General features: G+C 45.9%; 1 protein-coding gene across 2 annotated transcripts; it reads right to left on the reverse strand.

Annotated features, from left to right (window-relative positions):
* Positions 1–18,376: 18,376 nt before the first annotated feature.
* Positions 18,377–156,595, reverse strand: LOC139264497 (serum paraoxonase/arylesterase 2-like). Of its 2 annotated transcripts, XM_070881061.1 has the most exons (9): positions 156,432–156,595; positions 125,808–125,878; positions 121,545–121,600; positions 117,843–118,008; positions 99,849–99,975; positions 59,830–60,030; positions 44,245–44,326; positions 22,269–22,397; positions 18,377–19,221 (listed from the first exon to the last, which is right to left on the reverse strand). In XM_070881061.1, exons 1-9 carry the CDS (start codon positions 156,503–156,505, stop codon positions 19,054–19,056), a joined length of 1,074 nt encoding a protein of 357 aa, XP_070737162.1. In that variant the 5' UTR covers positions 156,506–156,595; the 3' UTR covers positions 18,377–19,053. The 2 variants fall into 2 exon arrangements, with proteins under 2 accessions (XP_070737162.1, XP_070737164.1); XM_070881063.1 differs by lacking the exon at positions 59,830–60,030.
* Positions 156,596–288,358: the final 131,763 nt, after the last annotated feature.

Consider the following 288,358-nt stretch of genomic DNA (forward strand, 5'->3'; position numbering starts at 1 on the left):
CCTCCTAACGCACATGTTATCGGACAAGTTCAGGTTTGATTGCTGATTGTGTTGGGTGTAACATCTCCTCCTCTGCAGCACTCTGTCATCTCTTTGATTGGGCACATAATGATCTTCAATATACCTTCTCCCATCTCTAGTCTGCAGCATGTGATTAGTGATCAATATTGGTTGAGTAATTACAGGCTCCATCACTATAAATCACTATAAATGCCCTTAATTTATCCTGAACAGATACAAATGTGATTAGGTGATTGGCAAGAGTCAAAAAGGCCCTTAAAATCACTCACAAATTGATTCTCCTCATAAACTCTTGAAGCAGCCTTTCAGTACAGAGCCTCTGACTTTCAAAATGGCGTCCATAGTGCCAAGTACTGCCGAGTAGTGCTGACTTAAGGCCAGGTGAGTGCAGCTTTTTCTCAGCGCCTTTTCCGGCGAGCGATCATCTCGGCAAAGTATGGGCGAAATGCAGTTGCGGTCGGTGATCATCTGCGCGATAAACCTAGGCTGGGCGATGCAGCACATTCATGTCTGCCGAAAGTTGGGCCGGCGATAATCCAGAGCTAGTTTCCACCTTTTAGCAAAAATGGGCGATAGCCTGCATCTCAGCGCTTATATGGCCAATAAAAATAAGGCTCCTTCCAATGCATTGTATTGTAGTGGAAGCAAATTCTTGTCCAGATATAGGGATGTTCGCTGATTGCACAGTGTTCAATTCCATTCGCATACATACATGTACAACAGGATTCCTTAACTGCGAGTACATATTTAATACTTTACCACAAACTTAAATATGTTCCAGCTAGCTCATTAATAGAGTCATAGTGATGCTTTCCTGTTGCATTGTTGGTTATAATCTAGGGTATTGTTTGTGATTAAGTAGTGGCTCCTGATTGGCCTAAGTAATCAACTACATCAATCATTAGATTAATCTGATGGAGAATTAAAAATATTTAGGGAGAATGGGAATGAATTGTAGTCATGATAAATGTAATTAATTTCCATTTCAGCTCTGGATTTAAAGTAACACCTTTTTCCTTCATTTTTGATCAATGAAAGTAACTTTGCCTATGTAAAATTAATTCACCTCTGTAACATTTAATAAGAATGTGTTCATTGCAACGGTGTATAATTTCTGTAATAAATTTTGCAATGATCCATGCACTGTATTGACCACCTTGCTGTTTGAATGGCCACATTAACTGCTTTGGTACACCTGCTGCCTCTAATAGAAGGTAAAGGCCCGGCTTTTGTGTTTGTAGGGATGGAAAACTGTCATTGTTCACCATCATTACTCTGTGAAACTGACAGCAACTTCAAACATCTGCACATGCGCAGTTAAAGCAGATATTGCTGTCAGTGATTCTCTGCTGTGCCACAGGGTGCACTGCTGATGTCCCCGCAGACGGCAATCTTTAGAAATCACTGAACTGATGAGAACTTCCCCTTTTATGCTCTAATATTTATGTTTAACATATTTAATATGTTTTTTAAAAACCCTCAAAAGCCTTTTGAATGAGGTGTAACTGGGTTTTTAACTATGTACTAAGTCATAATTACTGCTGAACAACCTCTCTGGCCCTGAAAACATATGTTATATTTGTGGAATGTCAAATTTTTCCATTATAAAAATTCCAACATTTTTAATAATTTTAATTTTTAAAAATTTGACATTTCAGTTTCTACCTAAAACCCATGTGTATGACCCAATCTTTATTTTGCTCTGTAAAATGTATAAAAAGTGAAGGGTATTAGTGCATTTTACTTCCTGGTTTGCTGTCTGAGAATTCTTCAATGCTGCTTAGCCTGCTTAATGGCATCACTTACTGGATGCTGGAGATCCCCTAAACTTGGTGGCAGAATCAAACCAACATCAGGAAAGGTGAAATCGACACCACAGATGTCTAGATCTTTGTGGACAGCTTTCTTCGATGTCAGCAGCGAGCGCCGTCACTTCACCGCTGTCCACAAAATCTAGACCATTGTTTAAGTTGAGGTGGGATGTTTTTGGCACTGCATTCTAACACCTTGCCCGTAACACTGCTCGAATAGTACATCTAATCATATGCATCAAACCATGGAGATCTTCCACAGACATCAAACAGAGATCTATAAAACATCCAGAGTTGCTGCAAAATCAAGCAAATAATGTAAATTACAGACTGTTTTTAATAAGAACATAAGAAATAGGAACAGGAGTAGGCCATACGGCCCCTCGAGATTGCTCCGCCATTCAATAAGATCGTGGCTGATCTGATCATGGACTCAGCTCCACTTCCCTGCCTGCTCCCCATAACCCCTTATCCCCTTATTGTTTAAGAAACTGTCTATTTCTGTCTTAAATTTATTCAATGTCCCAGCTTCCACAGCTCTCTGAAGCAGTGAATTCCACAGATTTATAATCCTGAGAAAAGAAATTCCTCCTCATCTCAGTTTTAAATGGGCGGCCCCTTATTCTAAGATTATGCCCTCTAGTTCTAGTCTCTCCCATCAGTGGAAACATTCTCTCTGCATCCACCTTGTCAAGCCCCCTCATAATCTTATACATTTTGATAAGATCACCTCTCATTCTTCTGAATTCCAATGAGTAGAGGCCCAACCTATTCAACGTTTCCTCATAAGTCAACCTCCCTGGAATGAGCCTAGTGAACCTTCTCTGAACTGCCTCCAAAGCAAGTATATCCTTTTGTAAATATGAAAACCAAAACTGCACACAGCATTCCAGGTGTGACCTCACCAATACCTTATATAGCTGTAGTAAGACTTCCCTGCTTTTATACTCCATCCCCTTTGCAATAAAGGCCAAGATACCATTGGCCTTCCTGATTTACCTGCATACTATCCTTTTGTGTTTCATGCACAAGTACCCCCAGGTCCCGCTGTACTGCGGCACTTTGCAATCTGTCTCCATTTAAATAATAACTTGCTTCTTTGATTTTTTTCTGCCAAAGTGCATGACCTCACACTTTCCAACATTATACTCCATCTGAGAAATTTTTGCCCACTCACTTAGCCTGTTATTTGTCCTTTTGCAGATTTTTTGTGTCTTTCTCACACATTGCTTTTCCTCCCATCTTTGTATCGTCAGCAAACTTGGCCACGTTACAGTGAGTCCCTTCTTCTCAGTTGTTAATATAGATTGTAAATAGTTGGGGTCCCAGCACTGATCCCTGCGGCACCCCACTAGTTACTGGTTGCCAACCAGAGAATAAACCATTTATCCCGGCTCTCTGTTCTCTGTTAGATAGCCAATCCTCTATCCATGCCAGTATATTAGCCCCAATCCCGTGAACTTTTATCTTGTGCAGTAACCTTTTATGTGGCACCTTATCAAATGCCTTCTGGAAGTCCAAATACACCACATCCACTGGTTTCCCTTTATCCACCCTGTTCGTTACATCCTCGAAGAACTCCAACAAATTTGTCAAACATGACTTCCCCTTCATAAATCCATGCTGACTCTGCCTGACCGAATTTTGCTTTTCCAAATGTCCTGCTACTGCTTCTTTTATAATGGACTCCAATATTTTCCCAATCACAGATGTTAGGCTAACTGGTCTATAGTTTCCTGCTTTTTGTCTGCCTCCTTTTTTAAATAGGGGTGTTACATTTGCAGTTTTCCAATCTGCTGGGACCTCTAAGTCAGAGGTTCCCAAACTGAGGGAGGATGCGGTGGCGATGTTATCAGGTGGCGCGAGGAGGACGGGCTGTGTGCTTCAGTGCAATTTCAGCTTTAGATTTGCTTCATTCATTTAATTTTATTTGGAGCCTGTTCTCTGTTTTAAGCCCACTTCACCACAAGCAACAGTAGAAGGGACACTGAGGTGTTTGGTGATCTTATGGTGTCTGAGCATACATTTGGGCCCAGACTTGGCATGGCTCTTGGCCAGGCCACCTTCCAGCACAACATGCGCCATCCGTCGCAGGAATCGCCGACTCTCCCCAAGTCCACGGACACAGATACGGGTTACTCCAGCTCGGGCAGCACCCACTATGGCTACTGTTCGCCTTCGTCTTATGGCAAAGTTCTGCACACCTACTAGTACCAGTACCATGGAGTCAATGGCTCTGCTGCCAATTACCCTGCCAAGACTTTCCATGAGTACAGTTACCCCAGCCATTACCAACCGTACAGCAGGGCTCAGCCAACATGCACCCAGCCAGGTAAGTGAGACGTACATTAGATGTAAGTACGTAGTGTCTGAGTCATGGGAATTGTCAGGTGATTCTATTGTTCTCTCCGTTTTTGTATGGCCGATTCAGCTTCTGAAGTTACTGAGAGTTTACTGGTTATTTTACTTAAATAAAACATTTGATATTCTTTATAACGAATCACAGCTATGCCTACTATTCTCAGAGATATTGACACATGGTGGCAGCGGCAGTAGTGATTGTTTAAAGCAACTTTCACTTTTTTGGTGGATATCTCGGTAGCCGGCATGGGTTTTAAAGTTGCGCGAAAACTGAAGTATGTGTATGATGACTTTGGGAGGTACTCTACCACCACCTCAGGCTTTCAATCCACAACGCAAATATTATGGAAAAGTAATTTGAGCAACCCTGGAAGCGTTTTGCCCTGACAATGAAGCTCGGTGAGGAGGCGGAATTGGTGCAAGTGTCGATTCTTCTACGTAAAGGGGACGGAGCACATAACGTTTACTCCACGTGGGCGGACTGGGCCAAGGATGGAGACAGAGAGAAGAGAGATCTGGTGCTCGGGAAATTTGCACAGTACGGCCAACCATGCAAGAATGTTCCTTTTGAAAGAGATAAATTCAACAGGAGAATGCAGGATGCTGGTGAAATGTATGACCGGTATCGTACAGCACTGCGAAAACTCACCAAAGGGTGCGAGTTGGACCATATACCGCCCGAAGATGTACTCTGAGACCAACGCGTATTTGCGATTGCGGTCTCAAGGGTGCAAGAGAGACTGCTTTACCTTGGCAAAGACTGAGATTGGTCATGCGGCTGAAAACATGGTAGTACAGCTCAAGGTCATCAGGGAATTGAAAGGACAGATGTGAGGGTGGTGCATAAAGTCAAGGAACCTCCTAAAGTGGGCAGAGGCAAGCTTCGGGACAATACTAAAGAATCCCCAAAGTCTTGAGTGCTGGAACTATGGGAAGAAACACGAGTTCCACAAGAGAGTTCCACAAGCTATGCCCAGCTTTTGGGGAGGTATGCAGCAAATGCAGAAAGAGCAACCATTTTTCAGCAAAACAAACAGACGGCTAGAGCAATAGATGACAACGACAAAATAAATCTTTGTTGTCAATGAGATCAGTGCTATTGGTTTGGAAGATTCTGTGTGTTGCACTTAAGCTGGAATCAGGCAACTAATTAAGATTTTAAAAAGACACAGGTGCACAATGTAATGTAATTCTACTACATCTTTTACAAAAAAGCAACAAGATTTTAAGCTAGCAAAGTTGGAACTGTCGAAGTCAGCGATTTGTAAGTTATGTTGCTATAAGTCTCCCCATTAGAAGACAGGTACGAATTCTGATTCAATATGCTAGTTGAAACCATGACTATACGACTTCTGCTAGGTAGGAAAGCCTGTCTGGGCATGGACATGGCCATCATTACGTACAACGATAATGAAATTAATAGAATCTCTATTGGTAATGGTATATACGATGAGTGTCTACAAGCTACTAACCAAGGAGTGTTTAATACTGAAACATCCTGGGGTGGTCAGTGATGAGGTAGGACAAGTTGAGGGAGAATATCGAATCATCTCGACAAGGCAGTAAATCCAAATTCAAAGTCATGTCGGAATCATACTGGCTGCGGTCAGAAAAAATAGATTCTGGGTAACCGAATCTAAATGTTTTATTCCCAATAACAGTCCAATAACATATCCCATATCATGTACCAGTGGCTTTAAGGGATAAGGTGAAGGAAGCCCTGGGTGGTCTGGTCAGGCAGGCCATTATGGCTCCTGTAAAAACACTGACCTCATGGACCAGTTCGATGGTAGTCATACTTAAGAATAATGACACACTACGCATCTGTTTAGATTCGAAATACTTAAACAAGGCTATCAAGCGAGCATTATCCTCTACCAACTATTGAAGATGTAGCTACATGGTGCTAAAGTCTTCACGATTTTCAACATCTGAAATGGGTTTTGGCACGTGTGCCTTGAATAGTTGTCATATCTTACAACATTCCACACACCTTTTGGACGATACCACTGGAAGCGTATGCCATTTGGGATCAGCTCAGTGCCAGAAGTTTTCCAACAGAAGATGCATGAGCAGGTGGAAAGACTGCAAGGATTAGAGGTCATTGCAGATGATATTGTGATGGTTGGTTTTGGAGAAATGCTTGAAGTAGCAATTCGGGACCATGATAAATACCTAGAAGCTTTCCTACAGAGATGCAATGATTGTGGAGTGGTGTTAAACGATAAAATGAAACTTCGTATGCAAGAAGTTATTTTTATTGGACATGTGGCTATAGGAAGAGGACTTTGTGGTGATCCAGCCAAAATTAAAGTTTTCGAGATGTAGCAGGGATCCAGCAACAGCTTGGGCTTGCTCAATATCTGAGTAAGCTTCTCCTGCATCTGTCAGACATCACAAAACTACTCAGAGATTTAACACAGAAAGATGTAGCGTAGTTCTGGGGAAAATCACAAGAATTGGCACTGCAACAAAAAGTAGCATCAACACACCAGTCCTTCCTTGGATATAATCTGAAAGTCATTTTATAATGTGATGCATCTCAACTTGGACTTGGAGCAGCAATGATGCAGAATGGACAAGGGCATTATGGGCATTGACAACACCAGAAACAAGATTCACACAGATCGAGTTCGCTTGCGATAAATTTGAAGCCTACATCTATGGCTGGAATGTGGTGAACATTGAAACCAATCACTGTCTTTTAGAATCAATTGTTTAGTGGCTTGAGAACTATGTGCCTAACAGACTTCAAAAGATGCTGTTATGACTTCAAAAATTTTGTCTGGAAGTATCATATAAGGGGAGAAAATGGTCCTAGCTGATACACTGAGCAGAGCATACCTGCCAGAAGCTAATGTCAGTGATTTTATACATGAGCTGGAAGAAATTGATCATCGGGAATCACTTCCAGTTGGTGACTCATGGTGGCAACAACTTAATCAGGATGACCTGGTTCAGAAGTAACCGGGTTTATTCAGCAAGGCTGGCCAAGGATTAAATCAGAGATGCCTGAATTCCTCCATCATTACTTTTACTTTCTAGATGAACTAACTATCCAAGGAAATTTGATATTCAAGGGGCAGCAACTCATGGTACCAGCTGTATTACAGAATGAGTTGATGTCAGTAGCTCATTCATAGAAACATAGAAACATAGAAAATAGGTGCAGGAGTAGGCCATTCGGCCCTTCGAGCCTGCATTCAATAAGATCATGACTGATCATTCCCTCAGTACCCCTTTCCTACTTTCTCTCCATATCCCTTGATCCCCTTAGCCGTAAGAGCCATATCTAACTCCCTCTTGAATATATCCAATGAACTGGCATCAACAACTCTCTGCAGCAGGGAATTCCACAGGTTAACAACTCTCTGAGTGAAGAAGTTTCTCCTCATCTCAGTCCTAAATAGCCTACCTCTTATCCTAAGACTATGTCCCCTGGTTCTGGACTTCCCCAACATTGGGAACATACTTCCCACATCTAACCTGTCCAGTCCTATCAGAATCTGCTGGATTGAGACATGTGACCTCACTACCCTAAATCAAGTGGCAAAGCTGAGAATGCCATCAAAACTGAAGTGATTCTTCACAAAGTGCAAGGAGTTTGGTTAATTCGAGTTTCTAGCTTTATTGGATTGGTTAGAGACTTGTGGATCGTAGGTGCAACACATTACTTCCTATAGCGAAAACATTCCTAAAGCCTAAATATTCAACAGGGGAAGACACATGTGCACTTGTTGGCATAAAACATATTACAATGATATGAATGCTAAGCTACTTCAAGAATGACACCCTGGTGCAGTGTGGATGAAGCTCCCTGGCCAGAGTGTTTGGAGAGCAGGAACATGCATAGGTTGGTCTGAGAAGTCATGTGCAAGTCAGAGACTCCTCGCACCACAGGAATCGGTGCTGATTGATTTATGCTAATAGCCGCCTGTAAACAACACCCCTGAGATTGAGGACTTTTCTGAAACGCAGATCCACAACGGTTCTCTGAACTGTCCAAAGTCTCCAAAGAAAGAAGCAACAACTTACAACACCCGAAACGCCTGGTAGCCCAACACCAATCATTGATCGGGAAGACAGCGTTAGCTTCCGTTTCGATTGAAGGACTTTGTTTTTATAGTGTCTGCTGGTGATTGCGTGTTTGCGTTTTTTGAACTCTTGAGATAGTTTGTATTTTTGTTTTAGGGGAAAGATGTGAGGCGATATGTACATTAGATGCAAGTATATTGCAGCTGAGTTACAGGAATTGTCAGGTGCCACAGCAGGTGATTTTTTTTTGTTCTCGCTTTTGTTTGGAAAGCAGCTGGCTGATTCAGCTCTTGAAGTTATTTTAAGTTTACTGGTCATTTTACTTAAATAAAATGTTAATATTTTTTAGAACAAATCACGACTATGCCCACTATTCTTAGAGATAGCAACACCTGAAGCTAGTGTCTGTCATGCAGTCACAGATCCCTACCCTTCACCTTCAGAAACTCGAGTCTCAGCTGCCTTTTTTTAGAGTGCCGTGAAGATCTGTCCCACTGCTGGGTATTGTGTTCATACTCTATTTGTTACAGCTCACACGCCGGACATTAGGACCCTGCGAGAGCTATTCACAGTTGCTGTATTCATTCTGGTTCATGCCGGTTTGAGACACCATTTTGGGTTGTATAAAAGCACAGTTAAGTTACTTTTCTCCTGGCTCAGTTTGTCAGTTATTTACGCGTACACAACATAATTTGGCGACAAGGATGACTCAAATTAACCTCCCTACCCCCTGCCTTTCCTCTCCCCACCTGGGTACCCTCCAATCCCGTGGCCGAGATGGATAAAAAGTTTTTAAACATACGTCACAGCGAGTGGGTTAGACGGCGACAACGTAACACCAGCTCGCCGCCATGCAATACTTATCCACTGCCTCGGCACTGAAGGCCAACACATCTTTGGTCAAATCTAAGACAAAACAGTAAGCGCCCTAGAGAAACATTTTGGGCCAAAGAAAAGTTTTGTGATGAAGAGAAACCAATTCCATCAAAACCCACTTCACGCGCTGTCAACTGCAGCCTGCAACTCCCTCTCTACATGCGTACTCCAACTCCAAAATGTAGGTACTTGGGGTCATATCTGTTCCGATATACTACAAGGACATAACATTGGAGAACATTTCCTTTTATGTCGCGAAGGATCGAATCCATGGGTGTTGACCTTTTTGACAATCTTGGGTTCAAAGTTAACGGCCCAACTGTGTACACAGTGGACTTTGACAAGCAGTATCCCTCAATCTTCACAGTGTTTGGAGTGACAACAAAATTCTGCCATCATCCCCGCGTTGACCCTTCCGTCAAACCGGTTACGTAGCGACTTCATCGTCTCCCATTCACAGTTCGTGACCAAGTATTCGCAGAATTAACGCGACTCGAATCTCGGAATCATTGAGAGCATCAACTCCTCACCCTGGATTTTGAACTTAGTCATTGCTTGGCGTAAAAATGGGGAGATCCGCCTATGCATCGACCTGAAAGAGTTCAACAAGGCCATCATCCTTGACAAGTACCCTCTTCCTACCATCGACGAACTGTCTTCAGAATTCCACGGCTCAATAGTCTTTACAAAACTCGGCATGCGGCGCAGTTACCTGCAAATACCCCTAGCGGTCTGTATCAGTATATCCAGTGAGGTCACACCTGGAGTCCTGCATACAATTTTGGTCCCCGTATTTAAGAAAGGATATACTTGCATTAGAGGCTGTTCAGAGAAGGATCACTAGGTTGATTCTGGAGATGAGGGGGTTGACATATGAAGAAAGGTTGAGCAGTTTGGGCCTGTACTCATTGGAGTTCAGAAGATTTTATTGAAACATAAGATAATGAGGGGGCTCGACAAGGTGGATGCAGAGAGGCTATTTCCACTCATAGGGGAAACTAAAACTAGGGGACATAGTCTTAGAATAAGGGGCCGTCCATTTAAAACTGAGATGAGGAGAAATTTCTTCTCTCAGAGGGTTGTAAATCTATGGAATTCTCTGCCCCAGAGAGCTGTGGAGGCTGGGTCATTGAATATATTTAAGGCAGAAATAGACAGATTTTTGAGCGATAAGGAAGTAAAGGGGAGTGGCAGAGAAGTGGAGCTGAGTCCATGACCAGATCAGCCATGATCTTATTGAATGGCAGAGCAAGCTCGAGGGGCCAAATGGCCTACGCCTGTTCCTATTTCTTATGTTCTTATGTTCTTATCGTATCGACGCAGGCCCTACAGACTATCTTCTGCACCAAGTGCATTTCAGAAGATTGTCACTACTATGCTAGCAGGCATATAGGGAGCCCTCAATCTGCTTGATGATATCGTCATCCATGGACGGACAATGAAAGAACATGACCAGCGACTTCACTTGACTAGATTTGCTACACATAACATTACACTTCATGCCAATAAGTGTACATTCGCTGCTGGAGAAATAAACTTTCTGGGCTACAAGTCACAGCACAAGGTGCCAAGCTGACGCTTGACAAAATTGACACAATCCAGCGAATGCTGAATGCAGGAGGCTACCAATGTCAAAGAACTTTCATCATCCCTCGGCACTTGCAACTTCTATCTGAAGTTCGTCCCACACTACGCGCACATTACCGAACCACTTCACAAGTTGCTGAGCAAGGATGTCCCTTGGGAATGGACAGATTCCCAGGCTCAGGCATTCACCACGCTTAAGGAGAAAATCACATCCCCTCCTATTGCTCTCGCAATGGATTGATGGTCTGGAATGCCCAGTCGCCTGCACCTCTCACACGCTCGCGGCTGCAGAATGTAAATACTCAACATGGGAACGCGAAGCACTCGCTTGCATCTACGCATGTGAATGCTGGCACATCTACCTCTATGGCAGGAAATTTACCCTCCGAACGGATCACCAAGCGCTAACTACGCTACTCACTACAACTGGCTCTGGGCACAGACCACTGCGAATCAGCCGATGGTCAGATCGCCTTCATCAGTATAACTTTGATGTCCAGTACATCACTGGCAGTCGCAACCACATAGCTGACATGCTCAGCCGCTCGACACCTGTTTCGGACTCTGGTGCCGAATTGTTCACAGATGATGACACATATGTCACGTCGATCATCATTCAGTCCATCAGAACCTTTGTCTCCTGCAACAAACTCAAAACCGAATCACAGAGTGATGCAGCACGTGTGCTACTTTCTCCAGACTGAGTGGCCTAAGCAAATTCCGGAAGAGCTGAAAACATTCCACAGACTTCGCGATTGATTTTCTGTTTGGAATGATGGCTGCCTAGCTCGTGGTAATAGAGCAGTGATAACCAAGTAGCTTCAATAGCGCGTTCTCTCATTGGCACACGATGGACACCCTGGCATTGTCTGCATGAAGCGGAGATGTTGCGATTCAGTATGGTGGCCTGGGATTGACACTCACATCGAGGAGTTTGTCTCACACTGCGAAGCATGCAGTCAGAGCGAAAAGGCCACAAACATCGCGACCAGCGCTAATGAAGCCCATTCCATAGCCACAAAGACCAGGCAACAACTTCAGTTGAATATCTTCAGTTCAGTTGAAGCAGCTCCACAGCACCAGCATTTCCTTGTTGTAGTACATGACCTGCGTTCCAAATGGCCCGAAATTGCTACAAGTTCAGTGACATCATCAATGATCGTCAATATTCAACAGCGTATGTTCACGAAGTGGGGCCTCCCAGAGGTCATAATCACTGACAATGGACCGCAGTTTGTGTCCGACCAGTTCGCGGATTTCCTCACTCGTCATGCTATCAAGCATCACTTTACTGCTCGGTACAATCCTCAAAGCAACGGAGATGTTGAGCGTTTTAACCGCATCATCAAAGGGTTTGAAAGCCAATTGCACAGCAGGCCAAACATTCGACGAAACAGTTCAAACCATTCTCCGCACATCCCGGTCGACAAAGCACTTGCAAATGGGGAAGACACCCGCTGAGCTCATGAATGGGTGGAATCTTCGCTGGCTACGGGACATTCTCAAATCCCCAGCCAAACCTAGCACAAAGATAACCACACTCGCATCCCAGATTTCAGAACACCAACGAAAAGCGAAGTCATACACTGACACAAAACAATGCGCTCAAAAGCTCCAACTGAAGAATGGAGATTGGGTCAGAGTTAAAAGCCCAAACTGGAGTCATAAGCTCGCATCTGCACTTTCGCCTCCAGAACAGATCAGGTGAAAGTTCAGCTCTCACGCCTATGAGCTCAATGATGGAACTCGATGGAATGCTTATAGGCTGATTCCAACTAGCAGGCCAACTGTTATATATGTAAACCTGTAAATAACTTGTTTAACCACCAGAGGGCTCATCCCCTGAAGTCCCAAGGGATCCCACAATCCATGAAGTAATATTTCGCAAACTTTTGACTGTAGAGACCCCAACCTTGAGTAAAGCCATAGCGATAGCCCAGGTGTTCATCGCCACCAGTGACAATACCAAACAAATCTCTCAGCACACAAGTGCTGCTGCAAGTACTGTGAACAAAGTAATGTTGTTTTCGAATCGTAATGTACAAGGCAGGCCTCACATGCCTGCAGCTGCACATCCGCAGATGTCTCAGAGTCTACCATCAAGTGTGGTGAATGCAAGGCCATTAACACCTTGTTGGCGTGCGGGGATGATCATCGTTTCCCTTCATGCCGCTTCAAAGGATACGTTTGCAAGGGCTGTGGAACAATGGGACACCTCCAACGTGTGTGCAGGTGAGCTGCAAACCCTGTTAATCCTGCAAACCACCATGTTGCAGAGGAGGACAGATCCACGGTGGATCATGATCCAGACCCTCAGACCATTTACCACAAAGTGTCCCCCGATAATGCTGAAGGTTGAATTAACTGGACTCCCGGTGTCAATGGACACCAGGCGCGAACCAGTCTATAATGAGAAAAAAGACTTTCGACAAATTGTGGTGCAGCAAGGCCTCAAGGCCAGTCCTGACTCCCATTTGTACTAAACTGAGAACGTACTCAAAGGAACTGATTCCCATAATCGGCAGTGCTACTATAAAGGTCTCCTATGATGGAGCGGTGCACAAGTTAACACTCTGGGTGGTACCGGGCGATGGCCCCACGCTGTTCGGCAGGAGCTGGCTGGGGAAGATACGCTGGAACTGGGTCGACGTCCGAGCACTTTCGTCCATCGACGACACTTCATGTGTCCAGGTCCTAAACAAGTTTCCCTCGCTGTTCGAACCAGGCATCGGGAAGTTCCGAGGAGCAAAAGTGCAGATCCACCAGACCCATCCATCACAAGGTGAGAGCAGTACCATACATGATGAGAGGGTGGAGATCGAGCTGTACTGGCTGCAACAAGAGGGCATCATTTTGCCAATCAAATTCAATGAGTGGGCCAGTCTGATTGTTCCAGTCCTCAAGGGAGATGGCAACGTCAGAATCTGTGGTGATTAAAAGTAACGATCAATCGTATCTCCCTGCAGGGCGAATACCCACTACCAAAGGCAAACAACCTATTTGCGACGCTGGCAGGAGAAAGAAAGGTTCACGAAGCTGGACTTGACCTCGGCCTATATGACGCAGGAGCTGGAGGAATCATCGCAGGGCCTCGCCTGCATCAATGTGCACAAAGGTCTCTTCATTTACAACAGATGCCCGTTTGGGATTCAATCAGTCGCGGCGATATTCCAGAGGAACATGGAAAGCTTACTGAAGTCGGTCCCGCACACTGTGGTCTTCCAGGACGACATCTTGTTGGGTCACAGTCGAGCACGTGCAGAATCTGGAGGAGGTTCTTAGTCAGCTTAATTGCATGGGGCTCAGGTTAAAATGCTCGAAGTACGTTTTACTGGTGACTGAAGTGGAGTTCCTGGGGAGAAGAATCGCGGCGGACGGCATCAGGCTCACTGATTTGAAGACAAAGGCAATCAAGAAAGCACCAAGACCACAGAACGTGATGGAGCTGTGGTCATTTCTAGGACTCCTGAACTATTTTGGTAACTTCTTACCGGATCTTAGAACACTGTTAGAACCACTGTACTCTTTACTGTGTAAAGGAGATGAATGGGTTTGGGGTAAAAGCCAAGAAAATGCCTTTGTAAAAGCTAGAAAACCGTTATGCTCAAACAAATTGCTTGTGTTGTATGATCCATGTAAGCGTTTGGTACTAGTATGCGATGATTCTCATACGGTGTCGGGTGTATATTGCAACAAGCGAATAAATCTGGGAAATTGCAACTAGTTGCTTATGCATCCAGAAGTCTGTCTAAGAAGAGAGGGCCTACAGCATGATCGAAAAAAAAGTGTTATCATGTGTTATGGGGTAAAGAAAATGCATCAATATCTGTTTGGGCTCAAATTTGAATTGGAAACCGTCCATAAGACACTGATATCCCTCTTTTCTGAAAGTAAGGGGATAAATACGAATGCATCGGACCGTATCCAGAGATGGGCGCTCACGTTGTCCACATACAACTACGCCATCCGCCACAGGCCAGGCACAGAAAACTGTGCCGATGCTCTCAGTAGGCTGCCATTGCCCACCACTGGGGTGGAGATGGCACAGCCTGCAGATTTAGTTATGGCAATGGAAGCATTCGAGAGTGAGCAATCACCTGTTACCGCCCGACAGATTAGAACCTGGATGAGCCAGGACCCCTTACTGTCCTTAGTAAAAAAAACTCTGTGCTCCACGGGAGTTGGTCTAGTGTCCCATTAGAAATGGAGAAAGAAATAAAGCCAAACCAGAGGCACAAAGATGAAATGTCGATATAAGCAGACTGCCTTCTATGGGGTAATCGGGTAGTGGTATCAAAAAAGGGCAGGGACACTTTCATTAGGGATCTCCACAGTACCCACCCAGGCATTGTAATGATGAACGCGATAGCCAGATCCCAAGTGTGGTGGCCCGGTATTGATGCAAACTTAGAGTCCTGCGTGCACAAATGTAGCACATGATCACAGTTAAGCAATGCACCCAGGGAGGCGCCACTAAGTTTATGGTCTTGGCCCTCCAAAGCGTGGTCTGGGGTCCATGTCGACTATGCAGGCCCGTTCTTGGGAAAAATGTTCCTAGGGATTGTAGATGCGTACTCCAAATGGATTGAATGTGAGATAATGTCGGCAAGCACATCTGCTGCCACCATTGAAAGCCTGCGGGCCATGTTTGCCACGCACGGCCTACCTGATGCCCTTGTGAGTGACAATGGGCTGTGCTTCACCAGTGCTGAGTTCAAGGAGTTCATGACCCGCAATGGGATCAAACATGTTACATCTGCCCTGTTTAAACCAGCGTCCAATAGTCAGGCAGAGAGAGCAGTGCAAACCATCAAGCAAGGCTTGAAGAGGGTAACTGAAGGCTCACTGCAGACTCGCCCATCCCGAGTCCTGCTTAGTTACCGCACAAGACCCCGCTCGCTCACTGGGGTTCCCCCCACTGAACTGCTCGTGAAAAGGGCACTTAAGACAAGGCTCTCGTTAGTCCACCCTGATCTACACAAACAGGTAGAGAACAGGTGGCTTCAACAGAATACATATCACGATCGCACAAATGTGTCACGTGAAATCGAGATTAATGATCCTGTATTTGTGTTGAACTATGGACAAGGTCCCAAGTGGCTTCCCGGCACTGTCATGGTCAAAGACGGGAGTAGGGTGTTTCTGGTCAAACTTTCAAATGGACTCACCTACAGGGAACACTTGGACCAAAACAAACTCAGATTCACAGACTATCCAGAGCAACCCACAATAGACTCTACCTTTCTTGACCCTCCAACACACACACCAGTGGAACCGACCTAGCAGTTGACCACAAAGCAGAACCCATCACCCGCAGCAGCCCAGCAGGACTCACCACCTCCAGCAGCCCAGCTGTGCAGGAGCCCAGCGAGGGCCCAATAAACGACTCACCAAAACCAGCATTTGCACCGAGACGATCAACCAGGGAAAGGAAGGCCCCAGATCGATTCACATTGTAAATAGTTACACTATTGACTTTTGTGGGGGGGGGGGGTGTTGTTATATATGTAAACCTGTAACTACCTTGTTTAACCACCAGAGGGCTCATCCCTTGGGTCCCAAGGGATCCCACAATCCCTTGGGAGCACCTGTATATAAGGAGGCCTCACGGGCTGGAGACGCACTCTGGAGACCGGTAATAAAGGACTGCGGTCACAGCTTACTTTGAGCTCACAGACTCTTTATTCAATACATAACACTAACAGACCAGCAGGATGGGACAGAGGCACCGTTCTGTTTCCCAACCGAAAACCTTGATCGAACGCCACAAGCTCCACATCGGCCTCAGCTTATCAGAACATGACCTGGCTATCTCAAGGACTTTGTCTGTACATAGACTGTGGTTTTAAAAAGGGGGGAAATATGTTGTGTTCATTCTCTATTTATTTGTTACAATTCACAGGATGGGCATTAGGACCTTGCGAAGCTATTCACAGTTGCTGGTTTGAGACACCATTTTGGGTTGTATAAAAGCACAGTTAAGTTACTTTTCTCATGGCTCAGTTTGTCAGTAATTTACAGGTAAACAACACTGGGAACCTTGCGATCGAATACTGCTGTCATGGCCCAGGGAGCTGCAGGACGTGACGGCGCAAGCATTTGTGTGTGTGTGTGTATGAGGAATCCATGCAGACATAGCTGTGTATGCTGGAGGGAGCCGGGCAAACTGTAGCTGAGGTGCAGCAACGTTTTGGTTACATCCTTAATGCGTTATTAGGCACAGGGGTGGATCTGTTCCATTGGATGGAGCAACCAACCATCAGGGACACCCTAATTCGCTCAACTCGTTTAACAGGATGCCTAAACAAAATGCTTAAACACAAAACATGAGGGAGACAATCAGGTCATTTGTGCCTCCCACTGGCACCCCCAGGGAGTGCAAACGACTTATCGCCCGGGGCCGCTACCGACTCCCGGGAAATTCCGCGTGAGTTAACACAGGTGCTATCCAGTAGTGCCTTGCTCCTGCTGATAGCACCCCGGGCCGTTGCACTGGTGATGACATCATGATTACCGTGTGCAACAACTCATTTTTGCCCCGGAAAGGAAATTCGGCAATGCCCCGTGAGACTGCCGTGGGTGATGTCAAATACAAAAGCGTATGGAAATTGTACAGCGATTGTTGGTAAACAGCATTATAGTTTAACATTTTTTTTATTCATTCACGGGATGTGGGCGCCGCAGGAAAACCCAGCATTTATTGTCCATCCCTAATTGCGCTTGGCAATGGAGTGGCTTGCTCGGCCACTTCAGAGGGCAGTTAAGAGTCAACCACGTTGTCGTGGGTCTGGAATCACATATAGGCCAGACCGGATAACAACCGCCGCATTAATGCTTCCCCTGGTTACCACATCTTAAGTCCTTGTCATACTGATTGTCAGTGAACATTTTAAAATATAAATTGACAACTGCAGAATCTCAAGGCTAATGCAAATCGTTGCGAGGTTGTTTAACTCCTGCAAGATATTTTGTATAAAGTTTAGATGCAAGAAGGTCAACTGTAAACCTGTTGAGATTTGGGCATTGGACAAAAATAATTGTTTCTCCTGTTCCTATTCAGCAAAATGTCGATTCTTCCATCAAACAGTGGAGTTTCTTTTGTAGGCGGTAAATTCCTACAGTGAGACATCGACTTATATTATTTTTAACAAAATTTGGAAGTAAAACAAAATGATAAGGTGTAATTGTAATAGAAGGAGTGACCGACTACTGAAAATAATAAGTCTTGTTGAATGAGATAGGTTTTAAAATGGTGTACTGGGTCATAATTACTGCTGAACAATCATTCTGGCCCTGAAAAGCTAATTTTATATTTGTGGAATGTCAAATTTTTCCATTATGTTAGAAATTCCATGCTTAATTTTTTTTTTAAAAACAGTTGCTGTTTCAGCTTCTACCATAATCCTGTGTGTATGTCCCAATCTTTATTTCACTCTCTGTAAAATGATTAAAACATGAAGGGAAATCAGTGCAATTTATTTCCTGGTTTTGCGGTTTGAGAATTCTGCAATGTGATTGGCTTGCTGGATGCTGGAGATCCCCTAGACTTGGCGTCAGATTCAACTTAACGTTGGGAGAGGTGAAATCGATGGCTAGAACTTTGTGGGCAGCTTTCTTCTCGTGCAGCAGCAAGTGCCACCACTTTGTTACAGACATTGTACTCCATTCCAATTAACAAATCTTCATTAAATTTTACACAGGCAAATTTACTTTAATTGATCAAAAATCTCAAGGAAAAAGGTTTTACTTTAAATTCGGAGCTGGACTAGAAATTAGGTACATTAATCATTAATGCAATTCATACCCATTCTCCCTAAATATTTTTAATTCTCCATCAAAATAATCTAATGATTGATGTAGTTAATTACTTAGACCATGCGGGAACCATTACATGATCCACAAACAATACCCTAGATTATAACCAACAATGCAACAGGAAAGCATCACAATGACTATATTAATGAGCTAGCTAGAACATATATAAGTTTGTGGTAAAGTATTAAATATGTACTCCCAGACAAGAAATCCTGTTATACATTATCAGCAACATCCCCATATCTGGACAAGAATTTGCATCTATTACAATAGAATGCATTGGAAGTAGTTTTATTTTTACAATCAGTATTAAAACCTTCTTTCAGAATTCTCTGCAATTATAATAGGGTATCAATTTACGTCACTATATACCTAAAATAAAGCTACCATCTACTGAATATCTTCCATTAGCACATAATACCATTGTTTAAGAACTAGGAAGAATTATAAAAACTTTAATTCACTGCCTGCATAAATGGATCTTTAATGGTTGTGAAAGTGCAGTTAACTGGGCATTGGCACTGAAAATGCATACAATGATTCAAGATTATGAACTATGAAGTTCACAGTAAAGAGCTTTGTGGAAGACTGTTCCTATAAGCAGTTTTTCTTCGTAAACAGTGGCAACTGATGCGCCTTGGAGAACAGAGCCATTGTTCACATATACTTGGGTCACTTTTGGGTCCTTAGAGAGAATGTTTTCAATTCTGGTTACCTGTGTGTAAAGAGAGACATGCTTACTGATCCAATGCAACTATCAAAATAAAACAATGAAACTGACAAACAAATTTTTTCCAATGATGACATGAGCCTAGCTGAAGTTTTCATCTAAATTTAAGTTCATATTGGGCCAAAAATTGCAGCCTCGCCGGGTGCATATGAAGTGCGCACATACCCGGCGAGGCCTCGCAAGCACCGGTTCTTGGGGCGGGATGCGCATGTGCTGAGAACCGGCTTTTCCGATCTGTCAAAATTTTCCCAACTCATGCCCAGCGAATGTCCTTCAAACTTTTACGCCTGGTAAAAGCAGGCGTATAGCTTACTTTTAAGAACATAAGTAAGATAAGAACATAAGAAATAGAAGCAGGAGTAGGCCATTTGGCTCCTCGAGCCTGCTCTGCCATTCAATAAGATCATGGCTGATCTGATCATGGACTCAGCTCCACTTCCCTGCCAGCTCCCCATAACCCTTTACTCCCTGATCATTTAAAAATCTGTCTATCTCCGCCTTAATGTATATTCAATGACCCAGCCTCCAAAGCTATCTGGGGCAGAGAATTCCATAGATTTACAACCCTCAGAGAAGAAATTCCTCTTCATCTCAGTTTTAAATGGGTGGCCCCTTATTCTGAGACTCTGTCCCCTAGTTTTAATTTCCCCAAGAGTGGAAATATCCTATCTGCATCCAGCTTGTCGAGCCCTCTCATTATCTTATATATTTTGATACGATCACCTCTCATTCTTCTGAACTCCAATGTGTCCAACCTACTCAAACTATCTTCATAAGTCAACCCCATCATCTCTGGAATCAACCTAGTGTACTTCTCTGAACAGCCTCCAATGCAAGTATATCCTTCCTTAAATATGGAGACCAAAACTGTACACAGTACTCCAGGTGTGGCCTCACTATTATCCTGTACAGTTGTAGCAGGACTTCTCTGCTTTTATACTCTATCCCCCTTGCAATAATGGCCAACATTCCATTTGCCTTCCTGATTACTTGCATACTAACATTTTGTGTTTCATGCACAAGGACTTCATCTGGCTCTGTACTGCAGCATTTTGCAATTTTTCTCCATTTAAATTATAATTTGCTTTTCTATTATTTCTGCCAAAGTGGATAACCTCACATTTTTCCACATTGTACTCCATCTGCAAAATTTTTGCCCACTCACTTAACCGGTCTATAGCCCTTTGCAGATTTTTTGTATGCTCCTCACAATTTGCTTTCCCACCCATCTTTGTATCATCAGCAAACTTGGCTACATTACACTCGGTCCCAGCGTAACACTTTTAAAACATTAAAAAATTATTTTTAATCACTCATTTTTATATTCAAAACCCTGTCCATTAAGGCAAGTTTATACCAAAAAATAAAAATGTTTCTAAAACATTTAATTACATTTAATTTCAATTAATTTTAAATATGTGAGGTGTTTTATTTATTTATGATGCTGTGTTTCTTGTTTTAGGGGGTTATTCTCATTGATAATAATGGGAGCCCGTAGAAACTGAGTTCACATTTTTATCAATGAGAATACTAGATAGTGATTGGTGGTCCAGGCCCACATGATTCCAGCAGATGCGTTCGTACATGGAAGACAGGTCTTCATGTGCTGCGCAGCGAATGAAGGTCTCCGACCAGAATCCTATGTTCCTGCGGGACCAACAGGTAGTTTCGTAGATTTTTTCCGGGTCAGAGACGTTCGTATGAAGGAAGCCTCCGACCGCAATTTCTGGCTCATTGTTTTCTTCAGTCTAATGTCAGTTTAAAATGATAGAGGTTTACACAGAAGCTACAATTAAATCAAACAGGATTAACTGTTAACCCTTGAGCACATATTTAAACCTCCCTTCCCCATAGATGAAAATAGTCACGTATGAAAGTCAGAATATAAAAGGCTCAGATTTGAAAAATGTTTTAAAACAAATGTAGATGTACATTTGCAACACAACACAACCTCTTCTATTTCAATATATGTGCCAATAGTTTGTGGGACAATATTATCGACCTAGAAATCACAGCCTCCCTGGGTCCGTACGTGTCTACGGACACGGGAAAGCATCGCAATAGCCGGTTTTCAGCGCATAATGCACACGCGCTGAAAATCGGCTTTTCCGATCTGTCCAGCTTGACAGATTGTATGTAACCCCACAGCCAGGACATTCGCATGGGCAAGATTAAGGTATTTATCCATATCTTGCCCAGCTGAAAACTCTTGCAGCTGAAAAGCAGGCGCATAGACTACTTTTACAGGCATAAGAGTTTTAAAACATACAAAACCTAGTAAAATAAAATTTAAAAACACATTTTATTGTTAAAACCCTGCCCGCTATGGTAAATTTATTTTAAACCATAATTAAAAGAACTTTTTTTTAAAAATTGGAATTTTTTTTTTATATAAGACATTAATAACTTTAATTTAAATTAATCTTAAATATGTGGTATATTTTTTATTTTTGTTTTGGGTGTTTGGGGGCTGTTTCTCAATCATAATAATGGGAACTCCAACTTACCGAGTTCCCTTTATTATGAATGAGAAAATACTGTACCTGGATTGGCTGCCCAGAGCCATGTGACTCCAGCTCCAGCTTATGGATGTCCTGATGTGCACATGCTCCGACACGCAGTGAGTGGAGGCCTCAGGACCGGGGTCTTGAGCGGGCGCAGCAGGAACAGTTAGGTGCACATTTTTGTTCCCTTTTTCTGTCGTTCGCCTGCGGGAAGACCTCGACTGGGATTTCTTGGCCATCAATCCTCTAGATTTTTTTATACATCATTAGACTTAATTTTTTTGAAACGAATAGACAAAATTATCAGGCAAGATCTATATTTTGCAGCTTCAAAAGGTATGTATTCTTGACATAGCACAAGTTTTACTTTAATATTTACAGGCCATGTTAGCAGCCATTCAACTATAACAAATATTGCCCAAGTCCAGCACCTGCTTAATTTACAATGCATTTTCAAATTAATTAAAACAACGCAATTCATTTCAAAAAGAGTGTTACGTTTCTTTCTCAACATTTCAAGTGACAAACCTCAGATCCTGGGGGATTTTCAGGACTGTAGAAAAATAATTTCGAGACAATGGGACAACTGCCAATCCACACATCTCCGGTCTCAGGATCCACCTCCAGATTGTCTGCCGCAGTACCCACGTGCAAAGTCTTCACAGAGAGTAACCAACATTAAGATAAACAATTCAATTATATCTTCATGATTGATACTATGTATTCTTGCACACTACAGGGTAAAAAAAATTATGATTTGAGCTGTTCTCATGAATTCTCAACACACACCAAATTCCTCTACGCTACTTTAACAGAAGCCAACCTGGTTTAAATGTGCTAAAAAAGCGAGAGGAATTTGGTGCGACTGGTAAACATTTACACCAGAAGAATGCTGATTGTAATTTCTTCCCTCATATTACACATCACTAACTTTCAAGAATTCAACTAAAGTAACACTATGTATGGAACCCAATTGTAATCAACAAATTTTTCTCCTAAAATTCAAATGACACCAACATATGACTTGAACCTTGCATTGAAAACTGATAACAGCCAAAAATTGTCAGGTAATTCAGGAACTGTTCAAAAAGGAAACTACAATTTCTAAAAATTGTATTAGTTTGCCGATTTTGAAGTCATGCACATATATTTTAGTCTCACTTGCTTTAATACATGCAGACGTTGCAGTTCTCAGATGGCATTTTATGAATACAGTAATATTTTACAATGGAAACTGTAGAAAAGACCTCCCTCCCCCCACCCTCCCATAACAGTTACTGAAAGTCCCAGGTAACTTACATTGTAATAGATACAAATTGCCTCGAAATCACAGATACATATGTACCATGGACAGGCTTCAATGTATCAAGTCTTTTTGCAACTTTAAACACCGGACTTGCAGGTGAATGCGAGGTGGCAGCAGGTGAAAAAACCCACCATGCATATAGGCAGAGAAACCCCTCTATCTGTGAGATTGAATGCCTCACTGGGATAGAGGGGTTTCTCTGCCACTATGGTCGCTGGGTAAAGAGATCTCCAATAAACAAAAGCCAGGGACTGCTGGTCTGACGGGAGAGTCAGGAATTGGAGTCCCTAAAATCACTGGGGGGGGGGGTCCCCGAACTGAGGGTAGAGGGAGATTGGGAAATGGGGGCTCGGGGGTAGAGGGAGATTGGGGAATGGGGGCTCGGGGGTAGAGGGAGATTGGAGAATGGGGGCTCGGGGGTAGAGGGAAATTGGGGAATGGCTGACTGAGATGGACAGAATGCTTTCCTCTCTTTGCCTGCTCTCTGGTTCTCGTTCTTGGAACTGCTCACACAATAGCTGCTGGTGCAAAACTACAAAAAGATTCCCAACTACATGGTACTCAACCTTTATCAGGTAAATCCAATGACACTTTCCAGCCACTGCCCATCACCTGGCCACCACCTACTCCATTAATACCTCAGGTACTGATGAGCTGCTAACAGCCCCCTACTTACACCCCCGCCCCGCAAGCATCAACAGCTGCAGCACTTGTGGGAGGGAATCCTGGACAGAGAATTGCAGGATATTAATAACCGCCGTTTCCCCCCCCCCCAAAAGAAAATCTGGCTGGGATGTGTCAGGCTCTACGGCCCTACAGCGGGCACCTTGCCCTGTGTAGGCTGCCAACATAGCAGATCCAAGGATCAGGACATCCCTCCCTCAATGGAAAAGACCCTGGGATGGCATGATCTAGGAAACACAACAAATGGAAAATGAACTGAAATCAAATCCTGCTGGCAGGTCTCCAGAATTAGGCACGATCCCAGGTTACAAGTTCTGCAGGATAGATTATAAGGTTGACAGGAAAGATCGGGTAGAGTGGAGGAGATTAGTGATTAAGGATGTAATCACTGTAATGATGAGAGCACATACAGAGCCCAAGTTTCCACATGATTTGCGCCTGATTTTTAGGAGCAACTAGTGGAGAACGGACTATCTTAGAAATCGCAATTCTCCACATTTTTTTTTCTGCAGTTCTAGTCAGGTAGAACAGTTCTACTTTGGAACAGAATTTTTTCTTCAAAAGGGGGCGTGTCCGGCCACTGAAGCCTGATTTCAAAGTTTCCACAGTGAAAACGTACTCCAAACTAAAGTAGAATGGAGCAAGTGAAGATTTTTGTAGAACTGAAAAAACCTGTTCTACACATTAAAAAATCAGGCGCAGGTTACAAATTAGGCGTCCAGAACGAGGTGGGGGGGGGGGGGGGGAAGTGAAGTCATTAAATTCTATAATAAATCCTTATTTATACTTATACAAATAAATCCAACCTGAATAAACATTTATAAGCAAAGAAAAGATTAAATAAACCATCTTCCTACCTGTGTGAAAGTGCTTCAGGCAGGCCCCAGCACCAGATTTACAGGTAGGTGGCGTTGGGTCGGGTCGGGGAGGTTCGGTTCGGTTCAGGTCGGGGAGGGAGGGAGGGAGGGAGGGAGGGAGAGAGAGAGAGAGAGAGAGGGAGGGAGGGAGGGAGAGAGAGAGGGAGGGAGAGAGGGGGGGAGGGAGGGAGGGAGAGAGAGAGGGGGGGAGGGAGGGAGGGAGAGAGAGGGGGGGTGGGAGGGAGGGAGAGAGAGGGAGGGTGGGAGGGAGGGAGAGAGAGGGAGAGTGGGAGGGAGAGAGAGAGGGGGGGAGGGAGGGGGAGGTCAGGTCGGGGAGGGGGAGGTCAGGTTGGGGAGGGGGATGTCCAGTCTGGGGGGGGGGGCGGGGGGGGGGGGAAGCGGGGGGGGGGAAGCGGGAGTCGGGTCGGGTCGGGTCCAGTCGGTGGGGGGGGGGGGGAGCGGGAGCAAGAGCGCGGGTCGGGTCGGGTCGGGTCGGGTCCAGTCAGGGGGGAGGGCAGAGCAGGAGCGGGAGTCGGGTCGGGTCGGGTCCAGTGGGGTCGGGCCGGGAGGCGGGAGCGCGGGTCGGGTCGGGTCCAGTCGGGGGGGGGGGCGCGGGAGCAGGAGCGCGGGTCGGGTCCAGTTGGGGGGGGGGCGTCGGGTCGGGTCCAGTTGTTGGGGGGGGGGGGGGGAAGCGGGTGTCGGGTCTGGTCGGGGGAGGGGGGGGGGGAAGCAGGAGCTGGCCGTGGGAGAGCCTTATTCACACAGCCCTAGTGAGGCCATTCGGCCAGGGCTAGGGGCTGCGTGCTTCGGGCCCCTCTCACACAGTTTCGGGCGCCTGGAGCTACTGCACTTGCGTGCCCACTGTAGCGCGAATGTGCAGAGGTCCCGGCACTGTTTTCAGCGCAGGGACCTGGCTCCGCCCCCCCACAGCTCGTGCTGCGCTGCACCGAGGGCCAGAGGACCTGCAGGGAGATGGAGAATACGGAGAATTTTTTTACGCGCACTTTGTGGCCAAAGATTGCAGTCGGAGGCTTCCTGCGGGCAGATGCTTTCGACCAAAAAACAAAAAAATCTGAATATACCTGGTGGTCCCACTCCAACAAACACTGAGGCCTAGCTGTTCAGCCCAGCGCAGAGACCCATGCATCACAGAAGCATAAGCGCTTCCTGAGATCAGGTGTGCCTGGACCACCAATCACAATGAGAGCTCTGTACCTTTGGAGTCTACTGTTAGCAAGGGCAGACATCGACGACGAGGTCCAACAGCACCTCCAGTCCACCAGTGTAGCCTTCAGTCACCTTAGAAAGAGAGTGTTCGAAGACCAGGACCTCAAATCTGGCACCACGCTTATGGTCTACAAGGCTGTAATGAGACCCGCTCTCCTGTATGGCTCAGAGACGTGGACCATATACAGTAGACACCTCAAAACGCTGAAGGAATACCACCGATATCTCCATAAGATCCTGCAAATCCTGGGAGGATAGATGCACCAACGTCAGTGTTCTTGATCAGGCCAACATCCCCAGCATCGAAGCACTGACCACACTCAACCTGCTCCATTGGGCAGGCCACATCGTCTGCATGCCCAACACAAGACTCCCAAAGCAAGTGCTCTACTCAGAGATCCTACACAGTAAGCGATCCCCAGGTGGACAGAGGAAATATTTCAAGGACACCCTCAAAGCCTCCTTGATAAAGTGCAACATCCCCACCGACACCAGGCGCAAGAGCTTGAAAGACATTTGTTGGGCAAGAGTTGGACAAATAGCCCAACTATCTGCCTGTGAAGGCCCTTCTCCTGGGAATTGTGCGATCTGTCATAATTGCTGGCTTCAGGTGCATGCACTTCGCGCCGTAAACCCAGAACTTGTGGGCCTCTTCGGGCCCGTGCGCACATCTTATGCACCCGAAGAGGCTGGAATTTCAGGGCCAATATGTTTGAGAACTAACAAGGGGGCAGGCCGTATTAGATTTAGTAATGAGTAATGAAACAAATTTAGTTAACAGCCGAACGGTGCATGAACATTTATCTAGTAGCGATCATAATATGATCAAGTTCAACATAGTGTTTGAAATGGAGAAAAGCAAGCTAAGATTCTAGATTTAGGTATGGCTGACTTCAATGCGATGAGACAGACTGTCCAGTAAACTGGGCAAATCTGTTAATGGGAAAATGACAGAAGATCAATGGGCAAGAGCTCTACTTGCCAAAATACACAGACATGAACGACTAAAGAGGTAAGTGATACATAAAGCTAAAAGAAAAAAGCATGCAAAAATGCAAAAGCCAGCTGATCCTGGCAACTGGGAGAGATACAAAGTACAGTGGGTGACAAAACAGAGCTACAGAAAGGGAATATGAAAAGAAACTTGCAAGGGATATCAAAATCAACTTTAAAAAAAATAATTATATTAGAAAAAAAGTGATTTGGAGCAATGTTGGCCCCTTAAAAATTGATATCGGTGATATAAATCCGGAGGGCTGAATAAATTAGGAGAGCCCCAGGACTCAGTGTGGCATCGGCAGGAGCCGACCTGAGGGGAAAACAGCAGCGGAGCAGGAGTGGAGCAGGAGCCTGCCATCGCAGGGAGCAGCACAAGCCAGCTTGAGAGTGCGACGAAGGCAAAGCGAGCAACAAACCGAATGTCACAGCATCCCAGGTAGCGGATTGGTTGCCGACTCTTGGTGCGAAGTGGAGCTCAGCGGTGGGGTCGGGGCCCAGAAGAGGTCGGAGGGCAGCGAGAGGTCGGAGGACAGTGAGAGGTCGAAGGACAGCAGCAGGGTCGTGGCCCAGGAGCGGCGCAGTGAAGGCCAACAGCGGGGTTGTGACCCAGGAGCAGCACAGCATGAGCCAAGAGCAAGTTCATGAGGCCGCCATTGCGCCCTACGCAACCCAGGGATAGAGGCCCTTCAGGAAGGAGGACAGTAGAAATATGCATGTTTGTATGAACTAGGCCCATACAACAGAGCCTAGTCTCCAGTCGTCCTGGATCCCCTTGCCACTGGGCCAAGACCTTACTCTGTCAAGCCCGTGTAGTAGCTGGTGCGCAATGGCCACCCCACGTTAAAAGAACTCACACACAGGCATCTTCCACACATTAAGATGAAGTTCGGGAGCTGAAAAGTCAGGATCCTTATGGACAACCTAACAGCAACAGACCGGAACGCCGCATCGCTATCGTTGCCCGGGAACTCGGGCGCTTCAACATTGACATCGCCGCCCTAAGCGAGACCCGGCAGGCAGGGGAAGGCCAGCTCAAAGAACAAGGTATTGGCTGGAAAGGCAAACCAGAAGCAGAATGCTGCCTCCATGGGGTAGTCTTCGCCCTAAAAAATGAACCAGTGGGCTATCTCAGAGACTCCCCTCTGCGGGATAAACGAACGCCTCATGTGACTTCAGCTCACCCTAGCCCGGAACCAGTGCACTACGGTCTTCAGCGCATATGCCCCAACATTGGAAGCTACAGACAAGACCAAAGAGGAATTCTACTCCAGCCTCAAACAATCCCCGTTCCGTGTCCCAACGAATGACAAGCTGATCCTCCTTGGCAACTTCAATGCCAGAGTCGGAAAGGACACAGACCTTTAGGGAGGTGTGATCAGCAGAGTGTGGTAGGGAAAGCCAACTCCAATGGCACCCTCCTCCTGACAAAATGCTTAGAACACGGTCTCATCATAACAAATACCCTGTTCCATTAGAAGGACAAATATAAAGCTACATGGCAACACTGGCATCTGCTAGACTACGTCATTGTCCAAGTGAGGGACCACAAAGACGTGCGCATCACCCGCACCATTACAGGAGCTGATGACTACTGGATGGACCACCACCTAATTCGCTCTGTCATCACCGTCAATATTGTCCCAAAACAGTGAGGACAACAGAAACAATGCCGCAGGAAAATCAACGCTGATGCACTCAAAGATCCTACTAAGAAAGCCCTATTCAGCCAGTGCCTCACTGCCAATCTGATGACGCCCAGTGATCCAGAGTGTCCACAGTGCCTGGTCAACCCTCAAGGCTTCTCTTGTGTCTTTAGATGCTCTGATAATGACTCCACGAGGCAATGTATTGTACTTGAACTGTAGTTGTTATGTATGGAGAAAGAGTCAGACTGAACACTGTGAGCTCAAAGTAAAGTGTGACAGTCTTTTATTGCAGGTCTCCAGAGTGCCTCTCCAATCTGTGAGGCCTCCTTAAATACCTGTGCTCCCAAGGGATTATGGGATCCCTGGGGACTCCAGGGGATGAGCCGTCTGGTGGCTGTACAAGTTTACATATATAACACTCCCCCACAAAGTCAATAGGGTAACCATTTACAATGTGAGTCGATCTGGGGCCCTTCTTGTCCTGGTTGATCGTCTCGGTGTGAAAACTGGTATTGTTGAAACATTTATTGGGCCCTCGCTGGGCTGCTGTGCTGCTGGATTTTTTGGGCTGCCTGGTGTTTTGGGCCCTGCTGGGCTGCTGTGGATCGTGGTCAACCGTGGTGCCGGTTGCCACTGGTGTGTATGTTGGGGGATCAAAAAAGGTAGGGTCTAAGGTGGGTTGCTCAGGATAGTCCGTGAATCTGAGTTTGATTTGGTCCAAGGGTTTCCGGTGAATGAGTCCATTTGAAAGTTTGACCCGAAACACCCTGCTCCCCTCTTTGGCCACGACAGTGCTGGGAAGCCACTTGGGACAAATACAGGATCATTGATTTCAATCTCGCGTGACACATTTGCGCTATCATGGTATGCACTTTGTTGAAGCCGCCTGCTCTCTAGCTGTTCATGTAGATCAGGGTGAACCAACGAAAGCCTTGTCTTAAGTGCTCTTTTCATGAGCAGTTCAGCAGGTGGGATCCCAGTGAGCGAGTGGGGTCTCGTGCGGTAGCTAAGCAGGACTCAGGATAGGTGAATCTGCAAGCCTTGCTTGATGGTTTGCACTGCTCTCTCTGCCTAATCACTGGACGCTGGTTTAAACGGGTCAGATGTGACACGTTTGATCCCGTTACGGGTCATGAATTCTTTGAACTCAGCACTGCTAAAACATCGCTCACCAGGACATCGGGTAGGCCGTGTGTGGCAAACAAGGCCCGCAGGCTTTCAGTAGTGGCAGCGGACGTGCTAGCCGACATTATCTCACATTCAATCCACTTGGGAGTACGCGTCTACAAACACAAGGAACATTTTACCCAAGAACGGGCCTGCATAGTCGACGTGTACCCTAGACCACGGTTTGGAGGGCCAAGACCATAAACTTAGCGGCGCCTCCCTGGGTACATTGCTTAATTGTGAGCATATATTACATCTGTGAACGCAAGACTCTAAGTCCGCATCAATACTGGGCCACCACACGTGGGATCTGGATATCGCTTTCATCATTATGATGCCTGGGTGGGTACTGTGAAAGTCATTGATGAAGGCATCTCCACAGAAGGCAGTCTGCCTGTATAGACATTTCACCTTTGCGCCGCTGGAACGGCTTTATCTCTTCCTGCATTTCCTGCAATGGGACACTGGACCAGCTCCCGTGAAGCACACAGCTTTTGACTAGAGATTAAGGGGTCCTGGCTTGTCCAGGTTTTAATCTGCCGGGCAGTGATGGATGATTGCTCACTCTCAAATGCTTCCATAACCATGGCTAGATCTGCGGGCTGCACCATTTTCACCCCAGTGGTGGGCAATGGCAGCCTACTGAGAGCATCGGCGCAGTTTTCTGTGCCTGGCCTGTGGCGGATGGTGTAGTTGTATGCGGACAACGTGAGTGCCCATCTCTGGATGCGGGCCGATGCGTTGGTATTTATTCCTTTATTCTCGGAAAACAGGGATATAAGTGGCTTAACGTCAGTTTCCAATTCGAATTTTAGCCCAAACAGGTATTGATGCATTTTCTTTACCCCATAGACAAACGTTAATGCTTCTTTCTCAATCATGCTGTAGGCTCTCTCAGCCTCAGACAGACTCCTGGATACATAAGCAACCAGTTGCAGTTTCCCGAAATCATTAGCTTGTTGCGATACACACCATTTGACGACGCATCACATACTAGTACCAAACGCTTACATGGATCATACAACACAAGCAATTTGTTTGAGCATAACAATTTTCTCGCTTTTACAAAGGCATTTTCTTGGCTTTTGCTCCAAACCCATTTGTCTCCTTTTCGTAGTAAGACATTCAGTGATTCTAACAGTGTATGTGAGACCCAGTACGAAGTTACCAAAGTAGTTCAGGAGTCCCAGAAACGACCGCAGCTCCGGCACATTCTGTGGCCTCGGTGCATTCTCGATTGCCTCCGTCTTCACGTTGGTGGGCCTGATGCCGTCCGCCGCAATTCTCCTTCCTAAGAACTCCACTTCAGGCGCTTTAACCTGAGCCCCACGCAGTTGAGTTGACTAAGAACCTCCTCCAGGTTCTGCAGATGCTCGACTGTGTTCCGACCTGTGACCAAGATGTCTTTCTGGAAGACCACGGTGTGCGGGATCGACTTCAGTAAGCTTTCCATGTTTCTCTGGAATTTCGACACCGCTAATCGGATTCCAAATGGGCATCTGTTATAAACAAAAAGACCTTTGTGCGTGATGAGGGCCTTCGATGACTCCTCTAGTTCCTGCATCATGTAGGCTGAAGTCAGATCCAGCTTCATGACGTCTTTCCTCCCACCAGCGTTGCAAAGAGGTCGTTGGCCTTTGGTAGTGGGCATTAGTCCTGCAGGAACGATTGATAGTTACTTTGTAATCACCACAGATTCTGATGATGCCGTCTCCCTTGAGGACTGAGACGGTTGGACTGGCCCACTCGTTGAAGTCGATTGGTGAAATGATGCCCTCTCTTTGCAGCTGGTCTAGCTCGATCTCTACCCTTTCTCTCATCATGTACGGTACTGCTCTCGCCTTGTGATGGATGGGTTGCGCCCCCGGAATTAGGTGGATCTGCACTTTTGCTCCTTGGAATTTCCCAATGCCTCATTTGAACAGCGAAGGAAATTTGTTTAAGACCTAGGCACACAAAGTGTCGTCAGTGGGCGATAGCGCTCAGACGTCGTCCCAGTTCCAGTGTATCTTTCCCAGCCAGCTCCTGCCAAGCAATGTAGGACCATTGCCCGGTATCACCCAGAGCGGTAGGTTGTGCACTGCTCCATCGTAGGAGACCTTTACAGTAGCACTGCCGATTACAGGAATCAATTCTTTCGTGCAAGTTCTTAGTTTCGTGCGAACTGGAGTTAAGACTGGCCTTGAGGCCTTGTTGCACCACAACCTTTCAAAAGTCTTTTTGGCTCGCGCCTGTGTCCAGCTCTATTGACACCGGGAGTCCATTTAGTTCAACATTCAGCATTATCGGGGGACAATTCGTGGTGAATGTGTGCACCCCATGTACCTCTGTCTCCTCGGTCTGAGGCTCTGGTTCATCGTGATCCTCCGTGGATCTGTTCTCCTCTGCAACAGCTCGCCTGCACACTCGTTGGAGGTGTCCCATTGATCCACAGCCCTTACAAACGTACCTTTTGAATCGGCATGAATGGAACCGATGATCACCCCCGCAGCACCAACAAGGTGTTAATGGCCTTGCATTCATCACCCTTGATGGTGGACTCGAGACGCCTGCGGACATGCAGCTGCAGGTATGTGTGACCTGCCTTTTACGTTACAATTCGAAAACAACATCACTTTGTTCACAGTACTTGTAGCTGCACTTGTGTGCTGAGAGATTTGCTTCGTATTGTCACTGATGGCAATGAACGTCTGGGCTATCACTATGTACTTACTCAAGGTTGGGGTATCTACTGTCGAAAGTTTGCGAAGTATGGTTTCGTGGCCAATGCCAAGTATGAAAAAGTCTCTGAGCATGTGCTCCAAATGTCCTTCAAATTCGCAATGTCCTGCAAGGTGTTTTAGCTCGGCGACATGACTCACCACTTCTTGGCCTTCAGACCGTTTGTAGGTGTAGAACTGGTACCTCGTCATCAGAATGCTTTCCTTCGGGTTCAAATGCCCTCGGACCAGTGTGCACAAATCGTCATACGATTTCTCCGTGGATTTCGCTGGAGTGAGCAGATTCTTCATGAGGGTATATGTTGGTGCCCCACAGACGGTGAGGAGGATCGCCCTTCGTTTGGCAGCGTTCTCTTCCCCATCTAGCTTGTTGGCCACAAAATCCTGGCTGGTCCCGGTCCCATTTGGGAGAATCGTTGCGGGTGACCCTTCGTTCCCGGGTGTAGCCTTGGTGGCGATGGGGTCTGGGGGCTGCGCCTTAGCGCAGTATGCTCTTTCAGGCTCGTGGCGGTTGGTGCCATCGGGTGCCTGAGAGGTGGAGCCGATCAGAGGCAGGGTATTGATACCGGTGCCGTTGTTCTCCTGAGATAGCTTGCTCTGCAGCTTGTCTTTATTAGCTGCTTATGGCCACACTCCGTGGTGCATCACTCTGGTCCCAGGGACGCAGGCTATAACATTGGGTAGCTCGCTTGTCCTGTGTGCTCCCGATGGGTGTTTACCCGCTACATTAACTGCAGTTGAAATCCTACATCGCACAACATTTCATTACTCATTGTGGATAAACTGTAGCTCTGATCACAATCGCATGACTTTTCTTTGCTTATTACATTAATAAAACTCTGATCATCAATTACAAGCTTCACGTTTAACTCACAGTTGCTATTACATTGATTGAGAATGTGGTGGGTTTCTGGCTTCCTTTAAGAGAGCCTTGTTATCTTTACCCCAACCATCTTCTTCGCTTGGTACCACGTGTTGCTCCATCAGCGCTGCACCTCGTGGTCTGGCCGCCGCCATCTTTTTCTTCAGCGCTTCACCTCGTGGTTTGGGCGCCATCTTTCTTCCATCCACGATGTCGGCTGCTGTGATCCTCTTCTCCCTGGGCTTGCCACCGAGGCTGGGAAGTCGCCTTTGGATCTGATTTTCTTCCTCCAGAGTCCTGCCACTGGAGCCTGGAAGGTGCGTTCGGATCGTCTCAGCTGGATCACCTCCACGCAGTCGTGCTGAGTGGTCTGTGCCTCGGGTGCTGTGCTGGTCAGCTCTCTGGTGCCGGATCCGGCCTCAGGTAAGGGCTTGCTTTGCCTCTGAGCGGGGGGGATGTTGATCGCTGGAGGGATGAAATCTTCCCAGCTCCAATGAATCTTCTCCATCCACGTTCTTCCAAGTAGCGTCGGTCCATCACCTGCAACAATCCACATTGGTAACTTGTGCAGCGCGCCATCATGGAGTACCTTTACATCCGCACTACCAATAACTGGGATAAGTTCATCGGTGTAGGTGCGCAGCTTTGCCTGAACTGGGACCAACTTGGGTCGTTCAGCTTGATTGTCCTACAGCCTCTCAAAGGCTCATTGATTCATTACTGACAGGCTCGCCCCTGTGTCCACTTCCATGAAGACTGGTACGCCATTTATCTCGACTCCCATCCTCAACGGGGAACATTCTTTGGTGCAGGTAAGCATGCCATACTCCTCATCGTGGAGCTGAGCTGCCTCTCTGACTATCGCTTCATAATCCGTGCTGGATTCATGGCCATCTGCAGACTCTTCATCAACACTGTGAGTCATATTTCTTTTACACATTCACTGGAGGTGGCCCTTTGTGCTGCAGCCTTTACACACATAGTCCTTAAAACGGCACTGGTGAGCCCTGCGATCCCCACCGCAATGCCAGCATGGTGCTATTCGATTAGCCCCCCTCAGCAGACTCTCAGTTAAGGGACTTGGGGGTCTGTTCTCTCTCCCCAAGGAGATTCACGTTCCACAGTCCAGCCTCTAAAAGGAGCCATTCTGTGTGCAGTACTTGCCGGGTTTGAGTCCTGAGGATGAGTCATCTGCCTAGAGCCACAGGTCGAGGTCATGAATGCCTGGCTCATGGTGACGGCCTTCTGCAGTGTAACTGTAGTATCCGCAGATAGTAGCCGATTCCGATGACAGAGATATCCCGCAGCACTTCGGTGAGGTGGTCGCCGAAATCACACGGTGCCGCCGGCCTCCTGAGTTCTGCAGCGTATTTCGTGATTTCCTGGCCTTCAGGCCGTCGGTGGCTGTAAAACTGGTGTCTGGCTGTGAGGATGCTTTCTTTGGGCTTGAGTTGTTCTTGGATCAGCATTACAAGCTCCTCGTACGTCTTGGTCGTTGTCTTCGCTGGTGCCAATAAGTCCCTGACGAGGCCATAGACGGTTGGCCCACAACTGGTTAGCAGGATAACTTTGCGCTTATCAACCAGTGTGGCCGGATAATCGCCTGCCAGGTTGTTTGCTGTGAAGAATTGGTCAACCCTCTCCACAAAGGCGTCCCAATCATCACCATCGGCGAACTGTTGCAATGTACCAAGGTTAGCCATTTTCACGTCAAAGTCCATAATCTCGCCGCCAATTGTTATGTCTTTAGATGCTCTGATAATGACTCCACAAGGCAATGTATTGTACTTGAACTGTAGTGACCTTAGTCCATTTAATGTAATTCCAGAGTATCACACATGGTGGCCTGCCTTTTATACAAGGCCCGGCACACCTGTACAGGTAACCTACAAGTCTCCCACGACCATACAGCAGGTGTCCAAGTTTCCCATGGTAGTGCCCTCTGGTGGCACACCATATGTAATAGTACAAGCAGTAAACATGTTTGGATACATGACTTTTTCCATAATCACCACCTGTGAAGAGACGCTTGGTCACTTGTCCAGGAAACACCAAGACTGGTTCGACGAGAACGCCCAGGAGATCCAGGAGCTAATATGCCGCAAACGCAAAGCAGTCTTGGACTGGAAGCAGCAACACAACTCGAGGGCAGTAAAGCCTCTACAGACATCTGAAGGCCGAGGTCCAACAGTAAACCCGTGATCTAAAGAACAGATGGCGAGTGGAGAAAGCTCAAGAAATCCAGCAGCTAGCTGACAACCACGACGTGCGAGGATTCTTCAGCGCAATCAAGACGACCTATAGCACAAGCACCCAAGGCCCTACCCCACTATTGGCCAAGAATGGAGAGGTGCTCATCAAGGACAGAGAGGCAGTCAGTGCCCACTGGAAGGAGCACTTTGAGGATCTCCTCTACTGAGACTCTGTCTTCGACATGTGTCCACGACTCCATCCAACAGCATGCCACCTGCCACCATCTCAGCATAACCCCAGTCCGATACCAGGTTGAAAAGGCCATCCGACAACTGAAGAACAAGTCATCAGGAACAGATAGAATCCCCACCGAAGGACTAAAACATTGCGGAGCACTACTGGTGTGGATCCATGACTTCATCTCTCTTATCTGGAAGGAGGGGATCATGCCAGGAAATCTCAGACGCTGTAATCATGACCACCTTCAACAAAGGTGACAAGTCTGACTGCGGTAACTACAGAGGAATCTCCCTGCTGTCGACTACCGGGAAAGTCATCGCAAGAATCCTGTCAAATCGCCTTCTTCCTGTGGCTGAAGTACTCCTCCCAGAGTTGCAATGCAGATTCCGCCCACTAAGGGGCACAATGGACATGATCTTCACCGTGCAATAGATACAAGAGAAATGCAGGGAATAGCACCGACCCATGTACATGGCCTTCTTCGACCTCACAAAAGCCTTCGACACTGTCAACTATGAGAGATTATGGACCGTCCTCCTCAGATTCGGCTGCCCTCAGAACTGAGAGAAATCCTCATTAGTCAGGAAATGGTGTTAGGGAAATTGAAGGGACTGAAGTCTGATAAATCCGCAGGGTCTGATAGTCTGCATCCCAGAGTACTTAAGGAAGTGGCCCTAAAATAGTAGATGCATTGGTGGTAATTTTCTAACATTCCATGGACTCTGGTTCCGTTCCTATGGATTGGAGGGTAGCTAATGTAACCCCACTTTTTAAAAAATGAGGGAGAGAGAAAACAGGGAATTATAGACCGGTTAGCCTGACATGGGTAGTGGGGAAAATACTGGAATCAATTATTAAAGATGAAATAGCAGCACATTTGGAAAGTAGTGACAGGATCGGTTCAACTCAGCATGGATTTATGAAAGGGAAATCATGCTTGACAAATCTTCTAGAATTTTTTGAGGATATAACTAGTAGAGTGGATAAGGGAGACCCAGTGGATGTGATGTATTTGGACTTTCAAAAGGCTTTTGACAAGGTCCCACACAGGGGATGAGTGTGCATAATTAAAGCACATGGTATTGGGGGTAATGTATTGACGTGGATAGAGAACTGGTTGGCAGACAGGAAGCAAAGAGTGGGAATAAACAGATCCTTTTCAGAATGGCAGGCAGTGACTAGTGGGGTGCCGCAAGGTTCAGTGCTGGGACCCCAGCTATTTACAATATACATTAATGATTTAGATGAAGGAATTGAATGTAATATCTCCAAGTTTGCGGATGACACTAAGCTGGGTGGCAGTGCGAGCTGCGAGGAGGATGCTAAGAGGCTGAAGGGGGACTTGGACAGGTTAGGTGAATGGGCAAATGCATGGCAGATGCAGGAAATGTGGATAAATGTGAGATTATCCACTTTGGTGGCAAAAACAGGAAGGCAGATTATTATCTGAATGGTGACAGATTAGGAAAAGGGGAGGTGCAATGAGACCTGGGTGTCATGGTACATCAGTCATTGAAAGTTGGCATGCAGCTACAGCAGACAGTAAAGAAAGCAAATGGCATGCTGGCCTTCATAGCGAGGGGATTTGAGTACAGGGCCTTGGTGAGGCCACACCTTGAATATTATGTACAGTTTTGGTCTCCTAATCTGAGGAAGGACATTCTTGCTATTGAGGGAGTGTAGCGAAGGTTCACCAGACTGATTCCCGGGGATGGCCGGACTGACATATGAAGAAAGACTGGATCGACTAGACTTATATTCACTGGAATTTAGAAGAACGAGAGGGGATCTCATAGAAACATATGAAATTATGACGGGATTGGACAGGTTAGATGCAGGAAGAATGTTCCCGATGTTGGGGAAGTCCAGAACCAGGGGTCACAATCTAAGGATAAGGGGTAAGCCATTTAGGACCAAAATGAGGAGAAACTTCTTCACTCAGAGAATTGTGAACCTGTGGAATTATCTACCACAGAAAGTTGTTGAGGTCAGTTCGTTAGATATATTCAAAAGGGAGTTAGATATGGCTAAAGGGGTCAAGGGATATGGAGAGAAAGCAGGAATGGGGTACTGAAATTGCATGATCAGCCATGATCATATTGAATGGTGGTGCAGGCTCGAAGGGCCGAATGGGCTACTCCTGCACCTATTTTCTATGTTTCTATGTTTATCACTGTTCTCCACCTGCTCCACGATGACATGCAAGCCGTGATCCTGACCAACGGATCCACCACAGACCCATTCCACATTCGGACCGGGATCAAGCAAGGCTGTGTCATTGCAGCAATGCTCTTCTCAATCTCTGTTGCTGCAATGCTCCAGCTCACCCTCACCAATCTCCCCGCTGGAGTGGAGTTAAATTACAGGACAAACGGGAATCTGTTTAACCTCTGCCGCCTCCAGGCCAGTTCCAAGGTCGTCCCATCCTCCATCATAGGACTACTGTACACAGACAACGCCTGCGTCTGCGCACACTTGGAGGCCGAACTCCAAGCTATCGTCAACACCTTCACCGAGGCGTACGAGAGCATGGGCATTACACTAAACATCCTTAAGTCAAAGGTCCTCTACCAACCTGCTCCCGCCACACAGCACTGCACCCTGGTTATCAAAATCAACGACAAGACCTTGGATAACGTGGACCATTTTCCATATCTCTGGAGCCTACTGTCAACAATCCTACTGGGGATTGTTTGCTAGTACTGTTGGGGAGGAGTTAAACTAATATGGCAGGGGGATGGGAACCAATGCAGGGAGACAGAGGGAAACAAAAAGGAGATAAAAGCAAAAAACAGAAAGGAGATGAGAAAAAGTGAAGGTCAGAGAAACGCAAGACAAAGAACAAAAAGGGCCACTGTACAACAAAATTCTAAAAGGACAAAGGGTGTTAAAAAAACAAGCCTGAAGGCTTTGTGTCTTAATGCAAGGAGTATCCGTAATAAGGTGGATGAATTAACTGTGCAAATAGATGTTAACAAATATGATGTGATTGGGATTACGGAGACGTGGCTCCAGGATGATCAGGGCTGGGAACTGAACATCCAGGGGTATTCAACATTCAGGAAGGATAGAATAAAAGGAAAAGGAGGTGGGTAGCATTGCTGGTTAAAGAGGAGATTAATACAATAATTAGGAAGGACATTAGCTTGAATGATGTGGAATCTATATGGGTAGAGCTGCAGAACACCAAAGGGCAAAAAACGTTAGTGGGAGTTGTGTACAGACCTCCAAACAGTGGTAGTGATGTTGGGGAGGGCATCAAACAGGAAATTATGGGTGATTGCAATAAGGGTGCAGCAGTTATAATGGGTGACTTTAATATGCACGTAGATTAGGCTAACCAAACTGGAAGCAATACGGTGGAAGAGGATTTACTGGAGTGCATAAGGGATGGTTTTCTAGACCAATATGTCGAGGAACCAACTAGGGGAGAGGCCATCTTAGACTGGGTGTTGTGTAATGAGAGAGGATTAATTAGCAATCTCGTTGTGCGAGGCCCCTTGGGGAAGAGTGACCATAATATGGTGGAATTCTGCATTAGGATGGAGAATGAAACAGTTAATTCAGAGACCATGGTCCAGAACTTAAAGAAGGGTAACTTTGAAGGTATGAGGCGTGAATTGGCTAGGATTGATTGGCGAATGATACTTGAGGGGTTTGACTGTGGATGGGCAATGGCAGACATTTAGAGACCGCATGGATGAACTACAACAATTGTACATTCCTGTCTGGCATAAAAATAAAAAAGCGACGGTGGCTCAACCGTGGCTATCAAGAGAAATCAGGAATAGTATTAAAGCCAAGGAAGTGGCATACAAATTAGCCAGAAATAGCAGCGAACCCGGAGACTGGGAGAAATTTAGAACTCAGCAGATGAGGACAAAGGGTTTGATTAGGGCAGGGAAAATAGAGTACGAGAGGAAGCTTGCAGGGAACATTAAGACGGACTGCAAAAGTTTCTATAGATATGTAAAGAGAAAAAGGTTAGTAAAGACGAATGTAGGTCCCCTGCAGTCAGAATCAGGGGAAGTCATAACGGGGAACAAAGAAATTGCGGACCAATTGAACAAGTACTTTGGTTCGGTATTCACTAAGGAGGACACTAACAACATTCCGGATATAAGAAGAGTCAGAGGGTCTAGTAAGGAAGAGGAACTGAGGGAAATCCTTATTAGTCGGAAAATTGTGTTGGGGAAATTGATGGGATTGAAGGCCGATAAATCTCCAGGGACTGATGGTCTGCATCCCAGAGTATTTAAGGAGGTGGTCTTGGAAATAGCGGATGCATTGACAGTCATTTTCCAACATTGACTCTGGATCAGTTCCTATGGAGTGGAGGGTAGCCAATGTAACCCCACTTTTTAAAAAAGGAGGGAGAGAGAAAACAGGGAATTATAGACCGGTCAGCCTGACATCGGTAGTGGGCAAGATGATGGAATCAATTATTAAGGATGTCATAGCAGCGCATTTGGAAAGAGGTGACATGATAGGTCCAAGTCAGCATGGATTTGTGAAAGGGAAATCATGCTTGACAAATCTTCTGGAATTTTTTGAGGATGTTTCCACTAGAGTGGACAAGAGAGAACCATTTGATGTGGTATATTTGGACTTTCAGAAGGCTTTCGACAAGGTTCCACACAAGAGATTAATGTGCAAAGTTAAAGCACATGGGATTGGGGGTAGTGTGCTGACATGGATTGAGAAATGGTTGTCAGACAGGAAGCAAATAGTAGGAGTAAATGGGTACTTTTCAGAATGGCAGACGGTGACTAGTGGGGTACCGCAAGGTTCTGTGCTGGGGCCCCAGCTGTTTACACTGTATATTAATGATTTAGACGAGGGGATTAAATGTTGTATCTCCAAATTTGCGGATGACACTAAGTTAGGTGACAGTGTGAGCTGCGAGGAGGATGCTATGAGGCTGCAGAGTGACTTGGATAGGTTAGATGAGTGGGCAAATGCATGGCAGATGAAGTATAATGTGGATAAATGTGAGGTTGTCCACTTTGGTGGTAAAAACAGAGAGACAGACTATTATCTGAATGGTGACAGATTAGGAAAAGGGGAGGTGCAACGAGACCTGGGTGTCATGGTACATCAGTCATTGAAGGTTGGCATGCAGGTACAGCAGGCGGTTAAGAAAGCAAATGGCATGTTGGCCTTCATAGCGAGGGGATTTGAGTACAGGGGCAGGGAGGTGTTGCTACAGTTGTGCAGGGCCTTGGTGAGGCCACACCTGGAGTATTGTGTACAGTTTTGGTCTCCTAACCTGAGGAAGGACATTCTTGTTATTGAGGGAGTGCAGCGAAGGTTCACCAGACTGATTCCCGGGATGGTGGGACTGACCTATCAAGAAAGACTGAATCAACTGGGCTTGTATTCACTGGAGTTCAGAAGAATGAGAGGGGACCTTATAGAAATGTTTAAAATTCTGATGTGTTTAGACAGGTTAGATGCAGGAAGAATGTTCACAATGTTGGGGAAGTCCAGAACCAGGGGTCACAGTCTAAGGATAAGGAGTAAGCCATTTAGGACCGAGATGAGGAGAAACTTCTTCACTCAGAGAGTGGTGAACCTGTGGACTTCTCTGCCACAGAAAGTTGTTGAGGCCAATTCACTAAATATATTCAAAAAGGAGTTAGATGTAGTCCTTACTACTAAGGGGATCAAGGGGTATGGCAAGAAAGCAGGAATGGGGTACTGAAGTTGCATGTTCAGCCATGAACTCATTGAATGGCGGTGCAGGCTAGAAGGGCCGAATGGCCTACTCCTGCACCTATTTTCTATGTTTCTAACAAGGTAGACATCGATGATGAGGTCCAACATTGCCTTCATTGTGCCAGTGCAGCCTTTGGTCCCCTGAGGAAGAGAGTGTTTGAAGAGCAGGACCTAAAACCCGGCACCAAGTTCATGGTCTACAGTGGTGATACCCACCCTCCTATGTGGCTCAGAGACTTGGACTATGTACAGCAGGCACCTCAAAACACTGGAGAAGTACCACCAACGCTGCCTCCGCAAGATCCTGCAAATCCATTGGCAGGATAGGTGCACCAACATCAGCGTTCTCGCTCAGGCCAACATCACCAGCATCGAAGCACTGACCACGCTCGACCAGCTCCGCTGGACAGACCACATCGCCCGCATGCCTGACACGAGGCTCCCAAAACAAGTGTTCTACTCAGAGCTCCGACACAGCAAGCGAGCCCCAGTTGAGCAGAGGAAATGCTTCAAGGACACCCTCAAAGCCTCTTTGAAAAAATGTAACATCCCTGGGAATGGAAATCATCCCTGATAATGGGAATCCCTGGTCCAAGACCGTCCAAAGTGGAGAAAAAGCATCGGGAAAGCGCTGACCACCTCGAGTCACTTCGCCGAGAGCAAGTTGAAGCCAAGCGTCGACAGCGGAAGGAGTGCGCAGCAACCCAGACACCCCACCCACCTGTTCCTCCAACCACCGTTTGCCCCACCTAGACTGTAGGTCCTGTATTGGACTCTTCAGTCACTGTGAGCAGTTCTGGGCACCAGACCTTAGGAAGGATCTATTGATCTTGGAGGGAGTGCAGCGTAGGTATACCAGAATGATCTCGTAACTTAACCCTTGGAGTCTAGCGGAGATATTACACAAACTAGGGTTGAATTCCCTGGAATTTGGAAGGTTAAAAGATGATTTGATCAACGTTTTCAAGATATTAAAGGGAACTGATAGGGTAGATAGAGAGAAACTATTTCCGCTGGTTTGGAAGTCTAGGACTAGGGGGTTGTGTCTAAAAATTGGAGCCAGGCCTTTCTGGAGTGAAATTAGGAAATGGCAACTGATGCTAGATCAATTCTTAATTTTAAATCTGAGATTGATAAGATTTTTGTTAACCAAAGATATATGGGGCAAGATGGAGTTAGCTCACAGATCAGCCATGATCTCATTGAATGGTGGAACAGGCTTGAGGGGCTAACCAGCCTACTCCTATTCGTATGTTCCTAGGGCAAAAGAAAAGAATGCTGCAGAAGATGAAGCCAATCCTGGAACATTTGGCTCATCCATTTTGACAAGGACATTTGATGGAAGTCCTTGGGGGTCACTAATTTACAGATTACACGACTTTTGTTTTATACATCTGTGAATTTGATTTTGTATGTCTGATTCTCTTTGATCCTAGGTCCCCAATTTCCTTTTCTGGAATTCCTGATATGGTGCTATTCCATCAAGAAACTTTTGGGGCAAAATTCGGTCGTGCCCTGTTTGGGGCTGTAATTTTTTACTTTTGAAAAAATTTAGCATCCGACGAGATACCTTGCCAAATTGTGTGAAATTGGACGTTTTCACAGCCCCAACCTTCTCCACAATCAACTGATGTTGCACAGGACACAGGACACAGGACACAAGCACCCGACCACATTGCTGCCCAGGCGCCAGGAATGGCCTCACCATGGCCGGATTTATTTCACTTCACGCTGTACACCCTGACTGCCACATGATGCGCCAGGTTGGCACCACCCACAGCAGCACCATAAAGCATCTCTGTAATGCCCAAGCCATTCCTTTCACACTCATCACCATTATAGGGTGGGCGGGGGATGGGGGGGGGACTACCTTTGTGTCTCACCATTCACCACAACTCACTAAGCCACTTCCAAAGGTGCACACAAATCTGTTCAAGAACGCAATTCAATGTTTGACACATTAGCAGAAACTCTACATGAACACTGGCTACAAGACCCAAGTTCCTACCCTTGTGTGTTGTTAGTTGATATGATTGGACAAGGATGAGGGCAAGTGTGAGGGGTGGCTAGTGAGATAGGGATGTGATAATGTAGAGATAGATAGAGGTGTAAGGTAAGTTGGTGTGAGTAAGGATGTGCAGGAGTAAGGTAGGGAAGGCAGAGTGATGGGGATGTGATGAGTGGCACAGCAGGATGAGTTTGAGTGTAGCTTTGCAGTATCTTTTCGTCATCTACTGAGATTATTAAAAGGTTTACGTCATTGCAGCCAGATCTTCGACGACATCGCTGCTTGTGCCAACCTGTGCAATGTGAAACCAAGCTGCATTGGTGTCCTGTGGCGGTCTCTTCCGCCCATTGGAAGGGAAGAGAACCTCCCTATGTGCTCGGACTCCCTCCATAAGTATCTGGAGGGAATCATGGGAGAGCCTGGGTGCAGCGTGCACCTTTTGCAGTGCTTGTTAGTGTTTGCAGCATCTCAATACTGTAGAACACTCACGGCACAACTGTCAAAATATATATTTTCATGGTCCCTTTAAGGAAACTGACTGATGACGCCTCATCAGATCCACTTCCTTTTAATTGGCCAGGAACCTCGCAGAGTAGCCCACCATCAGAAAATCGCTTGGGAGAGCCAGATGAACATGGGAAAGTGATTCCAGTTCGCACCTGAAGCAGCCTGTCTTGCTTTCTACCCGGTAGGTAAAATTGTGGCCATAAAGTCAGTTTTGCTAGTAAAATAATTTCAAACTACGTAAGCAGAAGTGAAATGTCATCTAGATTACAGATTCCATTTTCGACACTAAAATCATGTCTAAATGATAGGGAAATTTGTTACAGTATTCAAGGGCTCTGGTTGGATTCTAAGATTTGTTTCACACTCTTACCTTCACTGGAGTCAGAGTATTGTTGGGATTTATTTCCATAATATGGATATCATGAGCTAAAGTCTCTGCAATAAAGATATATCTGAAATGCAAAAAAAAAGTTCATTTATATTGGAGAATATTTTATTGTACAAACCTTTTAAATTGTGAATTCCACTGAAACAACAAACAGAACAGAACAGAACAGAACAAAAAACTACAGGAAAAGCAATTGTGCTGTTATAATGGGGAAACTGAGATAAGGAATCTGAGGATGTGGAGAACCAAAATGTTGCAAAGGACAAGGGGTAAACAGTGAAAAAATGTTTTCACTGGTCAATGAACTGGTAATAGGGGCATACACTTGGTATTAGTACCAGGAGCAGAAAAGGGGAGTCTAGACTTCCCTCTCCTCTTTGATAACCCACCTTTTTGACTAAGCTAATTGCCTTCTTCAACTCAGTGACCATTTCTTTCCTTACACCTCTGAAGCAGCAGGGTACACTTTTCTACTTAAAAAGGTTGTTTATAAATACAGTGTATTATTATTGACTGCAGGTGGACATAAATAGGTTAGGAGAGTGGGCAGATATGTGGCAAATGTTATAGTTATGAGGAGAGACTGGAGATACTCGGAGAGTGATTTTGGTGGGGTTGCTCCTCCTCACCTACTATAACTTCAGGAGAAATGTCACGGAAACTCCAGAGAACCAAGGTAGATGAAGAACCCCTGCAGGAATTCAATCCTGGAGCAGTGAAAGCAGAGAGAAGATTCAAGAGATTTTTCAAATTCTGAAGGCTTTGAATAAGATAAATAGGCAGAGACTATTTCTTCTGGTTGGGGTGAAAAAGGGTCATCAATTTAAGGTAGTCACTATGGGAGTTAGGAGAGAGGTTAGTTGAATTTCTTCATGTAGGAATTGCTGCCACATGGAATGCTTTGGCACAGGGAGTAGCTGAGGCAGAGACCACTACATATTTGCAGGGAAGAGTAGATAAACATTTGAAGTAAAGGAAAGTAAAGGGGGGAGATCAAGGCAGTGGAACTAGTTTTGGATTGAGCTAGCGGAGAGCCAACAGAGACACAATGAGCTATATACTCAACAGCAATCTACAGAATACTATCAATATTTATTTATAAAGCACATGGATTAGAAGCAGTGGATCATCTCATTAACCTACTGCAGTCCTTGTAGGAGGTAACTAAATTGATTGATGATGAATCCAATGGATGGGAAATGATCTGGGATGTAATTACTGAACATTTGCTTCAAGTACCCAATCAATGTGAATTGCTAATGATTCTAATTATGTACTGGGATGCATTACAATTTGACATTTCAACTGAATTATTATGACCTTGCATAGATCATTACTGAGGCCACATTTGGAATACCACGTGCAATTCTGAGCACCCAATTTCAACAGAGATTGATGATTTGGAGACAGACTGGAACATTTTCAGGAATTAGAACTCCACAAAAGGAAAAGATTTGGACGAATGGATACCGTAGAATCACCACGTTATTAACCCTGTGTTGGCTGTACAAAATTAGAGAATTCTGTTAAAAAGGAATATGGGATCCTTGGCTTTACAAATAGAGCCAGAGTGCAAAAACAAGGAAGTTATGCTAAAACTTTATAAAAACTTGTTAAATCCCAGCTGGAGCCTTATGGCCAATTCTGGTGACCACACTTTCGGAAGGATGTCAAGGCCCAAGAGAGAGTGCAGAGGAGATTTACTAGAATGGTACCAGGGATGAGGGACTTCAGTTATGGGAAGAGGCTAGAGAAACTGGGGTTGTTCTCCTCAGAAAAGGAGAAGGGGAGATTTGATCTAAGTTCAATATCATGAAGGATTTTGATAAAGTAAGGAGAAACTTTTCCAGTGCAGAAGGGTCGGTAACCAGAGGAGACAGATTTACAGTGATTGGCATTGGAACCAGAGGCAACATAAGGAAGAAAGAATTTACACAGTGAGTTATGATGATCTGGAATGCACTGCTTGAAAGAGTGGTGGAATCAGATTTAATAACTTTCACAAAAAAAAAATTGGATGAATACTTGAGCTTTTCAGACCCACAACCTTTGTTTAGCAGCCAAATAGATTGTTAAAACCCCAGTTACAACTAATCCCTTTGACTCTGACTTTTAGAAGGGAATTGAACAGCTCAAATGACTGCGGAAGAGCCAAAATTTGTGTCAGTTTCCTTCATTTGAGTGTTTACATGGATTTCTGGCTCCGTGCGCGGGGCGGGAGGCGGTGGGGGGGGGGGGGGGGTGTGGTGCGCACAGCGCAGCCTGTATCGGAACAGTGAATGACAGAACGCAACTTCAGGATTTCCGTATGCGCCAAATCCCGAAGTTCCGCTCAGTTTCAAAGGCAGAATTAGGCTGAAGCCTATTATTTGCCGTCATCTGGACTGCAAATTCCAGGCCATTAATTTGAAACACAAGTATTGTTATCCAGTGAAATCCACAACATTTTAATCTTGCTTCTATTTATCATATTTCTTAATGAATTTGTAGTTTTCAACTTGAAATATATGGTTTGTCAGAGTGAGTCAGAGTTTCCCATCAGCTGGAGATCAGGAGTATATGATGTGATCCCACATCATTCCCAATGCAATCGACAATAATTGGGTATGTTAATGTAGTGCTTAGTGTCATGTATTCAACCAGCATTGTAACCCATGTATAAACTGACCTAAGTTGTACACCGTGAGAACACTGACCACTAGGTGGGAGACACTCCTAACCTGGACCTTCAGGTATAAAAGGGGAAGCTCCACCCACCTTCATCACTTGAGTGCTAAGGAATAAAGGACAGGTCACAGACTGACCTTCTCTCAAGCATGGGCCTCGTGTGCATTTATACTGTGTAGTTAGGACGTATCAATGGCATCCCAGTATCAATGGAGTTAGACACGGGTGCCAGCCAGTCCCTGATGGGTATCAAACAGTTCGAAAAGTTGTGGGCATCCAAGGCCAGGAGGCCAAAATTATCGCCGATTGACGCACAGCTACGGACTTACACAAAGCAGATCATTCCGGTGCTAGGCAGCACCACGGTAGTCGTGACCCACAAAGATTCGGAGAACAGGTTGCCACTCTGGATTGTCCCAGGGGACGGTCCCGCACTATTGGGGAGGAGTTGGCTTGCTGTCATGAACTGGAAATGGGGCGATGTCAATGCAATTTCCTCTGTGGAGCGAGTATCATGCTCACAGGTCCTGGACAAATTTGACTCATTATTTCAACCCGGCATTGGCACTTTCATGGGGGCCAAGGTAGTGATTCACATAAACCCGGACGCCAGACCAGTACACCACAAAGCCAGAGCAGTGCCGTACGTGATGCGGGAAAAGATAGAAGGCGAAATGACTGGGCGAGCCCGATTGTGCCAGTGCTCAAGGCGGATGGGTCGGTCAGGATATGTGGCGATTACAAGGCCACCATCAATCGAGTGTCACTCCAAGACCAGTACCCACTACCGAGAGCGGAGGACCTCTTTGCGATGCTATCCGGTGGCAAACTTTTTTCAAAATTGGACCTGACCTCAGCTTACATGACCCAGGAGCTGGCGAGTGAGTCGAAGAAGCTGACCACCATCACAACCCACAAGGGGTTGTTTGAGTACAACAGATGTCCGTTCGGGATTCGCTCGGCCGCCGCGATCTTCCAACGAAATATGGAAAGCCTCAAGTCGATTCCAGGGACGGTGGTTTTTCAAGTCGACATCCTCATTACAGGTTACGATACTGAAGAACACCTCCACAACCTGGAGGAGGTGCTACGCAGACTGAACCGGGTAGCTCTGTGACTGAAAAAGGCGAAGCGCGTCTTCCTAGCTCCAGAGGTAGAATTCCTGGGGATGAGGGTAGCAGTAGACGGGATCAGCCCTACTGCATCCAAGACGGAAGCGATCCAGAGAGCACCCAGACTCCGTAACACGACGGAGCTGCGTTCGTTCCTGGGGCTCCTGAACTATTTTGGTAACTTTCTTCCCAAATTGAGCACGCTGCTAGAGCCGCTACACGTGCTCCTACACAAAGGTCACGAATGGGTCTGGGGGGACAGCCAGGAAAGGGCTTTTAATAGAGCACGCAATTTGTTATGTTCCAACAATCTGTTAACGCTATATGACCCATGTAAGAAATTTGTGTTAACGTGCAATGCGTCGTCCTATGGTGTCGGGTGTGTGTTGCAGCATGTCAATGCCAAGGGTCAGTTACACCCAGTAGCTTATGCCTCCAGGAGTCTGTCCCAGGCAGAAAGGGGCTACGGGATGGTAGAAAAGGAGGCGCTCGCATGTGTATATGCGGTAAAGAAAATGCACCAGTACCTGTTTGGCAGGAAATTTGAGCTGGAGACAGATCACAAACCCCTAACGTCCCTTTTGGTCGACAACAAGGCCATAAATGCAAACGCATCGGCCCGCATACAGAGGTGGGCACTCACGTTAGCTGCCTATGACTACACAATTCGGCACAGACCAGGCACCGACAACTGCGCCGATGCACTCAGCAGGCTCCCACTAGCCACCACTGAGGGGGCTACCGAGCATGGTGCTGAGATGGTCATGGCTGTTGAAGCTTTCGGAAGCGAAGGCTCACCCGTGACAGCCCGTCAGATTAAAGTCTGGACAAATAGAGACCCGCTATTGTCTCTAGTCAAGAAATGTGTCCTGAATGGGGACTGGGCAGCCACGTACAGGGCATGCCCTGAGAAATTTAAACCATTTCACAGGCGCAAGGATGAACTCTCGATTCAGGCCGATTGCCTACTGTGGGGAAACCGCGTAGTCATGCCCCAGATGGGCAGAGAGGTGTTCATCAGAGAACTCCACAATGGGCACCCGGGCATTGTCACGATGAAGGCAATTGCCAGGTCACACGTTTGGTGGCCAGGGATAGACGCAGATCTGGAACTTTGTGTTCGCAGGTGCAACACGTGTGCCCAGCTGGGCCATGCGCCCAGGGAAGCCCCCCTTAGCCCCTGGCCATGGCCCGCCAAGCCTTGGTCACGCATCCATGTGGACTACGCAGGTCCTTTCATGGGAAAAATGTTTTTGGTTGTAGTAGACGCTTACTCCAAATGGATCGAGTGTGACATTTTAAATTCAAGCACATCCTCGGCCACGGTAGAAAGTCTACGGGCAATGTTCGCCGCCCACGGTCTACTGGACATCTTGGTCAGCGACAATGGCCCGTGCTTCACAAGCATTGAATTCCAGGACTTCATGGCAGGCAATGGAATTAACCATGTTAGAACGGCACCGTTCAAGCCGGCCTCAAACGGCCAGGCAGAATGAGCAGTGCAGATAATCAAACAGGGGATGCTCAGATTCCAAGGGGGTTCCCTACAAACCCGCTTATCACGCCTTCTGTTGGCCTATAGATCCCGACCACACTCGCTCACAGGGGTTCCACCCGCAGAGCTACTAATGAAAAGGACGCTCAAAACCCGATTATCCCTTATACACCCCACCATGAAAGAAATTTTCGAGAGCAGGCGCCAGTCACAATATCACTATCATGACAGGAATGCGAGGGCGCGATGTATTGATGTAAATGATCCTGTTTTTGTCCTCAACTACGCTGCAGGGCCCAAATGGCTCGCAGGCACTGTGGTTGCCAAAGAGGGAAATAGGATTCTGGTAGTTAAACTTACCAATGGACAAATCTGCCGCAAACATGTGGATCAAACAAAAAGGAGGTTCAGCAACCCCATAGAAGAAGCAGAGGAAGAACACGATATAGAGTTCACTCCACCACAGGTGACCGAACACCGGAACCAAAGGGAGGAGAGCCTAGTCACTGTGGACAGTCTGGACAGGCCTGAGGCACTGCAAACAGCAGACACTCAGGCCAGCGCCCAACAACCGGAGCCCCAACTCAGGCGCTCTACAAGGGAGCGTAAACCACCAGAGACACTCAACCTGTGATCCCAATAAGACTTTGGGGGGGGAGGTGATTTCATGTATTCATCCAGCATTGTAACCCATGTATAAACTGACCTAAGTTGTACACCGTGAGAACACTGACCACTAAGTGGGAGACACTCCTAACCTGGATCTTCAGGTATAAAAGGGGAAGCTCCACCCACCTTCATCACTTGAGTGCTCAGGAATAAAGGACAGGTCACAGACTGACCTCTCAAGCATGGGCCTCGTGTGCATTTATACTGTGTAGTTAGGACGTATCACTTAGTGTACTGGAGCAGTAATCCAGAGAACGCGATTTTAAATACCACAATGGCAGTTTAAGAATTTGAAGTAAGCTTTGAAAAATCTGGAAATAAATAAAACTGGTATCAGTAAAAGTATCCATGAAACTGTTGGATTGTCGTAAAAACTGATCCACTAATATCCTTTCGTGAAGGAAACCTGCCATCCTTCCCCATTCTGCCTTATTGTGATTAGTCCCACACCAACGGGGTTGACTCTTGAATGCCCTCTGAAATGGCTTAGCAATGCACTCATTCTAGAACTAGGCAATAAATGCTCGTCTTGGCTGCAACGGTCACATCCCAAGAATTACTTTTTTTTTAATGTTCTCCCTATGGCCCAGTACACATTGCATTGCAATTCAGAGAGTGCTGGGCTTGCTCATGAAGTACACTGAGCAAAATGAAAAGGCCGCTGGAGCAACCCAGAGTCAGGAAATATATACTGACCAAAGCAGGCTGTTCAAATATTGGATCCAAGTAAATTACCAGAAGTAGAAAGCAGCTACAATGGAATCTACTTTTGAACATTGTTCATACTGGCAAGACTGGGAGCGGCAAGACTGGGAGCCAAAACAATGCCAGAATTGAAACTAGAATTCGCTAAGCAAGAAAAGGAAAGAATGTTCCAGCAGGAGCAAGAAGGAGAGGGCTTTCCTCATGTACCAATTAGTCAGGCAAAGTCTCTTCTCTTCTTAGGCAGTTCTCCGGAGTCGAGGATGATTTGCTTCCACACTAAAATGAGTTCGAAGGTGACTAATGAGACCAATGCGGGATCTACAGTCTCTGTCACAGGTGGGTCAGGTGGTGGTTGGAGGGACGGGTGGGTGGGATGCTTGATTTGTCGTACGCTCCTTCCGCTTGCTCCTGGTGAAGAGACTCGAAGTGTTCGGCACCTTCTCGGTTACTTCTCCTCCACTTTGAGCAGTCTTGGGCCAGGGATTCCCAAGAGTCGGTGGGGATGTTACATTTTTTCAAGGAGGCTTTGAGAGTGTCCTTGAAGCATTTTTTCTGCTCTCCAGGGGGTCTTGCCTGCCGTGACGTCGTTCGGAGTAGAGTGCTTGTTTCGGGAGTCTAGTATCGGGCAAGTGGTCAATGTGGCCCATCGATCGGAGCTGATAGAGTGTGGTCAATGCCTCAATGCTGGCCTGAGAGAGAACATTGATGTTGGTGCGCCTATCCTGCCAATGAATTTGAAGGATTTTGCGGAGGTAGCGTTGGTGGTACTTCTCCGGTGCTTTGAGGTGCCTACTGTACATAGTAGTCCATGTCTCTGAAGCATATAGGAGGGCAGCTATCATTACTGTTCTGTAGATCATGATTTTGGTGCCGGGTTTGAGATCCTGCTCTTTGAACACTCTTTTCCTCAGGCACCCGAAGGCTGCACTGGTACACTGAAGGCGGTGTTGAACTGGACTTCGTCATCGATGTCTGTCCTTGCTGATAGTAGGCTCCCAAAGTATGGAAAGTGGTCCAAATTGTCCAAGGTCTTGTCATGGATCTTGATAATCGTGGAGCAGTACTGTGTGGCGGGGGTAGGTTGGTAGAGAACCCGTTATCATACTGATGTTAAATTTAAGGCCTGGACTCTCTTACGCTTCAATGAAGTGTTAACGATGGTTTGGAGTTCAGATTCCGAGTGTGCACAAACACAAGCGTTATCTGCATATTGTAATTCAATGTCAGAGATTGGAACAACCTTGGATCTGGACTGGAGCGGTCGGAGGTTGAACAATTTCCCACTTGTCCTATAGATTAACTCCACTCCAGCGGAGAGCTTGTTAAAGGTGAGATGAAGCATTGCAGCGAGAAAGATTGAGAAGAGTGTTGTTGCAATGTGAAAACCTTACTTGACCACAGTCTGCACTTTTAATGAGTGTGTGGTGGATCCATTGGTAAGAATCACGGCTTGCATGTCATTGTGAAGCAGATGGAGGATGGTGACAAACCTTTGAGGACAGCCAAATTTGAGAAGGACACTCCATAATTCCTCACGGTTGACAGAGTCGAAGGACTTTCTGAGGTCAAAGAAAGCCATGTATAAAGGTTGATACTGCTCCCTACACTTTTCTTGGATTTGTAGCGTAATGTCCATTGTGCCCCTTAGTGGGCGGAATCCACATTGCGACTCTGGGAGAAGCTCTTTAGCCACTGGGAGGAGATGATCGAGGAGGATTCTTGCGATGAATTTCCCTGCGGCAGACAGCAGAGAAACTCCTCTGTAATTACCGCAGTTGAACTTGTTACCTTTCTTGAAGATGGTCATGATTACAGCATCTCTCTCCTGGCATGCTGTTCACCTTCCAGATAAGAAAGATGAGGTCATGGATTCACGCTAAGAGTACTTCTCCACCATGCCTTAGAACTTCGGCGGGGATTGCATCTGCTCCTGAGGCCTTGTTGTTTTTCAGTTGTCGGATGGCTTTTTCAACCTCCTGCCGGGCTGGGATTGTGCCGAGGTGGTGACAGGTGGCATGCTGTTGAATGGAGTCGAGGACACTCACGTCAAAGACAGAGTCTTGGTTGAGGAGATCCTCGAAATGTTCCTTCCAGCGGGCACTGACTGCCTCTCTGTCCTTGATGAGCACCTCCCAAAGTAGCAGCACACATGGGGAAGCTCAACAATAATGTGACAAGGAAGAAAAGGAGCATCAGCACCAGCCGAGGAGAAATTGAGCAAAAAGAAGAAGCCACACCAATACCGGAACTGGTGGAGAAAGGCTTATCGGGGAGAAGATTATTCAATGAGGATCCAATGAACCTACCCAGAATTCTACCCAACAACTTTGCTAAAAATAATCTATACCAATTATTTATGACAAACAAATTCATAAAGCCTTATGAATCACCATAAAAGGGAAGAAGAAATTTAAGCAGGATAGGTAGTAATGTCACTTAGCATTAAACTACTTACTACGATTTAATGTGTATATTCAGTGAAAAGTGCAGACGATAATATGGTCACATATTAAATTCTGCCTGTTTATGATTTGACATTTGAAGCATGCAGGCAGAAACATAGAAACATAGAAAATAGGTGCAGGAGTAGGCCATTCAGCCCTTCGAGCCTGCACCGCCATTCAATGAGTACATGGCTGAACATGCAACTTCAGTAACCCCATTGCTGCTTTCTCGCCATACCCCTTGATCCCCCTAGTAGTGAGGACTACATCTAACTCCTTTTTGAATATATTTAGTGAATTGGCCTCAACAACTTTCTGTGGTAGAGAATTCCACAAGTTCATCACTCTCTGGGTGAAGAAGTTTCTCCTCATCTCGGTCCCAAATGGCTTACCCCTTATCCTTAGACTGTGACCCCTGGTTCTGGACTTCCCCAACATTGGGAACATTCTTCCTGCATCTAACCTGTCTAAACCCGTCAGAATTTTAAATGTTTCCATGAGATCCCCTCTCATTCTTCTGAACTCCAGTGAATACAAGCCCAGTTGATCCTTGATATGTCAGTCCCGCCATCCCGGGAATCAGTCTGGTGAACCTTCGCTGCACTCCCTCAATAGCAAGAATGCCCTTCCTCAAGTTAGGAGACCAAAACTGTACACAATACTCCAGGTGTGGCCTCACCAAGAAATTCAAAGAGATATTGAAAGTTCCAAAGAATACTTGGAGGACTGGCAGTGGAATGAAGATATTTAGGAACTCTGATTGGATGAGAAGAACCTAGCAGGTTACTCACAAGCTGATACATCAAAGGGTGATATGAAGGAAGTCAAATGTTACACATTCAATAATGTGCAACACAAAGCAATATTTCCCATCCCACCTTCGAAAGAGCACCTTTCACAATCTCAGAGTATCTCGAAGTGCTTCACAGAAATTCAAGTAGTCTTGAAGTGTAGTCACACTTAATGCAGGCAAATGCTGCAGCCAATTTGTGCACAGCAAGGTCCCACAAACAGCTAGTGAGATAAATGATTGAAATCTGCTTTACTGATTTTTGTTGAGGGATAAATGTTGGCTAGGATACTGGAATGCCCTGTTCGTCTTTGAATGGTGCCATGGGATTTATTACAGCCAGCTGAGATGGCAGACAGTACCTCGATTGAACATATCTTCTGAAAGACGGCACTTCTAATACACCTTCAGTACTGCACTGAAGGGTCTCAGAGTAGGTGTTCAAGTCTCTGGAGTGGGCCTTGAACCCATAAACTTCTGACTCAGAAGAAGGATTGCTAACATTAAGCCAAGACTGACACACAGCGAAAGAGGGAACATGATGCAATTGGAGGAACCAAGTTCAATTGCTGAATGTTTGTGAACCTAGATGCAGGGAATTCTATTGCTATTATTACACCCGGTCAGTGAATAAGTGGCCAATGCTTGTGTGATACAGGATGTACTCAGACACTAATACCACATCTGCTGCACTCAAAGAAGGATACAGCGTTACATTCATAACACAATAGCTAGGAGAAAAATAAACTGCTGGTGGGGTATGATTGCTTCAATTAGGCTGTAGTCAAACCAGCTGGATATCCAGTAGTAAAGCTCATGCAGAGCTTTTAGCCACCATTACCATGCAGAACCATTTGTCCCAAACACAGGCAATGCGATGTCCATGGTTCTTGCTGCACGGTGCAGGAGGCTACAGCAAACCCAAGATGAAGGAAACATTAGGTTCAGAGGAGGCATCAAATACAGGCAAATTCCACATGTCTCATGGAGTACTGGAACTAGAAGACTTCGATAAGTTTTTGAGAAGATTTTGAGAAGACCTAATGGAGCTGCGCATGGATTCACTCTGGAGCATCCGCATTTATATCACATTTAGTGAGTTAGTCACACCGCAGGTAAAGGTTACACAGGCAGATAGGGAATGGGTGACCATCAGGCAGAGCAGGAGTAGGAAGGTAGTGCAGGGGTCCCCTGCGGTCATCTCCCTCCAAAACAGATATACCACTTTGGATACTTTGGAGATGGCTCATCAGGGGAAGGCAGCAGCAGCCAAGTTCATGGCACCATGGGTGGCTCTGCTGCACAGGAGGGCAGGAAAAAGAGTGGAAGTTCTATACTGGTAGGGCATTCTATTGTAAGGGGAATAGATAGGAGTTTCTGTGGTCACAATTGAGACTCCCGGATGGTATGTTGCCTCCTTGGTGCAAGGGTCAAGGATGTCTCGGAGCAGCTGCAGGGCATTCTGGAAGGGGAGGGTGAACAGCCAGTTGCCGTGGTGCATATATAGGTACCAATATAGGTACAAAACAGGATGAGATCCTATAAGCTGAATTTAGGGAGCCAGGAGTTAAATTAAAAAGTAGGACCTTAAGGTAGTAATCTCAGGATTGCTACCAGTGCCACATGCCAGTCAGAGTAGAAATAGCAGGATAGTTAAGGTGAATACGTGGCTTGAGGAATGGTGCAAGAGGGAGGGATTCAAATTCCTGGGACATTGGAACCGTTTCTGGGGGAGGTGGGACCAGTACAAACCGGACGGTCTGCACCTGGGCAGGACCGGAACCGATGTCCTAGGGGGAGTGTCTTTTAATGCTCTTGGGGAGGGTTTAAACTAATATGGCAGGGGGATGGGAATCTATGCAGGGAGACAGAGGGAAGTAAAATGGGGGCAGAAGCAAAAGGAGATAAGGAAAAGTGGAGGGCAGAGAAATCAAAGGCAAAATCAAAAAGGGCCACATTACAACATAATTCCAGAAGGACAAAGAGTGTTAAAAAAATAAGCCTGAAGGCTCTGTGTCTCAATGCGAGGAGCATTCGTAATAAGGTGGAATTAATTAACTGCACAGATAGCTGTTAAGGATATGATGTAATTGGGATTACGGAGACATGGCTCCAGTGTGACCAAGGCTGGGAACTCAACATCCAGGGGTATTCAATATTCAGAAAAGATAGACAGAAAGGAAAAGGAGGTGGGGTAGCATTGCTGGTAAAAGAGGAGATTAACGCAATAGTAAGGACATTAGCTTGGATGATGTGGAATCTGTATGGGTAGAGCTGCGGAACACCAAAGGGCATAAAACGCATAAAAGTGGGAGTTGTGTACAGATCACCAAACAGTAACAATGAGGTTGGGGATGGCATCAAACAGGCAATTAGGGATGGGTGCAATAAATGTACAGCAGTTATCATGGGTGACTTTAATCTACAGATAGATTGGGCTAACCAAACTGATAGCAATACGGTGGAGGAGGATTTCCTGGAATGTATAAGGGATGGTTTCCTAGACCAATATGTTGAGGAGCCAATGAGAGAGCTGGCCATCCTAGACTGGTTATTGTGTAATGAGAGACGATTAATTAGCAATCTTGTTGAGCGAGGCTCCTTGGGGAAGAGCGACCATAATATGGTAGAATTCTTCATTAAGATGGAGAGTGACACAGTTAATTCAGAGATTAGGGTCCTGAACTTAAAGAAAGAAAACTTCGATGGTATGAGATGTGAATTGGCTAGGATAGACTGGCGAATGATACTTAAAGGGTTGACGGTGGATAGGCAATGGCAGACATTTAAAGATCACATGGATGAACTTCAACAATTGTACATCCCTGTCTGGCGTAAAAATAAAACGGGGAAGGTGGCTCAACCGTGGCAAACAAGGGAAATTAGGGACAGTGTTAAATCCAAGGAAGAAGCATATTAATTGGCCAGAAAAAGCAGCAAACCTGAGGACTTGGAGATCTTTAGAATTCAGCAGAGGAGGACAAAGGTTTTAATTAGGAGGGGGAAAATAGAATATGAGAGTAAGCTTGCAGGGAACATAAAAACTGACTGCAAAAGCTTCTGTAGATATGTGAAGAGAAAAAGATTAGTGAAGACAAATGTAGGTCCCTTGCAGTCAGATTCAGGTGAACTTATAATGGGGAACAAAGAAATGGCAGACCAATTGAATAAATACTTTTGTTCTGTCTTCACTAAGGAAGACACAAATAACCTTCCGGAAATACTTGGGGACCGAGGGTCTAGCGAGAAGGAGGAACTGAAGGAAATCCATATTAGTCAGGAAATTGTGTTAGGGAAATTGATGGGATTGAAGGCCGATAAATCCCCAGGGCCTGATAGTCTGCATCCCAGAGTACTTAAGGAAGTGGCCCGAGAAATAGTGGTGCATTGGTGGTCATTTTCCAACATTCTATAGACTCTGAATCAGTTCCTATGGATTGGAGGGTAGCTAGTGTAACCCCACTTTTTAAAAAAGGAGGGAGAGAGAAAACAGGGAATTATAGACAGGTTAGCCTGACATCGGTAGTGGGGAAAATGTTGGAATCAATTATTAAAGATGTAATAGCAGCACATCTGGAAAGCAGTGACAGGATCAGTCTAAGTCAGCATGGATTTATGAAAGGGAATTCACGTTTGACAGATCTTTTAGAATTTTTTGAGGATGTATCTAGTAGAGCGGACAAGGGAGAACCAGTGGATGTGGTGTATTTGGACTTTCAAAAGACTTTTGACAAGGTCCCACACGAGAAATTAGTGTGCAAAATTAAAGCACATGTTTTGGGGTTAATATACTGATGTGGATGTAGAACTGGTTGGCAGACAGGAAGCAAAGAGTAGGAATAAACGTATCCTTTTCAGAATGGCAGGTAGTGACTAGTGGGGTACCACAAGGTTCAGTGCTGGGACCCCAGCTATTTACAATATACATTAATGATTTAGACGAAGGAATTGAATGTAATATCTCCAAGTTTGCAGATGACACTAAGCTGGGTAGCAGTGTGAGCTGTGAGGAGGATGCTAAGAGACTGCAGGGTGACTTGGACAGGTTAGGTGAGTGGGCAAATGCATGGCAGATGCAGTTTAATGTAGATGAATGTGAGGTTTTCCACTTTGGTGGCAAAAACAGGAAGGCAGAATATTATCTGAATGGTGACAGATTAGGAAAAGGGGAGTTGTAACGAGACTTGGGTGTCATGGTACATCATTCATTGGAAGTTGGCATGCAGGTACAGCAGGCGGTGAAGGCGGCAAATGGCGTGTTGGCCCTTCATAGCTAGGGGATTTGAGTATAGGAGCAGGGAGGTCTTACTGCAGTTGTAGAGGGCCTTGGTGAGGCCACACCTTGAATATTGTGTACAGTTTTGGTCTCCTAATCTGAGGAAGGACATTCTTGCTATTGAGGGAGTGCAGCGAAGGTTCACCAGACTAATTCCCGGAATGGGAGGACTGACATATGAAGAAAGACTGGATCGACTAGGCTTATATTCACTGGAATTTAGACGAATGAGAGGGGATCTATAGAAACATATAAAATTCTGACGGTATTGGACAGGTGAGATGCAGGAAGAATGTTCCCGATGTTGGGGAAGTCCAGGACCAGGGGTCACAGTCTAAGGATAAGGGGTAAGCCATTTAGGACCGAGATGAGGAGAAACTTCTTCACTCAGAGAATTGTGAACCTGTGGAATTATCTACCACAGAAAGTTGTTGAGGCCAGTTCGTTAGATATATTCAAAAGGGAGTTAGATGTGGCTCTTATGGCTGAAGGGATCAAGGGGTAAGGAGAGAAAGCAGGAATGGGATACTGAAGTTGCATGATCAGCCATGATCATATTGAATGATGGTGCAGGCTCGAAGGGCCAAATGGCCTACTTCTGCACCTATTTTCTATGTTTCTAATAAGAAGCTGTGTGCATAGTTCTTACCAGTTTCACAGTAATTGTATTGGCAAGTACCATCTACCTCCAATAGTGGATGTGAGGGAGGGGGGAAAAAAAAGGTGAAAAGTGAATGCGGGATCATGTGACAGATTAGAGAAATAGTTGCTGCAACGGACGGTACTTTCGGCGGGATATTCATCGCCGAGGTCCCTCGAGGGACGGCAGGCAATAAATGGACGACGTACGCCGCCAATCTGGGCGGAAGCGGGCGGGAGGTCTCATTCTTGGCGGCAGTGGTGCTTGCCGCCCAAGTGCCACCGAGGATGGAGTCGGGCCCACGGAGGGTCGAAGAGCTGGAAAAAAAAAAATGCCGCAATAAAAAATAAAAAAAACTATCCAGGGGACCTTATGCAGGTAAGTCGCTGCGCAAAAATGTTTTTAAAATGTTCACTTACCTTTTTTTCAGGTTCTTCAGACTTACCGTCGGGGACAGGCCAGCCTCCAACCAGCGGTCCGCCCTCGTTCTGCCGCCAAGTGCCGCCGACAGGAATCTGGGAGCTCTGCGGGCGGGAGGTCAGTTGCGCCACTCGGCCGTCCGCTGACATCAGCAGGTGGTTCCTGGCAGCTCTCTCCTCCCGCCCGCTCCAGGCCACCTCGAAAGTGGCACTGGGCAGATCAAGAGCAATGTCGGCGGCAGCGGGCGGTTAGTAATGAATTTTGGCCCCCAGTTCATAAACACATCTCCTGGCAAGAGTAAATTTGCAGCAGTCGCAAACAAATGAAACAGCTGTCAGAACATACTCACCTTCCATCAGGGGAAACATTAATCCCATTGGCAAGTCTAAATCCTGTTGCCACTTCTTTTACCTCAGAGGGACTGTAGTAAACAACACTGCACCATGACAAGCCAAGAACAAATTCCAAGGTCTTCAGGTGATCATGAGAGAAATAATGGTCATTGGTGGCATAGAAACTGTCAGAGCTGACTGCTACAATATCATTCACACTAGAAGAGAAATGAAGAAATCCATGAATGCAACACAGTTATAAAACTGGGAACAAATGACATCATACTTTCAGCTGTACCACAATTGGATTTGTAATACTCTTGGATGTTAATCTGCAAAGCACAAAATATCTCAAAACAGCATAAATTGTTGTGACAAGTTGCATCTGTTTGTACCGTTGCATGCAGACTTACTGCAGGGGGCGCTATAATGTATGTGAGTGGGGCAGAGAATAGAACCTTTTGTTCTACTGACCTTTTAAGTGCTGTCAACGGTCAGCATTTACAGCCTTGCATCTCTTCAGGTTAAAATGTTAAAATAATGCCCAATTGCTCTATTAATAAAAACAGAAAATGCTGGAAATACTCAGGTCAGGCAGCATCTGTGGAGAGATAAACTGGAATAATGTTTCACATCGATGACCTTTCATCAGAACTGGAAAAAGTTAGGGGTGTATCAGGTTTTACGCAAGTATGGAGGCAGAGAATGGGGACAGCAGGGGAGGAAAGAACAAAAGAGAAGGTCTGTGATAGGGTGGAAATAAGGAATGATTAAATGATGAAAGGTATGGTGGTGCAAGGCAAAAGGGATGGTAATGGGACAAGTAAAGGAACTAAAGATGGGTCTAGAGGAGCTGAAAATAACCACAGCAGAATCATTACTAACAACTGCTGTCCGAAAAAATGGGAGCTGTGGTTATGACCTGAAATTGTTGAACTCAGTGTTGACTCAGTGTACAGGAAAGCAGATTAGGGATGTGAACCCATGGCTGAACAAGTGTGGGAAAGAGGGGCACTGACAACGGTATTGAGACAGTAAGTGTGACATATTCACAGAGCACAGCACATACACAGCTTTCTAACATGGCAGGAAGCTCTCGGAAGTCTCTGGAACCTCCTGCTTCTGTTTAATGATTAACTCTGTAGTTGCAGTACACAATACGTCCATATCCACAGTGTGGAACTACAAACATTGCAAGCTTACAGACATTACACTTCTCCCTCCTTAATGAAGAAGTTATTATAACAACATCAAACATAACTTGCATGTTTTTACATAACACAGGATATAGATTTTTTTTTCCATATTTACAAATTTAACTTAACCACTTGTTTTCTGTTTCGAAGAGGATACCTTCGCTCTTGAATAGAACCTTCCAAACATGGTGTCGAATCTAAACTCCTTCGAGGCTGATCCTGAGGAACGTTTTCCTCCACGGAATTTCCTTGATTTTCATTGGAACTCACTCTAACTTCAGGCTGTTTGTTTTCCTGACTCGGACTCAGACTTAAATTCTGATTTTCTCTTAGATTTGTGTCCACTACATTGGATGTAGGATTTGCTACTGGTGTATCAAAACTATCTGCTGAGTCAGAGATAATTGAATCATTCCCACCTTCAACTCCTTCCATGTCTGTAGGTAAAATATGATCAATATGAACAAACCTAACCTGTCCATTATCAAACGTCTTGACCAAATATGTGCGAGGACCACATATCTTCACCACTCTTCCTAGTAACCACTTTAACCATTTATGGTGATGGGTCTTCACTCTCACCTTCTGGTTTAATTTCACACTTCTCTCTTTTACTCTACCTCTATCATGACTCTCTTTCTGTCTTAATTGTGTCTCTTCTACGGACTGTGCCAAATTTGGCTTTAACAACGAGAATCTGGTTCGAGGCTGTCGTTTGAAAAACATCGCTGCTGGTGTTCTACCAGTAGTTATATGAGGAGTACTACGATACGTAATCAAAAAATTAGCCAATTTGTGATCCAATGACAACCGTCGTTTCTTTGGATTTGGATCTAACATTTGTTTTATGAGGGCACGTTTTACAATTTGTACACTGCGCTCTGCTGCACCATTCGAAGCAGGGCGGTACGGTGGAACTTTGGTATGTTTCACCCCATTTTTGCTCGTGAACTGTACAAATTCTTCAGAACTAAATTGTGGTCCATTATCCGAAACAATTTCTTCTGGGAGGCCAAATGAAGAAAATAAACTTCGCAAAATGTCTAATGTTTTATTAGTTGTTAATTTCCACATTGGAAACACCTCGACCCACTTCGACTGGCTATCAATCACAATGAACAATTGTTGTCCTTCTAGCTCAGCAAAATCAATATGTAGCCTTTGCCACATCCTGGGAGGCCATTTCTATGGCTGTAATGGTACTGATGGTGGTTGCTTGCTTACCGATTGACATGTCATACACTGACTCACGATGTACTCTATATCTTTATCAAGACCTGGCCACAATAAATAACTGTGTGCAAAACTTTGGGTCAAGCACATTCCCAAGTGCTGGTCATGGAGGTCTCCTAATAATTTGGACCTGAATTTATTTGGTATAAACACTCTTGCACCCGACATCTTACAATCTTTATCGACTGATAATTAATTCCTATGAATGCAGAACGGATGAATAGCTTGGTCTGTTACCTGGTTTGGCCATGCATTTGCAATACAATCATATACCTCTGACATCATTGGGTCACGTTTGGTTGCTCTACCAATCTCTTCAGCTGTGACTGACAGTTCATCAATGTATGAAAAATAAAACACTTCTTCCCTATAGGGTATAACTTGTGATGGGGAAGGCAATCTAGACATTGCATCAGCTTTAGCTGTGATCAGCTGATTGTCTATATTCAATATCATATGTATATGCTGACAAAATCAAAGCCCATCTCTGCATTCGGGCTGCAGCTAATGTTGGAACTGGGGACGTTGGATGGAGGATTGCTGTTCGGGGCTTATGGTCCGTAACGATGGTAAACTTATGACCACATAAGTATTTGTGGAACTTCTTGACCCCAAAAATTAATGCCAAAGCTTCCCTTTCAAATTTGCACATAATTACTCTCACTGGCACTGAGTGTGCGTGAAGCAAAAGCAATTGGTCTCTCCTCCCCACTACTTGATACATGAGAGATCACTGCTCCAACTCCATACGGAGAGGCATGACATGTTAGCTTAATCTCCTTAGATATGTCATAGTGAACTAACATGGTGCTCTCTACCAATTTGCTTTTACACTCCTTGAATGCTGTATCGCATTCTTTTGACCACTTCCAATGGATCTGTTTTTTCAATAGTTCATTCAGTGGATGTAACACGGTAGCCAAATTTGGTAGGAACTTCCCATAATAGTTCAAAAGACCCAAGAATGAATGAAGTTCAGTGACATTTCTGGGAGTGCATGCATTTCTGATTGCATCCAGCTTTCCCATGGTTGGATGTAAACCATCTTTATCTACTCTGTTTCCTAAGTACTCCACTGAGTTTTGAAATAACTCACACTTACAAAGCAGACACTCGTACTCTGTGCTTCTCTAGCCGTTTGAGGACTTCATTCAATATGTTATTATGAATTTGCCTATTTGGTGCTGAAATTAGTATGTCATCTAACTCTACCCCTTCAATACCTTGCAAAATCTGGTTCATCACCCCTTGGAATATGGCAGGGATGGAAGACACTCCAAATGGTAGCCTATAAAATGGATACAGGCCTAGATGAGTATTTATAGTCAAACATGACTTGGACTCCTCATCTAGTTCAAGCTGTAAGTAGGCATTTGTAAGATCCAGTTTTGAGAAAATCTGACTACCTGTCAGTGTTGTGAACAAATCCTTTATATTTGGCAATGTATTGGGGACATTACCCTCTAGAACCTGGTTTATGGTTACTTTATAATCACCACACAATCTTACCTTACCATCGGATTTAGGTACAACAACAATGGGTGTAGCCTAATTACATCGATCTATCTTAGAAATAATGTTCTCACTCTCTAGTCTTTTGAGTTCTTGCTCAACTTTCTCCTTGAGTGCATATGGTATGGAACGTGGCTTGCAGTAAACCGATCTAGCTTCCTTCTGTACCCCGACACTCGCCTTGAAGCCTTGGATCGGACTGCCCGTTTCGCAGAATACCTTCGGATAACTCTTGATATCATCCGTTGATGCAAATCTCGTTTCAACGTGAAAAATCTCACTCCAATCCAGCTTCAGTGATCTCAACCAATTTCTTCCTAGTAAGGCAGGCTTGTCTCCTTTCAATACTGTTAGAGGCAAGTTCTGAAATTGATCCTTGTATTTCACCGGTACGGTGATATGACCTACCACAGGAATTTTCTCTCCCGAGTAGCCTCACAGCTCCATCTTGGATTTCTCCAATGGAAAATCACACAATTTGTCGAGGTGTAGCAACTCCGATGCATCTGTGTCAATTTCCACTGGTATCTTGAATCCCGCAAGATCTATGTGGATGTTGATACTTTTCAAATCACTGTCCGTTAACCTTGTGCTCCTGATGACATGTAACTCTAACATTTCCTCGTCCTGTTGTTGTTCTTCCATGCTATGTAGTATCTGGGGATTTCTACTCATAGCTTTGAAAGCTGGTTTACCCTTCAGTCAGCTGCCTTCGCAAGATGCCCAGTCTTTCTGCAGAAGAAACACTCTGCCTTAACATAGGGGCAACTTTGAGCAATGTGTTGTCCCAGGCACCTATAGCATGACTTTGGTGTCCTGTTAGAATTTCCAGTTTCTGAGACTTTGGGCAACCACCTCCTTTTACTTTGAATCTGCCAGCAATTTACCTCGGTTGACTGACGACCGTAATTATTATGAAATTCTCGGGAATATTGATTGGCCATGCCCATTGACCTCGTTGTCTGACAAGCAATCTCAAAAGTGAAGTCATCCGTAGTCAATAACTTTCTTCTGATCACATCATTTTTCACCCCACAAACAAAACGATCCTGCAATGCTCGGTTTTGAAAGTTTCCAAAATTACTGTGAATTGATAGTTTTTTTAATGCTACAATGTAATCACTGATAATTTATTCAGTCCTTTGATTTCGTATACCCCCGAAACGATAGCTTTCAGCAATTTCTAATGGTTTGGGGTTATAGTGCTGTTCCAGCTTCATTAAAATCTATTTAAGCATTGTGTCCTTTGGCTCATCAGGCACAAGCAGATTTACCAGGGTTTCATACAATTCCAGACCCGCTTCCGATAAGATAGCTCGCTTCCGTTTCAACACAGCCAGGTTCTGATCTGCATTCCCTGGAACTCTGATTATATTATTTGTTGTGAAATACATTTCTAGCCGATCCACATGTGCCTTAAACCTTTCCTGGTCGCGTTTATATTCACCTAAGTATCCCATTACTGCTATGGATGCAGCCATTTTAAACTCTGCAGTAACTACTGTGCTCGTTTTTTACCTCGGATTTTGTAGCTATTTCCAAAGGCAGAGAAGCTTCCAAAGTCTGTCGGCTGGCTGAATCCTTCACCAACAAAATTTCAGCTTTAAATCATCCGATAAATCCCATCTCGCTGCCAATTGTGATATATTCACAGAGCACAAGCACACACACAGCTTTCTAACATGGCAGGCAGCTCTCGGAAGTCTCCGGAACCTCCTGCTTCTGTTTATTATTAACTCTGTGGTTGCAGTACACAATATGCCCACATCCACAGTGTGGAGCTACAAACATTACAAGCTTACAGACATTACAGGGAGGAACTGTACCATTGGGACAGGCTCCACCTGGGACCTAGGAGAAAGGATAAATAAATAGGGCAGTCACAAGAATTTTAAACTAGCACATGGTATTGGGGGTAACGTGGATAGAAAACTGGTTGGAAGACAGGACGCAGAGAATCGGGATAAACAGGTCCTTTTCAGAATGGCAGGCAGTGACTCGTGGGGTGTCGCAGGGCTCAGTACTGGGACCCCAGCTATTTTCAATATACATCAATGATTTAAATGAAGGAATTGAGTGTAATATCTCCAAGTTTGCAGATGACACTAAGCTGGGTGGCGGTGTGAGCTGTGAGGACGATGCTAAGAGGTTGCAGGGTGACTTGGACTGGTTAGGTGAGTGGGCAAATGCATGGCAGATGCAGTATAATGTGGATAAATGTGAGGTTATCCACTTTGGTGGCAAAAACACGAAGGCAGAATATTATCTGAATGGCGGCAGATTAGGAAAAGGTGAGGAGCAATGAGATCTGGGTGTCATGGTTCATCAGTCATTGAAAGTTGGCATGCAGGTACAGCAGGCGGTGAAGAAAGCAAATGGTATGTTGGCCTTCATAGCTACGGGATTTGAGTATAGGAACAGGGAGGTCTTACTTCAGTTGTACAGGGCCTTGGTGAGGCCTCACCTGGAATATGTGTTCAGTTTTGGTCTCCTAATCTGAGGAAGGACGTTCTTGATATTGAGGGAGTGCAGCGAAGGTTCACCAGACTGATTCCCGGGATGGAAGGACTGACATATGAGGAGAGACTGGATCAACTGGGCCTTTATACATTAGAGTTTAGAAGGATGAGAGGGGATCTCATAGAAGCATATAAAATTCTGACAGGACTGGACAGGTTAGATGCAGGAATTATGTTCTCGATGTTGGGGAAGTCCAGAACCAGGGGACACAGTCTAAGGATAATGGGTAAGCCATTTAGAACTGAGATGAGGAGAAACTTCTTCACTCAGAGTGTTAACCTATGGAATTCCCTACCGCAGAGAGTTGTTGATGCCAGTTCATTAGATATATTCAAGAGGGAGTTAGATATGGCCCTTACGGCTAAAGGGATCAAGGGGTAGTGAGAGAAAGCAGGAAAGGGATACTGAGGTGAATGATCAGCCATGATCTTATTAAATGGTGGTGCAGGCACGAAGGGCCGAATGGCCTACTCCTGCACCTATTTTCTATGTTTCTATGTAAATGGGGGGGGGGGGGGGGGGGAGGGGCTCAGGTGGAAGATGTAGTATAAATAATAGTTCAAAAACAAATTAAAGGGATGAGAGCAACAGTCAGAAATTGTACTTTAGGCACTACAGGTAAAGGGAAAACTAAAATATGTAAAGTGATTAAACCAGGAGAGGGAAGTAGATGAATAAAACATCAGAGCTGAAGGACAGGCTAGGGTGTGTGGCCCAAATAAGCATTCTTTATACAAACGTATGGAGTATATGGAATAAACTGAATGAACTGCAGGCACAAATTCAAGTTGGAGGGTATGACATGGTAGCCATTACTGAGACATGGCTGCAAGACAGTCAGGACTGGGAACTAAATATACCAGGTTATAAGGTCTACAGGACAAATAGGGACAATGACAGAGGGGGAGGAGTAGCCTTAGTGATCAAGGATGAAATCACTTCAATGATGAGAGGATATAATGAGAGGTAAGAAGCCAGTGAAGACTTTTTGGGTAGAATTAAGAAATAGGAAAGAATTTAAGACTGCAGTGGGAGTTGTGTATAGGCCCTCTGGTGGCAGCTATGATGTGCTAGATTGTATAAAAGCAAAGATTAGACAAGCATGGAACAAAGGTATAGTGGTTTTAATTAGTCTTTTTAACTTTCATATAGATTGGGATAAACAAGCTAGCTCACGTCAGAAAGTAGTGAATTTCTTGTGTATCCAGGACAGTTTTCTGCAATAATATGTCCTAGAACCAACAAGAGGGCAAGCCATATTAGATTTAGTCATGAGTAATGAGCCAAATTTGCAGTGCATGAACATTTATCGAATACCGATCAAAACATGATCGAGTTCAACGTAATGTTTGAAAGGGAGAAACGTGAAACAGCTACTAAGACTCTAGATTTAGGTAAGGCCGACTTCAATGCGATGAGACAGAGAGTGTTAACAGTGAACTGGGCAAATCTGTTAATGGGAAAAATGACAGATGATCAGTGGGAGGTGTTCAAAAAATAATTTAATGTGATTCAGAACCAGTTTAGACCCCTGATGGGCAAGAGCTCCACTTGGACAACTAGAGATAAGAGACAACATAAAACTAAAAGAAAAAGCATACAAAAATGTAAAAAATTGAACAGATCCTGGCGAATGGGAAAGATACAAAGAACAGCAAAGGCTGAGAAAACAGACAGTAAGAGCTACAAAAAGAGAGTATGAAAAGAAACTTGCAAGGGATATCAAAGTCGACAAAACTTTTTACAATTATATTAGGAAAAAGAGCAATGTTGGTCCCTTGAAAACTGGTAATGGTGATATTGTCAATGATAATAAGGGAATGGCAGACATGTTGAATGATTATTTTATACAGGAGAAAAAAAGGAAAGCCCAAGGAAACAAATATTGAATCAGACAGGGACTCAACAAAAAAAATTAACGCAAGCAAAATAACAGGAATGAAGAAAACAATGGCATTAAAGAGTGACAAATCCCCAAGTCAAGAGGATTTCCATTCCAGAATTTTAAAGGAAGTAGATGCGCACATTGCAGATGCCATAACTATAATCTTCCAAAGTTCGCCCGAGTCAGGAACCATCCCTTTAGATTAGAAGATTGAGCATGTCACTCAGCTATTTAAGAATAGTGAGAGGGGGAAACCAGGGAATTATAAATCAGTTAGCCTAACATCTGTTGTCGGTGAATTACTGGAGTCTATATTTAAGGATAGGGTGACTGAACACCTTGACATTTTTTAGCTGATCAGAGAGAGCCAACATAGATTTGCCAAAGGTACATCATGCCTGACGAACCTGACTGAATTTTTTGAAGAGGTGACTAAAGTAGTGGACAGGAGAATGTCTATGGATGTTATTATTATATGGACTTCTAAAAGGCATTTAATAAAGTCCCACATAAGAGACTGTTATCTAAGGTGGAAGCCCATGGAATTGAAGGGTAATTACTGACCTGGTTAGGAAATTGGCTGAGCAGCAGGAGACAGAGAGTATGGGTAAGGGGTAGGTATTCTCATTGGCAGGATGTGACTAATGGTGTCCTGCTGGGATCTGTGTTGAGATCTCAACTATTCACAGTATTTATTAACTTAGATGATGGGATAGAAAGTCATATTTCCAAACTTGCCGATGACACAAAGATAGACAGCATTGTAAGCAGTGTAGATGAAAGCATAAAATTACACAAGCGATATCGATAGATTAAGTGAATGGGCAAACATGTGGCAAATGGATTTCACTGTAGGCAAATGTGAAATCATCCACTTTGGACCTAAAAAGGATAGAACAGGGTACTTTCTAAATGGTGAAAAGCTAGAAACAGTGGAGGGCCAAAGAAACTTGGGGGTCCAAGATACATAGATCATTGAAATGTCATGAACAGGTTGAGAAAATAATCGAAAAGGCTAATGGAAGCTGGCCCTTATATCTAGATGTCTATAATATAAGGGGGTAGAAGTTATGCTGCAGCTATACAAAGCCCCGGTTAGACAACACCTGGAGTACTGCGTTCAGTTCTGGGCACCACAATTTAGGAGCGAGTGCAGTGTAGGTTTACCAGAATGGACTCCAGGGGTTAAATTATGAGGAGAGATTACATAAACTAGGGTCATATTCTCTGGAATTTAAAAGGTTGAGAGGTGATTTGATCGAAGTTTTCAAGATATTAAGGGGAACAGATAGGGTAGATAAAGAAATAAACTATTTCCACTGGCTGGGGATTCTAGGACGAAAGGGCATAGTCTAAATATTAGAGCCAGGCTTTTGAGGAGTGAAATTAGGGAACACTTCTACTATCAGAAGCTTGGAACTCTCTTCCGCAAACAGCAATTGATGCTGCGTCAATTGTTAATTTTAAATTTGAGATTGATAGATTTTTGTTAACCAAAAAGGTATTAAGGGATATGGAGAAAAGATGGTTATATACAGTTAGGTTGCAGATCAGCCATGATCTCATTGAATGGAGGAACAGGCTCGAGGGACTAAATGGCCTACTCCTGTTCTTATGTTCAGGTAAATCGCTGTTTCACCTGGAAGCAGTATTTGGGGCCCTGAATGTTGGGAAGGGAGGAGGTAAAAGGGCAGATGTTGCATTTCCTGCACTGCACAGGAAGGTGCCATGGGAAAGGGAGGGGGTGATCGAAGAGTGGACCAGGGTGTCACGAAGGGAACGGTCCCTTCAGAATGCTGGAGGGAAAGATGTGTTTGGTGGAAATGGTGGAGGATGATCTGTTGAATGTGGAGGCTGTTGGAGTGGAAGGTGAGGACAAGCGGAACTCTATCATGGTCTGGAAGGGAGGTGAAGGGTGAGGGCAGAAGTGTGGGAAATGGGACGGACACGGTCGAGGGCCCCATCAACTACAGTGGAGGGGAATCTTCGGTTGAGGATCCTCCCACCCCTTTTCTGGCTTCTGTACTTACTTAAGACTGATTACATCTGAAACGTTAATTTTGTTTCTCTCTCCACAGATGCTGCCTGCCTTGCTGAGTATTTCCAGCATTTTCTGTTTTTATTTCAGATTTCCAGCATCCACAGTAGTTTGGTTTTGCCCAATTGCTTTACACACAGTTAGCACCAAACTACACATTTCACTTGATCTTTGAATTAAAGAATTGTCAAAATAAAAGTACAAAAAAATTAAACACAAAATATATTAAAAAATAAAGATAAGGATACAGAAAAACTGACTGTTTTCTTCCACACCAAGTGCAATAGTAGATTATTGTATATCCTATTTGAGAGAACATATTTTAGTGTACTCAATTTATCCTCAGTTTGTATAGGTGGGGTTGTTCATGATTTTTGGAAGGAACTGGCTTGAAGCTCTTATTTTCTGAATACTTTATCCGTACTGAAAATGATGGCTCAAATTTTGTGGCCAGGGGCTCAGTAGCCAATCACAATGTAGAATTCACAGACAGCAAACCAGGAAGTAAAATTCACTGATTGTCCTTCACTTATAAATTTTATAGATGGCGAAATAAAGATTGGGACATACACATGGGATTAAGGTAGGAACAAATATCAAAAACTTAAAATAATTACATTAAAAACCTGTGGATTTTTAATATAGTGGAAAATGTGACATTCCACAAATATAAAATAAGTTTTTCAGGGCCATCACCAGTTATGACTTAGTACGGCCTTAAAAACCCAGTTACACCTCAGTCAAAAGGCTTAACTTTTTCAGGGGTTTTTTAACAGCGATATTAGATGGTAAAGGGGAATTTCTCGTCAGTTCAATGATTCTAAAGATTGCCATCTGTGGGGACTTCAACAGTGCACCCCGTGGAGCAGCAGGGAATCACTGACAGTAACTTCTGGATTTCCGCATTTAACAGCATACCTGCGGACGCCAGAGGTTGCCGTCAGTTTCACAGTGAACACTGACAGTTTCACCTTCATTACAATTGCAAAATCCAGGCCATTGTTTTCTGAAGTGAGGGATAGAAGTGACTGGTCCAAAGGCAGGCAAGGAAATGAAAGATATTATCAAAGACGAAAGCAGGAAACACGCATGCTTTAGATTTCAATTTTATAGATATTTTTCTCTTAGCTTCTTTCAATTACTTCAAATTTCTAGCTTCTCTCCCATATCCCCCGATGCTCTCTGAGCTCACTTGTCCATAAGGCCCAACTCCTGATCGACCCCATTCGTATTAAACTGCTGACCACCCAACTTCCCTTCCTGACCCCAATGTTGGCGGACGTTATAAATGGCTCGCTCTACTCAGATACTGGCCCCCTTTCTTTCAAAACTACTGTCATTCAAGTCATCTAAAAACACCCTCCACCCCTGTCCTTGCTAATCACCAACCCATCTCTGTTATATATGTATACTTCCATTTAATCTGTACAACCACCAGAGGGCTCATCCCCTGGAGTCCCAAGGGATCCCATAATTCCTTGGGAGTACAGGTATTTAAGGAGGCTTCACAGGTTGGAGAGGCACTCTGGAGACCTGCAATAAAAGACTATGGTCACACTTTACTTTGAGCTCACAATGTTCAGCATGACTCTTTCTCCATACACAACAACTGGCGATGAGATACAGATAGCGAACCCAAAGATGCCAAGAACAGTGGGCATCCTCGGAGGGAAATGATTGGGAAACTTTTGTGGAACGACTCAACCAATACTTCGTGGCCAATGAGCTAGATGGGGAAGAGAGCGCTGCCAAACGTAGAGCGATCCTCCTCACCGTCTGTGGGGCACCAATGTATGGCCTCATGAAGAATCTGCTCACTCCAGCGAACCCACGGAGAAATCGTACGATGATTTGTGCACATTGGTCCGAGAGCATCTGAACCTGAAGGAAAGCGTTCTGATGGCGAGGTACCAGTTCTACACCAACAAAAGGTCTCAGGGCCTTCTGCAATGACTGCAAAAGCTTCTATAGATATGTGAAGAGAAAAAGACTAGTGAAGACCAGCATTGGTCCCTTGCAGTCGGATTCGGGTGAATTTATGATGGGGAACAAAGAAATGGCAGACCAATTGAACAAGTACTTTGGTTCTGTCTTCACAAAGGAAGACACAAATAACCATTCCGATGTACTAAGGGTCCGAAGGACTAGTGAGAAGGAGGAACTGAAGGATATCCTTATTAGGCGGGAAATTGTGTTAGGGAAATTGACGGGGTTGAAGGCCGATAAATCCTCATGGCCTGATAGTCTACATCCCAGAGTACTTAAGGAAGTGGCCCTAGAAATAGTGGATGTATTGGTGATAATTTTCCAACAGTCTATCGACTCTGGATCAGTTCCTATGGACTGGAGGGTTGCTAATGTAACACCACTTTTTAAAAAAGGAGGGAGAGAGAAGACGGGTAACTACAGACCAGTTAGCCTGACATCGGTGGTGGGGAAAATGTTGGAATCGATCATTAAGGATGAAATAGCAGCGCATTTGGAGAGCAGTGATAGGATTGGTCCAAGTCAGCATGGATTTATGAAAGGGAAATCATGCTTGACAAATCTTCTGGAATTTTTTGAGGATGTAACGAGCAGAGTGGACAGGGGAGAACCAGTGGATGTGGTGTATTTGGACTTTCAAAAGGCTTTTGACAAGGTCCCACACAAGAGATTGGTGTGCAAAATCAAAGCACATGTTATTGGGGGTAATGTACTGACGTGGATAGAGGACTGGTTGGCAGACAGGAAGCAGAGAGTCGGGATAAGCGGGTCCTTTTCAGAATGGCAGGCAGTGACTAGTGGAGTGCCGCAGGGCCCAGTGTTGGGACCCCAGCTCTTTACAATATATATTAATGATTTAGATGATGGAATTGAGTGTAATGTCTCCAAGTTTGCAGATGACACTAAACTTGGTGGCGGTGTGATCTGTGAGGAGGACACTAAGAGGCTGCAGGGTGACTTAGACTGGTTAGGCGAGTGGGCAAATACATGGCAGATGCAGTATAATGTGGATAAATGTGAGGTTATCCACTTTGGGGGCAAAAACATGGAGGCAGAATATTATCTGAATGATGGAAGATTAGGAAAAGGGGAGGTGCAATGAGACCTGGGTGTCATGGTTCATCAGTCTTTGAAAGTTGGCATGCAGGTACAGCAGGCGGTGAAGGCGGCAAATGGTATGTTGGCCTTCATAGCAAGGGGATTTGAGTATAGGAGCAGGGAAGTCTTGCTGCAGTTGTACAGGGCCTTGGTGAGGCCCCACCTGGAATATTGTGTTTAGTTTTGGTCTCCTAATCTGAGGAAGGACATTCTGGCTATTGAGGGAGTGCAGCGAAGGTTCAGCAGACTGATTCCAGGGATGGCTGGGCTGTCATTTGAGGAGAGACTGGATCAACTGGGCCTTTATTCACTGGAGTTTAGAAGGATGAGGGGATCTTATAGAAACAGAAAAGATTCTGACTGGACTAGACAGGCTAGATGCAGGAAGAATGTTCCCGATGTTGGGGAAGTCCAGAACCAGGGGACACAGTCTTAGGATAAGGGACAGGCCATTTAGGACTGAGATGAGGAGAAACTTCTTCACTCAGAGTTGTTAACTTGTGGAATTCCCTGCCGCAGAGAATTGTTGATGCCAGTTCATTGGATATGTTCAAGAGGGAGTTAGATATGGCCCTTACGGTTAAGGGGATCAAGGGGTATGGACAGAAAGCAGGAAAGGAGTACTGAAGGAATGATCAGCCATGATCTTATTGAATGGCGGTACAGGCTCGAAGGGCCGAATGGCCTACTCCTGCACCTATTTTCTATGTTTCTATGTAAGTCGGAGTTATGTCGCCGAGCTAAGACGCCTTGCAGGACATTGCGAATTTGAAGGACATTTGGAGCACATGCTCAGAGACTTTTTCATACTTGGCATTGGCCACGAAACCATACTTCGCAAACTTTTGACTGTAGAGACCCCAACTTTGAGTAAGGCCATAGCGATAGCCCAGGTGTTCATTGCCACCAGTGACAATAGTAAGCAAATCTTTCAGCACACAAGTGCTGCTACAAGTACTGTGAACAAAGTGATGTTGTTTTCGAATCGTAATGTACAAGGCAGGTCACACATACCTGCAGCTGCACATCCACAGATGACTCAGAGTCCACCATCAAGGGTGATGAATGCAAGGCCATTAACACCTTGTTGGTGCTGTGGGGGTGATCATCGTTTCCATTCATGCCGATTCAAAGCGGGCATTTGCAAGGGCTGTGGATCAATGGAACACCTCCAACGAGTGTGCAGGCGAGCTGCTAATCCTGTTAAACCTGCAAACCACCATGTTGCAGAGGAGGACAGATCCACAGAGGGTCACGATGAAACAGAGCCTCAGATAGAGGAGGCAGAGGTACATGGGGTGCACACATTCACCACGAATTGTCCCCCGATAATGCTGAATGTTGAACTAAATGGACTCCCGGTGTCAATGGAGCTGGACATGGCACGAGCCAATCCATCATGGGCAAAAAGACTTTCGAAAGGTTGTGGTGCAACAAGGTATTAAGGTCAGTCTTAACTCCAGTTCGCACGAAACTAAGAATGTACACCAAAGAACTGATTCCTGTAATCGGCAGTGCTACTGTAAAGGTCTCCTACGATGGCGCGGTGCACAAGCTACCACTCTGGGTGGTACCGGGCGATGGTCCCACGCTGCTTGGCAGGAGCTGGCTGGGAAAGATACGCTAGAATTGGGACGACCTCCGAGCACTATCGCCTGCTGACGACACTTCGTGAGCCCAGGTCTTAAACAAATTTCCTTCGCTGTTTGAACCAGGCATCGGGAAATTCCAAGGAGCAAAAGTGCAGATCCACCTAATTCCGGGGGCGCGACCCATCCATCACAAGGTGAGAGTAGTACCGTACATGATGAGAGAAAGGATACAGATCGAGCTAGACCGGCTGCAACAAGAGGGCATCATTTCACCGATCGAGTTTAGTGAGTGGGCCAGTCCTATTGTCCCATGTAAGGATTGAACAAAATTCCCTGGTTTGGGGAATCCATCTTGGTCTCGGACTGTGCCAGCTTAAAACCCCTATTGAGGATCTGAAGCCTGAAGCCCCGAAAACAGCATGTGTGTGTACACCTTGTATGGAAACCTGGACTAACTTTTGGGACCTTGAGACTTGGCCCTGGAGAACCTTTGTGCTGGATTGTCTGGAGATTCTTGTGCAAGATTTGAAGGACTTAATGGACTTATAGGTATATTCTGTGGATTTTGCAGGAAAAGACTGCAAAAAGTCTGAACAGGAGGAACAGAGTAAAAGAACACAAACTGCTGAGATGATGAACAGGTGGGATTTGCTGTGTGATTAACGGGGGTCGGAGAACCTACAAAGTCAGCAAAACCATTATTTACCTGTCATTCATCTCGCCTCTCCTGAGTCACCACCGACAACGATTAATTCCAACAAAGAACTCGGGCCTGGGCCCGAGATTGACAGGTGGCAGGATGGCCTCGAACAATGGACTGGCAGTTACACCTCATCAAACTAAATCGGGCCATCATCTACCGTTAATGACCCAGGTCGGCCGTTGGAGTTTGATCACATCTCAAAGGGTGCATCTTTTGAAACCGAACAAGCCCGAACAAAGGATTTTTTGAAAACCAACCAGGTCAGAGCCCTATATCCAGGCTCCACCTTCTCCAGCAAGAAAGTGTTTGCGTCAGTGTTCGTGTGCGTGCCCAAGTGTCTCCAGCGTTTTGCTGGCCAGCAAAGGACTAACAAGCAACCTCACTCCAACTGAAGGGGGCCAAGTCAAATCCGCAACTGGGAGCACGACACTCAGCTCGGTCAGCCGCGACCTGGCCCCGAACTCCACCAAGGTCCAGTTTGGAATTAAAACCCAAGTGGGCCCATCAAAACCAACAGAAAAACCTGCCAACACCCAAACCTTACTGTCTAGGTCTACATCTTTAAGGTCAGAATTATACTTGCCAATGCAGCTTTAGATGTTGTCTTCAGGAATGGTAGGCTTTGTTTTCCAGCGATGGGCCCACTTGGGTTTTAATCCCAAACTGGACCTTTGTGGAGTTCGGGGCCTGGTTGCGGCTGACCGAGCTGAGTGTCGCACTCCTGTTGCGGTTTTGACTTGGCCCCCTTTGTTTGGAGTAAGGTTGCTTGTTAGTACTTTGCTGGCCAGCAAAATGCTGTGGGGGTGTCTTAAATAGAGACCATTTAAACAAGGAACAAACCAGCTGCTGGCTAAGAATACTGATGGCAAATTTCCTGCCCAGGATTAGGGTCAAAGCGGAGTCCTGGTTTGACTCAAGGGACCCTAATGCTAATGAAGCACCTGTAGTTAGGCAGATGACCCTAGCTTTCCGTAATGGGAAAGGTGAGGAGAATAAACCCTCCAAGGGTCGGGTACATGAAGTGGGACCCGACCCACCAGTAAAAAAGGAATGGCACCAAGAGGGAGGCGGTCCTTCTGATAAAACAGGGCATTGGAGGAAGGAATGCTGGAGCTAGTCTAAAAGGGAGAGAGAACCTCCAGTCCCCACTCCAAAGGAGGAGACAGAAAGCCAGGCAGGGCCCCAGTTAATAAATAGATTAATTACAGCGCTGCAGACAGCATTAGGAAGGCCAGCAGGGGCAGGAAGGGTAGCCACGATTTCAGGCAGGGAGGTTCCGACTGCCCCACCGAAACCTGAAGCATGACTAGCTCCCAGCCAGCCAGTGTACCTGTGCCCACTAGAATACGACCCCTGGAGACGACCTTACGTCCAGATGGAGGTCGAGAGTGAGCCCGGGATGTATCTGCTTGACACCTGTGCGTCCAGCACCATCGTCTATGGAGAGGATCCAGCCACCTCACCTCTGTCCAACGGGGTCCCGTATTGTTTAGTGGGATTCACAGGCAATGAGCAAGTCGGTTAATTCTCCATCCCATTACACATTCATCTAGGAGCACTCCACACCCAGTGGAAGTGTGTCCTGATGAGGTGGGAGTGGGAAGGACACGGGATACTGGGGGCAGATTTCATTGTAGCCCACCAGATACTCATGGACTTGTGAAACCATTTACTGTGGGGGACAGTGTACTCGGGGGCTGAAAAAGAGTGTATGGTCATGGAGGGAGTTCAAGGTAAAGGGTCTCTGTGTACTGTGAAGCCAAAAGAGGGTTACAACTTGGAACTGCTGGTTAAATAACACCTCGGCTGAGTACCAGGCGTATGTGCGAGCAAATCTCGCCGCATTCATCACCCACAAGCACGACTGTGGGAGAGTCAAGGGAGTTGAGGTGAGGATAGAGGGCGACCCCATGTCCAGACCCCAAAAGCAGTATAACTTCCCAAAGGAAGCCGAGGCCGATATGGAGACAGCTTTAAGTTCACTTGTCAAACAGGGTGTTCTTAGAACTATAGCCACCCATGTCAACTCCCCGCTTTGGCCGGTTAGAAAACCGGACAATTCGTGGAGGGCAACGGTGGACTATAGGGTCCTAAATAAGAACATCACTGCCTGTGCTTCAATGGTCGCTGCTGTGGCTGATTTGATAGGGAGCATTCCAGCATCCGCGACCACATTCACGGTGCTGGATATCTCCAACGGGTTTTGGTCCATTCCTGTAAGAAGGGAGGACCAATATAAATTTGCATTTACTTTTAAGGGCCAACAGTATATCTGGGATTGTCTACCATAAGGTTTCCATAACAGTCCTAGTATATTTCACCAATATATTGTTGTAGGCATTAGGCACCTGCTGAATATATCTAAACTCATATAGGTTTAAAGTGGCCACATATAAAATGGCTGCCCAAGCATGGTGGGTACTCAGTTAGTCAAGTAATGAACTGGGGCTGACCGAGCAATGACCGAGCAATGACCCTGTGAGGCCCACTACCGGGAATGCCTCAGCTCACTCACTTGAGACAAGATAACTATAAACGAACCATTATAATACCTGATGTGGAATGTCCTTTGACTAAGCAGAGCCCAAGGAACAGAGATAAGGGGGGGGGGGGGGGCACCTCACATAACGAGGTCATTAATCAGCCCGAGCTGACAAAAACCAAACATACGGCCCCTGAGATATCAGGAGAATTCTATTGGGTTAAAGAAACCTATATGTAATCTATAATCGGTATGATTGGATTGTGTCCAGCCGAAGTGGGCTGAGTAACTGTAAAGAACTATTGTAAAACATATAAATATCGATGAGTTCCTTTGTTCGTTGGAGAGAAGTGCCTGGATCCAGTCCTGAGGCTTCCTCCCCGCCGGAGAAAATAAAGGCCGCATTGGCGTTGGAACTGACTCTGAGTGTTGAGTGATTCTTCTGAGAAAACATTCACGCTAACAATATAGCCAATTGTTTAAAGGGCTTTAGCAGACCTCAGCAGCTGGTCCAGTATGTGGACGACCTGCTCCTTTCACTGATCAGAGTGAAGAGCACTGTCCACTGCTGGCAGAGCTGCTAAAGGAGGAAGGGTTCAAAGTAAACCCTAAGAAAGCACAGCGAGGCCTGCAGAAAGTCAAGTTCTTGGGACTGACTGTGCGATCAGGGGAGAGGGCAATAGACGAGGCTCGGAGGAAGGCGGTGCAGGAGCTTCCAGCACCCACCAATGTTACAGGGGTGAGATCCTTCCTCGGGTTGACTGGTTACTACAGGAATTTTATCGAGGACTATGCAGCTATCGCAGCCCCCCAATCCGACTCTTGCAAAAGGGAGTCAATAGGGAGTGGGATGAGGGCTGTGAAGCTGCATTTGTCCAGTTAAAAAAGGATCTGCAGACCGTGCCAGCCCTAGGGGCTATAGATGGGGATGAGGCATTCTTCCTGGAGGTTGCAGCCAGCGGGGACAGCCTAAGTGCAGTGCTGCTCCAGGAGCGGCAGGGCCAGCTGAGGCCGATGGTCTACTCCTCCAGGGTCCTCACCGATGTGGAGAGAGGATACTCAAATTGTGAACGGCATTTGCTTGCCACACACTGGGCCGTAAAATGGTCCAAGGTGTTCACAGGAGTATCCCCAATCACTCTCCTGACCCATCATACCCCCATCCAAGTGCTTCTGAATGGGAGAATCAAGGATGGGACAGTGAGCAGCGCACGGATTGCTCGCTGGACCCTCCTCCTGTCTCAGATGGATTTGCAGGTTAAAAGCCTCTCTGACCCAGGTTGGCAGCCAATATGATCTATGCAGGGGAGGCCCACAGGTGCTCTGTTGAAGGGGTTTAGGATGTCGACGTTGGTTTATGGGCAGGGGTACATCCCACATGCCACGAAATATATGTGGCTGGCTCCAGCACGATGTCTGCGGGAGTCAGACTCACAGGCTGCGGGATTTATGATCCCGGGCAGGTATTGCCCTGGCTCTTAAACTCCCCAGCTCTATGAGCACCCAGCACGCCGAGCTGTCGGTGGTGGCGTATGTTGTGACCCACCCTGAGGAGTTCCCAACCCCCTACACGATTTGTTCAGATTGTATGTTTACCTAAAATTCATGTACGGAGTATCTGGCCATCTGGTCTCGTCGCGGATACACATTCGCTGACTGCAGGCCCCTGGTAACAAAACCACTGTTACAACAGATCATGGCCGCCTTCGGAGAAAGTAGTGAGGTATACATACTGAAGGTGAAGGTTCACTCTAAAACGGAGCCTAGAGCCGAGGGAAACTCACAGGCAGACCTGTTAGCTAAAGGAGGTGCTCGTACGGGTAGGTTTTGGGACCCGTACGGAGCAAACCCCATAACAGCCGTCAGAGACAGGTCAGGGAACAAAGGGAGCGCAGGGGTAGCTTTAGCCCCAGATCTAAAAACGGTCCAGATGCAGGATCCCGTCCTGAAAGCTGTCCTGGCCAGGCTAGCGAAAGGGGAGAAAGTCAAGGGTCCATACAGCGCGGCAGACATTGCCGTACGGGAGGACCTACTGTTTAAAAGGGACATCTGGGTAGTGCCACAGAATCACCGAAGGAAGTTCCTCCAACTGGCCCATGCAGGACCAGGAGCGGGGCACCCTGGGCCTGAGACCACCTGGCAAAGGGTGGAACAGGCAGAGTGGTGGCCTGGGCTCAGGGAAGACGCCTGTGACTACTGTGCGGAGTGTCTGGTGCAAACAACCCTGACCCCCAGAGAAGGAAAGTGTCCTTGGGACACATCAGGCGGGTAGAAGGACCATGGCAGTCAGTGCAAATCGACGACATCGGGCCTCTACCCACCGCCCAGGGAGGTTTTAAATATTGCCTTGTCTTGGTCGGTGTGTTTTCTAAGTGGGTGGAAGCCTTCCCGTGCCGGATGGCAACCGCTCTAGGGACAGCCAGAATTCTGGTGAGAGAGGTATTCTCTCGATGGGGACTCCCGCAGTATGTGGAGTCCGACCAAGGAAGCCATTTTACCAGCCAGGTAATGCAAGCGACCCTTAAGGTGCTTGGCGTGGAAGGTAAATGGCATGTCTCCCACAACCTCCAATCCTTAGGTCCAGTGGAGCGGCTAAATCGCACCATAAAGGAGAGACTGCGGAAAGAGACAGGTAATTCACCCCACAAGTGGGTGGAGGTCTTGCCTCTGGTTCTCATGGGAATCTGGGCCAGTCAGTCAAAAAGTACAGGGTACTCCCCACATGAGTTAATGACTGGCCGGGCCATGAGGACCCCTTCCCATGTGCTAGCCCCGGTCTTGACAGAAGCCAAGCTTAGGGAAGTCGGCCGGAACTGCTTTGTCAAGAATCTGTTTGAACACCTCAAACAGATTCACTGGCAGGCGGCTAGTAACATGGGTCGGCAGCACCATAGTAACCGGTTGCTGCTGGAACCCCGCAAGTCTCAGGAATGGGAGATAGGGGACTTGGTCATGGTAAGGAACTACGCTCGGGTGGGGGTATTTGAGCCACTGAACATGGGGCCCTACAGTATAGTAGATAAAGCTAGCCCCATGGTATATGCAGTCAAATTACCCCGCTGCACTAAATGGTTTCACATAAACCAATGTAAGCGGTTTAACCCCGAACGTAAAGACCAACACAAAACCTGGCCTGCTACAGGGAGCAGCACCACAGCTGGGGGCCAGCAACCCACAGCCACAGTCTGTGAGAAGCCCTCAGCAGCAGTGGATCTCCCAATGGCGGAGGGGGTCGCTATGACAAATTACATAGCCCCAAGGTCGCCGCGACGGTGGGCTGGAAACCAGGGACAGCCCCGGTAACCACAGCCAGCCCAAAAGTAAAGAAACTCCAGAACTCGAGGCTCAGGGTAAGATGGCCCAAGGTCTTGGTATTTAAAAGGAGGAACAATAGATACAGGCTGAGGAAAAGGTTCAAGTTAAAAGGGACAGCGACTCAAAAGCACGCAGGTAGAAAGGGACACTGTAGGGCGAGGGGCAGTGTACTGTATAACGGGAGAAATCCCACCTATATTCTGGGATTCAAAGCCACACGTAGCATCCCCAGCTGGTACTGTGAGGAGAAGCCTCCATACCCCACTGCCCAGAACGCCATGGTCCCCGATATACGACCGGCCCAGACCCCGGAAAAGGCTCAGGTTCACCAGGACATAGCCTGGCCACCCGGGTAGGGTGGCGCTGTAAATAATAACCCACACCCCTTTTCCTCTTTAGTTTAAGTTAAGTTTCAGGATAAGTGGTGTGCCTGTTGTTGCACTGACTGAGCCTGAGGGTAATGCTCAAGGCAAGGCTATCTTTTCTATTTTCGCTACAGGGAGCCTAATAAAATGAAAGGAATCCTGTTGCTATGGATGGCCCTGATGGAGACGTGTTCGGGACACCGAGGGGATACGGAGGAATCGCTCGTCTTCGGGTGCTCCGGAGGGAAGCCCCCGCGAGTGACCACAGGGAGCAGCGCACCAGGCAAGGATGGGACCACAGTGTACCAACATGAGGGGAGCTGGCCTGGGTGGTTGGAGTCCAACTCTACGCGTTACTCCAGCCACGGTACATTTACCTATGGCGAAGCATCCATCCCATGCCCTTTGATACAGATGACCACTGCCCGGATTCGTGTCACTGAAGGGAAGAAAGTGTGTTTGACCTGCAAGGGAAACATCCTTCTGGATCAATGGTGGTGGATTCGGAAGCTAAGCCAGGATGTTAAGTACAAATTTGCGGATTGGGAGAGACTCAGTAATGATACCTACCGCACTATCACTGGAACTGAGGGGGGTGTAAGTATATGCTGGGACAAGTGGTGGAAATATGATATGGGGATTTACCTTTGTATGTGGGAGTCTGTGCATGTATGTCCCGCTGGTGTGTCGGTCGCGTTCAATAGGTGATGGCAGGATTCCGGGGATGGAATGGGATGGGATCAGAATTTGGATTCATGTGTCCTGCCAGTACCTCCTGCCCCAGTACATGCCACTGAGCTCCTGGTACAGACCAGGAAACCCACACCTACAGCTCCTCCAGTAAAGCCAGACTTAAACAAATGTCCTGCAGCTGCCCCAGGTCCAAGGAATGGGTTGGTCCTCGTGCCCACAGAGAAAATTTTACACCAGGGTGTACATTATGCTGTCGCCTCTGTGGTATTAAATCTGACAGAAGTCCACTTACCTGCTTGGTGTCCTCGAAAAACTGAACAACTGTACCAGGCTCTGCTGAGTGACATGTTCCAGAGATTTTACGAGCTAGACTTTGGAGACATAAACATAGCAGACCTGTACAGCTTCAGAGCACCAAGCACGGTAAGGGCAGGAAGGAAAAGAAGGGATTTGGTAAACGATTTGTTCACAGCCTACAACACAGGTTCCTCAGTGATAAACAGCTTGGATGATGTGCAACTGGCCCTGCAAATAAATGGGTTAAAGAAACAGTTGCACAAAATCCTTGGGGAGGAAAATATATTGTTAGGCTAAAGGCTCCACGAAGACCAGACCATGACTCTACATTTGAAGGAGATAATTTTAGAATTAGAAAAACACTCTAAAACGATAAATGCCTTGATAAGAGAGGACAGAAACGCCTCTGATCAAGCAGCTCAAAATGAGGTGTGTGTGCTGTATGGGGCTTGGTTACTGAGTGAAGGCAGGAGCAACCTGGAAGACTTGAGGCAAGGTCAAGTCCCCTCCTGGATCAGTAACCAACACCTAGCAGCATTACACCCTTACAGTAACTCCTTGAGTCCATGCCAGCTTCGTGTAGCCTCTGAAGCCTATCCTGTACCTGTAGGCTGTGGCAAATCAAATCATACAATCATGGGAATCGTCGTTAGAATGCCAGTTATGGGTAGCTCACCTAAGCCAGCATCCATATACAGGGTTGAGAATGTTGGAGTCATTCAGAGAGGGATGCATGTGAGGTTCACAGAGGTCCCACCCTATGTCATATAATGGGAGCATGCTATGACAGGTACAGACCTCTCTAGGTGCCAAAGCAGGGGTGCACAGGTAATACTGTGTCCCCAACACTGTATTTTGCCAGGCCACAATGTGGTTTTAACACTGCTGGTGCTGAGCCCATAAATTGCACCATGGAGGTAATGCACAGGGCCATGTTCTTCCACAGGTTGCTTACATTGGGAGTGGGATATCCTGCATCACCACGAGTGCACAGAGCTACCGGTACAACCAGCATGTGGAGTGTCCGGTGAGTTACAGCAGCTTTTGTTTTAAACTATTGGCAGAGGTACAAGTGGCCCAGGAATGGATCACTCACATCCCTGAACCTTCTACCATTCACATCACTGTGCAAAATAACGTGGCACATTTGCAAGATTATGTTGCACGCTTTGGTTACGAAATACCCCCACTCCCAGAACAGTTGACGGAATTACTGAAGGCAACATAATTATCACAAAAGCATTTTTACACCCTGGAGCAAAAGACAGTTGAGGTGGGGACAGAGATCTCTCAGATAGAAGCCCCCTCTTGGTGGGACGTGGGCTTGAGTGTTGAAATCCCCCCTTGGATCAGGATTGGGTCCCATGCTTTGGTTATATACCAGTCAATAATTATCCTGTACCTCCTATACACAGAGCGCAGAATGAGGCGTAGGAGGCGTCGCAGACTACATTCTAGAGCATACCAGAAACCCTAAACCTTTGTAACCCTGCTATGTTTTCTGCATTTCTGTAAGGGGAAGGATGGGAATGTTTGGATGGAAAGATATGTGCAATAATTTGTAAAATAACCAGGTCACTTCTCCTGCAATTCTACAGGAGACTTTATCCATGTGGTATAAAGTGTTTTAAGTTAAGAGCCTGCATGCAACCTGTAAAGTTTAAAATGCATGTATCTGTTCTGTTATTTTAAAGTATGTTTCCTGGCAATGGGGGTCAGAACCCATGGAAGCCCAGGAAAGGATGTGTTGCAGTATGGCCCAAATTATCAACAGTCAGGTACTGTGTATTTTTCCTTGTTGAAGGGGGAAAGAAGTGTTTCTGGGTTTAGCTTGATAATTTGGGGAAGGTTTTATTTTAGGGTCAGAATTTTGCTCCATGTACCAAGACACCATAGTGGTGACTATTGTGCCAAATGGGGGACTGTAAGGATTGACCAAAATTCTCTGGTTTGGGGAATCCATCTTGGTCTCGGACTGTGCCAGTTTAAAACCCCTGTTGGGGATCTGAAGCCTGGAGCCCCGAAAACAGCATGTGTGTGTACACCTCATGTGGAAACCTGGACTAACTTTTGGGACCTTGAGGCTTGGCCCTGGAGAACCTTTGTGCTGGACTGTTTGGAGATTCTTGTGCAAGATTGGAAGGACTTTATGGACTTATCGGTATATTCTGTGGATTTTGCTGAAAAAGACTGCAAAAAGCCTGAACAGGAGGGACGGAGTAAAAGAACACATACTGCTGAGATGATGAACAGGTGGGTTTTGGCGTGTGATTAACGGGGGTCGGAGAACCTACAAAGTCAGCAAAACCATTATTTACCTGTCACTCATCTCGCCTCTCCTGAGTCACCACCTGACAATGACTAATTCCAACAAAGAACTTGGGCCTGGGCCCGAGATTGACAGGTGGCAGGATGGCCTAGTACAATGGACTGGCAGTTAACACCTCGTCAAACTAAATCGGGCCATCATCTACCGTTAATGACCTAGGTCGGCCGTTGGAGTTTGATCACATCTCAAAGAGTGCATCTTTTGAAACCGAACAAGCCCGAACAAAGGATTTTTTGAAAACCAACCAGGTCAGAGCCCTATATCCAGGCTCCACCTTCTCCAGCAAGAAAGTGTTCGCGTCAGTGTTCGGGTGCATGCCCAAGTGTTCGCAGTGTCTCCAGCATTTTGCTGGCCAGCAAAGGACTAACAAGCAACCTCGCTCTAACCAAAGGGGGCCAAGTCAAAACCGCAACCGGGAGCACGACACTCAGCTCGGTCAGCTGCAACCTGGCCCCGAACTCCACCAAGGTCCAATTTAGGATTAAAACCCAAGTGGGCCCATCGAAACCAACAGAAGAATCTGCCACCATATTACCAGGGGCCAACCAGCGATGATCGAGCTGACCACTCACCCTCTACGAATGGTCGAATCAACCAGGGTCCCCAACGGCAATAAAACAACACTCCCATCGCTGGAAAACAAAGCCTACCATCCCTGAAGGCAACATCTGAAGTTGCATTGGCAAGTCTAATTCTGACCTTAATGATGTAGACCTAAACAGTAAGGTTTGGGTGTTGGGAGGTGGTTTTTTTTTTGGTTTAGACAGATACACTGTAATTTTGTATGTTCTTCTTCCTCCCTTCTAGCTCTGCCTGACCGTGATTGTTATGTTGCAATAAAATTTGGTAGTTTTCACTTGTCTGAAATAAAGTTTTGGTGCCTTCAACTTTCTAATCAACACCTTAGACTCATTCCAAACACACACTTATCTGCCTTTTGCTTTATTACTTCTGTGATAAGTCCAGTGTCCAGAACCAGGGGTTAGGAGCACTTCAAAACTGCTCAGAGAAGTTCCCACAGGCCAGGCATAAGCTGTGGGGGTTCAAAGGTTGTAGTTAAACCCCCTACATCCAGTCCTCAAGGGAGACGGCACCGTCAGAATCTGTAGCGATTACAAAGTAACTATCAATCGTTTCTCCCTACAGGACCAATACCCACTACGAAAAGCCGACAACCTCTTTGCAACCCTGGCGGGAGGAAAGGGCCGGATGGCCTACTCCTGCACCTATTTTCTATGTTTCTATGTTTCTATGAAAGACGTTCACGAAGCTGGATCTGACTTCAGCCTACATGACGCAGGAACTGGAGGAAGCATCGAAGGCTCTCACCTGCATCAACACGCACAAAGGTCTTTTTGTTTATAACAGGTGCCCATTTGGAATCTGATCAGCGGCGGCGATATTCCAGAGAAACATGGAAAGTTTACTGAAGTTGGTCCCCACACCGTGGTCTTCCAGGACAACATCTTGGTCACAGGTTGGAACACAGTCGAGCACCTGCAGAACCTGGAGGAGGTTCTTAGTCGACTCAACCGCGTGGGGCTCAGGTTAAAACGCTCGAAGTGCGTTTTCTTGGCACCTGAAGTAGAGTTCTTGGAAGGAGGATTGCGGCGGACGGCATCAGGCCTACCAACGTGAAGACGGAGGCAATCGAGAACGCATCGAGGCCACAGAACATAACGGAGCTGCGGTCGTTTCTGGAACTCTTGAACTATTTTGGTAACTTCTTACCAGATCTCAGCACACTGCTAGAACCACTGCATGTCTTACTACGAAAAGGGGCGAATGGGTTTGGGGCAAAAACCAAGAAAATGCCTTTGTGAAAACGAGAAAATTGTTATGCTCAAACAAATTGCTTGTGTTGTATGATCCATGTAAGCGTTTGGTACGAGCATGTGATGCGTCATCATATGGCGTTGGGTGTGTATTGCAACAAGCTAATGATTTCAGGAAACTGCAACCGGTTGCTTATGCATCCAGGAGTCTGTCTAAGGCTGAGAGAGCCTACAGCATGATTGAAAAAGATGTGTTAGCTTGTGTCTATGGGGTAAAGGAAATGCATCAATACCTGTTTGGGCTAAAGTTCGAATTGGAATCTGACCATAAGCCACTTATATCCCTGTTTTCCGAGAGTAAAGGGATAAATACCAACGCAGCGGCCCGCATCCAGAGATGGGCGCTCACGTTGTCCGCATACAACTACGCCATCCACCACAGGCCAGCACAGAAAACTGCGCTAATGCTCTCAGTAGGCTGCCATTGCCCACCACGAGGGTGGAAATGGCGCAGCCCGCAGATCTAGCCATGGTTATGGAAGCATTTGAGAGTGAGCAATCACCCGTCACTGCCTGGCAGATCAAAACCTGGACAAGCCAGGACCCCTTATTATCTCTAGTCAAAAACTGTGTGCTTCACAGGAGCTGTACCAGTGTCCCAGTGGAAATGCAGGAAGAGATAAAGCCGTTTCAGCGGCGCAAAGATGAAGGCAGACTGCCTTCTGTGGGGCCACCGAGTAGTGGTCCCCAAGAGACACCTTCATCAACGACCTCCACAGGCATCGCAATGATGAAAGCGATAGCCAGATCCCATGTATGGTGGCCCGGTATCGATGCGGACTTAGAGTCCTGCATTCACAGATGTAATACATGCTCAAAGTTAAGCAGTGCACCCAGGGAGGCGCCACTAAGTTTATGGTCTTGGCCCTCCAAACCATGGTATAGGGTACACGTCGACTATGCAGGCCCGTTCTTGGGTAAAATGTTCCTTGTGTTTGTCGACGCGTACTCCAAGTGGATTGAATGTGACATAATGTCGTCTAGCACGTCCGCTGCCACTACTGTAAGCCTACAGGCCATGTTTGCCAAACAAGGCTTATCCGATGTCCTGATGAGCGACAACGGGCCATGTTTTACCAGTGCTGAGTTCAAAGAATTCATGACCCATAACGGGATGAAACATGTCACATCTGCCCTGTTTAAACCAGCATCCAATGATCAGGCAGAGAGAGCAGTGCAAACCACCAAGCAAGGCTTGAAGAGGGTAATTGAAGGCTCACTGCAGAATCGCCTATCCCGAGTCCTGCTTAGCTACCGCACGAGACCCCACTGGGATCCCACCTGTTGAACTGCTCATGAAAAGGGCACTTAAGACAAGGCTCTCGTTAGTTCATCCTGATCTACATGAACAGGTAGAGAGCAGGCGGCTTCAACAAAGTGCATACCATGATAGCGCAAATGTGTCACGCGAGATTGAAATCAATGATCCTGTATTTGTATTAAATTATGGAGAAGGTCCCAAGTGGCTTCCCGGCACTGTCGTGGCCAAAGAGGGGAGCAGGGTGTTTCGGGTCAAACTTTCAAATGGACTCATTCACCGGAAACACTGGGACCAAATCAAACTCAGATTCACGGACTATCCTGAGCAACCCACCTTGGACCCTACCTTTTTTAATCCCCCAACATACACACCAGTGGTAACCGGCACCACGGTTGACCACGAAGCAGAACCATCATCCACAGCAGCCCAGCAGGGCCCAACACATCAGGCAGCCCAGCAAGGCCAGCTGCACAGCAGCCCAGCGAGGGCCCAAAAATGATTCAACAACACCAGCTTTCACACTGAGACGATCAACCAGGGCAAGAAGGGCCCCAGATCGACTCACATTGTAAACAGTTCCACCATTGACTTTGGGGGGGGTGTGGGGGAGTGTTGTTATACATGTATACTTGCATTTACTCTGTACAGCCACCAAAGAGCTCATCCCCTGGTGTCCCAAGGGTTCCCATAATCCCTTGGAAGCAGAGATATTTAAGGAGACTTCACAGGTTGGAGAGGCACTCTGGAGACCTGCAATAAAAGACTAAGGTTACACTTTACTTTGAGCTCACAGTGTTCAGTCTGACTCTTTCTCCATACACAACAATCTCCAAACTTCTTTTCCTCTCACGTCCTTGAATGTATCCTCACTGCCCAAAACCGTAGCCATCTTTCCTGCAGTGCCACATTTAAATCTCTCCAATCAGGTTTCTGTGCCGTCACAGCACTGAAACTGTCCTAATCAAAGTCACAAACAATATCCTTGGTGACTGTAGTACATTATCCCTCATCATTCTTTGCAACCTCTCTGCAGTCACCGGTTAAGGGAAGCAAAAGAGGAAATAGCAGAGGTTCTGACCATCATTTTCCAATCCTCTCTGGCTACAGATGTGGTGCCGGAGGACTGGAGGACTGCTAACGTTGTATCTTTGTTTAAAAGGGGAGAAAGGGATAGACAGAGTAATTACAGTCAGTCAGCCTAACCTTAGTGGTGGGAAAATTATTGGAAAAATTCTGCGGGCAGGATAAATCTTCATTTAGAAAGACACGGATTACAGTCAGCACAGATTTGTTAAGGGAAGGTCATGTCTGACTAACCTAATTTAATTTTTTTGAGGAGGTAACAAGGAAGGTCGATGAGGGTAGTGCGTTTCATGTGTGTATGGATTTTAGCAAGGCTTTTGATAAGGTTCCACATGGCAAACTGGTCATAAAAGTAAAAGCCCATGGGATCCAGGACAAAGTGGCAAGTTGGATCCAACATTGACTCAAAGGCAGGAAGCAACGGGTAATGTTTGATGGATGTTTTTGTGACTGGGCTCAGTACTAGGTCCCTTGCTTTTTGTGGTATATATCAATGATTTTGACTTGAATGTAGGAGGTATGATTAAGAAGTTTGCAGATGATTGTTGCGTATGCAATAACTCAATAGGCTTAGTACCGTGAACTCAATCAGGTGCGACCTGACTCTACTTTATTAGCTCTCAAAGTGAGGATTAAACATGGAGGTTTTCTTTATATACAAGGGCTGCACGTGTGTGTCTGTGGCCCAATGACATCCGACAGTCGCTCCCCCTGGTGGCAGGTAAACCCAGGCATACATACATTACATCATTCTCCCCAAAGATCTTGGTATCAGTCCTATTTACAAATTGAGACGGTCCAGGGCTTTCCACTCCCTCGTTGATCGTCTCAATTCAATTCCAGATCTGGGTGAGCTCTCCGAGTCATTCATGACTTGAGACTGGGTAGCCGATCTAATGGGAGTGGCAATGTCCATGTCAGGGATTGAAGGTCAGGGATTGAAGGTCCAGATTCATTGACAACAGCAGGGTCTTCTGATGGCTGAATATGAATCGGTTGGTCATTGATGGTGTCTTCTTCAAGCAGTTCCAGTTTGTCTGTGTGCCGCAATTTCATCTGATCAATGTGTCTCCTGCATGTTTTCCCATTAGTGAACCTGACAATAAGTACCCTGTTACCCTGCTTGGCCATAACAGTGCCAGTGACCCACTTGGGGCCTTGACCATAATTTAGCACATACACAGGATCATTAATAGAGATGTTGCGTGAAACGGCAGTGCGATTATGATACCACTACTGAAGCTGACGTCTGTTTTTGACATGATCGTTAAGATCAGGGTGGACAAGAGAGAGGCTGGTCTTGAGAAAGAACAAAGAACATGACAAAGAACAGTGAGTTACACGTTTCAGGCTCTGCTTGATGGTTTGGACGGCCCGCTCCGCTTGACCATTGGACACGGGTTTGAATGGTGCTGACCTTACGTGCTTGATACCATTGAGTCTCATAAACTCTTGAAACTCCAAACTCGTGAAGCACGATCCGTCGTCGCTCACAACGATGTCGGGCAGACCGTGAGTGGCAAACATGGCACGAAGGCTCTCAATGGTGGTTGTGGATGTGCTGGATAACATGATTACACATTCTATCCATTTGGAATACGCATCCACCACCACCAAAAACATTTTTCCCAGGAAAGGAACCGCATAGTCGATGTGGATCCTCGACCGTGATTTGGATGGCCATGATCACAGACTTAGCGGAGATTCCACTGGTGCATTGATTAACTGCATGCAAGTGTTGCACTGATGCACACATGGCTCCAAATCAGAATCGATGCCAGGCCACCAAATGTGAGACCTGGCAATGGCCTTCATCATCACAATACCGGGATGGACACTGTGTAAATCCCATACAAATCTCTCCCTGCCTTTCTTGGGCATAACAACATGATTACCCCATAGCAAACAATCAGATTGAATGGATAGTTCGTGTAAGGTTTGGTCTCATCCTGGGAATGGCCGACCAATCACCACTAAGGGCACAACGTTTTGCAACCGATAAGATCGGCTACTGGCTGGTCCAGGTCCTAACTTGTTGAGCAGTGACAGGCGACCCTTCACTCTCAAAGGCATCCATGACCAAGAGTAGGTCTGTGGGCTGTGGCATTTCCACCTCCGGCGTGGGCAATGGTAAACGGCTCAATGCATCGGCACAATTCTCGGTGCCGGGCGAATAACATAATCACAGGCAAATGATGTCAGCGCCCATCTCTGGATGCGGGATGACACATTGGTATTGATACCTCTATGCTCTGAAAACAAAGATATGAGCGGCTTGTGATCGGTTTCAAGCTCGAAACGAAGCCCAAACAGATACTGGTGCATCTTTTTAACCCCATATACGCAGGCTAAAGCTTCTTTCTCTAACATCCCGTAGGCTCTTTCCGCTTTAGACATGCTTCTCGACGCATATGCAACGGGTTGTAATTTTCCCGACTCATTGGATTGTTGGAGCACGCAACCAGCCCCATGTAATGAAGCATCACAGGCCAATATTAAATGCTTGCACAGGGCATAATGTACCAGCAATTTGTTGGAACAAAGCAGATTTCTAGCCTTCTCGAAGGCCCTGTCTTGAGATACACCCCAAACCCAGTTGTCACCTTTTCTGAGCAGCATGTACAGTGGCTCTAATAATGTGCTCAATTTAGGTAAGAAATTACCAACGTAGCTGAGACCAAGGAACGAACACAGCTCCGTCACACTCTGGGGTCTGGGTGCATTTTTGATGGCCTCTGTTTTCGAGTCCATAGGTCTGATGTCATCTGCAGCAATCTTCCTTACCAGGAATTCGACTTCCAGTGCCATAAAGATGTACTTTGAACGTTTCAGCCTGAGCCCCACTTTGTCCAGACGACATAGAACCTCTTCCAGGTTGTGCAGGTGTTTGGCAGTGTCACGACCTGTGGAACACCACGGTTCTAGGGACGGACTTCAGTAAACTCTTCATGTTTCTCTGAAATATGGCTGCAGCCGAGCGAATTCCAAAAGGACACCTGTTGTAAATGAACAGCCCTTTATGTGTATTGATGCACGTAAGTTTTTTCGACGATTCAACAAGCTCCTGTGTCATAAAGGCCGATGTCAGATCCAATTTGGTGAACGACTTTCCCCTGGCTAGCATTGCAAACAGATCATCAGCCTTTAGTAACGGGTACTGATCCTGTTTCGAAACTCGGTTGATCGTAACCTTATAGTCTCCACAAATCCTGACAGTGCCATCATTCTTCAGCACAGGAACAATGGGATTAGCACATTCGTTAAATTCGACCGGTGAAATGACCCCTTCAATTTGGAGTCTGTCCAGTTCGATTTCGACCTTCTCCCTTATCATGTACGGGACCACCCGGGCTTTGTGATGGACGGGTCTTGCATCCGAGTCCAGGTGGATCTGAACCTTGGCTCCCGTGAAGTTGCCGATGCCTGGTTCAATCAGCGAGGGAAATTTGCTCAGCAGTTGAGCACACGAAGCGCCATCCACCGATGACAAAGCTTTAATATCGTTCCAGTTCCACTTTATTTTTTCGAGTCAACTCCTACCGAACAGCTGTGGACCATTACCTGGAATGATCCATAGCAATAGATCATGAACTGCCCCATCGTACAACAACTTGACTGCTGCACTGCCAATCACTGGCATGAGCTCTTTGGTGTAGGTACGTAATTTTGCATCTACTGGACTCAGCTTGGGTTTCACAGCCTTGGTGTCCCACAGCTTTACGAAAGTCCTCTGGCTCATAATTGACTGACTCGCACCCGTGTCTAATTCCATAGATACCAGCACTCGGTTCAATTTTACTTCAATCATTATCGGTTGGCTCTTTGTCAGGAATGAATGTACACTATGCACTTCCTCCTCGGATATCTTGGGTTGCATTGCCGAATCCGCTCCGGATCAGTCATCATCATCCACGTGGTGTGTCGCAGCATGCTTGCTGAGCTGCGGACACATCCGCTGAAGGTGCCCAATTTTTGCACAGCCTCTACAAATATACTGTCTGAAACGGCACTGATGAGGCCAATGATTGCCCCCACAACGCCAATACACCAACAGGGTGAAATCGGATTCGTGCCCAATGGCGGACTTCGAGCAGCTACAGGTTTCGCAAACACAGTCGGGTAGGCCCTGCCAGGTGCAGCTCTGCCAACCGACGACACAATCTGGTGCACAGTACTTGCCGTGGAGTTCAGACTCTGCACGGATATCTGCTTTGTACTATCGACCGTGGTCAGGCAAGCCTGGGCAATCGTGATGGCCCTGCTCAGATCCAGCGTCTCTGCAGCCAGCAGCTTCCGCAGGATCATCTCGTGGTTTATGCCTATTACAAAGGCGTCGCGCAGCATGTCTTCCAATGCAGTTCCAAACTTACACGGCCCGGCGAGACGTCTCAGGTCGGCAACAAATTCCGCCACTGGCCCTCAGAACGAACATGCTTGTAAAAGCGATATCTCGAGATAATGATGTCTTCCTTAGGTTTGAGATGGTCCTGAATCAGAGCACACAATTCCTCACAGGTCTTTTCTGTTGGGCGTACAGGTGAGAGCAGATTCTTTATGAGGCCATAGATTTTTGGACCACAAACCGTGAGGAAAACCGCCCTGCGCCTACATCCATCTTGTTGGCCACAAAGTACTGGTCAAGGCGATCTGTAAAATCCTCCCAGTCTTCTCCCTCCACGAATCGCTCCAGGATTCCAACGGTGCTCATTTTTTTTGTTTTGTGCGTGAAAGTTCGTATTGTACCACATCGCCGAATGTTGCATATGCAATAACTCAATAGGCTTAGTACCGTGAACTCAATCAGGTGCAACCTGACTCTGCTTTATTAGCTCTCAAAGTGAGGATTAAACATGGAGGCTTTCTTTATATACAAGGGCTGCATGTGTGTGTCTGTGGCCCAATGACCTCCAATGATCGCTCCCCCTGGTGGCAGGTAAACCCAGGCATATATACATTACAATGATACTAAAATCGGCTCTGTGATTGATAATGAAGAAGAAAGCTGCAGACTGCAGGAAGATATCAATGAACTGGTCAGGTGGGCAAAACATTAGCAAATGGAATACAATCCAGAGAAATGTGAGGCAATGCATTTGGGTAGGTCTAACAAGGCAAGATAATACACATTAAATGATAGGACACTGAGAAGTGCAGAGGTACAAAGGGACCTTTGTGTGCATGTCCACAGAACCCTGTAGATAGCAGGCCAGGTAGATAAGGTAGTTAAGAAGGCATACGGGAATACTTGCCTCTATTAGCCAAGGCATAGAATAAAAGAGCGGGGAGGTTATGCTTGAACACTAGTTAGGCCACAGCTAGAGTACTGCGTGCATTTCTGGTCACCACATTACATGACAGATGTGATTGCACTAGAGAGAATACAGAGATTTACGAGGATGTTGCCTGGACTAGAGAATTTTTAGCTATGAGGAAAGATTGGATAGGCTAGGCTTGTTTTCTTTGGAACAGAGGAGGCTGAGGGGAGACCTCATTGAGGTGTATAAAATTATGAGGGGCCAAGATAGCGTGGATGGGAAGGACCTATTTCCTTTAGCAGAGGGGTCAACAACCAGGGGGCATAGATTTAAAGTAATTGGTAGGAGGTTTAGAGAGGATTTGAGGGGAAATTTCTTCACCCAGAGGATTGTGGGAGTCTAGAAGTTACTGCCTGAAAGGGTGGTGGAGGCAGAACCCTCACCACATTTAAAAAGTACTTGGATGTGCACTTGAAGTGCTGTAGCCTACAGGGCTACGGACCAAGAGCCAGAAAGTGGGATTAGGCTGGATAGCTCTTTGTCGGCCGGTGCAGATACGATGGGCCGAATAGCCTCCTTCCATGCTGTAAATTTGTATGATTCTATGATTAGTACACTATCCACCTACAATGCCTTTCCTTCATTGTCCAAATAGGAATGCCCTCACTTGGTCCCATTCTTCCTATCCAATCATAGCCAGAACATCTCCAGCGAATGCTTCTTTTCTCAACCCCGCATCATTACCTCGAGTCTCTATCGGTGGTCTCCTTCAATTCCTCATATCTTGTCTCTCGGTGACATCTGAAGATATAGCATCAGGTTCACAGATGACATCCAACTCCACATCTCCCGACCCATGGACTACTTGTGTGGTCATCCTGCTTGTCAGAAATCCAGTCCTAATCGAGTTTCAATATCGTCCAATTAAACATTGGGAAGTCTGAAGCTATTGTCTTCAGCTCCCACCACAACCTCCCTACTGTGGGAATGAGGGTTCACACTATCTGTGTACCTCAAATGTTCTTTCTGCGCACCCTGTGAAACCAATACACGGTCAATTAAAAGTTAAAACAGCTTTCTGCTAAGCCTGGGTTGTAAATTGTGCAAATGGATATTAAAGCAAATGTTTCTCCACAGGTCAGAAGACTGAGTTGCGTGGCTATCAGGTCGAGGATCAGGTCACCTATGTTTATGGCAATAAAATGAATGGGAAGTTTATGACGGCAATCAGGTCACTTGTGTTTATGGAAGTGCATATTTGTTGGGTTTACGTTGTTATTCTATTGGCATTTGTATGTATCTTTGATGTACGATGATTTATTAGTAGGCATGGAAGGTAGTGATCAAAGCTAAAGAATGGAATGAGAAATGTGAGGGAATGACTGTTTAGCGGCTCGCACTGAATTGTGAACTGTGGTGCCTCAGCAGCTCGCTCTCATACTGGAATGGCGTAGTATGAAAAGACCCGTGCTCTCTTACGGCTGTGGCTGGTATGCGGTTTCAATAAAGTCCTGATCCTGCATTGTTACAACTGAGTGTGTGTAATATGGTGTTTAAAGTAACAAGACGAAAAAGAAAGCAGCCCAGCACATACCATCCCCCTCGCCAACTGGAAGACTACTGTTTGCAACCTCAACGTCCTATTTGACTGCAAACTGAGTTTCTGACCCAATATCATATCCAATAAGATCGCCTACTTCTACCTTCAAAATATTGCCCGTCTCTGCCCCTATCTAAACCCATCTGCTACAAAAAGCCTCATTCATGCCTTTGTCATCTCCAGATTTGACTATTCTCATCCTCCACCATCCATAAACATCAGCTCATCGAAAAATCTGCTGCCCATATCCTAACCTACCCAAAGTCCAGCTCACCCATCACCCCTGTGCTTGCTACTCTATATTGGCTCCCAGTCTCCTGACTCCTTCAATTTAAAATTCTCATCCTTATATTCAAATCTCTCCATGGCCTCACCCCCATCTCTGTAACAAAGTAGATTAGGCCTATATTCTCCAGAGTTTAAAAGAATGAGGTGATCTCATTGAAACATATAAAATTCTTACAGGGCTTGACAGGGTAGATGCAGTGTGTTTGTTTCCTCTGGCTGAGGAGTTTAGAATCAGAGGTCAAAATCTCAGAATAAGGGGTCGGCCATTTAGGACTGAGATGATGAGAATTTTCTTCACTCAGAGGGTGGTGAATCTTTGGAATTCTCTACTCCAGAGGGCAATGGAGGCTTAGTCAATGAGTATATTCAAGACAGGTGTTGATAGATTTTTGGATATTGAGGGAATCAAAGGATATGGGGGTAGTGCAGGAAATTGGAATTGATGTAGATGATCAGCCATGATCTTATTGAATGGTGGAGCAGGCTCCATTTAAATAATAATTTCCTTTTTTATTCTTCCCATCAAAGTGGATAACCTCACAGTTTCCCAATTATACTCCATTTGCCAAATGTTTGCCCACAATTAATCGATCTATATCCCTTTGCAGATTATTTGTGTCCTCTTCACAACTTGCTTTCCCACCTATCTTTGCATCAGCAAACTTGGCTACATTACACTCGGTCCCTTCATCCAAGTCATTAATATAGATTGTGAATAGTTGAGGTTCCTGCACTGATCCCTGTGGCACCCCTCTAGTTACTGTTTGCCAACCTGAAAATTACCCGTTTATCCCGACTCTCTGTTTTCTGTTAGCCAATCCTCTACCCATGCTAATATATTACCCCCATCCCATGAGCTCTTATCTTGTGCAGTAACCTTCTATGTAGTACCTTATCGAATGTCTTCTGGAAATCCAAATACATGACATCTACTAGTTCCCCTTTATCCACCCTGCTCATTACATCCTCAAAGAACTCTAGCAAATTTGTCAAACATGATTTCCCTTTCATAAAACCATGCTGACTGTATTATGATTTTCTAAATGTCCTGCTATTACTTCCTTAATAATGGACTCCAGCATTTTCCCAATGACAGATGTTAGACTAACTGGTCTATAATTTCCTGATTTGAATAGGGATATTACATTTGCAGTTTTCTAAACTGCTGGGACCTCCCCAGAATCCAGGGAATTTTGGTAGATTACAACCAATGCATCCCCTATCTCTGCAGTTATTTCTTTTAAGACCCTAGGATGTAAGCCATCGGGTCCAGGGGACTTGTCCACCTTTGTCCCATTAGTTTGCCTAGTACTTTTTCTCTAGTGATAGTGATAGTTAAGTTCCCCCCTCACTATAGCCCCTTGATTATCTATTATTATTGGGATGCTTTTAGTGTCTTCCTTCGTGAAGACAGATACAAAATATTTGTCCAAAGTCGCTGCCATTTCCCCATTTAAAATTCCCCAGTCTCATCCACTAAGGGACCAACATTTACTTTAGCCACTGCCTTTTTATATACCTGTAGAAGCACTTACTGTATGTTAAAACCACAAGCAGGCTTGAAAAAGGGGACAAGCATAAAATAATAAATATTCTGAATGAATACTTTCTCCAAGTATTCACAAGGGAAGACATGAGCAACATGCCCTATCCAAATAAAGATGTTCAAATAAAATCAATGACTATTGTAAATGAAATGGAGTTTTAGGCAGACTTAAGACAAAAATCCTCACAGTTAATGGGATTTATCCTAGAGTGCTGAGAGAGACGAGGGAGGATATCTGTGAGGGACTGACCATCATTGAGGGAGACAATGGACACTGGAGGGCAACCAGAAGATTGGAAACAGACTAATGTGATGACCATATTCAAAAAGCATGACAAAACAGACAGGCTAATACTGACTCATTAATCCTACTTCCATTACATGTAAAATAGAACTGATTATCGGGAGTAAACTTGACTATCATCTTACAATAATAGCCTAGTTAACCGCAGTCACCATGAATTCAGAAAGGGAAGATGCTGCTTGACTAACTTCCGCAACCTTGAGAAGACAACCCATGTGAATTGTGGGAAGCCCCATGGTGTGGTTTACCTCAACTGCCACAAGGCACTTGACAAAGTTTCATGCAAACTGCTAGTAATTAAACTCAAAGCTGGCAGATTCGGGGTAAACCCCAAGAATGGACAAGAAGCTGGCTGAAGCATAGGAAACAAGTACTCGTTAGGAGTTACATCAATGTGGCCAGGAATTACTGAGTGGGATGTGTGCTGGGACTACTATGGTTTCTGATTCATATAAAGTGACCTGGATTCAGAAATTAATGCAAAATGGCCACATTTTCAGATGATATAAAACTAGGAGGGTTAGTGTAATCAGAAGGCAACTTAGAAAATCAGAAACCAAGGGCTCGACGGACCATATGGCCACTCTCTGTGCTGTAACCATTCTATGAGTTGGACAAGATATGCAAGTGAGCAGAAAAATGTACCTATTATCTTGAAGATAAAAAATCTGCCATCTGTTGTACACCCTTAAATCCCCTCGGAACCTTCCACCAACCACCTTAAAACTATGCCCCTCATAATAGACCCCTCCACTAATGGAAATAGGCCCTTGCTATCCACTATATCCAGGCCCCTCAAAATTTTGTACACCTCAATGAGGTCTCCTCTCAACCTCCTCTGTTCCAATGAGAACAAAGCCAGCCTATCCAATCTGTCTCCATAACTAAGATTCTCCATTCCAGGCAGCATCCTAGTAAATCTCCTCTGCACCCTCTCTAGTGCAATCACGTCCTTCCGATAATACGGCAACCAGAACTGCATGGAGTACTCCAGCTATGGCCTAACGGGCCTAAAGCTGGTAATTGGGATTAGACTGGATAACCACTTGTTGGCTGGCACAGATATGATGGTAAGTATTGCAGGAAATTGAATACGGCCAGGGTGATCTCCTGAACTAGCTTCGATCGCCTGGATGGGTCGGAGAGGAATTTTCTCAGATTTTTTTTCCCCCAATTGGCCTGGGTTTTTAATCTGGTTTTTGCCTCTCGTAAGAGATCACATGACTCCGGTTGGGATGGAATGTAGAACGTTTCAGTGTAAGGGGTGTCGCAGTTGTATGGGGTGGACTGGTTGGGCTGGATGCTCTTTACCTTTCCGCCATTGTTCAAAAGTTTATCTGTAAACTTCAGGGCTGCTGACCAAAGGCTCTGTCGGCCGGTGCGGACATGATGGGCCAAAATTCCTCCTTCTGCGCTGTAGATTTCTATGTTTCTACATTTCTAAAATACTTAGATGATCCATGCAACATTTCTGCCACTATTGGCCTATATGTTTGGATGAGTTAAAGTCCTTCTACAGAAGAACATTTTTGATTTATCTATCTTTTTAAACTAAAATTTCTCTTCCCATCAAATTGCCCATCAATCAACAGCAGACATCTTCAGATTCTCGTGATATACCTGTGTAAAAGTTTATGTCGGATGGTCTTCAAATGGATCAGACTATTATGTTCCTCTTCAAACTTAAAAATGTTCACTGTGCTGGTATGCTGTGGATGATTCACAACAAAAACGTATACAGTACCATCTAGAAATAAAACAAATTGCATTAATGAGTCTCTGCAAAGCGAAGAACAGAGTCATATGGCTCAAAGGGCCAAAGGATTTATTCATGCTCCTATTTCTTATGTTCTTATGTATGCTCTTATCGCCGTTAAATCTGTTGACAGAATTTGGTTGTACAAAAATGATTAAAATTCCTATTATTGTTTGTTTAGTTTCAGATTTTTAGACTTTGCATGATGCTTTGTTTGATTTGATGCAACAGGGCATCCAACATGCATTTTTCAACAGCAGAGCTCAGAGATGAGGAGGATCCAACTGTGGAGGATAAAGGTATGGATATTAAATAAATACATATTTTGTTTATTTTTTTAAAAACAAATGATAGTGTAAGCGAGAAAAGAAGTGTTCTAGACAAGGATAGAGAACAATTGTTAGAGATAACAGTAGGAAAAGAATTGGTTCTGAAAAAAGAGAACCCAAGTTAGATAAGTCACTAGCCCTTGTTGGCATGTACCCTCAGCTGTTAAATGTGAGAGAGGAGATAGCTGAGGTGCTGGCCATATTTCATCAATCCTCCTAAAATATGCACATTTTACATCGAAACATAGAAAATAGGTGCAGGAGGCGGCCATTCGGCCCTTCAAGCCTGCACCACCGTTCAATAAGATCATGACTGATCATTCACCTCAGTACCCCTTTCCTACTTTCTCTTCATACGCCTTCATCCCTTTAGCCGTAAGGGCCATATCTAACTCCCTCTTCAATATATCCAATGAACGGGCATCAACAATGCTCTGCAGTAGAGAATTTTACAGGTTAACAACTCTCTGAGTGAAGAAGTTTCTCCTCATCTCAGTCCTAAATGGCTTACCCCTTATCCTTAGACTATGTCTCCTGGTTCTGGACTTCCCCAACATCGGGAACATTCTTCCCACATCTAACCTGTCCAGTCCTGTCAGAATTTTAGATGTTTCTATGAGATCCCCTCTCATCCTTCTAAACTCCAGTGAATATAGGCCCAGTCGATCCAGTCTCTCCTCATATGTCAGTCCTGCCATCCTGGGAATCAGTCTGGTGAACCTTCGCTGCACTCCCTCAACAGCAAGAATGTCCTTCCTCAGATTAGGAGACCAAAACTGAACACAATATTCCAGGTGAGGCCTCACTAAGGCCCTGTACAACTGAAGTAAGACCTCCCTGCTCCTATACTCAAATCCCCTAGCTATGAAGACCAACATGCCATTTGCCTTCTTCACTACCTGGTGTACCTGCATGCCAACTTTCAATGACTGATGTACCATAACACCCAGGTCTCGTTGCACCTCCCCTTTTCCTAATCTGCCGCCATTCAGATAATATTTTGCCTTCGTGTTTTTGCCACCAAAGTGGATAATTTCACATTTATCCACATTATACTGTATCTGCCATGTGTTTGCTCACTCGCCTAACTTGTCCAAGTCACCCTGCAGCCTCATAGCATCCGCCTCACAGCTCACACCGCAATCCAGCTTAGTGTCGTCTGCAAACTTGGAGATATTACACTCAATTCCTTCATCCAAATCATTAATGTATATTGTAAATAGCGGGGGTCCCAGCAATGAGCCCTGCCATTCTGAAAAGGACCCGTTTATCCCAACTTTCTGTTTCCCGTCTGCCAACAGTTCTCTATCCACATCAGTACATTACCCAATATCATGTGTCTTAATTTTGCACATCAATCTCGTGTGGGACCTTGTCAAAAGCCTTTTGAAAGTCCAAGTACACCACATCCACTGGTTCTTCCTTGTCCACTCTGCTAGTTACATCCTCAAAAAATTCTAGAAGATTTGTCAAGCATGATTTCCCTTTCATAAATCCATGCTGACTTGGACCAATCCTGTCACTGCTTTCCAAATGCGCTGCTATTTCATCTTTAATAATTGATTCCAACATTATCCCCACTACCGATGTCAGGCTAACTGGTCTATAATTACCCGTTTTCTCTCTTCCCCCTTTCTTAAAAAGTGGTGTTACATTAGCTACCCTCCAGTCTATAGGAACTGATCCAGAGTCGATAGACTGTTGGAAAATGATCACCAATGCATCCACTATTTCTAGGGTCACTTCCTTCAGTATTCTGGGATGCAGACTATCAGGCACCAGGGATTTATCGGCCTTCAATCCCATCAATTTCCTGAATACAATTTCCCGCCTAAGAAGGATTTCCTTCAGTTCCTCCTTCTCACTGGACCCTTCCAGAAGATTATTTGTGTCTTCCTTCGTGAAGACAGAACCAAAGTATTTGTTCAACTGGTCTTTGTTCCCCATTATAAATTCATCTGAATCTGACTGCAAGGGACCTACGTTTGTCTTCACTAATCTTTTTCTCTTCATATTTCTATAGCAGTCACTTTTTATGTTCCCAGCAAGCTTCCTCTCATACTCTATTTTCCACCTCCTAATTAAACCCTTTGTCCTCCTCTGCTGAATTCTAAAATTCTCCCAGTCCTCAGGTTTGCTGCTTTTTCTGGTCAATTTTGTATGCCTCTTCCTTGGATTTAAGACTATCCTTAATTTCCTTTGTTAGTCACGGTTGAGCCACCTTCCCTGTTTTATTTTTACTCCAGACAGCGATGTGCAATTGTTAAAGTTCATCCTTGTGATCTTTAAATGTTTGCCACTGCCTATCCACCGTCAACTTTAAGTATCATTCGCCAGTCTATTCTAGCCAATTCACGTCTCATACTATCGAAGTTACCTTTCCTTAAGTTCAGGACCCTAGTCTCTGAATTAACTATGTCACTCTCCATCTTAATAAAGAATTCGACCATATTATGGTCACTCTTTCCCAAGGGGTCTTGCACAACAAGATTGCTAATTAATCCTTTCTCATTACATATCACCCAGTCTAGAATGGCCAGCCCTCTAGTTGGTTCCTCGACATATTGGTCTAGAAAACCATCCCTAATACACTCCAGGAAATCCTCCTCCACCACATTGCTACCAGTTTGGTTAACCCAATCAATATGTAGATTAAAGTCGCCCATGATAACTGCTGTACCTTTATTGCACGCATCCCTAATTTCTTGTTTGATGCTGTCCCCAACCTCACTACTACTGTTTGGTGGTCTGTACACAACTCCCATTATCGTTTTCTGCCCTTTGGTATTCCATAGCTCCACCCATACTGATTCCACATCATCCAAGCTAATGTCCTTCCTTACTATTGCGTTAATTTCCTTCTTAACCAGCAATGCCAGCCCACCTCCTTTTCCTTTCTGTCTATCCTTCCTGAATGTTGAATACCCCTGGATGTTGAGTTCCTAGCATTGGTCACCCTGGAGCCATGTCTCCATGATGCCAATTACATCATATCCATTAACAGCTATCTGCGTAGTTAGTTCATCCACCTTATTAAGAATACTCCTCGCATTGAGGCACAGAGCCTTCAGGCTTGTCTTTTTAACACATTTTGTCCCTTTAGAATTTTGCTGTAATGTGCCCCTTTTCGCTTTTTGCCTTGGGTTTCTATGCCCTCCACTTTTATTTTTCTTCTTTCTATCTTTTGCTTCTGCCCCCATTCTACTTCCCTCTGTCTCCCTGCAAAGGTTCACATCCCCCTGCCATATAAGTTTAACCCCCCCCCCCCGCAACAATACTAATAAACACTCCCCCTCTGACATTGGTTCCGGTCCTGCCCAGGTGCAGACCATCCGGTTTGTACTGGTCCCACCTCCCCCAGAACCAGTTCCAATGTCCCAGGAATTTGAATCCCTCCTTTCTGCACCACTCCTCAAGCCACGTATTCATCTGAGCTATCCTGCGATTCCTACTCTGACTAGCACATGGCACTGGTAGCAATCCTGAGATTACAACCTTTGAGGTCCTACTTTTTAATTTAACACCTAGCTCCCTAAATTCATCTTGTCGGACCTCATCTCATTTTTTACCTATATCGTTGGTACCTCTATGCACCACGACAACTGACTGTTCACCCTCCCTTTTCAAAATGTCCTGCAGCCGCTCCAAGACATTCTTGACCCTTGCACCAGGGAGGCAACATACCATCCTGGAGTCTCAATTGCGGCCACCGAAACGCCTATCTATTCCCCTTACAATAGAATCCCCTACCACTATAACTCTCCCACTCTTTTTCCTGCCTTCCTGTGCAGCAGAGCCACCCACAGTGCCATGAGCTTGGCTGCTGCTGCTCTCCCCTGATGAGTCATCCCCCACAACAGTACCCAAAACGGTGTATCTGTTTTGCAGGGGGATGATGACAGGGGAGCCCTGCACTACCTTCCTTGCACTGCTCTTCCTGTTGGTCACCCATCCCCTATCTACCTGTGTACCCTTTACCTGCGGTGTGGCCAACTCACTAAACGTGCTATTCACGTCATTCTCAGCATCGTGGATGCTCCAGAGTAAATCCACCCGCATCTCCAGTGCCGCAATGCGGTCTGTCAGGTGCTGCAGGCGGATACACTTCCTGCACATTTAGTCGTCCCACATAGCGCAGGAGGAGCATGACACGTGTCCGAGCTCTCCTGCCATGACTTAACCCTTAGATTAGCTTAATTTGGCAACAACAATGATAAAAGTTACCTACTGATAGGGAAAACAAAAACAAAAACTACTCACCAATCACCAGCCAATCACATACCCCCCTTGGTTGTGACATCACCTTTCGATTTCTTTCTACTTCTTTGTTTACCTTCTGCAGCTGCACTGGCTGGCCTCACGAACTCCCCGGACTCCTTGTTGACGGGCCTTTTATAGGCGTCTCCGACGACGCTGCTCCCCGGACTCCCACCTCATGAACTCCCCGGACTCCTTGCTGATGGGCCTTTTATAGGCCTCTCCGACGACGCTGCTCCCCGGACTCCCACCTCACGAACTCCCCAGACTCCTTGTTGACGGGCCTTTTATAGGCCTCTCCGACGACGCTGCTCCCCGGACTCCCACCTCACGAACGCCCCGGACTCCTTGCTGATGGGCCTTTTATAGGCCTCTCCGATGACGCTGCTCTCCGAACTCCCGTCTCACGAACTCCGCCACGGAATGGAGAATAGCTATGTAAAATCTTTACTCAAAAAAAAAGGTAACATCTTTTCAGAATTTCTTTGAGAATCTGTGTAATTTGAGATAAAGTTACCAGCATTTAGAAATACATATCGGTTAATCAAGGACAGCCAGCATAAATTTGCTGCAGGCAAGTTGTATTTAACAAATTAGATTTTTTAAAGTGACCACCTGAATAGTTAAAGGGAATGCAGATGTGCATATGGATTTTCAGAAGCTGTTCAGGTTTAGGGTACAAGATACAATGTAGCAGTATGGGTAGACATTGCTTGACTGAGAGAATAAAAACAGTAAATGGGTATTAATTGTATTGAAAATCTATACGTAAACATTTGTAATAGCAAAACCATAGCTAAGCATGTTAACATTTTAATTTAGCACAAGTTCACATTTCCCTCACCATGGGCTCAAAATTGGCCCACCCGTTTTTTTCGGCGCACTCACAGGAGATGCGCCGATTTTCTGCATGCAAAACTGCTCCGATAGAATTGCTCCCCAATTTGGACGCTGTCTGGCTTCTCCTCGGTCATCGCGTAGCGTGGCCAGTGGAGTGGGGGGGGGGGGCGGGGGCGGAGCCGGAGCCAGCGTCCTGCGCTGAAAACAGTGCCGGGACATCTGTGCATGCGTATTAGAGTTGGGTCGCAATGTCTGCGCATGCACAGTAGCGCAGAACTTTGGCAATCGGCCATCTTTAAAGGGAAACGAAGCTGCTTGATTTTTGGTGCCAGAAGGAGTGCTGTGGAATAAATCAGCTGCTGGAATCAAGAAGCAGTGAGTGCTCTGTGTTAATAGTGCTGCATGTGTGCCTGCTAAAGTTCCAGAAGGAGTGTCGTATATCGGAAAATCATTGCTGCATGCAAAATAAGGATTGTGTGTTTGGAAAAATCACAGTGTTAATTCAATACGGCAATGCAACAACGTGAAGAAAGGAAACTTCAATGGTATGAGACGTGAATTGGCTAGGATAGACTGGAGAATGATACTTAAAGGGTTGACGGTGGAAAGGTAATGGCAGACATTTAAAGATCACATGGATGAACTACAACAGCTGTACATCCCTGTGTGGCGTAAGAATAAAAAAGGGAAGGTGGCTCAACCGTGGCTAACAAGGGAAATTAGGGAAAGTGTTAAATCCAAGGAAAAGGCATATAATTTGGCCAGAAAAAGCAGCAAACCTGAGGACTGGGAGAAATTTAGAATTCAGCAGAGGAGGACAAAGGATTTAATTAGGAGGGGGAAAATAGAGTATGAGAGCAAGCTTGCAGGGAACATAAAAAGTGACTGAAAAAGCTTCTGTAGATACGTGAAGCGAAAAGGATTAGTGATGACAATTGTAGGTCCCTTCCAGTCAGAATCAGGTGAATTCATAATGGGGAACAAGGAAATGGCAGACAAATTGAACAAGTACTTTGGTTCTGCCTTCATTATGGAAGACACAAATAACCTCCCGAAAATACTAGGGGACCAGGGGTCTAGCGAGAAGGGGGAACTGAGGGAAATCCTTATCAGTCAGGAAATGATGTGAGAGAAATTGAAGAGATTGAAGGCAGATAAATCCCTCGGGCCTGATAGTCTGCATCCCAGAGTACTGAAGGAAGTGGCCCTAGAAATAGTAGCTGCATTGGTGGTCATTTCCAACATTCTATAGACTCTGGATCAGTTCCTATGGATTGGACGGTAGCTAATGTAACCCCACTTTTTAAAAAAGGAGGGAGAAAGAAAACAGAGAATTATAGACCAGTTAGCCTGACATTGGTGGTGGGGAAAATGCTGGGATCAATTATTAAAGATGAAATAGCAGCGCATCTGGAAAGCAGTGACAGGATCGGTCCAAGTCAGCATGGATTTATGAAAGGGAAATCATTCTTGACAAATCTTCTAGAATTTTTTGAGGATGTAACTAGTAGAGTAGATAAGGGAGCACCAGTGGATGTGGTGTATTTGGACTTTCAAAAGGCTTTTGACAAGGTCCCACACAAGAGATTAGTGTGCAAAATTAAAGCACATGGTATTGGGGGTAATGTATTGACGTGGATAGAGAATTGATTGGCAGACAGGAAGCAAAGAGTGGGAATAAACGGGTCCTTTTCAGAATGGCAGGCAGTGACTAGTGGGGTGCCGCAGAGTTCAGTGCTGGGACCCCAGCTATTTACAATATACATTAATGATTTAGATGAAGGAATTGAAGGTTTGCAGATGTCACTAAGCTGGATGGCAGTGCAAGCTGCGAGGAGGATGCTAAGAGGCTGCAGGGGGACTTGGAGAGGTTAGGTGAAAGGGCAAATGCATGGCAAATGCAGTATAATGTGGATAAGCATGAGGTTATCCACTTTGGTGGCAAAAATAGGAAGGCAGATTATCTGAATGGTGACAGATTAGTAAAAGGGGAGGTGCAAAGAGACGTGAGTGTCATAGTACATCAGTCATTGAAGGTAGGCATGCAGGTACAGCAGGCAGTAAAGAAAGCAAATGGCATGCTGGCCTTCATAGCGAGGGGATAGAAACATAGAAACATAGAAAATAGGTGCAGGATTAGGCCATTCGGTCCTTCGAGCCTGCACCGCCATTCAATAAGATCATGGCTGATCACTCCCTCAGTATCCCTTTCCTGGATTCTCTCCATACCCCTTGATCCCCTTAGCCGTAAGGGCCATATCTAACTCCCTCTTCAATATATCCAATGAACTGGCATCAACAACTCTCTGCGGCAGGGAATTCCACAGGTTAACAACTCTCGGAGTGAAGAAGTTTCTCCTCATCTCAGTCCTAAATGGCCTACCCCTTATCATAGATACATACTCCTAAGACTATGTGCCCTGGTTCTGGACTTCCCCAACATCAGGAACATTCTTCCCGCATCTAACCTGTCCAGTCTCGTCAGAATCTTATACGTTTCTATGAGATCCCCTCTCATCCTTCTAAACTCCAGTGAATAAAGGCCCAGTTGATCCAGTCTCTCCACATATGACAGTCCAGCCATCCCTGGAATCAGTCTGGTGAACCTTCGCTGCACTCCAATAGCAAGAACGTTCTTCCTCAGATTAGGAGACCAAAACTGAACACAATATTCCAGGTGAGGCCTCACTAAGACCCTGTACAACTGCAGTAAGACCTCCCTGCTCCGATACTCAAATCCCCTAGCTATGAAGGCCAACATACCATTTGTCTTCTTCACCGCCTGCTGTACCTGCATGCCAACTTTCATAGAAACATAGAAACATAGAAAATAGGTGCAGGAGTAGGCCATTCGGCCCTTCTAGCCTGCACCGCCATTCAATGAGTTCATGGCTGAACATGCAACCTCAGTACTCCATTCCTGCTTTCTCGCCATACCCCTTGATCCCCCTAGTAGTAAGGACTACATCTAACTCTTTTTTGAATATATTTAGTGAATTGACCTCAACAACTTTCTGTGGTAGAGAATTCCACAGGTTCACCACTCTCTGGGTGAAGAAGTTTCTCCTCATCTCAGTCCTAAATGGCTTACCCCTTATCCTTAGACTGTGGCCCCTGGTTCTGGACTTCCCCAACATTGGGAACATTCTTCTTGCATCTAACCTGTCTAAACCTGTCAGAATTTTAAACGTTTCTATGAGATCCCCTCTCATTCTTCTGAACTCCAGTGAATACAAGCCCAGTTGATCCAGTCTTTCTTGATATGTCAGTCCCGCCATCCCGGGAATCAGTCTGGTGAACCTTCGCTGCACTCCCTCAATAGCAAGAATGTCCTTCCTCAAGTTAGGAGACCAAAACTGTACACAATACTCCAGGTGTGGCCTCACCAAGGCCCGGTACAACTGTAGGAACACCTCCCTGCCCCTGTACTCAAATCCCCTCACTATGAAGGCCAACATGCCATTTGCTTTCTTAACCGCCTGCTGTACCTGCATGACAACCTTCAATGACTGATGTACCATGACACCCAGGTCTCGTTGCACCTCCCCTTTTCCTAATCTGTCACCATTCAGATAATATTCTGTCTCTCTGTTTTTACCACCAAAGTGGATAACCTCACATTTATCCACATTATACTTCATCTGCCATGCATTTGCCCACTCACCTAACCTATCCAAGTCACTCTGCAGCCTCATAGCATCCTCCTCGCAACTCACACTGCCACCCAACTTAGTGTCATCTGCAAATTTGGAGATACTACATTTAATCCCCTCGTCTAAATCATTAATGTACAATGTAAACAGCTGGGGCCCCAGCACAGAATCTTGCGGTACCCCACTAGTCACTGCCTGCCATTCTGAAAAGTACCCATTTACTCCTGCTCTTTGCTTCCTGTCTGCCAACTAGTTCCCAATCCACGTCAGCACACTACCCCCAATCCCATGTGCTTTAACTTTGCACATTAATCTCTTGTGTGGGACCTTGTCGAAAGCCTTCTGAAAGTCCAAATACACCACATCAACTGGTTCTCCCTTGTCCACTCTACTGGAAACATCCTCAAAAAATTCCAGAAGATTTGTCAAGCATGATTTCCCTTTCACAAATCCATGCTGACTTGGACCTATCATGTCACCTCTTTCCAAATGTGCTGCTATGACATCCTTAATAATTGATTCCATCATTTTACCCACTACTGAGGTCAGGCTGACCGGTCTATAATTCCCTGTTTTCTCTCTCCCTCCTTTTTTAAAAAGTGGGGTTACATTGGCTACCCTCCACTCCATAGGAACTGATCCAGAGTCTATGGAATGTTGGAAAATGACTGTCAATGCATCCGCTATTTCCAAGGCCACCTCTTTAAGTACTCTGGGATGCAGTCCATCAGGTCCTGGGGATTTATCGGCCTTCAATCCCATCAACTTCCCCAACACAATTTCCCGACTAATAAGGATTTCCCTCAGTTCCTCCTTCTTACTAGACCCTCTGACCCCTTTTATATCCGGAAGGTTGTTTGTATCCTCCTTAGTGAATACCGAACCAAAGTACTTGTTCAATTGGTCTGCCATTTCTTTGTTCCCCGTTATGACTTCCCCTGATTCTGACTGCAGGGGACCTACGTTTGTCTTTATTAACCTTTTTCTCTTTACATATCTATAGAAGTTTTTGCAATCCATCTTAATGTTCCCTGCAAGCTTCCTCTCCTACTCTATTTTCTCTGCCCTAATCAAACCCTTTGTCTTCCTCTGCTGAGTTCTAAATTTCTCCCAGTCTCCGGGTTCGCTGCTATTTCTGGCCAATCTGTATGCCCCTTCCTTGGCTTTAATACTATCCCTGATTTCCCTTGATAGCCACGGTTGAGCCACGTTCCCTTTTTTATTTTTACGCCAGACAGGGATGTACAATGACTTTCAATAACACCCAGGTCTCGTTGCACCTCCCCTTTTCCTAATCTGCCGCCATTCAGATAATATTCTGCCTTCGTGTTTTTGTCCCCAAAATGGATAACCTCACATTTATCCACATTATACTGCATCTGCCATGCATTTGCCCACTCACCTAATCTGTCCAAGTCACCCTGCAGCCTCATGGCATCCTCCTCACAGCTCACACCACCACACAGTTTAGTGTCATCTGCAAACTTGGAGATATTACACTCAATTCCTTCATCTAAATTGTTAATGTTTATTGTAAAGAGCTGGGGTCCCAGCACTGAGCCCTGTAGCACTCCACTAGTCATTGCCTGCCATTCTGAAAAGGACCCGTTTTTCCCGACGCTCTGCTTCCTGTCTGCCAACAGTTCTCTATCCACGTCAGTACATTACCCCCAATATCATGCGCTTTGATTTTGCACACCAATCTCTTGCGGGACCTTGTCAAAAGCCTTTTGAAAGTCCAAATACACCACATCCACTGGTTCTCCCTTGTCCACTCTGCTAGTTACATCCTCAAAAAATTCCAGAAGATTCGTCAAGCATGATTTCCCTTTCATAAATCCATGCTGACTTGGACCGATCCTGTCACTGCTTTCCAAATGCGCTGCTATTTCATCCTTAATGATTGATTCCAACATTTTCCCCACTACTGATGTCAGGCTAACCAGACTATAATTACCCGTTTTCTCTCTCCCTCCTTTTTTAAAAAGTGGTGTTACATTAACTACCCTCCAGTATAGAATCAGGGAGGTCTTACTGCAGTTGTACAGGACCTTGGCGAGACCACACCTTGAGTATTGTGTGCAGTTTTGGTCTCCTAATCCGAGGAAGGACATACTTGCCATTGAGGGAATGCAGCGAAGGTTCACCAGACTGATTCCCAGGATCGCAGGACTGACATATGAGGAAAGACTGGATTGGCTAGGCTTATACTCACTGGAATTCAGAAGAATGAGAGGGGATCTCATAGAAACTTATAAAATTCTGACGGGACTGGACAGGTTAGATGCAGGTAGAATGTTCCTAATGTTGGGGAAGTCCAGAACCAGGGGTCACAGTCTAAAGATATGGGGTAAGCCATTTGGACCGAGATGAGGAGAAACTTTTTCACCCAGAGAGTTGTGAACCTGTGGAATTCTCTGCCGCAGAGAGTTATTGAGTCCAGTTTGCTGGACGTATTCAAAAGGGAGTTAGATGTGGCCCTTACGGCTAAAGGGAGGAGGGTATGGAGAGAAGGCAGGGGTGGGGTACTGACGTTGTATGATCAGCCATGATCATATTGAATGGCGGTGCAGGCTCGAAGGGCCGAATGGCCTGCTCCTGCACCTATTTTCTATGTTTCTATGTGCATCAAAAATGAAGAATTTCTTGCATGACGAAGTGGCGATGCTAGTTAATGTCATTGAGCAGAGATGTCAGGAGCTGGATACCAGCAACTGAGGTCATAAAAAGTACCACCCAAAGAAATGAAGCAACGCTGGAACCAAGTTGCAGAAGATTTCTGCGCAGTGGTGAACACCCAGAGATCTGGAAGCCAGTGTAAAAAGAAATGGCAGGACCTTGGTCAAGTAGTTAGTGTAAGTAATATTTTCATTTATTCAATGCAATTGCAATTGTAAATGTGACCAGCTGTATGTGTCCCACCCAGCAGAAAGACACCCTCTCTCAAAAATTGCATTTTCATTTTGCAGAAGAAATTGTCCCACAACAAAAAGGAAAAAAACTCGAACAGGAGGCCTGCCAAATCTGCATCAACTGACACCCTTGGAAGAGAGGGTCGTTGCTTTGATGGGTACTACCTGGAGAAAAAGAATCAGTACTGAACAAGCTGGGCCCACTTTTGAGGGAGAGGGTAAGTCCTGAAAATTCATCGTGGCCCTTCAAATCATCCCGCTGCCTGGCCTGCTATGTGTGAGCCTACTCATGCCACCCATCCTGGCCCCTCCTCTGCTGCTAACATAACCATAATCATTTGACTGTTCTGTTATATTTTTCAGAACCTGATGCCAATCCTGAAGATCCAGTAGAAGATTCAGACGCATACAACCCTAACTCTGCAGACCAACTTGAGGGGGGTGGGGGCGGGGATGGAAATATGGAGATGGATGAAGGAGACAATGTTGTAATGAATATGGATGAGGCCACGTTAATGGACTTCGCATTGGCAAACCCTTCCATGAGTTCTGGTGTGACATTCCTTGGTTTCAGCCCGTCCGAGGTTGAGGGTCCCAGTGCTGGTGGGATGCAGCATGGAACACCCAGGGCCCCACCGTCCCAGCCTACGCCTCCCACTGAGGGGATGCCGCGAGGCAGACCCAGGGTGAGGGTAAGGAGAAATCGACCACGCTCTCCTGAGATGCAGGATGCAGCAGATGTGGTTCAGATCATGGCATTGAGTGCAGAGAGCATTGACCTTACCCGATCACTCGTGGACACCATCAGTGGGGTGAGTGATGAGGTAACGGGACTGTCGGGAGAAGTAACAGTAATCGCACAGGAAATGGGAACGATTTCCGGCAACATCAGTGAGGAAATAGTGTCCATGAGGGAGGAAATGTCAGAGGTAGTGGAAAGGACAGCACAGGCCATCAGCGAGGGCATGTGTGAGTTAGCTGCTGCAATAAGGGAACATGCCCAGGCTATACACCACCACTCCCACCGCAATCCCCACACCAGCCTCTGAAGAGACCCAAGCCGAGCCCTCCACATTAACACCTGATCTTCATTGGCTGGGGGGGGGGGAACAGTCGAAGTGCACATTCACAGAGATGGGGATGAGAGATGGGTGCAGCCTTTCTTTGCTGCTGTTGTTGTTGTTGATGTTACTGTTGTAACTGTTTTCAAATTGAAAGTTTTTTGTGAGTTATGTAACTTTACAAGTTTCTAAGTGACCTTAAAGAGTCATAGTCAAGTAAAGTTTGATACAAGAATTAGTTTATTGCACTAAAGTTGTATACTTTTGAATAAAATATATTTTACATTAAAACTGAATCATGTTCCATTAACACAACACAACATTTAGGAACAACTGCAAAAAATAAACATGTCCATCTGGAACAGTTGTCGCTGAGCCCTCAGGCATCAGTAAAGCGTTCACGGATGAGCTGCTGGCGCAAGGCTTGAGCAATCGCCATGCTCCGGCCTCAGGCACTTGCATGGTTTCCTGATCCTCGTCATCATCGCCCTCCACCACCTCCTTCTGCTCATCACCTGCATCTTCCAAATCATTATCATCAGCCACTCTCACTGCAGGTCGGTCTTCTTCTTCCACTACCAGCTGCTGCTGCCTCATGGTGGCTAAGTTATGCAGCATGCAGCACACAACAGTGAACTGACCGACAATCTCGGGGGAGTATAGCAAGTAGCCTCCGGAATGGTCCAGGCATCGGAAACGCTGTTTCAAGATGCCAATGGTCCTCTCTATGATGCTGCGTGTTGTAATGTGCGACATGTTGTATTGACGGTCAGCTTCCATCCGGGTTACATGTCGGAGCGTCATGAGCCAGGTGGCGAGTGATACGTCCTTACTATACAGTATAAATGCACACGAAGCCCATGCTTGAGAGGTCAGTCTGTGACCTGTCCTTTATTCCATAGCACTCAAGTGATGGAAGTGGGTGGAGCTTCCGCTTTTATATCTGAAGGTCCAGGTTTGGAGTGTCTCCCACAAGTTCACCACCTAGTGGTCATTGTTCTCACAGTGTACAACTTAGGTCAGATTATACATGGGTTACATGGGTTGAATACATGACAGCGAGGCCGTACTCTTTGTCTCCCAGTAGCCAGCTCTGCCCTTCTGGCTGCTGCTCAAACATGTCAGATATAACGCTGTCGCGTAGGATGAACGCATCATGGGTGCTGCCAGGGTATCTTGCATCGACTGACATGATGCGATGCATGTCGTCACACACGAGCTGCACATTAATGGAGTGGAAGCCTTTTCTATTCCTGAACATCTCGGCATCCTCCACAGGTGTTCGCAAGGTGATGTGGGTACAATCAATGCAGCCCTGTACCTTTGGGAAGCCAGCAATCCTTGAGAACCCCACAGCCCTGTCATGGATTGCTTAGGCGGTCATTGGGAACTTGATGAATTCATTCCTCCGCGCATACAGTGCAACAGTATTGCTGCATGTTGAGAGATGGCGCACAAATCTCCAGTTGTAGCTTGAAACAATCCCAAGGCATAGAAGGAAAGTGCAGCTGTAACCTTCACTTCAACAGACAAGGCAGTCCACCTGCTGCTTCTCGGCTGTAAATCTGGTCTCAGCAACACACACATCTCACGGACAATATCTCTGTGGAAACGCAGCCTTCTGACACAATCTACATCACTCAGGTGCAGGTACGAACACCAGACTCGAAATTGCTGAGGTGGGTAAGGCCTCCTGCCCAGCAGCCCACGGGCTCTGATGTTCCTGATGTGATGAGCTCTAATCAATTCTCTCTTACATAGCACAATGATGCAGAACGCTCGCAAAAAGTGTGGCATTGATGTTGCTGCACCCATACTTAAAATTAAAGTTAAACTTTCAAAGGTCAAAGAAGGTGAAATGGCAGGAAAGCAGGCAGCACAGCACAGTTTTGCAGTTCTGTCTCTCTCTCTGCCCCCAAAGTCTGTATATGGACCACACCCAAAGATCTTTTGTCCTCCCCCCCTTCAGTCATGTGACTTCTCTCTCCATCCTCCACCACCCCCCCCCCCCCCCCACCCAGCCTGTTGCAGCCTGTCCGTGAGGTTGATTCCTGCAGCCAGCCTGTATGTGCTTCAATGTCGGCAAGCAGTTCTCTGTGCTCTCCCAGTCATCCCACACCTATCCCAGGCAGAGTGGTGGGCTCCTGCACCGACCGGCCCACTGTTAAAGTCGCTGCTTGTCTTTTGCTCTTGCTGCAGCCTGTTGCACTGATCTGGCAATCTCATAGAAACACAGAAACATAGAAAATAGGTGCAGGAGTAGGCCATTCGGCCCTTCGAGCCTGCACCACCATTCAATAAGATGATGGCTGATCATTCACCTCAGTACCCCTTTCCTGTTTTCTCTCCATACCCCTTGATCTCTTTAGCCGTATGGGCCATATCTAACTCCCACTTGAATATATCCAATGAACTGGCATCAACAACTCTGCGGCAGAGAATTCCACAGGTTAACAACTCTCTGAGTGAAGAAGTTTCTCCTCATCTCAGTCCTAAATGCCCTACTCCTTATCCTAAGACTGTGTCCCCTGGTTCTGGACTTCCCCAATATCGGGAACATTCTACCCGCATCTAACCTGTCTCATCCCGTCAGAATCTTATATGTTTCTATGAGATCCCCTCTTATCCTTCTAAACACCAGTGTATAAAGGCCCAGTTGATCCAGTCTCTCCTCATATGTCAGCCCTGCCATCCTGGGAATCAGTCTGGTGAACCTTTGCTGCACTCCCTCAATAGCAAGAACGTCCTTCCTCAGAATAAGAGACCAAAACTGTACACAATATTCCAGGTGAGGCCTCCCAAGGCCCTGTACAACTGCAGTAAGACCTCCCTGCTCCTATACTCAAATCCCCTAGCTATGAAGGCCAACATACCATTTGCCTTCTTCACCGCCTGCTGTACCTGTATACCAACTTTCAATGACTGATGAACCATGACACCCAGGTCTCGCTGCACCTCCCCTTTTCCTAATCTGCCGCCATTCAGATAATATTCTGTCTTCGTGCTTTTATCCACATTATACTGCATCTGCTATGCATTTGCCCACTCACCTAACCTGTCCAAGTCACCCTGCAGCCTCCTAGCGTCCCCCTCACAGCTCACACCGCCACCCAGCTTAGTGTCATCTGCAAACTTGGAGATATTACACTCAATTCCTTCATCCAAATCATTGATGTATATTGTAAAGAGCTGGGGTCCCAGCACTGAGCCATGCGGCACTCCACTAGTCACTGCCTGCCATTCTCAAATCAAAATGGCTGATCTAGAAAATAAAACTTGTAGCAATTCAGTTAAAAGTTGTTCTTCTGAAATGGAGGTGAAATTGAGCCAAAGCATCAACCATCCTCAAGATAGACAGGTTGCTAACTTATATCAAGACTCTCCCTTAAGAATTTCCCTCATAGGCTAACTCCCTGCAACATTTAATCAGAGATCTCCCTCTACTCGCAAGTGGTTTGGCTCTGCTGTCCTCATCTCCTCCAGCTATGTAGCTTTCCAACTCCATCTTTTTCAGAACTGTTTGTTTTGATATCTATCCCCACTAAACACTATTTCCCAGCCTACTTATCTGTGTTGCCATCACACGCTAAGGTCCCTCTTGAAATGAGCCCACTCCCTCTGCTTCCCTCTCTGTATTCTCTACCATGCCCATCATGACACTCCAACGATCCTATCCTGCTGACCATCCCACCCTGTTCATTCGCAGAGATTAACCTCTCTAGCTACTTCCCCATCCATCTTTTCTTTTTCACTGATCGTATATTATTCCCTGACCCTACCAGTGGAAGTCAATCACCATCCCAGTCCCCATGGCCTTCGAGAAAGTTTGCTCATTGACAAAGAAGGTCCTCGCAGTGCATAACACCATGGATTAATCTATTGTTTTCCTGGCCCAGACAGAAACACGAGTTATGGCAAACCTTGCCCATTAACAAAACCTGCTGGCTACACATTCCATCACTTGCCTCGGCCAAACTGCCAAGGTGCTCATATGGCTCTGTGCCTGCTCCTCTGGCATGTTCTTCACTCCAGCATCTCACCCTCTTCTATCTAATTTAAAATGATCATTGTCTACTGCCCTCCCATGCTCCACAGCTGCTTCATCACAGAGATCCCATCAGAGATCCCTTCTCTTAGTCTTTGCAAGAACAACTCCAAATACTCAGTAATTTCAACCATGGCTGAAATCCATTAGCTCCCTCTCCTCCAACATTTCTCCTTCGAATTCTCATTCAATTTCATTTTCACGCAAACTCTTCCACCCCACACTCACACTTTAACCTTGCCATCTTGCAGGAGCAGACAGTTCGTGGTCTAGTGACTGAAAAGACAGATGAGATTAAAGGCGAGTTTGTTAAGTCCAAGGGCCACAAACTCAAGCTACTGCACAACTGGCCCAGTCAATCATCAGTTCTGGATTGGACATATTAAGCTCTACTCTGCTTCACTTTCATCAGTCAAATCCCAGCAATGTGCAGTAACCTCAGACAGTAAGAAAGAAAGAAAAGATATTTAACGCTAATCATGAAAACATGTAAACTAGAGCCCAGCCATGTGGGATCAATATCAGACCCCTTTTTCACCCTCTTCCCCACCACAAAGCTGGATTAACCATTTCTTATGAAGATTTAAAATAGCCATCATTTGTAATTATGTTCCTATTGCTAAACAACAGGAAGATGTCAAAATAAACCAGAGTGTTATTTGGCAAGCCATCCAAGGACTTTCCAATCTCACTGTATTGATTAATAGTACTTTGCTGATCCAGAGTTACCCCAAATAAACAGTAACCTTCAGGACACTTACCTTCATCTATATATGTACTCAACCCATGTGGGTTAAAGGATTCCACATCAAACCCACGACTGATTTTCAGTTCAACAGCTGTCAGAACTGGTTTATTTAAATCCACTAGGAGGATCTGCCCTGGTTGATCAGGGGCAAAGCTATGCAGCAATGGGTATTTGAGGCCCTTAAAAGCAAGCACAGAGAACACACTCAGAAGAACAGGTTTTGTCTTGTGGCAATAGCAATAAAACATGTTCAATGTGAAGCTCTGGAATTTAAACAACTAGACATATAATAATCTAAATTTTTCAGAATTTTAAAGTAGTTACTCTTCACATTTTCATAGAATCATAGAAGTGTACAGCAGAGAAGGAGGCCAATCGGCCCATCGTGTCTGTACTGGCCATAAAAGAGCTATCCAGCCTAATCCACTTTTCAGTTCTTGGTCCGTAGCCTTGCAGGTTACGGCACTTCAGGTGCATATCCAAGTACTATTTAAATGCAATGAGATATTCTGTCTCTAGCACCCTTTCAGGCAGTGAGTTCCAGACCACTGGGTGGAAGAATTTCTCCTCAACTCCTCTCTAATCCTTCTACCAATTAATTTATATCTATGCCCCTTGGTTCTTGACCTCTCTGCTAGGGGAAGTGGGTCCTTTATATCCATTCTATCTAGGCCGGTCATAATTTTATACACCTGAATTAAATCTCTCCTCAGTCTCCTCTGTCACAAAGAAAACCACCCCAGCCTTTCCTCAGAGCTAAAATTCTCCAGTCCTGGCAACGTCCTAGTAAATCTCCTCTCTCGTGCAATGGCATCTTTTCCTGAGATGTGGTGACTAGAACTGTATGCAGTTCTCTGGCTGTGGCCTAACTGGTGATTTATACAGTTCAAGCATAACTTCCCTGCTCTTTTTTCTATGCCTCAGCTAATAAAAGAAAGCATCCTGACTGCCTTCTTAACCACCTTATCTGCCGGTCTTGCTACCTTCAGGGATCCCACTGTTCCTCTACATAGAAACGTAGAAAATAGGTGTAGGAGTAGGCCATTCGGCCCTTCGAGCCTGCACCACCATTCAGTATGATCATGGCTGATCATGCAACCTCAGTACCCCATTCCTGCTTTCTCTCCATACCCCTTGATCCCTTTACCGTAAGGGCCACATCTAACTCCCTCTTGAATATATTTAACAAACTGGCCTCAACAACTTTCTGTGGTCGAGAATTCCACAGGTTTACAATTCTCTGAGTGAAGAAGTTTCTCCTCATCTCGGTCCTAAATGGCTTGCCCCTTATTCTTAGACTGTGACCCCTGGTTCTGGACTTCCCCAACATCGGGAACATTCTTTCTGCATCTAATCTGTCCAATCTTGTCAGAATTTTATGTTTCTATGAGATCCCCTCTCATTCTTATAAATTCCAGTGAATACAAGTCTAGTCTATCCAGTCTTTCTTCATATGTCAGTCCTGCCATCCCGGGAATCAGTCTGGTGAACCTTTGCTGCACTCCCTCAATAGCAAGAATGTCCTTCCTCAGATTAGGAGACCAAAACTGCACACAATACTCAAGGTGTGGTCTCACTAAGGCCCTGTACAACTGTAGTCAAATCCTCTTGCTATGAAGGTCAGCATGCCATTTGCTTTCTTTACTGCCTGCTGTACCTGCATGCCTACCTTCAATGATTGATGTACCACTACCCAGTATCCTACCATTTAATGTGTATTCCCTTGCCTTGTTAGCCCTCCCCAAATGCATTACCTCACACCCAGTTTGAATTCTATTTGCCACTTTTCTGTCCACCTGACCAGTCCATTGATATCTTCCTGCAGTCTAGAGCTTCCTTCCTCACTATCAACCACACGGCCAATTTTTGTATCATCTGCAAACATCCTAATCATGCCCCCTATATTGAAATCCAAATCATTGATATATACCAGAAAAAGCAAGGGACCTAATACTGAGCCCTGGGGGACCCCACTGGAAACAGTATTCCAATCACAAAAGCACCCGACCATTACCCTTTGCGTCCTGGCACTGAGCCAATTTTGGATCCAACTTGCCACGTTCCCTTGGATCCTATTGGCATTTTACTTTTCTGACCAGTGTGCCATATGGTACCTTGTGAAAAGCCTTGCTAAGATCCATGTAGACTACATCAAATGTGCTACCCTCATCGACCCTCCTAGTTAACTCCTCAAAAATCTAATCAAGTTAGTCAAACACTACCTTCTTTCCCTTAACAAATCCATGCTAACTGTGCTGTCCAATCCAAACCTATCCAATGTAATACTGAACTTCTGCCTCCACATTGTCACAACTGTGTAAATACATTTTCCTAACTCGGTCACTGTAGTTTTGTCATTTTGTATGAGCAATGAGCCTGACTCAGACAAATACAAGAAAGACGTGATAACTTGGCACTGTAAACTGGGTACTGGTATCAAGAAGTATCTGCAGTATAACTATATCATTGCTCACCCATTAATCAACGAATGGAAGCTTATCCAAAGCTTTGTTTAAACACAATATGGTGTACATACAGATTCAAACTATGCTACTCGATGATCTTGTAACACTTTAAATTGAATTACAAAACATCATACAATATCCTCAATTTACTTGCAAACCAGAGACATTTTGAATTTAGTTTGAAATGTTTGGCACATTTTAAAATGAGAAAAATAGCTCCCGGCTGCTATATTTTAAAGAGGAATGTTGAAATCCTGCTTCAGGTTAAGAGGGGATCTGATGTGTGTGTGTGTGTGTGTGTGTGTGTGTGTGTTCAAAATAAGGCATTTTGATAAAATATGCTGGGGAAAACTATTTCCACAGATCAGTGAACCAATAATTTGAAGACACAAATTTAAGATCATAATCAAAACTATGAATGGATTTATTTTTTACGTGGAGGAATGTTGGATCATTGAATGCCCTACCAGAAACAGCAGCGGAAGCAGAATAAATGCTAATAGTTTTCAAAGGGAAGAATATTTTCTTTTAAATAAAGGTATGGGGAAATGGCACTAAATGGTAAGTTTATCAGAGAACCAGCACAGGACTAAATTACCTCCTCCTGTGCTGTAAAATTCTATGATTCCAGCCTCCTCACAAACACCAAATCAGATTATATTTCTAATTAGTTTTTTTTTACATTAGTAAATTATTTTTAAACAGTGCACTTGTACTGTTTTACTATTTATGGCTATTGAAGTGTGAAACACTACCCCTTCAGAAGCTTAGGTACATCACTTTTATAAAGTAAACGAATAGCATTATATGGACATTCCAATTAAAATCCATACATTAGAGGATAGTTGCACTATTATTGCTCATGTTTCCCTTAAACAAAAATCAATTCTCCCATGAAGAGGCTAGGTAAGGAAAATATAACCTATTTAATTTCTATGAAAGTCAAGGGTTATGGGGAGCGGGCAGGGAAGTGGAATTAAGGCCAAGATCATATCAGCCATGATCTTACTAAATGGCGGAGCAGGCTTGAGGGGCCAAATGGCCTACTCCTGCTCCTATTTTCTTATGTTCTTATGTTCTATAGAATTAAAGCCCCTATGCATTGATCTACAAATAGTAAACATGCCACCATTAAAATAAAACATCATGAAAAAAGATTGTTCAGTTTACGTAAATATTTGTTTTCTAATGCCATTCAATTACAATTTTTTTTAAATCACTTATTAGATAAATATCAAATGCGGACTCACAGAGCTGACAAGGGCCAACCCTTCAGGAAGAATGGTAATATCTTCGGAGCCATACTCTGGAACAGGAAAATATTTAGTTCAGTTTCTATTAGTCATGAAGAAGAACAACAAAAACAATGGCACTTTGGGCACATTAGTCTGCAGAATACAGAAAACATTACAGGAGTAACAAAAGCAGAAATAAGTTATAAAAATTTAGGTAACAAGTCGAATATCTTTAAATCCAATAAAATAAAGATGAAATATTTAATCTAAGTTTCATTTTTTCCATTTGATTTTGATTGACTTTCCCCCTGGATTTTGATGTTCCTCGATGGGCGGAACAATAAGACAATGCCCAGTGGCCATCAGATACAGATCCAGCAGAAGCTACCAAGATGATCACAGGAGCAGGGAGGGCAGGGCAGGGGCTCTCAAAAGGCAAATGCTTAAGAACATTTTATTGGAATGGAGGTTGACTACATAGCAGGAACCAAACCCAATGGATAAACAGAAGAAGTTCTTGCTATTTAGTAAAGCAGTTCTTCCACCTTCATTATGGTAGTGTTTTCAAATCGCTCCAGCGCCCCCCCCGCCGCGCCCCCCCCCACCCCTAAAGAGATGTCTGCACTCTTCTAATTCTGTCCTCTTGAGCATCCCTGATAATAATCGCTCAATCATTGGTGGCCATGCCTTCTGTTGCCTAGGCCCCAAGCTCTGGAATTACCTCCATAAACCTCTCCACCTTGCTTTCCTCTTTTAAGACGCTCCTTAAAACCGACCTCTTTGACCAAGCTTTTGGTTATCTGCCCTAATTTCTCCTTACATAGCTCGGTGTCAAAATTTTGTCTTATAATACTTATGTGAAGCACCTTGGGAGGTTTTACTATAAAGACACTATAACTACAAGTTGTAGTTGCGTTATGTTATGTTGTATTGGGCAGGAAGTCCCAAGCGGCCAAATGCGTGAGTCAGTTATTTGTGGCAAACTATATAAAGGTGGTGTGGAACTATATGTCCAGCCTATGCTAATCCTCATTGGACTCCTCACACCAATACCATCAGGAAGTCGTCCCAGCCACGTCCCACAACCATAACTTCAAAAAAGTGCCGCCTACCAGCTATAATCATCAAAAGGCCTCTTCCATAGAATCAAGCTGAGAGACAAACTGAAGCAAAAAGGAAACGGACATCTGGCAGAGGAATTGCTCCCAGACAGTGCGCATGAACCAGTGCTGAATCACAGAATGATACAAAACTTGCAAAGTAGTAAACACTGAGCAGGATAGTAGCAGACTTCAGGACATAGACGCTGTGAAATGGGCAGACACGTGGCAGATGCAATTTAATGCAGAGGAATGTGAAGTGATGCATTTTGGGAGGAACAACATGGAGAGGCAGTATAAATGTTACTGTTGAGGGTGGAAGAGCAGAGGGACCCAGGGTGCATATTCACAAACCTTGAAGATGGCAGGGGAAGTTGATAAGGCGGTTAAAGAAAGTGTATGGGATACTTCGCATTGTAAATAGGGGCACTGAATACAAAAACAAGCAAGTCATGCTAAACCTTTCCAAATCTCTGGACAGGCCCCAGCTGGAGAATGCTGTACAATTCTGGGCACCTCACTTTAGGAAGGATATCAAGGCCATGGGAAAGGGTAGAGAATGATACCAGGGATGAGGGAAGTTCAGTTACTTGGAGAGATTGGAGAATCTGGGATTGTTTTCCTTAGAGTAGAGAAGGTTAAGCGGAAACCAAATAGAGGTGTTCAAAATTATGAGGGGTTTTGATAGAGCAAGTAAGGAAGTAGGGAGAAACACTTTCCTCGTTCCTTAGCCTTCTCTGCTGTAAGGAAAACAATCCCAGTTTCTCCAGGCTCTACACGTAACTAAAGTCCCTCATCCCTGGTATCATTCTAGTAAATTTCATCTGCACCCTTTCCAAGGCCTTGACATCCTCCCTAAAGTGTGGTGCCCGGAATTGGACACAATACTCCAGCTCTGTTTATAAAGCCGAGGATCCCAATCGCTCTTTTAACAGCCTTTTCAACTTGTCCTGTCACCTTCAATGATTTGTGTACATACACAACCAGCTCTCTGTTCCTGCAATCCCTTTAAAATTCTACCATTTAGTTTACATTGTCTCTCCTCATTCTTCCTACCAAAATGTATCACATCACACTTCTCTGCATTAAACTGCGTCTGCCATGTGTCTGCCCATTCCACCAGTCTATCTATGTCCTCTTGAAATCTGTCACTATCCTCCTCACTGGTTACTACACCTCCAAGTTTCATGTCATCTTATAACTTTGAAATTATGTCCTATATACCCAAGTCCAGGTCATGTAGTGGTCCTAATACCGACCCCTGGGAGACACCACTGTATACTTCCCTCCAGTCTGTAAAACAACTGTTCACCACTACTCTCTTCTTTCTGTCTCTTAACCAATTTCATATGCACACTGCCAGTTCCCCTTTGATCTCATGGGCTTCAATATTCTAACAAAGTTAATCTGTGGTACTTTATCAAATGCCTTTTCAAAGTCCATATACACATCAATCGCACTACCTTCATCATTTGGCAGATGGAGTATAATGTTGGAAAGTGTGAGGTCATGCACCTTGGCAGAAAAAAATCAAAGAGCAAGTTATTATTTAAATGGAGAAAGATTGCAAAGTGCTGCAGTACAGCGGGACCTGGGGGTCCTTGTGCACGAAACACAAAAGGATAGTATGCAGGTACAGCAAGTGATCAGGAAGGCCAATGGTATCTTGGCCTTTATTGCAAAGGGGATGGAGTATAAAAGCAGGGAAGTCTTGCTATAAAAGGTGTTGGTGAGGCCACATCTGGAATACTGCGTGCAGTTTTGGTTTCCATATTTACGAAAGGATATACTTGCTTTGGAGGCAGTTCAGAGAAGGTTCACTAGGTTGATTCCGGAGATGAGGGGTTGACTTATGAGGAAAGGTTCAGTAGGTTGGGCCTCAACTCATTGGAATTCAGAAGAATGAGAGGTGATCTTATCGAAATGCATAAGATTATGAGGGGACTTGACAAGGTGGATGCAGAGAGGATGTTTCCACTGATGAGGGAGACTAGAACTAGAGGGCATGATCTTAGAATAAGGGGCCGCCCATTTAAAACTGAGATGAGGAGAAATTTATTCTCTCAGAGGTTGTTAATCTGTGGAATTCGCTGCCTCAGAGAGCTGTGGAAGCTGGGACATTGAATAAATTTAAGACCGAGATAGACAGGTTCTTAACCGATATGGGGTTATGGGGAGCAGGCGGGGAAGTGGAGCTGAGTCCATGATCAGATCAGCCATGACCGTATTAAGTGGCAGAGCAGGCTCAAGGGGCCGTATGGCCTACTCCTGCGCCTATTTCTTATATCTTATGTTCTTATCATCCCTTCCTTTACTTCATCAAAGAATACAATCAAGTTAGTCAAACACGATTTGCCTTTGACAAATTTGTTCTGGCCATCACTTATTAACCATATTTTTCCAAGTGACAATTTTGTCTCTGATTATTGTCTCTAAACTTTTCACCAGCACAGATGTTAGATTGACTGGCCCATAGTTGCGGGTTTATCCCTCTCCCCTTTTTTGAACAAGGCTGTAACATTTGCAATCCTTCAGTCCTCTGGCATCATTCCCATATCCAAGGCGGATTGGAAGATTGTGGCCAGAGCCTCTGCTATCTCCAATATTACTTTTCTCAGCAGCTTAGCATGCATCCCATCCAGACCAGATGATTTTTCTACTTTGAACGCTGTCAACTTAAGTACTTCCTCTTTATCTATTTTATCCTGTCCAATTTCTCTAGCTCCACTGACTGTGACATTGGCAGCATTCTCTTCTAGGGTGAAGACAGATGCAAAGTACTCATTTCGTACCTCAGCTATGCCTTCTACCTCCACAAGATCTCCTTTTTGCTCCCTAATCAGCCCCACCCTTCCTGTGATTACCCTTATACTATTTTATATACGTTTATAAATGACTTTTGGGTTCCCTTTTATGTTGACCGCTAATCTATTCTCATAAGTTCTCTTCGCCCCTCTTATTTGCTACTGTGCACCAGTGTCTGTGCAGATGCTGCTTGGGAGCAGTCTTTTCGAATCAGGTTTCCCAACTGCTATTACATTTGCATATCTATATTAAATCCAGCAAATCAAACCAATGATATTGGTATAATTCATGTTTGTTGCATGAAATTTTACCTTTCCATTTTCACATTCTCCCTTTTTTACAACTGAATTCTAGTAAACAATGGAATACATACCAATTCCTTTGATCAGATGGCAATTAGCGGGCTCAATTGGATCCAGTTCTCGGAATACACCCAGTTTATTGCTGCAAACCAATGGAAAAAACATGATCAGGTTAACAGTCTGTTAAAACATATTGGAGTAGATTTTTAACTTGCTGCCCTGGCATAACGTTTCAGCTGCCCATCATAGAAACAGCTCGATTTTTATTTCGATTGAAATAAATTTTATGCGCAAGCAGCAAGTTGAAATTCTACCCCATTAAATGGAAATACAAACAATTTATATGCTTACATACATTCTGGAATGTTCCAGAATCCGGACTCCAGACTGATCAGTGGCAGGGTCATCCGGAATCCGTAAAATGTTCCGGAATCTGGGCCCGATAACCCTGCCGACCTCAGGGCCTCACTGGCCCCGTATTCTTCCTCGGCAGCCGACAACCAGCTTGGCTTGGCGGGATCGATGGCCCGAACAGCTCTTTGGTGGGAATCCCCTCTGTCATGTATTTAATCATCTTGCAATGACATAGTCATGTAACTGTAACTCATGTACAGTGTACCTGTACACTAGAAATGCACACCCTGACCACAGGAGGTGAACTTGCGGGAAACACTCCTCACCTGGGTTTCCAGGTATAAAAGGGGAGGTCCCACCTTGGGTCGGCACTCCTTGGTTCTGGGAATAAAGGTGAAGGTCACAGAGTGATCGTGTCTGATATATATATGCCTCGAGTGAGTTTGTAGTAAGGTGCAGGGACACTACATTTGGCGACGAGAAACGGGAATCACCGAACCACAAGGATAGCCACCGGTGGCATAGAGGAGCATTACTGTGTGGGAAAAGACTGGGACAACTTTGTGGAAAGACTCCAGCAGAGCTTTGTCACAAAGGACTGGCTAGAAGAGACAGCGGCTGCCAAGCGGAGGGCGTATCTACTGATCAGCTGTGGACCACAGACGTATGCGCTGATGAAAGACCTGCTCGCACCCCAAAAGCCGGCGGACAAGTCCTTTGAAGAGCAGCTCAGCCAGCTGATCAGTGAGCATCTCAAGCCGGCGAGTAGCGTACACATGGCCCGGCACCGGTTCTACTCTCACCGGCGTCGGGAGGGACAAACCGTCTCGGGCTTCGTGGCAGAATTGTGGCGCTTGGCCAGTCTCTGTAAGTTCTCTGATGCCTGCAGGGGGGAGCTGTTAAGGGACTTTTTCATCGAGGGCATTAATCATGGCGGCATTTTCAGGAAGCTCATAAAGACTCAGGACTTGACTTTCGAAGGGGCGGCGTTGATAGCTCAGACCTTTATGACAGGGGAAGAGGAGACCAAGCTAATTTACGCGCGCAGCCCTGGTCCAAACGTGGCGATGGACCAGGGAGTTAACATGGTGAACGCGGCTCGGGACCCCGCAGGCAGGCAAGGAAATTTCGAAACGCCCAGGCAGCAACAGGCTCTAGGATGGGCCCGCAACAAGGACAATGGAAAGGGGATCGGCAATTCACGCCATCTCGAGGAACAATGCGTCTGCGATGGGACCATTGTTGTAGGAGGTAGGCACCTTTAGAATATACCAGAATACTCGGCATTAGGCACCTGCTAGATATATCTAAACGCATATAAGTTTAAAGTGGCCACACATAAAATGGCTGCCCAGGCATGATGGGAAATCAGGTAGTCAAGCTGTGAACTGTTGAATGTTCAATGACCGAGCAATAACCCTGTGAGGCCCACTATAGGAATGCCTTGGATGCAGGATAAGAATAATGAGGAGAGAACCCATCTCCCGTATTCAAGGCCATAAACCAATTAATTCCCCAGGAAGAAAGAGATAAGAGAACCCATCTCCTGTAAACAAGGTTATAAACCAAGAAAGAACTAGTGAGAGAACCTATATCAATCAGCCCAAGCTGACAAGAGACGAACACATGGTTCCTGAGACATAAGGGGAATTCTATTGGGTTAAAAGAACCTATATGTAATCTATAATCGTTGTGATTGGCTTGTGTCCAGCCGTGATGGGCTGTGTAACTGTAGTAAACTGTTTGTAACTGTTGTGAAACATATAAAAGTGAATGTAACCCTTTGTTCTGTGGAGAGAAGCCTGGACTCAGTCTTGTGATTTCCTCCCCGCTAAGCGTAATAAAGGCCGCATCAGCATTGGAACCAACTGAGTGTTGAGTGATTCTTCTGAGAAAACACTAACGCTAACAGTGGCGTAGTTGACGGGATTTCCCGTAGTCGCTGGACACCCTTGGAAAAACCCGGGTGAGTATAAAAAAAAACGATTTTTAAGTATAAAGGGTGCGGAAGGTGGAAGCTGGTTGATCGACACGAGGAGACGGTCTAATATCTCAAACGCCTAGCCTGAGCCTGAATTAAGAGGACTTTTGTCCCACGTGACGGCCAGGAACCAAGTAGGCGTAGGGAACACACTTAGACCGTGGGATCGTGATACCGAGAGACATCTTCCGGACCCAGTAGTGTAATTTGAAATACCCCGTGGTAGAACCAAGCGGTGTACAGCGGCTAACGGAATCCAAACCTGTGAACAGGGTCGGACCAACGGGCCGAGCGGTGGTAGGTAGTCATTAAGGTTAACGTAAGCACTGCGGGAATTGCTTAAACGCGTTTTAAGAATTGTATAAGTCTGTGTAACAGCAGAACTTGTGACCTGACAGTAGCCAAGAGACAGTTTACTACAAGTTGCGCTAGAAAGAAAGCGGACCTCTGAGAGTAGATTCCTAACGGTACTAGTCCTACCCAGGAATGGCCATAAAAACAAATAAACTCGAGTGGGGACCAGAAGGGTCGCTTACCCGCCACCTGTCAGAAAAACAAAAGAAGCTAATCGAAAAAATGATTAAAGCAGGGTGGAATCCTCAGGAACTAGTTATGTGAGGAATTATTTAGATAAAACTACGAATTCCCTGAAAGGTCATGGATCCAAAAATAGAGCCGGCCAAAACAAGAAGAGAGACTGTTGTAAATGTCTGATCGTTGAGTGAGAAGTGTCTGTGTGATTTTTGACTGCAGAATGAATTTTTTTATGTTTTCATGTTCCGAAAACCTGGTTGGAAGAGGAATGCAAGTGTCTGTTTATTTTAGAAACAGAGTGAAAGTCTTTTTTTAACCCTTTGTAATGTTGTCCTGCATGTGGGAAGTTTTAAGACATTTAAATTAGAAACGCAGGTGTGGATTTATTCGGATGATAAGTTACGGAGCTAGGAAAATAAACAAATAAAGGATAGGTTTGTTGAGCAAAAGATTTATTTGACACGCTCACTTACTTGCCGAAAGAAAACATGCAATGATTGATTGGGTTGAAAGACATAAATTTAGTCTCGGAATGAGATAAAGAATGCTTTTAAAAAAAAAGAGCTTCTAGCAAAAAAAAAGTTTTAAATAAAGATTGAAATTACAAAGTTTGAATTGGGATTTTGAGATATTCAGAGAAGGCACAGAAAATACTGAGGTGGATTCAAAAAAAAAAATTATTAAATTAAATCTGATCAGGTCAAACTTCTGGGCGAGTGGCGAGCTATCTGCGAAGGTGTAAAAGGGACTTTTGGAAAATGTTAAAAACAGCAAGCTTTAGTAACGACTTTGAAACTAGAGCATTTTGAGATAATGAAAGGCAGCCCTCAAACTCTCAAAGCTGGACTCCATTCCAGTTATGGAGAAAAAGAAAAAGATAAAGACGCCACTTTGAAAGTAAACAAATGATTTTAAATTAACAACTTTATGGAGTTACGAACCCTCTGTGTAAAATACAAAACCTAATTTGAAGAAAGAAAAAAAAAGATGTAACGGACTAAATGGAAAAAGACTTAACTTACTAAATACTAGTTGATGTTTGCTGTGAAAAAGATATTGGTTTAATTAGAAAGAAAAAAAAAATGGAATAGGTAAAAAAACACTCGACATGGATTTGAATTTTAAATTATGAAAAAGTTTCAATGCAGTTTGAAAAGATTTCCAAAATGAACAGTGTTTATCAAAAAAAAAGTCCCGAACAGTCTAAACAAGCAGGAGGGTTTTGAAGATAACGAGGAGAAAGAGAGAAATTTAAAAAAAAACAGAATTGAATTTCAATAAACAAAATTGCTATTGTATGTGTGGTCTTGTTTTAAAACAATTTTAAAAAAAATTATTTGGCAAGTACTTGAATTAGAAGTTAAGAAAACATTGGAGTTTACTCTAATGATTTATGCTGTTTTTAACGGATTCCTAATTTCGAAGCCAGTTTTGAAGGCACAAAGACTTTTTTTCAGATGATTACGTGAAGTCACATAATGACATCAGGTCTTCTTACAAACCTGGAAAGGAGTTAACCCTTTCCATTGACAGCCGTTTTATACTGAACATTATTAATTTGGATTTCTTAATAGGAAAAAAAAGACTCACCTAACAGAGGAAACAAAAATAAAAACCGAACTAGCTTATGTAATAATACTTGACTGATACAATAAAGAAATAGATACTCAATAAAACAAATTGAAGAGTTAAAAGCTAAGATAAACAGGCTGGAAGAGATAACGGGACTAGTGCAGTGCGCAGCCATAGCACCATCACCTCTGGCAATAGAGCCAATGTACCCCACGGTGGGTAGGTGTAGTCCACAAACCCAACCTAACGGTAAAGCAGACAGCGATGTTTGGAGGAATAGCTTTGGCCTTGGTCATAATAGGAGTTTGGGTAATATTTAAGTGGGTAAAGACATGGGCGCACGCCCTACAGATTCAGCTCGAAATGGTTCGATTATAACCTTGTGCTTCTGATTTTGCAGGGTGACAGGGACACTCGTAGAGCAAAAAACTTAACCCCTGGTGACGACCAGGCCGTCTGTTTAAAATTACAGATAATACTTACCGGAATGGGAATACGAAAGGCGCTACTCGTAATATGGATAGCCCTGCGACATGCACGTACCCTGGGCAACACCGACGGATAGCAGATCACGCTGGAAATAAACAACTACATGAACTATGGAGTCTTGTTTAATTTAATGGACGGAATGTGCATCCCAGCAGCCAAGGACTGGAGCAAGGACAGGACTTATTTTAATGCATGGTTACAAGTGAATCCTAATAAGAATCCTAATAAGAATAAGAGTATGTGTACAGTGCTCCACGGGTATAAGGAGCAGATGCATTAAACGGAGGGATGACAAAGGACCTGATGAATGTACTTTCGGCATAATTTGCGCGCCTCCGGGACAATCCCATCAATCAGTCATCCGCAAGAAGGGAATGGGGCTGTGTGGGTATTACGAGGAGGCGGGGGCGGCTGCAATATCATTGTATGTATGTTTCTCACCCCCTCCGACACCGCGCCCCATAAGAATCACTACATTGCCCGAGGAACTGCCTTGTCTCATAACTACGAAGGGACCAGAGAATGGGATTGTAATGTACAACGAGGGGGAACTGTTGTATGATAATGTTAAACATGAAATTGTGCCTGTTCTGATCAATATTTCAGGCATCCAGATGCCGGAATACTGTACAGAACAGTCAAGGAAGATGTACAATGTATTAAGTAAAGTTGTAATGCAGCAGGCTGCCGATGCAATGGGTGCCAGTAGGTTCCGGGGACAGGGGTTAGCCCCCAGGATGAAGAGGGAAATAGTTAATGATGTTGCTACCGTTTTCAATACAGGGACCTCTGTAATGAACTCGATAGACATACAAGGATTAAATGAGAGGGTGGAACAGCTTAGAGGGGTGATTAAGGGGTTATTGGAGAGGGTGGAGCAAAACCAGGAAGACCAAGCCAACCTAGGAAAGGAGGGTGCCAAAATCCAGCTGGATGGCATCTCAGTCCTGGAAGCTCACGCCAGAACCATCAATCACCTCATTGATAGAGAAAAAGAAGATACAGGGAAAGCAAAGACAGGGGCAACTCTGTCACGCTTATGGTCTGTGGATGGTGGGACAGATCCGCCACAATCTCGACCAGATCCAACGCGGGGAAGTACCCGATTGGACAGACAGTTCACATTTAGCTCAGTTGGCTAACCAGAGGGGGACACTGGATAATTGTACTCTGAAGGGACTGACCAGAGTATACCCAGCAATTCCAGATTGCCAGATGGGTAGGACTACCGGGATAGGGATAGTCCTGATGATCCCTATAGCCACGCCGGACTCAGGGCCGTTCCCCCTATACCAACTAGAGAATATCGGAGTAATACGGAAAATGTCTCCAAAAGCTACTACCTGACCACCACCTCTGCCGTTCGTCGAAACAACATACTTACAGGGATTTCCCTAGCAGATTGCAAGCAAAAGGGGGAAATCACAGTATGCCCTCACCCGGTGGGCAGAGGGGAGCTAGGCGAGTGCGGATTTAACCGAACCGACGGGTGTGTACTAGAAATAGTGCCCGCACACATGCACTTCGCGAGGGCAGGCTACGGAGGGAAGGGAAGATACTGCGTCTCTACCACAGAGCGTTCAGACCAGTATAATGACCTGCAGTGCCCGATACCACAGCCAAACTTTTGCTTTACACCACTAAGACCTGTCGCGATCGGGCAAGCGCATATCAACCAGGTTAGGCGCCGGAAGTCTGTGGAAAGTATTTTTATCTAAGCTGATACCATACGGTATTTGTGTGCCTTTTGATTAAAATGGAGTCCTGGCCCTTCCAGAACTTTCTGCATTTTAGCAGTCAGCTTGCATAAACAGCTAAACCTGCTGTTAGATGGCTGATGGCCATCAGACAGCTAGGAGACAAGTCATGCTGAGACAAGTAACCCCCCATGGTGCTCTCCTATTGTCTACACTACAGGAGTTCCATGTCACCCCACCCTTATCTTCTAGCCATTATCTCTTTCCGAGACCTCATCCATTTGATGCAAACAGATAAACTGACCAGGAAATTGGAACAATCCTGACACAATACAAGACAGGTGATAGCCCATTACCTATGACTCATGGAGTAATGGCCGTTTGGCTTCCTGATTACCCTGACAAAAGGAAATATCTGTAAACCATGTCAGGACCAGGATATAGTAATTAACTCTTTATCTGTATTCACTGACTGTGAGACAGAGCAATACACAGGGAGAGGCCAGAACTTTGGTTTTACTGTATAAATATCTTGTTAAACTGAACCATTTCGGAGGTGTTCACTTAGCCCTTGACTGAGTGTGACCTACCCCTTGCGAGCAAGTAAATTAAAAAGGAAACTTCTACCGGAGCTGTAAGTGTCGGAATCATTCTTTTCGGAGGTCGAGATTTCGACAGTTATTGGAGGTTCCACCGAGATGCATACTCTCTGTCCTGTGAGTAAAACGGATACAGGCATAGTGCCTCTCCAGTGAAAGGCTTCGGTGGCCAAACAAGGTGAGCCTTTGCTCACAAGAGGTTTCTTCACTGTTGAATCGCAGATGTAATCTGTTGTCCACAGCGGAGGTACTGCATCTACAAGACTCGGCATTTAAAAGTTAAAGGTATTTTTTTTATAACCATTTCTTTCTCAGCTCGCCAGCAGAAGAGAACAGGTTCTGGAAAAAAAATCTCGAGACAGCCCGGGGAAGGTTTCAGTAAGTAAGGGAGCGCTAGTCGATCGAAGAGGGTTCCAGGTTCTTATGTGATAAGATTTTTATTGTTTTTAATTCGGAAGGGGTTCTTATGTGATAAGACTATAAAAAAAAAGAAAGCGCAATCGATCAAAGAGTTTGGGTACGGAACCTTAAGTTTTATCAGTTTTTTATTAGGATAAGTTAAGGACTCGGTCTGTAGTGGCGTACAACGCAGACTGAGAATTTGTTTAGAGGTTATGATTTGTGTACTCGCGGGAATATTGTTTGTTGTCCTTGTATTACTGTCGTGTGCAATACCTTTGTGAGTCATTGCCATTAGAGAAACGGGAAGAGTCACTAGGGAAAATTGTGATTTGAAAAAAAAACACAAGGATTGATTAAGAAAAGAAACAGTAACTGATTGATCAACTACGGTTGGTTCGTGCCAACATATCTCACACACCCAGACTGAGCCCGAATTAAGAGCCTTTTCAGGCCACGTAACGGCCAGGAGAAGTGGGCGTAGAGAACTCGGTTGGCCGAAAGGATTGTGAGATCAGAAACTGTGGAAAAAAATCTTAAATCATCCAGAATGGGGGCTGGAGCAAGTAAACCACCACCAAAAGGCACACCAGCCTATGTCATGCTCCAGAATTGTGGTCAGTCTTCAATTGACCAAAGAAACAAAAACCGGTAAAGTGGACTAAGGGTGAAAACAGGCCATTTCCACCCGATGGTTCATTTAATTTAGAGAGAACAACATGTCTAGAGGAGTGTCTTATAAACAGAGATCCAGGTAGGAAAAAAAAAGGAAAGTAATAGAAAAGGCCTGGGTTCCGATTCTTCAAGCCCATGTAAAATTAACAGAGGAAGTAAATTAAAAAAAAAAGAGAACCTGATAGTGACTTATGGATTCAAAAAAAAAATGAAGCTAGCAAAAGAAAAAGCTTTATTGAATGGAGAGAGACTTGTGAATGTCTTGTCTTTGAATGAGAGTGCTTGAATGTCTTGTCTTTGAATGAGAGTGCTTCTGTCTTTTTTCCTTGTGTCTGGAAACCTGTTTGGAAAGGTTGTGGAGCTGCCTGTTTGTTTTAGCTCCACCCACTTTTTCAAACAAAGTGAAGTTTTTTTAACCCTTCATAGTGTTGTCCTGTATGTGGGAAGTTTAAGACATTTTAAGTTAGAAGCGCAGGTGTGGATTTATTCGGATGAGAAGTTACGGAGCTAGGAAATGCACAAAGGATAGGTTTGTTGAGACATGGTCCTGGTGGTTAAAAGTTGTAATGACTTTTTTTTTTTAAAAAGCCTTTGTGGGTCTCTCGAGGTGCAGGCTGGGGGAGTACACTCTCATTGTCCTTGGTGTAAAATCTTGGTACAAAAGCTTCTAGCTCAGTAAGAGGATTTTTTTGGATAAAGAATGGCAGTACAATATTTGAATTGGGATTTTGAGATATTTCAGGTGATCTCCTTGATCAACATTTTGGGTGTATTGGAAAAATCTTGGGTTTGGAAGCCTTTTAATAAAATTAGAAAACAAGTACTTTACATTCTGTGATCTGGGAATCACTATAAGCATAAACGAGAAGTCCGTGTAACACACAGATTCGTCCAGTTCAGAAGCCCACACAAATGGAGGTGTGTCCATGACCTACGAGCTGTGAATGAATCTACTATATTCTCACAATGCTTAAAGGATGTGGAATGAAGTATCCCGGAATGCTTTCCAGAGTCTTAAGCAGTCCCTCACTTCAGCACCAGCCTTGGGATTACCAGATTACACGAAGCTATTCAACTTATTTGTGCATCACAAGTCGGGTTTTGCACAATCTGTTTTGACTCAATTACATGGGGACAGGCAGCGACCGGTAGCATATTTCAGTACCCAACTAGACCCAGTAACACGCGGACTACCAGGATGTCTTCCTTTGTTGGCAGCAGCTTATTATGCTATGCAACAGGCTCAGACAATAACTCTAAATCATCAGACCATTTTGTATATCCCACACTCTGTCGAGATTTTACTTACTAAATGTGCCACCCAACACCTAACCTCCGCAAGAACCACTAAATACGAGGTCGAACTGTTATCAAATCCGAACCTTATCAAAAGATGCACTACCTTAAATCTAGCCACTCTACTCCCCACGGAAGATGACGGCGAACCCCATTCATGTGAAATGGTAACCGAATTAGTGACTAAACCACGTATCAATCTAACAGATGTACCAATGTGTAACCCTGATTTGGTGTACTATGTTGACGGATCAGCCTTACGAAATGATAGGGGCCAACCTAGAGCGGCTTATGCAATTGTAACTCAGTTTAATGTTGTCGAAACAGCCTCTCTTCCAGACTCCTTTTCAGCCCAACAAGCCGAATTGTTTGCGTTAACTCGAGCCTGTATTCTGGCTGAAGGACACACAGTTAATATCTACACTGACTCCAGGTATGCTTTTGGGGTATCACGTGACTATGGACAAATTTGGAAGATTCGCGGGTACCTGACTTCTTCAGGAACCCCTATCAAAAATGCAGAACAAGTGGAAAATCTCCTGCGAGCCATTCAATGCCCTTTGAAACTTGCCATTATCAAATGCCAAGCACATACAGGCCAGTCGAATGAGGTGGCACTTGGGAACGCCAGAGCTGATAATGCAGCTAAGTCAGCAGCTCTGTCGAAAGGGGGGATGCAGGTGTCATTGTTCCCACTAAGGAAAAATAATTGCTCAGACCCGCCACCCACTATTAATGACGTGCTGGCCTTTCAGACACAGGTCAGTACGGAGGAGGTGGTGACCTGGACGAAGGATCAATGTTATAAAAATCCAGAAGGAATATGGGTTCACCATGACGGCCACGTGGTGGCCCCTAGATCCTTACTTCCATGGATTGCCCGATGTGTTCATACATTCACACATGCAGGCAAAGGGGGATTGGCAGATTATATTTTGGCAACTTGGTATGCACCAGGTATTTCGGCAATTGCAAAACAAATCTGTGAAAATTGTGTTACCTGTCAGACAATGAATCCGGGTAAGACGGAAAAAGTAGAATCTGCCTCCCACCCAAATCCAGTCGGGCCTTTTGTACATTTACAAATGGATTTTATTGAATTACCTATGTGTATGGGATTCAAGTATGCATTAGTTATTGTAGATGTGTTCCCTAGATGGATTGAAGCCTTTCCATGTAAAAAGGCCGATGCCACTACCGTTGCTAAATGTTTGTTAAAAGAAATTGTACCGCGCTTCGGAATCCCTGCTAAGCTTTCTAGTGATAACGGGTCACATTTCACGGGAACTGTTATAAGAGAAATGTGTAAAGCTTTGCAGATTAATCAACGTTTTCATTGCAGTTATCATGCACAATCAGCTGGACTTGTTGAAAGATATAATGGAATGCTTAAAAATAAGCTGGCAAAACTATGCAATGACACTGGACTGAAATGGACAGAACTGCTGCCCTTAGCTTTGATGGTAATGCGATCTGCAACCAACAGAACAACAGGCCTGTCACCGCATGAGATAGTTATGGGACGTCCCCAACGACTACCTTTTACAGCACCATTTACTGCAAAACAGATGGACATCCACAAAATGGAGGAAAATATGTTGAATTATTGTATTGCACTAACCAAATGTATTTCCAGCTTTCATTCACAGGTAAAGGAAGCCCAAGTCAAGCCAGCGGAAGGGAAGTGTCATAACCTGGAGCCAGGGGAATTCGTTTACATCAACATTTTTAAAAGAAAAAGCAGTCTACAGCCAAGATTCGAAGGACCATACCAGGTCTTGCTGGCGACCAATACTGCAATCAAGGTAAAGGAAAGACCAACATGGATCCACGCATCCCATTGCAAACGGGCACCCGACCAGGAGGAAGGGACGAAGGAATCAGAGGAACAGAAAACGGAAGACTGAATAAGGAACTGTATGGACTATGGGGACTGATGGTGCTGGGCTTGACAGGGTTTTACTTCACATTATTGATTACACCAGGGATACAGACCCGCCACCGAAGGGAATTGAACGTAAACGTATTTATGGCACTGAGTCATAGGTATGCTCAAGAAAGAAACTTGTCGAGTTGTTGGATATGTTCCCATGTACCTGTTCACTCCAGGGGGGGTATTCCCCTGAGATCTGTCCCCTTTAACGAATCAGAAATGGTAGAATGGTTGACAGTGCAAAACAGGACAAAACTAACTAAGGGGCCAGAAACGAAGGAGCAAACAGAATGGAGGTCGGCAGGGTATAAACTTACAGCCTTCCAGGGATGGTACCAGCCCAATTATGATAATAACCATCAGCCTCCCTTCCTAAGCATTACTCCCAGAATAGGAAATCCTGAAGGTATACTATGCCTAGTGAGTAATGAAACTAAAGGACCAGAAATGGGATGCAGCAAGTGTTCCCAAATGACTAAATGGCAAGCCACAACTAATCCCACCGAGAGAAAGATAGCAACCGTTGGCTGGACAACGGTCCATAACAAAGCCCCAGGTGAAGGGTGGGAAGGTGAGACCACTCGAGTAGGGATAGTGCGAAATGACCAGGAGCTGACGCCCTATAATTGCACCTACTTTATTTGTGGCCATAAAGCCTACCCATGATTACCAGCCAACTGGACAGGGTCCTGTTACTTAGGATATGTGGTACCCCTTATCAGATCAGTAAGGACTCTAAGGGAGGCCTATGGAAGTCACAAATTTAAACGGGATTTGACATGGCTAAACGGAATATTCAAGGTAATGGTGCCACCCTATGGAATAGCATCGACCGAATGGCAGTTACGGGAACTGGCTAACTTAGTAGAATCAGTAGCCAACGCAACTTCCCAAGCCTTTGAAGGGATAAATGACGAAATGGTAGCTATTCGAACAGTGGCTCTCCAAAATCGTATGGCCTTAGATTATCTCCTAGCCAAGGAGGGAGGAACATGCGCATTAATAGGTGGAGAATGCTGTACGTATATCCCAGATAAATCAGAAGATATCGGCAGGCTAGCTGAAAACATCAGGATGGTTGGGAGCCCTGGGGAAATCTGTGGTACAGGGTTTGATCATATTCCTGCTGATAGTCTTCGCCCTGTATCTATTATTTGTCATCGTTAAGTGTTGCTGTGCCAGGGTGGGAGAAACTATGTTACCTACCGAGACCACGGCTAGAGTTATGGTAGCAACAACTGCTGAAGGCTCTTGTGTGGAAATGGAAATGGAGAGACTGTACAAGATCAGAATGGATTGAGTTGTCCTTGTGAAGGACAAAATGGGGGAATGTGGAAAGTATTTTTATCTAAGCTGATACCATACGGTATTTGTGTGCCTTTTGATTAAAATGGAGTCCTGGCCCTTCCAGAACTTTCTGCATTTTAGCAGTCAGCTTGCATAAACAGCTAAACCTGCTGTTAGATGGCTGATGGCCATCAGACAGCTAGGAGACAAGTCATGCTGAGACAAGTAACCCCCCATGGTGCTCTCCTATTGTCTACACTACAGGAGTTCCATGTCACCCCACCCTTATCTTCTAGCCATTATCTCTTTCCGAGACCTCATCCATTTGATGCAAACAGATAAACTGACCAGGAAATTGGAACAATCCTGACACAATACAAGACAGGTGATAGCCCATTACCTATGACTCATGGAGTAATGGCCGTTTGGCTTCCTGATTACCCTGACAAAAGGAAATATCTGTAAACCATGTCAGGACCAGGATATAGTAATTAACTCTTTATCTGTATTCACTGACTGTGAGACAGAGCAATACACAGGGAGAGGCCAGAACTTTGGTTTTACTGTATAAATATCTTGTTAAACTGAACCATTTCGGAGGTGTTCACTTAGCCCTTGACTGAGTGTGACCTACCCCTTGCGAGCAAGTAAATTAAAAAGGAAACTTCTACCGGAGCTGTAAGTGTCGGAGTCATTCTTTTCGGAGGTCGAGATTTCGACAAGTCCGAAGTTATTGAGTTAACCGATCAGCTCCATGATCATTTACAGGATTATGACGAACCAGATCAGGTCCTTATCCCACATCTAACCGAAGTATTACGAGAGTTGAGGCTCAGAGTGGGTCAATCCGTAAAGCTCTACCACCAACTACAAACTAAAATCAAAGTACTGGAAGAAGATACCAAGGTAGACTTACAAAGTCAGAGTTGGTGGAGAAAGGTCTGGGACTGGGGAATAAATGTGAACATCCACCCATGGATTCGAATAATTTCACATATACTGGTCGGGATACAATTGATCTTAGCAATAACATGGGGCGTAATGGCCTGCCAGGCATGCAGACACCACGCACAACGAAGACGGACAAATCACCGTTCCCCGGATACTAAACAAGCCTGTTTTATAATGGGGCAGGAGGATTTGGCCTTTGTCAATTCGATTTAAGCAACCGGGACTCCTGAAACCGCGTGACTGGCCAGCACGTTGGGGCAGGGAGTACAGGGCCGTGCATAAAATCTAATAAAAGTCGAATGGTCGGTTAAAAGGGGACTAGGACTAGTCCCTTTACCGAAAGGGGGAGTTGTTGTAGGAGGTAGGCACCTTTAGAATATACCAGAATACTAGGCATTAGGCACCTGCTAGATATATCTAAACGCATATAAGTTTAAAGTGGCCACACATAAAATGGCTGCCCAGGCATGATGGGATATCAGGTAGTCAAGCTGTGAACTGTTGAATTTCAATGACTGAGCAATAACCCTGTGAGGCCCACTATAGGAATGCCTTGGATGCAGGATAAGAATAATGAGGAGAGAACCCATCTCCCGTATTCAAGGCCATAAACCAATTAATTCCCCAGGAAGAAAGAGATAAGAGAACCCATCTCCTGTAAACAAGGTTATAAACCAAGAAAGAACTAGTGAGAGAACCTATATCAATCAGCCCAAGCTGACAAGAGACGAACACATGGTTCCTGAGACATAAGGGGAATTCTATTGGGTTAAAAGAACCTATATGTAATCTATAATCGTTGTGATTGGCTTGTGTCCAGCCGTGATGGGCTGTGTAACTGTAGTAAACTGTTTGTAACTGTTGTGAAACATATAAAAGTGAATGTAACCCTTTGTTCTGTGGAGAGAAGCCTGGACTCAGTCTTGTGATTTCCTCCCCGCTAAGCGTAATAAAGGCCGCATCAGCATTGGAACCGACTGAGTGTTGAGTGATTCTTCTGAGAAAACATTAACGCTAACAACCATTAACACCCACCATCAAAGTGCTTAGAAACAGCCAAATGGGCAATCAGAGAAGAATGCCTGGTAATAGTCCTTTTGTTAACAGCAATCTCAATCTCAGCTCATGATGGAGGTGCGGGGGTAGACACACTGCGAGAAGCTGCAGGTTCCAGCAATATACCTGTAGGATTTTTAATGTCAGTGGACACTTGGCCAGGATGTGCAAAAAGGCAGTAGCGAGGCTAATCTGCGAGACAGAGGAACCAGACAAGGGGTCTGCAATGCAAGATGGGGCCCGGGGTAAAGCCATAGATGCTGAAGTTCAGCGGGTTCATGTGGCTGATGACAGCTCATACACTAAAATGCCACCCATGATTATGAAAGTCTAATTGAATGGTATCCCGGTGCACATGGAGCTGGATACGGGAGCTAGCCAGTCACTCATGAGTGCCCAACAATTTGTGAGACTATGGCCACACAGAGCTAGCAGGCCCAAACTGGAACGCATTGAGATACTGCTACGGACGTACAGCAAAGAAATCATCCCAGTGCTGGGCAGTGCGAACTTGGTGGTAACACATAATGGATCACAGAACCGGCTGCCACTCTGGATCGTTCCGGGAAATGGCCCCGCGCTTTTGGGGAGGGGTTGGCTAACTGAGATGAATTGGAAATGGGGGGATGTGCACGCCATTTCATCTGTGGAGCGAAGTTCATGCTCACAGGTCCTGCAAAAATTTGGGTCACTGTTTCAACCTGGTGTCGGAACGTTCAAGGGCAAAGTACTGATAAGCATCACTCCGGACGCCAGACCAGTGCACCACAAAGCCAGAGCGGTCCCGTATGTGATGTGTGAAAAAATTGAATGTGAACTAGACAGGCTGCTCAGAGAGGGCATAATTTTGGCCGCTGAATTCAGCGACTGGGCAAGTCCCATCGTTCCCGTCCTCAAAGTAGATGGCTCGGTTAGGATTTGTGGCGACTACAAAGCCACCATCAACAGAGTATCGCTGCAAGACCAATACCCGCTTCCGAGAGCGGAGGACCTTTTTGCCACGCTGGCAGGTGGCAAGCTGTTCACGAAGTTGGACCTCACTTCAGCCTACCTGACTCAGGAACTGGCTGAAGAATCCAAACTTCTGACCACCATCACGACGCACAAGGGATTATTTGTCTACAACTGGTGTCCATTTGGCATTCGTTTGGCAGCAGCCATCTTTCAGAGAAACATGGAAAGCTCGCTCAAATCCATTCTTGGAACGATCGTATTCCAAGACAACATTCTCATAACGGGTTGAGACACCGAAGAACACCTCCACAACCTGGAGGAGGTGCTACGCCGATTGGACCGGGTACGCTTGCGGCTGAAAAAGGCCAAGTGTGTGTTTTTGGCCCCAGAGGTCGAGTTCCTGGGCAGGAGGGTTGCCACAGACGGGATCCGGCCCACTGAGTCAAAAACGGAGGTGATCCGCCGGGCGCCCAGGCCCGGCAACACATCGGAGTTGCGATCATTCCTGGGACTTTTGAACTATTTTGGGAACTTTCTGCCGAACTTAAGCACATTGTTGGAGCCGTTACACATGCTCCTCCGTAAAGGTTGTGAATGGTTTTGGGGGGACTGTCAAGAACGGGCTTTCAATAAGGCGAGGAACCTGCTGTGTTCCAACAAACTGTTGACTTTGTATGAGCCCAGTAAAAAATTGGTTTTAACATGCGATGCATCATCCTACGGGGTTGGGTGTGTGTTACAGCAGGGTAATGATGATGGCCGACTCCAACCGGTGGCTTACGCCTCCAGGTCGCTCTCCCAGGCAGAGCGTGGATATGGAATGGTCGAGAAGGAAGCACTCGCGTGTGTTTACGGTGTGAAAATGATGCACCAGTACCTTTTTGGTAGACAGTTCGAGCTAGAGACGGACCACAAGCCATTAACATCCAGCAAGGCTCTCAACACCAATGAGTCAGCTCGCATACAGCGCTGGGCCCTCATGCTGGCTGCATATGACTAAACCATACGGCACCGGCCAGGCACTGAAAATTGCACTGACGCGCTCAGCAGGCTCCCACTGGCCACTACCGAGGGGGCGTCGGAGCAGAGCGTTGAGATAGTCATGGCCGTTGAGGCTTTTGACACTGCGGGCTCCCCCATCACAGCCCACCAGATCAAACTCTGGACCAACAGAGACCCCCTCCTATCCATGATAAAGAAATGTGTCCTGACTGGGGACTGGGCGCCCGCACACAGGGCATGCCCCGAGGAAGTCAGGCCGTTTCAGAGACGGATGGATGAACTCGCCATCCAAGCCGACTGGCTGCTATGGGGCAGCCGGGAAGTCATGCCCCAGAAAGGAAGGGAAGCGCTCATTAGGGAACTCCACAGTGAGCACCCTGGCATCGTGTTAATGAAGGCCATTGCCCGGTCACATGTATGGTGGCCGGGGATTGACTCAGACCTGGAACACTGGGTTCACAGGTGCACGTCGTGTGCCCAGCTAGGCAATGCCCCCAGGGAGGCCCCACTTAGCCCGTGGCCCTGGCCCACCAGACTATGGTCACGTAGACTATGCGGGGCCGTTCATGGGGAAAATGTTCCTGATCATTGTCAATGCATACTCGAAGTGGATTGAGTGCATCATATTGAACTCGTGCACGACATCCATGGAGAGTCTGCATACGGTTTTCGCGACCCATGGCTTGCCGGACATCCTGGTCAGCGACAATGGCCCGTGTTTCACCAGCCATGAATTCCAGGAGTTTATGTCGGGCAATGGTACGAAGCACGTCCGGATAGCGCCGTTCAAGCCGGCTTCCAATGGCCAGGCGGAACGGGTGGTCCAAGTCGTAAAACAGGGCATGCTACGCATCCAAGGACCCTCCCTTCAATACCGCCTATCGTGCCTCCTGCTGGCCTACAGATCCCGCCCGCACTCGCTCACGGGAGTCCCGCCAGCGGAACTCCTCATGAAACGCACGCTCAAGACGCGGCTGTCCCTCATTCACCCAGCCCTGGCAGACATTGTTGAGGGCAAGCGCCAGTTGCAAACCGAGCTCCATGATCGAAACTCAAGTGGGAGGTGTATAGAAGTAGATGGCCCGGTATTTGTTCTTAACCATGCTTTGGGACCCAAGTGGCTTGAGGGCACCGTAATTGGCAAAGAAGGAAATAGAGTCATGGTGGTCCGACTAAACAATGGGCAGATATGCCGCAAACACTTGGACCAAGTAAAGAAAAGGTTCAGCATAGACACGGAGGAACCTGAAGAAGAGCATGAGATGGCACCCACACCACTGCCAACGGACGGGCAACAAAGACAGCCCTCAGCATGCACAGTCCCTGTGGCTAGCCCAGACAGGCCGGAATCACCTCAAGTGACAGAGACGCATGCCGAGGCTCAGCCACCAGAGCCACAACTGCGGCGCTCCACGAGAGAGCGTCGACCACCTGACAGACTTAACCTCTGAAACAAAAAGACTTGAGGGGGGAGGTGATGTCATGTAACTGTAATTTATGTACACTGTACCTGTACCCTAGAAATGCACACCCTGACCACAAGGGGTGAACTTGCGGGAGACACTCCTCACCTGGGTTTCCAGGTATAAAAGGGGAGGTCCCACCCAGGGTCAGCACTCCTTGGTCCTGGGAATAAAGGTGAAGGTCACAGAGTGACCGTGTCTGATATATATATGCCTCGTGTGAGTTTGTAGTAAAGTGCAGGGACACTACACCCCCCACTCCCCTTTCTGACATTCCGAAATACGTGACGTCAGAAAACAAATCGAAAGTCCAGAAAAGACCGGAATCCAGAACAGCCTCGGTTCTGAGGGTTCCGGATTTTAGGTGCTGAACTTGAACCACATTTAATTTCACACAGAAACAATGTTTACCAGCATACTTTAATGTTTATAAACAAATGCCTTTTCTTACCCAAGGTATTTTTCCCCAGACACTTTTACTTTTATGGTGTTTTTAATTTTCATAGATGCATTTTACGTTAGACGTTTTACATCAGCCAGTTCCCAAATACAACCACCCCTACCTCCCCTCTAGCTCATGTGGACTAATAAGACTTCATCAGTCTACCAAAATTCTACAGCACATATCCTTCCCCGTAAACTATACACAATCACATCTGTTGTCGCCAAATTCCAGCACATCAACTTTAAAATGCTTGGCTTAATTTTCAAAACCCTTCAACAACTTTGCTTTACCCTACCTCTGGAGCCTTTTCTAACCAAGTTCCAGTCTGGCATACACCCTCCGCTCTTTCAACTCTGTACATTTCTCCCCTGCCGAGTTATCTTTCCTTATCTTCAAAAGCCTCCAAATATCCTACTTCTTTACTATACCAGAATTTATATTTCCTTCTTCCCCTTGATAGCACTCCAACTCTGCTTACCTACCACCATTTAAAAAAAGACCTGCATTTATATAACACCTTTCATGACCACAGGACGGGAAGTACTTAAAAAAAAAAGTGTAGTCACTGTTGTAATATCGTAAATGTGGCAGCCAATTTGCGCATCCAAGCTCCCACAAACAGCAATGTGATAATTACTAGATAATCTGTTATTTCGTGACGCTGACTGAGGGATAAATATTGGCCTGGACAACGTGAATAACTCTTCTGCTCTTTGAATAGTGTCACGGGATCTTTTACATCCACCCGAAAGAGCAGATAGGGCTTCAGTTTAACGTCTGATCCAAAAGACGGCATCTCTGACAATACAGCACTCCCTCGCTGCTGCACTGGAGTGTCAGCCTAGATTTTTTGTGCTCAAGTCTCTGGAGTGGGACTTGAACCCACAGCCTTCTAACTCAGAGGTGAGAGTGCTACCCACTGAGCCATGACTGACATAGTTAACTATGATTAACCTGTAAAATTTATTGATTTCTACGACCACATCAACACTGATCTCCAACTCCCCAACAATGTTCAAAATATTAACCTTGTCTTAACTTCTCAGCTATGATCGTATACATATTGTGCCCATTTCATGAGTCATTGACAGCTGGCTGGACATGTTAATTACTAGCTATCGCAGCTAATTCAAAGTACTTGGTACAGATTAAATAAACCAATTTTCATTTAATGTTGTTCCTTTTCTCGAAAGGTTTCAATCCACCGTTCATAAAAAGTGAATGCACGTGACAACACATGAAGTTTCAGTACGGTATATGGAACACTAGTTCTGTTATGATTCCTATTGTTTAACCAGTTATCTGGCAGGAAAGATCCACAGGTCCACTTACAGGAGGCATGAAATCAGGGAGTGTAATGCAAAAAACCCAAAAATTGAGACCTTTCTTACACATATGAATAATGGATAGAAAGAAATACCATGCAATAGTACTGAACAGACTCTGGTCAGAGGGAAGTAACTGGGATTAAGATGTTTCCCTCTTAATATTTCCTCTTTCAATATAGTGGCTGAACCACAGTGGAACTTGCACCCAAGAGCAAATAAGCACATTACACAGTCACCCAACACAGGTCACCCTTCCAAGCCTAATCACCAACAGTTATTTATTCACTAAAGTTTAAATAAGATGGTTGTGAAAATATTGAGCAATCACATTGCTAAAGAAGACAATATGCAGAAGAATAATCAGATCATAATGGTCACTTTGTTATAAATCAATTAATGAACAAAGTTTTTTTTTAAAATAAAGTACAAATACTAGAAATCTGAAATGAAAATGCTGGAAACTAACTTGGAAACAAACATCAGGTTCACCGGCATTTGAAAAGATAAATGGTAGACATTTTTATATCGTTCCAGCTATTTTGACATTCATTTGTTCTTTGAGATGACTTTTCATGTCCTCCGTATTTCCATTTTTTGAATAAGCAGCTTGCTTTTAACCCACCAGCTTCCTCTGTGATTCAAAATCCCATTTCTCTCATCTCCCTCTTCCTTATCACCCACTTCTTTTTATGCCCAACACTAATTATGGGCTTTTTTAATCTTTCAATTCTGATTTTAAAAGATCTGTACCGGAAATGTTAACCTGTCTTTGCTCTTCACAGATGTTGACACACTTCCCATATTTCCAGCATGTTTGTTTTTATTACTGGGAAAAATATTCAAGCGGTCACATCATAGTTTATTACAGCTTAAATCTGCAGGTTATCAGATTTCATTCGACTGGTCTCCTTAAATTTAGTAGTCAGATCAAAATGAAAAAGGCAATGCCAAGGCTTTCCATTCTCCCCACCACCCCAAACCTATTCTCTGGCATATTTTGGGAAAATTGGACCATAATTTAAATTGTAATTATTCCATCGCATCCGTGCTTCTTTTTCCAGAGGCAGGGCTCCATTGTATAATATCTGCCCTTCCCAAATGTGGGAGGTCCATACAAATCTGATTTCATGTACTTCACTGCGTCTCCCAACATTTTCCCTCTTCGCATGCTAGATGCCAATAACATCTGGTGGACCCTGGCTTTCAAAGGTCAGCAGAGGAGGTTTAAGAGCATTTTCTTTCCCTCTCAGGACTAGTCTGTTCAATCGCTCTGAACATTGCTGAGCAATAGACCCCAAGAGAAGTTTTAAGAATTTTTCTGAAAACATCTGTTGAATTTTCAGCCAACTCAGAAGCAACCCCATCCCCCCCCCCCGCCCCCCAGGAGTCCACCTTTAGACTATAAATGAATCCATGACTAGAACATTAGTGGTGGGGGGGGTAGAAGAGAGGCGGTGTGTCCATGACAGACTGTATCCCACTGGAGATGCATCCCAATTGGAAAACCTGAGACCTGGACTGCTGTCTTCACTAGATATGCTGACTGCATTTATTTGCACAAGTGGGTTGGATCAGATTTCTGATTGGTGTGTCTTGTCCTCCAAGGAGACCAAACAGTTTGTTTGGAATGTGTCATTAGATCCTGCCTGCTGTAAAGTAATTGAAGGTCTCTGCAATGTGTAATGTCACAGGCTGGCTCAAAGCTACTCCAATGCAGCCATGGCAGGGACATCTATCTGTTAATATGGTCGACCTCCTCCCTCCTCCCAATCATCAGTTGAGTTATAGAACTCAAGGGGGGAGGGACAAAGAATAAAAGAGTGATGGGGGATTCTATAGTTAGGGGAACAGGCAGACGTTTCTGCGGCCGCAGACGTGACTCCAGAATGGTATGGTGCCTCCCTGGTGCCAGAGTCAAGGATGTCACTGAGCAGACGCAGGGCATTCTGGGGGGAAGAGGGTAAACAGCTAGAGGTCGTGGTCCATATCACATAGATAGAAAGAGGGATGAGGTCCTACAGGCAGAATTTAGGGAGCTAGAAAGAAAATTAAAGGGTAGGACCTCAAAGATAGTAATCTCCGGGTTACTACTGGTGCCACATGCTAATGAGTACAAGAATAGAAGGATAGAGAGGATGAATGCATGGCTGGAGAGTTGGTGCAGGAGGGAGGGCTTTAAATTCTTGAGGCATTGGGACTGCTTCTGGGAGAGATAGGACCTGTACAAACCAGACAGGTTGCATCTCAACAGCGCCGAGACCAATATCCTCGCGGGGAGTTTTGCTAGTGCTGTTGGGGAGAGTTTAAACTAGCTTGGCAGGGGGATGGGAACCTGAGAACAAATTCAATAGGGAAGGAAGTAAAGCAGAAATTGGATAGCAAGAATTTAGAAAGCGAATCTGTAAGACAGAGGAAACAAGGGTTAGTAAGTAGTAAGCAAGGAGGTCTTCCTGTGCTAAATGATATATACTTTAATGTAAGTAGTATAGCGAATAAGGCAGATGAGCTAAGAGCACAGGTAGACACTTGGGAGTTGACATTATAGCCATTACAGAGACATGAAAGAGGGGCAGGTTGGCAGATCAATATTCCTGGTTACAGGATTTTTAGACAACACAGAGAGGGGGGTAAAAAGGGGAGGGGGGGGTCGTGGTTTTGATTAAAGAAACTACTATAGCACTGAGGAGGGATGATATTTTAGAGGATCATCAAATGAGGCCATATGGGTCGAATTGAAAAATAAAAAAGGGGCGATCACACTGCTGGACATGTATTATAGACCCCCAAACAGTGGGAGGGAGATAAGAGGAGCAAATATGTAGGCAAATTGCTGTGAAGTCCAAAAACCATAGGGCAGTAATAGTAGGGGATTTTAACTATCCAAATATTGACTGGAACAAATATAGTGTGAAGGGTATAGAGGGGGCAGAATTCTTAAAATGCATTCAAGAGAACTTTTTTTTAGTCAGTATGTTACAAGCCCAACATGAGAAGGGGCAGTTTTGGATTTAGTTTTGGGGAATGAACCTGGGCAGATTGAAGGGGTATTAGTGGGAGAGCACTTGGGTGCCAGTGACCATAATTCAGTCAGATTCAAGTTAGCTATGGATAAGGACAAGGGTAACCTGGAATAAAAATCCCAAATTGGGGAAAAGCTAACTTTGCTAAGTTGAGGTGTGATTTGGCCACAGTGGATTGGAAACAGCTACTTGTAGGTAAATTAGTGTCGGAACAGTGGGAGGCATCCAAGGAGAAGATCCGGAAGGCTCAGGCCAAACATATGCCCTTAAAGAAAAAGGGTGGGGACAACAATTCTAGAGCCCCCTGGATGTCTATGGACAAAGGGGAGGATAAAGAAAAAAAAGAGAAGCTTATGTTATATACCGACAGCTAAATACTATCAAATCTTTGGAGGAATATAGAAAGTTAATAGGTAAAATTAAAAAGGATATTAGGAATGCTAAGAGAGAGCAAGAAAAGTTCTTGACTAGTAAAATTAAGGAAACCCCTAAAATGTTTTATACATATATCAAGAGGATAACACAAGAAAGGGTAGGGCCTATTAGAGACCATGAGGGTAATCTCTGTGTGGAGACAGAAGATGTTGACATGGTTCTTAATAAATACTTTGCATCTGTTTTCATAAAAGGAAAGGGGCAATGCAGATACTGCTTTCGAGGCGAAGTGTGAAATTCTGGATGAAAAACATAGAGAGAGGGGTTTAGGGGTTTAGCAGCTTTGAAAGTAGATAAGACCCCAGGCCCAGATGAAATGCATCCCAGGCTATTGAGCGAAGTAAAAGAGGAAATAGCAGAGGCCTTGACCATCATTTTCCAGTCCTCTTTTGATTTGGGCATGGTGCTGGAGGACTGGAGGACTGCTAATGTAGTACCCTTGTTTAAGAAATGAGAAAGGTATTGGCCGAGTAATTACAGGCCTGTCAGCCTAACCTCAGTGATGGGAAAAGTATTGGAATAAAATCCTGAAAGACAGGATAAATCTACATTTGGAAAGGCAAGGATTAATTAGAGACAGTGTGCACGGATTTGTTAAGAGAAGATCGTGTTTGACTAACCTGATTGAATTTTTTGAGGAGGTAACCAGGAGGGTCGATGAGGGCAGAACGCATGATGTAGTGTATATGGATTTTAGCAAAGCTTTTGATAAGGTCTGGTCATGACTGGTCATGAAGGTTAAAGCCCATGGGATCCAGGGCAAAGTGGCAAGTTGGATCCAAAATTGGCTTAGAGGTAGGAAGGAAAGGGTACTGGTTGATGGATGTTTTTATGATTGGAAGGATGTTTCCAGTGGGGTTCCACATGGCTCAGTACTGGGTCCCTTGCTTTTTGTGGTGTATATCAATGATTTAGATTTGAATATAGGGAGTATGATTAAGAAATTTGCAGATGATATTAAAATTGGCTGTGTGATTGATAATGAAGAGGAAAGTCATGGACTGCAGGAGGATATCAATCTATTGGTCAGAGCAGTGGCAAATTGAATTTAATTCAGAGAAATGTAAGGTAATGTGTTATGTATGCATGTAAACTTCGCCAATATGCAAGACTTTCCACTAGGGGGCACACCTGTGGGAGACCTAAGGGTCAACTGTGCATCCTGGGGCAAGCAGGTATAAAAGGTGATTCACCATGCTGCTTCCCCACTCTAGAGTCTGAATAAAGAGACCAAGGTCACAACAGTTTGAGCTTACAATACAGTCTTGTGGATTTATTCTGAACATAACAAATTGGCAACGAGTAACGGATCACAAACTTTCACGCGGTAATGGCTGCCATTAGTATTCTTGAGAGATTTGTTGAGGGTGATGATTGCGAAGCCTTTGTCGAGGTCTCGACCAGCACTTCGTGGTTAACGAACTGGACAAGGCTGAGACGGCGATCAAGCGCAGGGCGATTCTCCTCACCGAATGTGGGTCTTCGATATATGGCCTTGTCAAAAATCTGCTGGCACCGGTCAAACCAACGGACAAGACTTACACAGAGCTGGTGTGGGAACACCTCAAGCTGAAGGAAAGCATCTTAATGGCCAGATATCGCTGTTACACGCACCATCGCTCCGAGGGCCAGAACGTGGCGAGTTTTGTCGTCGACCTAAAACGCCTTGCGGGACAGTGCGAATTTTCAGGAACTTTGGGGGAAATGTTGGGGGACTTTTTTGTGCTTGGAATCGCCACAAGGTCATTCTTCGCAAACTGTTGTCTGCCAAATCCCTAGATCGGAGCAAGGACATCACGATAGCTCAAGCCTTCATATCCACGAGCGATAACACAAAACAGATATCTTCACAGAATCCAAGCTCAGAGGCAAGTACTATGCATAAAATAATGTTTTCAGCAGGCAGAACTGTACAGGGCAGGGCCCACACGACCGCAGAGGCCAGACCTAGGCAATCGACCCAGGGACGTAGGGTGCCAGATTGCCTCAACTTGCAAGTAACTTGTACATAAGACTTTTGGGGGGGGGGGGGGGGGGGGGGGGAGTAATGTTAGGTATGTATGTAAACCACACCAATATGTAAGACTTGCCACTAGGGGACACATCTATGGGAGACCTAAGGGTCACCTGTGCACGCAGGTATAAAAGGTGGTCCACCATGCTGCTTCCTCACTCTGGAGTCTGAATAAACAGAACAAGGTCACAACAGTTTGAACTTACAGTACAGTCTTGTGGATTTATTCTGAACATAACATAATGCACTTTGGGAGGGCTAATAATGAAAGGGTATACACATTAAGTGTTAGGCCATCTTAATAGTGTAGATGAACAAAGGGACCTTGGAGTGCTTGTCCACAGATCCCTGAAAGTAGCAGGCTAGGTGGATAAGGTGATTAAGAAGGCACACAGAATGCTTGCCTTCATTGGCCGAGGCACAGAATACAAGAGCAGGGAGGTTATGCTTAAATTGTATAATACTCTGGTTAGGCCACAGCTGGAGTACTGTGTGCAGTTCTAGTCGCAGTATTATCGGAAGGACATGGTTGCACTAGAGAGGGTGCAGAGAAGATTTACTAAGATGCTGCCTGGAATGGAGAATCTTAGCTATGAGGACAGATTGGATAGGCTGGGTTTGTTCTCATTGGAACAGAGGAAGTTGAGAGGAGACCTCATTGAGGTGTACAAAATTTTGAGGGGCCTGAATATAGTGGCTAGCAAGGGCCTATTTCCCTTGGTGGAGGGGTCTATTACGAGGGGGCATAATTTTAAGATAGTTGGTGGAAGGTTCAGAGGGGATGTGAGGGGAAATTTCTTCACGCAGAGGGTTGTGGGAGTCTGGAACTCACTGCCTGGAAGGATGGTGGATGCAGAAACCCTCACCACATTTAAAAGGTGCTTGGATGGGCACTTAAAGTGCCGTAACCTGCAGGGTTATGAAACTAGAGCTGATAAGTGGGATTAGACTGGATAACCTCTTGTTGGCTGGCGCAGATACAATGATATGTACTGCAGGGAATCGAATACAGCCAGGGTGATCTCCTGGACTAGTTTTGATCGCCTGGGTGAGTCAGAGAGGAATTTTCCCAGATTTATTTTACCCAATTGGTCTGGGTTTTTAATCTGGTTTTTGCCTCTCCCAGGAGATCACATGGCTCCAGTTGGGGTGGAGTGTAAAATTTTCAGCATAAGGGGTGTCGCAGTTGTGTTGGGCTGGATGCTCTTTACCTTTTCGTTATTGTTCATGGGTTTCTATGTAACCTTCAGGCTGCTGACAAAGGGCCGTGTGGCTCTTTATCAGCCGGCATAGACACGATGGGCCGAAATGGCCTCCTTCTGCGCTGTGAATTTCTATGTTTCTAGAACATAAAATGCTTGAAATGCTCAGCAAGCCAGGCAGCATCTGTGGACAGAGAAAAGTGTTACCGTTTCAGGTCGATGGCCTTTCATCAGAACGTGAAACATTAACTGTTTCTCTTTCTGTAAATGCCGCCTGATTTGCTGAGTGTTTCCAGCAATTTATATCAGATTTCCAGCATCTGCAGAATTTTATTTTTGAATCAGCAGATTGATAGTAGGAATCAGCAACGGTGCCATCAGGCAATACCTGTTCACCAATGCCAAGTTGACTTGTGGACCCCGTCAAAAATGTGATCTCATGAACAGGTGATGCAAGATCATGTGGGGTTCTGTAGCGGTTTCTCGGAGGCTGAATTTCACAAATCCACAGCATTGACTATTTTACAGAATTTAAGCTGCAAGGTTGGTGCAGTGTGGCACATTCCATTCAACGAGAACAGGTGAGGTCGACGTCATTGCAAGTGTCATCACGAGCAGAACTGTAGATTTTCAGCATCCGCTGACAATGACATCATCAAGTGGCCTGGCTCATGCACAGGATGACATCACTAGTCAACCGAAAACTAGAAGTACCCACACTATCGCTAATCACTCCATCAAACGAAACACTGGCTGAGAACTGTGGTGACTCATGAGGCAATACCCGTTCACCAATGCCAACACTCCCCACACTCCCTCCCATCCCCTCCCCTCCCACCCCCTCCCACAACCCCTCCCACCCATCCCCTCCCACAACCCCCAACCCCTCCCCCCTCCCAACACTTCCCACACCCCCTCTCCCAACCCCTCCCCTCCGACAACCCCCTCCCAACCCCTCTCCCAACCACTCCCCTCCCACACCCCCTCCCCCCAACTCCCACACCCCCTCTCCCCACCCTCTCCCACACCCTCCACCCCCAACCCCTCCGCTCCCCCCCCACTCTCCCACCCTCCCCCAACCCCTCCACCGCACCCTCCCAACCAACCCCCCACACCTCCCCATCCCCTCCCATCCCCCATCCCCCTTCCCACACCACACCCCTTCCCACCCCCCCCAAACCCCCTCCCATCCCCCCCCACACCCATCCCCCCCACACCCCCTCCCATCCCCCCCCCCACACACCCCCTCCCATCCCCCCCCCCACACACCCCCTCCCATCCCCCCCCCCACACACACCCCCCCATCCCCCCCTCCGACACCCATCCCCCTTCCCATCCCCCCCTCCCATCCCCCCCACACACCACTTCCCATCCCCACACCCACTCACATCCCCCCCCACACCCACTCCCATCCCCCCCCACACCCACTCCCACCCCCCCCACACCCACTCCCACCCCCCCCCCACACCCACTCCCACCCCCCCCCCACACCCACTCCCACCCCCCCCCACACCCACACCCACTCCCACCCCCCCCCACACCCACTCCCCCCCACACCCACTCCCACCCCCCCCCCCACACCCACTCACATCCCCCCCCCCACACCCACTCACATCCCCCCCCCCACACCCACTCACATCCCCCCCCCACACCCACTCACATCCCCCCCACACCCACCCTCCCATCCCCCCCACACACCCTCCCATTCCCCCCCCACACCCTCCCATTCCCCCCCCACACCCTCCCATTCCCCCCCCACACACCCACACCCCCTCCCATCCCCATCCCACACCCACCACCCACACCCCCTCCCATCCCCATCCCACTCCCATCCCCCCCCACCACCCCACCCATGCTCCCCCACCCATCCCCCCCCACCACCCACACCCATGCTCCCCCACCCATCCCCCCCCACCACCCACACCCCATGCTCCCCCACCCATCCCCCCCACACAACCCCCCTTTGGACTTTCAAAAGGCTTTTGACAAGGTCCCACACAAGAGATTGGTGTGCAAAATTAAAGCACATGGTATTGGGGGTAATATACTGACGTGGATAGAGAACTGGTTGGCAGACAGGAAGCAGAGAGTAGGGATAAACGGGTCCTTTTCAGAATGGCAGGCAGTGACTAGTGGGGTGCCGCAGGGCTCAGTGCTGGGACCCCAGCTCTTTACAATATACATTAATGATTTGGATAAGGGAATTGAGTGTAATATATCCAAGTTTGCAGATGACACTAAGCTGGGTGGCAGTGTGAGCTGTGAGGAGGACGCTAAAAGGCTGCAGGGTGACTTGGACAGGTTAGATGAGTGGGAAAATGCGTGGCAGATGCAGTATAATGTGGATAAATGTGAGGTTATCCACTTGGATGGCAAAATCACGAGGGCAGAATATTATCTGAATGGCGGCAGATTAGGAAAAGGGGAGGTGCAACGAGACCTGGGTGTCATTATTCATCAGTCGTTGAAAGTTGGCATGCAGGTACAGCAGGCGGTGAAGGCGGCAAAAGGTATGTTGACCTTCATAGCAAGAGGATTTGAGTATAGGAGCAGAGAGGTCTTACTGCAGTTGTACAGGGCCTTAGTGAGGCCTCACCTGGAATATTGTGTTCAGTTTTGGTCTCCTAATCTGAGGAAGGACGTTCTGGCTATTGAGGGAGTGCAGCAAAGGTTCACCAGACTGATTCCAGGGATGGCTGGGCTGTCATATGAGGAGAGACTGGATCAACTGGGCCTTTATTCACTGGAGTTTAGAAGGATGAGAGGGGATCTCATAGAAACATATAAAATTCTGACAGGGCTGAACAGGTTAGATGCAGGAGGAATATTCCCGATGTTGGGGAAGTCCCGAACCGGGGGACATAGTCTAAGGATAAGGGGTATGCCATTTAGGACTAAGACGAGGAGAAACTTCTTCACTCAGAGGGGTGTTAACCTGTGGAATTCCCTAACGCAGAGCATTGTTGACACCTGTTCATTAGATATATTCAAGAGGAAGTTAGATATGGCCCTTACGGCTAAAGGGATCAAGGGGTATGGAGAGAAAGCAGGAAAGGGATACTGAGGTGAATGATCAGCCATTATCTTTTTGAATGACGGTGCAGGCTCAAAGGGCCGAATAGCCTACTCCTGCACCTGTTTCCTATGTTTCTATGTTTCCTCATTGACTCTTGTGCCAACCATTAGCACCACAGACACCTACTCACTCCAGCTCCTCATGGCCCATCCTGCCATTTGCCCAATTCCCACCTTCCCCTCCTCCATCCACATTGCCCCGTTGCCTATCATCTCTCAGCCTGCCCAAAGAACCACTAGCCAATGCTCCTGCTCTTCCTTCATCTGCCACCTTCTCCTCCGAGTGCCCAAGTTAGTCAAACCACCACTCCTTCCCTGTCTGCTAAACACCACCTGCTAACCTTCCCAGCACAGCATCCTGAGGGACGGAGTCCTCGGTCAGGACTCTGCAGTCCTCCAGAAAGTTAAGCCCCACTTATTTGCCGGTCTTCACGGACACTCTTCCACACCCCATCCGGTTCAAACTCCAGTTAAGGCCACCTTTTCCCGTCACCACCTCCTAAACTTAGCCCGAGTATGGCCGGCAGCCATGTACTGGCAGGAAAGGAGGATTTGCATTTGCCAATCACGGTTATGATGAGAGGCGAGCTGTGTCAGGTCAGAGAGACGGTGCGGATTGGGAGAGGTAGGGCTCGCCTCCCACTCCAGCAGTTTCAGAGCGTAGCGAAACCTCCCGGGGAGCTCCCAGGCTGCAACCCCAGTCTGGACAAAAAGCTGGCCGCCTTGTGTCATGCGCTAAAAGTGTCTCTTTTAATTAAACAAAACCTACAAACTCTAGCCGCCGTTGAGTGAGCCAATCCCGGGCTCTCTCCGGACACCCAGCCCTCCGCCCGGACCTCGCAATCCCCCAGGAGCGAAAACAAACGCAATCCCCGTCCTCGCGGCCACTCGCTTTCACTTTCGCCCAACTCCTGGGAACGTTTGCAGAACTCACCACAAATCTAAGAGCCGGTAGGCGAGCACAGCGAGTAGAGCCATGAGAACAGCGAGCAGCACCGCCTTGGCCATCCCCAGGCACAGTCTGTCTACCGGACACCGTGTGACTGCCTCACTCAGTTGATAACCCCAATATAAGAGTCAGCCCGTTGAAAGGGCGCTGACTGCTGCTGGTAAACTGTATTACTCATCATTAGTAGGTGGGTCTTAATGCCTGAACGTCATCATCATCATCATCATAGGCAGTCCCTCGAAATCGAGGAAGACTTGCTTCCCACTCTAAACTTGAGTCCTTAGGTGACTGAACAGTAGGAAATTAGTCTCTGTCACAGCATCCTCCTCCGTTTAGCCTGCCCCGAAAAGTTTGTCACCATCCTCCGCCTGCTCCACAACGACATGCAAACCGTGATCCACCACAGACCCAATCCATGTCCGGACCAGGGTCAAGCAGGGCTGCGTCATCGCGCCAACCCTCTTCTAGATCTTCCTCGCTGCAATGCTCCACCTCACACTCAACAAGCTCCCCGCTGGAGTTGAACTAAACTACAGAACCAGTGGGAACCTGTTCAACCTTCATCACCTGAATGTAAACATTAGCTGACTACAATTTTTAAAAATGTATATCCTCTGAAAAATATATAACCAGTTAGCAAGGATACTTGTAATCCTCACATATTCCCTCTGAAAATATGACCACCCAGTCCCCTTTTTTCAGTTAGTGATAGAGAATTCAAGCTCTGCAGCCTGGCTGCAGTTTTGAGAAAACACAGACCACATTGCATTAAGTCATCAATCAACTTGACATTTTAGGACCTTGGGTAGCGAGCCAATTAAAGGTTAACAGACTATCAATTGAGCCAATAAGGTCAAAGAAGGAGAGTTCTTTTCTGTAAATTGAACCAGGTATAAGTACAGCCATTTTGGCCATGTGGTCTCAGAAAGACAAAGGCCTGGCTTAAAGCCAGAAGCTTGTTGCTGCTGCCAGAATAAAGTTACATTAAAACTATAACCGGAGTTCGTATTTCATTGGAAATTAAGAGATCTAACAATTTTGGCGTCACGAACAGGATCGCTGAGGGAAGAAACTGAATTTTGAACATTGAACCTACAGACTGAAGTAAGGACTCCTCTTTATAAAAGTCCTCGGTCAAAAGTCTAAATTCGCCTCTCCTACGCGATTCTGAAAGCCTCCGGTTTGCGAACTCTCCGGTTGGTGGTCGGCTCAAGGTCCCATAGACGTCTAACTTCAGCAGTGTGTTAGTTAATTAATCACCGACCTACTGATCGGCTGGAAAGCCTACGACTCGAGACCCCAGTAAAGAAATCAGTATTATGGCAGCAAGAGATAAGAGCAAAGAATTGCCTACAACTGTTAAAGGCGGGCGGGCACCACCTGAGGTTTCGATAGATGAAATCCTCGAACAGTTGAAAGAATACATAGAGCAACAATTCAACTTATCTAAAACCTGCATTAAGATCGAACAAAAGTACGGAACCTTCAAAGGACAATGGTCCTTGGACGAGATTAAAAGGGGAAAACGACCCGTATGAAAAATAAAGAGCGAATTAGATGGTCCCTAGCCGTTATGGGACAGATCCGAAAGCGGAATGAAATTATAATGCGTTCCCAATATGAGCGAGAACTGACCAGTACAAAGGACCAATTGCAAGCTGTTTGTGCACAACTGCGACAGAAAAGACTTGAACTTGAAAAGTCGGAAGCAGAAGTTAAAGATCTTAAAGGTGAAATTAAAGAATGGAAAAAATTATTAGGTCAAGAGACAGTAATAGAAAAAGGAAAATGTATCGGTCAATTCCCAGGGTACCCATGTTTGGATAAGTTAAAAGCGCAAACCCGAAGACACGACCGAGCAATAGATACGGATTCTGAATCCTCCGACGATACAGGGTCGGAGGATGAAGAATTAGAGGTGGCTTTGCCCCATTTAAAAAAAGACGAGTTGTAATCAAATCAGAAGAGACTGCGGATGAGGGCGGAACCAAAAAAAACGAGGAAAAGGGTGCATGCAGAATACTTAGTTCATGATCCGGCAGACCCAGAGAAAATTGATAAATGGTCCAAGGAATTGCCCAATCCAAAGAAAGGGGGAGTAAAAACGTGGGACCAATTGGACCGCTTAAGAAATATATATCAACTTCATCCCTGGGACAGAGTGCAAATTTTGACCATAATGGTGCCAAAAACACAAGGAAGAAAATTGCACGACAAGGTAGAAGAAGCTTTGGGGCCGGATAAGCAAGAATTAAACGCAGGATGGGAGGCAATTAAACACTGGCTGCAAGCCTTCAGTCCAGCTAAGACAGACTGGGGAAAAATTGCAGCCTGCCAACAGAAAGGAACAGAGGAGGTCCTGGAGTATGGCAAGCGGTTTAGATGCACGTGGCAAGAACATTCGGGTATGAATAATACGGATGAGGAAATGGATGAACAACTGTTTGGACCCCTGAAAGCAGCTTTCGTGGCAGGTCTAAAGCCAGAACTGTCCAAAGTGTTACCGGACTGGGAAGGTAGAGGAACTACCTTTGCAGCATTGGTGGATCGATGTAACCAATTAGATCGGGATATGGGAGCTAAAGTCCGAGCCCTGCAGGCTGTGGGATGGAAATCCCAGGATTCCGATAAACAGTTATTAGGAAAATTACCTGGAAAATGACATTATTGTGGGAAAGAAGGTCACTGGGCCAAGACGTGCAGGGCAAAACAGAAAGGAAGAGGACGCAGCCAGGGATACAATTCAGCCAACAAGCCAGGCTTGTCACAAGATAACGACCTCATAGAAGCATTTAAGCGACTGACAATACAACAACAGAAGGAGTTACTTGGGATAGCAAAAAACGATTAGAGCCCACCCTGGCCCCCCTCCTCGCACTAATACAACAAAGGGGAGATGGGCTATATATAACTGTGAGGGTGGGCGATAAGGATGTAGACTGTCTTTTAGACACAGGGGCGAAATTAACATGCTGACCCCTACAATATGGAGACTTTTAGTCGTTGGATGGTAGGGCACGTACAGCCTATGGAGTTGGGGGCCATAAAATGGAAATTAAAAGGACAACACCGGTACTTATAGGGCTGGGTCCACATGAACGAACCACGCCGGCCTGGATAGGCCCAGTAGATCAACCCCTTTTGGGAATGGATGTTCTAATCCAAATAGATTTATCGTTGCATTTCGAGAATGGTCGGGTGACATGGTCAATTAGAACTTTGAAGAAAGAAGAATTGAAGGAACACCCGAGATGGGCTAAAGATAAGAACGATTGTGGCCTACTTCAGATGGAGCCTGCGTCATTTACCGGGACCAAGCCTCCATGTACTAAACAGTATCCCATCAGTCCAACTGCCATCGCGGGAATCTTACCGGTTAGTCAGCAATTGGAGAAACAAGGGGTGCTTATTAAAACGCATAGCTCCTCCAATAGCCCCGTGTGGGCCGGTACAGCAATCTAATGAGACTTGGCGTTTGACTGTCAATTATAGGAAAGCTAACCAGTGTATTGATCAAAAAGCTCCTTTGGTCGCAGATCCCGCCACCATTTTTAATGCCCTCAAACCGGAACATAAATATTTCTCGGTTATAGATATGGCCAATGGATTTTGGTCGGTGCCTCTGGTTTGCTATCACTGTCCAAGGACAAAAGTATACTTGGACCCGGTTACCGCAGGGTTTCCACAACAGCCCTACGGTATTCCACATGGCTTTACAAAGCCATTTGCGAGAATTACCTCCCCTGTCTATGTTTCTATAAAAGGAGTTAGATGAAGTCCTTACTACTAGGGGAATCAAGGGGTATGGTGAGAAAGCAGGAATAGGGTACTGAAGTTGCATGTTCAGCCATGAACTCATTGAATGGTGGTGCAGGCTAGAAGGGCCGAATGGCCTACTCCTGCACCTATTTTCTATGTTTCTTTATGTCATCCACAGTCATCCAATATGTAGACGATATCGTGCTAGCTTCAAACACGGAAGAACAGCATGAACAAGATTTACGAGCTTTGCTGGACCACCTTTGGCTGAAAGGACATAAAGCCAGCATCGACAAAGCACAAATATCCCAAGAAGAGGTTGTATACCTGGGACAAAAGATTTCACAAGGAAAAAGAGAGAGAACTTACCCAGGATAGAACTGCAGCCATTCGGGCTGCTAAAAAAAACCACCACTATTCAGGAACTAAGGTCCTTTTTGGGATTGTATAACTTTAACAGAAATTGGATTGACTCCTTCACACAGTTTGCTCAGCCACTGAATGATATCTTAAAGGGGAAACGTGCCTCTAAAGAAGCCATCATCCTCACTAAGGAACAGCAAGAGACCTTCCTGAGTTTGAAAAAGGCTTTGTGTTCGGCACCGGCTCTGGAAATCCCCGACAGTGGTAAGCCATTTACCCTGTTTGTCCATGAGAAAGAAGAATACATGACAGCTATACTGACACAAGAACATGGGGATCGACAAAGACCTATTGGCTATGATTCGGCAAAACTGGATGCGGTAGCCCTCGGATGGAGAAGTTGCCTAAGGGCCATGGAAGCTTCATATCGAGCGGTAATGATCACTGCGGGTCTAGTCCTCGACCAAAAGCTGATTGTCAAGTGTCCCCACACCGTACGCGCTTTGCTGTCTATGAATAGAATGTCTCAGGTGACGGCAGCTAGATGGACCCGCTGGACAGCAGTTTTGGAAGCTCCTAATCTCCATATCGTCTGGGCCAGCCCGATTAATCCCGCAACTATGCTCCCGATGTCAGAATCGAGGGAGCAAGAGGGGGGAGAATGTGAAGAACATGACTGCGTGGAGATTTTAAAAGAAATAGAAGAAGCAGCCTTAGCAGCAGAGGAGCCTCTGCACAACCCAGACCTCATCCTGTTTACAGATGGTTCCTCCTTTGTTGACAATGGTACCAGAAAAGCAGGATGGGCAGTTACAACCTTATATGAGGTAGTGGCAAAAGGATGTTTACCCTCAGGAACGTTAGCACAACAGGCCGAGTTACAGGCCCTGTCAGAAGCATGTCGAATAGCAGAAGGACAGACAGCTAATGTCTACACAGATTCGCGTTATGCTTTTGGAATCGCTCACGACTTTGGCCTGTTATGGCGGAAAAGAGGATTCCTCACTGCTACTGGTACACCTATCTGAAATGGAAAAGAAGTCCGAGACTTACTGGAGGCCATACAATTACCTCAGGAAGTGTCCATCCTGAAGTGTAAGGCCCATACCAAGGAAAATACCACAGAAGCACAGGGAAATGCCCTAGCCGACCAGGCAGCTAAAATGCCGCCTCACAGGGCGTTCCCCCAGAAGAACCAACACAGATGTGCAGATTGAAAGCACTCAGGACTCTGACACGAGACCTTCAAACAATGCAAGGCGAGTGCTCCCGAGAGGAAAAATGGACATGGATTGAGGCAGGAATTAAGCTATGCGAAGATGGTGTCTGGAGACAAAGAGTTACCGACAAGCGAGTCGCGCCACAAGCGCTTATGCCTTTTTTAGCCCAACAGATCCACTCGTGGGGACACTTGGCCTCACAACAGATGATGGCACGGTTCCAGAAAAGCTGGTGGGGTCGGGGATTTAAAAAACATGCCCAGCTGGTAGCAGACCGCTGTGTGGTCTGCCAGAAAAATAATTTTGGACCCATCACGGTAATGCCCCAACTGAGGCCCCCTGCCCCTGTCGGACCATTCCAGCATCTGCAGGTTGATTATATATCTCTTCCTTCATGCCAAGGATACACTAACACTTTTGTAATGGTCGACAGATTCTCTAGATGGGTAGAAGCTGTCCCAACTAAAAGAGCCACAGCCAATCACACTGCAAAGGTCTTGTGTAAGGATTACATTCCCCGATGGGGAGTCCTGAGTAGCATTGACTCAGATCAGGGAACACACTTCACAGGTGCTGTCTGCCAAGAAGTCTGTAGGTTACTGAACATTACGTGGTATTTACACTGTCCTTATCATCCACAATCATCAGGACAAGTAGAGCAAATGAATCGAACTCTGAAACAACAGCTTGCCAAATATCACCAAGAAGGAACACCATGGCCCCAGGCACTACCAATAGTGCTATGTAGCATTAGGGCAACCCTGAACAGAACTACAGATCTAAGCCCATTTGAAATTATAACAGGAAGACCCATGTCGCTGCTAGGAACTATCGATTTAAGGAAAGCTGATGTTCACTTAATGAGTGACACTTTGTTATCATACTGTCAGAACCTAACCAATGCTATTAGTTCTGTTTTCCGACAGGTATCGGCAGCTTGGGGTAATCCACCCGAAGGAGGACACGACATCATCCCGGGAGTCTGGGTGTACGTGAAAAAGTTGCATAAAGAACCTTTGGGTGCCAAGTGGGAGGGACCTTATCAAGTGTTATTCACCACCCAGGCAGCTGTTAAAGTCCAAGGAAAGGAACCCTGGATCCACGCTTCACACGTTAAACAAGCACCCGTAACTGAAGCTGAAATCTAATAAGGACAATTACTTTTTGCCAAAATGTATAAATTTACTGTATTACTGATTGTAGGTATTCTAAGCATTTGCCTACTTCTTACTAGCCGACCCTCTGCACCAAAGTGAAATAGTAGGGTAGCAAGGGAATTACATGTAAATACCTTTTTATATATGTCATACATTTATGCCAAACAAGGTAACATTTCTAGTTGTTGGGTATGTGCGCATATTCCTATTCACTCAAAGGGAGGGATTCCCTTGAGGCCAGTTCCCTTGAATATCTCGGAAATGGCTGAGTGGATAATTAATCGAAACAAAACAGGCAATGCGTTTCAGGATACGGAAAACTGGGCATGTAAATGGAAGTCAGCAGGTTATAATCTGACTACCTTTGAAGGGGGAATACCAACCGTGCTACAGTAATTCTAAACGGCCCCCATTTTTTGTTATCACTAATACAACGGGAATAGGAAGACCGGGGGAATCGGTCTGTCTGATTAGAAACATCAAAGGAGGCCAAAATATGGGGTGTAGTAACTGCTCCCGGAATTATAATGTAATCAAGCCACGGAACCATCCAAACTGGGCCGATGTGGGAGTTTTTAACGCAACAGGGATTCTGAATAAAACAGATGGAAAAGCCTGGACAGGCCCCGGAGTGTTGCTGACAAAGAAACAGCTAACCTTCATTGCCTATAATGGCACCTATTGGGTGTGTGGCCATAAGGCCTACTCTTGGCTGCCCCAGAAGTGGATGGGATCCTGCTATTTAGCCTATATTGTGCCTTATATGTATCATATAAAGTCACTGTCAGAACATTTACACCGTCCTAAGAGAGCTATCACAGGAACAGAGAGGTTCTTTGCCATTCTGATCCCCAGGTATGGGACCGCCAGACTGGCAAGGGAATCCATTAACATGGCATCCGTTGTGGAACGGGTAGCCAATGATACCTCAGAGGCCCTAGTTAAAATCAATGCAGAAATGGTAGTAATCCGCACAGTAGCCCTACAGAATAGACTGGCCCTTGATTACATCCTGGCTGAAAAGGGAGGTACTTGCACCCTACTCGGAACTGATTGTTGCACATATATCCCAGATAGCTCCGAAGAAATTACCCACTTAGCGGAGCATATCCAAAAGGAGGTAGAAAAACTTAAGCAACCCCCATCATTCACTTTGTGGAGCGGAGCCACTGAATGGCTAGGTTCAATAGGAACTTCATTGGTGGAAGGTTTAATTCTATTCATTGTAATTATTTTACTTTTGTATTGTTTGTTTATGTTGATTAAATGTTGTTGCGACCAGGCGGCTGTAGATGCTGTCCCGCAGGTGAGACACCTTGCAGGTCCCAGCAGACTGTCTGTACGTGGCACAGGGGTATGTTATGCTTAAGGGAAGGTTGTTTACTGGTTGAATTAAGATATTGATTTAGATTAAATTGGAATAAGGTTAATTAACCTACTAAAACCAGACTTCCATTGTGGCCACGATGGAACTCGGGTTGGTGTAAATTTGTGTGGAAGCTACTAGACCGGACATGTGGCGAAACACATCAACAAATTTTAGAAGGAAACTCTATTAACATGTATGAAATTATTTTGAAATTATTATGTTTAACTAGTGATAGCTGATGTTTTATGATTCAGTTTGTGAAAGAATCAAAGGGGGGATTGATAGAGAATTCAAGCTCTGCAGCCTGGCTACAGTTTTGAGAAAACACAGACCACATTGCATTAAGTCATCAATCAACTTGACATTTTAGGATCTTGGGTAGCGAGCCAATTAAAGGTTAACAAACTATCAATTGAGCCAATAAGGTCAAAGAAGGAGAGCTCTTTTCTGTAAATTGAACCAGATATAAGTACAGCCATTTTGGCCATGTGGTCTCAGAAGGACAAAGGCCTGGCTTAAAGCCAGAAACTTGTTGCTGCTGCCAGAATAAAGTTATATTAAAACTACAACCGGAGTTCATATTTCATTGGAAATTAAGAGATCTAACAGTCAGGCATTTTGTTCATTGTGTATTTGCCCATCTGAAACTGGCAAGTGTTTAATAATTATAATAATGCGATCTGCACTCTCTTTTTGGTTAATTTCAGTGATTGATAGCTTGAGTCATTACCTGTAAAAAAAAAGGAAGCAAATGCCTCCTTTTAAATGGGCACAACCAATAAAATTAATTGAAACATAAGAACAGAACATAAGAAATAGGAGCTGGAGTAGGCCATTATCCTTCAAGTCTGCTGCACCATTCATCAAGATCATGGCTGCAGGATGGTATGTTGCCTCCCTGGTGCCAGGGTCAAGGATGTCATTGAATGGCTGCAGGGCATTCTGGGGGGAGAGGGTGAACAGCCAGAGGTCGTGGTCCATTTTGGGACCAATGACATAGGTAGAAAGAGGGATGAGGTCCTGCAGGCAGAGTTAGGGAGCTAGGAGAGAGATTAAAAAGCAGACCTCAAAGTTAGTAATCTCCGGATTATTCCCAGTGCCATGAGTTAGTGAATACAGAAATTGGAGGATAGAACAGTCGAATGCGTGGCTGGGGAGATGGTACAGGAGCGAGGGCTTTAGATTCCTGAGTCATTGGGACCGCTTCTGCGGGAGGTGGGACCTGTACAAGCCGGACGGGTTACACCTCAACAGAGCCGGGACCAACATCCTTGCAGGGGAAAGGGGGTGGTGGGGGAATTGCGAGAGCTGTTGGGGAGGCTTTAAACTAATTCAGCAGGGGGATGGGAACCTGAGAATAGATTCAGTAGGGAGGGGAGTAAAGCTGGGATTGGAAAGCAAAAATGTAAGCCTCCATCTCATCCATCGCATGTGGGTCAAAGAGGAAGATGAGGGGCGTGCTGGGGACCTTCCATGGGAGGAACAACTTCCTCAAACTGTGGGGGGGTTGTTAGTGGGGGTGGGGGGGTGGTGGAGGGGGTGTTGAGGGTGGAGGTGGTGGAGGAGGTGTTGGGGGTGGAGAGGGTATTGGGATGGATGGGGTTTTGGGAGTGGAGGGGGTGGAGAGGGTGTTGGGGTGGAGAGGGTGTTGGGGTGGAGGGGGTGTTAGAGAGGGTGGAGGGGTGTTGGGGTGGAGGGGGTGTTGGAGAGGGTGGAGGGGTGGTAGGGGTGTTGGAGAGGGTGGAGGGGTTGTTGGGGGTGGAGGGGGTGTTGGGCTGGAGGGGGTGGTGGAGGGGGTGTTGGAGAGGGTGGAGGGGTGTTGGGTTGGAGGGGGTGGAGGTGGTGTTGGGGGTGGAGGGGGTGTTGGAGAGGGTGGAGGGATGTTGGGCTGGAGGGGGTGGAGGGGGTGTTGGAGTGGGTGGAGGGGTGTTTGGGTGGAGAGGGTGGAGGGGTGTTGGGGTGGAGGGGGTGTTGGAGGGGGTGGAGGGGTGTTGGGGTGGAGGGGGTATTGGAGAGGGTGGAGGGGTGTTGGGGTGGAGGGGGTGTTGGAGAGGGTGGAGGGGGTGTTGGGGTGGAGGGGTGTTGGGGTGGAGCGGGTTTTGGAAGGGGTGTTGAGGGGGTGTTGGGTGGAGGGGTTGGGGGTGCTAAGGGTGGGGGGTGGAGAGGGTGTTGGAGGTGGGGGGTGGAGGAGGTGTTGGAGGGGGTGTTGGGGTGGAGGGGGTGCTGGGTGAGGAGGGGATAGAGGGGGGTGGGGGGTGGATGGAGGGGTGGAGGGGCTGCTAGGTAGTGGAGGGGGTAGAGGGAATGGTAGGTGTGGGGGGATGGAGGGGCTGATGTGGGGAGAGGGGGTGGTGTGGATGGGGGGATGTAGGTGGTGCTGGGGATGGAGGGAGTGGAGGAGGTGGAGGGGGCGATGTAGTCAGCATGTCTTTTAGCTGCAGCCACAAGTTCCTCGGAGAAAGTCACTTTTATAGGCTTTGTCCCATCGGAGGCAACTGTACACAATATTCAAGGTGTGGCCTCACCAATGCCCTGTACAATTGCAGTAAGAACTCCCTGCTCCTATACTCAAATCCTCTCACTAAGAAGGCCAACATTCCATTTGCCTTCTTCACCACCTGCTGTACCTACATGCCAACTTTCAATGACTGATGTACCATGACACCCAGGTCTCGTTGCAGCTCCCCTTTTCCTAATCTGTCACCATTCAGATAATATTCTGCCTCTCTGTTTTTGCCACCAAAGTGGATAACCTCACATTTATCCACATTATACTGCATCTGCCATGCATTTGTCCATGCACCTAACCTGTCCAAGTCACCCAGCAGCCTCTTAGCACCCTCCTCACAGCTCACACTGCCACCCAACTTAGTGTCATCTGCAAACTTGGAGATATTACATTCAATTCCTTCATCTAAATCATTGTTGTATATAGTAAATAACTAGGGTCCCAGCACTGAACCTTGCGGTACCCCACTAGTCACTGCCTGCCATTCTGAAAAGGACCCGTTTATTCCTACTCTTTGCCTCCTGTCTGCCAACCAGTTCTCTATCCACGTCAATCCATTACCCCCAATACCATGTCCTTTAATTTTGCACACTAATTTCATGTGTGGGACCTTGTCAAAAGCCTTTTGAAAGTCCAAATACACCACATCCACTGTCAAGGGAGAGCGTTGAACTCGGTCGAGAGCTCCTCCAGGCCCTGGATGGCATTTCCGGCAACATCGCTACACAATCTGTGACACAATCTGCGGACATGTCATAGATTGCTTAACCATTCTTGTGCAGTGTTTCACTTGTAGAATAAGAGGAGTAACATTCAACATGGTGGAATAAAGTGGGCAGGCAAAGGTGAAACACGTTGTTCACTATACAAGCAAAGCATTGATTTATGCACTGCTGATGTAAGACTTTTGCAGTGGCAAAAGCTCCACGAGACCTCCCCTGTCGTGGTGGTGGTAGTGGTGGCATGGGTTCATCGCCAGGCTCCTCATCATCCTCCTCCTCCCCTCTCTCCTCAGGTGGTCCTACAGTCCCCCCAGTGGCAATTCCCGTCCCCTCATGATGCCTAAGTTGTGTAGCATGCAGCACATCACATGAACACAGCGACCTGCTGAGGGGAATAGTGCAGGCTGCTTCTAGAGTGGTCCAGGCATCAAAGTGCTGCTTGAGCATTCCAATTGTCTTCTCGACGATATTGCGTGTGGCTCTATGGCTGTTATTGTAGCTTTGCTCGGCTTTTGTCTAGGGGTTCTAGAGGGGGGTCATGAGCCAGGTGGCGAGGCCATAACCTTTTTCCCCCAGCATCCAGTAGTGGCCTTGTGGCTGACGCTCGAACAGATATAAGATACTGCTCTCACGCAAGATGAAAGCATCATGGGTACTCCCTGGAAACTGGGCATTGACTGCCATGATGCGCTGAGTATGGTCGCAGACGATCTGTATGTTCAGCAAGTGGAATCCCTTTCGGTTTCGGTAAACCTCTGGCTCCTCTAAAGGTGCTTGCAGGGCGATGTGCATACAGTCAGCACCCTGAACCTTGGGGAAGCCAGCAATTCATGCAAAACCTATAGCCTCTCATTCTGTGCCTCCCCGGTCATTGGGAAGTTTATAAAATCCATCCTGCGTGCGTACAGTGCGGTAGTCACCTGGCAAATTCAGCTATGTGTAGCGAACTGCGAGATGCAGCATATGTCCCCTGCTGATGCCTGAAAGGAGTTAGAGGCATAGAAGGCAAGTGCCGCAGTCGCCTTCACCTCGAGGGGAAGTGTAGTCCTGTTCCCGCTGGTATACTGTCAGTCTGCCTTTATGAGTTGACATATCTCTGTGACCACCTCTTTTCAAAAATGCAGTCTTTGAGTGCACTGTGCCTCAGACAGCTGCAGGTATGAGCGCTGTTCCCTGTAAACTCGTGGGGGGGGGTAAGGCCTCCTTCCCATATCTCTGCGAGTTCTTACATTCTTAAAAGTACCCATTTACTCCTGCTCCTTATTTCCTGTTTGCCAACCAGTTCTCAATCCACATCAGCACACTACCCCGCAATCCCATGTGCTTTAACTTTGCACATTAATCTCTTGTGTGGACCTTGTCGAAAGCCTTCTGAAAGTCCAAATACACCACATCAACTGGTTCTCCCTTGTCCACTCTACTGGAAACATCCTCAAAAAATTCCAGAAGGTTTGTCAAGCATGATTTCCCTTTCACAAATCCATGCTGACTTGGACCTATCATGTCACCTCTTTCCAAATGCGTTGCTCTGATATCCTTAATAATTGATTCCATCATTTTACCCACTACCGATGTCAGGCTGACCGGTCTATAATTCCCTGTTTTCTCTCTCCCTACCTTTTTAAAAATGGAGTTACATTGGCTACCCTCCACTCCATAGGAACTGATCCAGAGTCTATGGAATGTTGGAAAATGACTGTCAATGCATCCGCTATTTCCAAGGCCACCTCCTTAAGTACTCTGGGATGTAGACCATCAGGCCCTGGGGATTTATCGGCCTTCAAACCCATCAATTTCCCCAACACAATTTCCCGACTAATAAGGATTTCCCTCAGTTCCTCCTTCTTACTAGACCCTCTGACCCCTTTTATATCCAGAAGGTTGTTTGTGTCCTCCTTAGTGAATACCGAACCAAAGTACTTGTTCAATTGGTTTGCCATTTCTTTGTTCCCCATTATGACTTCCCCTGATTCTGACTGCAGGGGACCGACATTTGTCTTTACTAACCTTTTTCTCTTTACATATCTATAGAAGCTTTTGCAGTCCGTCTTAATGTTCCCTGCAAGCTTCTTCTCGTACTCTATTTTCCCTGCCCTAATCAAACCCTTTGTCCTCCTCTGCTGAGTTCTAAATTTCTCCCAGTTCGCGGGTTCGCTGCTATCTCTGGCCATTTTGTATGCCACTTCCCTGGCTTTAATACTATCCCTGATTTCCCTTGATAGCCACGGTTGAGCCACCTTCCCTTTTTTATTTTTACGCCAGACAGGGATGTACAATTGTTGTAGTTCATCCATGCGGTCTCTAAATGTCTGCCATTGCCCATCCACAGTCAACCCCTTAAGTATCATTCGCCAATCTTTCCTAGCCAATTCACGCCTCATACCTTCAAAGTTACCCTTCTTTAAGTTCTTGACCATGGTCTCTGAATTAACTGTTTTATTCTCCATCCTAATGTAGAATTCCACCATATTATGGTCACTCTTCCCCAAGGGGCCTCGCACAACGAGATTGCTAATTAATCCTCTCTCATTACACAACACCCAGTCTAAGATGGCCTCTCCCCTAGTTGGTTCCTCGACATATTGGTCTAGAAAACCATCCCTTATGCACTCCAGGAAATCCTACTCCACCGTATTGTTTCCAGTTTGGTTAGCCCAATCTGTATGCATATTAAAGTCACCCATGATAACTGCTGCACCTTTATTGCATGCACCCCTAATTTCCTGTTTGATGCCCTCCCCAACATCACTACTACTGTTTGGAGCTCTGTACACAACTCCCACTAACGTTTTTTGCCCTTTGGTGTTCTGCAGCTCTACCCATATAGATTCCACATCATCCAAGCTAATGTCCTTCCTAACTATTGCATTAATCTCCTCTTTAACCAGCAATGCTACCCCACCTCCTTTTCCTTTTATTCTATCCTTCCTGAATGTTGAATACCCCTGGATGTTGAGTTCCCAGCCCTGATCATCCTGGAGCCATGTCTCTGTAATCCATGTAACCAGGTATAAATGGGAGCTCACCTCACTGTATCCTCATTCAGGAGCTGCAATAAATGGACTGTCACAACAGTTCAAATCCAATACTTTACCTCGTGGAATCATTACTAGAGTGTTTACAGACACAATAGCTAGCGACGAGATTATGAATGTCCACGCAAAAAATGGCTAACCTTGGCAACTTTCAACAATTTGCTGATGGGAAAGATTGGAATGCCTTTGTGGAAAGGCTTGAACACTTTTTCATCGCAAGCGACCTGGCTGGAGACACTGACCTTTCTGGTTGATAAGCGCAGAGCTATCCTGCTCAGCAGTTGTGGACCCACCTTGTCAGGGACTTGCTCGCCCCAGAAAAGACGACAACCAAAACATATGTGGAGCTTGCAACAATGATACAGGAACAGCCCAAACCTAAAGAGAGCATGCTCACAGCCAGACACCGGTTCGACACACACCCAAAGGCCAAGAAATCGCAAAATATGCTGCAGACCTGAGACGATTGGCTGTTCCGTGTGATTTTGGCGACCACCTCACCGAAGCACTGAGGGACATCTTTGTTATTGGAATCGGCCACGAAGGCCTCCTCCACAGGCTGCTCTCTACGGACACCACGGTCACCCTGCAGAAGGCAATTAACGTCAGCCAGGCGTTCACGATCTCGGCCTGTGATTCCAAGAGGATGATGACTCACCTCCAGGTCTCTAACCCGGCAAGTACTGTGAACCGACTGGCGCCCTTTTGAGGCAAGGCTGCTACCCCGAGTCACGCAACCCTGAGTCTGCCACATGGGGCCAACCGGCCAGCCCCATGCTGGCGCTGAGGAGGAAATCACAGAACCCACCAGTACCGATACAAAGACTATAATTGCAAAGTCTATAACGCGAAAGGCCATCTCCAGTGAATGTGCAAGAGAAATTTTACTCACCAAGTCACTGAAGAGTTGGCCGATCACCCGGGCTCCAACGCTGATGAAGAGGAAGAGACCAGGAGGCAGCTCAGCCTCATGAAGAGAGAGGTATATGGAGTGTTTACCTGCTCCACCGAGAGTTCTCCGTTGAAAATGGAAGTTGAAATCAATGGTGTTCCAGTCTCGATGGAGGTCGACACAGGGGCGAGCCAATCGCTGATGAATCAGGTGGCCTTTGAGTAACTCTGGGACAATCCAATCGAACGACCTAAAATGCTCCCGATCCAGGTGAAGCTGCTCACTTACACAAATGACACCATCCCGGTCGTTGGCAGCGTGGATGTCCAGGTGTCCCATGGCGGTGTGATGCACAAGCTACCTCTGTGGATCATTGCTGGTGATGGTCCAACGCTGCTTGGAAGAAGATGGATGAAACAAATTCAAATCTGTTGGAGCTGGGAAAGCCTCCAGGCCCCAGCGATCGACGTCCTATGTGGCCCTAAATTTGGATCCATCGCAGCACCTGAAAATCCAACCGTCCAACTCGACTGCGCGGCGACGACACAGTCCGCTCAACCAAATGGCAGGATGATCCAATCTGAATGACCAGACCTCACCTTCCAGGATCCAGTGGTACGACTCTGGAGGAAGAAGATCAGTGCAGAAGGTAACTTCCCTGCTTCCGTGGCAGAACCTGGGGAGAAAAGGATCACCGCAGTCTATCTCATGGAGAGAAAGAAGATGGCGCCCGCATCACGTGGTGAAGTGCCTGAAGTCAAGATGGCCACGACCAGACCACGAAGGGCAGTGTTGAGGGAGCAACACGTGATGCTGAGCAGCAAACTGAATTGGGGTAAAGATTGCAAGGCCCTCTTAAGGAAGACCAGCAACCCAGCACAATTAAAGGGACGGTTCCACTCTTTGTACAGCGATGCTGGTAATACACATGTAAAAGATGTAATTGACAAATGCAAGTATCTAAATGTACCTTTGAACAGCGATGCTGGTAGTACACATGGAAAAGCTGTAATTGACAAATGCGAATATCTAAATGTAACCTTGTAAAGCGAAGCCGGTAGTACACATGGAAAAGATGTAATTGACAAATGCGAATACGTAAAGACAACTAACAATGTTGAGTCGGGTGATTGCGGTCGGAGCCAATGTATTATGACTGTAAATGAAGAAATGATGTGCGATGCCGGATTCTACATGTGCGCCGACAAAACCAAGGGCAACCTCCCGTCGGAAGCACCCAGGTCCAGCGGGTTACCCGATCATGTAGCCTGCGCCTCCAGGACCAATGTGATGCCCAGGAGTGTGGACACACACAAAGGGAGCATACCCACTGCAGGGCCTGCGATCAGCGGATGGCACAGGCACCACTACTGGCACCCTGCCCCAGATCGGCCCTACCTCTCTAGCCACCAGGGCAAGTACCGGGAGCAAGAGGCTAGCACCCTCCCGACGGGACCTAGGATGACCAGGCTCCCACTACCGCTGAAGGGCAGCAGGGAGACTCTGCAGCCCTCAAAGGAGGACAGGGAGGCCACACATTCCTGTGGCTTTGCCCGCCATTAGGTAATGGCAAAGACCCTGAGACTCAGCCAGGTGAGCAAACCGAGCCCACCCAGCTGGCAGGGGGCACGGCGCCGCCATCAGACAACCTGGACACAGTCCGGTGACTCTGGAACTAGCGTCCTCACCCACCTACACCTACACCCCAGGGGAAAGACTATGGGCCCAAGTTTCCACATGATTTGCAACTGATTTTCAGGAGCAACTGGTGGAGAACGGACTATCTTAGAAATTGCAATTCTCCACATTTTTTTTTCTGCAGTTCTAGTCAGGTAGAACAGTTCTACTTTGGAACAGAATTTTTTCTTCAAAAGGGGGCGTGTCCGGCAACTGACGCCTGATTTGAAAGTTTCCACAGTGAAAACGTACTCCAAACTAAAGTAGAATGGAGCAAGTGAAGATTTGTGTAGAACTGAAAAAACCTGTTCTACACATTAAAAAATCAGGCGCAGGTTACAAATTAGGCGTCCAGAACGAGGTGAGGTGGGGGGAGGGGGGGGGAACTCATTAAATTCTACAATAAATCCTTATTTATACTTCTACAAATATTATACAAATAAATCCAACCTGAATAAACATTTATAAGCAAAGAAAAGATTAAATAAACCATCTTCCTACCTGTGTGAAAGTGCTTCAGGCACAGAGAATTCTGCAGGCGTTCGTTCCTGTGGAGGGGAGGGGGGGGAATTAAACAGCCGTTTCGTTCCCGTGGGGGGGGGGGGGGAAGGAGACAGTGAGAAGGCTGCAAGTGCTAATGTGCTTTTATTAAAAAAAATTTTCAAAAATTAAACAGCTACAAAGAACTACAAAAATGGCCGAGTGCCAATGTTTTTTTCACACTGAGCATGCGCGAACGCTCCAACGCGCAGCGTTGCCGGCAGGAAAAAAAACTAATTTAAATAGTACCCGCCCCCTCCCACTTACAAAATCGGCGCGAGTGTAGGCTCCACCCCCCTGGGCGCCGCGCCAAACAGACAAGGAGCTGCAGAACGCTCCAGAATTGCGAGGTTTTTTTTTTAGGCGCCGTTTTAGGCGCGAAAAATGGGTGCCCAGCTCGGAGGGGCGCCCGTTTTTTATCCTGTGGAAACTTGGGCCCTATGATACCACATATGTACCTTACCTGTAAAATGTACTTGTTCCACTACTGCTGAACCCAAACAGTGATGTAACTAATCCTATTTCTTTTTTTTCTCTGTACATGTATGCACATGCAGGTGTTGAGCCACACACATGGTCTCTGTATGGGGGAGCGGTGGGGGAATGGATGCATGTAGCTATGGACACACATGGATCACACCCAGAACCCACTCAACTCCCACTGCAACCTCCAACCGTCCACTGCTGACCATTTCCCAATGTTGTGGCAATAAGGACTTGGGATCTACAGGGAGAGAGCTGTTCCTAAGCACAGACAAGGTGCAAGGGCTTTGGGCACTCAAGTCTAGGGCCAGAGCACACTGTGCAAAGGCCAGTGGCACAAGACTTAGGGGGAAGTGATGTTGTGTATGTATAACATAAGTATACTCCCTGTACACTCAATGTACAGTTACATAAGACTGCTGAATGTACCGTCACACTGTATACACTATGCTTGTACCACCAGAGGGTGCAACTGGTGGAGACCTAAGGGTCACCTACACACCGCAGGTAACCAGGTATAAAAGGGAGCCCATCTTACTGTACCCTCAGTCAGGAGCTGCAATAAATGGACTAAGGTCACAACAGTTCAAGTGCAATACCTTACCTCGTGGAGTCATTATTGAGTGCTTATAGACACAATAGGGTCAATGAAGGTAGTACGTTTGATGCAGTTATATGGATTTTAGCAAGACTTTTGATAAGGTCCCACATGGCAGACTGGTCTCGAAAGTATAAAGCCCATGGGATCCAGGGCAAAGTGGCAAGTTGGATCCAAAATTGGCTCAGAGGCAGGATGCAAAGGGTAATGGTCGATGTGTGTTTTTGTGACTGGAAGACTCTTTCCAATGGGGTAGTAGATCCTTTGCTTTTAGTGGTATATATCAATGATTTAGACTTGAATGTAGGGAGTATGATTAAGAAGTTTGCAGATGATACTAAAATCGGCTGTGTGGTTGATAATGAAGAAAGCCATAGACTGCAGGAAGATATCAATCAACTGGTCAGGTGGGCAGAACAATGGCAAATGGAATTCTTTCTGGAGAAGTGTGAGGCAATGTATTTCGGGAGGGCTAACAAGACAAAGGAATACACATGAAATGGTAGGACAGTGAGAAGTGTAGCGGAACACTAGTTAGGCCAAAGCTAGAGTACTGCATGCAATTCTGTTAGAAAGAATCTCTTTATGACTATCTCTGGTCACTTTAAATAATCAGGTTCGGGTGCAAACCAATATGGTGGGTATATTGTGTTTAATCAGAGTTTAAGACGGAATATAACACATTAGTTATACAGCAAAAATTTACAACCGTGACAATAGTTGATACCGATCCAATCGGACAGGCGGTTGACACACGTGAGCATTTCTCTTCTTCCTTTCATCCAGGGCTTCCTTCACTCTCTCTCTTTCTTCTGTGAGCCACCTTCTCTCTCTCTCTCTTGCTTCTGTCTGTGAGTACAAGCTTCCAGGTGGTCACTTTTAACCTATTTTTAGGGGTGCGCCTGAACCAGAATATTGACAAGACCGTTTGACCAATGGAGAGTCCCTTAAAACCTTGGTATCCAGTACCGTATCATGCTCTTTGTCTCGATTCTTGTTTCAGATGTCTTTTGGCCACATGTCTTTGTTTATACCTTCTCAAAGATGCTTTTCTGTGGAATTCCTTTAATCTCTCTCTGTCCCTATTCTCTCGTGTACAATCAATATAAAGCCAAGTCCTCCACCCTATGAACGATAAAGCCCAAAGCAGAGCTTTCTCACTTTAACTGGCCGTTGACTTTTTACGACGTAGCAAACTGCCTGTGTTTACGTTAAATGCTACGAACTTCCTTCCATTATCTTCACCAGCAGTTTTGTTAAGCTAACTTTAAACCCTACCTTTAGCATTATATATAAAATACATAAACAAGATTAAAGTCTTTACTTAAAAACAACAGATAGTCGCTTAGCAACAGGGAGATTATATATAATACAAAGAACTAGATCCTCCTTCGGAAACAAAGACATTAGCATTTCGAAGCATTTTTTGATCCGAAGAGATTTTCCATCTGCAATTTGAACATCAGAGTTTAAACAGCATTTTTCGCATCACAGTTTCAATCGCATAACCATATACATGTTTGGGCATCTTTAGTTTCCAATAGTTCTGATCACCATGTTACAGGAAAGATGTGATTGCACGAGAAAGAGTACAGAGGAGATTTACGAGGATGTTGCCTGGACTGGAGAATTTTAGTTATGAGGAAAGATTGGATAGGCTGAACTTATTTTCTTTGCAACAGAGGAAGCTAGGGGAAAGCTTATTGACGTGTATAAAATTATGAAGGGCCTAGAAAGAGTGGCTAAGAAGGACCTATTTCCCTTAGCAGAGGGGTCAACAACCAGGGGACATAGATTTAAAGTAATTGGTAGGAGGTTGAGAGGGGATTTGAGGGCAAATTTCTTGACACAGAAGGTAATGGGGGTTTGGAACTCACTGCCTGAAAGGGTGGTAGACGCAGAAACCCTCATCACATTTAAATTTTACTTTGATGTGCAGTTAAAGTGCCGTAACGTACAGGGCTACGAACCAAGCGCTGGAAACAAAAGAACATAAGAATTAGGAACAGGAGTAGGCCATCTAGCCCCTCGAGCCTGCTCCGCCATTCAACAAGATCATGGCTGATCTGGCCGTGGACTCCACTTACCCGCCCGCTCCCCATAACCCTTAATTCCCTTATTGGTTAAAAATCTATCTATCTGTGACTTGAATACATTCAATGAGCTAGCCTCAACTGCTTCCTTGGGCAGAGAATTCCACAGATTCACAACCCTCTGGGAGAAGAAATTCCTTCTCAATTCGGTTTTAAATTGGCTCCCCCGTACTTTGAGGCTGTGCCCCCTAGTTCTAGTCTCCCCGACCAGTGGAAACAACCTCTCTGCCTCTATCTTGTCTATCCCTTTCATTATTTTAAATGTTTCTATAAGATCACCCCTCATCCTTCTGAACTCCAACGAGTAAAGACCCACTCTACTCAATCTATCATCATAAGGTAACCCCCTCATCTCCAGAATCAGCCTAGTGAATCGTCTCTATACCCCCTCCAAAGCCAGTATATCCTTCCTTAAGTAAAGCGACCAAAACTATACGCAGTACTCCAGGTGCGGCCTCACCAATACCCTATACAGTTGCAGAAGGACCTCCCTGCTTTTGTACTCCATCCCTCTCGCAATGAAGGCCAACATTCCATTCGCCTTCCTGATTACCTGCTGCACCTGCAAACTAACTTTTTGGGATTCATGCACAAGGACCCCCAGGTCCCTCTGCACCGCAGCATGTTGTAATTTCTCCCCATTCAAATAGTATTCCCTTTTTTTGTTTTTTTTCCCCAGGTGGATGACCTCACACTTTCCGACATTGTATTCCATCTGCCAAACCTTAGCCCATTCGCTTAACCTATCTAAATCTCTTTGCAGCCTCTCTGTGTCCTCTACACAACCCGCGTTCCCACTAATCTTTGTGTCATCTGCAAATTTTGTTACACTACACTCTGTCTCCTCTTCCAGATCATCTATGTATATTGTAAACAGTTGCGGTCCCAGTACCGATCAATGTGGCACACCACTAACCACCGATTTCCAACCCGAAAAGGACCCATTTATCCCGACTCTCTGCTTTCTGTTAGCCAGCCAATTCTCTATCCATGCTAATACATTTCCACTGACCCCGCGTACCTTTATCTTCTGCAGTAACCTTTTGTGTGGCACCTTATCGAATGCCTTTTGAAAATCTGAATACACCACATCCATCGGTACACCTCTATCCACCGTTATATCCTCAAAGAATTCCAGTAAATTAGTTAAACATGATTTCCCCTTCATGAATCCATGCTGCGTCTGCTTGATTGCACTATTCCTATCTAGATGTACCGCTATTTCTTCCTAAATGATAGTTTCAAGCATTTTCCCCACTACAGATGTTAAACTAACCAGCCTATAGTTATGTGCCTTTTGTCTGCCCCCTTTTTTAAACAGAGGCGTTACATTAGCTGCTTTCCAATCCGCTGGTACCTCCCCAGAGTCCAGAGAATTTTGGTAGATTATAACAAATGCATCTGCTATAACTTCCGCCATCTCTTTTAATACCCTGGGATGCATTTCATCAGGACCAGGGGACTTGTCTACCTTGAGTCCCATTAGCCTGTCCAGCACTACCCCCTAGTGATAGTGATTGTCTCCAGGTCCTCCCTTCCCACATTCCTGTGACCAGCAATTTCTGGCATGGTTTCTGTGTCTTCCACTGTGAAGACCGAAGCAAAATAATTGTTTAAAGTCTCAGCCATTTCGACATTTCCCATTATTAAATCCCCCTTCTCATCTTCTAAGGGACCAACATTTACTTTAGTCACTCTTTTCCGTTTTATATATCTGTAAAAGCTTTTACTATCCGTTTTTATGTTTTGCTCAAGTTTACCTTCGTACTCTATCTTTCCTTTCTTTATTGCTTTCTTAGTCATTCTTTGCTGTCGTTTAAAATTTTCCCAAACTTCTATTTTCCCACTAACCTTGGCCACCTTATACGCATTGGTTTTTAATTTGATACTCTCCTTAATTTCCCTGGTTATCCACGGCTGGTTATCCCTTCTCTTACCGCCCTTCTTTTTCATTGGAATATATTTTTGTTGAGCACTATGAAAGAGCTCCTTAAAAGTCCTCCACTGTTCCTCAATTGTGCCACCATTTAGTCTGTGTTTCCAGTCTACTTTAGCCAACTCTGCCCTCATCCCACTGTAGTCTCCTTTGTTTAAGCATAGTATGCTCTTTTGAGACACTACTTCCTCACCCTCAATCTGTATTACAAATTCAACCATACTGTGATCACTCATTCCGAGAGGATCTTTTACTAGGAGATCGTTTATTATTCCTGTCTCATTACACAGGACCAGATCTAAGATAGCTTGCTCCCTTGTAGGTTCTGTGACATACTGTTCTAAGAAACAATCCCGTATGCATTCTATGAATTCCTCCTCCAGGCTACCCCGTGCGATTTGATTTGACCAATCGATATGTAGGTTAAAATCCCCCATGATTACTGCCGTTCCTTTTTCACATGCCTCCATTATTTCCTTGATTATTTCCCGCCCCAGCGTGAAGTTATTATTTGGGGGCCTATAAACTATGCCCACCAGTGACTTTTTCCCCTTACTATCTCTAATCTCCACCCACAATGATTCAACATTTTGTTCATTAGAGCCAATATCGTCTCTCACAACTGCCCTGATATCATCCTTTATTAACAGAGCTACCCCATCTCCTTTCCCTTCTTGTCTATCTTTCCGAATTGTCAGATACCCCTGTATGTTTAATTCCCAGTCTTGGCCACCCTGCAACCACGTTTCTGTAATGGGCACCAAATCATACCCATTTGTAATGATTTGTGCCGTCAACTCATTTACTTTATTTCGAATGCTGCGTGCGTTTAGGTAGAGTGTTTACATACTAGTTTTTAAACCATGATTTTTAGTTTTGACCCCTCCTGCAGCCCCTTTATATTCAGTGGCCCTTTTTGTTTTTTGCCTTGAGTTTCTCTGCCCTCCACTTTTACTCATCTCCATTCTGTCTTTTGCTTTTGTCTCCTTTTTGTTTCCCTCTGTCTCCCTGCATTGGTTCCCATCCCCATGCCACATTAGTTTAACTCCTCCCCAATAGCACTAGCAAACACTTCCCCTAGGACATTGGTTCCGGTCCTGCCTAGGTGCAGACCGTCCGATTTGTACTGGTCCCACCTCCCCCAGAACTGGTTCCAATGCCCCAGGAATTTGAATCCCTCCCTGCTGCACCACTGCTCAAGCCACGTATTCATCTGAGCTATCCTGCGATTCCTACTCTGACTAGCACGTGGCACTGGTAGCAATCCTGAGATTACTACATTTGAAGTCTGACATTTTAATTTAGCTCCTAGCTCCTTAAATTCATCTCGTAGGACCTCATCCCTTTTTTTACCTATATCGTTGGTACCAATGTGCACCACGGCAACTGGCTGTTCACCCTCCCTTTTCAGAATGTCCTGCACCTGCTCCGAGACATCCTTGACCCTTGCACCAGGAGGCAACATACCATCCTGGAGTCTCGGTTGCGGCCGCAGAAATGCCTATCTATTCCCCTTACAATCGAATCCCCTATCACTATCGCTCTCCCACTCTTTTTCCTGCCCTCCTGTGCAGCAGAACCAGCCACGGTGCCATGAACTTGGCTGCTGCTGCCCTCCCCTGATGAGTCATTCCCCTCAACAGTACTCAAAACGGTGTATCTGTTTTGCAGGGGGATGACCGCAGGGGACCCCTGCACTACCTTCCTTGCACTGCTCTTCCTGCTGGTCTTCCATTCCCTAGCTGGCTGTGGACCCTTCACCTGCGGTATGACCAAATCACTAAACGTGCTATACACGTCATTCTCAGCATGGTGGATGCTCCAGAGTGAATCCACCCTCAGCTCCAACTCAGCAAAGCAGGCTGTCAGGAGCTGGAGGCGGATACACTTCCCGCACATGTAGTCATCAGGGACACTGGAGGCGTCCCTGAGTTCCCACATGGTACAGGAGGAGCATAACACATGACCGAGCTCTCCTGCCATGACTTAATCCTTAGATAGGCAACAACAGTGCTAAAGTTTACTCACTGTTATAGAAGAGAAAAAAGAAAAACTACTCACCAATCACCAGCCAATCACTTACCCCCTTGGCTGTGATGTCACCTTTCTGTTTCTTTCTACTTCTTTTTTGCCTTCTCCCTGTAGCTGCACCGGCTTGCCTCTCCACGCACCTCCGACGCTGCTCCCGACTCAGCGACGCACCTCCACACGCTGCTCCCGACTGCCGCCGCGTTGGGCCTTTTGTAGGCCTCTCGCCGACGCCGGAACTCACGCCTCTCCACGCACCTCCTCGACGCTGCTCCCGACTCCCGAAAGTGGGTGGATAGTCCTTTGTTGGTTGACGCGGACACGATGGGCCGAAATGGCCTCCTTCCATGCTGTAAATTTGTATGATTAAATTCTATGATCTGTTTAATTATAATTATTTAAAAGAGGAGGGAGAGAGAAAACAGGGAATTATAGATCGGTTAGCCTGACATCGGTGGTGGGGGAAATTGTTGGAATCAATTATTACAGATGAAATAGCAGCGCATTTGGAAAGCAGTGACAGGATCGGTCCAAGTCAGCATGGATTTATGAAAGGGAAATCATGCTTGACAAATCTTCTAGAATTTTTTGAGGATGTAACTATTAGAGTGGACAAGGAAGAATCAGTGGATGTGGTGTATTTGGACTTTCAAAAGGTTTTTGACAAGATCCCACACAAGAGATTGGCGTGCAAAATCAAACCACATGATATTGGGGGTAATGTATTGACGTGGATAGAGAACTGGTTGGCAGACAGGAAGCAAAGAGTGAGAATAAACGGGTCCTTTTCAGAATGGCAGGCAGTGACTAGTGGGGTATCGCAAGGTTCAGTGCTGGGACCCCAGCTATTTACATTATACATTAATGATTTAGACGAAGGAATTGAATGTAATATCTCCAAGTTTGCCGATGACACTAAGCTGGGTGGCAGTGTGAGCTGTGAGGAGGATGCTAAGAGGCTGCAGGGTGATTTGGACAGGTTAGGTGAGTGGGCAAATGGATGGCAGATGCAGTATAATGTAGATAAATGTGAGGTTATCCACTTTGGTGGCAAAAACAGGAAGGCAGAATATTATCTGAATGGTGACAGATTAGGAAAAGGGGAGGTGCAACGAGACCTGGGTGTCATGGTACATCAGTCATTGAAGGTAGGCATGCAGGTACAGCAGGCTGTAAAGAAAGCAAATGGCATACTAGCCTTCATAGCTCGGGGATTTGAGTATAGGAGCAGGGAGGTCTTACTGTAGTTGTACAGGGCCTTGGTGATGCCATACCTTGAGTATTGTGTGCAGTTTTGGTCTCCTAATCTGAGGAAGGACATGCTATTGAGGGAGTGCAGCGACGGTTCACCAGACTGATTCCCGGGATGGCAGGACTGACATATGAAGAAAGACTGGATTGACTAGGCTTATATTCACTGGAATTTAGAAGAATGAGAGGGGATCTCATAGAAACATATAAAATTCTGACGGGATTGGACAGGTTAAATGCAGGAAGAATGTACCCGATGTTTCGGGAGACCAGAATCAGGGCTCACAGTCTAAGGATAAGGGGTAAGCCATTTAGGACCGAGATGAGAAGAAACTTCTTCACTTTGAGAATTGTGAACCTGTGGAATTCTCTACCACAGAAAGTTGTTGAGGCCAATTTGTTAGATATATTCAAGAGGGAGTTAGATGTGGCCCTTACGGCTACAGGGATCAAGGGGTATGGAGAGAAAGCAGAAACGGGATACTGAAGTTACATGATCAGCCATGGTCATATTGAATGGTGGTGCAGGCTCGAAGGGCTGAATGGTCTAGTCCTGCACCTATTTTCTATGTTTCTATGGCAAATTATTTCAAGGTATTTAAAAGTCTTGTAAGGGGTGGTTTGCAGGGGGTCAGCTTTCCCTTCTGACCTTATATAAGCAGTTCTGAATCGCTCCCACACCCTTGGTTCTAGACACTGGAATTATGAAGGGACTGTGACAGACTTGGACAGACAATCGGTTTCAAGGTAGGAAGCAGGTATGGCTTTATTGTGTTTAAAAAGAAGTAAAAGGGCACACCTTTAATAAAACACACAGACCAATACACACTGAAGGGTACAACACATTGAATAAATTGTCCAAATACAGTCTGTGGGGAAAAGAATACAGCTTAAACTCTAAATGGGGTAAAAAGGAGAATGCAGATACATTTACACAAGTTATCCCAGCCTCCCTCCTCCCAATTCCCCTAACTAACGAAGTTATAGCTCTGGGGGGTTCAGGGGCTATGCTCACCAATCCCTTTAGACAGTTGCCGGTGAATCACGGTTTCGGGGTTCGCTGCACTTGGCCTTCTAGGTGAGCCGTACCCCGGACGGAGAAGAGGACTTCGGTTGGGGTGTGTCCGTTGATGCAGTAAGTTGCGTTTTGGATGTATGGGGTAAATACCCACTTTCTTTGGTTAGGAATAGTTTTAGTTAGTCCTTTTTGGTAATTTCTCACCCGTTGGTCGTTCCAAAGTAGACTGTAGAGTGGAAATAAATGTCGATTCTTTGGTTTTTGCTGAGTTGGTTTTGGTTGGTCGTTTTGCTGGTTGTGGTGGCCCGGGTTGTCAATTTGGTTGCTGATAACCTTCCATTTCGTGGGCCTCGTGCTCAGTCAGTTCTTGATGAGTTCTAGTAGTTTCCTTCACTGCTCCATTTCTTCACTCCCCAGCTCCAGCTGCTTGTGTCTGTGTCTGTGTTCCAGTCTGTGCTCTGCTTCTCTCCTGTCTTCTGCTAGTTTCTGTGTTCTGCTAGTCTGCGTGCTGCTCCTTGCTGGTCTTTCCTTGTAAAACTGGGGGATAGATATATTCCAAAAAAAGGCTCCGTTATCTCCCATCAAATCTCTTGGGCTCTGTTTAAACTGTACTGTCCACTGATTTTCAAATGTCTCCTTTGTCAGCAGTAACTCGATTAGGGTGTGAGAATGTGCTATCACTGGTTTTGCATTGTTTTAGAATTGTCCAGTTTCTTGACCATGATTTCCATTGTGCTTGATTGGGTAATTCGATTATCTCTTAGAGGGTGAATAGTTCCCCCAGACAGTCTGGGGTCTTTAATACACGAATTTGGCCCCACCTCCTGTATTTGGTAACTCTTCTTTTTTTTGCAGCCAAAATGTTGTAGAATCTTAAAATTGATATGCCCCTTCCCATAGATGTTTAGGAGATCTCAAGCTTCTGTAATTTAGGTCCATTTTGAATTCCCTTTCCTATGAGTCCAAACACTGGGGGGGGGGGGGTGGTCTCCATGAATGCATCCCCTTTTATCCCCCGTAGGCTTCGTCTGCCCCTTTAAACTCATTTTAAAAGCCCAGAAAGGGATTCTTCTCCTCTGTAGGGGAAAGGTACCTGGAATCTTTGCGAGATATTGGTAAATTCTACAGTCTTTAAATTGCTTTACATCTCTTTGAAAGTCTTTAAAACTATTAAAAATGTTTCAAATCAATTTGAAAGTCTTTAAAATAAAATGTCCTCAAAGATTAATAATATAAAGTCCTGTCCCCTCAGTACAGATTCACATGAGGCATGTAGTGAAGTCAAGGTCACTCTGGACCTGCACCTTAATTTCACAGCTCTGGAATGCTGCACTTGTCCTTATATACCTGTCTGGGACAGGTATCCAGTGTCTCCTGCAAGTGCACCCCTGGTGGTAAGGTATGCTGGTGGTTACAGGTCATATCTTATTACAGTCATGTATAGCATGTTAGGTTACAGTTATATATAATAATGTAAGATACATGACATCACCCTCCCCCAAGATCTTATTCCCTTTATAGGTTCAGTCTCTCAGGTGGTCTACGCTCTCGGGTGGAGCATCTGAGTTGTGGTTCAGTTGTTTGCCTTGGTGTCTGTTTTTCTTTGGGTGTGGTTGCTGGTATCTCGCCTGGGCTGTCTGTTTTGATTGGTGTGATTGCTGTTGACTCGCCTGGGTTGTCTGTTGGGATTGCCCTTTCTTCAGGTTGTTCTCTCTGTCTGTCCACCAGGTGTGGCGCGAGTTCCACATTGTAGTCTGCCTCTGGTTCCGCAGCGTTGTTGGTAAATCTGCTTTTGACTTGGTCGACATGCCTCCGGCAGGTTTGGCCATTGTCCATTTGTACCACCAGTAGCCTGTTTCCTTCCTTGCCCCTTACTGTCCCTGCAAGCCATTTGGGATCCCAGCTATAGTTTAATACAAACACTTTGTCCCCTATCTCATTCCATCTCCCCCTCGAATTTCTGTCATGGTACTCAGTCAGCTTATGGCGCTTTGCCTCAACGATTTCGTGCATGTCTGGGAGGATTAATGAGAGCCTTGTTTTTAAAGTCCTTTTCATCAACAGTTGCACGGGGGGATCCCAGTCAATGAGTGCGGACAAGATCTATATGCCAGCAGCAGTCGCAACAGGCGACCCTGCAGCGTGGGGTCTTGGATTTTAAGCATGCCTTGTTTAATGATTTGCACTGCTCTCTCCGCCTGGCCGTTGGAGGCCGGCTTGAACGGTGCCGTCTTGACGTGATTTATGCCATGGTCAATTATAAAATCTTGGAATTCTGCGCTGGTGAAGCACGGACCATTGTCACTGACCAATATGTCAGGGATTCCGTGCATTGCAAACATGGTTGCGAGGCTCTCCACAGTGGTGGAGGTTGTGCTCAAGTTTAAAATGGTGCATTCGATCCACTTTGAAAATGCATCTACAACTACGAGGAACATTTTGCCCATGAATGGGCCCGCATAGTCTACGTGCACCCGCGACCACGGTTTGGTGGGCCAGGGCCAGGGGCTCAGGGGAGCCTCCCTGGGGGCATTGCTGAGTTGGGCACAAATGGTGCACCATCGGACGCAGAGCTCCAAGTCCGCGTCAATACCAGGCCACCAGACGTGGGATCTGGCTATGGCCTTCATGAGAACGATCCCCGGGTGCTCACGGTGGAGCTCCCGGACAAATGCCTCTCTGCCTCGCAGAGGCATGACTACTCAGCTGCCCCACATCAGGCAGTCCGCTTGTAGTGATAGCTCATGCATGCGCCTGTGAAAGGGTTTTAATTCCTCGGGGCAGGCATCGCGAGCCTCTGCCCAGTCACCGGTTAGGACACATATTTTTACTAAGGATAATGTGGGGTCGTTGGCCGTCCAGGCTCTGATTTGGTGAGTCATCATGGGCGAACCTGTGGACTCAAAGGCATTGATTGCCATGACTATCTCACAGTCCTGTTCGTCAGACCCTTCCGTGGTCGCTAGGGGTAGCCTGCTGAGCGCGTCGGCACAGTTGTCTGTACCTGGTCTGTGCCTTATTGTATAGTCGTAGGACGCCAGCATGAGTGCCCACCATTGAATTCGCGCTGAGGCGTTGGCATTTATTGCCTTGCTCTCGGATAGGAGGGATGTGAGGGGCTTGTGGTCAGTTTCTAATGCGAACTTGGCCCCGAAAAGGTATCGGTGCACTTTTTGACAATGTAAACGCACGCGAGCGCCTCCTTCTCTACCATTCCGTACCCGCACTCCGCCCACAAAAGTGACCTGGAGGCATAAGCTATAGGTTGTAATTTGCCCGCACTATTGACATATTGTAAAACGCACCCGACCCCATACGCTGATGCATCACATGTGAGAACTAGCTTTTTACCTGGATCAAAGAAAGTCAAAACACTGTTGGAACACAGAAGGTTGTATGCCTTATTGAAGGCGCGTTCCTGAGCGTCCCCCCAAAACCAATCGCACTCCTTTCTGAGTAGCATATGAAGAGGCTCCAGCAGCGTGCTTAAGTTCTGCATAAAGTTCCCAAAGTAATTGAGTAACCCGAGAAAGGCGCGCAGTTCTGAGACATTCCGGGGCCTGGGTGCCAGGCGAATTGCTTCTGTTTTGGACTCTGTTGGGCGGATCCCATCAGCGGCAATCCTTCTGTCCAAAAATTCAACCTCAGGTGCGAGAAACAGGCACTTGGATTTCTTAACTCGTAGGTCTACCCGATCCAACCGCTTTAGTACTTCCTCCAAATTACGGAGATGGGAGTCGGTGTCCCTGCCCGTGATAAGTATGTCATCTTGAAATACAACCGTCCCGGGATGGACTTGAGCAGACTCTCCATGTTGCGCTGGAATATGATAGCTGCCGACCTGATGCCGAATGGGCATCGATTGTACAGGAAAAGGCCTCGATGTGTGTTGATGGTGGTGTGAACGGCCGTTCCTGTGGCCCTTGATGGCTTCTGGAGCCACTGCCTGCTGTCGAGGGCCTGCTCTCCCGCTTTTGTCTGTGTGTGGGGGTAGCAGCTTGTTTCATGCTGTGAACTCTTTGTTCCGATATTTAGTTAGTTGTCGTACCTGCATTGTAAATCAACCTCGTTTCTTCTTCCCCTGCCAAGAATGTCTGTGCAACCAGTGCTGCTGCCTCTAAGGTCAGATTCTTGGTCTCCATGAGCTTTCGGAATATGCCTGCGTGGTCTATTCCTTCAATGAAAAAGTCTCTCAGCATTTCTCTCCTCAGTTCATCGGAGAACTCACATAAACTAGCCAACCTCCAAAGTTCCGCCATGAAGTCGGGTATGCTCTGGCTCACACAGCATCTGTAGTTGTAGAACCTATGTCTGGCCATGTGTAGGCTGCTTGCTGGCTTCAGGTGGTCTCTTACCAGTGTCTCAATTCTTCAAACGACTTGCTTGCTGGTTTCTCGGGTGCCAGCAGATCCTTTATTAAAGCGTATGTTTTCGAGCCACAGCTGGTCAAGAGATGGGCTCTTCTCTTGTCTGCTTTGTCGTCTCCTAACCAGTCTTTGGTTACAAAGCTTTGCTGAAGCCTTTCTATAAAGTCCGCCCAATTGTCTCCAGCATTATACTTTTCATCTGATCCGTTGTTCGCCATTCTGTGGATTCTGTAATCCCGTAACTCGTTGCCACTGTAAAGTCCTGTCCCCTCAGTACAGATTCACACGAGGCATGTAGTGAAGTCAAGGTCACTCTGGACCTGCACCTTTATTTCACTCTGGAATGCTGCACTTGCCTGAGACCTGTCCTTATATACCTGTCTGGGACAGGTATCCAGTGTCTCCTGCAAGTGCACCCCTGGTGGTAAGGTATGCTGGTGGTTACAGGTCATATCTTATTACAGTCATGTATAGCATGTTAGGATACAGTTATATATAATAATGTAAGATACATGACAAATAAAGTCTTTAAAAACTATAAGAACATCTTAACTTGAAGGCTTTCCAGTGATTTTCAATGCTGAAGGCTGTGAAGTGTTGAAGAAAAATCGGGGGCGGCCTATTCAAATTAGCTTTTTTGACAGGTCTTGTGGGTGGGGCTATTTTACGAACGAAGCCACGGGCTTCACGGGCGCATGACATCATCCGCTGCCCAGGAACCTGCCGGTTGAAAACAGAATTCACTGAAGGCACAGAGCCTAAATGTAGGTGCAGATTGCATTCAGTGATTGGAGGCATCCGCCCGCAAGAAGCCTCCAACCGCAATTTTCTTGCCATCATTTGTTTTCCTAATTGCTTGCTGTACCTGCAAGTTGACTTTCTGTGATTCATGTACAAGGACAACCTGGTCCCTCTGAATGCAAACATTTCCCAGTCTCACAGCATCCAAAAAATATTCTGCTTTTTTGTTTTTCCGACCAAATTGGATAATTTCACACTTCCCCACATTATATTCCATTTGCCAAGTTCTTGCCCACTCAACAATCTGTCTATATCTCTCTGTCGCCTCTTTGCATCCTCCTCACAGCTTACTTTCCCACCTAACTTCATATCATCAGCAAAGTTGGGTACGTTACATTCAGTCTCTTCATCCAAGTTATTAATATAGATTGTAAATAGCTGAGACCCAAGCACTGATCCTTGCGGTACCCTGCTAGTTACAGCCTGCCAATGCAAAAAAGTCCCGTTTATTCCTATTGCTGTGGGAAAAAACACCACTCAAAATCACTTATAGTCCACGATACAAGAATTCTTTAATATAAGCATGCAGGGGAGAGCATTCGGCATCCCGAATTCAAGTCCCGAAGTTTCTCAGTTTTAAGTAGTCATGGCAATGTATTTATATATAAACAAGCAGAAACGACAGTTGACAAGCTAAGAGCTTACGCAATCAACAACTGAGCAACTGTCAATTGTTAATCACGTAAGCTCTCAGTAGATGTATTCTGTTCTCTCAACTGTCTTCTGTTTGCCCATTGCCTCTGTCACATGGTTTCATCTTTATCCATTGTCTTTGTAACAAGGTTTCATCTTTACCCATTGCCTCTGTAGCAATGTATTATGAAACATCTTTATACCAACTGTTATGTATTAACTGTTGACACTATACTTCTGTCTGTTTTGCCAAAGCTTCCCATCGTGCCTTGTAACAAAGCTACTATGTTTCAAAACAACATTCACCTTAACCCCGTGCTTGCCACAACAAGTCCTACTTTCTGTTTTCTGTCCATTAACCAATCCCCAATACGGGGCTGGAAATTCAGTACCACCCATTTTGAGGCATTATTCCTGGCGGGGCGGTAAGTAAAGCGCCCTTGAAGAGTTTGTGCCTCCGACCAAGAAATTTAGTTGAATCGCACCAAGAGGGAAAGGGGTTACTAAATCAGGCATTCCACAACTCTCCTCGGGTGCTTCAACCGAAAATCTCAGTGCTAAAATGGAAGGAGAAATGCGCATGCTCCGAAGACCGCTATAGATCCCAGGCCCAGCCAATTCTTAAAGGCGTGGCATGATAAGTATGCGCATGCGCAGTTCCAACTCTGCACTCTGAGCAGAGCGGGTGAGGACCCTTTCTATTAATCCACCAATGCTATGATGTGAACCTCACTGTGTCACACAATGTAAAGTATTGCAGTACCTGCCCCTTCACTATGTGTTCCAGGCCATAGTCTTGGTTGGTGAAGCTATCTGAAGCCACCTGAAAAGTTGAGGCTCAGTTCACCAGCCATGCCCTGAAAAAGTAGGGTAGACTCTCTTGTCCTGACAAATTCCTAATCTGGTACTTGCTGGTTTACACCAGAGCCCTAATTTTTATGAGATCCGACCAGTAGTTCAGGGGGCTGGCCATTCCTAATTCTGCTTTTCTTATGGATTATCTTTGCTCTTCAGAATGATCCTGGAATAGCATGAAGTTTTGGCAAGGGAGAATGAGAGCCGATAGCATTTATCATAATCCAGACAGATCTGATGATGGATGGTTAAACCAATTCTGGTCTTAACTCTTGGACATGAGTGAGCTAAGTCGGGGGCCATACCTGGGGGATCGATCAGGATGGGAGATGGTAAATGTTTTGCTAGGGACAATGGCAACAAAGGTGAATGTGAGGGAGTGGTTAAACAGATTGAAAGCTGCTGAAGTATTGTGACGAGTGAAGGGCCAAAGGATAGGTAGTGGATTTAGAAAGTGAATTTGTAGGTGTCTTGGGGGAAACATATTTCCAGAGACAAACACAGAAGGAAGTGAGGTTGAAAGTGGGTCTGGGCATGTGGGTGGTGAGGGATACAAAAAAGTGGTTGGAGGTGGCCTATTGATTGACACGATAGGAGTAGAGATGCCACAGTAAACAATAAGGTCAAGGAGGTGGCTACGAGTACAGGTGGGAGAGGTTATAGAGGTCCATGAATTCAGAGTAGAGAGGGTAAGAGGAACTGAGATGAAGATTTGAAATCACTAAGGATAAGGAGTCTCTCAGTGCAGCAGCTGCAGGAGCAAAGGTAGGAAGGCATCTTGGCCTCATGGGTGGTGACACTTTGTCCCTAACCAAAGTCTCTCCACCTGGCTATACTTTCCACTACTTACCTCACCCAAACTGCCGTAGCGGAGATGGCCCTTATCATCAAATCACAACTTGGTTTTTTTTCTACTCCTCTGGTACCTTCTCCTCCTTCACGCACCTCACCTTGTTCCACCCCTCATTGTTTACTGCCCGCGCAAGACCAAGCCATAGTTTCTCGTCGCTTTGAGACGTCCTGTGAAAGGTGCTATATAAATGCAAATCATTATTTTTCTTTCTTCTTGCTGTGGGCTAAGCCTAAACACCCTGTCACTAGATTGACTTTGTATTCCTAATATAATGAATGTTCCAGTAACCACACAGAATTCTATTGAAACAAAGCAAAGTACGGTGAATGTTGGAATCTGGAATAAAAACAGAAAATGCTGGAAATCTCAGCAGGTCAGGCAGCATCTGTGGAGCGAAAGCAGAGTTAACCTTTCGGGTCGACGACCCTTCGTCAGAACTGGAATGTGTTCGGAAAGAACACATTCTTAACAAGCACTGAAAGGGGGAGGGGAAGAAAGAACAAAAGGAAGGTCTATGATAGGGTGGAAGGCAGGAGAGATTAGAGAGACACAAGGGATGATGGGCCAAATTAAAATTGTAATGCCAGGAGTTAGAAAAATATTACTCAAGATAGAGTGTGAATGGCGAGATAATGACCAGCTGCCATTAGAGACAAGGACAAAAAAAGAAACCGTCTCGAGGGTGGGGGGCGGGGGGCGGGAGAGGGGGAAAGGGAGCCAAAGATCGGCAGAGGCTATGCTGTTGAGTCCAGAAGGCTATAAAGTGCCTAAACGAGGTGCTGTTCCTCGAGCTTGCGTTAAGCTTCATTGGAACAGTATAGGAGACTGAGGACAGAGAGGTCAAAGTGGGAATGCAGTGGAGAATTAAAGTGATAGGCGACCGGAAGCTCAGGGTCACACTTGAAGACTGAACAGAGGTGCTCTGCAAAGCGGTCACCCAATCTACGCTTGGTCTCCCCAATGTAGAGGAGACCACATCGTGAGCAGCGAATACAGTATACTAAATTGAAAGAATACAAGTAAATTGCTGTTTCACCTGGAAGGAGTATTTGGGGCACTGGATAGTGGGAAGGGAGGAGGTAAAAGGGCAAGTGTTGCATCTCCTGCGCTTGCACAGAAAGGTGCCGTGGGAAGGGGAGTGGGTGCTGGGGGTGACTGCGGAATGGACCAGGGTGTCGCTTGAGGAAGCTGTCGCTTCGGAATGCTGAGCGGGGAGGGGAGGGGAAGATATGATTGGTGGTGGGATTATGTTGGAGGTGGCGGAAATAGCGGAGAATGATCCATTGAACGTGGAGGTTGGTGGGGTGAAAAGTGAGGAACAGTGGAACCCTGTCATGGTTCTGAGAGGTAGGGGAAGGGGTGAGAGCAGAGGTGTGAGAAATAGAATGGAACCACGGCAGAGGGGAATCCTCTATTGAGAAAAAAGGAAGACATGTCAGAGGCACTATTGTGAAAGATGGTGTCGTCAGAGCAGATGCGACAGAGACGGAGAAACTGGGAGAATGGAATGGAGTCTTTAAGAACATAAGAACATAAGAATTAGGAACAGGAGTAGGCCATCTAGCCCCTTGAGCCTGCTCCGCCATTCAATAAGATCATGGCTGATCTGGTCGTGGACTCAGCTCCACATACCCGCCCTCTCCCCGTAACCCTTAATTCCCTTATTGCTTAAAAATCTATCTATCTTTGACTTGAAAACATTCAATGAGCCAGCCTCAACTGCTTCCTTGGGCAGAGAATTCCACAGATTCACAACTCTCTGGGAGAAGAAATTCCTTCTCAACTCGGTTTTAAATTGGCTCCTCTGTATTTTGAGGCTGTGCCCCCTAGTTCTAGTCTCCCCCACCAATGGAAACAACCTCTCTGCCTCTATCTTGTCTATCCCTTTCATTATTTTAAATGTTTCTATAAGATCACCCCTCATCCTTCTGAACTCCAAGGAGTAAAGACCCAGTCTACTCAATCTATCATCATAAGGTAACCCCCTCATTTCTCGAATCAGCCGAGTGAATCATCTCTGTACCCCTTCCAAAGCTAGTATATCCTTCCTTCAGTAAGGTGACCAAAACTGCACGCAGTACTCCAGGTGCGGCCTTACCAATACCTTATACAGTTGCAGCAACACCTCCCTGCTTTTGTACTCCATCCCTCTCGCAATGAAGGCCAACATTCCATTTGCCTTCCTGATTACCTGCTGCACCTGCAAACTAACCTTTTAGGATTCATGCACAAGGACCCCCAGGTCCCTCTGCACTACAGCATGTTGTAATTTCTCCCCATTCAAATAATATTCCCTTTTACTGTTTTTTTTTCCCAAGGTGGATAACCTCATACTTTCCAACATTGTATTCCATCTGCCAAACCTTAGCCCATTCGCTTAACCTATCCAAATCTCTCTGAGCCTCTCTGAGTCCTCTACACAACCCGCTTTCCCACTAATCTTAGTGTCATCTGCAAATTTTGTTGCATTACACTCTGTCCCCTCTTCCAGGTCATCTATGTATATTGTAAACAGTTGTGGTCCCAGTACCGATCCCTGTGGCACACCACTAACCACTGATTTCCAACCGGAAAAGGACCCATTTATCCCGACTCTCTGCTTTCTGTTCGCCAGCCAATTCTCTATCCATGCTAATACATTTCCTCTGACTCCGCGTACCTTTATCTTCTGCAGTAACCTTTTGTGTGGCACCTTATCGAATGCCTTTTGGAAATCTAAATACACCACATCCATCGGTACACCTCTATCCACCATGCTCGTTATATCCTCAAAGAATTCCAGTAAGTTAGTTAAACATGATTTCCCCTTCATGAATCCATGCTGCGTCTGCTTGATTGCACTATTCCTATCCAGATGTCCCGCTATTTCTTCCTTAATGATAGTTTCAAGCATTTTCCCCACTACAGATGCTAAACTAACCGGCCTATAGTTAACTGCCTTTTGTCTGCCCCCGTTTTTAAACAGAGGTGTTACATTAGCTGCTTTCCAATCCGCTGGTACCTCCCCAGAGTCCAGAGAATTTTGGTAGATTATAACAAATGCATCTGCTATAACTTCCGCCATCTCTTTTAATACCCTGGGATGCATTTCATCAGGACCAGGGGACTTGTCTACCTTCAGTCCCATTAGTCTGTCCAGCACTACCTCCCTAGTGATAGTGATCATCTCAAGGTCCTCCCTTCCCACGTTCCTATGGCCAGCAATATTTGGCATGGTTTTTGTGTCTTCCACTGTGAAGACGGAAGCAAAATAATTGTTTAAGGTCTCAGCCCTTTCCACATTTTCCATTATTAAATCCCCCTTTTCATCTTCTAAGGGACCAACATTTACTTTAGTCACTCTTTTCCGTTTTATATATCTGTAAAAGCTTTTACTATCTGTTTTTATATTTTGCGCAAGTTTACCTTCGTAATCTATCTTCCCTTTCTTTATTGCTTTTTTAGTCATTCTTTGCTGTTGCTTAAAATTTTCCCAATCCTCTAGTTTCCCACTAACCTTGGCCACCTTATACGCATTGGTCTTTGATTTGATACTTTCCTTTATTTCCTTGGTTATCCACGGCTGGATATCTCTTCTCTTGCCGCCCTTCTTTTTCACTGGAATATATTTTTGTTGCGCATTATGAAAGAGCTCCTTAGAAGTCCTCCACTGTTCCTCAATTGTGCCACCGTTTAGTCCTTGTTTCCAGTCTACTTTAGCCAACTCTGCCCTCATCCCACTGTAGTCCCCTTTGTTTAAGCATAGTACGCTTGTTTCTGACACAGCTTCCTCATCCTCAATCTGTATTACAAATTCAACCATATTGTGATCACACATTCCGAGAGGATCTTTTACGAGGAGATCGTTTATTTTTCCTGTCTCGTTACACAGGACCAGATCCAAAATGGCTTGCTCCCTTGTAGGCTCTGTTACATACTGTTCTAAGAAACAATCCCGTATGCATTCTATGAATTCCTCCTCCAGGCTACCCCCTGCGATTTGATTTGACCAATCGATATGTAGGTTAAAATCCCCCATAACTACTGCCGTTCCTTTTTCACATCCCTCCATTATTCCCTTGATTATTGCCCGCCCCACCATGAAGTTATTATTTGGGGGCCTATAAACTACGCCGACCAGTGACTTTTTCCCCTTACTATCTCTAATCTCCACCCACAATGATTCAACATTTTGTTCATTGGAGCCAATATCATCCCTCACAACTGCTCTGATATCATCCTTTATTAACAGAGCTACCCCACCTCCTTTCCCTTCTTGCCTATCTTTCTGAATCGTCAGATACCCATGTATGTTTAATTCCCAGTCTTGGCCACCTTGCAACCATGTTTGTGTAATGGCCACCAAATCATACCCATTTGTAATGATTTGTGCTGTCAACTCATTTACTTTATTTCGAATGCTGCGTGCATTTAGGTAGAGTGTTTTCATCCTAGTTTTTAAACCATGATTTTTAGTTTTTACCCCTCCTGCAGCCCTTTTATATTCAGTGGCCCTTTTTGTTCCTTGCCTTTGGTTTCTCTGCCCTCCACTTTTACTCATCTCTTTTCTGTCTTTTGTTTTTGTCTCCTTTTTGTTTCCCTCTGTCTCCCTGTATTGGTTCCCATCCCCCTGCCATATTAGTTTAATTCCTCACCAACAGCACTAACAAACACTCCCCCTAGGACATTGGTTCCGTTCCTGCCCAAGTGCAGACCGTCCGGTTTGTACTGGTCCCACCTCCCCCAGAACCTGTTCCAATGCCGCACGAATTTGAATCCCTCCCTGCTGCACCACTGCTCAAGCCACGTATTCATCTGTGCTATCCTGCGATTCCTACTCTGACTAGCACGTGGCACTGGTAGCAATCCCGAGATTACTGCTTTTGAGGTCCTACTTTTTAATTTAACTCCTAGCTCCTTAAATTCGTCTCGTAGGACCTTATCCCTTTTTTTACCTATGTCGTTGGTACCAATGTGCACCACGACAACTGGCTGTTCTCCCTCCCTTTTCAGAATGTCCTGCACTCGTTCGGAGATATCCTTGACCCTTGCACCAGGGAGGCAACATACCATCCTGGAGTCTCGATTGCGGCCGCAGAAACGCCTATCTATTCCCCTTATGATTGAATCCCCTATCACTATCACTCTCCCACTCTTTTTTATGCCCTCCTGTACAACAGAGCCAGCCACGGTGCCATGAACTTGGCTGCTGTTGCTCTCCCCTAATGAGTCATCTCCCTCAACAGCACTCAAAACAGTGTATCTGTTTTGCAGGGGGATGACCACAGGGGACCCCTGCACTACCTTCTTTGTACTACTCTTCCTGCTGGTCTTCCATTCCCTAGCTGGCTGTGGATCCTTCTCATGCGGTAAGACCAACTCACTACACGTGCCGCTTATGTCATTCTCAGCATCGTGGATGCTCCAGAGTGAATCCACCCTCAGCTCCAATTCCGCAACGCGGTCCATCAAGAGATTGAGGCGGATACACTTCTTACACACGTAGTCATCAGGGACACCGGAAGTGTCCCTGAGTTCCCACATGGCACAGGAGGAGCATATCACGTGACCGATCTCTCCTGCCATGCCTTAACTCTTAGATACCCTTAAATTGGTAATAACAATGTTACAGTTTACTTACTGATATAAAAAGAAAAAGAAAAGCTACTCACCAATCACCAGCCAATCACTTACCCCATTGGCTGTGACGTGACCTTTTGATTCCTTTCTACTTCTTTTTTGCTTTCTCTCCCGCTGTAGCTGCACCGGTATGCCTTTTATAGGCCGCTCCAACGCTGCTCCCACCTCTCACCAACTGCCGCTGACTCTCGAGCACCCGCTGGGCCTTTTATAGGCCGCTCCAACGCTGCTCCCACCTCTCACCAACTGCCGCTGACTCTCGAGCTCCCGCTGGGCCTTTTATAGGCCGCTCCAACGCTGCTCCCACCTCTCACCAACTGCCGCTGACTCTCGAGCACCCGCTGGGCCTTTTATAGGCCGCTCCAACGCTGCTCCCACCTCTCACCAACTGCCGCTGACTCTCGAGCTCCCGCTGGGCCTTTTATAGGCCGCTCCAACGCTGCTCCCACCTCTCACCAACTGCCGCTGACTCTCGAGCTCCCGCTGGGCCTTTTATAGGCCGCTCCAACGCTGCTCCCACCTCTCACCAACTGCCGCTGACTCTCGAGCTCCCGCTGGGCCTTTTATAGGCCGCTCCAACGCTGCTCCCACCTCTCACCAACTGCCGCTGACTCTCGAGCTCCTGCTGGGCCTTTTATAGGTCGCTCCAACACTGCTCCCGCCTCTCGCCAACTGCCGCTGACACTCGAGCTCCCGCTGGGCCTTTTATAGGCCGGTCCGACGCTGCTCCCACCTCTCGCCAACTGCCGCTGACTCTCGAGCTCCCGCTGGGCCTTTTATAGGCCGGTCCAACGCTGCTCCCACCTCTCGCCAACTGCCGCTGACTCTCGAGCACCCGCTGGGCCTTTTATAGGCCGCTCCGACGCTGCTCCCGCCTCTTGCCAACTGCCGCTGACTCTCGAGCTCCCGCTGGGCCTTTTATAGGCCGGTCCGACGCTGCTCCCACCTCTCGCCAACTGCCGCTGACTCTCGAGCTCCCGCTGGGCCTTTTATAGGCCGGTCCGACGCTGCTCCCGCCTCTTGCCAACTGCCGCTGACTCTCGAGCTCCCGCTGGGCCTTTTATAGGCCGCTCCGACGCTGCTCCCGCCTCTTGCCAACTGCCGCTGACTCTCGAGCTCCCGCTGGGCCTTTTATAGGCCTTTACAAGATGCGGGGTGGGAGGGAGTGTAGTCCAGGTAGCTGTGGGAGTCAGTGGGCTTATAATGGGTACTGATCGAAAGCCTCTCTCCAGAGATGGAGACGGAGAAGTCGAGGAAGGGAAGGGAAGAGTCGGAGATGGACCATGGGAAGGTGAGGGAAGGGAGGAAATTAGATGCAAAGTGAATGAAATTTTCTAGTTCAGGGCGAGAGCAGGAAACAGCACCAATACAGTCATCAATGTAGCGGGAAAAGGTGAGGGAGGGGACCTGAGTAGGACTAGAACAAAGAATGTTCCACATATCCCACGAAAAGGCAGGCATAGTGAGTTCCCAGGAAGTGAGTGGAGTTAAAGGAGAAGTTGTTCAATGTGAGAACAAGTTCAGCCAGGTGGAGGAGGGTGGTGGTGGATGGGGGTGTAATACCACAAATCCACACGAGGCACATTCTATGGACAAGGTCACTCCATGACCTGTACCTTTATTCACAGGACCAAGAAGTGATGACCCTGCATGGGACATCCCTTTATATACCTGGGTGACCAGGTGAGGAGTGTCTCCCAGAAGTTCACTCCCTGTGGTCAAGGTGTGCATTTCATACAGTATTGCAGTGTTGTTACATAAAGGTTACATACATGACAGGGACTGCTTGGGCCTCTGCTCGAGGAAGAAGTGGAGCGCCCTTAGGCCATCCTAGCGGGGGATAGAAGTGTAGAGGGATTGGACGTCCATGATGAAAAGGAGATGGTTAAGGCCGGAAAACTGGAAACTGTTAAAGTGACGGAAGGCGTCGGAGGAGTCACGGATGTAGGTGGGAAGAGAATGGATAAGGGGAGAAAAAATAGAGTCGAGATAGGAAGAAATAAGTTCTGTGGGGCAAGAACAGGCTGAAACGATGAGCCTACCGGGGCAGTCCTGTTTGTGGATCTTGGGAAGGAGATAGAAGCGGGCTGTATGGGATTGGGGAACTATAAAGTCAGTGACGGTCTGGGAAATTATAGCTTGATGTTCGGTAGTGGGGTCATGGTCCAGGGGAGGTAGGAGAAGGTGTCAGAGAGTTGGCAATCAGCCTCTGCAAGGTAATGGTCAGTTCGCCAAACAACAACAGTGCCGCCCTTCTCAGCAGGTTTGATGACAAGGTTGGGGTTAGATCTGAGCGAGCGGAATGCTGCAAGTTCAGAGAGAGGTATGTTGGAGTGAGTGAAGGGAGCAGAGAAATTGAGATGGCCGATGTCCTGTCGGCCGTTTACAATGAAGAGGTCTAGAGAGGGTAAGAGGCCAGAGGGGGGGGGGGGTTCAGTTAGAGCGAGAATTCTGAAAACAGGAGAAAGGGTCAGCTGTGCAGGGGGAAGACTCCTGGCCGAAGAAGTGGGCATGGAGGCGAAGGTGGTGGAAAAAGAGCTCAGCATCGTGCCGAGCTCGAAATTCATTGAGGTGGGGGCATAAGAGGATGAAGTTAAGGCCTTTGCTGAGGACTGATCGTTCAGGGTCAGAGAGAGGCAGATCAGAGGGGACAGTGAAAACACGGTAGGGGGTGAGATTGGAAGAAGAGAATTCTATTGAATATTGGGCTGGAAAGAAAGCAATAATCCCATGGTAGCATGTAAGCACACATGGGAATTACTTAAACCTTATAACAGACATTTTCTATGAACAACTTTTAAGATATAAATTAGGCTGTACCTTGTGTGTAAAACTTCCAACACCAGTAAACTGTTTTTTGCATTGTGATGGAAATCCAATTTAGCAACGTATCAAAAAAAGGCCCAAGATTACAATATGTAGAGAGATAAATGCAGTCAAGCACTAGATTTATGCAGTTGAAGACAATAATTCGGATGTGTCTACGTTCTGTACTGCGTATGAATCTTATTCCAATACACTGAGTGTATTTCATTCATATGTAGAAACATAGAAACATAGAAAATAGGTACAGAAGTAGGCCATTCAGCCCTTCGAGTCTGCACCACCATTCAATAAGATCATGGCTGATCATTCGCTCAGTACCCCTTTCCTGCTTTCTCTCCATACCCCTTGATCCCCTTAGCCATAAGGGCCATATCTAACTCCCTCTTGAATATATCCAATGAATGGCATCAACAACTCTCTGCAGCAGGGAATTCCACAGGTTCACAACTCTCTGAGTGAAGAAGTTTCTCCTCATCTCAATCCTAAATGGCCTACGCCTTATCCTAAGACTGTGTCCCCTGGTTCTGGACTTCCCCAACATTGGGAACATTCTACCCGCATCTAACCTGTCCCGTCCCGTCAGAATCTTATATGTTTCTATGCGATCCCCTCTCATCCTTCTAAACTCCAATGTATAAAGGCCCAGTTGATCCAGTCTCTCCTCATATGTCAGTCCTGCCATCCTGGGAATCAGTCTGGTGAACCTTCGCTGCACTCCCTCAATAGCAAGAACGTCCTCCCTCAGATTAGGAGACCAAAACTGAACACAATATTCCAGGTGAGACCTCACCAAGGCCCTGTACAACTGCAGTAAGACCTCCCTGCTTCTATACTCAAATCCCCTAGCTATGAAGGCCAACATACCATTTGCCTTCTTCACTGCCTGCCGTACCTGCATGCCAACTTTCAATGACTGATGAACCATTACACCCAGGTCTCGTTGCACCTCACCTTTTCCTAATCTGCCGCCATTCAGATACTATTCTGTCTTTGCGTTTTTTGCGTTTTTTTCAAGGATCAAGCTTTAAGATCAGAAAAGAAAACCTGTAAATGCTGGAAAACTGGGAAACAGAAAATTCATTCATTTTCTGTTTCAGTTTGAAATGAAATTGATAGATAGCATAGAATCATAGAAAATTACACCATGGATTGAGGCCATTTTGGCCCATCATGTCCGCACCGGCCGACCAAGAGTTATCTAGCCTAATCCCACTTTCCAGCGCTTGGTCCGTAGCCCTGTACTTTAATTGCGCATCCATTTTAAAAATGTGATGAGGGTTTCTGCCTCTACCACCCTTTCAGGCAGTGAGTTCCAAACCCCCACGACCCTCTGGGTGAAGAAATTTCCCCTCATATCTCCTCTAACCTCCCCCCAATTACTTTAAGTCTATGTCCCCTAGTTGTTGACCTCTCTGCCAAGGGAAACAGGTCCTTCCAATCCACTCTATCCAGGCCCCTCATAATTTTATACACCTCAATCAGGTCTCCCCTCAGCCTTCTCTGTTCCAAAGAAAACAGACCCAGCATCTCCAATCTTTCCTCATAGTCAATATTCTCCAGTCCAGGCAACATTCTTGTAAATCTCCTCTGCACCCTTTCCAGTGCAATCACATTTTTCCTGTAATGTGGTGACCAGAACTATACACAGTACTCCAGCTGTGCTCAAACCAGTGTTTTATACAATTCAAGCATTAGCTCCTTGCTCTTGTATTCCATGCCTCGACTAATAAAGGCAAGTATTCCATATGCCTTCTTAGCCACCTTATCTACCTGGCCTGCTACCTTTACGGATCTGTGGACCTGCACTCCAAAGTCCCTTTGTTCCGCTATACTTTTCAGTGTCATACCATTTAATGTGTATTCTCTTGCCTTATTCGACCTCCCCAAATGCATTATCTCATACTTATCCGAATTGAATTCCATTTGCCACTGTTCCGTCCACCTGACCAGTACATAAGAATATAAGAACATAAGAAGTAGGAGCAGGAGTTGGCCATCTGGCCCCTTGAGCCTGCTCCGCCATTCAATAAGACCATTGCCGATCTGATCATGGACTCCACTTCTCTACCCGCTCCCCATAATCCTTTATTCAAATATCTGTCTATCTCCGCCTTAAATATATTCAATAACCCAACCTCCACAGCTCTCTGGGGCAGAGAATTCCTTAGATTTACAACCCTCTGAGAGAAGAAATTCCTCGTCGTCTCAGTGTTAAATGGCCCCTTATTCTGAGATTACGCCCCCTAGTTTTAGTTTCCCCTATGAGTGAAAATATTCTCTCTGCATCCACCTCGTCAAGCCCCCTCATTATCTTATACGTTTCAATAAGATCAACTCTCATTCTTCTAACTCCAATGAGTGTAGGCCCAACCTACTCAACCTATCTTCATAAGTCAACCCCCTCATCTCTGGAATCAACCTAGTGAACTTTCTCTGAACAGCCTCCAATGCAATTATATCCTTCCTTAAATACGGAGACCAAAACTGCACACATTTGTGGCCTCGGCAATACCCTGTACAGTTGTAGCAAGACTTCTCTGCTTTTATACTTTATCCCCCTTGCAATAAAGGCCAACATTCCATTTGCCTTCCTGATGACTTGCTGTACCTGCATACTAACTTTTTGTGTTTCATGCACATGGACCCCCAGGTCCCTCTGTACTGCAGCACTTTGTAATTTTTCTTCACTTAAATTATAATTTGCTTTTCTATTTTTTCTGCCAAAGTGGATAACCTCACATTTTCCCATATTATACTCCATCTGCCAAATTTTTGCCCATTCACTTAGCCTGTCTATATCCCTTTGCAGATTTTTTGTGTCCTCCTCACAATTTGCTTTCCCACCCATCTTTGTATCATCAGCAAACTTGACTACATTATACTCAATTCCTTCATCCAAGTCATTAAGATTGTAAATAGTTGAGGCCCCAGTATCGATCCTTGCGGCACCCCACTAATTACCAACTGGAAAATGACCCATTTATCCTGACTCTCTGGGCTGGATTTTCCTTTTAAATTGCCCCCGTCCGATCCTTAGCAGTGTTCTGGCAGTTGCGTCTTTTTCAATTGCTGGAATGTCGCTGGTGCGTGCTCCCGTGGTTTTCGGGTGCTCCATGTCGCGGCGGCGAAGCGGTGCGGGAGCGAAGTAGAACGGGCGGTGTGTGGCAGAGGAGGCCTATCGACTCAGGAATCTTCGGCTCCCAAGTTGTGCACATGACTATCACTCCCCCGAGAGGCACCGATGAGAGGCCAGAGACGGCCGGCCTGAGATCACTGTGGGGGTGGGGGAAGCGTGAGAGTGCTATGGGGGGGGGGGGGGGGGAAGAGATCATTGTGGTGGGGGGGGGGGGAAGAGAGTGACATCGCTGTGGGGGGGGGGGGCGAGAGATCGTTGTGCGGGGGTAGGGGAGAGAGAGATCGCTTTGGCGGGGGAGAGAGACTGGGAGGGTGAGAGACTGAGGGGTGAGAGAGACTGGGGGGTGAGAAAGACTGGGGGGGGGGGGAGAGACTGGGGGTGAGTGAGACTAATATGTGAGACTAGTGAGTGAGGTAGACTAAAGGAGCAAATAAGGTTTTATTAGACCATTTATATTATTGCCTAACACTAGAAAATACTACAATCCATTTAAAAATACATCAAACTGTGGAGAACTATAAAGATCTGTGTAATATCAAACAAACCTGTCAGATCTGTGTCCATACCGCTTACTTAAGATCCACTTAAGATCCAGTAAGACCTGCATTTTCAGGGCGGTATTAAGGTTCGGTGGTAAACGGATCTTAATGATGAAACTTCCATTTTGGGCGATATTTGGGCAGTAATATATGGGCAGACAGTATCGAATACCGCCTGGCAGTAATGACTGTGGAAGTTACCGGCGGGCGGTAAATGGGCAGTAAATTGGCAATTTGAGAGGAAACTTGTATTTCTGGCTGGTAACTGGACGGTAAATGGGCGGTAAATGGTCGATTTGAGAGGAAACTCTAGCCCTCTGTTTTCTGTTAGTTAGCCAATCTATCCATGCTAATATATTACCCCCAACCCAGTGAACATTAATCTTGTGCAGTAACCTTTTATGTGTCACCTTATCGAATGCCTTCTGGAAATCGAAATACACCACATTCACTGGTTCACCCTCATCCACCCCGCTCGTTACATCTTCAAAGAACTCTAGAAAATTTGTCAAATATGATTTCCTTTTCATAAAACCATGCTGACTCTGCTTGATTGAATTATGCTTTTCCAAATGTCCTACTACTGCTTCCTTAAATAATGTACTCCAGCATTTTCTCAACAACAGATGTTAAGCTAACTGATCCATAGTTTCCTGCTTTCTGTCTGCCTCCTTTTTTAAATAGGGGTGTTAAATTTGCGTTTTTCAATGATATCTTCCTGCAATCCGCAGCTTTTTTCATTATCAACCACGCCGCCTATTTTAGTGTCATCTGCAAACTTCTTAATCATACCCACAACATTCAAGTCCAAGTCATTAATATATTCCACAAAATGCAAGGGACCCAGCATTAAGCCCTGCGGAATGCCACTGGATACAGCCTTCCAGTCTCAAAAACACTCATCACCCATTACCCTTTGCTTCCTGCCTCTGAGTCAATTTTGAATCCAACTTGCCACTTTGCCCTGGACCCCATGGGCTTTTACTTTCATGACCAGTCTGCCATGTGTGACCTTAACAAAAGCCTTGCTAAAATCCATATACACTAATCAAACACACTAACCTCATCGATCCTCCTGGTTACCGCCTCGAAAAACTCAATCAAGTTCGTTAGACACGACCTTCCCTCAACAAATCCATGCTGACTGGGATGAGGGGATTGCCCTATGAGGAGAGATTGAGTAGACTACATCTATGTTCCTTACAGTTTAGAAGAATGAGAGGTGATCTAATTAAAACATAGGTAAAATTCTAAAGGGGCTTGACGGGGTTAATGCTGAAAATATGTTTCTCCTGGCTGGGGAATCTAGAACACGAGGTCATAGTCTCAAAATAAAGGTTCGGCCATTTAGGACTGAGATGAGGAGAAATTTCTTCACTCAAAGGATTGTGAATCTTTGGAAGTCTCCACCCCAGAGAGCTGTGGCTGCTCAGTCGTTGAGTATATTCAAGACAGAGGTCGATAAATTTTTACCAATAAATGGAATTAAATGGGGGTTGTTATATATGTAAACCTGTAAATACCTTGTTTAACCACCAGAGGGCTCATCCCCTGGAGTCCCAAGGGATCCCACAATCCCTTGTGAGCACCTGTACTTAAGGAGGCCTCACAGGCTGGAGAGGCACTCTGGAGACCTGTAATAAAAGACCAAGGTCACACTTTACTTTGAGCTCACAGACCTGGTCAGACTCTTTATTCATACATAACAACTGCCGACGAGATACAGATGACGAACCCCACTGCAACGATGCAGAGAACAGTGGGCATCCTGGAGAAATTTTCAGAGGGAGATGATTGGAAACCTTTGTGGAGTGACTCGACCAACACTTCGTGGCCAACAAGCTGGAAGGAAAAGCGAACGCTGCCAAACGAAGGGCGATTCTCCTCACCGTTTGCGGGGCACCAACGTATGGCTTCATGAAAAATCTGCTTGCTCCAGCGAAACGCACAGAAAAATCGTATGATGATTTGTGCACACTGGTCCGGGAGCATCTTAACCTGAAGGAAAGTGTTCTGATGGTGAGGTACCGGTTCTACACATACAAGATGTCTGAGGGCCAGGAAGTGGCGAGCTATCTCGCCGAGCTAAGAAGCCTTGCAGGGCATTGCAAATTTGAAGGACATTTGGAGAACATGCTCTGGGACTTCTTTGTACTTGGCATGGGCCATGAAGTAATACTTGACAAACTCTTGACTGTAGAGATCCCAATCTTGAGTAAAGCCACAGCGATAGCCCAGGCGTTCATCGTCACCAGTGATAATACCAAGTAAATCTCTCAGCACACGAATGCTGCTACAATACTGTGAACAAAGTAATGTTGTTTTTGAATTGTAATGTACATGCCTGCAGCTGCACGTCCGCAGATGTCTCAGAGTCCACCATCAAGGATGATGAATGCTAGGCCATTAATACCTTGTTGGCGCTGTGGGGGTGATCATCGTTTCCATTCATGCTGCTTCAAAGGATATGTTTGCAAGAGCTGTGGAACAATGGGACATCTCTAATGTATGTGCAGGCAAGCTACAAACCATGCTAATCCTGCAAACCACCATGTTACAGAGGAGGACAGATCCACAGCGGATCATGATGAACTAGAGCCTCAGACCGAGGAGGCAGAGGTATATGGGGTGCACACATTTACCACAAAGTGTCCCCCGATAATGCTGAAGGTTGAATTAAATGGACTTCCGGTGTCAATGGAGCTGGACACGGACACGAGCCAGTCCATTATGAGCAAAAAGACTTTTGATAAATTGTGGTGCAGCAAGGCCTCAAGGCCAGTCCTGACTCCCATTCGCACTAAACTGAGAATTTACACAAAGGAACTGATTCCCGTAATTGGCAGTGCTACTGTAAAGATCTCCGACGATGAAGCGGTGCACGATTTGCCACTCTGCGTGGTACCGGGCGATGGCCCCACGCTGTTCGGCAGGAGCTGGCTGGGGAAGATACGCTGGAACTGGGACGACGTCCGAGCGCTCTCGTCCGTCGACGACACTTCGTGTGCCCAGGTCCTCTCGCTGTTCGAACCAGGCATCTGGAAGTTCCAAGGGGCAAAAGTGCAGATCCACCTAATTCCGGGGGCGCGACCCATCCATCACAAGGCGAGAGCAGTACCGTACATGATGAGAAAGAGGGTGGAGATCGAGCTGGATTGGCTGCAACGAGAGGGCATCATTTCGTCGATTGAATTCAACGAGTAGGCCAGTATGATTGTTCCAGTCCTCAAGCGAGAAGGCGCTGTCAGAACCTGTAGTGATTACAAAGTAACTATCAATCATTTCTCCCTGCAGGATCAATACCCACTACCAAAGGCAGATGACCTTTTTGCGACGCTGGCGGGAGGAAAGACATTCACGAAGCTGGACTTGACCTCAGCCTATATGACGCAGAAGCTGGAGGAATCATTGAAAGGTCTCGCCTGCATCAACACGCACAAAGGTCTCTTCATTTACAACAGATGCCCGTTTGGGATTCGATCAACCGCGGCGATATTCCAGAGGAACATGGAAAGCTTACTGAGACAGTCCTGCGCACCGTGGTTTTCCAGGACGACATCTTGGTTACAGGTCAGAACACAGTCGAGCATCTGCAGAACCTGGAGAAGGTTCTTAGTCGGCTCAATCGTGTGGGGCTCAGGTTAAAACGCTCAAAGTGCGTTTTCCTGGTGCCTGAAGTGGAGTTCCTGGGGAGAAGAATCGCGGCGGATGGCATCAGGCCCACCGATTCGAAGACGGAGACAATCGAGAACGCTCCGAGGCCACAGAACGTGACGGAGCTGCGGTCGTTTCTAGGACTCCTGAACTACTTTGGTAACTTCTTACCGGGTCTCAGCAGATTGTAAGAACCACTGCACACCTTACTGCATAAAGGAGATGAATGGGTATGGGGTAAAAGCCAAGAAAACGCCTTTGGGAAAGCTAGAAAACTGTTATGCTCAAACAAACTGCATGTGTTGTATGATCCATGTAAATGTTTGGTACTAGCATGTGATGCGCCATCATATGGTGTCGATTGTGCATTGCAACAAGCTAATGAATCTGGGAAATTGCAACCAGTTGCTTATGCATCCAGAAGTCTGTCTAAGGCTGAGACGGCGTACAGCATGATTGAAAAAGAAGCGTTAGCGTGTGTTTATGGGGTAAAGAAAATGCATCAATATCTGTTTGGGCTCAAATTTGAATTGGAAACCGACCAGAAGCCACTGATATCTCTCTTTTCTGAAAATAGGGGGATAAATACGAATGCATCGGCCCGCATCCAGAGATGGCCGGCTTAGGTTGTCCACATACAACTACGCCATCCGCCACAGGCCAGGCACAGAAAACTCAGTAGGCTGCCATTGCCCAGGGGGGTGGAAATGGTGCAGCCCGCAGATTTAGTCATGGTAATGGAAGCATTTGAGAGTGAGCAATCACCCATTATCGTCCGACAGATTAGATCCTGGACGAGCCAGGACCCCTTACTGTCCTTAATAAAAAACTGTGTGCTTCATGGGAGCTGGTCCAGTGTCCCATTAGAAATGCAGGAAGAAATAAAGCCGTACCAGCGGCACAAAGATGAAATGTCTATACAGGTAGACTGTCTTCTGTGGGCTAATCGGGTAGTGGTACCAAAAAGGGGCAGAGACACTTTCATTAGTAATCTCCACAGTACCCATTCAGGCATTGTAATGATAAAAGCGATAGCCAGATCTCACGTGTGGTGGCTCGGTATCGATGCGGACTTAAGAGTCCTGCGTGCACAAATGTAACACATATTCCCAGTTAAGCAATGCACCCAGGGAGGCGCCACTAAGTTTATGGTCTTGGCCTTCCAAAGCGTGGTCTAGGGTCCATGTCAACTATGCAGACCATCCTAGACTGGGTGATGTGTAATGAGAAGGGACTAATTAGCAATCTTGTTGTGCGAGGCCACTTGGGGAAGAGTGACCATAATATGGTAGAATTCCTTATTAAGATGGAGAATGACACAGTTAATTCGGAAACTAGGGTCCTGAACTTAAGGAAAGGTAACTTCGATGGTATGACACGTGAATTGGCTAGAATAGACTGGCAAAGGATACTTAAAGGGTTAATGGTGGATAAACAATGGCAAACATTTAAAGATCATATGGATGAACTTCAGCGATTGTACATTCCTGTCTGGAGTAAAAATAAAATGGGGAAGGTGGCTCAACCGTGGCTAACAAGGGAAATTAAGGATAGTGTTAAAACCAAGGAAAAGGCATATAAATTGGCAAGAAAAAGCAACAAACCTGAGGACTGGGAGAAATTTAGAATTCAACAGAGGAGGACTAAGGGTTTAATTAAGAAGGGGAAAATAGAGTACGAGAAGAAGCTTGCAGGAACATAAAAACTGACTGCAAAAGCTTCTATAAATATGTGAAGAGAAAAAGATTAGTGAAGACCAACATAGGTACCTTGCAGTCGAATTCAGGTGAATATATAATGGGGAACAAAGAAATGGCAGACCAACTGAACAAATACTTCGGTTCTGTCTTCACGAAGGAAGACACAAATAACCTTCCGGAAGGGTCCAGTGAGAAGGAGGAACTGAAGGAAATCCTTCTTAGGCGGGAAATTGTGTTAGGGAAATTGATGGGATTGAAGGCCGATAAATCCCCGGGGCCTGATAGTCTGCATCCCAGAGTACTTAAGGAAGTGGCCCTAGAAATAGTGGATACATTGGTGATCATTTTCCAACAGTCTATCGACTCTGATCAGTCCCTATGGACTGGAGGGTAGCTAATGTAACACCACTTTTTTAAAAAGGAGGGAGAGAGAAAACAGGTAATTATAGACCGGTTAGTCTGACATCAGTAGTGGGGTAAATGTTGGAACCAATCATTAAGGATGAAATAGCAGCACATTTAGAAAGCAGTGACAGGATCGGTCCAAGTCAGCATGGATTTATGAAAGGGAAATCATGTTTGATGAATCTTCTGGAATTTTTTGAGGATGTAACTAGCAGAGTGGACAAGGGAGAACCAGTGGATGTGGTGTATTTGGACTTTCAAAAGGCTTTTGACAAGGTCCCGCACAAGAGATTGGCGTGCAAAATCAAAGCAAATGGTATTGGGGGTAATGTACTGATGTGGATAGAGAACTGGTTGGCAGACAGGAAGCAGAGAGTCGGGATAAACGGGTCCTTTTCAGAATGGCAGGCAGTGACTAGTGGAGTGCCGCAGGGCTCAGTGCTGGGACCCCAGCTCTTTACAATATACATTAACGATTTAGATGAAGGAATTACGTGTAATATCTCCAAGTTTGCAGATGACACTAAACTGGGTGGCGGTGTGAGCTGTGAGGAGGACGCTAAGAGGCTGCAGGGTGACTTGGACAGGTTAGGTGAGTGGGCAAATGCATGGCAGATGCAGTATAATGTGGATAAATGTGAGGTTATCCATTTTGTGGGCAAAAACACGAAGGCAGAATATTATCTGAATGGCGACAGATTAGGAAAAGGGGAGGTGCAACGAGACCTGGGTGTCATGGTTCATCAGTCATTGAAAGTTGGCATGCAGGTACAGCAGGCGGTGAAGAAGGCAAATGGTATGTTGGCCTTCATAGCTAGGGGATTTGAGTATAGGAGCAGGGAGGTCTTACTGCAGTTGTACAGGGCCTTGGTGAGGCCTCACCTGGAATATTGTGTTCAGTTTTGGTCTCCTAATCTGAGGAAGGGCATTCTTGCTATTGAGGGAGTGCAGCGAAGGTTCACCAGACTGATTCCAGGGATGGCTGGACTGACATATGAGGAGAGACAGGATCAACTGGGCCTTTATTCACTGGAGTTTAGAAGGATGAAAGAAGATCTCATAGAAACGTATAAGATTCTGACGGGACTGGACAGGTTAGATGCGGGAAGTATGTTCCCGATGTTGGGGAAGTCCAGAACCAGGGGACATAGTCTTAGGATAAGGGGTAGGCCATTTAGGACTGAGATGAGGAGAAACTTCTTCACTCAGAGAGTTGTTAACCTGTGGAATTCCCTGCCGCAGAGAGTTGTTGATGCCAGTTCATTGGATATGTTCAAGAGGGAGTTAGATATTGCCCTTACGGCTAAAGAGATCAAGGGGTATGGAGAGAAAGCAGGAAAGGGGTACTGAGGGAATAATCAGCCATGATCCTATTGAATGGCGGTGCAGGCGTGAAGGGCCGAATGGCCTACCCCTGCACCTATTTTTCTATGTTTCTATGTTTCTTGGAAAAAATTTTCCTACTGGTTATAGATGCGTACTGGATTGAATGTTGGATAATGTCAGTAAGCACGTCCGCCGCCACCACTGAAAGGCTGCGGGCCAGGTTTGCCACGCACAGCCTGCCTGATGTCCTTGTGAGTGACAACGGGCCGTGTTTCACCAGTTCCAAGTTCAAAGAGTTCATGACCTGCAATGGGATCAAATATGTTACATCTGCCCCGTTCAAACCAGCAATGGTCAGGCAGAGAGAACAGTGCAAACAATCAAGCAGAACTTGAAGAGGGTAACTGAAGGCTCACTGCAGACTCGCCTATCCCAAGTCCTGCTTAGTTACCGCACGAGATCCCACTCGCTCACTGGGATTCCACCCGCTGAACTGCTCATGAAAAGGGCACTTAAGACAAGACTCTCGTTAGTGCATCCTGATCTACACGGACAGGTAGAGAGCAGGCGGCTTCAACAAAATTCATATCATGATAGCGCAAATGTGTCACGCGAAATTGAGATTAATGATCCTGTATTTGTGTTGAACTATGGACAAGGTCCCAAGTGGCTTCCCGGCACTGTCGTGGCCAAAGAGGGGAGTAGGGTGTTTCAGGTCAAACTTTCAAATGGACTCATCTACAGGAAACACTTGGACCAAACCAAACTCAGATTCACAGACTATCCAGAGCAATCCACATTAGACCTACCTTTTATGAACCCCCAACACACACACCAGTGGCAACCGACACAGCGGTTGACCATGAAGCAGAACCCGTCACCCGCAGCAGCCCAGCAGGACTCACCACACCATGCAGCCCAGCAAGGCCAGTTGCACAGCAGCCCAGCAAGGGCCCAAGAAACGACTCACCAAAACCAGCATTTGCACCGAGACGATCAGCCTGGGAAAGAAAGGCCCCAGATCGACTCATCTTGTAAATAGTACACTATTGACTTTGAGGGGAGTGGACGGAGTGTTGTTATATATGTAAACCTGTAAATACCTTGTTTAACCAGTAGAGGGCTCATCCCCTGGAGTCCCAAGGGATCTCACAATCCCTTGGGAGCACCTGTACTTAAGGAGGCCTCACAGGCTGGAGAGGCACTCTGGAGACCTGCAATAAAATACTAAGGTCACACTTCACTTTGAGCTCACAGTATCTGGTCAGACTCTTTATTCATACATAACAGGGATAGTGCAGGAAGGTGGATTTGAGGTAGAATCATGGAATCATAGAAGTTTATAGCACAGAAGGAGGCCATTTCGGCCCATCGTGTCCGCGCCGGCCAACAAGAGGCTACCCAGCCTAATCCCATTTTCCAGCTCTAGGTACTTTACCTTGCAGGTTACGGCACTTCAAGTGCACATCCAAGTACTTTTTAAATGTGGTGAGGGTTTCTGCCTCTATCACCCTTTCAGTCAGTGAGTTCCAGACCCCCACAACCCTCTGCATGAAGACATTTCCCCTCAAATCCCCTCTAAACCTTCTACCAATTACTTTAAATTTATACCCCCTGGTTGTTGACCCATCTGCTAAGGCAAATAGGCCCTTTCTATCCACTATATCTAGATCCCTCATAATTTTATAAACCTCAATGAGGTCTCCCCTCAGTCTCCTCTGTTCCAAGGAAAACAAACTCAGCCTATCCAATCTGTCTTCATAGCTAAGATTCTCTACTCCTGACAATATCCTTGTAAGTCTCCTCTGCACCCTCTCCAGTGCAATCATGTCCTTCCTGTAATGCGGTGACCAGGGCTGCTCTAACCAGTGTTTTATACAGTTCAAGCATAACCCACCTGCTCTTATATTCTATGCCTCGGCTAATAAAGGCAAGCATTCCGTATGCCTTCTTAATCACCTTATCCACCTGGCCTGCTACCTTCAGGGATCTGTGGACATGCACTCCAAGGTCCCTTTATTCCTCTACACTTCTCAATGTCCTATCATTTAATGTGTATTCCCTTTCCATGTTAGCCCTCCCCAAATGCATTACCTCACACTTTTCTGGATTAATTTCCATTTGCCACTATTCTGCCCACCTGACCAGTTGATTGATATCTTCCTGCAGTCCGCAGCTTTCTTCTTCATTATCAACCACACATCCTATTTTAGTGTCATCTGCAAACTTCTGAATCATACCCCCTATATTCAAGTCTAGATCATTTATGTATACCACAAGAAGCAAGGAACCTAGCACTGAGCCCTGCAGAACCCCACTGGAAACATTCTTCCAGTCACAAAAACACCCATCAACCATTACCCTTTGCTTCCTGCCTCTGAGCCAATTTTGGATCCAACTTGCCACTTTGCCCTGGATCCAATGGGCTTTTACTTTCGTGACCAATCTGCCATGTGGGACCTTATTGAAAGCTTTGCTAAAATCCATATGCACTACATCGTATGCACTACCCTCATCGACCCTCCTGGTTACCTCCTCGAAAAATTCAATTAAGTTAGTTAGATGCGAGCTTCCCTTAACAAATCCATGCTGACTGTGCCTGATTAACCTGTGTCTTTCTAAATGTAGATTTATCCTGTCCTTCAGGATTTTTTCCAATAATTTTCCCACAACTGAGGTTAGACTGACTGGCCTGTAATTACTCAGTTTATCCCTTTCTCCCTTCTTCAACAAAGGTACCACATTAACAGTTTTCCAGTCCTCTGGCACCACACCTGTAGCCAGAGAGGACTGAAAAATGATGATCAGAGCCTCTGCTATATCCTCTTTTGCTTCTCTTAACAGCCTGGGATACATTTCATCTGGATGATGTATGTTTATATGCAGTGTTATTACTGCTGGTGGTGGGAAAGGGAAGGAACTAGCCTAAGTGTATCAACTGAGTTTCTGTTCACGCTATAAGTAATAGGAGATTTGCATTGCATACTTATACCAGCCCGTTATAAGAACGTAAGAAATAGGAGCATACGGCTCCTCGAACCTGTTGCGCCACTCAATAAGATCATGGCTGATCTGATCTTGGCATCATCTCCACTTTCCTGCCTGTTCCCCATAACCCTTGACTCCCTATAGTTCAAGAATCTGTCTATCTCAGCCTTCAATATATTCAATGACTCAGCTGACTCAGCTGAACTTCTGTTTTTACAGCTGAGCTGTGATCAGTTTTCAATGGGCCCAAAATTCATTGATATCCTGCCCACTACCGCCTGTTTTCCGCCCGCTTACCACCGAGAAATACAAGTTTCATCAAAAAACAGTTACCTACCATTGACATACCGCTCGGCAATAGATTCATGATTGACATAACACCGGGCGGTCTGTACACCATCCACCCACATGGAACTGCCTATATACAGCCCAAAAGTGCAAGTTTCATGACATACCGCCGGAACTGCATACCGTCCTGGAGAAGATGCCTTAAGTGGATCTTAAGTGGGCGATATGGACACAGAGCTGACAGGTATAGTTGTTTCATAGAAGTGTGGCATGTTTGATATTACACAGATCTTTATAGTTCTCCTCAGTTTGATGTATTTTTAAATGGATTGGTTTTCTAGTATTTTCTAGTGTTAGCCAATAATGCAATTTGAATAGCAATATAACATCAGCTGCAGGTCGGGGCCATAAAAGGAGCGGTGAGTGGCGGCCCCTGAACAGCGTGGCGGTATACCATTACAAGGTACAGCAAGAGCTGGTGCAGGAGGGCGACGTCATCAAGGTCCAGGTCGGTGATTGGAGCGTGGGTAGATACATCAGAAGCGGCGAGGTCAGGGCGAAGGAGCGGAGAGAGAATGTAGAGCGACGTGCTCGGGGCCCAGAAGAAGCGTGAGTTTGGGGCCAGAAGAGGCGATGGTCCAGGGGCAACCCACACTGCGATATGTGTCCGTGCAGCAGAGCAGGTCTCCAGTCGTCTTGGATAACCCTTGCCACTGGACCAAGACCTAGCTCTGTCAAGCCCATGTGGTGGCTAATGTGCAACGGCCACCCCACGTTAAAAAAATCCATCCACAGGCATCTTCCACCTTTCAAGATGTAGTTCAGGACCTGGAATATTAGGTCCTTCATTGAAACACCTGTGAACTCATCCTTTTCTGTCGTGGAATCAAGTCATCCTCGTTTCGAGGGATTGCCTATGATGATGATAACCACTCAGTTTGGAACTTGTGTGTGTTCGCTAGAGTGATCTTATTTTATAAATGGTCTAATGAAGCCTTATTTACTCCTTTATTAATGAACTATAATAAAAATGTTATTAGTCTCTCTCACCCCCAGTCTCTCTCACTGGGAGGCTCTGGCCTCTCGTCGGTGCTTCTCTGGGGACGGAGCTTGACAGCCGCGCACGCGCACAACTCGGGAGCCGATGGTTCCCGAGTCGGAAAGCCTCCTCCGCCCGCCACCACCTGCTGTACTCCGCTCCCGCTCTCGCCGAGAAAAGCGGGTGAATCTCCCACCCATTCAGCCCCAGCGGTACCGGGCGGTAAAAAAGCAAGCACCGCCCGGGTACCGCCGAAAAACGGCGGAACTTAACTTTCATCAATTTCGGCCCCTCTGTCTTTTACTTTTTTATTAACTTTGTATTTTGTGTCGATCAAGGCGCCCAGTATCAGCATCGAGTACTCCCAGGTCTGGTATGGTGCTGTTGGAGGCTGAATAAAACATCCTCCACACTGCATCAATAATGTGCCTTAGCCCTAACTTCAGAAGAGCATCCTGCCATGCTCAGTGTGACATTTGCCATTTCCTACACTGGCTATCTTTCTGGCCTCTTTGAATGAGATTACCAGTTAGTGAAAATTTTTCATTAGAAGCAGTTTTTGTGCTGTGGAAATGGATACAGACTGAACTCATGTGAACAAATCTTTAAAAATAAAATACAATTTGAAAAAGTTGGAATACCGACAACCTGCTAATGCAACTGAATGTGTCTCCAGGTTGGTTGAACTGACAGATGCTATGGTGAATATGTCACTGTACCACATGCTGCGTAGTGAGCAGGTTCAGGCTGCAGGTGGGTGGGGTGAACAACTGCCATCTGCTCAGCTTGCTCACCTGCAGGATGAAGGATTTTTTTTTGTTTCCATTTTACATCTTTAATTGGAAGATTTTTTGGAATATAAATACAAATTATAATATATGCAATTCAATTAAAGACACAATGCTTCACTGTTTAAAAAAGGGGAGAGGGATCAACCAAGCAACTCATCATCATAGGTAGTCCCTCGAAATCAAGGAAGACTTGCTTCCACTCTAAAAGCGAGTTCTCAGGTAACTGTACAGTCCAATATTGGAATTACAATCACCTCCCCCACCCCTCCCCGTGTCCGATCCCCACCCCCCCCCCGTGTCTGATCTCCACCCCCGGTGTCCAATCCCCACATGGTGTTTCAACGAGACGTTTATTACTTGTTGGTGAGGGGTTTTGTTGTTATTTGTTGGTGTTGTGAATAAAATGTTGACCGTTTTGCACTGGCGTCTTGTGTATGATTGTGGACTTTTATGGAGGTGTGCCATTTTCATAGCACATGGCGTGGTCACTATTAGCTTCCTCCATTCAAGAGGACTGATGCATTATGAGCCGCTAATGTGTGGCTCTTTTACCGACAGCATTACCATGCTGCCTCCACCATGGCTGCTGCTCCTCCTGGTGTGTCTGGACATTCGGGGCCTCGTCAAGCTCCTGTTCCTCATCCTCCTTCTCCTGAGGTGGGTCTGCAATCCCCACTGGAAATGCCTGGCCCCTCATAATGGCCAAGTTGTGCAGCATGCAGCACACCACAATGAATTGCGAGACCCGTTTTGGGGGTATATTGAAGGCTGCCTCAAATATGGTCCAGGCATTGGAAACGCTGCTTGAGCACCCCTAATGTCTGCTCATTGATGTTGTGGGTGGCCGCATGGCTCTCATTGTAGCGATGCTCCGCTTCTGTGGTGGGGTTGCGGTGTGGGTTCATTAGCCAGGTGACTAGGCCACATCCTTTGTCCCCGAGCAGCCAGCCGCACCACTCCCATGGTGGCTGAAACAATCGTGACACAGTGCTCTCATGCAAGATGAAAGCATCATGTGCGCTCCCTGGAGAGCAGCATTCAATGCAAGGATGTGCTGCTAGTAGTCACACACCAGCTGCACGTTTAGGGAGTGGTATCCCTTTCGGTTTCTGAATACCTCGGCATTGTGGAATGCTGCTTGCAAGACCCGTGTGTGCAGTCAATGGCTCCTTGAACCCTCGGGGAGCCCGCAATCCTGCCAAAGCCACATGCTCGCTCATTCTGGCTCTCCCTGCTCATTAGGAACATTCTGAAGTCCATTCTGTGGGCGTAGAGAGCCTTTGTGACGTGGCGAATGCAGCGATGTGCAGCGTATTGAGAGATGCTGCATATGTCTTCTGATGCAGTCTGGAAGGAGCTGGAGGCTTAGAATGCCAGCACCACAATGACCTTCACTGCAACGGGCAACACAGTCCTGGTGCCTATGTGAGGCTGCAGGTTTGCCTGTAGGAGATGGCACATCTCTGTCAGCACTTCCTTTAGGAAGTGCAGCCTTCTCACACACTGCTCCTCAGAGAGGTGGACGTATGAGCCTTGCTGCCTGTAAACCCGTGGCAGGGGGTACGGCCTCCTGTCCAGATGACTATGACACCTCCTCATTTGTGGCCCAACGTGGCCAACAGCCTTTTCTATCTCGATGCCGCCTAACAAGAGCATGGAGTAGGCAACGCTGGCAAAGTAGTAATGAATGCATTAAATTATTTCACTCAAGTTGTAAGGACCCTGTAATGGCAGATAAATCTACCATTTAAAATTTGTAGGATGTTTTGTGTGGCCCGTGTCTCTATGACTCTCCCTTGAGTCGACCCGTGCTTTAAAACTTCCTGGTTCAGGTTGTTTCCCTTTTTGGATGGCAGGAGCTTTTGCCAATAGTTCCTGCCTAGCCCATCGATTAGCGAGTAATCCCACACAGAGAGAGACCAAGGTCAGATAGATCTTCTCCTCTGCCGGGTGCACAGTGTCCCCAGCGGGATTACTGTGTAACCCGGCCGTGAGCGGATGCCATCTGGTTGGCCTTCTGAATTATACTGCGAACCACAAGCCCCACAAGTTCGGACCCGAGGAGTTACTATGTATAGATTATAATTGATTCAGACAAAACCAAACAGTTCAGGTTGAGGGGGAATGACTCATCAGGGGAGGGCAGCAGCAGCCAAGTTCATAGCACCGTGGCTGGCTCTGCTGCACAGGAGGGCAAGAAAAAGAGTGGGAGAGCGATAGTAATAGGGGATTCAATCGGAAGGGGAATAGATAGGCGTTTCTGCGGCTGCAACTGAGACTCCAGGATGGTATGTTGCCTCCCTGGTGCAAGGGTCAAGGATGTCTCGGAGCGGGTGCAGGACATTCTGAAAAGGGAGGGTGAACAGCCAGTTGTCGTGGTGCACATTGGTACTAACGATAAAGGTTAAAAAAGGGATGAGGCCCTACGAGACGAATTTAAGGAGCTAGGAGCTAAATTAAAACGTAGGACCTCAAAAGTAGTAATCTCAGGATTGCTACCAGTGCCACGAGCTAGTCAGAGTAGGAATCGTAGGATAGCTCAGATTAATACGTGGCTTGAGCAGTGGTGCAGCAGGGAGGGATTCAAATTCCTGGGGCATTGGAACCAGTTCTGGGGGAGGTGGGACCAGTACAAACCGGACGGTCTGCACCTGGGCAGGACCGGAACCAATGTCCGAGGGGGAGTGTTTGCTAGTGCTGTTGGGGGGGGGAGTTAAACTAATATGGCAGGGGGATGGGAACTAATGCAGGGAGACAGAGGGAAAGAAAATGGAGACAAAAGCAAAAGACAGAAAGGAGATGAGTAAAAGTGGAGGGCAGAGAAACCCAAGGCAAAAAACAAAAAGGGCCACTGTACAGCAAAATTCTAAAGGGTCAAAGTGTAATAAAAAGGCAAGCATGAAAGCTCGGTGCTGCAATGCAAGGAGTATTCGGTACCCAGGAGAGGGCTCTGAGCTTGTTAAGAGTGGGTGAGAGCTCAGATGAACAGGACCCCAAGAAAGAATGCAAAAGACAGGAGGCAACAGAGCAGAGTAGCACTGGGGTAAGTGTAAGCCACAAGGTGACAGGAAGGGACAATATGTATGAATATAAAGGGGCTGCAGGAGGGGTCAAAACTAAAAATCATGGTTTAAAAACTAGTATTAAAACACTCTACCTAAACGCACGCAGCATTCGAAATAAAGTAAATGAGTTGATGGCACAAATCATTACAAATGGATATGATTTGGTGCCCATTACAGAAGCGTGGTTGCAGGGTGGCCAAGACTGGGAATTAAACATACAGGGGTATCTGACGATTCGGAAAGATAGACAATAAGTGAAAGGAGGTGGGGTAGCTTTGTTAATAAAGGATGATATCAGGGCAGTTGTGAGAGATGATATTGGCTCTAATGAACAAAATGTTGAATCATTGTGGGTGGAGATTAGACATAGTAAGGGGAAAAAGTCATTGGTGGGCGTAGTTTATAGGCCCCCAAATAATAACATCATGGTGGGGCGGGCAATAATCAAGGGAATAATGGAGGCATGTGAAAAAGGAACGGCAGTAATCATGGGGGATTTTAACCTACATATCGATTGGTCAAATCAAATCGCACGGGTAGCATTGAAGAGGAATTCATAGAATGCATATGGGATTGTTTCTTAGAACCTACAAGGGAGCAGCTATCTTAGATCTGGTCCTGTGTAACGAGACAGGAATAATAAACGATCTCCTAGTGAAAGATCTTCTCGGAATGAGTGATCACAGTATGGTTGAATTTGTAATACAGATTGAGGGTGAGGAAGTAGTGTCTCAAATGAGCATACTATGCTTAAACAAAGGGGACTACATTGGGATGAGGGCAGAGTTGGCTAAAGTAGACTGGAAACACAGACTAAACGGTGGCACAATTGAGGAACAGTGGAGGACTTTTAAGGAGCTCTTTCATAGTGCTTAACAAAAATATATTCCAGTGAAAAAGAAGGGCGGTAAGAGAAGGGATAACCAGCCGTGGATAACCAAGGAAGTAAAGGAGAGTATCAAATTAAAAACCAATGCATATAAGGTGGCCAAGGTTAGTGGGAAACTAGAAGATTGGGAAAATTTTAAGCAACAGCAAAGAATGACTAAGAAAGCAATAAAGAAAGGAAAGATAGATTACAAAAGTAAACTTGCGCAAAACATAAAAACAGATAGTAAAAGCTTTTACAGATATATAAAACGGAAAAGAGTGACTAAAGTAAATGTTGGTCCCTTAGAAGATGAAAAGGGGGATTTAATAATGGGAAATGTGGAAATGGCTGAGACCTTAAACAATTATTTTGCTTCCGTCTTCACAGTGGATGACACAAAAACCATGCCAAAAATTGTTGGTCATAGGAACGTGGGAAGGGAGGACCTTGAGATGATCACTATCACTAGGGGGGTAGTGCTGGATAGGCTAATGGGACTCAAGGTAGACAAGTCCCCTGGTCCTGATGAAATGCATCCCAGGGTATTAAAAGAGATGGCGGAAGTTATAGCAGATGCATTCGTTATAATCTACCAAAATTCTCTGGACTCTGGAGAGGTACCAGCGGATTGGAAAGCAGCTAATGTAACGCCTCTGTTTAAAAAAGGGAGCAGACAAAAGGCATGTAACTATAGGCCAGTTAGTTTAACATCTGTAGTGGGGAAAATGCTTGAAGCTATCATTAAGGAAAAAATAGCGGGACATCTAGATAGGAATAGTGCAATCAAGCAGATGCAACATGGATTCATGAAGGGGAAATCATGTTTAACTAATTTACTGGAATTCTTTGAGGATATAACGAGCATGGTGGATAGAGGTGAACCGATGGATGTGGTGTATTTAGATTTCCAAAAGGCATTCGATAAGGTGCCGCACAAAAGGTTACTGCAGAAGATAAAGGTACGCGGAGTCAGAGGAAATGTATTAGCATGGATCGAGAAAGCAGAGAGTCGGGATAAATGGGTCCTTTTCGGGTTGGAAATCGGTGGTTAGTGGTGTGCCACAGGGATCGGTGCTGGGACCACAACTGTTTACAATATACATAGATGACCTGGAAGAGGGGACAGACTGTAGTGTAACAAAATTTGCAGATGACACAAAGATTAGTAGGAAAGTGGGTTGTGTAGAGGACACAGAGAGGCTGCAAAGAGATTTAGATCAGTTAAGCGAATGGGCTAAGGTTTGGCAGATGGAATACAATGTCGGAAAATGTGAGGTCATCCACCTTGGAAAAAAAACAGTAAAAGGTAATATTATTTGAATGGGGAGAAATTACAACATGCTGCGGTGCAGAGGGACCTGGGGGTCCTTGTGCATGAATCCCAAAAAGTTAGTTTGCAGGTGCAGCAGGTAATCAGGAAGGCAAATGGAATGTTGACCTTCATTGCGAGAGGGATGGAGCACAAAAGCAGGGAGGTCCTGCTGCAACTGTATTAGGTATTAGTGAGGCCACATCGGGAGTACTGCATGCAGTTTTGGTCACCTTACTTAAGGAAGGATATACTAGCTTTGGAGGGGGTTCAGAGACGATTCACTAGACTGATTCCGGAGATGAGAGGGTTACCTTATAATGATAGATTGAGAAGACTGGGTCTTTACTCATTGGAGTTCAGAAGGATGAGGGGCGATCTTATAGAAACATTTAAAATAATGAAAGGGATAGACAAGATAGAAGCAGAGAGGTTGTTTCCACTGGTCGGGGAGACTAGAACTAGGGGGCACAGCCTCAAAATATGGGGGAGCCAATTTAAAACCGAATTGAGAAGGAATTTCTTCTCCCAGAAGGTTGTGAATCTGTGGAATTCTCTGCCCAAGGAAGCAGTTGAGGCTAGCTCATTGAATGTATTCAAATCACAGATAGATAGATTTTTAACCAATAAGGGAATTAAGGGTTACCGGGAGCGGGCGGGTAAGTGGAGCTGAGTCCACGGCCAGATCAGCCATGATCTTGTTGAATGGCGGAGCAGGCTCGAGGGGCTAGATGGCCTACTCCTGTTCCTAATTCTTATGTTCTTATGTTTTTATAAAGATCAATTCCTTTTATTACACTCACAAAATGACAACCCCGACTCCTCTCGCCTACGGCTTAAAGAGTAGTTGACTGTGGACACTAGCTTAAAACCTTAGACTAAATACCCACCCTGTCGGTTACGCTGAACCAACCCCCTTCCCAGAATCGAAGCCTAAATAATGGAAACCCCTTTAACTAAACCCCTCTCCCGGTTTGGTCAGAACCCACACTTGGAAGCCTCCTCAAACACACACGTGTTAACCTGTATCTTTGACACTTGCAGTTCCTCAGCAGCCAAACACGCTGGCAATCTTGGGGATTTCCAGAGGTGTATGCTGGATATAATTACCAGCACTTGTCATAGATTCACGTGGGCCTGGGTCCGTTCGACTCTAAAGACAAAACCCTGCCTAACAGAGGCATGTGATGAGGCCTAGGGAGTTACATTCAGGCGGTACAGCGAGGCACTCACTTCGGGCGTTCCTGGAGAGTTGCCGGACGCGTAGCCATGTGGGGAACCCCGTTCCAGATGGTGGAGTAAAGTAAGCCATTGAATCCCCCAAAGTTCAGCATCTTTATACCCTGTATAATTCGCAAAACTGGCTGGGTGATTCCTGGTTACCATGGTTGCAGAGATGTTAATTGGTCTTCCTGGTGACGACTCTGTCCTGGATTGGTCAATTTGATGAAAACAATAGGAGGCCATTTCTGTATGTGAGCAGTTCTCGAAGTGCTAACTGTTTGTTGAATTCTTGACTGCTCCTTCATTGAAAGAGTCCAGAGGTATTACATTTGGCCTGCAAACCTCATTGTCCATCCAGACATACCGGCTTCACGGACAAAAGGTGTTTTTCCACAAATCACACAAAGTTCGAAATGAAAATGCTTTTGCCTTTCATGACGTCAGCGTTGAGACTGTTCCCATGGCAACCCATCATCATCATTATAGGCAGTCACTCGAAATGAGGATGACTTGCTTCCACGCCAAAAAGGAATGAGTTCACAGGTGTTTCAATGAAGGACCTAATATTCCACGTCCTGAACTACATCACGAAGGGTGGCAGATGCCTGTGTGTGGATTTTTTTAATGTGTGGTGGCCGTTGCACACCAGCCACCACACGGGCTTGACAGAGCTAGGTCCTGGTCCCGTGGCACGGGTTATCCAAGATGGCTGGAGACCTGTTCCGCTGAATGGCAACCCAAAAGACAGACAGCTCCTGCTAATGCTTCACAGAAACCAAAAATCAGTCCTTTTTAAAGTTCAAATGTCCATTTTGAAACGCAGCCCATGTGCATCTTCATTTTAAAGGGGTACTGATCCATTTTAAAAGTCCAAAAATCCTTCCGGCCCATATACACACTGATGCTGGCACCAGCCAAATCCTAGAACTTAGAGGTTCATGCAGCGCACTGTGCAGAAACGTTGTACTCAATCTGACCTCTGATTAATGCTCCTTCTCCCTCCCTTTAAGTATGCTACAGATAGCGCCAACGGAAGGTGGCAATGCCTGGTTTCTTCGGTGTGATTGGGGCGGACGCTAAATGAGGCGGCCGCACCTGATTTTGCGACTAGGGTGCTAGCGGGTAAGTGCACGACGACTGACGTCATGATCTGACTGAAAGTACATAGCGAGGCAGTGGCGTTTTGTGCTGCAAGCTTCGCAGCTGGAGCAGTAAGCAATTCGAGACACATTACCGCCCTCCAGGGCATTAACTGAGGCGCTACACAACCGAATTTCCAGCCCATGAGTAATAATTTTGTGTAATAACCTCTTGTGTGGCATTTTATTGAATGCTTTTTGAAAATCCAAATACACTACATCCTTATCCATCCTACTTGTTACATATTTGAAAAATTCTAACAGATTTGTCATAGACAATTTCCCTTTTAAAGTAAACTTAACAAATCAAATAAAAATTTTGCTTCGGGAGTTGATAAACCACTCCAGTCCCTCAGTGCCCACCGTTCACACAGTACCTCAAATGAACCTCAGCAGACATAGTGTGCTCGCTTTCCAGAGACACCCGGGCATCAACATAACTGTGGAAGAGAGGCAGGTAGCCAGAGCGAGCACCCGCATCGATCGTACTCTGCCTGGATCTGTTAATGGCCACCTAGACCAGGCCCAGGATGTCCTCCGACCTGCCCGCTTCCCTCCACACTTGATTTGTCAGTTCTACAACCTGCCCACAACTCGAATGGAAACAGTGGGGAGGGCGATTCTTGTAGCATTATTTAAAGGGATCCTTAGCTGTTCTCAGGGAAGTCACTGGTTAGTTGATTTTTTTTTTTAATTACTGCAAATGGGCTGATTTTGATATTTTTGACTGTTACAGCAAATTTAAACTGTGTGAAAAGTTACTTTTTGGAGCCTTGAGCGGATTTTTGATGAGGGACCTCAGGCCAAGCTTCTTGGTGCCAAAATGTGAATGCTGCTTTGATGCCATTGGGGCTGGAAGATCAACAGGCTAGAGTCTAAATATATGTAACAGCAGGGAAAAGAACAGAAGAAGGGAAGCACACAGGAGGCCTTGCCCCACTAGAGTATACAGGCCAAGATCATCATACCTGTAGTTCAGTGAGTAGCAGTGTTTGAGGATACTCTGCTTTAGTAGGGAGGCTGTCATAGAACTCTGTCACCTGTCGCAGTAGCTGCAGCCCAGGACAAGGTGCTGTATAACCTTGCCTGTGGCTTTTAAAGACACTGTGCCAAGAACTTTTGTGCCTCTGGGTCATTTGAGGCTGCAGTAGGTGACGTCTGCAACATTAGTCAATCTGTTGCATATGCCTGCATCAAGCAGGTGACAGATGTTTAAGTTCGCCAGTACCAATAAATTCATATCCTTCCTTATGGAAGCCACAAAGCAGGAAGACGGTTCTGGCCTTTGCCAGAATTGCAGGTATCCACAAGATGCAGAGCATCATTAACTGCATATACATAGCCTTGTATGCTCCACCACAAGACCTTGGAACATGCATGAACAGGAGGGGCTTCCTATCGCTGAGCATACAGCTCGAGTGTGACAACATATAGTCCAGCATGCAGATTTGTTTCCAGAATTCTGGTGGTTGTAGCAATGCTTTCATTCTGCACCAGTCATCAAACCCACTTCTCTTTCACCCAGACCATTGTTGTGTATGCAATAATTGTTAGACTGAGTAATGTTTAACTCCAAGAGGTAAAATCTTGGCTCTGCTTTATTAAGGCCCAAAGTGACTAATTTACAAAATGGCTGGCCTTTTATACTTGGGCAGCACACACATTTGTGCAGCCCAATGGCCTCCAACAGTGACGCCATCTAGTGGCTAATGATCCCAAAAGTACATACATGACTTTAATATCTGAGATATTAACACAGTCTTTTACAAATTGAGATGGTCCAGTGTTTTACACTCCTGGGTTGACTGTCTCAGTTCAACTCCAGCCTTGGGTAAATGTTCAGAGTCTGTTGTGACTGGTGGCTGGGTGGCTGACCTGGTGGGAGTGGCAATAGCCATGTCAGTGATTGAAAGTCCATATTCATTGAACATGTCAGTGATTGAAAGTCCCGATTCACTGAGTCCTCTGATGACTGGGGGTAGGTTGGTTGGTCGTCGACTGTCTCTTCCTCCGACTGTTCCGGTTCGTCTGTGTGCCGCAGCTTTGTCTGATCCATATGTTTCCTGCATGTTTGCCCATTTTTGAGCTTGACAATAAATACTCTGTTGCCCTCCTTGGCCTTGACAGTACCAGCAATCCACTTGGGACCCTGACCATAATTCAGAACATATACAGGGTCATTTACAGAAATATCGCGTGACACAGCTGCGCGATCGTGATACCCTTGCTGACTTTGTCTTCTATATTCAACATGATTATTCAAGTCAGGGTGTACAAGAGATAGCTTGGTCTTAAGACCTCTCTTCATCATTAGTTCAGCAGGCGAGACCCCGGTAAGCGTTTGTGGTCTTGTCCTGTAACTCAGCAGTATGCATGGCAGGCGGGTCTGCAGTGACCCTTGGGTTACTCGCTTCATACTCTGCTTTATGATTTGGACAGCACGTTCTGCTTGCCCATTGGATGCAAGTTTGAATGCTGCTGACCTTACATGTTTGATACCATTGAGTTTCATGTACTCTTGAAACTCCTGACTGGTGAAGCACGATCCGTTGTCGCTAACAATGATGTCAGGCAGATCATGTGTCGCGAACATGACACTGAGATTCTCAATGGTAGCTGTGGATGTGCTGGATGACATGATTATACACTCTATCCACTTCGAATATGCATCCACCACAACTAAAAACATTTTCTCCAGGAAGGGACCTGCAAAGTCTATGTAGATCCTGGACAGCCATGACCACAGACTCAGCGGCGATTCCGCTGGTACTTTGCTGAGCTGCATGCAAGTGTTGCACTGATGCACACATGATTCCAACTCAGAGTCAATTCCTGGCCACCATACATGAGACCTGGCGATGGCTTTCATCATTACAATGCCGGGATGTGTGCTATGTAGCTCATGTACAAATTTCTCTCTCCCTTTCTTGGGCATAACAACACGATTGCCTCACAGTATACAATCCGACTGAATAGACAGTTTGTCTTGGCGACGAATGTAAAGTTTGGTCTCCTCGTACATTTGCTTGGGTATGGCAGACCAATCACCTTTGAGGATGCAACTCTTCACCACTGATAAAATCAGGTCCTGGCTGGTCCAGGTCTTAACTTGTTGAGCTGTGACAGGGGTTCCTTCACTCTCAAAAGCATCCATAACTAACAATAGGTCCGCCTGTTGTGGCATTTCCACCTCCGGTGTGGGCAACGACAGATGGCTCAAAGAATCGGCACAATTCTCGGTGCCAGTCTATGGCAAATGACATAATCATCAGCGGATAATGTCAGTGCCTACCTCTGGATGCGGGATGAAGCATTGGTATCGATACCTTTGCTTTCAGAGAACAGTGAAATGAGCGGCTTGTGATCTGTCTCCAGTTCAGACCGAAGACCAAATAGGTACTGATGTATCTTTTTAACCCCATACACACAGGCTAGTGCTTCTTTCTCTACCATGCTGTAGGCTCTTTCTGCTTTAGACAAACTTTTTGAAGCATACGCGACTGGTTGAAGTTTACCCGACTCATTAGCTTGTTGGAGTATGCAACCAAATCCATATGACAAAGCATCACAGGCCATTTCTAGACTTTTACGTGGGTTATAATGTACCAGCAGCATGTTAGAGCAAAGCAGATTAGTGGCTTTCTCAAAAGCTCTGACTTGAGATGCACCCCACACCCAGTTGTCGCCTTTTCTTAGCAACATGTGCAGTGGTTCTAATAAGGTGCTCAATTTATGTAGGAAGTTACCGAAGTAGTTAAGTAGACCCAGGAACGAGCGCAGCTCCGTCACGTTCTGCGGCTTGGGTGCATTCTAGATGGCCTTGGTTTTCACGTCTGTGGGCCTGATGCCGTCAGCAGCAATTTTCCTCCCCAGGAATTCGACCTCTGGTGCCATGAAGACGCACTTCGAGCGTTTCAGTCTGAGTCCCACTTTGTCCAGACGATGTAGAACCTCTTCCAGGTTGTTCAGATATTCCTCGGAGTCACGATCTGTGATCAGGATATCATCTTGGAACATGACGGTTCTGGGAACGGACTTCAGTAGACTCTCCATGTTCCTCTGAAACATTGCTGCAGCCGAGTGATAAATAAGGGCACCTGTGATAAATAAACAGTCATTTATCCGTGTTATGCATGTAAGTTTCTTCGTTGTCTCGACCAGCTCCTGTGTCATGTAGGCCGGCGTCAAGTCCAGTTTGGTGAATGACTTCCCCCCGACTAGCGTTGCAAACAAGTCATCAGCTTTCGGTAACAAGTACTGATTCTGTTTTGAAACCCTGTTGATCGTAGCCTTGTAGTCTCCACAGATTCTGACTGTGCCATCACTTTTCAGCACAGGAACAATGGGGCTGGCCCATTCATTAAATTCAACCGGTGAAATGATCCCTTCATGCTGGAGTCTGTCCAGTTCGATTTCGACCTCCTCCCTCATTATATACGGCACTGCCCGAGCTTTATGATGGACGGGTCTTGCATCCGAGTCCACGTGGATCTGCACCTTGGTTTCCGTGAAGTTGCCGATACCTGGTTCGTACAACGAGGGGAACTTGCTCAGTACTTGGGCACATGTACCTTCCTCCGACAACAATGCCTTGATGTCATTTTAGTCGCATCTGACTTTTTCAAGCCATTTCCTGCCGAACAGCATTGGGCCATTGCCGGGGACAATCCATAGCGGTAACTCGTAAACCGCACTGTCATACGACACTTTAATTGTGGCACTGCCAGTCACCATTATGAGTTCCTTGGTGTACGTGTGCAACTTGGCATTGACTGGACTCAGCCTAGGCCTCCCAGCCTTAGTGTCCCACAGCTTGTCGAATGCCCTCAGGCTCATTATCGATTGACTCGCCCCCGTGTCCAGTTCCATCGGTACTGGCCCTCATTAAATTTCATGTTGATCATTATCGGTTTGCTCTTATTTAGAAACGAGTACAGTCCATACACTTGCTCCTCTGGTATCTCAGATTGCGTATCCGGATCCACGCTACTCTGACCATCATCCTCCACGTGGTGTGTCGCAGCACGCTTGCTCATCTGCAGACACTTGTGCTGGAGATGCCCCATTCTCAGACAGCCCCACTCTCTGGCAGTGGGAACCTGGTTGGCTCGAATTGCCTGCTCTTGGGGCTGTTGCCGTTGCTCCTAGCATCAGGCAGGTTCACAGATGCCTGTGACCTCCCTGTCCTTTCTTTGCACCCTGGGTCGCTGCTGCTCCGTGAGGAGCTGTCATCTAGCAGTGCACAGGGAACTGCTGACTCGTTGGCCTGGGCCGTTGTTTGGTTTGGGATCCTGGCTGATCCTGGTCCCCTTTGGGGGAACTGTGGTGGGTTACCCTTTGTTTACGGGTATGGCCTTGGTGGCGATGGGGTCTGGGGACTGCGCCTTAGCACAGTCTGCGCTTTCAGGCTTGTGGCGGTTGGTGCCATCGGGTGCCTGAGAGGTTGAGCCGATCAGGGGCAGGGTATCGATACCGCTGCCGTTGCCCTGCTGAGGTCGCTTGCCCTGCAGCTCGTGTGTGTTGGCTGCTTGTGGCCACACTCCATGGTGCATAACTCTGGTCCCCGGGACGCAGGCTACAGCATTGGGTAGCTCACTGCACCTGTGTGCTCCCGATGGGTATCTGCCCGCTGTATTGGCTGCGTGCAGTTGAAATCCTACATTGCACAACTTTTCATTACTTATGATTGATACCCTGTATTTCCGATCATGATCGCGTGACTTTTCCTCGCTGGTTGCATGTACACAATTCAGATCATCAATTACAAATTTTACATGATCACGCGACTTTTCCTTGCTTATTGCATGTACACAACTCTGATCGTCAGTTACACATTTTGTCTCGAACTTACAGTTGCTGTTACATTGCTTGCGTGTGTAGAACTGTCCTTTTATTTGTAGTAGGTTGCAGGCCTCCTTTAAGAGAGCCTTGCTTGCTTTACCCCAATCCTCTTCTCCGTTTGGTGTCATGTGTTGCTCCATCAGCGCTGCACCTCGTGGTCTGGCCGCCACCATCTTTTTCTTCAGCACCTCACCTCGTGGTTTGGGCACCATCTTTCCTCCATCCACGATGTTGACTGCGGTGATCCTCTTCTCCCCGGGTTCTGCCACCGAAGCTGGGAAGTCGCCTCTGGATCCGATTTTCTTCCTCCGGAGTCCTGCCACTGGAGCCTGGAAGGTGCGTTCGGGTCGTCTCGGCTGGATCATCTCCTCGCAGTCGTACTGGGCAATCTGTGCCTTGGGTGCTGTGCTGGTCTGCTCTCTGGTGCCGGATCCAAACTCAGGTGAGGGCTGGCTGTGCCTCCGAGCACGGAGGACGTCGATCGCTGGAGGGTTGAATTCTTCCCACTTCCAATGGATCTTCTCCATCCACCTTCTGCCAAGCAGCGTTGGTCCATCACCTGCAACAATCCACAGAGGTAACTTGTGCACCGCGCCATCATAGAATACCTTTACATCCGCATTACCAACAACTGGGATAAGTTCATCGGTGTAGGTGCGCAGCATTGCCTGAACTGGGACCAACTTGGGTCATTCAGCTTGATTGTCCCATAACCTCTCAAAGCCTTCTTGATTCATTACTGACTGGCTCGCCCCCGTGTCCACTTCGATGATGACTGGACGCCATCTATCTCGACTTCCATCTTCAGGGGGGAACATTCTGTGGTGCAGGTAAACATGCCATACACCTCATCGTGGGGCTGAGCTGCCTCTCTGACTATCGTTTCATAACCCACGCTGGATTCCTGGCCATCTGCAGACTCTTCATCCACACAGTGAGTCATATTTCTCTTACACATTCGCTGGAGGTGGTCCTTTGTGCTGCAGCCTTTGCATACATAGTCCTTAAAGTGGCACTGGTGAGCCCTGTGATTCACTCTACAACACCAGTATGGAGCTACTCAATTAAGCCCCCTCGGCGAACTCTGAATTAAGGGACTCGGGGGCCTGTTCTCTCTTCCCTGAGAAGGTTCCCGCTCTATAGCCCAGCCTCTAAAAGGTGCCACTCAGTGCACAGTACCTGCTGGGTTTGAGTCCTGAGGATGAGTCATCTGCCTAGAGCCGCAGGTTGAGGTCATGAATGCCTGGTTCACAGATTTGGCCTTCTGCAGTGACTGTGGTATCCGCCGACAGGAGCTTATGAAGAAGGCCCTCGTGGTCAATTCCAATGACAAAAATGACCCGCAGCGCTTCGTTGAGGTGGTTGCCGAACTCGCACGGTGCCGCCAGCCTCCTGAGGTCTGCAGCGTATTTTGCGATTTCCTGGCCTTCGGGCCTCGGTGGGTGTAGAACTGGTGTCTGGCTGTGAGGATGCTCTCCTTGGACTTGAGTTGCTCATGGATCAGGGTTACGAGCTCCTTGTACGTCTTGGTCGTTGTCTTCGCTGGTGCCAGTAAGTCCCAGACGCCATAGACAGTGGGCCCACAACTGGTGAGAAAGATAGCTCTGCGCTTATCAGCCAATGTGGCCAAGTCGTCTCCTGCCAGGTCATTTGCTGTGAAGAAATGTTTGAGCCTCTCCACAAAGGCATCCTAATCATTACCATCGGTAAACTGCCAATCATTACCATCGGTAAACTGCTGCAACATGCCAAGGGTAGCCATTTCTGCATGAAACTTCGTAATCTCGTCGTAATTGTTGTGTCCTTCGATGCTCTAATAATGACTCCACAAGGCAGTTGTACTTGAACTGTAGTAACCTTGGTCCTTTATTTTTTTAACTCCAGAGTGAGGATCACACCTGGTGGCCTGCCTTTTATACTGGGCCTGGCACACCTGTACAGATAACCTACAAGTCTCCCACTGCAGTGCGCTCTGGTGGCACACCTTGTGATAGTACCAAGAGTAACCATGTAGGATACATGACAGAGATAATAGGAACTTGTAACAAAGGTAATGTAATAATCGTGGGGAGACTTTAATCTTCATTTAGACTCGGCAAATCAAATTGGCAAAGATAGTCTGGAGGATGCGTTCATGGAATGCATTCAAGACAGTTTCCTAGAACAATATGTTGTGGAACCAGCCATGGAAAAGGTTATTTTAGATCTTTATTGTGTAATGAGACAGGGTTAATTCGTAATCTCATAGTAAAGGTGTTGTGTATCTGTAAAGCATACACTCCCATGTTCCGCCACCAGGGAGCTCGTCCCCTGAAGTCCCAAGGGATCCCAGCATCCTTTTTGCAGTGCTTCCTTCTCCATCCACCTCGTTGGCTGCAAAGTACTGGTCTAGCCGTTCGACATAGGGATCCCAGCATCCCTTGGGAGCACTGTATATAAGCCGGCCCCTAAGGCCTGTTACTCACTCTGGAGTATCTTATGAAAGACTGAGGTCACTGTTACTTTAACCTCCCTATCTGCAGCCTCATCTGTGTTAGGAACACAATAACTGGCGACGAGAATACGAATCCAACGCAAAGATGCAGCAAACTGTGGGCATCCTGGAGAAGTTCTCGGAGGGTGAGGACTGGGAAGCCTATGTCGAACGGCTAGACCAGTACTTTGTAGCCAACGAGCTGGATGGAGAAGGAAGCGCTGCAAAAAGGAGAGCGGTCCTCCTCAGTCTGCGGGGCACCGACCGACAGCCTCATGAAGAATCTTCTGGCTCTGGTGAAACCCACAGATAAGTCATATGAGGAGCTGTGTACACTGGTTTTGGAGCATCTTAACCCTAGGGAGGCAGCTGCTGAAGTACATGGGGTGCACACATTTTCGACGAAATGTCCACCTATAATGCAAAACGTAAAATTGATTGGCTTACCCGCAGCCATGGAACTGGATACTGGTGCTAGCCAATCCATCATGAGTAAAAAGATGTTTGAGAGACTGTGGTGCAACAAGGCATTCAGACCAGCCCTGAGCCCCATCCACACGAAACTGAGAATGTACACCAAAGAGTTTATCACTGTCCTGGGCAGTGCCATGGTCAACATCACCTACGAGGGCACGGTACATGAACTGCCACTCTGGATTGTCCCAGGCGATGGCCCCACACTGCTTGGAAGGAGCTAGCTGGGCAAAATCCGCTGGAATTGGGATGACATCCGAGCGCGATCACATGTCGATGAGGCCTCATGTACCCAGGTTCGGAACAAATTTCCTTCCCTTTTTGAGCCAGGCATTGGAAACTTTTCCGGGGCGAAGGTGCGGATCCACTTGGTCCCAGAGGCACGACCCATTCACCACAAGGTGCGAGCGGTACCTCACATGATGAGGGAGAGGGTGGAAATCGAGCTGGACAGGCTGCAACGCGAGGGCATCATCTCCCCAGTGGAATTCAGCGAGTGGGCCAGCCCGATTGTTCCAGTATTCAAAAGTGATGGCACGGTCAGGATTTGCGGCGATTATAAAGTAACTATTAATCGTTTCTTGCTACAGGACCAATACCCCCTACCCAAGGCAGACGACCTATTTGCGACGCTGGCAAGAGGCAAGACGTTCACCAAGCTCGACCTGACTTCGGCCTACATGATGCAGGAGCTGGAGGAGTCTTCGAAGGGCCTCACCTGCATCAACACGCACAAGGGACTGTTCATCTACAACAGATGCCCGTTTGGAATTCGGTCGGCTGCAGCAATCTTCCAGAGAAACATGCAGAGCCTACTCAAGTCGGTACCACACACGATGGTCTTTCAGGACATATTGGTCAAGGGTCGGGACACCGTCGAGCACCTACAAAATCTGGAGGATGTCCTCCAGTGACTGGATCTGGTAGGGCTGCGGCTGAAAAGGTCGAAATGCATCTTCATGGCAACAGAAGTGGAGTTTTTGGGGCGAAAGATTGCTGCGGATGGCATTCGACCCACAGACGCCAAGACAAAGGCTATCAGGAACGCTCCCAGGCTACAGAACGTCACGGGGCTGCGATTGTTCCTGGGACTCCTCAACTATTTTGGTAACTTCCTACCGGGGTTAAGCACCTTTTATAGCCCCTACATGTGTTATTGCGCAAACTTGAGAACTGGGTATGGGGAAAAAAAACAAGTAATTGCTTTTGAGAAAGCCAGAAACATTTTATATAAGAAGATAAGAACATACGAATTAGGAACAGGAGTAGGCCATCTAGCCCCTCGAGCCTGCTCCGCCATTAGCAAGATCATGGCTGATCTGGCCGTGGACTCAGCTCCACTTACTCGGTCGCTCCCCGTAACCCTTAATTCCCTTATTGGTTAAAAATCTATTTATCTGTGATTTGAATACATTCAATGAGCTAGCCTCAACTGCTTCCTTGGGCAGAGAATTCCACAGATTCACAACCCTCTGGGAGAAGAAATTCCTTCTCAACTCGGTTTTAAATTGGCTCCCCCGTATTTTGAGGCTATGTCCCCTAGTTCTAGTCTCCCCGACCAGTGGAAACAACCTCTCTGCCTCTATCTTGTCTATCACTTTCATTATTTTACATATTTCTATAAGATCACCCCTCATCCTTCTGAACTCCAAGGAGTAAAGACCCAGTCTACTCAATCTATCATCAAATGGTAACCCCCTCATTTCTCGAATCAGCCTAGTGAATCGTCTCTGTACCCCTTCCAAAGCTAGTATATCCTTCCTTAAGTAAGGTGACCAAAACTGCACGCAGTACTCCAGGTGCGGCCTCACCAATACCCTATACAGTTGCAGCAGGACCTCTCTGCTTTTGTACTCCATCCCTTTCGCAATGAAGGCCAACATTCCATTCGCCTTCCTGATTACCTGCTGCACCTGCAAACTAACTTTTTGGGATTCATGCACAAGGATCCCCAGATCCCTCTGCACCACAGCATGTTGTAATTTTTCCCCATTCAAATAATATTCCCTTTTACTGTTTTTTTTTCCAAGGTGGATGACCTCACATTTTCCGACATTGTATTCCATCTGCCAAACCTTAGCCCATTCGCTTAACCTATCTAAATCTCTTTGCAGCCTCTCTGTGTCCTCGACACAACCCGCTTTCCCACTAATCTTTGTGTCATCTGCAAATTTTGTTACACTACACTCTGTCCCCTCTTCTAGGTCATCTATGTACATTGTAAACAGTTGTAGTCCCAGCACCGATCTCTGTGGCACACCATTAACCACCGATTTCCTACCCGAAAAGGACCCATTTATCCCGACTCTCTGCTTTCTGTTAGCCAGCCAATTCTCGATCCATGCTAACACATTTCCTCTGACTCCATGTACCTTTATCTTCTGCAGTAACCTTTTGTGTGGCACCTTATCGAATGCCTTTTGGAAATTTAAATACACCACATCCATCGGTACACCTCTATCCACTATGCTCGTTATATCCTCAAAGAATTCCAGTTAATTATTTAAACATGATTTCCCTTCATGAATCCATGTTGCGTCTGCTTGATTGCACTATTCCTATCTAGATGTCCCGCTATTTCTTCCTTAATGATAGCTTCAAGCATTTTCCCCACTACAAATGTTAAACTAACCAGCCTATAGTTACCTGCCTTTTGTCTGCCCCCTTTTTATGCTTCAACAAGCTGCTTGTATTGTATAACCCGTGTAAAAGACTTGTGCTAGCATGTGACGTGTCATCGTACGGAGTCGGGTGTGTATGACAACAAGCTAACGTTGTAGGGAAGTTGCAACCTGTCGCCTATGCTTCCAGGAGCTTGTCTAAGGCCGAGAGGGCCTACAGCATGATTGAGAAAGAGGCATTAGCGTGTGTGTTCGGGGTAAAGAAAATGCATCAGTACCTCTTTGGCCTCAAATTTGAGCTGGAAACCGGTCACAAGCCCCTCATATCCCTGTTCACTGAAAACAAGGTGATAAATACTAATGCCTCAGCCCGCATACAAAGGTGGGCACTCGCGCTATCAGCGTATAACTATACCATCTGCCACAGGCCAGGCACCGAGAACTGTGCGGATGCTCTCAGTCAGCTACCATTGCCCACCATGGTGGTGGAAATGGTGCAGCCTGCAAACTTGTTGATAGTGGTGCAGCCCGCAGACTTGTTGATAGTCATGGAAGCATTTGAAAATGATAAATCACCTGTCACGGCCCGCCAGATTAGGACTTGGACCAGCCAAGATCCTCTGCTGTCCCAAGTAAAAATCTGTGTACTGCATGGGAGCTGGGCCAGCATCCCCGTTGAAATGCAAGAGCCAATCAAGCTGTTCCAGCGGCGAAAGGACGAGCTGTCCATTCAGGCAGACTGCCTGTTGTGGGGTAACCACGTAGTGTTACCAAAAAAGGGCAGGGAGATGTTCATCTCGGATCTCCACGGCACACACCCAGGTATAGTAATGATGAAAGCGATAGCCAGATCCCACGTGTGGTGGCCCGCTATCGACTCTGACTTTGAGTCCTGTGTACGGCAATGCAGCGTATGTGCTCAGTTGAGCAACGCGCCCAGAGAGGCACCACTAAGTTTGTGGTCCTGACCATGGTCGAGGATCCATATCAACTTACTACCATTGAAAGCCTGAGGGCCATGTTTGCCACCCATGGCCTGTCTGACATACTGGTCAGTGACAACGGACCATGTTTCACCAGTGCCGAATTTAAAGAATTCATGGCCCGCAATGGGATCAAACATGTCACCTCGGCCCCATTTAAACCAGCCTCCAATGGGCAGGCAGAGCGGGCAATACAAACAATCAAACAGAGCCTTTAACGAGTCACAGAATGCTCACTCCAAACCGCCAGTCCCGAGTACTGCTCAGCTACCGCACAAGACCCCACTCGCTCACAGGGGTGCCCCCAGCTGAGCTACTCATGAAAAGGACACTTAAAACCAGACTCTCGCTGGTTCACTCCAACCTGCATGATCAGGTAGAGAGCAGGCAGCAGCAACAAAATGTAAATGATGTTCGCGCCACTGTGTCATAGGAAATTGATCTGAATGACCCTGTGTATGTGCTAAACTATGGACATGGTCCCAAGTGGACTGCGGGCACGGTGATAGCTAAAGAAGGGAATAGGGTGTTTGTAGTCAAACTAGACAATGGACAAATTTGCAGAAAGCACCTGGACCAAACGAGGCTGCGGTTCACAGACTGCCCTGAACAACCCACAGCAGACACCACCTTTATCGAGCCCACAACACACACCCAAAGGATCAACGACACCACCCCGGACCAGGAAATCGAACCCATCACGCCCAACAGCCCAGCAAGGCCAGGCTCACCCAGCAGCCCTGCAGGGCCAACAACACGCCAGCCCAGCGAGGGCACAGCCAACACACCAGAACAAACATTTGTACCAAGGCGGTCCACCAGGGAAAGAAAGGCTCCCGACCGCCTCACCTTGTATATAGTTTTCACTTTGACTTTGGGAGGGAGTGATGTTGTGTATCTGTAAAGCATGCACTCCCATGTTCCGCCACCAGGGAGCTCATCCCCTGAAGTCCCAAGGGATCCCAGCATCCCTTGGGAGCACTGTATATAAGCCGGCCCCTAAGGCTTGTTACTCACTCTGGAGTGTCTTAATAAAGACTGAGGTCACTGTTACTTTAACCTCCCTGTGTGCAGTCTCACCTGTGTTCGGAATACAATAAAAGGATCCTGTGTGGCTGAGTGATTATAATATGATTGAGTTTGAGAGTGACAAAATTAAATTCAAAATCAGAGTCTTAAACTTAAATAAATTCAATTGCGTAAGTATGAAGGGCTCATTGGCTAAGGTAGATAAGACTTTCAGGGGCCGAAATTCAGCTCCCCAAAAAGGCCACTTGCCGTCACAAAGCGGCAGCCAGGCGGTGGAGTCGAGCGGCTGCCGACTTCCGGTCCAGTGGCCGCCGCCAGCAAAAGTTAGCTCTGTGAGTTTTCTGGCGGTCCCCACTTCTGCCCCGCTGCTGATGACCGGTCCTAAGTGCGTCATCAAACGGTGCACCACTGATCTCCCGCACCTCCATCATACCTCCAGCCAAATTCACCTGCAAAAATCCACGATCCACCGAGCGGTGCCCCCAACAGCCTTTTCTGTCAATGCACCTTGTTTTCTGTGTGTGGGACTTGGCCACATGGTGGCCATTAAAGACGCAGGCCCACTGCCGCAGCCCCCATTTCATTTTTTATGCCGGCCGACTTCCAGGTCGACTGGACAATTATGCCCCCGGCTTCGGCCAGGCCGCCAACAGGCAGCCTGGCACCCCCTCTTGGGTGCCAGACTGCTGGCCCGGCCGAAACCCTCCCTCGTGGCCCAGTGGACTGAATCTAAAGAATCGCTGCTTCTCTTCCCTTTAATGACATCATCACCGTTCCTCTGCTGACTGACAGTGGTGGAGACTCCTTCCCACCTCCACTTCTGCCCCTCTAGATTACTTTCTGCCCCACTTCTGCTCCCATTATGACTGACTTCAGGTCCACTTAAAAAAAAAAGCGAGAGAGTTGAATTTACCGAAAGAGGTGACCTCATCCGACGCGGCGGAAAAAGCACTTCCGAATCGATAGGTGCGACCCGTTTCGGGGGGTGAATTTCAACCCGTCATTCTCAAACACAATGTGAAATTCTAAGTCTAAAGCTAGAGTCTTAAACATAAAGCCAGATATGAGGGGTGAGTTGGCTAAGGTAGATTGGGAAATTAGATTAAAAGGTATGAGGGTAGATAAGCAGCAGCAAACATTTAAAAAAATATTCCAAAATTCTCAATGAATACAAATTTCATTGAGAAATAAAAATTCCACAGGAAAAGTGACTAACTAAAGAAGTTAAGGGTAGTATTAGATTAAAAGAAGAGGCTTATAATGTTGCAAAGAAAAAAGTAAACATAGAAACATAGAAAATAGGTGCAGGAGTAGGCCATTCGGCCCTTCGAGCCTGCACCGCCATTCAATGAGTTCATGGCTGAACATGCAACTTCAGTACCCCATTCCTGCTTTCTCGCCATACCCCTTGATCCCCCTAGTAGTAAGGACTACATCTAACTCCTTTTTGAATATATTTAGTGAATTGGCCTCAACAACTTTCTGTGGTAGAGAATTCCACAGGTTCACCACTCTCTGGGTGAAGAAGTTTCTCCTCATCTCGGTCCTAAATGGCTTACCCCTTACCGTTAGACTGTGACCCCTGGTTCTGGACTTCCCCAACATTGGGAACATTTTTCCTGCATCTAACCTGTCTAAACCCATCAGAATTTTAAACATTTTTATGAGATCCCCTCTCATTCTTCTGAACTCCAGTGAATACAAGCCCAGTTGATCCAGTCTTTCTTGATATGTCAGTCCCGCCATCCCGGGAATCATTCTGGTGAACCTTCGCTGCACTCCCTCAATAGCAAGAATATTCTTCCTCAAGTTAGGAGACCAAAACTGTACACAATATTCCAGGTGTGGCCTTACCAAGGCCCTGTACAACTGTAGTAACACCTCCCTGTCCCTGTACTCAAATCCCCTCGCTATGAAGGCCAACATGCCATTTGCTTTCTTAACCGCCTGCTGTACCTGCATGCCAACCTTCAATGACTGATGTACCATGACACCTGAGGATTGGGAGCATTTTAGATACCAGCAAAGGATAACCAAAAAATTGATAATAAGGGAGAAAATAGAATGAGAGCAAACTAGCAAGAAATATAAAAACAGATTGTAAGAGCTTCTACAAGTATGTAAAAAGGAAGAGAGTAGCAAAAGTAAGCATTGGTCCCTTGGAGGCTGAAACAGGAGAAATTACAATGAGGAATAAGGAAATGACAGAGACTTTAAATAAATATTTTGTATCTGCCTTCACAAAAAGCATACCAAAAATAGTGGGGAACCAAGGGACTAATTAGATTGAGGAATTTAAAGTACCCCGTTCGCAATATTGATTTGCTTCACTTCACTTACCGCTTGGCACTAATGACGTCAGAAAAAGCAAGCGTTCATACCTGGGATTGCCGCTACCGCTGCGATATTTCTAGGGATGAGCAACCAGGTCATTGGGAGGTCAGATTGATTGCCACCTTTTCAGATAGCGGTTTGACTGTTTTCACATTGTGCTTTCATGTTGCTTTGTTGTTGTTCTTACAGTTTATTTAGCAGCATTTCTCTGAACATTTAGACCTGCTGCTTTGTCTCACTTATGGGTGCTGTGCTGGCAATGTACCTTGTCATCGGCAACTACTTCGGAGGCGGTGGATACAGAAACAGATAATCCCAGAGACAGGGGGAGGGCCCATAGACATCACAACAGGAGGCCTTACCCTCCCAGGGTTTTCCGGGAGCACTTCTCCTACATTCATCTCTTAGGAGCAGTGCGTTAGAAGGCTCCGCTTCAGCAAAGAGATGGTCACAGAGCTGTGCCACCTGCTGCAGCCAGACCTCCAGCCTCATATCAGGACCAGGACTTCTCTCTCAGTGACAGTTAAGGTCACAGTAACTCTCAATTTCTACGCTGGCGGCTCCTTACAGGCTACAGCAGGGGTTACAGCAAACATTTCACAGTTCGCCGTCCATTGCTGCACCTGGGATGTAACAGACGCTCTGTACAGCAGGAGAAGGGAGTACATCTCATTCAGCATGACCAGGGAGAAGCAGCAGGAACGTACAAGCGGATTTGCAAGGATAGTGGGCTTCCCATGGTTCAGGGCGCCATTGACTGCAACCACAAGGCATTGTGGGCACGTCATCACAATGCGGAGGTGTTCTGTAACCGCGAAGACTACCACTATCTGAACGTTTATTTGGTGTGCGACCACAGGCAGCTCATCCTCATCATCAATGCCCGCTATCCTGGCAGCAGCCCGATGCATTCATCTTGCGACAGACCACTGTCCCAGCACTATTCCAATCACCACATGAAGCTTGCAGCTGGCCGCTCGGGGACAAGGATTATCCACTCGCCATCAACATCATCATCATAGGCATCGAGGAAGACTTGCTTCCACTCTAAAAGTGAGTTCTCAGGTGACTGAGCAGTCCAATACGGGAATCACAGTCTCTGTCACAGGTGGGACTGACAGTCATTGAAGGAAAGGGTGGGTGGGGAGTCTGGTTTGTCGAACGTTCCTTCCGCTGCCTGCACTTGTTTTCTGCATGCTCTCTGGTACACTCATAATAAAGGATGAAACTGAGTACTGTGTACAATGAGCAAGTGTGACCTTAGCTCCTTTAATAAGACTCCAGAGTGCAGGTACCTCGTGGGTGGCCTGCTTATATACCGTGCTCCCAAGGGATGCTGGGATCCCTTGGGACACCAACAGGTAGGCCCTCTGATGGTAGTGTAATACAGGTTACAAGGGGTTTTAATACATAACATCACTTCCCCGTGAAGTCAACAGTACACTTATTTACAGAGTGAGACAATTTGGGGCTTTTTGCTCCCTTGTCGATCATCTCGGTACAAATGCGGGTGTGGATGTGTTGGTCAGTTCTTCACTGGGCTGTTGGGCAGCCGGCCTTGCCGGGCTGCTGGGGATGGTGAGTTCGGCTTTGTGGTCAACCATGATGTCAGTTGCCACTCGTGTGTGTAGGAGGGTCTTCTTCGGGTTGTTCATAGCTGTTGGTGAACCGCAATTTGATTTGATCCAAATGTTTTCTGTGCGTTTGTCCATTGGCCAATTTGACCTGAACACCCTACTCCCCTCTTTGGCTGTGACCGTGCCAGCGAGCCATTTGGGACCATGTCCATAATTGAGCACAAACACAGGATCATTGATCTCAATATCGCGTGACAAATTTGTGCAGTCATGGTACACACTTTGTTGATACCGCTTGCCCTCCACGGGATCATGGAGATCAGGGTGGACAAGAGAGAGCTTTGTTTTAAGCGCCCTTTCCATGAGCAGCTCGGCTGGGGGAACCCGGTGAGTGAGTGGGGTCTGGTGCGGTAGCTGAGCAGCACTCGGGACAGCCGGGTCTGCAGGGAGCCTTCCGACACATATTTCAAGCTTTGCTTGATGGTCTGAACTGCCCGTTCTGCCTGGCCGTTGGATGTGGGCTTGAACAAGGCAGATGTGACGTGTTTGATCCCATTGTGGGTCATGAATTCCTGAATTCAGCACTGGTGAAGCACAGCCCATTGTCGCTGACTGGGACATCAGGCAAGCCGTGCGTGGCAAACAAGGCTCGTAGGCTTTCAATAGTGACCGTTGATGTGCTTACAGACATTATCGCACATTCAATCCACTTTGAGTAAGCGTCCACGACAACCTAAAACATTTTGCCTAGAAATGGGCCCGCAGAGTCCACGTGGATCCTCGACCAACGTTTGGAGGGCCACGACCACAAACTAAGCGGTGCCTCTCTGGGTGCATTGCTCAGCTGAAAGAGCAAGTGTTGCACTGGCGCACACATGACTCCAAATCTGAGTCGATGCCAGGCCACCACACATGAGATCTGGCTATGGCTTTCATCTTTACAATGCCTGGGTGGGTGCTGTGCAGTTCACATATAAACGTATCTCTGCCTTTCTTGGGCAAGACCATGCGATTGCCCCACAACGGACAGTCTGCCTGCAGGGACATTTCGTCTTTGTGCCTGTGGAACGGCTTAATCGCCTCTTGCATCTCCGCTGGGACACCGGACCAACTCCCATGGAGGACACAGTTTTTTTACCAAGGACAGTAAACGATCCTGGCTGGTCCAGGTCTTGATCTGGCAGGCCGTAACGGGGAACTTTTCGTTCTCGAATGCCTCCATGCTCACCCCGATGGTGAGCAATGGCAGCCAACATTGAGCATCTGCGCAGTTCTCTGTGCCGGTCTGTGGCGGATTACATAGTTGTATGCCGACAGCATGAGCGCCCATCTTTGGATGCGGGCAGAGGCATTGGTGTTAATCCCTTTGCTCTCAGAGAACAGTGATATGAGCGGCTTGTGGTCAGTTTCAAGCTCAAACTTGAGGCCAAATAAGTACTGGTGAATTTTTTTTACCCCGTAAATGCATGCCAGAGCCTCTTTTTCAATCATGCTGTAGGCCCTTTCGGCCTTGGACAAACTCCTGGACGCTTAAGCAACCGGTTGCAAGATCCCCGATTCGTTAGCCCGTTGTAACACAGACCCAACCCCGTATGATGACGCATCACAAGCTACCACTAATCGTTTACAGGGGTTATACAGGATCAGCAGTTTGTTTGAACACAACAGATTTCTGGCTTTCTTAAGGGCAGCCTCTTGTGAATTCCCCCATACCCAGTCATCTCCCTTGCTCAGTAGCGCATGTAGGGGTTCTAGCAGGGTGCTTAACCCAGGTAGGAAATTACAGAAATAGTTGAGTAGTCCCAGGAACGACCGCAGCTCTGTCACGTTCTGTGGTCTCAGCGCGTTCTTGATGACCTCCGTCTTGGCGTCGGTGGGTCTGATGCCGTCAGCCGTGATTCTTCTTCCCAAGAACTCAATTTCCTGCGCCAGAAAAACAAACTTCGAGAGTTTCAACCTAAGCCCCATGCGATCCAACCGACTAAGAACCTCTTCCAGATTCTTCAAGTGCTCAATGCTGTCCCAACCTGTAACCAGTATGTCGTCCTGGAAAACCACGGTGTGAGGAACCGACTTTAGCAGGTTCTCCATGTTCCGTTGGAAGATTGCTGCGGCCGACCGAATCCCGAACGGACACCGGTTATAGATGAACAGACCTTTGTGCGTGTTGATGCAGGTGAGGCCTTTTGAAGACTCCTCCAGCTCCTGCGTCATGTAGGCCGAGGTCAGGTCCAGCTTGGTGAACGTCTTCCCTCCAGCCAGGGTCACGAATAGGTCATCTGCCTTGGGTAGCGGGTACTGGTCCTGTAGCGAAAAACAGTTAACCGTTACTTTATAGTCCCCACAAATTCTAACCGTGCCGTCCTCTTTCAGTGCTGGGACAATCGGACTAGCCCACTCGTTGAATTCCACCGGTGCGATGATGTCTTCTCGCTGCAGCCTGTCCAGCTCAATTTCCACTTCCTCCCGCATCATGTACGGTACTGTGGATATCTGAACGGAATATATGGAATTAAGGACAGTAAAGTAAACGGGATATATGAAAATGTATAAGCCATGGAAGAATAGCTGGGAGAATGTCAGATTGCAAATAGTGCAACATCAGCATAACTAACAATCTGTCTCAAGGTTTCAAGTCACTAATCCTGCCAATAATATATAATTGTAACATGAAATACATCTGCAGAATTGCAAGGTCTCAGTAAATAGTCACACCATTAGATTGAAACATTTGGAGGCAATACTTGAGCTTTCAAGAAGAACATCTCATATAGATTGACTAATGAGTGGCTGAGTTAGACTGTCAATCCATTTGTATTTTGTTATCTGATTTCAAAACTGTATAACTGTTAACGCTTTACGATGTAACTTCACCTATCCGTAGGGAGTGTGTACGCTCTATCCAGAGAGTATATCTTCTGTCTGATAGGTCTTACTGGCCGGTAATAAAGACTGCTTTGTTCAAAGCACAAGAGGTATTCGACTCAGTAATTTTACTGAACCAGATTGAAGTAAAAGAATCCAGGAATTAACATTTGGTGTCAGAAGTGGGATCTCAACGGACGACTGCCGAAAACTTGCGAATTAAGAGCCAGACTAGCCTTGGACGAGACGAGGGGAAAATGGCCACTGGAGTGAGTATGATTTCAATACTGCTCCAGTTTCCCCCGGTTTCAAAAGTCTGAGGAAAGTTTAGCCACTCGCTGGTTCTCAGGTAGTGTCTGAACGAGATCCAGGACAATCTGGTGAATACCTTTCAAACTTAGAATAGGGATAGAGATAGGGAAATTGTGCGATGATGCAAACCAAGCGGCGACTTGGAAAGATAGTTAGAGCTAGATAGGGATAGATGATCAATCATGGATCCAAAAAAAATTAATAGGAAAGAAAAGAGACTCTTATGAATTTCTGTTTAAATGAGAAATGCTTCTGTGACTTTTACTGTAAAAAAAAGCCGGGGAGTTGTGGTTTGTTTTATCTCAAACAGAATGAAAGTTTGTTTTAACCCTTCGTAGTGTTGTCCTGTATGTGGGAAGTTTAAGAGTGTGAACCTTACTAAATTACGTATATTCGGATGATAAGTTACGGAGCCAGGAAATGCACAAAGGATAGATTTGTTAAAAAGAGAAAAAATTACATGGTCCCGGTGGTTTAAAAAAAAAAGAAAAACTTGTTGAAAGCAAACATTCAGAGAAGGCACAGCAAAACAACTGAGATGGATTCAAAAGGATTTAAAAAAAAATTATATTAAATAACACGACCTTGAGGCTGGAACAATTGAGATAACGAAAAGCAGTCCACAGCCTACGTGCCAGACTTCTCTCTAGTTATAAAAAAAAAGTAACGTACTAAATAGGTGCTGAAAGAAAAAAATGTTCTGAGATTTTAAATTATGAAAAATATAAAATCACTCCTGTCCAGTTGGCAGAAAAACTCCATTAAATTAGGGCTTTCATTGACTGATTGAATTTAAACTGCGCAGTAACGTCAAAGGATAGGGAAATTTGGAGACTAAAAGAAATTAATTGAGGCTCATAAGAAATCAAAATTAGAAAATTAGGCTCACAGGGAATAAAATGGGGATTTAAATAGAGGATAGGTGTTCAACTCAGGTACGACGAAGGGACCTTGAATATCACTTGGCCCGTCTAGGCTCTGATTGAATTTAAAAAAAAACCCCGCAGCAACTCGGAAGGTAGGGCCGACGCGAACGCGCGGCCGAGAGAGAGAAGGGCCGAAGCGAACGCGCAGTGACGTAAACGCGCAGTGAAGCGAACGCGCAGTGACGTCAACGCGCAGTGACGTAGACGCGCGGTGACGTAAACGCGCAGTGACGCCGACGCGTAATGACGCAGAGGCGCAGCAACGCGAATCGCGAAAGTCAGTGCTAATGGCAGTAAGTCTGTAAGTCTTAAAGTGTTTAGAGTTTTAAGTTTAGTTTTAAGATCGCGCGGCTATGCGGACCGTGCGGTGATGCGGGTAATTTTGTAGATCGTGCGGCTATGCGGACCGTGCGGTGATGCGGGTAAGTGTTAGAAGTCTTTGTCTATTTTGTAGATCGCGCGGCTATGCGGACCGTGCGGCGATGCGGGTAAGTGTTTGAAGTAAAGTTAAAGTATCTTAACTCGCGCGGCGACGCGAGCCACGGGTCGACGCGGATTGCGCGGCGACGTGAACTGCGAGGCAACGCGGATTGCGCGGCGACGTGAACTGCGAGGCAACGCGGATTGCGCGGCGACGTGAACTGCGAGGCAACGCGGATTGCGAGGCGACGTGAACTGCGAGGCGACGTGGTAGTTTAGTATTGAGATCGTGCGGCGACGCGGACCGTGCGGCGATGCGGGTAAGTGTTAGATTTGGAGTTAGTTAAAGTCCGTGTTAGTTCTGTAAAGTCTGTGTCTATTTGTAAGTTTGTTTAAATTGCACGACGACACGAACGCGTAGCGACACAGTAATACGAGGGGCAGTGTGAAAATGGGAAATCAGTTAGATAAAACCACGGATGCGGATAGTCCGCTACAAAAGCTATGTGAGGAATTCCCTGAAAGAGCTGAAGACTTTAGAAAATTATCAGGAGCCCTGAACAAATTATTAGGAGATGACCAGTGGCCTCTAAGTGACACTAGAAGCGTAGAGGTAAAAAAAAAAGCACAGGGATTAATTTGGAGAAGGGGACGAGGAAAAGGGGATAAAAAAATTTAATTGCAACCTGGCGACATTATTGTCAGAAATTAAAAGATGCATCACTTCTATCGAGTTGGCAAACAATGCTATTAAATTAGGACTTGCATTGACAGAGGGAACACATGTTAAAACTGTAGACGTCTTTAAAAAAAAAGAATGAATGTGCGCACGAGAAACTTGCTAAGAGATCCTCTGGGACCTCTGAGAAAGGTATTGATCAACTACAAGTTAAAATGGCTGGCTTTGTGTTAACCGAGGCTGATGATGAAATTGATGAGTGGCCACTGACTCAGCGCCCAACGGCGCCTCCCGCACCCCCTGGCCTCTTGCTCCAGTCCTCTTCCCAACACCCTCCACCTAACACTCCGGTAAAAAGAGTTAGGAACAACCACATATCACCAAAGCAACAAACCCAAACTGACTCCTCATCCTCTGATAGCGATTCGGATCCCCAGTTTACAAGCAATACAGCCGAAAGGACCAGATCTCACACTCGAAAGGGCAGAACTATATCTCAACATCACAAACAGTCCCGTAAATCTTCTAGTCAACCTACCAGTCCAAGTTGTGAAAGACATAGCAAACACCCCCGCCGATCGAGACGCAGAACTGTCAAGCAGTCAGACAGCTCTGAAACATCCTCCGGCCTGGAAATGATTTCCAAGATCCCAAAGTCCCGACACCAATTCCCTGTCAGACCAATGCCAAACCCTGATGCACAACAAGCTGCAGACCACCTCTCTATAGATGTCTGTGATCTTCAAACAACTATTTGATTGCTCACGCTATCCGGACAGATGGAAAGGGCAGTTAGATATTATTGGCAGAAAAAGAAAGGGGAGGGGGGAGGTGCGCCCCCAACCCGGGTCAAAACTGAATACGTGACTAGAAAGGAAGAGCCATCTCGGGAGGAAGGATCAATAGAACCGCAGTGTTGCATACAGGATTGGATGGATAAGCAAGGATACGGTTATACTAAACAACCAAACGGCCCGAGCCCTGCTAATAAACCTCCCTATTGTCCCCGGCATGGTATGGGAAGAGGCCGGGACTGGGTAAGAGGAATTGACTGTTTTAATTGTGGGCAGGAAGGACATTGGAATAAAAATTGCCCCTACCGTCAGCATGGAAAAGGAAGAGGAGGAAGAGGAGGGGGGCAAGGGGGGAGAGGAAGATCTTACACTAACTTCTCCCAGAACAACCCCTTTGGTCAATTGTCCCCCGATTGACTACGCAGCTTGATTGTGCAGGGATCCTCCCCGGACGACGAACCCATTCTGAATGAGTGGCAACCCTTTTTGATAGATACGGGAGCCTTCATGTCTTCTGTACAATCAAAGCTTAAACTCCCTGCTTCTACTGAAACACAGGAACTTTCAGGATTCCTGGGACAAATCTCGACATTCCCAGTGTCAGAACCGGTTAAAATGGGTTACCAGGAAGAATCGGTGGAACATCGAGTTGTTATCACAACCAATCTGGACTGTAACTTGATGGCTAGAGACCTCCTTTGCAAATTCCAGTTGCATTTGGAGTGTGGAGATAACGGGATTATTGTAAAACAGGAAACCCTTAAGCGGCAGTATTATACCACTAGAACCCCTCAGTGGTGGTCTCTGGACCTGCCGCAGGCACCCTGTCACGTGACCCTAGCATACGATCCCAGTGGAAAGAATCAGGACCTGCAGAACTTTTATCAGGATCACGAAGGGGAAGTGAAGGGAATTCTATTAAGGGCTAGAGTGACTGAACTGGAAAGAGAGGCAGATTTTGTGGAAGTGGATAAGAATCTGTGGAAACAGCCCCTAACAATGGCACCGCATATTGCTTGTGAAGTATTAGCCCCTCACCATGCTAAAGATTTGGGAGTTATGGTACGCAAGGCCATAGATGAGGCTGACCCTACCAGCCGGGATGTGCAAATTTCATGGGGACCCCGAGAAGGTCTTAACGACTCTACAGCATCATACTGGCTCCGGCATACCTGACTATGTGTGGGCAGAGAACCCCTCCCAAGTGGGTTATACTCCCATTGATCCGATTGAGATCTCAGTGCAGGGCAATCCGACAGAACCCACTGAAATCACAGGCAATCCTAAAATGACTTTTTGGCACTATACTGCAATTAATCCGGCCTGTTTTCTTACTGAGCCACCCCAAGATGAGGAAGAACCCAGTCATGATTGTTTATGTTTGTTCACGGAAGTACTTCTATTAATCCAGAAGATACACGAATCTCAGGATACGCCATAGTAAACCAGGAGAATCAGGTCTTGGAATCTGCTGCTTTGAAACCGCCTATTCTGCTCAACAAGCTCAACAATTCGCCCTCACCCAAGCCTGTATCTTGGCCAAAGATCTCAAAGTCAATATCTATACCGACTCTAGGTATGCCTTTGGGGTGGCGCATGATTTCGGACAATTATGGAAAAATAGGGGATTCCTAACCTCACAGGGGAATGAGATATCTCATAAACAGTTAGTATCTGATTTGTTGCAAGCCCTCATGTTCCCCAAACGCATTGCCATTGTACCAAGAGGCCAAACAGGCCTCTCGTGACCAACAGATGGTAGTGCCCAAAATTATGAGTCAGATTAAAAATCCTGCAAAGGATAAGTTAGCCTCGGAAAAACCAATGCCAACCATCCAAGATGTTATAAAAGCACAGGGGGACGCTCCTGAAAAAGATAAACTGTTGTGGAAATATTATGCATGTACTTATGACAATGTTTCTAAACTCTGGACCACTCCCGCGGAACAGACTTGCATGTCTGACGAGTTGGCCTCATGGGTTATAGAATGTCTGCATTTTGCTACTCATTGTGGAGCAAGGGCAACAAGTGATACACTTTTGGCTACTTGGTGGCACCCTAAACTCCAGGCGCTCACCCAGAACATCAGTAGTCGTTGCCTGGTTGGCCAGCAACATAATCCAGGGAAGGGAGTCCCCTGTGATTGGGGTAAAACGCCCCTACCCGAAGGTCCCTTTGAGACATTTTAGTTGGACTACATTGAGTTGCAAAAAGTTCAGTGTTACAGATATGTGTTAGTAATAGTAGATGTGTTTAGCAGATGGATTGAAGCCTACCCTAACCTGGACAATAAGACTCAGACTGTTGTTAAGGTGTTAATGAGGGAAATTGTTCCTAGATATGAGATCTCAGCTAGACTGATGACCACCTATGTTCTTTCTCTGACTCAGGCTCTGCGACTAGTTCACAACCAGGTTCAAGATGCTTACCCGAATAGTCCCTCGTGGCACCAGGGAAGTATGGATTCGGAAGGGATTAGAGCCACAATAGGAGGGGCCTTTTTAGGTGTCACTCACTACCCCCACTGCAGCCAAGGTTGAGGGGAAAAGTGTCTGGGTTCACCTGCACCACTGCAAGCTCATCACCATTTAAACAAATTTTGCTGGTTAGTCTAATTCCTGTTTCTGTTCCAGATCTCCTCCTCCCTATAGCTGAACAAGGCAGTTGAAGGAGGATCAGTTTGGCCAAATACACTGACGGAGACCTGAAGGGAAACGTGAAAACAGAACTCTTTTTATCAGCTAAATAATTGGACTATTTATAAGATGAGACTGTGTCTGTATGCTACTGTCTGCATAATAGTGTTGATATATGACAGTTTTGGTGCACGGGAAGGAAGACAAAGGCGAGAGCTCCATGTAAACACCTTTTTGTATATGTCTTACGTTTATGCGGAAAAAGGGCACTTCACTAGATGCTGGGTGTGTTCACATATCCCTATACATTCCAAAGGGGGAATTCCTTTGCGCACCGTTCCCCTGACCCTAACTGAGACTGTTAGATGGATTCAAAGAAACGATATTGGAACAGGTAGCTCACCGCACTGCTGAGGCTCTGGAGGGCATCACAGCTGAAATGGTAGCGATAAGGACCGTAGCATTCCAAAACCGAATGGCCCTCGATTACCTGTTAGCTGAGAAAGGGGGAACGTGTGCCCTGATAGGATCTGAATGTTGCACTTACATTCCTGATAGTTCAGAAAACATAACCCACCTTGCCGATCACATAAGGAGGGAGGTGAAAAAGTTATCCACACCAGCAAAAGAACTTAGCAGGTTTGATTGGTTTCTGGGTGGATCTTGGAGATCCTATCTAATACATGGGACAATTGTTCTCATCATAATAATTACCTGCTGTTTGATTGTTGGTTGCCTTAACCTCTGCTGTAAAGCAATGACAAGGTTAGCAGACCCTCTTGTGGTCAAGGGTTCCCAGATTATGATCCAACAAACTAGAGAACTACTCAACAATGCAATACTCATAGAATGATCCTAAATGTTATCATAGAATGATAAAAGGGGGGATGTGGATATCTGAACGGAATATATGGAATTAAGGACAGTAAAGTAAACGGGATATATGAAAATGTATAAGCCATGGAAGAATAGCTGGGAGAATGTCAGATTGCAAATAGTGCAACATCAGCATAACTAACAATCTGTCTCAAGGTTTCAAGTCACTAATCCTGCCAATAATATATAATTGTAACATGAAATACATCTGCAGAATTGCAAGGTCTCAGTAAATAGTCACACCATTAGATTGAAACATTTGGAGGCAATACTTGAGCTTTCAAGAAGAACATCTCATATAGATTGACTAATGAGTGGCTGAGTTAGACTGTCAATCCATTTGTATTTTGTTATCTGATTTCAAAACTGTATAACTGTTAACGCTTTACGATGTAACTTCACCTATCCGTAGGGAGTGTGTACGCTCTATCCAGAGAGTATATCTTCTGTCTGATAGGTCTTACTGGCCGGTAATAAAGACTGCTTTGTTCAAAGCACAAGAGGTATTCGACTCAGTAATTTTACTGAACCAGATTGAAGTAAAAGAATCCAGGAATTAACAGTACCACCCATGCCTTGTGGTGGATGGGTCGCGTACCGGGAACCAAATGGATCTGCACTTTTGCCCCCGAGAAGCTTCCAATGCTTGACTTGAACAACGATGTGAACTTGCTCAGAACCTGGGCACATGAGGCATCATCGACGGACGAAAGCGTTCGGATGTCGTCCCAGTTCCAGCGGATTTTTCCCAGCCAGCTTCTGCCAAACAACGTGGGGCCATCCCCTGGCACAATCCACAGCGGGAGTTTGTGTACTGCTCCATCGTAGGAGACTTTGACTTCTGCACTGCCAATTACAGGGATTAGTTCCTTGATGTAAGTCCTTAGTTTGGTGTGAATGGGGCTGAGCTTGGGCCTGTGTGCCTTTTTGCCCCACAGCCTGTCGAAGGCCTTTTTACTCATAATGGACTGACTTGCACCTGTGTCTAGTTCCATAGATACTGGAATACCGTTCAGTTCAACTTTATTGTAGATATTTCATAGTGAATGTGTGTACCCGGTACATTTCTGCCTCCTCGGTGCGAGTCTCCAATTCAGCCTGATCCACAGTGGATCGATCTTCCTCTGCAACGTGGTGGTTTGCAGGGTTTGCAGCTCACCTGCACATTTGCTGGAGGTGTCCCATTGTTCTGCAGCCGTTGCACGCATAGTGCTTGAAGCGGCATTGATGGGGCCGATGATCACCTCCACAACGCCAACAAGGTGTTAACTGCCTCGCATTAATGATTGATGGCGGACTCTGGGTCATTTGAGATCGGGCAGCAGCCGGCGTGTACGTTCTGCCATGTATATTTCTGCTCGAAACCGACGTTACTTTATGCACCGTACTGGCCGAAACTTCTTTACTCTGCAAAATCTGTTTGGTGTTGTCGCTGGTGGACATAAATGCCTGGGCTATCGTTATGGCTGTACTTAGATTCGGAGTTTCTACAGTCAACAGTTTGCGAAGGATTGTCTTATGGCCAATGCCCAGTACAAAAAAGTCTCTAAGCATTTGTTCTAGGAATCCCTCAAACTCACATTGTCCTGTGAGGCGCCTTAGTTCGGCGACATAGCTCACCACTTCCTGGCCCTCCGATCGTTGACACATGTAGAACCGATATCTCGCCATCAAAACGCTTTCCTTAGGATTTAGGTGCTCCCAGACCAGCGTACACAATTCTTCATAGGATTTCTCTGTTGGTTTTGCCGATGCTAGGAGATTCTTCATGAGGCCATAGGTTGTTGCCCCACAGACAGTTAGGAAGATTGCCCTTCGTTTGGTAGCGTTGTCGTCCCCTTCCAGTTCATTGGCCATGAAGTATTGGTGGAGTTCTTCCACAAAGGCCTCCCAATCGTCCCCTTCTGAGAACTTCTCCAGGATACCAACTGTTCTTTGCATTTTCACGCGATTGTTCGTTACCTCGTCGCCAATTGGTACACTCATAATAAAAGGATGAAACTGAGTACTGTGTACAATGAGCAAGTGTGACTTTAGCTTCTTTAATAAGACTCCAGAGTGCAGGTACCTCGTGGGTGGCCGGCTTATATACCATGCTCCCAAGGGATGCTGGGATCCCTTGGGACTCCAACAGGTAGGCCCTCTGGTGGTAGGGTAATACAGGTTACAAAGGGTTACATACATAACACTCACGGCAACGAGACTCGAGGTGCTTAGTGCCCTCCCGGATGCTCTTCCTCCACTTAGGGCAGTCTTTGGCCAGGGATTCCCAGGTGTCGGTGGGGATGTTGTACTTTATCAAGGAGGCTTTGAGGGTGTCCTTGAAATATTTCCTCTGCCTACCTGGAGCTCGCTTGCCGTGTAGGAGTTCCAAGTAGAGCGCTTGCTTTGGGAGTCTTGTGTCGGGCATGTGGACAATGTGGCCCGCCCAGCAGAGCTGGTCGAGTGTGGTCAGTGCTTCGATGCTGGGGATGTTGGCCTGATCGAGAACACTGGTGTGGTGCGATGCCCTCAGTCGGCTACCATTGCCCACCACCGGGGTGGAAATGGTGCAACCTGCAGACTTGCTCCTTGTAATGGATGCTTTTGAGAGCGAGGGGTCACACATCACGGCTCGCCAGGTCAGGACCTGGACCAGACAGGACCCAGTGCTATCACTAGTAAAAAACGGCGTCCTCAATGGAAGCTGGTCGGCGGTTCCCAGAGGAAATGCAAGACGAAATAAAGCCGTTCCACCGATGCAAGTACGAAATGTCCATCCGTTCGGACTGCCTCCTATGGGGGAAATCACGTAATTTTGCCGAAAAAAGGCAGGAAAACGTTTATACGCGACCTTCACAGTACCCGCCCTGGCATAGTCATGATGAATGCTATCACCAGGTCGCATGTTTGGTGGCCTGGCATTGACTCGGAATGGGAGTCATGCGCACACCATTGTAACACTTTCTCACAGTTGAGCAACGCACCAAGGGAGGCCCCACTGAGTCGATGGTCATGGCCCTCCAAAACGTGGTCAAGGGTCCACATAGATTTTGCTGGCCCCTTTCTAGGAAGATGTTCCTAGTAGCAGTGGACGCTTCTCTAAATGGATTGAATGTATAATAATGTCGTCATGTATGTCCATTTTCACCAGTGAAAGCCTCCGGGCCATGTTCGCCACCCTTGGTTTGCCCGACGTCCTTGTTAGTGACGATGGACCATGCTTCACCAACTCGGAATTCAACGAGTTCATGACCCGCAATGGCATCAAGCATGTCAGATCTGCGCCATTTAAGCCCGCATCCAATGGGCAAGCAGAACGGGCAGTCCAAACCATCAAGCAGAGCAAATGCGTGACGGACGGTTCCCTGCAGACCCAGTTATCTCGGATTCTGCTCAGCTACCGCACGAGACCCCACTCGCTTACCGGGGTTCCCCCTTCAGAATTGCTAATGAAGAGAGCACTCAAAACCAGGCTCTCCTTGGTCCACTCGGATCTCAATGATCATGTAGAAACCCGGCGTCACCGGCATAACGAGTACCACGATCGCACGGCTGTATCACGTGACACTGAGGTCAATGACCCTGTGTTTGTTCTTAATTATGGTCATAGTCCCAAATGGGTTGCTGGCACTGTGTTAGCCAAGGAGGGGAATAAAGTGTTTGTTGTCAAACTTTTGAACGGACAAACGTGCAGAAAGCACTTGGATCAGACCAAACTGCAGTTCACTGACAACCAAGAACAGATTGAAGAGGACATTACCATCATTGATCCACCAACACACACCCGACCAGCAATCGACCTCACAGTCAACCACGAGGATGAACCCACCATGCCCGACAGTCCGATCAGTGCAGTGCAGCAATGATCCGACCGACTCACCCATGCCAGGACTTCAACTCAGGCGATCAACCCTGGAACGCAGAGCCCCAGATCGCCTCAACTTGTAAATAACTTGTACTTTGGGGGGGCGGGAAATGATGTTATGTATGTAAACATTACCAATGTGTAAGACTTGCCACCAGGGGGCTCACCTGTGGGAGACCCAAAGGTCACCTGCACACCCTGGGCAAGCAGGTATAAAAGGCAGACTACCATGCTGCCTCCTGACTCTGGAGTTAAAATAAAGAAACCAAGGTCACAACAGTTTGAGCTTAAGATATACAGTCTTGTGGAGTTATTCTAAACATAACACGAGGGTTTTCAAAAATGAGAAACTACAAACAACAACATAAACCTATTTACAAATTATTGACCTGACAATGTCAGCAAAAGTGCCTTACTGGCCATTTTTAAGCATTTCCCTCCCGTTCGCTTCTCCCCGCTCCCAGCCCTACTGCCTCTCCTTAATGGGCCCCCAGTGCCTGCAGCAAGGCTGCTCACAAAGTCTGCGACACAGAGACTGCAGACGGCCTCACAGGATGCTCTCGACCAGCTGTGGGCTGGAAGACCCGGCTGCAGACTGCACCACCTCAGCATGGGCGGCAGCAGTCTCGGATGGCTGGGGTCAGACAGCGGAAAATGTGAAGTGGCACTTGTGGGAGCCGGAATGCTGTCATCCTGAGAGAGGACAGCACCTTCCATTTCAACCGACGCACTGCTACTCCCCTGGGCAGCGCCTCAGCATCCAGAGCAATCTGCTGGAGCACAGATCATTAGCCTACTTCAACACCGTGACTCCCCCATTGGACTGCGGGGAACCCAGAAATGATGGCAGCAGTCATTGTTTGCATGGCATCACTCTGAGTCTGCACGAGAGCAGACTGAGTTTGCATGCCACCAAGCAGAGACTGCACTAAGCTTTGGCCTGTACTCCAATAGCTGCTGCCACCTCAGCTATGACATGCAGCATGAGGTCTGGGTCCCCACGGTCTATCTGCGAGTCCACCATCCTTTGTAAACTGCCAAGGATAGGCTCGAAGATGTGCTGCAACACTAACAATAACAACGCTAACTTTCTCCGCAATCATCTAATGCTACACAGGACAGAGGGCATCAGCACCCGAAAATATTGTTGCCTGGAAGGCCAGGGATGGTCGAATTATGGCTAGATTTAGTTAACTTTATTCTGTACACCTATATGACTGCCACATGATGCGCCAGGTTGACATCACCTCACACCAACACCACAAAGCATCCCTACAATGACCAAACCATTCCTGTCACACTCATCACCATTATAAGGGTACCATTATACCTCATCATTCACTGCAACTCACTAAGCCAGTTCCAAAGGTGCACACAAATCTGTCCAAGACTTGAAAATAAAGATTTTTATGTTTGACACCACATTAACATGAACATTGAATAAAACATCCAAGTGTCTACCCTTGTGTGTTGTTAGTTGGTATGATTGCACTAGGATGAGAGTGAGTGTGAGGGGTGACTAGTGAGATGGGGATGTGATAATGTAGAAAGAGAGGGATGGGTGGAGGTGCAAAGTATGTTAGTCTGAGTAAGGATGTGCAGGGGTAGGGTAGGCAGAGTGATAGAAATGTGATGAGAGGCACAGCGGGATGCAGTTGAGTGTGGCTTTGTACTAACATTTCCTTATCTAGTGAGATCATTGAAAGGTTTGTGGCACTGCACCCAGGTCCTCCTGACCACATCCCTGTTTGCGACCTCAACTGCAACCACACTGTCTTGGTCTCCTGGGGTGGTCTCTTCTACCCATCGGAAGGGAAGAGGACCACCCTGCATGCTCTGACTCCCTCCATAAGCATATGGAGCGAGTTATCGGAGAACCTGCGTGCAGCTCTCTGCCTCTGTGCAGTCATTGTCAGTGTTTGCAGCAGTCCAATGCTGTACTGCAGTGGCAACACTATGTTAGATGAAATTTCAAATGTTATGTGGCCATGGTCCCTTTAAAGATCCCGGCTGAAAATGCACCATGAATGATGTCACCAGACCTGCTCCATCTCATTGGGCTGGGTAACGCACTGGGCGGGCTTAATAGGCCCCATGGAGGTAAGTTAATTTTCAACAGCGAGCTGGAGCCAGGAGCGGGGTTGGTGCAACATGACAACTGCCCACACCTGACCCGCCAAGGTAAAGAACATTTCTGTAATCATGTATTTAGTCATCCAGGGAGCTCTAACTTTGATTACACTTCCTTTACTCCTCAAGGGAATATGTATCTGCTATACCTGACCTATATTCCTCTTTGGAGGCCGCCAATTACTGTTTTAAACATAGAAACATAGAAAATAGGTGCAGGAGTAGGTCATTCGGTCCTTCGAGCCTGCACCGCCATTCAATAAGATCATGGTTGATCATTCCCTCAGTACCCCTTTTCTGCTGTCTCTCCAAACTCCTTGATCCTCTTAGCCATAAGGGCCATATCTAACTCTCTCTTGAATATATCCAATGAACTGGCATCAACAACTCTCTGCGGCAGGGAATTCCATAGGTTAACAACTCTCTGAGTGAAGAAGTTTCTCCTCATCTCAGTTCTAAATAGCCTACCGCTTATTCTAAGACTATGTCCCCTGGTTCTGGACTTCCCCAACATCGGGAGCATTCTTCCCGCATCTAACCTGTCCAGCCTCGTCAGAATCTTATACGTTTCTATGAGATCCCCTCTCATCCTGCTAAACTCCAGTGAATAAAGGCACAATTGATCCAGTCTCTCCTCATATGACAGTCCAGCCATCCCTGCACTCCCTCAATAGCAAGAACGTCCTTCCTAAGATTAGGAGACCAAAACTGAACACAATATTCCAGGTGAGGCCTCACGAAGGCCCTGTACAACTGCAGTAAGATCTCCCTGTTCCTATACTCAAGCCCCCTAGCTATGAAGGCCAACATACCATTTGCCTTCTTCACCGCCTGCTGTACCTGCATGTCCACTTTCAGTGACTGATGAACCATGACACCCAGGTCTCGTTGCACCTCCCCTTTTCCTAATCTGCCGCCATCCAGATATTCTGCTTTTGTGTTTTTGCCCCCGAAATGGATAACCTCACATTTATCCACATTATACTGCATCTGCCATGCATTTGCCCACTTACCTAACCTGTCCAAGTCACCCTGCAGCCTCTTAGCGTCCTCCTCACAGCTCACACCGCCACCCAGTTTAGTGTCATCTGCAAACTTGGCGATATTACACTCAATTCCTTCATCTAAATCGTTAATGTATATTGTAAAGAGCTGGGGTCCCAGCACTGAGCCCTGCGACACTCCACTAGTCACTGCCTGCCATTCTGAAAAGGACCCGTTTATCCCGACTCTCTGCTTCCTGTCTGCCAACCAGTTCTCTATCCTCGTCAGTACATTACCCCCAATACCATGCGCTTTGATTTTGCACACCAATCTCTTGTGCGGGACCTTGTCAAAAGCCTTTTGAAAGTCCAAATACATCACATCCACTGGTTCTCCCTTGTCCACTCTGCTAGTTACATCCTCAAAAAATTTCAGAATATTTGTCAAGCATGATTTCCCTTTCATAAATCCATGCTGATTTGGTCCGATCCTGTCACTGCTTTCCAAATGCGCTGCTATTTCATCCTTAATGATTGATTCCAACATTTTCCCCACTACTGATGTCAGGCTAACCGGTTTATAATTACCCGTTTTCTCTCTCCCTCCTTTTTTAAAAAGTGGTGTTACATTAGCTACCCTCCAGTCCATAGGAACTGATCCAGAGTCGATAGACTGTTGGAAAATGATCACCAATGCATCCACTATTTCTAGGGCCACTTCCTTAAGTACTCTGGGATGCAGACTATCAGGCCCCGGGGATTTGTCGGCCTTCAATCCCATCAATTTCCCGAACACAATTTCCCGCCTAATAAAGATATTCTTCAGTTCTTCCTTCTCACTAGACCCACTGTCCCCGAGTACATTCGGAAGGTTATTTGTATCTTCCTTCGTGAAGACAGAACCGAAGTATTTGTTCAACTGGTTTGCCATTTCTTTGTTCCCCATTATAAATTCACCTGAATCCGACTGCAAGGGTCCTAACGTTTGTCTTCACATATTTATAGAAGTTTTTGCAGTCAGTTTTTATATTCCGTGCAAGCTTCCTCTCGTACTCTATTTTCCCCCTCTTAATTAAACTCTTAGTCTTCCTCTATTGAATTCTAAATTTCTCCCAGTCCTCAGATTTGTTGTTTTTTTCTCGCCAAATTATATGCCTCTTCCTTGGCTTTAACACTATCCTTAATTTCCCTTGTTAGCCATGGTTGAGCCACCTTCTCCGTTTTATTTTTACTCCAGACAGGGATATACAATTGCTGAAGTTCATCCATGTGATCTTTAAATGTTTGCCATTGCTTATCCACCGTCAACCCTTTAAGTATCCTTTGCCAGTCTATTCTAGCCAATTCACGCCTCATACCATCGAAGTTACCTTTCCTTAAGTTCAGGACGCTAGTTTCCGAATTAACTGTGTCACTCTCCATTTTAATACAGAAGTCTACCATATTATGGTCATTCCTCCCCAAGGGGCCTCGCACAACAAGATTGCTAATTAGTCTCTTCTCATTACACATCACCCAGTCTAGGATGGCCAGCTCTCTAGTTGGTTCCTCGACATATTGGTCGAGAAAACCATCCCTAATACTCTCCAGGAAATCCTCCTCCACCGCATTGCTACCAGTTTGGTTAGCCCAATCAATATGTAGATTAAAGTCACCCATGAAAACTACTGTACCTTTATTGCACACATCCCTTATTTCTTGTTTGATGCTGTCCCCAATCTCACTACTACTATTTACTGGTCTGTACACAATTCCCACTAGCATTTTCTGCCCTTTGGTATTCCACAGCTCCACCCATACCGATTCCACATCATCCAGGCTAATGTCGTTCCTTACTATTGCATTAATTTCCTCTTTAACCAGCAATGCCACCCCGCCTCCTTTTCCTCTCTGCCTATCCTTCCTAAATGTTGAATACCCCTGGATGTTGAGTTCCCAGCCTTGGTCACCCTGGAGCCATGTCTCCGTGATGCCAATTACATCATATCGTTAACTGCTATCTGCGCAGTTAATTCGTCCACCTTATTCAGAATACTCCTCGCATTGAGGCACAGAGCCTTCAGGCTTGTCTTTTTAACACACTTTGCTCCTTTAGAATTTTTCTGTAATGTGGCCCTTTTTGTTTTTTGCCTTGGATTTCTCTGCCCTCCACTTTTACTATTCTCCTTTCTATCTTTTGCTTCTGCCTCCATTTTATTTTCCTCTGTCTCCCTGCATAGGTTCCCATCCCCCTGCCATGTTAGTTTAACTCCTCCCAACAGCACAAGCAAACACTCCCCCTAGGACATTGGTTCCAGTCCTGCCCAGGTGCAGACCGTCCAGTTTGTACTGGTCCCACCTCCCCCAGAACCGGTTCCAATGTCCCAGGAATTTAAATCCCTCCCTTTTGCACCACTGCTCAAGCCACGTATTCATCTGAGCTATCCTGCAATTCCTACTCTGACTAGCATGTGGCACTGGTAGCAATCCTGAGATTACTACTTTTGAGGTCCTTCTTTTTCATTTAGCTTCTTGCTCCCTAAATTCGTCTTGCAGGATCTCATCCAGTTTTTTACCTATATCGTTGGTACCTATATGCACCACGACAACTGGCTGTTCATCCTCCCTTTTCAGAATGTCCTGCACCCGCTCCGAGACATCCTTGACCCTTGCACCAGGGAGGCAACATACCATCCTGGAGTCTCGGTTGCGGCCACAGAAACGCCTATCTATTCCCCTTACAATTGAATCCCTTATCACTATAGCTCTTCCACTCTTTTTCCTGCCCTCCTGTGAAGCAGAGCCACCCACGGTGCCATGAACTTGGCTGCTGCTGCTGCCTTCCCCTGATGAGTCATCGCCCTCCCAACAGTACCCAAAGCGGTGTATCTGTTTTGCAGGGGGATGATCGCAGGGGACCCCTGCACTACCTTCCTTGCACTGCTCTTCCTGCTGGTCATCCATTTACTATCTGGCTGTGCACCCTTGTTGAGGCCAATTCACTAAATATATTCAAAAAGGAGTTAGATGTAGTCCTTACTACTAGGAGGATCAAGGGGTATGGCGAGAAAGCAGGAATGGGGTACTGAGGTTGCATGTTCAGCCATGAACTCATTGAATGGTGGTGCAGGCTCGAAGGGCCGAATGGCCTACTCCTGCACCTATTTTCTATGTTTCTATGTTTCCTACGATAAGACCAACTCACTAAATGTGCTATTCATGTCATTCTCAGCATCATGGATGCTCTAGAGTTCATCCATCCGTGGCTCCAGTGCCGCAATGCGGTCTGTCAGGAGCTGGAGGCGGACACACTTCCCACACACGTAGTCGTCAGGGACACCGGAAGCATCCCTGACTTCCCACATAGTATGGGAGGAGCATAACACGTGTCCGAGCTGTCCTGCCATGACTTAACCCTTAGATAAACTTAATTTGGCAGCAACAATGCTCAATGTTACTTACTGATAAAGAAAAGAAAAAAGGAAAGCTACTCACCAATCACCAGCCAATCACTTATCCCCTTGGCTGAGACGTCACCTTTCGATTTCTTTCTACTTCTTTTTTGCCTTCTCACCGTGCTGCAGCTGCACCAGCTGGGCCTCACCAACATCCCGAACTCCTCCTCGATGCTGCCGCCTCCGACGCACCCGCTGGGCCTTCCAATTTTTGATTCCAATCCAAATACCTTTTTAACTCACTGAAATTAGCACTCCTCCAGTTAAGTATTTTTCTACTTGATTGTTCATTGTCCTTTTCCATATCTATTTTAAGCTTGGTGATATTATGATCACTGTTCCCCAAATTTTCCCCAACTGAAAAAGCTCCACTTCCTCATTTCATGCCCCAGAACTGGATTCAGCACTGCTTCTTTCTTTGTTGCACTGGAAACACACTGATTAAGAAAGTTCTCTTGTACATAGTTCAAGAATTCTTGCCCCCCTTTGTCTTTTACACTTTTACTATCACATTCTATGGTTCAACCTGTTCAACCTTCGTCGTCTCCAGGCCAGATTGAAGACCGTCCCTGTGATAGATTGACAGAGCACAGCACACACAGCTCCCTAAAATGGCAGATCTCCTGGAAGTTTCTGGAAGCCTGTTGCTTCTTTATCAAACAATCTGGTGCAGTAACACAATATGTCCACAGGGTGGAGCTACACACATTACACTGCTCCCTCCTTCATGAAGAAGTTATGAAAACAACAATCATCATACATAACTTGCATGTTTATACATAACAAAGGATATGGACTTATTTTGCCATATTTATAAATTTAACTTAACCAATTGTTTTCTGTTTCGAAGAGAATAACTTCTCTCTCGAACAAAACCTTCCAAACATGGTGTTGAATCTAAACTCATTCAAGGCTGATCCTGAGGAATGTTTTTCTCCATGAGATTTCCTTGATTTTCATTTGAACTCACTATAATTTCAGACTCTTTGTTTTCCTGACTCGGACTCAGACTTACATTCTGATTTTCTCTTGGATTTGTTTCCAGTACAGTGGATGTAGGATATGCTACTGGTGTATTAAAACTATCTGATGAGTCAGAAATAATTGAATCATTCCCACCTTCAACTCCTTCCATGTTTGTAGGTAAAATATGATCAATATGAACAAACCTAACCTGTCCATTATCAAACATCTTGACCAAATATGTGCGAGGACCACATATCTTCACCACTCTTTCTGGTAACCACTTTAACCATTTATGGTGATGGGTCTTCACTCTCACCTTCTGATTTAATTTCACACTTCTCTCTTTTACTCCACTTCTATCATGATTCTCTTTCTGTCTCTTCTATGGACTGTGCCAAATTTGATTTTAACAACGAAAATCTGGTTCGTGGCTGTCGTTTGAGAAACAACTCTGCTGGTGTTCTACCAGTAATTATATGAAGAGTATTACGATATGTAATTAGAAAATTAGCCAATTTGTGATCCAATGACAACTATTGTTTCTTTGGATTTGGAGCCAACATTTGTTTTATGAGGGCACGTTGTACAAGTTGTACAGTGCGCTCTGCTGCACCATTCGAAGCAGGGTGGTATGGTGGAACCTTGGTAGTTTCACACCATTTTTGCTCGTGAACTGTACAAATTCCTCTGAATGAAATTGTGGCCCATTATCCGAAACTATTTCTTCTGGGAGGCCAAATGAAGAAAATAAACTTCGCAAAATGTCTATAATGTTTTATTTGTTGTTATTTCCACATTGGAAACACCTCGACCCACTTCGAATGGCTGTCAATTACAATGAACAATTGTTGTCCTTCTAGCTCAGCAAAATCAATATGCAGCCTTTGCCACACCCTGGGAGGCCATTTCCATGGCTGTAATGGTACTGATGGTGGTTGCTTGCTTACCGATTGACATGTCGTACACTGACTCACGATGTACTCTATATCTTTATAAAGATCTGGCCACCATAAATAACTAGGTGCAACACTCTTGGTCAAGCACATTCCCAGGTGCTGGTCATGGAGGTCTCCTAATAATTTGGACCTGAATTTATTTGGTATAACCACTCTTGCACCCCACATGATACAATCTTTATCGACTGATAATTCATTCCTACGAATGAAGAATGGATGAATATCTTTGTCTGTAACCTGGTTTAGCCATCCATTTGCAATATTATTATGTACCTTTGACATAACTGGGTCACTTTTGGTTGCTTTACCATTCTCTTTAGCTGTGACTGGCAGTTCATCAATGTATGAAAAATAAAACACTTCTTACCTATCGGGTGTAACTTGTGATGGGGAAGGCAATCTAGACATTGCACCAGCATTACTGTGATCAGCTGATCATCTGTATTCAATATCATATGTATATGCTGACAAAATCAAAGCCCATCTCTGCATTCAGGCTGCAGCTAATGTTGGAACTGGGGACTTTGGATGGAGGATTGCTGTCAGGGGCTTATGGTCCATAACGATGGTAAACTTATGACCATACAAGTATTTGTGGAACTTCTTGACCCCAAAAATTTATGCCAAAGCTTCCCTTTCGATTTGCACATAATTACTCTCACTGGTACTGATGCGTGAAGCAAAAGCAATTGGTCTCTCCTCCCCACTATGTGATACATGAGAGATCACTGCCCCAACTTCATACGGAGAGGCATCACATGCTAGCTTGATCTCCTTAGATATGTCATAGTGAATTAACATGGTGCTCTCCACCAATTTGCTTTTATACTCCTTGAATGCTGTATCGCATTCTTTTGACCACTTCCAATGGACCTGTTTTTTCAATAGTTCATTCAGTGGATGTAATACTGTAGTCAAATTTGGTAGGAACTTTCCATAATAGTTCAAAAGACCCTAGAATGAACAAAGTTCAGTGACATTCCTGGGAGTGCCTGTATTTCTAATTGCATCCAGCTTTCCCATGGTTGGATGTAAACCATCTTTATCTACTCTGTACCCTTAAGTACTCCACTGAGTTTTGAAATAACTCATACTTACGAGCAGACACTCGTACTCTGTGCTTCTCTAGCCGTTTGAGGACTTCATTCAATATGTTATTATGAATTTGCCTATTTGGTGCTGAAATTAGTATGTCGTCTAAATAACATACCACCCCTTCAATACCTTGAAAAATCTGGTTCATCACCCCTTGGAATATGGCAGGGATGGAAGACACTCCAAATGGTAGCCTATAAAATGGATATAGGCCTAGATGAGTATTTATCGTCAAACATGACTTGGACTTTTCATCTAGTTCAAGCTGTAAGTAGGCATTCGTAAGATCCAGTTTTGAGAAGATCTGACCACCTGTCAGTGTTGTGAACAAATCTTCTATATTTGGCAATGTATTGGGGACATTACCCTCTCGAACCTGGTTTATGGTTACTTTATAATCACCACACAATCTTACCTTACCATCGGACTTAGGTATAACAACAATGGGTGTAGCCCAATTACATCGATCTATCTTAGAAATAATGTTCTCAGTCTCTAGTCTTTTGAGTTCTTGCTCAACTTTCTCCTTGAGTGCATATGGTACGGAATGTGGCTTGCAGTAAACCGATCTAGCGTCCTTCTGTACCCTGACACTCGCCTTGAAGCCTTGGATCGGACTGCCCATTTCGCAGAAAACCTTCGTATAACTCTTGAAAACTTCATCCATTGATGCAAATCGCGTTTCAACGCGAAAAATCTCACCCCAATCCAGCTTCAGTGATCTCAACCAATTTCTTCCTAGTAAGGCAGTCTTGTCTCCTTTCACTACTATTAGAGGCACGTTCTGAAATTGATCCTTGTATTTCACCGGTACGGTGATACGACCTACCACAGGAATGTTCTCTCCGAGTAGCCTCGCAGCTCTATCTTGGATTTCTCCAATGGAAAATCACACAATTTGTTGGGGCACTGTGACTCCGGTACTACACTCACGGATGCACCAGTGTCAATTTCCATTGGTATCTTGAATCCCGCAACATCTATGTGGATTTTGATACTTTTAGAATCGCTGTCCATTAACCTCATGCTCCTGATGACGTATAACTCTAACATCTCCTCGTCCTGTTGTTGTTCTTCCATGCTATGTAGTCTCTGGGGATTTCTACTCATAGCTTTGAAAAGTGGTTTACCCTTCAGTCGGCATGCCTTCGCAAGATGCCCAGTCTTTCTGCAGAAGAAACACTCTGCCTTCACACGTGGACAATTTTGAGCAATGTGTTGTCCCAGGCACCTATAGCAGGACTTCAATGCTCTGTTACTATTTCCAGTTTCTGAGACTTTGGGCCCTCACCACCTTTTACTTTGAACCTGCAGGCGATTCACCTCAGTTGTCTGACGACTGAAAATAGTCTGAAATTCTCGGGAATATTAGTCGGCTATGCTCATCGACCTCACTGTCTGACAAGCTATATCAAAAGTCAAGTCAGGCGTTGTCAATAACTTTCTTCTGATCACATCATTTTTCATCCCACAAACAAAACGGTCCCGCAATGCTCGGTTCTGAAAGTTTCCGAAATTACAGTGAATAGATAGCTTTTTTAATGCTACAATGTACTCACTGATATTTTCATTGGCCTTTTCATTTCGTATACCGAAACGATAGCTTTCAGCAATTTCCAAGGGAACGGGGTTGTAGTGCTGTTCCAGCTTAGTTAAAATCTCCTTAAGCATTGTGTCCTTTGACTCGGCAGGCACAGGCAAATTTATCAGCATTTCGTACAACTCAGGGCCAGCTTCAGTTAAGAACATTGCTCTTTTCCGTTCCAACACTGTTCAGTTCTGGTCCGCATCATTTGGAAATTCGATTATATTATTTGCAATGAAATACATTTCTAGCCAATCCACATACACCTTAAACCTTTCCTGGTCACATTTATATTCACCTAAGTGACCCATTACTGCTATGGGTGCAGCCATTTTGATTTTGCAGTTTAAACTAGTGTGCTTGATTTTTACCTCGGATTTTGTAGCTATTTCCAAAGGCAGAGAAACTTCCAACGTCTCTATGTCGGCTGGCTGAAACCTCCAACAACAAAATTTCCGTTTTAAATCATCCGAAAAATCCCATCTCGTCGTCAAAAGTGATAGATTTACAGAGCACAAACACACACAGCTTCCTAAAATGGCAGATCTCCTGGAAGTCTCCGGAAGTCTGTTGCTTCTTTATTAAACACTCTGGTGCAGTAACACAATATGTCCACAGGGTGGAGCTACAGACATTACAGTCTCAACCTCTGTAAATGACAATATATGGACAACGCTTGCGTTTGTGCGCATTCAGAGACTGAACTCCAAGTCATAGTCAACATCTTCACTGAGGTGTACAAAAGCATGGGCCTTACACTAAACATCCATAAGACAAAGGTCCTCCACCAATCTGACCCCGCCACACAGCACTGCCCCCCAGTCATCAAGATTCACAGCATGGCCCTGAACAACATGGACCATTTTCCATACCTCGGGAGCCTATTATCAGCAAGGGCAGACATCGACGACGAGGTTCAACACTGCCTCCAGTGCGCCAGTGCAGCCTTCAGCCGCCTGAGGAAAAGAGTGTTCAAAGATCAAGCCCTCAAATCTGCCACCAAGCTCATGGTCTACATGGCTCAGAGACGTAGACCATATACAGTAGGCACCTCAAATCGCTGGAGAAATACCACCAACGATGTCTCCACAAAATCCTGCAAATCCCCTGGGAGGACAGACGCACCACGTTAGTGTCCTCGATCAGACCAACATCCCCAGCATCGAAGCACTGACCACACTCGACCAGCAGTGTAGGGCGGGCCACATTGTTCGCATGCTTGACACAAGACTCCCAAAGCAAGCTCTCTACTCGGAACTCCTACACGACAAGCGAGCCCAAGGTGGGCAGAGGAAACGTTTCAAGGACACCCTCAAAGCCTCCTTGATAAAATGCAACATCCCCACCAACACCTGGGAGTCCCTGACCAAAGACCGCCCTAAGTGGAGGAAGTACATCTGAGAGAGCGTTGAGCACCTCGAGTCTCGTCGCCGAGAGCATGCAGAAACCAAACGTGGGCAATGGAAGGAACGTGCGGCAAACCAGTCCCACCCACCCTTTCCTTCAACGACTGTCTGTCCCACCTGTGGCAGAGACTGTAATTCCCATATTGGACTGTTCAGTCACCTAAGAACTCAATTTTAGAGTGGAAGCAAGTCTTCCTCGATTTTGAGAGACTGCCTATGATGATGATGATCCCAGTCTATATTAGAATAATTGAGGTTCCCCGTTATCACTACTCTGCAGTTCTTGCATCTTTCTGTAATTTTCCTGTAAATGTGCTCCTCTATCTCCTTCCCATTTGCTGGCCTATAGCATACACCCAGTGGTGCAATAGCTCCTCTATTGTTCCTTAATTCTAACCAAATAGACTCTGGCCTAGAAATTGAATGAGGGCAGCGATTGCAACGCTTATATCAGTGCTAAACGCGCTGCTGGTTGGCTTAGTGCTGAACAGGGTGGCCAATTTCAGGTGCAGTCTACTGGCCAATAAAGTTTGGCCTAGGCTCTTTGCACTACTTCATGGGAAAGTACTTTGTTGCAGAAGCACCTCATTGTCATTGTGGCGAGGAGATTTTCTGATGCAGCACTGGTGGCTTTGATCCTATGAGTTCCAAATAAGCCATCAAGTTCTCTACCCACGGGGGAGTGGGGTGGGGGGCAGGAGGCCTTCAAGGCAGAACAGCAGAAGGCTGTGGGAGGAGATCGCTGAAGCCATTAGTACAAAGAGTGTTGTCCCCAAGACCTGGATCCAGTGCTGCAAAAAGTTTAATGACCTCACGAGTGGTCAAGGTCAGTGAATGTATCTTCAGATGCCATATCCCACCATCTGCACCACTAGCCTCGGACACTGCTAAATGCACCACACCCATTATTCACCAACCAACAATCTCCACTCATACCTCACAATCATAGCTTCACTTCACCCTCACACACTTACCACTACTGCAAAACTCACAGCCACATCTCACAACTTGCACACACTGCCAGCTATTCAACCATGGCAGGCATATCAATCAAACACATTGTATCATACTCACTCACACACTTCCCTTTCTCTTGCAGGAAAAGGTTGCTCATAACTGCCGGGAGCAACAGCAGACGGGTGGAGTGGAAGCCCAACTGAACACCCTGTCAAAGCTGGCGGAAGCAGTGCTGGAGATCATTGGAGGGGTCGTTAATGAGTCCATGGTGAACGGGGAAGTTGAAAGCCTTGCTGATGTTTACGGTGCAAGAATATAAGATCATAAGAAATAGGAGCAGGTGTACGGCCCCTCAAGTCTGCTCCGGCATTCAGTAAGATCATGGCTGAACTGATCTTGGCCTCAACTCCACTTTCCTGCCTGTTCCCCATAAACCTTGACAGCCACATCTCACAACTTGCACACACTGCCAGCTATTTAACCATAGCAGATTAAGAATCTGTCCATCTCAACCTTGAATATCTTCAAATACCCAGCCTCCACAGCTCTCTGGAGTAGAGAATTGCAAAGGTACATGATCCTCTGAGAGAAGAAATTCTTCCTCATCTCCGTCTTAAATGGGCGACCCCTTATTCTGAAACTACGCCCCCTAGATCTAGATTCCCCCATGAGGGGAAATCTTTTCTCAGCATCTACCATGTAAAGCTGCCTCAGAATCGGTAAGGCTGACACAACGATCATCACCCATTTTTTGGGCGATAACCAGCAATGTGGAAAGTCTAGCCCTATATATTTCAATATGATCACTTCTCATTCTTCTAAACTCCAATAAGTACAGGCCCAACCTGCTCAACAATTCCTAATAAGACAACCACTTCATTCCAGGAATCAACCCAGTGAACCTTCTCTGAAGTGCCTCCAAGGCAAGTATATCAAGGAGACCAAAACTGTATGCAGTACGCTAGGTGTGGCCTCACCAACATCCTATACAGTTTTAGCAGGACTTTTCTACGTTTATACTCCATCCCCCTTGCAACAAAGGCCAACATTCCACTTGCCTTCCTAATTACTTGCTGTACCTGCATGCAAACTTTTTGTGTTTCATGTACGAGGTCACGTGACCAGGATATACTTGCTTTGGAGGCAGTTCAGAGAAGGTTCACTAGGTTGATTCCGGAGATGAGGGGGTTGACTTATGAGAAAAGGTTGAGTAGGTTGGGCCTCTATTCATTGGAATTCAGAAGATTGAGAGGTGATCTTATCGAAACGTATAAGATTATGAGGGGACTTGACTAGGTGGATGCAGAGAGAATGTTTCCACTGATAGGGGAGACTAGAACTAGGGGCATAATCCTAGAATAAGGTGCCGCCCATTTAAAACAGAGATGAGGAGAAATTTCTTTCTCAGAGGGTTGTGGATTTGTGTATTTTCGCTGCCTCAGACAGCTGTGGAAGCTGGGACATTGAATACATTTAAGGCGGAGATAGACAGTTTCTTAACCGATAATGGAATAAAGGGTTATGGGGAGCGGGTAGGGAAGTGGACCTGAATCCATGATCGGATCAGCCAAGATCGTATTAAATGGCAGAGCAGGCTCAAGGTGCTGTATGGCCTACTCCTGCTCCTATTTCTTATGTTCTTATTCCTCTGTACCGCAGCATTTTATAGTCTTTCTCCATTTAAATAGGGGGTAAGTGATTGGTTGATGACTGGTGAGTAGCTTTTCTTTTTTCTCTTCTATAACAGTGAGTAAACTTTAGCATTGTTGTTGCCTATCTAAGGGTTAAGTCATGGCAGGACAGCTCGGTCACGTGTTATGCTCCTCCTGTACCATGTGGGAACTCAGGGACGACTCCAGTGTCCCTGACGACTACCTGTGCAGGAAGTGTATCCACCTCCAGCTCCTGACGGACCGCGTTGCGGAGTTGGAGCTGAGGGTGGATTCACTCTGGAGCATTCACGATGCTGAGAATGACGTGAATAGCACATGTAGCAAGTTGGTCTTATCGCAGGTGAATGGTCCACAGCCAGATAGGGAATGGAAGACCAGCAGGAAGAGCAGTGCAAGGAAGGTAGTGCAGGGGTCCCCTGCGACCATCCCCTTGCAAAACAGATACACTGCTTTGAGTACTGTTGGGGGGGATGACTCATCAGGGGAGGGCAGCAGCAATCAAGTTCATGGCACCATGGCTGGCTCTGTTGAACAGGAGGGCTGGAAAAAGAGTGGGAGAGCGATAGTGATAGGGTATTTAATTGTAAGGGGAATAGATAGGCGTTTCTGCGGCCGCAACCGAGACTCCAGGATGGTATGTTGGTGCAAGGGTCAAGGATGTCTCGGAGCGCGTGCAAGACATTCTAAAAAGGGAGGGAGAACAGCCAGTTGTCGTGGTGCACATTAGTACCAACGACATAGGTAAAAAAAGGGATGAGGTCCTACGAAACGAATTGAAGGAGCTAGGAGCTAAATTAAAAAGTAGGACCTCAAAAGTAGTAATCTCGGGATTGCTACCAGTGCCACGTGCTAGTCAGAGTAGGAATCGTAGGATAGCGCAGATGAATACATGGCTTGAGCAGTGGTGCAGCAGGGAGGGATTCAAATTCCTGGGGCAATGGAACCGGTTCTGGGGGAGGTGGGACCAGTACAAACCGGACGGTCTGCACCTGGGCAGGACCGGAGCCAATGTCCTAGTGGGAGTGTTTGCTTGTGCTGTTGGGGAGGATTTAAACTAATATGGCAGGGGGATGGGAACCAATGCAGGGAGACAGAGGGAAACAAAAAGGAGACAAAAGCAAAAGACAGAAAGATGAGGAAAAGTGGAGGACAGAGAAACCCAAGGCAAAGAACAAAAAGGGCCACTATACAGCAAAATTCTAAAAGGACAAAGGGTGTTAAAAAAACAAGCCTGAAGGCTTTGTGTCTTAATGCAAGGAGTATCCGTAATAAGGTGGATGAATTAACTGTGCAAATAGATGTTAACAAATATGATGTGATTGGGATTACGGAGATGTGGCTCCAGGATGATCAGGGCTGGGAACTCAACATCCAGGGGTATTCAACATTCAGGAAGGATAGAATAAAAGGAAAAGGAGGTGGGGTAGCATTGCTGGTTAAAGAGGAGATTAATGCAATAGTTAGGAAGGACATTAGCTTGGATGATGTGGAATCTATATGGGTAGAGCTGCAGAACACCAAAGGGCAAAAAACGTTAGTGGGAGTTGTGTACAGACCTCCAAACAGTGGTAGTGATGTTGGGGAGGGCATCAAACAGGAAATTAGGGGTGCATGCAATAAGGGTGCAGCAGTTATAATGGGTGACTTTAATATGCACATAGATTGGGCTAACCAAACTGGAAGCAATACGGTGGAGAAGGATTTCTTGGAGTGCATAAGGGATGGTTTTCTAGACCAATATGTCGAGGAACCAACTAGGGGGGAGGCCATCATAGACTGGGTGTTGTGTAATGAGAGAGGATTAATTAGCAATCTCGTTGTGCGAGACCCCTTGGGGAAGAGTGACCATAATATGGTGGAATTCTGCATTAGGATGGAGAATGAAACAGTTAATTCAGAGACCATGGTCCAGAACTTAAAGAAAGGTAACTTTGAAGGTATGAGGTGTGAATTGGCTAGGATAGATTGGCAAATGATACTTAAGGGGTTGACTGTGGATGGGCAATGGCAGAAATTTAGAGACCGCATGGATGAACTACAACAATTGTACATTCCTGTCTGGCGTAAAAATAAAAAAGGGAAGGTGGCTCAACCGTGGCTATCAAGGGAAATCAGGGATAGTATTAAAGCCAAGGAAGTGGCATACAAATTGGCCAGAAATAGCAGCGAACCCGGAGACTGGGAGAAATTTAGAACTCAGCAGAGGAGGACAAAGGGTTTGATTCGGGCAGGGAAAATGGAGTACGAGAAGAAGATTGCAGGGAACATTAAGATGGATTGCAAAAGTTTCTATAGATATGTAAAGAGAAAAAGGTTAGTAAAGACAAACGTAGGTCCCCTGCAGTCAGAATCAGGGGAAGTCATAACGGGGAACAAAGAAATGGCGGACCAATTGAACAAGTACTTTGGTTCGGTATTCACTAAGGAGGACACTAACAACCTTCCGGATATAAAAGGGGTCAGAGGGTCTAGTAAGGGGGAGGAACTGAGGGATATCCTTATTAGTCGGGAAATTGTGTTGGGGAAATTGATGGGATTGAAGGCCGATAAATCCCCAGGGCCTGATGGACTGCATCCCAGAGTACTTAAGGAGGTGGCCTTGGAAATAGCGGATGCATTAACAATCATTTTCCAACATTCCATTGACTCTGGATCAGTTCCTATCGAGTGGAGGGTAGCCAATGTAACCCCACTTTTTAAAAAAGGAAGGAGAGAGAAAACAGGGAATTATAGACCGGTCAGCCTGACATCGGTAGTGGGTAAAATGATGGAATAAATTATTAAGGATGTCATAGCAGTGCATTTGGAAAGAGGTGACATGATAGGTCCAAGTCAGCATGGATTTGTGAAAGGGAAATCATGCTTGACAAATCTTCTGGAATTTTTTGAGGATGTTTCCAGTAGAGGAGACAAGGGAGAACCAGTTGATGTGGTATATTTGGAATTTCAGAAGGCTTTCGACAAGGTCCCACACAAGAGATTAATGTGCAAAGTTAAAGCACATGGGATTGGGGGTAGTGTGCTGACATGGATTGAGAACTGGTTGTCCGACAGGAAGCAAAGAGTAGGAGTAAATGGGTACTTTTCAGAATGGCAGGCAGTGACTAGTGGGGTACCGCAAGGTTCTGTGCTGGGGCCCCAGCTGTTTACATTGTACATTAATGATTTGGACGAGGGGATTAAATGTAGTATCTCCAAATTTGACACTAAGTTGGGTGGCAGTGTGAGCTGTGAGGAGGATGCTATGAGGCTGCAGAGCGACTTGGATAGGTTAGGTGAGTGGGCAAATGCATGGCAGATGAAGTATAATGTGGATAAATGTGAGGTTATTCACTTTGGTGGTAAAAACAGAGAGACAGACTATTATCTGAATGGTGACAGATTAGGAAAAGGGGAGGTGCAACGAGACCTGGGTGTCATGGTACATCAGTCATTGAAGGTTGGCATGCAGGTACAGCAGGCAGTTAAGAAAGCAAATGGCATGTTGGCCTTCATAGAGAGGGGATTTGAGTACAGGGGCAGGGAGGTGTTGCTACAGTTGTACAGGGCCTTGGTGAGGCCATACCTGGAGTATTGTGTACAGTTTTGGTCTCCTAACTTGAGGAAGGACATTCTTGCTATTGAGGGAGTGCAGCGAAGGTTCACCAGACTGATTCCTGGGATGGCGGGACTGACCTATCAAGAAAGACTGGATCAACTGGGCTTGTATTCACTGGAGTTCAGAAGAATGAGAGGGGATCTCATAGAAACGTTTAAAATTCTGATGGGTTCAGACAGTTTAGATGCAGGAAGAATGTTCCCAATGTTGGGGAAGTCCAGAACCAGGGGTCACAGTCTAAGGATAAGGGGTAAGCCATTTAGGACCGAGATGAGGAGAAACTTCTTCACCCAGAGAGTGGTGAACCTGTGGAATTCTCTACCACAGAAAGTTGTTGAGGCCAATTCGCTAAATATATTCAAAAAGGAGTTAGATGTAGTCCTTACTACTAGGGGGATCAAGGGGTATGGCGAGAAAGCAGGAATGGGGTATTGAAGTTGCATGTTCAGCCATGAACTCATTGAATGGCGGTGCAGGCTAGAAGGGCCGAATGGCCTACTCCTGCACCTATTTTCTATGTTTCTATGTAATTTGCTTTTTTATTCTTCCCACCAAAGTGGATAACCTCACATTTTCCCACATTATGCTGCATCTGCCAATTTTTTTTCCCACTCACTTAACCTATCTATATCCCTTTGCAGGTTCTTTGGGCTAGACTTTCCATTTTTGTGCAAATTGGCAAAAAATGGGCATTATTTCCATTGTGGGTGGTAAATATGGGTTTTGAGCTTGCCGGATAATCGCCCATATCCAAAACCATAACTTTCCATTTTTTTAAATGGGCGTTACGGCGAGCGATCTGAAATGGGCGTTAGCGTTAAAATTTTTTGACCTTCTGCCGTAAAGTGTCGCCGACCATAGCAACGGCATGGCAACACTAATTTCCTGCGTTTCAGGAGGTCAGGGGTCATCATTACATGCGCAGAAGAGGAGACAGAGAGAGAGGGAGCAGAGAGGGACTGATAGCGTGTGTGGGTGTGGTGTGTGCTTGTGTGGCTGCTGTGGGAGGCAGGAGGGAGATTCACCAGCAGCAAAAAGCCTACTAAGCACCAAGAACGTAGTTGGCACTGAGTGTTTGTCGAATAAATAAGATGTAACATGGAAGGGAGGCCCTGGAGCTGGTAGCCAGGAACACTGGTGGCAGAGGGCTCCCAGTGATCCCAGAGCGTGGCACTGCACCCCAAGGTGCCGCATCCCCATTGCCAAGGACACATGAAAGCCAGGAAGAAGATCTTGCTTCTGGTTCAGAGCACATTCCCACCTCGGGACGGTCCTCTCCCGTATCCGTCCAAACAGCAGTTCTGCTGTCATCCCCCCCAATGAAGCAGTGCCTGAGGAGCTCTTCGGCCAGGCGGCTTGGAGTCAGGAGGAGAAGAGGAAGGGGTACAGGTGGGGAGGAGAGGCGGGGTGGTGGGGGGCAGGAAAGTGAGGTGCATGGCCGCAGGTGTAGCCTGGGGCATATTTTTAGGTTGTTGCTACTATTTTAGTGGGAGGGTCAGGACAAGGGCGATGGGGTTATCTTGTTGGTTTGCATTTGTGTTCTGTTTTGCTGGAAATTGGGGACCAGTGTAATGATGTAAATGTGATAAATTTGTTGTGGGGTGGGGCGGAGGTGGGGTGGTGTGTTTTTACAGATATGATTTCAGACAAATGGTCGGATTAAATGTTTTTTATTTAACATAATCTTGTTGTGCATTGTCTCAGATGGCTGCACCGTTACATACTGGTGATTCCTTAACATGAAAGGGTATAATTACACTTAACTTGAATCAACGTAAACTTTACCTGTCACCAAGGTGATGCCCACCAGTGATGTATGACCTGCACATCCAGCAGTGTGTCAGCTTTGTAAATACCATCAACATTCTTTCAAGCAAAACGCTCTAAAGCTCTGCTTAAGCACTCCAATGGTTTTCTTGACAATATTGCGAGTGGATCTGTGGCTCTCGTTATATCGCTTCTCGGCTTCGGTGTGGGTGTCACGCAGGTGGGTCATCAGCCAGGTGGCGAGGCCATATCCTTTGTCATCAAGCATCCAGCATTGACCTTGTGGCTGACTGGTAAACATGTCAAATACAGTGCTCTCACACAGGATGTGAGCATCATGGATGCTGCCCGGAAATTTAGCATTCACTGCCATAATAATTTGCTGGTGGTCGACAGCCAATTGCATATTCAGGGAGTGGAATCCCTTGCGGTTCCTAAAAACCTCTGCATCCTGAAAAGCAGCTCGCATCGCGATGTGCGTACAGTCTATTGGTCCCTGCACCTTGGGGAAGTTAGCAATTTGGTGGAATCCTAAAGCCCTCTCAGTCTGAGCCTCCCTGGTCATGGGGAAGCTGATAAAGTCCATCCTGCGTGCGTAAAGGACTTCAGTGACCTGTCGAATGCAGCAATGTGTGGCATGCTGAGATATAGTGCAAATGTTGCCAGCTGAGGCTTGAAAGGAACCTGATGCATAGAATGAAAGTGCCGCGGTGACCTTGACCTCCATGGAGAGTGCAGTCTTGACGGTGCTGGCAGGCTGCAGATCTCCCCTGATGGGCTGGCATATCTCACTGATAACCTCTTTGTGGAAGCGCAGTCTCCTAAGGCAGATGGTGTCGAACAAGTTGAGGTAAGACTGCCTCCCTCTGTAAGTGCGGGGGTTGTAACATCTGGTCCTCCTCATTGGTCTGTCACATCTTACATTGGGCACATAATGCTGTCGAATGTACCTTCTGCCATCTCGAGTCTGCAGCATGTGCGTGGTCATCAAGAAAGGCTGAGAAATGACAGGCCCCATTCCAATAGCTATCAGTATTACACCGATTGTTCACAAACAATAAATGTCCCCACTAAGACACCTAAAGTAAATTCCAATCATCCACAATATAAGATGTTTGTTCAGATGTTCACATCACCTTAAAAGACCTCCAGAGTACATCCAAACTCTCCCGAAGTTGAAGCAGAGCAGCCTTTTAAATGATGCGACCTGCGATTTAGAAAATGGCCTCCATACCGCTGTGATTAGTTCAACTTTTTCACAGCGGTTTTTTCGGCGAGCAATATTGACGGCGAGATGTGTGCGAGGTGCTGAAAGTAAGGATGGGCGATTTTCTGGGCATTAGTTTCGGCAAATGTGATCTTTACGACAAAAAACAGTGGCCGGGCGGTAATATTGAATCTCGGTCTTAATTGTGTGCCGAAAGTAACACTGGGCGATATTATGGCCGTTGGTGTCACCCATTCTGATGTTTCCGCCCCAAAAATTGGCGGGCGGTATTTTTTCAGTCGGCGTTACATACATGCTGAAAGTAATGCTCGGTGATGAGTGACCGAGAAATGGGCGGAACTTTCCATTTTGTGGTTAAATAGGCGATATATGGGCGTTACACCTCATTTCAGCGTTAAAATGGACATTAAGTGGGCGGTATGCCTGCAAAAATAATGGAAAATCTAGCCCTTTGTGTCCTCTTCACAATTTGCTTTCCCATCTATCTTTGTATCATCAGCTAATTTGGCTGCATTACACTCTGTCCCTTCATCCAAGTCATTAATATAGATTGTAAATAGTTGCGGCCCCAGCACTGATCCCCGTGGCACCTAGTTTGCCAACCTGAAAATGACCCATTTATCCCGACTCTCTGTTTTCTGTTAGTTTGCCAATCCTCTATCCATGCGAATATATTACCCCCAACGCCATGAGTTCTTATCTTGTGTACATAAGAACATAAGAATTAGGAACAGGAGTCGTCCATCTAGCCCCTCGAGCCTGCTCCACCATTCAACAAGATCATGGCTAATCTGGCCATGGACTCAGCTCCACTTACCCGCCCGCTCCCCGTAACCCTTAATTCCCTTATTGGTTGAAAATCTATCTATCTGTGATTTGAATACATTCAATGAGCTAGCCTCAACTGCTTCCTTGGGCAGAGAATTCCACAGATTCACAACCCTCTAGGAGAAGAAATTGCTTCAATTCGGTTTTAAATTGGCTCCCCTGTATTTTGAGGCTGTGTCCCTTAGTTCTAGTCTCCCCGACCAGTGGAAACAACCTCTCTGCCTTGATGTTGTCTATCCCTTTCATTATTTTAAATGTTTCTATAAGATCACCCCTCATCCTTCTGAACTCCAATGAGTAAAGACCCAGTCTACTCAATCTATCATCATAAGGTTACCCCCTCATCTCCGGAATCAGCCTAGTGAATCATCTCTGTACCCCCTCCAAAGCAAGTATATCCTTCCTTAAGAAAGTTGACCAAAACTGCACGCAGTACTCCAGGTGCGGCCTCACCAATACCCTATAAAGTTGCAGCAGGACCTCCCTGCTTTTGTACTCCATCCCTCTCGCCATGAAGGCCAACATTCCATTCGCCTTCCTGATTACCTGATTACCTGATTATATGGCACCTTATCGAATGCCTTTTGGAAATCCAAATACACTACATCTACTAGTTCCCCTTTGTCTATCTTGCTCATTATATCCTCAAAGAGCTCTAATAAATTTGTCAAACACGATTTCCCTTTCATAAAACCATGTTGACTCTGCTTGATTGTATTATGATTTTCTAAATGTCCTGGTATTACTTACTTCCTTAATAATGGATTCCAGCATTTTCCTAATGACAAATGTTACACCTACTGGCCTATAGTTTCCTGTTTTCTGTCTCCCTCCTTTCTTGAATAGGGGCATTACATTTGCGGTTTTCTAATCCATTGGGAGATTTCCAGAATCTAGGGAATTTTGGAAGATTACAACCAATGTATCTATTATCTCTGCAGCCAATTCTTTTAAAACCCTAGGTTGCAGGCCATCATGTCCAGGGGACTTGTCAGCCTTTAGTCCCATTAGTTTGCCTAGTACTTTTTCTCTAGTGATAATGATTGTTTTCATTTTCTCCCTCCCTTTTGCTCCCTGAATTTCTACTACTATTGGGATGATTTTAGTGTCTTCTACCATGAAAACAGATACAAAATATTGGTTCAAAGTCTCTGCCATTTCCTTGTTTCCCATTATTAATTCCTCAGTCACATCCTCTAAGGCACCAACATTTACTTTAGCTACTCTCTTCCTTTTTATATAGTTGTAGAAGCTCTTACTGTCCGTTTTTATATTTCTTGCTAGTTTACTCTCATAATCTATTTTCTCCCTCTTTATTATTCTTTTAGTCATCCATTGCTGGTTTCTAAAATTTTCCCAATCTACTGACCTACCACTAATCTTCACAACATTGTATGCCTTTTCTTTCAATTTGATACCATCTTTAACTTCTTTAGTTAGCCACGGATGGTTCATCCGTCTTGTAGAGTCTTCCTTTCTCAATGGAATATATGTGTTGAGAATTATGAAATAGCTCCTTAAATATCTGCCATGGCTTACACCTTTTAATCATACCTTTTAATCTATTTTTCCAGTCCACTTTAGTGAACTCTGTCTTCATAGCTTTGTAGAGAGCAGGTCATCCTAGACTGGGTGTTGTGTAATGAGAGAGGACTAATTAGCAATCTTGTTGTCCGAGGCCCCTTATTATCCGAATTCTTCATTAAGATGGAGAGTGACACAGTTAATTCAAAGACTAGGGTTCTGAACTTAAAGAAAGGTAACTTTGATGGTATGAGACATGAATTGGCTAAGATAGACTGGCGAATGATACTCAAAGGGTGGATAGGCAATGGCAAACATTTAAAGATCACATGGATGAACTACAACAATTGTACATTCCTGTCTGGCGTAAAAATAAAAGAGGGAAGGTGGCTCAACCGTGGCTAACAAGGGAAATTAGGGATAATGTTAAATACAAGGAAGAGGCTATAAATTGGCCAGAAAAAGCAGCAACCCTGAGGACTGGGAGAAATTTAGAATTCAGCAGAGGAGGACAAAGTGTTTAATTAGTAGCGGGAAAATAGAGTATGAGAGTAAGCTTGCAGTGAATATAAAAACTGACTGCAAAAGCTTCTATAGATATGTGAAGAGAAAAAGATTAGTGAAAACAAACATAGATCCCTTGCAGTTGGATTCAGGTGAATTTATAATGATGAACAAAGAAATGGCAGACCAATTGAACAAATATTTTGGTTCTGTCTTTACTAAGGAAGACACAAATAACCTTCCGGAAATACTAGGGGACCGAGGGTCTTCGAGAAGAAGGAACTGAAGAAAATCCTTATTAGTCTGGAAATTGTGTTGGGGAAATTGATGGGATTGAAGCCGATAAATCCCCAGGGCCTGATAGTCTGCATCCCAGAGTACTTAAGGAAGTAGCCCTAGAAATAGTGGATGCATTGGTGGTCATTTTCCAATATTCTATAGATAGGAGGGTAGCTAAAGTAACACCACTTTTTAGAAAAGGAGGGAGAGAAAACAGGAAATTATAGACCAGTTAGCCTAATATCGGTAGTGGGGAAAATGTTGGAATCAATTATTAAAGATGTAATAGCAGCGCATTTGAAAAGCAGTGACAGGATCGGTCCAAGTCAGCATGGATTTATGAAAGGGAAATCATGCCTGACAAATTTTCTAGAATTTTTTGAAGATGTAACTAGTAGAGTGGACAAGGGAGAACCAGTGGATGTGGTACATTTGGACTTTCAAAAGGCTTTTGACAAGATCCCACACAAGAGATTAGTGTGCAAAATTAAAGCACATGGTATTAGGGGTAACATATTGACGTGGATAGAGAACTGGTTGGCAGACAGGAAGCAAAGAGTAGGAATAAATGGGTCCTTTTCAGAATGGCAGGCAGTGACTATTGGGACAAGGTTCAGTGCTGGAACCCCAGCTATTTACAATATACATTAGTGATTTACCAAAGGAATTGAACGTAATATCTTGACGTTTGCAGAAGACACTAAGCTGGGTGGCAGTGTGAGCTGTGAGGAGGATGCTAAGAGGCTGCAGGGTGACTTGGACAGGTTGGGTGAGTGGTCAAATGCATGGCAGATGCAGTATAATGTGGATAAATGTGAGGTTATCCACTTTGGTGGCAAAAACAGGAAGGCAGAATATTATCTGAATGGTGACATATTAGGAAAAGGGGAGGTGCAATGAGACCTGGGTGTCATGGTACATCAGTCATTGAAAGTTGGCATGCAGGTACAGCAGGCGGTGAAGAAGGCAAATGGCATGTTGGCCTTCATAGCGAGAGGAATTCAGTATAGGAGCAGGGAGGTCTTACTACAGTTGTACAGGGCCTTGGTGAGGCCACACCTTGAATATTTGTACAGTTTTAGTCTCCTAATCTGAGGAAGGACATTCTTGCTATTGAGGGAGTACAGCGAAGGTTCAGCAGAGTGAATCCCGGGATGAAAGGACTGACATATGAAGAAAGACTGGATCGACTAGGCTTATATTCACTGGAATTTAGAAGAATGAGAGGGGATCTCATAGAAACATATAAAATTCTGATGGGATTGGACAGGTTAGATGCAGGAAGAATGTTCCCGGTGTTGGGAAAGTCCAGAACAAGGGATCACAGTCTAAGGATAAGGGGTAAGCTATTTAGAACCGAGATGAGGAGAAACTTCTTCACTCAGAGAATTGTGAACCTGTGGAATTCTCTACCACAGAAAGTTGTTGAGGCCAGTTCATTAGATATATTCAAAAGAGAGTTAGATGTGGCCCTTATGGCTAAAGGGATCAAGGGGTATGGAGAGAAAGCAGGAATAGGGTACTGAAGTTGCATGATCAGCCATGCTCATATTGAATGGTGGTGCAGGCTCGAAGGGCCGAATGGAGAACTCCTGCACCTATTTTCTATGTTTCTATGTAATTGCTTTTTTTTAGGTTTAAGATACTAGTTTCAGACTCAAGTTTCTCACCCTCAACCTGAATGTGAAACTCCATCATGTTATGATCACTCTTCCCTGGAGGATAGAAACATAGAAATATGGAAAATAGGTGCAGGAGTAGGCCATTCGGCCCTTCGAGCCTGCACCACCATTCAATAAGATCTTGGCTGATCATTCACCTCAGTACCCCTTCCCTGCTTTCTCTTCATACCCCTTGATCCCTTTAGCCGTAAGGGTCATATTTAACTCCCTCTTGAATATATCCAATGAACTAGCATCAACAACTCTCTGCGGTAGAGAATTCTACAGGTTAACAACTCTCTGAGTGAAGAAGTTCCTCCTCATCTCAGTCTTAAATGGCTTACCCCTTATCCTTAGACTGTGTCCCTAGTTCTGGACTTCCCCAACATCGGGAACATTCTTCCTGCATCTAACCTGTCCAGTCCCGTCAGAATCTTATATGTTTCGATGAGATCCCCTCTCATCCTTCTAAACTCCAGTGAATACAGGCCCAGACAATCCAGTCTCTCCTCATGTCAGTCCTGCCATCCCGGGAATCAGTCTGGTGAACCTTCGTTGCACTCACTCAATAACAACAACGTCCTTCCTCAGATTTGGAGACTAAAACTGAACACAATGTTCCAGGTGAGGCCTCACCAAGGCCCTGTACAACTGTAGTAAGACCTCCCTCTCCTATACTCAAATCCCCTAGCTATGAAGGCCAACATACCATTTGCCTTCTTCACCACTTGTTGTACCTGCATGCCAACTTTCAATGACTGATGAACCAGGTCTTATTGCACCCCACTTTTCCTAATCTGCCACCATTCAGATAATATTCTGCCATTGTATTTTTCTTCCCCATTCAGGCTGCAATAGAAATTGCTGAGAATAAATATGAAGAAATGGAGATGTAATTGTATTTGTAATGTTACATCACTTACTTGTTCACCAAGACCTTTACTCTAAGGTCATTAATGAATCCTGTCTCATTACACATTACCAGATCTAAAATAGCCTGTTCCCTGGTTGGTTCCACAATGTATTGTTCTACTAAACCATCGCAAATACACTATGAACTCACCCTCAAGTAATGTATGCACCAGGTTTGTAGAGCTGTTGAATTTAAGTGTCTTAGCTAGTCACGTGATGCTCACAAAACTCAATAAAACGCCCATCAGTTGGGTTTAGGGGATCCATGATAAGGCATGCGGTTGTGAGTCTAATGGATGAACTAGTAATGTGTAGTGTGATTGTTAAACATTTGTTAATAAACCAACTGTGAATTCTTAATGAAGAACCCATGAAATAAATATACTACAGCTACCTTTGCCAATTTGATTTGTCCAATCTATATGAAGATTAAAGTCGCCCATGATTATTGCAGTACTTCTCTTACAAAGCCCTATTATTTCTTGATTTATACTCTGTCCTACAACATAGCTACTGCTAAGGACCTATGGACTACTCCCACCAGTGACTTCTTTCCTTTGCTATTTCTTATCTCCCCCCAACCTGATTCTACATCTTGATCTTTTGAGCCAATATCATTTCTCACTATTGTGCTGACCTCATCCTTTATTAACAGAGCTACCTCTCCACCTTTTTCTTTCTGCCTATCCTTCCGAAATGTCAAGTTTATGCAGATTTTGGCCCTGATTAAAATGTTGAAAATCATTTTTCAAAAAATTACATTTTTATTCTATATGTTTTATTGAAGAAACTTTTAATTACACTTGAAAATGGAAACATTTATTCCAGTTGTATAAATTATTTAATTATTTGGGAATTCCTAATATGCTTCCGTTCGCAAATAGAATCTCCAAATGCATATTAGGAATTCTCCTTTCTTATCGAAGGATCTGGCCCATATGATTCCAGGGACGCTTCCGAACCGCTTGCATCCTGGGGATCAGTGGGTCTTGACACAGGCGTACGCATGCAGGCCCAGGACTCGAGGTACTCCAGAGGGAAGTCTCCGAATGCAAATTCCGGGCCTTTAGTTCTAGAACTAAGAGAATCACTGGAGGTCTAGATTATGATCAGTGGCAGGTCAGGGCCATAAAAGGAGCAGTGTGGCACCGTATCACTTCAAGGTACAGCGCGAACTGGTGCAGGAGGGCGATAACAGCAAAGAGGGATGTCATCAAGGTCCAGGTCGGTGACTGGAGCGTGGGCAGATACAGTAGGAGCGACGAGATCGGGGTGAAGGAACAGCGAGAGAATGTAGAGGGATGTGATCGGGGCCCAGGGGAGGCGTAAGTTTGGGGCCCAGCAGAGGCAAGGGCCCAGGGACAGCATGGGCCAGCCCACACTGCGATATGTGTGCGCACTAGGCCCATGCAGCAGAGCAGGTCTCCAGTTGTCTTGGGTAATTCTTGCCACTGGACCAAGACCTAGCTCTGTCAGGCCCGTGTGGTGGCTGGTGTGCAATGGCCACCACACGTTAAAAAAATCCACGCACGGGCATCTTCCACCTTTCAAGATGTAGTTCAGGACCTGGAATATTAGGTCCTTCATTGAAACACCTGTGAACTCAGCATTTTTTGGCATGGAAGCAAGGTATCCTCGTTTTGAGGGATTGCCTATGATGGTGATGATGAGATTATAATTAGTTAATATATTTAGTTTGATTTCAAATCAGTTAGTAATTAATTAATTTCTATGATTATTATTTATTTACTCTTTTGTAAAATAGTTACTTCTCAATCAATAATAACCAACTATAATTAAGATTAGAATGCATACTAAATTGACTGACTTAGGCTCTCACCGGCTCCTTGGCTATGTCATCTGTGATGTCAATTTGGGAAATTTTCTCAGAGTTTGTTTTCTGGGCACTCCCGATGTTCTGCTGTTGCTCTGCTGCTTTTTAAATACTTGCCTCCACTCGCACAGTGCTCCGTGCTCTTCCAACTCTCCCTTTGGAAAAATATTCGAGCAGTTCTTACTTTGATGATCATAGATAAGGCTGTGCTCTTGGTGGAAAGAAACTTCAATTCTGGTGCCAACAGCTGGTATAATTCACTCACTGCATTCAGAGAAAACCATGGCTCCTTGCACACTGCCTATGGGAGAAATTCGTATATAGGGCACAGAGTTAAGGTGATTGGCAAAAGAGCCAGAGGCGATATAAAGAAAACTTTTTCCTACAACAAGAGTTTAGGATTTGGAATGCATTGCCTGATAGGGTGGTGCCTACAGATTCAATAGCAGCCTTGAAAAGGGAACTGGATAAATACTTGAAGGAGAAAAATTTACAGGGCTGTGAGGAAAGAGCAGGGGAGTAGGACTAACTGGATTACTCTTCGAAAGAGCCGGTGCAGACTCAATGGACTGAATGGCCTCCTTCTGTGTTGTACTATTCTATGATTCTATATGACCCACTTGGTCTGTAGACTCGCTGGTATAGGTACCTACAGATCAGGTGCTACTTGCACATGCAATGCCAAACTCTCCTGGCTTCCATCTTCTCTTTCTCCATGTCCTTATCATCCTCTTTCCTCAAAGTACAGCAACAGAAATTCAAGGGGGAAATCCATTACTTCCCATAAAATAAGTTACATATTTTAAATCTGAGCAGAATCCAGCAACATCCTTCAATGCCGTATTTTAACACTTCTTTTTAAGAGACTCAAACCTGGCTTCCAGGTTTGTGGACTAGAAATTTGTAAGAGCCAAGAAATGGGCAATGTTTAGACTAAAATGGTTAAGTTGAAAATTGTCTAGGCTGCATACAAAATTCGTCCTCACTCCTCATTAAGATGATTGCAGTCATGATTGTCATCTAAAAACCCAAGCTCATTGGTGTTACACTGAAAAGATGGACCAATATCGGGGCAGTCCAAACGCAAGAAATGATTGGCACAGATTGTTTTCATTAAAGGGGAAGTTCATTGATGCTGCAGCGCTTCATTCTTAGAATTGTTGGATATGCAGCTGCCTCAACAATCATAAGAAGGACAAGGAAAAGTAGCATTTAATTACAAATCCCGATAGCAGATCGCCACCTCAGGTAGAGCCCGGAGGTTTACCGCTGAAGCTTTGGAGGCATTGGTTTTAGCAGTGGAGAGAAGATCCAGTACCTGCAACTGGCAGTAGGACCTTGACACTGGAGATCCCTATAGGTGACGCTGGAATGAAATTAAAGTCGGGAATGGTGAAATCCATGCCGCAGAGATCACTAGATTTTTGGGGCCAGCTTCTTCAAGATCATTGCAGCATTGACTGCAAAATTCAGGCCAGTGGTTCCTATGGATCTAGCAGAGGGTCTTGTCTGTGGAGAATAGTCATTGAAGATTGAATAGTCAAGATGTAGCAGTGGATATAGTATGGTTTCACTAGATTACATTTGAAGATCAGAGAGAATTTATGATGATCTTTACCTCAAAGGATTGAATACATGAGAATAGATTGCACACGGTCCATGGAAAAAAAGAGGTTGTTGGCTAAGCAATTTTTTTCTCTTCCAGGCTTTCTCATTTGCTTAGTTTATTCAATTTTCGATAAATACAACTCATCGGGAGTGATGAATTAATTTTGGTTTATAAGTACCTTTTTTGACAAACATTACTCTTAAAAATAAATACAGCTTAATATGTTTAAACAGATTTGCAAGCAATGACATGGTTTCTGGTCATGAACATCGTGGCTAATATTTGCCAGTTTTGCTTTTCTAAACAATCATTTATTATTTTCTTTCCATCCTCAATAAGTATATTTCAATTAGATTTGTATGTTCTAGGCAGAGAATTTGTACATCTAAGTTATGACTTGCTATAGTTAGACGTTGCCAATGTTCTACGATCTGAACAGTATCTGGTTCTGAAGTTGTTTTGGAATGATTCCACAATGTCATGTAGTATAATACGGAGTGTTTAATAATGGATGTATTTATTTGTACTGTAAAAATGGCCACCCTTTGTCTCTGATTGGTCCTCTTGGAGGATAAGCCAAACTCTGACGTTTCTCTGGAATGTACAATTGGAACTACCCATACCAAGGTCTCACAGACTTAGCAATTTGTAACTCGATCCACTTTGACTTCCAGAAGCCAGAGGATAATCTCCCCAGAAGCCACCAAGTGCCAGCTGCAGTCCCTTACCCCACGCAAGTGCGTCCTTCCCCCCAGCCAAAGTCCCTTGCCCCCCCAATACAAGTGCTGCCTCCCCCAGCCAAAGTCCTATAACCCAGCTCAAGTGCTTCCCTCCCCCAACCGAAGTCCGTTACCCCAGCTCAAGTGCTGCTTCCCCCAGTCGAAGTGCTGCATCCCTCAGCCGAAGTCGCTCCTTACACACGCGCAACCTTACCCCGCTCCCCCCACCACAGATGGAGCATTGTGTATGGATTGTTAGCAGGTTTATTGGGTATGAAATGAAGTAACTTCTGGATTTCATGCACTCCTTGGAGGGGGTTGTAAGAACGTGATCCGTCTTCCGAGTTCCCTCTCTCCCCCCTGCCGCCCCAGCTCTCTCTCTGTTTACCCCTCTCCCCCCGCCTCTCCCTTCCTCTCACCCCAGGCTCGCTCTCTTCCCCCCCACCGGCCGCGGGTTAGGTCGTTGTGATCGGGGCCGCTCGGTCGGGGGTTCATCGGGCAACGTGGTCGGAATGATTCAGGTTTGGGGCGCACTTCCGGTCCGTCACTTCTAGTTTGGGCGGGAGGCATCGGGGGTGGGACTCCACCGCAAAAACACAGTACAAATATTCACTTTATTTAATAATTGAACGAAAAATGTCATGTTGCTAATATTTTGATTGAACGTTCTCCAACAGATTATATTTCTGTAAGTATTAGCTTAGCATCTGACAACATTATTCCGCTTCATGTCACTTTATTTAAGAAATGTTGCAAATTCTTCAGATATAAATAATCTAAGACAATTGCTTCAGGTAACCATCTGAAATAAACATTTATTAGTCTTTGTCAGCAGAATCAACGAATTCGCTGTCATAACTCACTTATTCATTTCCTAGGAGCAGCGAAACAGCAATCATTTAGCTTTACATATTTTGCATCAGTTCACACATTAATGTCTAGAAGAGTTGTTCAAGGTCAATTCAGGATAGCAAAGGACTCTGGATTATTGCCAACCCTGATCATTAGCAGGGGACAAACATAACTATTGCTGGTGGTGAATATAGAAGTTGCCAAGAATTGTATTTGCATTGGAGGAAAAAGATTTGATTTTACTCGTGAAAAATGTAAAAAGTCCAGGAATGTATTGAGGTTAGGACAGCAATAGCGATATGAAGGGCAGGGGAGATACATTTAACAAAAGGCTGAAGACTTGAGAGGCAAGCAGTAGGTGTGACCGAAAGTACATGGGCACATGCACTCCGATTGAAAGTTAATGTATAAAGTGTAAAAGGGAATTTTGAAGGGAAAATAAAAAGTTAGGAACAAGAGTTGCAAGTAGAATTGAGATGGAACTGAATGTTGAGACATGCAAATTAAAGCCAGAAAGCAGCAGATACAGCAGTTGGGTAATATACTCCAGAGGCTTCATAAGAACATAAGAAATAGGAGCAGGAGTAGGCCATTTGGCCCCTTGAGCCTGCTCTACCATTCAATAAGATCATGGCTGATCTGATCATAGACTCAGCTCCACTTTCCTGCCAGCTCTCCATAACCCTTTACTCCCTTATCGCTCAAAAATCTGTCTATCTCCGTCTTAAATATATTCAATGACCCAGCCTCCACAGCTCTCTGGGGCAGAGAATTCCATAGATTTACAACCCTCAGAAAATAAATTTCTCATCTCAGTTTTAAATGGGTGGCCCCTTATTCTATGTCCCCTAGTTTTAGTTTCCCCTATGAGTGGAAATATCCTCTCTGCATCCACCTTGTCGAGCCCCCTCATTATCTTATAAGTTTCAATAAGATCACCTCATGCTTCTGAACTCCAATGAGTATAGGCCCAACCTACCCTCATAAGTCAATCCCCTCATCTCAGGAATCAACCTAGTGAACCTTCTCTGAACAGCCTCCAATGTAAGTATATCCTTCCTTTAAATACCAAAACTGTATGCATTACTCCAGGTGTGGCCTCACCAATACCCTGTACAGTTGTAGCAGGACTTGTCTGCTTTTATACTCTATCCCCCTTGCAATAAAAGCCAATATTTCATTTGCCTTCCTGATTACTTGCTGTACCTGCACACTAACTTTTTGTGTTTCATGCACAAGGACCCCCAGATCTCTCTGTACTGCAGCACTTCGCAATTTTTCTCCATTTAAATTATAATTTACTTTTCTATTATTTCTGCCAAAGTGGATAACCTCACATTTTCCCACATTATACTCCATCTGCCAAATTTTTGCCCATTCACTTTGCCTGTCTATATCCCTTTGCAAATTTTTTGTGTCCTCCTCACAATTTGCTTTTCCATCCATCTTTGTATCATCAGCAAATTTGGCTACATTACCCTCGGTCCCTTCATCCAAGATTGTAAATAGTTGAGGACCCAGCACCGATCCCTGCGGCACCCCACTAGTCACTGTTTGCCAACCAGAAAATGACCCATTTATCCCAACTCTTATTTTCTGTTAGTTAACCAATCCTCTATCTATGCTGATATATTACCCCAACCCCGTGAGCTATTATCTTGTGCAGTAACCTTTTATGTGGCACCTTATCGAATGCCTTCTGGAAATTCAAATACATCACATTCACTGGTTCTCCCTTATCCACCCTGCTCGTTACATCCTCAAAGAACTCCAGAAAATTTGTCAAACATGATTTCCCTTTCATAAAACCATGCTGACTCTGCTTGATTGAATCATGATTTTCCAAATGTCCCACTACTGCTTCCTTAATAATGGACTCCAGCATTTTCCCAACGACAGATGTCAGGCTAACTGGTCTAGTTTCCTGATTTTTGTCTGCCTCCTTTTTTAAATAGGGGTGTTACATTTGCAGTTTTCCAATCTATTGCCTTTTATTTCAAAATAAACTGTTGCTTTTCAATTACTTTGCTCTCCTGATGAAAGAGGTCTTGTAAAGAAAGACTTGAATTTATATAGCGCCTTTCACATCCACCAGACATCTCAAAGCCCTTTACAGCCAATGATGTACTTTTGGAGTACTGTTGTATTGTGGGAAATGTGGCAGCCAATTGCGCATAACAAGCTCCCACAAACAGCAATGTGATAATGACCAGATAATGTTTTTGTTATGTTGATTGAGGGATAAATATTGGCCAGGACACCGGGGCTAACTTCCTTTCTCTTCTTCAAAATAGTGTCATGGGGTCTTTTACATCCACCTGAGAGAGCAGACAGGGCATCTCATCTGAAAGACAACACCTCAGCCAGTGCAGCACTCCCTCAGCATTGCACTGGAGTGTCGGCCTAGATGTATGTGCTCAACTACCTGGAATGGGATTTGAACGCACAACTTTCTGACTCAAGAGGCGAGTGTACTACCCACTGAGCCACAGCTGACACTTTATTTTTAAAGACACTTCATGTGTCTTTATTTTAAAGCAAGTTATAGCATTAACGCTGAAAGTGTATGATTGTTACTTTCTTTATAAACTATAAAATTAAATTCTGCTGAGCACATGCAGCAGTCCTCTGAAGCTGGAAATAAAG

Source organism: Pristiophorus japonicus, chromosome 5, assembly GCF_044704955.1.
Source record: "Pristiophorus japonicus isolate sPriJap1 chromosome 5, sPriJap1.hap1, whole genome shotgun sequence".
Classification (NCBI taxonomy): Eukaryota; Metazoa; Chordata; class Chondrichthyes; family Pristiophoridae; genus Pristiophorus; species Pristiophorus japonicus.

Excerpts from the sequence above, each read along its gene's own strand:
- LOC139264497 (XM_070881061.1), bottom strand. The coding sequence starts at position 156,505 with ATGGCCAAGGCGGTGCTGCTCGCTGTTCTCATGGCTCTACTCGCTGTG. Across the intron at positions 121,601-125,807 it reads CCATCTGATCAAAGGAATTG|AGTATGGCTCCGAAGATATT; the intron begins GTATGTATTCCA and ends TTCCTGTTCCAG. Across the intron at positions 60,031-99,848 it reads CGACATAAACTTTTACACAG|TGTGAATGATATTGTAGCAG; the intron begins GTATATCACGAG and ends TTTCTCTTCTAG.